Genomic DNA, 288358 nt, shown 5'->3' with positions numbered 1-288358 from the left:
ATGGGCCTCTTTGAATTCAACAGGATGCCATTTGGCCTGGCCAATGCCCCCGGTACGTTCCAACGACTGATGTAGAGGTGTGCCTAGGTGATTTGAACATTGATGTCACACTCATTTACCTGGATGCAGGGCCGTATTTGCCACTAGGCACTTGAGGGCACGTGCCTAGGGTGGGAGGATGCGGGGGGGCAGCACCTGAGCAAGGTTTTTTTCATTTTTGGCCCAAGGGGTTGGCCCGCCCACCCACCTCACTCTTCCTGCTGCTGCTGTAGGCACCTTCATCACCATTTATCAGCTCCAGCCCCTGATCACATGATGATGATGTCACCACAGGTCCTTCAGGTCTCCCTGCAGCAGCTCCTTCATGGTTGTGTGCAGCTCCTGTTCTCTGGTATCAGCCAGCAGCAGAGTTCTGGTTCCTGCCATTCTGGTGAGATTACAGGAGGGTTTGGTGTTTTGATGCTTGTGGTAAATCTGTGAGAGGAGAGTGTACGAGGCTGAAGTTGGTTTCTTATGCATCAAGTTTCTTATACAGAGATGAAGTTGGTTTCTTATTCGTCCAGTTTCTTATTCGTCAATTTTTCTTTTCTGCTTTTTTATAGGTTTAGCAACAAAATATAAGCATCACAATAATAACATACAATGCAGTGAGGTGCCCTGATGTGAATACACTTAAAAACAGCTGCAAAAACTTTAAAACTGGAACAAAAATTGGCATCAAAGTGGGCACCGAAGGGCGTTAATGAAAGGGTTAAATTACCTTGGGCCACTGATCTCACTCTTAAAATAATCAGATATTTTAAATGGGGAAAGTGGGGGCACAGTGGTGGATTATAATTTATAATTGGTATGGTGGGTTGCATAATAAGCAATTATATATTAATTGTGCATATCTGTATTCAGATGTGTAGTGTAGAAGAAAGGGAAAAAGTGGGGAATGTGCTCTGGAAGCTGTGCTCAAGGTAACTGTGTTATTTTATGCAGAGACGAGTCCTGGCTGGAAGAAGTGATGGCAGTCTGTGCTGGATGAAAAAGAAAAGCAAAGATGAAGGACTTCAGCTAGAGACGTCACTGGTGAGTCAGTGTGTTACCTGTACACTGACACTATACACTGTATACTATATACAGAGCTCCTATGCACATTATTACCGGTGATCACTGTATTACTTGTACACTGACACTTTATACAAAGCTCCTGTGTATAATGTCACTGGTGATCACTGTATTATCTGTACACTGACACTATATACAGAGCTCCTGTGTACATTATCACCGGTGATCACTGTATTACCTGTACACTGACACTTTATGCAGAGATCTTGTGTATGTCACTGGTGATCACTGTATTACCTGTACACTGACATTATACACTGTACATTATATACAGAGGTCCTGTGTATAATGTCACTAGTGATCACTGTAATATCTGTCCACTGACACTATACACTGTATACTAAATACAGAGCTCCTGTGTATAATGTCACCAGTGATCACTGTATTACCTGTACACTGACAGTAAATACAGAGTTCCTGTGTACAATGGCATTTAGTATTGTGTTTTTTCATTAATGATCAGTATTGTAGTATTCAATCACTATGTGGTGGTAATATGTGGTCTGGCCACGGTGTGGCGGTATATATTGCTTGTATGTTGTATTATTTGGTCACTATGTGGTCTGGTCATGGTGTGACGATATTTGTCCCTTGTATGTGGTATTAATGGTCATTTAAAAAAATATATGTGACTCATTCCCTTAAAGAAAAATACATAAAAATATATTTATTTTTAATAGTTTAGAGTAGAGTAGGGCCTGGCCAAAAAGAGTCTACCGTGTCACGGTGGCAGCTTAAAAATTCTTTTGCCCAGAACAAAAGCTGCTGGTTGTGAATGTGATCTGGTGTTTGATGGGAACTGTTAATATCTGATAGGTGAGGACATGGTGGAGAAGTTGAGTTTTTCCAAGAGTGGGTGGTGGGACAGTGGAGGCGGAGCTGGGGTGGAGCCTGGGTGGAGTCTCAAGGGGACCCGAAAATTCATTCATTCCCCCATAGGGAATGAATGAGGCCGAACGCAGTGTTGCTGTAAGTGATCCGCTTACGCGGCAGATGTGCAAAAACTGTCGGATCTGCCGTGAATGGCAAAAATCGCTGATGTGAAAGTAGCCTGTCACGTCGACCTTGTCTGCATTAGTCATACTCACCAATTGGGGAGGCAGCACTAAAAGTGCCTAGGGCAACATAAACTCTAAATATGGCCCTGCTTGGATGACATCATAGTATACGCTGCGTCGTTTGAAGACCACCTGTGGAGACTAGAGAAAGTGCTGAGCCATTTGCAGAAGTATGGGCTAAAGGTGAAACCCCAGAAATGTCACTTGTTCCGGACCCAGATTGAGAACCTAGGTCATGTAGTTTCCACCAAGGAAGTGAAGCCGTCACGTGAGAAATTTGTGGTGATTCAGGTTTGGCCGACCCCAGAGACCGTAAAATATGTCCAAGCGTTCCTGGGTCTGATGGGGTACTATCATCGCTTATTGAAGAACTTTGCCTGTGTGGTGCAACCTTTGCTCGAACTTCTGAAAGGGGTAGCCCCAAATGCAAAGGGTCGATCCATCCATTGGGAGGAAAGGCAGGAGAAGGCTTTTCGGGACTTACTGACTGAAGCTCCGGTACTGGCTTATGCGGACTACTCTACACCATTCCTTCTCCATACCGACGGAAGCTTGCACGGACTTGGGGCTGTGTTCTCACAGGTGAAGGGTGGGAAAAAAAGAGGGTGATTGCCTATGCTAGTCGGTCCCTTTACGATTCTGAGCGTAACCCGGACAACGACAGTTCCTTCAAGCTGGAATTGCTGGCGTTGGTGTGGGTCATGACAGAGAGATGCACAGAATACCTGTCCGGCTCGGAGGTGCTGGTGCTCACCGATAATAATCCGCTAGCGCATCAGGAGATTGCCAAGTTAGGGGCTCTGGAACAGTGCTGGGTGGCCAGGATGGTGAAGTTTCGGTATAGAATCGCTTACAGAAGGGGACGGAGAACACCCATGCCGACGCCCTATCCAGAGTAAGACATGCACCACCTGGAAAGAGTAAAGATGAGATGCTGGAGGGGGAGGATGATTCCCAGTTCTAGAAGACCGCTGGTATGGTGGTGGCCAAGCTGGATCAGATATGGGCCTCCCATCATGAAGGAGTGTTGGGAAGATCTCGGTATGAGTGGGTCCGGTTGCAGCAGGAAGATCATGAACTTGCTCTGTTTAGACAATGGGTGACACTGAAGAAGCTGCCTATTCAGGAAAAGCGGAGTACTCTGACTCCCAGTGGCGTAACTACAAAGTTATGGGCCCCGGTGCGAACTTTCAAATGGGGCCACCCCATGCCAAAATACACGCACATCTCTGCTCCGTTCACCTTGTACACACGCAGCTCCGCTCCGTCCACCTCGTACACGCGCAGCTCTGCTCCGTCCACCTTGTACACACGCGGCTCTGCTCCGTACACATCGTACACATGCGGCTCCACTCCATACACCTCGTACACACTCGGCTCCGCTCCGTACACCTCGTACACATTCGGCTCTGCTCCATACACCTCGTACACATGTGGCTCCGCTCTGTACACCTTGTACACACGCGGCTCCGCTCTGTACACCTCATGAACACGCGGCTCCACATACCTCTTACATACACGGCTCCGCTTCGTACACCTCCTACACACACAGCTCTGCTACATCCACACTGTAAACCCCTCCTGACCCCACACAGAAACTTTACCTCATCCAGCATCATGACAACCAGCACAGCAGAGTCCTGTAGACAACGAGGCTCCTGATCATGTGACCCCTGACTCCTCCCTTCCTGTGACCTCATCACAGGTCCTGTGCACACAGAAAAGGACTTCATTGCAGGCTGCGGTCGGTCTATCTGGGAGGGTGATAATGGGGTGCATGGGGGGTGGTGGCTCAGTGTGGGATGCGGGGGGTCAAAAACGGGACTGTCCCATGAGAATCGGCACGGGTGGGAGATAACATGGTCTGACCTGCGGGCCCCTGACTCCCCCCGCACCCGGTCACAGTGGCGACCGCTGCTTTCGTGGTAGATACTCCAGCAGTAGGAGTGCCTCCAGATAAGAAATGGGCTGTTATATCGGAAGGTTCAACTACAAAAGGAGTTGGGAGCCTCATGGCAGGTGGTAATTCCAGAGACGGTGCTGTCTACAGTGGTCACTGAAGCTCATGAAAACGGGGCTCACTTCGGTCTTGAAAAAGCTTTCCAGTGGCTACAGCGGTTTGTCTACCACCTTCGGCTAAGAGCAGCGGTTGAAGAGGTTTTTAGACTTTATTGGGCCTGTGAGTTGGCCAAATCCCCAGAACAAAGAGCTCCTACTCAAATGATAGTGGCATCAGCCCCCCTGGAGCTGTTGACCATCGACTATTTGACCATCAGGCCTGCACACCAAGGATACGACCACTGTCTAGTGATGGTAGATCATTTCATGAAGTTTGCGGTGGTGACGCCCACCCGGGACCAAATGGCTGAGTCCGCTGCATATGCCATCTGTAAAAATTTCATTCAAGTCTATGGATGCCTGCAGCGGATCCATTCTGATCAAGGGGCCTGTTTCTTGGGAAGAGTAATGGATCAGTTACAACAGATCTATCAGTTTGACAGTTTGCATACCACACCGTACCACCCTCAGGGAAACAGGGCATCTGAGCAGTTAAACTGTACCTCAATCCAGATGCTAAGGACCCTGGAAGACGATAGGAACACTATGTCTGAACTCGTGTGGATCTACAACAATCGAGCCCATCAAACCACTGGCTCGTGCCCTACTTGTTGTTTGGCTGAGCGGGAAAAGAAGTCATGGAACTGGAGCTGAATTCAGGGGAGGACTACCCACAGACAGGGGTGTCTACCTGGGTCCAAGTACAACACCACCATCTGCAGACCTTACATCGTCTAGTATAGTCTCGGCTCCGGGAGTTGGAGCACTCTGAGAAGCTCCCTCTGCGGGGGAAAGATCTTTAGGTTGGTGATCGCGTGTTGGTGCAGGAGAAACATCCACGAGACAAGCTGTTAAATCGGTGGGAGAGTAGGCCATACAGAGTGAAGTGTCGGGTCGGTGCAGAAGGACCCATATACGAGATTATCCGGAAGGAGAAAAGAATGCTCCCACTAGAGTGGTACATAGAAGTATGCTCCTGCCATGCCTCTCAGAGGACCCCAGGCTGAAATAAGAAACACCTGAGGTTCTTGAAGTGGTGCCTCTCGTGACCGTAGAAGATGAAGGAAAAGAAAGTCCTGAGCAGCCATCTATGTCTGTAAGTCAGGGCCCTGGGACCCTGGACGAAAACATTACGGCAGGTACAGATCGGACTTTGCCTCCACTAGAAGACTCCACTATTCCTTCCAATCTATGTTGCTCCGAACACACAATGGCTGGACAACACCCCAATCGTTACAACCAGGATCAGCTTATTTGGCAACAAGTCGCTAAGACAGACAAGCAACGATCTAATGTTTCTCCGGATGCCTCACCCATGGAATGGCGAGTGAAAAGAGAGGGGGGTGTAAGAAGATGAGCCGGGACAGAGTCAGCGGTTTCCGGTGCACTTCGGGGCCGGAACTATCGGGACTGTCACCACTGTTGCCGGGGAAGGTTCTTCTGGGAAGAGAGAACTTTGCACTGGACAGCAGGGGGCGTGGGGAAGATAAATGGGACTAAGCAAGGGAACGGCGCAGATTTGGCGGAAAGGCGACAGGAGAATGAGGCGCCCCTGAGGCTTCAGTCGCCACAGAGGTACTGCACCTTCTCCTAAGGTGTAGTGCCCCACCATCCAGGTAGGGTGGGAAATCCTGACCACACTCCACACCTGCATTCCACACACAGGATAGTTCAGTGGGGCCACCTAACAGCTTCAAGCTGGGGGTTAGCAGAGCACCCCTCGTGGAACCCTGCTTCGTAACACGAGGTGTGCTGGGAGGCGGGTGGAGTAAGATGATACAAAAGAGTGGGAAGAGTGAGGATGAGGTCAGACAGTAGGTCAGTTGGTGTAGAGAGAGAAGAGAAGAAGATGGATGTTTGAAGGACGTGCTGCAGCAGGTCCCAGTGATCTGGGCTGCTGGCACGGGAAAGACAGAGAAAGAGACTGATAAGACTGATAACCTAACCTTCCAGAAGAGAGATAGAACAGATCGGAACGAAGGAGAATAGAAGGACGGTGGGAAGCAGGTTGAGAAAGAGAGAGAACCCTTCCAGTCCAGAGCGCATAGGTCGGGGCCCGGTCCCCGAGGTTGATCGGATCTTTATGTCCAGCAACAGACACCGGTGGAGTAGTGAGCCGCTAACGCCTTGCTCCCCTCATAGACTTGGGACACAACAGCACTTGGAAAGTGAGCCGGGACTCTAGAGCTAGAGTTCCCCGAAGCAGGCTACAGCTGTCTGTCATACAAATAGAGACTAGGAACACCTAGAGAGAGGCATTCCAGGGTAACTAAGTACTGGAGTGCTTCGCACCTAAAGGCGCATTGGAGGAGTCGTTCAGTAAGGTACATGTTGGCAGAGTCTGGAAAGGAGAATCCTATCTTGCCTGGAGGTTGGCTGGAGCCCTGACCTGGGGAGCACAGTGCGGAGGCAGGCCGTTGTGTGAACTGCTAATAGTGAGTAAAGCTTTGGAACCGCACACCCTGGTGTCCTCCAGTTATTCCGCACCGCTACACTGAGTACCTGTACCTACACCATCTACGCCTCCCCGCCATCACTTCATCTACACTGCCCTGGGACTACAGCTCCGCCTGTGGGGAGCTTTACCATCTTTGCTGCGCACACCATCAGTCCCAGTGGATCTGCACGCAGCGTTGGCTTAACATCACACTTGCCAAACACCACAGGTGGCGTCACGAACTATTCTTATAAACTGTAACTATATATTCCACCATTTTCATTGGGCGCCCAGGGCCACGGACCGGGTCACCGCTGCTGTGACACATCCCCCTGACACCGTCCCGGTACTGAGTACCCCATAGCCCTGGGACGGGGGCGACCCAAGAACAAGGAGAATGTTGACTCCCTCCCCACTGCTCCGACGCCTAACTCCACATCATTCATCCCCCAGCGTTCTGACTTGCAAACTGACTGTGTACCTACTGAGCTGTCATTGGACCCTTCCTTGCTGGATGGCTCTTCCTGCCCTCAGTGAGAGACATTTTGACTTTCTTCGTTTCTAGAGACTACTTCAGAGGATCACAGCGTGCTTGTGGTTCATGTTCGGCGCCATTCCAGAGGAATCCACATAAAGGAACGTTTCTATGTTCCAGCGCACTGACATTGTCCACGATCTATGATGTCGGTGGGAGATATTCTAGCCTTTCCCCAATAAGAACTGCAAGCGAAAAGTTAGCTTTTTCATACACCTTTTTCTCAAATATTGCGTTTGTGTGCAAATCCAGTTGTTGCTGTTACTGATCTTGTCATACTGCGTGGAGTATTCCTTGTATGATAACAACCTGTTCAAGTAAATCCTGTTAACCCCTTCTCTGCCTCCGGTTCTTCACTGCATCCAACGAACCTTCTCTCTTATATCTCCATCTGCCTCACTATAATGAGAGGCTCCTTCTGATGTTTCGTCTGAATCGCTTTTTATGTGGAATTTATACGGAAACCCCGGCGTACGTGCTAAGTATAGAGCACAAGACTGTTATCCCAGCCTTATTCTGGAAGCGATCAAAAAATAATAGGTACCCCAAAAATGTTAATAAAAACCCTAACTTATCCCAAACAAAACAAGCCGCCACTCAGATCTGTCATTTGTCACTGGAAATTAAAAGGGGTTTGCATGTTACTGGTAGAACAAAGACCAAGGTAAAAGGATCATGGCTCCCACTGCCTCATCCTAAGTCAGTCTCCGACTTAATGTACAATGTGTCATGAAAAAAACAATCTCAGCATCACTGAGTGTGTACTGGGATATAGAAATATTCTTAAAGGGAACCCGTCAGCAGGATTGTGCACAGTAACCTACACACAGTGTCAGGTCAGCACCGTTATACTGAATAAAATGATACCTGGGTTGATGAAATCCATCTTGTGGTTGTTGTTTAATCTTTATTTTCAGTTTTGTGTCAATGAAATTCTCATGCTTTGGGATGGCCTGTTGGGGGGGTCTTCATGTGGTGCTCTTCTTAGGTATTCATAATGAAGACTGCTGACAGGTCACTGATCAGTCAGTGACCTACCCCCAGTTTGATAATGAATATCAACACATACTGAATAAAAAAAATGCTTCTTTAGGCTGTGTGCACACGTAGCGTTTTTTTCTGCCTTTTCACTGCTTTTTTTATACGTGAAAATGCAAAAAAATGCAAAAAAATAGCATCCCATGCAATCCTATTGGATTCCGCAATGCTGTGCTAATGCTGCAGATTTTCCACGTCGGAATCGCATCCTGGAAAAATACGCAGCATGTTCATTCTTTTTGCGGAATGGCGGGAAATTCCACACACATAGGAATGCATTGTTCGGCTTACTTTCCGCATGTGACTATGCCCACCATGTGCAAAGTAAGTGGAAAATGTGCGGATGGTACCCACGGTGTGGAGTAGAGGAGATTCTCCTCCAGGCTCTGGGTACCATATCCCTGTGTAAAAAAAAAAATAAAGGTCAAAGGTCATTGTCGCAAGGCATCGCTGGGAATGGGACTTGCCGGGAGCATCGCTGAGGCCTGGCGACGCTTGCATGGGACGCCGGAAGGCGAGAATTTCACGATTTTTTATTTTTTTAATTAATTTTAACATTATATCTTTTTACTTTTGATGCTGCAGAGGCAGCCTCAATAGTAAAAAGTTTGTCACACTTGTCAAACACTATGACAGCGACATTTAACAAGCGCTCCTGGCCGTCGGGTCGGAAATACACTCACCGCTGACCCCCGTCTCCTTGAGACCTCTATGGTTGTTGATGCTAGATTGCTATGAGCGCAACCTCTTTGTAGCAGAGCTGATCGCTCTATGGCAGCTTCTAGCCTCCCATGGAGACTGTGGAAGCATGCCAAAAGTAAAAAAAAAAAAAAAGTTTTTAAAAAATATTAAAAAGAATAAAAAAGTTCAAATCACCCCCCTTTTGCCCCATTCAAAATAAAACAATAAGAAAAATCAAACATACACATTTTTGGTATCGCCGAGTTCAGAATCGCCCAATCTATAAATAAAAAAAAGCATTAACCTGATCACTAAACGGCGTAGCGAGAAAAGAATTCAAAATACCAGAATTACGTTTTTTTGGTAGCAATTTGTCCCGCAAAAAATAAGCCCTCACATGGCCATATTGGCTGAAAAATAAAAAGTTGTGGCTCTGGGAAGAAGGGGAGTGAAAAACAGAAATGCAAAAACGAAAATGGGCTCCGGCACGAAGGGGTTAAAGAACATCCACAAGATGGATTTCATCAATCAAGGTATCATTGTATTCAGAATAACAGCGCCGACCTCAAACTGTGTGTAGGTTACTGATCCCAATCCTGCTGACAGGTTCCCTTTAAGTATACCAGGTCTGATTGAATAATAATGACTAATGACTTCAATGGGAGCATGAATAACTTTTGACCTAAAGGTCGTGTTTATTTTGGGGATGGTTATGCCTTAGATTGAGAAGTGCTGATTACAGGTGCTTCTCACAAAATTAGAATATTGTCAAAAAGTTATTTTATTTCAGTTTTTCAATACAAAAAGTGAAACTCATATATTATATAGTCATTACAAACAGAGTGATCTATTTCAAGTGTTTATTTCTGTTAATGTTGATGATTATGACTTACAGCCAATGAAAACCCAAAAGTCATTATCTCAGTAAATTAGAAAAATTAACAAAAAAACATCTCCTAAGGCTTCCTAAGCATTTAAAAAGGTCCCTTAGTCTGTTTCAGTTGGCTCCACAATCATGGAGGAGACTGTTGACTTGACAAATATCTAGAAGGCAGTCACTGACACACTCCACAAGGAGGGTAAGCTGTTATGATTGGGTCACCGAGGAGGAAAACAAAACCAAGCTAAGTCACAGAAAACCAGAGAGGTTGGTAACTATGTGGACTGCAGACCCCTGATCCTAACCACACAACTAACAGCAGCCGTGGAGCGTACCTACGATGATTCTAGATGCCTCATCACAGCCAGAGGACTAAATAAGCCTAAAGCAAGAAAAGGGGAAATCTAAACTGCCCCAGAGCAGACCCCAAAGGAATAGACAGCCCCCCACACATGTATTGACGGTGAAACAAGATGAAAGCACAAATACAGGTAGGAAAATAGGCTGAGCAAACGGTGGGGCCCACACTAACTAGAAAAGACAGGAAAGGAAAGATACTGTCTGCAATCATGCCAAAAAACCCTGCAAAAAATGTCCAACACTTCTGATAGCAAAAAAACCCTGAAGTCACTAGACTTCATCCACTATATCAGCACTCTGGCATATTCTGAGAACAGAGCAAAAAGAGTCCAATCTAATAAGGGACAAAAAGCAAACTGGCACATACAGTAACATAAGATTGGAAATTCAGCACAGCCCCAGCCCGGGCTGGCTGACCACACAAAAACTGAATAGACAAAACCAAATCAAATGTGAACATTAGCAGAGAAGACAGGAACTGAGCTGGAAACCAAGACCTCAGGAGGCAGGAAAAAATCACCAGCATGGGAATAGGAAGTCGGCTGTCTTAAATCCAGTCTGAGACTCCAGATGTCCAGTCGTCGTCCTCATTATCAGGTGGCAGGTCTCTGTTAATTAGATCAGCTTCATTACCTCCTGCCACCACCAGAGGGAGCCCAGAAAGAGAACTCACAACTCCTCTGTCAGCACAAACAGTTCCCTCAGGGTGTTTTTCAGTTAAAGAGCCACCTTCAGCAGCACAAAGACTGCATTCTGTGAAGGTGGCTCTTCTTTTTCTGAACCCCAGTAATGGCAAAATATTGACTTTTATAATTAGTTCCTCATACCTGTAATGTGTCCCACAGATATGATGTGTCCCCCTCTATCAGCCGCCTACTATCCATCAATCATGCCTGTGCGGCGCCTCAGAGCCGCCCACCATCTGTCCACCATGATGCCCCGTGCGTCGCTGCCTCCTCTTGATTTGAATCCCAACGCCTGCGCTGTGACAAGTGTTCTCGGGCATGCGCAGTGCGTGCTGCCTGTGAACGACATCAGGCTATTGCGCCTGTGCGTTGTGGAGGCCCCAGCCCCGCAGTGTGAATACGTCATAGCACACTGCAGGGCGGGATCTGGGGCCTCCACAACAGGCAGGCGCAATAGCCTGATGTCGTTCTCGGGCAGCAGCACTGCGCATGCCCGAGAACACTTGTCACAGCACAGGTGCCAGGATTCAAATCAAGAGGAGGCAGTGACGCACGGGGCATCATGATGGACAGATGGTGGGTGGCGCCGAGACGCCGCACAGGCATGATTGACGGATGGTAGAGGGGGACACATCATACCTGTGGGACGCATTACGGGTATGAGGAGCTAATTATAAAAGTCAATATTTTGGCATTACTGGGGTTCAGAAAAAGAAGAGCCACCTTCACAGAATGCAGCCTTAGTGCTGCTGAAGGTGGTTCTTTAACTGAAAAATGCCCTGGGGGGGTGACAGGTTCCCTTTAATGGAAAGTTGAGTGGAAGGAAAAAGTGTGGTAGAAAAAGGTGCACAAGCAAACAGGATAACCTCAGCCTTCAAAGGATTGTCAAGAAAAGGCCATTCAAAAATTTGGGGGAGATTCACAAGGATTGGACTGCTGCTGAAGTCATTGCTTCAAGAGCCAACAAACACAGACATATCCAGGACATGGACTACAAGTGTCACATTCCTTGTGTCAAGCCACTCATGACCAATAGACAATACCAGAAATATCATACCTGGGCCAAGGAGAAAAAGAACTGGACTGTTGCTCAGTGACCCAAGGTGTTGTTTTCAGATGAAAATAAATTTTGCACTTCATTTGGAAATCAAGGTCCCAGAGTCTGGAGGAAGAGTGTAGAGGCCACAATCCAAGCTGCTTGAGGTCTAGTGTGAGGTTTTCACAATCAGTGATGGTTTGGGGAGCCATGTCATCTGCTGGTGTAGATCCACTGTGATTTATTAAGACCAAAGTCAGCACAGCCATCTACCAGGAAATGTTAGAGCACTTCATGCTTCCCTCTGCCGACAAACATTTTGGAGATGGAAATTTCTTTCTCCAGCAGGACTTGGCACCTGTACACACTGCCAAAAGTACCAATAACTGGTTTAAAAACAACAGTATCATTGTGCTTGATTGGCCAGCAAACTCTCCTGACCTTAACCCCATAGAGAATCTATGGGGTATTGTCAAGAGCAAGATGAGAGACACCAGACCCAACAATGCAGAAGAGCTGAAGGCTGCTATCAAGGCAACCTGGGCTTCCATAACACCCCAGCAGTGCCACAGGTTGATCGCCTCGATGCCACACCGCATTGATGCAGTAATTGATGCCAAAGGAGCCCCAACCAAGTATTGAGTGCATTTATAGAACATACATTTCAGTAGGCCAGCATTTTGAATTTTAAAATCATTTTTCAAGCTGGTGTTATAAAGTATTCCAATTTACTGAGATAACGACTTTTGGGTTTTCATTGGCTGTAAGCCATAATCATCAACATTAAAAGAAATAAACACTTGAAATAGATCACTCCGTTTGTAATGACTCTAACTGATGTGCTATACACCCGACTTCGTGTGCATTATTGCAAGTTTTATTGAATTGAAATAAAAAGTTGTATTTTAACTGCCATCTACTCTGCTGGATCCTTCCTTTCTGCAAAGCAACCCAGTAAGTGACGCCACTGAAGTCAGAGTCTCTGTCCCTATATCATGATGCTCTCAGATTACACAAAAACTATTGACAGATTCCCATTAGAGAGTCAATATTGATTTTTAGGATTGCTACTTCCAGTAGGTAGCTGAAACACAATTGCCAGCGCCCCTGCATATTTCCCCTTCCCCATCCATGTAGGGACGCTAGCATACTCACTGCTCTGGCCAAATAGCATGTTCACCTTCTGCTGTCATGTCTCCAGCCTGTGCACACCCCACTTCCTGGCAGCACTCCTAGTGTGCGCATGAGTGTGGGCTCCCCCATTATTAAAGGGGTAGCGTTTGCACATAGAAAAATGCCCCCAGCTGAATGTCTGGGAGGAATTTAGTATCAGAGTACAACTGCAAGATGGGTGTCTTGTATAAAAAGAGTCCCTCACTCTTAGGGAGTTGCCAAAGCAGCATTGTTCATTAGTGTGCAGTGTTTCCTACTAGTGAGTTGTGAAGTCCCCTTTTCCCAGTGTGGCCAGAGTTCTGAACCTGCTCGCCTAGTTTGTGTGCGACCAGTGCCTGAATCTTGTCAACTGGTCCATGTGTGGCCAGTGCCTGAACCTGCTCATCTCGTCCATGTGTAGCCAAGGCCTGAACCTGCTCCCCTGGTCCAAGTACAGTCATTGCCTGAACCTGCTCACCTGGTCCAAGTGCAGCCAGTTCCTTAACCTGCTCCCCTGGTCCATGTGTGACCAGTTCCTGAACCTGCTCCCCTGGTTCTTGTGTGGCCAATGCCTGAAATCTCATCCCTTGGTCTGTTTATATCTGGCCTGCTAGAACCAGTCTTCAAATTAGCCAAGTCTGAATGTAGCCCAAATCCGTGTCTGTAATCGTTCTGAATGGAGCCCTATACCATAATCAGTGTCAGTGAACCTGACCCCTGTGGTCCAGCAGCTGCAGTATCCAGATCTGCCTAGGAGTGGTACCTGGGGGCTACTTGCAGCCCAGTCTGTCTCCACCATCAGAAGCTCCAGTGAACACCTGGTAGCCGATTAGCTACCCCCTTCCTGGGAGACCCGGTCTTGTGGCACAGTGAGTCCACAAATTCACGTCCACCATCGTTGGACTTAACAGTTTGCTTTGGCCATGGGCCATGATCCCCAGTCCTGTCTGTGCTTGGAGCTGTGTCAGCAGCTGAGCTAGCAGCAAGAGAGAGCCAGGAAAAAAGTTTGTACCATTTGCAGACACTTGATGCCCGATTGGAAGCCTTGAAGTCAGTTGCAGTTCCTAAGCCTTGAAGTCAGCCCAAGTTGCAGTAACTACGGCTGTGCTTATGAAACCCAAGTCTTATGCCTCTGGAGTGGAACCTGTCCTGTCTGATCAACATTGGTACTGTGGGCATCCCAAGCAGTGCTGTGGGTTCCTGAAGCAGTGCATGCGGTACTGAGAAGTTTTCAGTCAGCAATATTCTCTGATCAGACCAAGGTGGGATTCCTGATGTCCTACCTAGCAGGAGATGCCCTGGCATCACTGAACCCCTAAGGGGAAAAAGGGACTCCTATTACCTCGGACCTGCAGGTCTTCCTGATGGCCTTCAGTGAGATGTTCGATAAGCTGAGGCCAGAAACTTCTGCATTAACTTCTGTTCCCATCTTCCAAGAGCAGATCAGACAGGTTACGTGTGTGAGGAAATTGTCACGTCTGGCCTTCTCCATCCAATTGCCACATATTCCCCAGCCTGCTGGGGCAGCAACCCATTCAGGACCCATGAAAGTTGACCGTGTTTGGAAGACTGAGCAGGAGCCAGAACTCAGTCATGAGATGGGATTGCAGTATCGTTACGATTGTGCAAAACATCCTGACGGTCTTTGTCCAGTGAAGTCTAAAATATTCCACAGCCTAGGACCAGTAGAAGAGGCTGGCCTTGGTGAGAGTACTCCCCCGCCACTATTGACTGTGACTGTAACCGTGGCAAGTGATAACTAAAGTCCAGTGGGAGAGTTTGTTCTGCAGGCCTTGAAGAGCAGTATCAGATTCCCATCCGACAGCTCCAGAATTTGGTGAGGTTTTTGCCAGTTGAAGAACGAGCCCTACCAAAGAACAGTCAAGTTATCTCACATCTCCATATAGGAGCACTACATATATAGAATATCGTCTTCTACATGCTGACTGGTTCATTCCTCCCACTTCCGTTCAGTCGTCCAGAGCTGAGAACCCAAGTACCCATTCCAGACTGAAGATACAGAGAAGTATTCCATTGGAGACAGTTGAGTCACAAAAGGTGTCTGGTCCCCATATGTCCAGCTTATTAATCTGTGTCACCATCTTCTCCACCACGTCTGCTAGTCGCCTCCTCTCTGTCTGCTCCAAAGGAAGGGAAGCGGAGGCGATGTCCCCACACAGACGATTGTACCAATGATCTGCCTCCAGGAACCTCCCTGCCTAGTGAATGTTTCATCTTAGAGATCAGGCTGAAGATGGACCCAGAGGATGTTTCTTCAGTTTCTAGGTGGTCTAGTGAAATGAACGTCAAGGCAGTGGCATCTTTCAAGTCTCTGCAATCCAACAACCAAGCGGAGGATCTCCAGTAAGTGTTTGTATCCTCCAGGGTGGTAGATGATCTCATGAAATGTTGAGAGACTTCCCAATGCCAAGATACTGGTACTTCGCCCGCTTTGTCCTATGTTGAGAATGGCTTGATGGAGATAAGCATACTAGTCATGCCTCCAACTTCTCTGCAGAGAGTCCTTGCGGGCGGGTGTAGTGTAGTGAATAGTGAGGTCCCCTGTTCCCGGTGTGGCCAGAGTCCTGAACATGCTCCCCTGGTCTGTGTACAGCTAGGACCTGAATCTTCTTCCCTGGTTCATGTGCTGCTAGGGCCTGAACCTGCTTCCCCGGTCTGTGTGTGGCCAGTTCCTGAACTTGCTCCCCTGGTCCATTTGCAGCCAGTGCCAGAACCTGCTCCCTGGGTCCATGTGCATCCATTCCTGGATGTGCTCCCCTTGTCCGTGCACGTCCAGGGTCTGGACCTGCTCCCCTGTTTCCGTGTGAGGCCAGTGCCTGAACTCACTGTGCCACAGTGAGTCCACAAATCCTTGTGCACCACCGTTGGGCGTAACAATAGCACTAGAGTTCCTGTCTTTTTCCTCTGTGTACTTGCAGTTACTGGTTAAACATGTTTAGAACTGTCTTGGTAAATAGATTAGGCCCACTACTCAGGTCTCCCCATCCATTATTGAAAGTAGATCTATTAAGAATATCATTGTGATAACAAAAGTCTCTAGAAATATTTGCTTTTTCAGATCCCCATGTAAGGCCTCCTTCACACGTCCTGGTGATTCTTGTACATGAAAAAACAGTATTGGTGAGATCCGTGGTCCGCAATAGGCTGCAGCGCTAACCACTGAGCCACCGTGCCGCCCACCATCCATCCATGTTATAAACCACATATCGCAGAGCTGGATTACGGCGTGGGACAGTATTGCTAATCATCACTTTGGACAGGTGAAGAATATGGTTGATTTTTATTTAGTTATTTTTTTACAGGAGACAATGGATTCAATTGATTAGGGATAAGGTGAGTATAATTGTTGTTTATTGTTTTCTGTCTTTTACAAGGGACAAGGGCTTCAATGGAATGGGCAAAAGGTGATTATAACTTTGTTTTTTATTTTTAAATACATTTGTAAAGCAGGGTGTGGAATTTTATTTCAAATAAAAGACTTAATTCTGAATATTATTTATTTAAAATATGACTATGGGGTTAGTAATGGGGTTGCCTCTCTGTTGATAACCCTTGGGCTTGATGTGAGCTGCCAATAAAAGGCTGATAACCCCAACCCTATTACCCCACTTGCCACCACTACAGGGCAAGTGGGAAGAGTGAGACTAGGCACCAGATTTGGTGCATCTTATGGATGTGCAATTTCTGGGGCAGCTGAGGGCAGATGTTGGTACCCTTCTCAGGCTATTAATATCAATCCACAGCTGTCTATTTAGCCTTTGCAGGTTTGAATTTATTGGGGCACCCTGCATCATTTTTTTCTGGGGTCCCCCGTAAATTCACCAGTAAAGGCTAAGCAAACAGCTGTAAACTGTTATTAATATCCTTGGAACCTTATAGGGTATTGTCCCTTGTCCCAGGTTATTAAAATAACTCCCCAGCTGTGGGCTTTCCTTCTGCTGGTAATGAAAATTGTGCAGAAGCATAAGCTTTTTTTTTATTTAATTCTTTAATTTACACAGGAGTTACCCAGCTGCTGCTGAATGTAACTCCCATCATTGTCTCCTGGTCGTGCTGAGATCAGCGCGAGCAGGAGACAATGATGAGCGCTGCCTTCAGCTGCCGGCCGGCGCCTGGGCAAAGCATGAACTGTACCGCTTCTTCCTAGGTGCTGGTACGTGCAGTGTTGATGACACATAGATGTCATCCGTGTGCACGTGTGCCGCACGCATTTTGTCCATGCTGCGCAAAAAAACTTACATGTCTGCGGGTTTTTCACACGGACACATGGTCTGTGTGAAAAATCTGACATGCGCGCACCACCATTGAATACAATGAGTGTGCATATGTCCGTATTGCAGTTTTTAAAAAACGGACCGCATGCGGACATAAGAAATGAAAGTGTGAAGAAGCCCTTACAGAGTATTTAAAACATCAGTGATGCTTGTGAGTACATGCGTTACAATGCAATTACCATATCACTATGTACCCACTTGTTATGAAAGATAGAGATTTCCTTTTAACAAGTGTTCTGTGTACTCAACCACAAATATTACATTTTGTGTAATCGGTCATTATAATGGAAATGTTTTGTCATGTCTTCCCATACATTGCAGTTTACCAAGCCACAGTTAAGTGTGGAATCTGATATTCCCTCAATGAGTTTTCACTGAAGTGTTACCAATATTATCCTTTTCACTTGTCCTGCCATATACTTGCCACTACTGCTATACAAGGCACCCGTCCAAAAGAACGGCTTCCAACACACACACATATGTGCACACTGCGCTGCTTGGAAAAAATCATTCTCATAAAATGAAATGGAGAATAAGCTCATTTTGATTATCCGCTCGCCAAAATCTAATGAAAAAGTAAAAGCAGAAATCAGTTTTTATTGCTTGTGAAACACGCAGAATATCCAGTGCATGTAACTCATTTTAATTTGCTAGCAAATTATACATAGAAAGAAAAGACAGAGCAATGTAGAGACCTAAATCCCTCTGCTGAAATTGGCTGCCTGTTACAAAGCGAAAAAGTGGGATTTCATCTAGGAGGGGAGCTTTTCTAGCAGAATGTTTTAGACATGCGGTTACTAACTGTCTCTGGGGGGAGATTTCTATTGCCATACAAAGAACTTTGCAATGGCTGAATAGCAATCCATTACCTTTTTCTTTATGGTACCTAGCTATCATTTTGGGCAGCTAAGGTTTACTAAGGAGGAGTGTAAAAATTATCCATCCGTTATTTTCTGACGTTCCCAAATTATGATTATGATGTCGTTTTGCATGCTTGCTAAACCTATCTTTTCCCAGTGTCAGATTGAAATACTGTGACTACAAGGGCCAAAAATACAACTTATCAAAAAGTTATCTGCCTCGCTTCCCGGCATAATGAGGTCTGAATACCTTCACTATTTTTCTGCAGTTCTGTAACTTTAAGATTTTTGCTGGTTTCATTTCTAAGAGAAGGTAGAATTTCGCCTCCATCTTAATGCAAGGTATTAGAGCGCCCCCTAGCTGTGCAATAAATAAATCTTCTATATTTACTATAGCCAACCTAGCAAACAGAACAAGTTGTAAACTTCTGGTCATGATGACCTTCTTTTTGATACAAACAAGTCTCTTGGCCCCTTCTTCATTATTCCTTTACTTGGTTTATCTTCATGTCCTAAGGCTTTTGCCTGAACAGTGACAAAAGAAAGTGAAAGGAGGATGTGCCGTTCTTAAAATATAATCTGTATAACATACGTGGCAGACGTTGACCCACCTATTTTCCGAATTCTGCAATGTTTTAGGATTATTTGTTCCAACTTTTACATATGGAATAATAGGAGTATATTGGGTGTTATATAAGACTTTTTTTTCAGTTCCACAGTGCCTTCATAATAATGCCAGCTTTGGGGATCTCATAACAAAGCAGGTCACAGGTCCCCTATAATTGTGAGTCCCACAGTTCCCCCAACCAGTACCCATTTCCACAACTAGTAACTATGTAATGCCTAGTTCATCTAGTCCGTGTTACTGTGTGTCACTTGCAAGTTATGACACAACATGCCTAAACAGACGCGTACATCAGAGTCTTTGATTGGAGGTGTAAGTCAGACTATACTTCTGATGTATATGTCTGATGGAAGGTTCAGAAGTGATGGCTGACAGTCTTGGCAGCAGCAGTGTCATTCTTCCCATTTTGGCTTCTCTTTCCGTACTTCTTTACGTATTTCGTTAAAACCTATATTACGATGGTCATCTATTCAGATTATTAAAAGGGGTAAATCGACAAGCATTTCAGCTACACATGAAGAAGAGGCCAACAAATCAAATCTCACATTGCTTAGTCAATTCTGCTTAATTAAAAAAAAAACATGGCGCTAATATCTCTGCAGTTATATACAGGAAAGATATATATCTTTGCACCATGTTAGCCAGTAGATAGAAAAATATTTCGAATTGGGATTCCCCAGTGGTTGACACCTTTTAATGGCTAACTGAAAAGATGGTAACAAATTGCAAGCTTTCAAGACTACTCAGGTCTCTTCATCAGGCATAGACTAATACAACATCTGAAACCATATGTGAAATATGTGACTCTTCAAATGTTGTATTAGTCAATGCCTGATGAAGAGACCTGAGTAGTCTCGAAAGCTTTCAATTCTAAATATTTTTCTCCAGTTATAGGAATTCCAATATTAGTGCCACATATCACACACCTGTCCGAGCCATATAGGGTCCACTTATGGGTCCATAATTGTCAGGCGATGTTACCGAAGGCGTGATTTCAACAGCTCCCCAGGTCCTAGCTGGCCAGGTGTGGGCTCACGCTCAGACAGCTACTAACTCTAGCTGTTGGCCCTATATAAAGCAGAATTCTTCCCATTCCTTTCCCTGTGGATAAGAACAGCCCATTTATTTAATCTTATAGGAAGATCTTTTATAGTGGCTTGTTGGCTCATCTCTGCACGTGGCACATACTGTACATCATACATCATGTGGAACACATAAATGTTGCCTCCAAAATAGTCTACACTTTCCTGAAAATAAATCTGTACATTCAATCTCAATTATAAGGTTAAGGACTGATTTACCATTCCCTGTGCTAGATTATAGCTTACTAAATAACATTTTTAAAAGTCACTGTAATATTGTACAAAAAATAATCAGTTTATTAAGTCTTGAAAGAGAATTTTGGACCTTTCAATATGTGATTTCCCAACAGATGTCTGTATATAAATTAATAAAGAGATATGCGACAAATGGACTTTTGTTGGAAAGTTTAAGGGAATGTTTGATATTTTTCCAAGAATGAAATTATATTCAGCAAAATCTAGAAATGGGAATTCTCCGGTCTGCAGCTGAATGATTTTGATGAATCATTTCAGTTTTTCTTCTATTGCTTAATCAGGGGCAGACATACTATTATAGGTACAACCTGTATAATATTGTTCTTGAATAGGGGCCCTCTTCTGCCAGCGTCCGCTCCTGTGTCAAATGATGGCCTGGCTTTCTCGAAATTTTACATGATCCAGCAAATTAACTGTACAACAGACTGTAAATGGTTTAAAATTAATGTAATTCCTCCCAGAGAAGCAATATGGATTTAGAAAGAATGAGACCAACATTTGTGGTTACTTAAACAGGTTGCCCACTATTTTAATAATAATGACCTATCCTTAGGATAGGTCCTCAATATCTGATCAGGGGAGACGTGACACCGCCAATCAGCTGTTATCGGTACAGGACCAGAAGTGCTCAGTTACAGAGCTGCTCTGTCTCCTTATGGTGGCCGTGGATAGTACTGCACATCCACCACTATTTAAAATTAATACGGGGTGGATGTGCAGTACCTGGTCACGGCCAGTTTCAGTTGACAGAGCAGCTCCATAACTGAACACTTCCAGTCACACCACTGCCGATAGGTCATCATTATCAAAGTAGTGGACAACCTATTTAATTATCAGGAAATCAGTTTAATTTTTCCAACACTGTAAGGGTACCGTTACACTTAGCGATGCAACAGCAATCCCCACAACGATATGGATCGCTGGTGCATCGCTAAGTGGTCGCTAGTGAGCTGCCACACAGGCAGATCTCACCAGCAACATAGCAGGGGTCGGGGGTCGCTACGTACCTGTCAGACGTGGCGATCCTGACATCCTCCCGCCCGCGTCCACGCGTCACTCGTCGCCACAGCAGGAGGCGCCCGACGAGAAATGGTCCAGGACGATCTTGCGCAACCAGCGATGAGCAGCGGGGGAGCCGGTCGCAGGTAAGTATCAGACATACAGTTGTGGCCAAAAGTATTGACACCCCTGCAATTTTGTCAGATAATACTCAGATTCTTCCTGAAAATTATTGCAAACACAAATTATTTGGTATTATTATCTTCATTTAATTTGTCTTAAATGAAAAAACACAAAAGAGAATGAAGCAAAAAGCAAAACATTGATCATTTCACACAAAACTCCAAAAATGGGCCAGACAAAAGTATTGGTACCCTCAGCCTAATACTTGGTTGCACAACCTTTAGCCAAAATAACTGCGACCAACCGCTTCCGGTAAACCATCAATGAGTTTCTTACAATGCTCTGCTGGAATTTTAGACCTTTCTTCTTTGGCAAACTGCTCCAGGACCCTGATATTAGAAGGGTGCCTTCTCCAAACTGCCATTTTTAGATCTCTCCACAGGTGTTCTATGGGATTCAGGTCTGGACTCATTGCTAGCCACCAAGTCTCCAGTGCTTTCTCTCAAACCATTTTCTAGTGCTTTTTGAAGTGTGTTTTGGGTCATTATCCTGCTGGAAGACCCATGACCTCTGAGGGACACCCTGCTTTCTCACACTGGGCCCTACATTATGCTGCAAAATTTGTTGGTAGTCTTCAGACTTCATAATGCCATGCACACAGTCAAGCAGTCCAGTGCCAGAGACAGCAAAGCAACCCCAAAACATCAGGTAACCTCCGCCATGTTTATCTGTAGGGACCGTGTTTTTTTCTTTGAATGCCTCTTTTTTTCTCCTGTAAACTCTATGTTGATGCCTTTGCCCAAAAAGCTCTACTTTTATCTCATCTGACCAGAGAACATTCTTCCAAAACATTTTAGGCTTTTTCAGGTGAGTTTTGGCAAACTCCAGCCTGGCTTTTTTATGTCTCGGGGTAAGAAGTGGGGTCTTCCTGGGTCTCCTACCATACAGTCCCTTTTCATTCAGACGCCGACGGATAGTACGGGTTGACACTGTTGTACCCTCGGACTGCAGAGCAGCTTGAACTTGTTTGGATGTTAGTCGAGGTTCTTTATCCAACATCCGCACAATCTTGCGTTGAAATCTCTTGTCAATTTTTCTTTTCCGTCCATATCTAGGGAGGTTAGCCACAGTGCCATGGGCTTTAAACTTCTTGATGACACTGCGCACGGTAGACACAGGAACATTCAGGTCTTTGGAGATGGACTTGTAGCCTTGAGATTGCTCATGCTTCCTCACAATTTGGTTTCTCAAGTCCTCAGACAGTTCTTTGGTCATCTTTCTTTTCTCCATGCTCAATGTGGTACACACAAGGACACAGGACAGAGGTTGAGTCAACTTTAATCCATGTCAACTGGCTGCAAGTGTGATTTAGTTATTGCCAACACCTGTTAGGTGCAACAGATAAGTTACAGGAGCTGTTAATTACACAAATTAGAGAAGCATCACATGATTTTTCGAACAGTGCCAATACTTTTGTCCACCCTCTTTTTTATGTTTGGTGTGGAATTATATCCAATTTGGCTTTAGGACAATTCTTTTTGTGTTTTTTCATTTAAGACAAATTAAATGAAGATAATAATACCAAAGAATTTGTGTTTGCAATCATTTTCAGGAAGAAACTGAGTATTATCTGACAAAATTGCAGGGGTGTCAATACTTTTGGCCACAACTGTAGCGATATCACTAGCAATATCGCTGCTACGTCACAAAATCAGTGACGTTACAGCGAAATTGCTAGCGATATCGATATGTGTAACGGGGGCTTAAGCTAAGATTTTCTTATTGTCAGGACGAGAACAGGCAGGCTGTTAGCAAGACAGATTGTCTTATTATGTCTTAAAGTACACATACAGTGATGACAGATATCTCAGAAATTATTCCCTCTATTTATTCCCACTAGATAAATTCATGTTAAATTAGTTATACCACACACACACATGGGTTGAGCATGAAATGGCAATTTAATGCAGTTTAAGCAACGGCTTTGCTGGAACCTACTAATTAGGTGGAGGTCACAGTCACACAGTGGTTTGTTAGTATACACATTTTATTAAGTCATAACAGCTTGTGTTTTTACCAAAGCTTAATGTGCTTCACTAAGGACCTTGTGCTCACGTATGCACTGTGTGTTTTGGTATTCTAAATTAAGTATAGATTAAAATTCTATTTTTAACACATATAACACATAAAAGAAAAAATATAGTTGTAAAAATGACTAATTCCTGTAAAAATGTGAAATTTAGGATTTACTGTATGATCCTGGAGAAGAAAAGAATCCACATTTTTTTCAGGTCAGTCTGGGGTATAGATTGAGTAATGAACCCAATTGGCTGTGAGAGCTTCTTTCAAAAAGGCATGATTTGTATGCCTTTACTCCTGGGAAAAAGCAGGTAAAGTCAGCCATTGGGAGTCACAATGATGATTGAAGTGGAGAATATGCAGCTGTTTGTGGTCCTGAGCAGAAGGTCTGGCCCTTACTACCTAGGGATGCTCTAAAATTTCCTAAGTGGCTGGATGGTCTAGGATTTTATTTTGATGATGAGACTTTTGCCATGTCCAATTTAAATTGAAATCTCACTGTGTTAGATTCAATGTTCTTTGTGTGCCAACGCGGAACATAGCAATACAATGAGTTAATTTGCCGCGCAGTTGTCCTGTTCTAAATATATTGTAGTATATACAATGCCATCTGTCAAAGGGTTAAATTTGAAAAATAAGTATTGCTGAGTCTATAATAACCACATCAGACACTAGGGTGCAGCAAGCAATCTGAAGACGTTTCCGATGTCTCCAGTAAAGTAAATCAGTCAATTGAATACACAATTGATGCGCTTGATCCAGATGCAGCTCAGTCACAAACAATCTCTTCCTTTTTCTCCAGACGTTGACAATTCACACCAGCCAATTCCAGTATTAGGCACAGTAAAAATTAACATGCCATCTTTTCTGATCTACAGAAAGGCAAATAAGCAGACATAGCGCAATCAAGTCCCAACATATTACCCAACTCTGTAAAGGTGTTTATTCATACTCAATCAAATAATTTCCTTTCCATTGCATGTGCAACTATCACTGACACTATATACAGAGCTCCTCTGTATAATATCACAATTGAACCTTGTATTGTCTGTACATTGACACTATATACAGGGCTTCTGTGTTTAATGTCACTGGTGATCACTGTATTATCTGTACACTGACAGTATAGACAGAGCTCCTGTGTATAATGTCACCAGTAATCACTGTATTACCTGTACACTGACACTACATACAGAGCTCCTGTGTATAATGTCACTGGTGATCATTGTATTACTTGTACACTATACACTATATACAGAGCTCCTGTGTATAATGTCACTGGTGATCACTGTATTGTCTGTACACTGACAGCATAGACAGAGCTCCTGTGTATAATGTCACCGATAATCACTGTATTACATGTACACTGACACTACATACAGATCTCCTGTGTATAATGTCACTGGTGATCACTGTATTACTTGTACGCTATATACTATACACAGAGCTCCTGTGTATAATGTCACTGGTGATCACAGTATTATCTGTATACTGACACTATACAGAGCTCCTGTTTGTAATGTCACTGGTGATCACTGTATTACCTGTACACTATACACTATATAAAGAGCTCTTGTGTTTAATGTCACTGGTGATCACTGTATTACTTGTCCACTGACAGTATAGACAGAGCTCCTGTGTATAATGTCACGGGTGATCACTTTATTACCTGTACATTGACACTGTATACAGAGCTCCTGTGTATAATGTCACTGGTGATCCCTGTATTATCTGTACACTGACACTATATACAGAGCTCCTGTGTATAATGTCACTTGTGTACTATATTATTGTTACACTGACACTGTATACTAAGTACAGAGTTCCTATGTATAATGTACACTGAAACAATATACATCTACAGTCAAAGAAGGATTGATGTACTCTAAGGAATCTAGGCACAGTGATCACAAGATATTTAATACATACCTTTACGGGAATCTTGTTTGGTTATGTGGACTTTCCACTTCCCATTCCACATACTACAGATCTCCTCTACTGTGATAAGGGCTTCCAAAGTGGAAACACTCTCCATCGCTAATGATTGAAAATCAATAGTATTTACTTATTTAGTGGCAAATCCGTAAATTTCATCTATACTGTATCTAATCTCAGGGGACACACTAGGAGACAAAATCCATAAGAAGCTTCACTGACTTTGGCATCATGGCTGCTATCAGGGCATTATGGGTCCTAGTGAGCAGAATTACAGAGGAGGGACCTGGATCCAGTCCAGGCCACCCTCTTTTGTTTCTCCTCACCAGGCACCAGGGTGTAATAAAGTGCAGTGCGGCATACACCTAGGCTCTGGGAGCTTTCTCAGAGTTTCATGGCTATCTAGTCTAAACAGCTGCACAACTCCAGCTCCCTCCACCTTCTCTAGACTTCTGGTCAGGTGATGGCACATACACGATGACGTAATCACATTCGCACCGGCCAGGAGACCAGAAGCAAAGCTGTGCCTGCAGGGGATCGTCAGTGAGGTAAGTCTGAAAAACTTTTTTTATCGTTATAAAATGAATTAAATGGGTGAGGGGAACTGCAAATGATGAATTGAGGAGAAGGGGGTAATATTTGGTCTCGTCATGGTGTGGCGGCATTTGTTCCTTGTATGTGGTATTATTCAGTTACTATGTGTTAGGCGTCGGGTTCCTGCAACTGCACAGCAGGGATCCAGAGCCTCACATTCAGCGGTCTCCCATTCTCCATCGACTACAGAGAAGCCTGCTCAGCAGTCCCGTCATTCCCGATGCTCTGCTCAGACCAGCTCTGTAGGTCTGGTTGTTGCTGCCACCTCTGGGCCAGCAATAACAATGTAGGCTGCTCAGCAGCAAGCCACTCCAGAGGCTAAGTGCTTCCATCGCTCCACTGAGCATGCTCACGAGACTATCTCCCATTGGAGATCAGGAGTCACATGCACAGGTCCTTTTCCAGATGTGATTGGTCGATCTCAGGGATCTGGAAGCTTCCGAAAGGTCTCGGCTATAAAATGTTCGCATGGCCGCTCGGCCATGCGCTAGTATAGACTCTAGTTGCTACCTGTGTGAATGATGACGGATGCATGGACTTGCAAATGACTCATTAAGATTCCCCTCCCTCTGATATTACGTGTGTGGATAGGGAACTAGTGATAGAGTCAGCGCCAGTCAGTGGCAAGCTACAGGCCACAGTGCATATCATCCACGGTACTAGCGTCCGACAGTATGCCTGCTAATGGGCATTGTCATCTTGCAGCAGTGTCTGCTGCCGCGCTGCAGTCAGCAGCACTTATTGGTGTCCGCGGTTGCGACGCCATACGCCCGGTAGGTCTAGACGGACGCTGACCCTGTGTCAGGGTCTGGGTCCTGTGACCATATACTGTGCGTGCATTGCGCTGAGTCCTGTGAGTTCAACAGGCTCAGCATTTGTGTTTAACGCCTTGGCGTCTCTGTGAATTAACAGAGTCCGCCCAGCGTACACTGGGTGACGTTCAACCCACGTGCGCAATACCGCCATATCGAGCATCTGCCATTACATAGTAGCAGTGTAACACCTCTGCACGGTGGACCCCGGGCGGCGAACGCACTTTCTATTATTTATTATTTAGTGCGTTCGGCCATCCCTAACATTATACTAGCGCCAGGGTCTGGCTAGTGATGGCGGACAAGCAGCAGCTACTGCAGTATATTCGGCAGCTGGAGGGCAGGTTGGCGGCTCTCGAGATTTCCACCTCAGCTGTGAATGCTACTGGGGCTGCTGTTCAGGCAGTCGCAGAGGCTGTCTCTCGTATGCCCACATCCACGCCTGCGCCGACATTTTGCTGTCTCCCGTTGCCCGACAAGTTCTCGGGTGACAGTGCCACCTGTAGGGGCTTCGTGAGCCAGTGCTCTATCCAGCTTGAGTTACTGGCCGCACGATTCCCTACAGAGCCTCCTAAGGTGGGGTTTATTATCTCCCTCCTGTCGGGCAGGGCGTTAGAATGGGCCACGCCACTGTGGGAGCGTGATCACCCCGTGGTTATGAGCGCTACTCAGTTTCTAATGTCCCTAAAGCAGGTCTTTTTGGGACCACGGGTCACTCACGACACCCTTCTCCAGTTATTAGCTCTAACACAGGGATCCCTCTCGGTCAGCCATTATGCCGTCCGTTTCCAGACACTGACTTCCGAGCTGGAGTGGCCTGATAAGACACTCGTCCTTGTGTTCCGGAGGGGTTTGGTGGAGCATGTCAAAAATGCTCTAGCTACCAGGGAGGTTCCCATAAGTCTGGAGGAGCTGATTGCTATCTCCACCCGCATTGATCTCCGTTTTAATGAGTGTGGGCTGGAGCGAGCTCAATCCAGACGGAAGGTTAAGTTGGCTCCCATCTTCTCTGAACCTCTTGAACCCATGAAGGTGTCTCGCACCGGTTCCAAGCTGCGCCCAGTGCGAAGCTCCACATTCTGTTACCAGTGTCGACAGTTTGGTCACCCGGTTAACGCGGTTGAAAAAACGATCACGTCCAGTGGTAGTAGGTGGGGGTCTATCTGATATGAAACCTTTCTCCCCCAAGCCAGTATTCCGAGGGACGTTAGATAGCGGTTCTTCCACCTGGGAGGTAGAGGTCACGGTGGACGCCGAGGCAGAAGGAAACTTTATGTCCTCGGCCTTCGCCCAAAAGCACGCAATCCCGCTGGTGCTACTGCCTCACCCCGTGACCGTCAGGATGGTCAAAGGTTTGGCCTTACCATCCCAGGTTACCCACCAGACAGCACCCCTTGGGCTCTCAATCACACCATCTCACCACGAGACGTTGTCCCTGTTCATTATGCCAGAGGGCATTGACCAGGTGCTTCTCGGAGTTCCGTGGCTCCGTTGCCATTCCCCTCATATAGACTGGTCTTTGGGGAATATACTGGGCTGGAGCAAGGACTGTGAGGGAAGGTGCATGAGGGGCAGCATTCAAGTAGCCTCCACGGAAGTGCCCGCGGATCTTTCCGCGCTTCTCAGACACTACCAGCAGTACGCGGACGTCTTCTCCAAAAAATCAGCAGAGACACTTCCGCCGCACCATCCTTACGACTGTCAGATAGACCTTTTGCGAGGCGCGGAACCTCCTAGATGCCGCATGTATCCTCTATCTCTCCTGCAGACGGAGGCCATGTCACAATATATCCAGGAGAACCTGGCAAGAGGTTTTATCAGAAAGTCGGTGTCGCCAGCTGGGGCAGGGTTCTTCTTCGTGCAGAAGAAGAGTGGAGAGCTGCGTCCCTGCATTGACTACAGAGGTCTCAATGCTATTACCGTAAAAAACAAATACCCTCTTCTTTTGATCTCTGAGTTGTTTGACAGGTTGTGAGGGGCCCGGATCTTCACTAAGTTGGATCTACGGGGGTCTTACAACCTGATCCGCATACGCAAAGGGGACAAGTGGAAGATAACCTTTAATAACAGGGATGGCCACTATGAGTATCTGGTCATGCCCTTCGATCTCTGTAATGCACCTGCTCTCTTCCAAGACTTCGTAAACGACGTCTTTCGCGACATGCTCTCCACCTCGGTGGTGGTCTATCTGGATGACATTCTCATCTTTCCTCCAGATTTGGCCTCCCACCGGAGAGACGTCTGCAAGGTCTTTGACCGTTTGCGGGCAAACTCTCTTCGCCAAGTTGGATAAGTGCCAATTTGAGCAGGAGTCCTTGCCGTTCCTGGGCTATATCATCTCGGCCCAGGGGTTGGCAATGGATCCTGCCAAATTGCAGGCGGTTTTGGACTGGCAAGAGCCCCATTCTTTTAAAGCGGTGCAGCGCTTTTTGGGGTTCGTTAATTACTACCGTCAGTTCATTCCCCACTTCTCCACACTGGTAGCTCCTTTGGTTGCCCTCACCAAAAAAGGAGCTAATCCCAAAGTTTGGTCAGAACAGGTCTCCACGGCCTTCTCCTCTCTGAAAACCCATTTTGCTGGCGTTCCTATCCTACACCGCCCCGACGTGGATAAACCTTTTATCCTAGAGGTGGATGCCTCATCCGTCGGTGCAGGAGCAGTCCTTTTCCAGAAGGATGCTCAAGGTCAGAAGCATCCCTGCTTCTTCTTCTCAAAGAACTTCTCACCGGCAGAGAAAAACTACTCCATCGGGGACAGGGAGTTGCTGGCAATGAAGTTGGCCTTTTCCGAGTGGAGACATCTCCTGGAAGGAGCCCGGTTCCCTTTTCAGGTGTACACTGATCATAAAAACCTGGTCTATCTACAAACGGCCCAGCGCTTGAACTCTCGTCAAGCTAGGTGGTCGCTCTTCTTCTCCCGCTTCCGCTTCACCTTGCACTACCTGTCCGGTGAGAAGAGCGTCCGTGCTGATGCTCTCTCTCGCTCGGTGGTCTCGGCGGAGGAGAAGGAGGCTGAGCCTTGGCTAATCGTCCCCACTGAGAGTCTGAGGACTGTGGCCCCGGTTGCTCTCGAGTCAGTGCTGCGGGCAAGACCTTTGTCCCTCCTCGCCTGTGGCTGGAGGTTCTCGCGTGGGCACACTCGTCCAGGGTGGGTGGTCACTTTGGCAATAAGCGAACCACAGAACTCTTGGCAAGGTCTTATTGGTGGCCCCACATGGCGCGGGACACAAAAGATTACATTCAGGCATGCATCTCTTGTGCTCGGAACAGATCCTCTAGGCAGAGACCGACTGGGTTACTGTATCACCTGCCGGTGGCAGACAGACCCTGGGAGATGGTTGGCATGGATTTTGTGGTCGGCATGCCCAAGTCCGGTGGCAGCACAGTCATCTGGGTGGTCACCGATCATTTTTTCTAAAATGGTGCATCTGGTGCCACTCGCGCGGCTGCCTTCTGCTCGAGGTCTCGCTGCACTGTTCATAAAGCACGTATTTCGTTTGCACGATATGCCGGACAAAATAGTTAGTGACCGAGGTCCCCAATTTGCATCTCGGTTTTGGAGGGAGCGCTGCAGTCTACTCAGTATCGAACTAAACTTGTCTTCTGCCTATCATCCCGAGATGAACGGGTTGGTTGAGAGAACCAACCAAACTCTGGTCACGTACCTGTGACATTTTGTCTCTGCCATGCAGGATGACTGGGCTTCCTTACTACCATGGGCCGAATTTGCCCTGATTAATGCAATGGCTGATTCAACTGGTCAGACGCCATTCCTTCTTAATTACGGCCAGCATCCACGCGTCCCTGTCCTGATGCCAGTGTCTTCCACTGATTCCAGAGTGGCAGACTGGGCAGTGGAGGCTCGCGACATTTGGGATCACACCCAGGATGCCATTCGAGCCTCTAAGGTGAGAATGAGGGCGTCCACCGACACACATTGGCACCCCGCTCCAACTTTTGCCCCTGGCGACTTGGTGTGGCTCTCTGCCAGAAATATCAGGCTGCGGGCCAAGTCTACCAAGTTCACGCAGTGATACATCGGTCCCTTCAAAATTCTCGAGCGGATCAGCTTGGTGGTCTATCGTCTGGCTCTTCCACCACACTTGGCCATCTCTGACGTCTTCCACATGTCCCTTCTCAAACCTGTTCATATGTCCTGGTTTTCCGAGTCATCTGCCGGGACATCAGACTTGTCTTCGGATGAGTTTGAGGTCAACACCAATGTGGGACGCAGGGAGGCGCATAGTAAAAAGTTTTATTTGGTGGATTGGAAGAGTCATGGTCCAGAGGCCCGGACCTGGGAACCAGTGGAGAACATCCACGCCCCGCTCCTTAACGCTGCATTTGAGCGTAGTGAGGCTCAGAGGGGAGGGGGCCTTAGGGGGGGTAATGTTAGGCATCGGGTTCCTGCAATTGCACAGCAGGGATCCAGAGCCTCAAATTCTGCGGTCTCCCATTCTCCATCGACTGCAGAGGAGCCTGCTCAGCAGTCCCATCGTTCCCGACGCTCTGCTCAGACCAGCTATGTAGGTCTGGTTGTTGCTGCTACCTCTGGGCCAGCAATAGCAATGCAGGCTGCTCAGCAGCAAGCCACTCCAGAGACTAAGTCCTTCCGTTACTCCACTGAGCATGCTCATGAGACGATCTCCCATTGGAGATCGGGAGTCACATGCACAGGTCCTTCTCCAGATCTGATTGGTCCATCTCAGGGATCTGGAAGCTTCTGAAAGGTCCCAGCTATAAAAGGTTTGCATGGCCACTTGGCCATGCGCTAGTATAGACTCTAGTTGCTACCTGTGTGAATGATGATGGATGCATGGCCTTGCAAATGACTCATTAAGATTCCCCTCCTTCTGATATTACGTGTGTGGATAGGGAACTAGTGATAGAGTCAGCGCCAGTCAGTGGCAAGCTACAGGCCACAGTGCATATCATCCACGGTACTAGCATCCGACAGTGTGCCTGCTACCGGATATTGTCGTCTTGCGGCAGTGTCTGTCGCCGCGCTGCAGTCAGCAGCACTTATTGGCGTCCGCGGTTGCGACGACGTACGCACAGTAGATCTAGAAGGACGCTGACCCTGTGTCGGGGTCCTATGACCATATACCGTGCATGCATTGCGCTGAGTCCTGTGAGTTCAACAGGCTCAGCATTTGTGTTTAACGCCTCGACGTCTCTGTGAATTAACAGAGTCCGCCCAGCGCACACCGGGTGACGTTCAACCCGCGTGCGCAATACCGCCATATCGAGCGTCTTCCATCACATAACAGCAGTGTAACACCTCTGCATGGTGGACCCCAGGCGGCAAACGCACTTTCTATTATTTATTATTTAGTGCGTTCCGCCGTCCCTAACACTATGTGATGGTAATATGTGGTCTGGTCATGGTATGGCTATATTTGTGCCTTGTATGTGTTATTACTCAGTCACTATGTGGTGGTAATATGTGGTCTGGTCACGGTGTGGCTGTATTTGTTACTATGTGATGGTAATATGTGATCTGGTCATGGTGTGGGGGTATTTGTTCCTTGTATGTGGCATTATTTGGTTACTATGTGATGGTAATATGTAGTCTGGTCATGGTATGGCTGTATTTGTGCCTTTTATGTGGTATTATTCGGTCACTATGTGGTGGTAATATGAGGTCCAGTCATGGTGTGACAGTATTTGTCCCTTGTTTGTGGTGTTAATGGTCATGACTCATTTTAAAAAATGTATGTGACACATTCTTTTAAAGAAAAATAAATAAAAATATACCTAAAAAGAGAATTTTAAGACTTTTTAATAGGTTAGAATATAGTAAGGTCCTGCTAAAAGAAGCAACCTTATCATGGTGGCGGCTTAAAAAATCTTTTGACCAAAACAAAAGCTGCAGGCTGTGTATGCGATATGGTGTTCATATGGAACTGTTAATGTGTGATTGGTGAGGATGTGGTGCAGAAGTGAAATGTTTACAACAGAGGGCAATGGGATTGGGAAATGTTCAATGGGGGAGTTGGAGAAGGGGTGGGGCCTGGGCGGAATCTCATTGGGGACAGAAAATGTTACCAGTATGGGGTCCTGAAATTCCTGATGGCAGCCCTGTTTGACATAGTGGTTTTGTATAAGTATGGGAGTGTGATTAGAATGAACAATAGAGAATTTTCCAAACCTTTATACTCAAAATATTTTTGTTTGTTTGTGGTGTATTATTTCTGCAGGCAATATTCTACTTACCAAAAATCAAGTCCTATTTAAGCTTTTAAAGAGCTGAGTATAGTTTTAATAAAACACACATTTCCAATCATAAATTAAGTAGATTTTTGCAAGTATTGCATGCAAAATGCAATGTTTTCAGCGCCATTACGCCATATATCATAAGACCAAGGGCTTGAGACAAAATGAACCTGCGTAAATATGTCATTGCAGTCAGGGTACATGTTATGTTATTTATGGAGGAGAAAACATTTGGAAACACTTAAGGTCTATTATCTGCATTTCAATCAAAAGACAAGAAATGTATATGTATTATCACATATGCAAATAACTGGCACATATAACTAATTTTTTATTTGAAAATTTCTCCAATGGTTTTTGAAAAACAAAAGTATGTAGCAGTGCCGAAAATAAAGAGAATTATATATATTGTCTCCTTAAATGGAAACTGTAATTTCAACAAACTTTGTATAAATCAATAGTATGTGGGAATATAAGAATCTTTTCTATCTTATATATATCTTATCAGAGAAATCTACAACCTTCTCCCCTTATCAACCACTTTGTCCCCTCCCCCTTGCCTCCTGAACTTGTCATCCACTCTGGAAAAATATCTTAGGTCCATCTTGCTGAACTTGTTGTGTCATGTTGCTAAGATTATATTCTATGGAGAGATGAGGGAGGCAGAGTAGTCAGTTGCAAAGGGAAAACAAGCAGAGAGACACGGAAAGATCAAGCTGAGTTTTCTAAGTTTTTTACCTTTCCCTAGAATTGGATTTACAACTACACTGTTCAGCATTTCTATATAATTTCCTTCATACTCCTGCTGTTCTGTCTGGGTGCTAAGGACTGAAAAACAAAAATCCATCCTTGTGTTATGTGCTACTTATGGAAGATATCGTAGCAGATAGTCTCTTTCCACCAGCTCAGAGTCAAATGCAAATTGAGATATAGAGCTGGTGAATGTGCAGGATAAAAGTTATATCCTGGTCAGAAATAGTACACACACATGGCAGCTTATTCTGAAAAGTGGCATGAAAGTATAATTACCCTTTAAGCATAAAAACGAGATTCTATAAATGGTTGACAATGAAAGAGCCTAAGTCATAGACAAACACCACTTTGGTTTTTGTTTTGACCCATGAATTCTGATCATAGCTTTTGGGACACTAAGCTTAAAATCTTTATATGCAGTGGGGGAAAAATGTATTTAGTCAGCCACCAATTGTGCAAGTTCTCCCACTTAAAAAGATGAGAGAGGCCTGTAATAGACATCATAGGCCTACCACAACTATGAGAGTCAAAATAAGAAAAAAAATCCAGAAAATCACCTTGTCTGATTTGACAAGATATATTTTTCAAATTATGGTGGAAAATAAGTATTTGGTCATTAACAAAAGTTAATCTCATTATTTTGTTATATATCCTTTGCTGGCAATGACAGAGGTCTAACAATTTCTATAAGTCTTCACAAGGTTGGCACACACTGTTGGTGGTATGTTGGTCCATTCCTCCATGCAGATGTCCTCTAGAGCAGTGATATTTTGGGCCTGTCACTGGGCAACATGGATTTTCAAATCCCTCCAAAGGTTTTCTAAGGGGTTGAGATCTGGAAACTGGCTAGGCCATGCTTCATACGAAGTCACTCCTTCGTTGCCCTGGTGGTGTACTTGCTGATGGAAGGAGGTTTGCACTCAAAATTTCACGATACATGGCCCCATTCATTCTTTCATGTACACGGATCAGTTATCCTGGTTGCTTTGCAGAGAAACAGCCCCAAAGCATGATGTTGCCACCCCATGCTTCATGGTAGGTATGGTGTTCTTTGGATGCAACTCAGCATTCTGTCTCCTTCAAACACGACGAGTTTTGTTTCTACCAATCAGTTCTACTTTGGCTTCATCAGACCATATGACATTCTCCCAATATATTTCTGGTTAATTCAAAAGTGCTAAAAAAAAGTCTTGAATGTGGTTTAGGGCACTTTAAGGGGTGAAGTTTTTAAAATGGTTTGACTTTTGGTCATTTTCTGTTACATAGACATTTCAAAGTCACTTCAAATGTGATGTCATCCCTAAAAAAAATGATTTTGTAAATGAAAAACTGATGATTAACTTTTAACCCTTCTAACTTCATACAAAAAAAATGTTAAAAAAGTTATGCTGATGTATATCAGACATGTGGTAAATGTTATTTATTATCTATTTTCTGTGTTATATCTATTTGGTTTATGGGCATAAAAACAAAAAGTTTGACATTTGCAAAATGGTCAAATTTTTTGTCAAATTTTCAATATTTTCATAACTAAATATAAATCATATCAACCAAAATTTACTACTATCATGAATTACATTTGACAAAAAACATCTTAGAATTACTGGTATATATCGAAGCGTGCCAGAGTTATTTCCATATGAAGTGACACTGGTCTGAATTGTGAAATTTGACCTGATCAAGAAGGTGAAAACAGGCTAGGAGCTGAGGGGGTTAAAGCAGAGGTGTACATATTGTTGGTGCAACTTCACCAGGGACCCCGAGGTGTAGGGGTCCTTTTGCAGGCAGGGGCATGCTGACCATAGTGGCAGACCATGCAGCTGTTATTGGGCCTCTCAGTCAAGATTATGGGTGGAAGTGAGAGGGGCTCGGTGTCAAGCGGCAGTGGGCCCCTCTCATTCATGCCTATAATCATGTAGATACCCACAGCAAGGGAAAGAGCAATGTGCAGAGTGCAGGAATTGAAAAAGGGAGCATATCATGCTGGGAGAGAGGCTGCTAGCCAATTAACGCTTTCCTCACCAGACTGGTGAGAACGCTCGCTGGCTGCTCTGTCTTCCTGCATGGGGCACCCTAATGGTGAGTGTTCACCTGTAGTAAGAGGGCCAAGGCCCAGTAGCAACTCTTATCTCCCATCTCAGTATTGGGAAAATGCTCTCTTCACTGAATACAGATTTTACAGATTTTAGATATAAATTGAGAGTGAAATATCAGTGCAGGATGAGAAAGAAGACCATTTCTCTGAGCATATATATTACAAAGTTGCTTATTTTCACATGAACTATTAATTAACCCCTTAGTGATGGAGCCAATTTGCAGCTTAATGACCAGGCCAAATTTTACAATTCTGGCCACTATCACTTTATGAGGTTATAACTCTGGAACGCTTTAACGGATCCCGCTGATTCTGAGATTGTTTTTTGAGACATATATTACTTGGTGGCAAAATTTCTTCGATATGACTTGCTTTTATTTATGAAAAAAATGGAAGTTTGGCAAAAAAATTTAGAATTTTGTGATTTTCAATTTTTTTATTTTTATGCCCTTAAATCAGAGAGATATGTCACACAAAATACTTAATAAATAATATTTCACACATGTCTACTTTACATCAGCACAATTTTGGAAACAAAAATTTTTTTTTGGTAACTTATAAGGGTTAAAAGTTGACCAGCATTTTCTCATTTTTACAGCAGAATTTACAAAACCATTTTTTTTGAGGGACCACATCACATTTGAAATCACTTTGAGGGGTCAATATGACAGAAAATACCCAAAAGTGACAACATTTTAAAAACTGCACCCCTCAAGGTGCTCAAGACCACAGTCAAGAACTTTATTAACCCTTTATATTCTTCACAGGAACTGAAGCAATGTGGAAGGAAAAAATTAACATTTAACTTTTTTTTACAAACATTTTACTTCAGAGCCAATTTTATTTATTTTCACAAGTGTAAAAAGAGAAAATGAACCACAAAATTTGTTGTGCAATTTCTCTTGAATACACCGAAACCCCATATGTGGGGGTAAACCACTGTTTGGCGCACGGCAGGGCTTGGAATGGAAGGAGTGCCGTTTGACTTTTTCAATGCAGAATTGGGTGGAATTGAGATCAGACGCCATATGGCGTTTGGAGAGCCCCTGATGTGCCTAAGCAGTGGAAACCAGCAACAAGTGACACCATTTTGAAAACTAGACCCCTTAAGGAACTTAACTAGATGTGTGGTGAGCACTTTGAACCTCCAAGTGATTCACAGAAGTTTACAACGTAGAGTCGTGAAAATAAAAAATCCTACTTTTTCCACAAAAATGATCTTTTTGCCCCCAAATTTTTATTTTCACAAGGGTAACAGGAGAAATTAGACCCCCAAAGTTGTTGTGCAATTTGTCCTGAGTACGCTGATACCCCATATATGGGGGCACCACTGTTTGTGTGCATGGCAGAGCTCGGAAGGGAAGGAGCGCCTTTTTGGAATGCAGACTTTGATGGAATGGTCTGCGGGCGTCATGTTGCACTTGCAGAGCCCTTGATGTGCTTAAACAGTAGAAACCCCCCCACAATTGACCCCATTTTGGAAACTAGACCTCCAAGCAGCTTATCTAGATTTGTAGTGAGCACTTTGAACCCCCAAGTGATTCACAGAAGTTTACAACGCAGAGCCGTGAAAATAAAAATGTCATTTTTTTCCTCAAAAATGACTTTTTAGCCCGCTATTTTTTAATTTCCCAAGGGTAACAGGAGAAATTAGACCACCAAAGTTGGTGTGCAATTTGTCCTGAGTACGCTGATGCCCCATATGGTGGGGTAAAACATTGTTTGGGCATATGTCAGGGTTCAAAATGAAGGGAGCACTGTTTGGCTTTTTGAACGCATAATTGGCTGGAATCAATGGTGGTGCCATGTCACGTTTGGAGATGCCCTGATGTGCCTAAATAGTGGAAACCCTTCAATTCTAACTCCAACCCTAACCCCAACACACCCCTAACCCTAATTCCAACCCTAACCATAACTCTAACCACAAACCTAACCCCAACACACCCCTAACCCTAATCCCAACCCTAATCATAACCCTAGCCACAACCCTAACCCCAACACACCCCTAACCATAATCCCAACCCTAGCCATAACCCTAACCACAAACCTAGCACCAACACACCCCTAACCCTAATCCCAACCTTAACCCTAATCCCAACCTTAGCCCCTAACCCCAACCCTAGCCCTAATCCCAAACCTAACCCTAATCCCAACCCTAACCTCTAACCCAAATCCCAACCTTAACCCCTAACACCAACTCTAACCCTAATTTCAACACTAACCCTAATTGCAATCCTAACTCAAATTCCAACCCTAACCCGAATCATGTTCTCTGGAGTCTTGGCTACCCCCGACAACTGAGACCCGGGAGAAAATCCGACTCTGAGGGGCTCCACACACTTTTTCCACAGCGCCGTGAATTCAAGGCGCTGTGGTTTAAGTACCCTTAACTACAGCCGTTAAAAGGCGTATCGGCAGTCGTTAAGGGGTTAATGAAATAAAAATGAAAACAGCTATTGATTTACTGATTTGTCTGAGTGGGTTGTTGAAAAGATGTTCCAAGTGAATATTTGGAACATTCAGATAAATGTCAGACGAAAAATAATTGCTCACAAGTACCAATGGATGGAAGTAGATAAATGCAATATTACTTTCTGGCAAAACTATGTAAATATACTATGTTATTTACTTTTTCAGTGTTCACATTTAGATCTTTTAACAATGTATATTACTTTTATGAATTATTGGATATTTTTAGCATTTTCTTGTTGATGCATATATGTCAAAAAAGCAAATGTCTAAATCATCTTAAGAAATTCAAAGCTACATTCAGACATTCAATGTTTATGCTTTTTAAGCTCTTACACAGAGATTTATGTTGTTGCTAAGTGGGTATTTAAAATGTTCAAAAGGTCGTACAGGAAGATGTATATCTTTGTACCGTGTTAGCCAGTAGATAGAAAAATAAAGGTTGTAAAAAGTAATCTTCTTGCCCTACTCTCAATTCTGACTATTTTTCTTCTTGCCCTAGTCTTTTTGTCCACCTTAGGCAATTTGAGAAGTGAATCTTGTGGTTCAAGACCTTGTGATGTGACCTTTTTATCATTTTCCATCTTAATGTTGGCCAGCTTAACTAACTAAAAAGTCTTATTTTTCAAGGAGCAGATAAAACTGATAACAAGATAGGAAATGAGCATATGGCTCTACTATAGCTGTAGACAAAGACCTATATTCACCGAGAGCATTAATTCTTACCGCCAACAAGCTCCTACTCACTTTGAAGGTAGTTAATATCTTCTAAACAAGGTTTTCTTCTGTCCATACTCATTTGCTTCATTTTATATTAGGCTGATTAGTAGAAAACTCCATACAGGTATTGTTTCAGTTTCCTTTCCTAATCAGGTTAAATGACTGTCAATGGATACGTGAACCGACCTGCATTCTGTTCCTAGACTACTAGGCAATCTCTGATCCACTGACGGGTATCATTTTCATTAATGTCTACACATATTTATCTTAAGGATGTACAGTAAGCGGGATACTCTCTTCCTTGATGTCTGTTTATCCATGATCAAAGCTCTGTGATAGATGTAAATAGTTGCCCTTGTAGAACAGCTGGCCAGGAGACCTGTTTGCAATTATAACAGTCTGGATCTCATTCATCAGAAAGGATTTGCTGGAAGCACTGGGGCACCATCCTTTTTCATCATTAGAAATATCCACGTATATGAACAAAGTGTTTCTTTTCTTTTTTTCTCCAATGCTGCTGAAGACGATATGTGATGGTGTCTGCTATTAGTCACTATGATATGAGTATAAGTATAATTGGGTGATTTATGAATTGCATATGGGAAAGCTCAAAGTAATATTACATATATTTCCTTGACACAAGCAATGTGTGCATTTTCAACATAAGGTAAATAACCTGCGCCGGCCATTAACAGTAATGTCAAGTATAATTACCCAGTAACCTGTAGGACATGTGAACAGTGCACAGCAAAAACCAACCCAAGTGCCATAATTTATTGCTCACTGTGCCAACATGGCTCCCTCGGGAAAAACCCAGTGTTCTTACAAAAATAGAAAGCAATTAAGAGCACTTCATCCCAAACCTGAGATCTGTTTGCCCAGTTAAATTTGAGGCTTGAAAAATACGCTTCTCGGATGAATTATAATTGGAACACATCAGCAGTAATTAATCTTTTCTTAAGTTTAACAACATAATATTCCATTAAAATGAGTTACATTGAGCATTTAATCATTCCCATTGCCCCCACACCCTTCTGGCTAAAATCATACCTATCACTGGAGGGATGGTTTTAGTATATAGACTGTAAATGGAGCTTGTATAAATGTTTTCTTTGTCTTTTTTTTTATTTCTTTTACTTACATTGCTGAAGTTTTAAAGCCAGTTTGTTTAAATCATTTCCATATAATTATTTCCCCATTCTCCTAAATACAAGTAGTGTAAAAAATTGAGCTTAGCATTTTACTTGCCCATTGCGCAGAAATTCTAACATCCCCATGCACTCAGGGAAGATTACTACTTTATAAGGGCCGCATTGGGCATTATTACTGTGTTCAGAGCAGAAATAGGACAATATTATTTTTCTGGGGCAAACATATGAGGCGTTATTATTTTGTAGGAGATAGTAGAAGAAGACACAAAGTTGGGGGTAGCAGCAGGATGAAGAGTTGGTTGGAAATAGGTGGGGATGGTGTTAGAAATGGGAGAAGTCAAGTGTGTCTGTGTGGCAGACTCCACAGATGAGTTGTGACTCGAAGAAGTAGTTGTGGTGGTCTGGGATCATTGGAAACATGAGAAATGTGATCAACTTCAATCAAAAAGGATGTCCTCTGTGAGCCATTGGATTAATCTGTGATGTATAGTCTGTGAAAGTGGTGGAAATATTAGTTTTGGTCTTTATATAATGATTTCTGTTCAGTAGCTTTGATATCCACTGTGATGCCGCTTGTACCCAGTATAACTGCCTATACAATTGTAACCATACGTTACCTGGATTTAAGGTCAACTCAGACATATTCTGCCCCCTCCCTTCATCTTGAAACCATAGATACACTTTTGAGTTTAACCGAGTCCAATCTTTGTTTCTGAAAGAGTAGTATATACCCTTCTTTAAATTGCTTTACAACCCTAATTATACATTTAGTCTTATCTTCCCTTGGTCTATCCTGATGAAATCATAGTCCACATAGTTTAAATATATTGTATGCAGGCCTAGTTATACAGTACCTTTTAAAATTTCAGACACCCTTGTTCATGCAATAGTTATCTTTGATCTTTTTTGAATGTGCACATTGCAGATTGAGACTGAAGGCAGCAAAACCATGAATGAGCACGTTTGAAAACGAGGATTAAAGAAAGTCTTGTGAAACAAACCAAACTATGTGTTAAACTTTAGATTCCTCAAAATTTATTCCTTATACTCTTTTAACAGCTTTTTCATACTTTTTGTCATTCTCTCAACCAGCTTTATTAGGTAGTCACCTAGAAAGGTTTCCAATGAACAGTTATGCATCTGTGGCACCCCTTAGGGTTCAATCGCCATAGAGGTATTGCACCTCATCCAGAGGTGTGGTAGTCCGCTCTCAGGTAAGGAGGGGGCCACTACGCAGAACCCAGACACTTGCATCCAATACCAGACCTCTCCAGACCAGGGAGGGACTAGGCAAAGGGTGTGGGTGGAGAAAGCAGCAGGGGGAGCTGAAGGAAGTGACAGTGAGAGAGTGAGTCAGTTGGAGCTGGGGACTGGAGCAGTGAGAAGCTCATCCCTAGACCAGAAGACATTAGAAGGAAAAGACAGAAGAACAGAAAGATAAGCTTCAGTGGAAGAGAGAAAGAAGGGGTCCTAGGGGCACGGGTAGGGAGGAATCCTCCCGTGGGGCCCGTATCCATGCCAACCATAGTCGTGTGGAGGGATCAGGTCACAGTAGGGAACCGGCCCCAGTGGAGAAACTAAGTAATCAGCTAGCTAACCGGAGGTTGCAGTATCTGCATGTGCTGCAGCCACATCCATACACATTCACTGAAAAGGTGGCCAGATAGGATCAAGGGGACCTAGAGCACATCGCCCAACAGGATCCGGGGCTGCTGGCTTGAACACTATGTGTGAAGGTGCAGGGCAGGTGAGAAGGAAACCAGCGCAGTGAGACGGCCAGGAAAGAAACATAAGAAGGGGTTCTGACACGGTGTACCCCTAATTACATGAGAGCTGGCTGGATCACTGACCCAGAGGACACAGAACCCCGGATGGGGATTGTAACTAGAAGAACTGTGAGTAAAAGTGTGAAGACTGCACTCCACTGTGTCCTCTGACTTATTTACAACGTCACCTGCCTTGCACCACAACCACCATCATCACCTCTAACACTTATAACTGCCCTGGGGCCTAGCTCTACCCATGAACAGCTGTACCAACTCTGCTGCATCACCTACTGCCCCAGCGGTCTCTTTTGCAGCGCCGGCTATCACCTTCCTTGCTGAACACCGCTGGTGGTGTCACTAATTATCCCCATCTTTATTCCCTAAAATCATCATCTTGTTCATTTTATTGCACGCCCAGGGCTACGGACTGGGTCACCACTGCTGTGACATCCCCTTTAAGAACTGACCGGCCCGGTACTGAGTAACCCCGGCCCTAGGGGGCACTGCACATCATCAAAAGTTAATTGAATCACTCTCATGTGTGCTCCTTTATGTGAGTTCTGGGCAGAGCTATCTTCTATTTAAAATCCTGAAACATTGACTTTCACTGTTAATTAAAGAAAACACATCACATCTCAAAACGCTATTAACCTGCAGATATACTGTAAATCTGCAGATTAATAGCATTTCAAAACTGCCCATCAGCTACCAGGAGAAAAATAACTTTCTTCTTCCAAGCTTTCACTCATAGAGGTGCTGCCGGTGTTGCTTCAGTCACCACTCAGTACATAGTGAACAGTGGCTGTAACCACACTCTGGCACTGACAAACACCCAACTCAACAGTACATCAGTACACAGCTCGTTGTCATTCAGTGCCAGGGCGTGGTTACAGCTGTTGCTCTGTATGTACAGAGCAGTGACTGAAGTTGTACCTGGCGTGCCTCTATGACTGAAAGCTTGATACTGCCGATATGTAAAATGTTAATTTCCTCCTGGTAGTCAGGCTTTCAGTGCAGTGGTCAAGCAGCTTGGGAATGCTATTAGCCTGGAGATTAACTCATATCTAAGGGTTACTAGCGTTTTGGGACATGACAGGTTTCCTTTAAAAGTTTATCTATTGGCTTTTGCTTATCTTGTTTGTATTCCAGCTGACTGACTGACGCTAATTTTCTGACCATTGTTTTGCTCTCTGATTTTGTACTTTCACTACCCTCCTGGTATGGACACCAACTACCTGGCCACTTCTGACAGTTTGCATAATCAGCCAGAAGCTGAGTCCTGGTTCCGACCCAATGCAGGAACTCTGTGTAAGTCAAGATTACTGTATGTATAGGGGTTTAAGAGTCAAGGCCAGAACAGCCCAAAAGATCTGGTAAACCAAGTGGCTTGTGCTAAGTCTGTTCATGGTAGCAATTTTTAGAGCTGCCAGGTGACCACTCACAGAGCACCGCAGCTATTTTAAAATGTTCTCTCCTTATCTCTGCTACCAAGTTGTGAGCTGTGACATCCAGTGAAAATCTAAATTTCCTACAAAAGGCTGCTGCATACTCTGCCTCTGCTTTTATACAGGCAATTATAGTCTCTTTTGATTGGCTGTACTAACCATGAGCTTCAAGGGATTACAGTAAAGCCCGCACAGCTGTGTCTAAGGTCAAGTCATCCTTTTCTGGCTCATGGAATCTTCTGATTTGTGTAAAATGACATTGGGCATTTTCTTGTTGATTCTTATAAATCGAATCTTAAATAGTTTGAATTTACCTTGTCCAACAAATTTGCTAAAACTTGACACAAATTTGATTAGCATCAAATCAGTTTGCACATCTCAAGCTCACATCTCTGGAATCGCATATTGTGTTTTTTTAAATAAATAAAACTGAATATTCGGGGGAGTATCATGAATGAAATACGAGCAAAAACAGGAGAATTTTGACCAGGTCCTCTTTAAGATCAAAGAATCATCAGAATGCTTGTATATATACAGCGACATGTTAAAGTTTTGGCACCTTTGATCAAAATTACTTTTATTGTGAACAGTTAAGCAAGTTAAAGATGAAATTATCTCTAAAAATTTTTAAAAATTACAAAACAGAAAATGGGCAGATGCAAAAGTTTGGGCAGCCTGCATGGTTAGTACCTAATAGTGTCCCCTTTTGAAAGTATCACAGCTTGTAAACACTTTTTGTAGCCAGACAAGAGTCTTTCAGTTCTTGCTTGAGTGATTTTTATCCATTCTTCCTTGGACAATTCTTCCAGTTCTGTGAAATTCCTGTTTCATCTTGCATGCACTGCTATTTTGAGGTCTAGCCACAGATTTTCAATGATGTTCAGAAGAGGAGACTGTGAGGACCATTATAAAACCTTCAGCTTGCACCTTTTGAAGTAGTCTATTGTGGATTTTGGTGCTTAGGATCATTATTAATTTTTAGAAGCCACGCTCTTTTCAATTTCAGCTTTTTTACAGATGTTGTTATGCTTTCAACAAGAGTTTGTTGAAATTTCATGGAATCCATTCTTCCCTTTACCTAGGAAATGCTCCCCTTGCTATTGGCTGCAACACAACCCCAAAGCATGATTGATCCATACCCATGCTTAATGGTTGGTGAGATCTTCTTTTCCTCAATTTCTGTGCCCTTTTTCTCCACACATATCTTTGATCATTGTTACCAAGGAGTTCTATTTTAATCTCATCGATCCACAGAACTTGTTTCCAAAATGCATCAAGCTTTTTTAGATGTTCTTTTTCATACTTCTGATGCTGAATTTTATGATGAAGATGCAGGGGAGGTTTTCTTCTGATGTCTCTTCCATGAAGGCCATATTTGTGCAGGTATCTCTGAATAGTAGAACAATGTTCTACAACTCAATAATCTGCTAAATCTTTCTGAAGGTCTTTTGCAGTCAAGCAGGGATTCTGGTTTGCCTCTCTAGCAATCCTACGAACAGCTCTCACAGAAATTTTGCTTGGTCTTCCAGACCTTATCTGGACCTCCACTGTTCTTGTTAACTGCCATTTCTTAATTATATTTCGAACTGAGGAAAGGGCAACTTGAAAATGATTTGCTATCTTCTTATAGTCTTTTCCTTTTTTGTCGGCCTTCTTCATTTTCATTTTCAGAGTGCTAGGCAGCTACTTAGAAGAACCCACGGCTGCTGTTTTTTGGCACAAAGTTAGAGATGACTAAGTTTTTATAAAACTAGGAAATTTACGTCACCTGGCCTTTCCTAATGATGATAGTGAACAAGCCATTACCCTAACAAGCTAATTAAGGTCTGAAACCTTGGTCAAAGTTATCTGAGCACACAAATCTCTAAGGGTGCCCAAGCTTTTGCTTTGGCCCTTTTTCCTTTTAGCCATTTCTAAAATGTCAAAAATGAAAATATATACACATTTTTGCCTAAAATACAAAGAAAATGTGTCATCTTTAACTTTAGTCCTTTTAGGGATCATTTAATCTTTAACTTGCTTAATTGTTCACAATAACAGTAATTTTGACCAGGGGTGCTCAAGCTTTTACATGTCGCTCTACATACAAGACAATGTTATTCTGTAATAGCAGATCATTTCTGTAAAATTTCCATACATATGTACATAATCCAAAATGGACTGAATGTAAACAATAGACGATAATAAGTTCCTTTAAGGACCAATAAAATAGAGGTGATTTATTACAACACTTTTAAAGGGAACTTGTGACCAGAAAAAAATTCTAACTTGCAGATATGGGGTTAATCTGCAGGTTAATGGCATTTTTAACCTGCCAGGCACCCGCTCTTACCTGAATGGAGTGGGGAGAAAATGAACCGCAAAGTTCCGGTTTCAGTCATAGTGGCGGCGCCGTTGTGGGTTCAGTCACTTCTCTGTATACACTTCTCATGTATACAGAGCAGTGGCTGAAACTATGCCCCCAGCCTCATCTGACACTGGTTCTGCATTGGGGCCGGCTGTAAGAAAGGGCAAGGGGCATGGATACAGCTGTGTTTAGTCGCAGGTTCAGTCGCTGTGTATAACTAGAGCAGAGACTGAACCCGCATCGGGGCTGCCTCCGGGACTGAAACACGAATGCTGCCAGGGTGAGTACAGTTCATTTTCTCCCCGCAACATTCGGCTAAGAGCAGACTCCAGGCAGGTTAGTAATGCTATTAACTCCTTCACCATCTTGCAATTTTCCGTTTTTGTGCTTTAATTTTTTTCCCAGAGCCATAACTTTTATTTCTGTGTCAATATAGCCATATGAGGGCTTGTTTTTGTGAGACCAATTGTACTTTTTAATGACACCATTGATTTTACCATATAGTGTACTAGAAAATTGAAAAAAAAATTCCAAGTGCAGAAAAATTGCAAAAAAAGCGCAATAGTAATATTGTTTTTTTTTATTTACCATGTTCACTAAAGCTAAAACTGACCTGGTAATATGATCCCTCAGGTTATTACAAGTACACAAATACCAAACATGTCTAGGTTTCTTTTTTATTTAAGTGGTAAAAAAAAAAATCCCAAATTTTGTTATAAAAAAAAAAATTTCCTTGTGTCGCCATTTCCAAGCATCTCCATTTTTGTGATCTGGGGCTGGGTGAAGGCTTAATTTTTCCGCCCTGAGCTGACATTTTTATGAATGCCATTGTGGGGTAGATATGATAGTTTGATATCTTGTTATTGAATATATTGCAATGTTGCAGTGGCCAAAATAACGTAACTCTGATGTTTATATTTTTTCCTTGTTATGCCATTTACCGATCTAAATAATTTCTAAACACAGCGATATCAAATGTGTGTATTTTTTTAAAAAATTGTTTTATATTCAATAGGGCAAAGGTGGGGGGATTTGAACTTTTGTGTTTTTTATTTTTATTTAATGTTCTTTAGAATTTTTTTTTTTAACTTTTTACTGGCTTCAATGGTCCCCTTAGGAGACTTGAAGCTGCAATCATCCAATCGCTTTGCTACACATACAGTTGGGAAAATAAATATTTCATGCACTGCCTATTTTGCAAGTTTTCCCACCTACAAAGAATGGAGAGGTCTGTAATTTTTATCGTAGGTACACTTCAACTGTGAGAGACAGAATCTTAAAAAAAAAAATTAAAAAAATTACATTTACATAATTAAATTGCATTTTGTGGCATGAAATGCGTATTTGATACAATAGAAAAACAGCACTTCATATTTAGTACAGAAACCTTTGTTTGCCATTACAGAGGTCAGACGCTTCCTGTAGTTCTTCACCAAGTTTGCACACACTGCTGCAGTGATTTTGTCCCACTTCTCCATACAGATCTTCACCAGGTCTTTAAGGTTTCAGTGCTGTCGCTGGGCAACATTGAGCTTCAGCTCTATCTACAGACAGATCTTCTATTGGGTTCAGGTCTGGAGACTAGATAGATTTCTTATGGAACCATTATTTTGCAGAAAGCACCCCCAAAGTACGATATTTTTCCCATTATGAGTCACGGTTGGGATGGTGTTCTTGGGGTTGTACTCATCCTTGTTCCTCTAAACACAGCTAGTGCAGTTGATACCAAAAAGTTATCTTTTGGTCTCATCTGACCACATGACCTTGTCTCATACCACCCCTGGATCATCCAGGTGGTCATTGGTGAACGTGAAATAGGCTTGAACATGTGCTGGTGTGAGCAGGAGGACCCTGCATGCCTTGCAGGATTTTAATCCATGACGGCGTAGTGTATTACTAACGGTAATGTTTGAGACTGTGGTCCCAGCTCTCTTTAGGTCATTGACCAAGTCCTTACATGTAGTTCTGGGCTGATTCCTGACCTTTATAAGAATTATCCTTACCCTACGAGACAAGATGTTGCATGGAGCCCCAGACTGGTGAAGATTGACAGTCATCTTGTGTTTCTTCCATTTTGTAAAAATTGTGCCAACAGTTGTTGCCCATCCCAGCCTTCTGCAGGTTTACAATTTTGTCCCTGGTGTCCTTAGACAGCTATGTAGTCTTAGTCATTGTGGAGAAATTAGAGTTTGATTGATTGATTGATTGATTGAGAGTATGGACAGGTGTCTTTTGTACAGGAAACAAGTTCAAACAGGTGCAATTAATACAGGTAATGAGTGCAAAGTAGAAGGGCTTCATAAAGAAAAACTAACAGGTCTTTGAGAACCAGAATTCTGGCTGGTTGGTAGGTGATCAAATACTTATTTCATGCAATAAAATAAAATTGAATTATTTAAAATTTACAACATGATTTTCTGTTTTTTATTTTTAGATTCTGTCTCTCATAGTTGAAGTGTACCTACCATAAAAATTACAGACCTCTCTATTCTTTGTAGGTGTGAAAACGTGGAAAATCAACAGTATATCAAACACTTGTTTTCCTCACTGTTTCAGGGCTTCAGCACTGTTATGTGTAGCTAAAATCATGATCTCCTGTGAATGTGGATGACAATCAGATCAGCTGTCATGTGCAGGGAAAGATGCGGGCTCAGCGCCCGAGCCAGCATCAAAGACAGGGACACGACCTTGGATGTACCTATATGTCCTAGGTCGGGAAGGGGTTAACTTGCAGGTTAACCCACTCCTGCAGGTTAATAGCATTTTTTCTGGTGACAAGTTCCCTTTAAGCAATTTTTTGCTCTGCTCAATATGTTAGGCGTCAGGTTTCTGCGTCTGCTCTGCAGGAATCCAGAGCCTCACATTCTGCGGTCTCCTGCTGTCTTTCTACTGCAGAGGAGATTGCTTTGCAGCAGACCACTCCAGAGACTAAGTCCCTCTGTGCTCCTACTGGGCATTCTCATGAAACGATCTCCCATTGGAGATCGGGAGTCATGTGCCCAGGTCCTGTTCCAGATCTCATTGGTCCATCTCGGATATGGAAGGTCCCGCACGGCTATAAAAAGCGCGCATGGCCATTTCGCCATGCTCTAGTATAGGCTATACTTGCTATGTGTGAATGGTGACGGATGTAAGTTTCTGGTGACTGACTCATTATAAAACCCCTTCCCTCTGATATTACACATGTGGATAGGGAATTAGTTTAGCAGTCAGCCCCAGTCAGTGGTAAGCCTTAAGCCACTGTGCACACCGCACCGCTACGCTAGCGTCCGACATTGCGCTTGCTTTCTGGCTTTGTCGTCGAGCGGCAGTGTCCTACGCCGCACTGCAGTTGCAGCCCTTCTTGGCGCTCGCAGAAGTGGTAGGTCTAGAGGGACGCAGCTCCTCTGTCTTGGGTCCTGCTCCTGTGACCAGATACCGTGTGTGCATTTACCTGAGGCCTGTGTCACTAACAGGTTCAGCATTTTGTATGTTTTTGTTGCGGCACCTCTGTCTGTGAACAGAGCCCGCTCTGCGCATTCCGGGTGAAGCTGAACCTGTGCGCATCATACCGCCATATTACTCCTCTGTCATTACCTAGCAGCGGTGTAACACCTACTGCACGGTGGACCCCGAGCGGCGAACGCACTTTATTATTTATTTTTATTTAGTGCATTCCGCCGTTCCTAACACAATATGGGTCACAAAGGTGATACCTATAATATAAAAGGTGTTGCCCACTACTAGGATAACTCCTCAATCCGTATGTTTGCCCACATTAAAAAAATAACACTTATATTTCCCTCCAGTGTTCCAGCTTTGTCCACTTTCCCTGTGATCGCGTGACATTATCACGTCACGTGATCCCAGTGGCCAATCAGAGACCGCTTCACACTGCCCGACTTTGAACAAATCACACACATTTGTGCCCAAAAGTTTTCATGCCACAGCAGAATTTTTGCTTTTTTGGCCTTTTTTCATAGAATATGAATGATAACACCAAAACTTTATCTCCACTCATGGTTAGTGGTTGGGTGAAGCCATTTATTGTCAAACTACTGTGTTCCCTGATCAAAAGTTTACATACCCTGGTGATTTTGGCCTAATAACATGCACAGAAGTTGACACAAATGGGTTTGAATGGCTACTAATGGTAACATCCTCACCTGTAACCTGTGACAAATGACAGGAAAATTGTTCGGGATGCAAATAAAAACCCACAAATAACATCAGCTGAAAAACTGGACATTCTTAAAACTAGCGGTGTGGCTGTTTCAAGATGCACAATAAGGAGGCACTTGAAGAAAAATGTTCTGCATGTAACATTTATGGTTGTGGCCAAAAAGTTCAATTTTGGTCTCATGACTCCAAATTACCTTGTTCCAGAAGTTTTGAGTAGAGTTGAGCGACTTTGGTCGGATCGGGTTTCGTGAAACCCGAATGAAACAAAATTTGTTTCAGATGAAACTCATCCGACTAGGGCAAAAAAAGTCAGAGTTTCGTCCGCTCAATGCCAACTTTTATTTCCCATTGACTTGCATTGGGGTCGGGTTTCGGACGAAACTCCGACTTTTTTGGCTCTAGTTGGACAAGTTTCATCTGAAACAAATTTTGTTTCATTCGGGTTTCACGAAACCCGATCCGACCAAAGTTGCTCAACTCTAGTTTTGAGGCTTGTCTCTGTGCTGTTTTGTGTATTGTAGGCGAGATACTTTGTGGCATTTGCGCAGTAATGACTTTCTTCTGGAGACTCGATCATGCGCATTTTTCTTCAAATCCATTTAATCCAATGCATTTAGGTATATCACATGCAATCTACAGGATATTCAACTACATGGCTCTTTCCCCACTTTCTCTAATATGAAGTTCTGTGAACAATGATCTACATGATGACACAATTAGCTAAAACCACTAAATGTAACAATTTAGCCGGGAATTACAGTGTAATTGGTGATTCATAATGAGTAAAAGGGAATGTATTGAAAAATCACATAGCTGTTTAACTTTGGTAAGTGCCGTATCAGTATCTCTAATCTATAATCAAAGACAACTGAAGCTTGTAGCTCCGACCTATAATTACCGCATGTTGTTGTATGGATGTTGTCTCAAGATGTAATAGTGTAACCATACAGCATTAAGGAGCCTGATTGTAAATTAGGATATGGGAGGCCAGCTGTATTAGTCTTAACCCAGAGTATTTTACCATCCATTTGATTGAATGATTCATGGCTAACTTGCTGTCCTTCATGAATCACACCGCAAATAAGGAAGTTCACTGCCCAGGGCTAAGCGTCACTTGTTGGTCATAGCTTAATTTTCATTAGAAATTTATCACATCTGTAGCAAGAGAAGTGATTTCAAGCATGTGATTTCATTATGTTGTGACTTACCTTAAAAAAATATACAGCACTGAAAAATATTTTACCGTAGACTATGAAGTTGGCAACACGGTGGGTTGGAATCTGACCGAGGATGACTTCTGCAAGGAGCTTGTGTGGCGCCACTGAGGGTTCAGTCACCACAGAGGTACTGCACCTCTTCCTGAGGTGTGGTGCCCCACTATCCAGGTAAGGTGGAGACTCCAGACCACACTCCAACACCTGCATCCCACACAACATAGTAGTGTAGCAAAGCACCCTTTGGTGACTCCCTGCTTGGAACACAAAGCGTGCTGGGAGGTGGGTGGACCTGCAACAGACACAGGAGGAATAGAAGTAGTGACCACTTTATTCCCACACCAGACTTGGGGGCACAACAGCAACGTGTGTGAGCCGGGACTAGGTAGAAGGAGTCCCCGAAGCAGGCTACAGCTGTCTGCCGTACAAGTAGAATTCTTAGGAACATCTGACAGGAGGAACTCCAGTGTAACTCAGTACTGTGAGTACTTCACTAAAAGACGCTAAGAGGGAGACGTTCAGAAAAGGCACATATGTTGGCGGAGTGTTGGAAAGGAGTACGTCATCTTGCCTGGAAGTTGGCTGAGCTCCTGACCCGGAGGACACGGCACGGATGCGGGCACCTGTATCACAACAGACTGTGAGTAAAGCTTTGGAACTACATGCCCTGGTGTCCTCCACTTATTCCTGCGTCAACCAGCCCGACACTGCTACATCCCTCCTGCACCCGACACTACACCATCTAAGTGCCACTTCACCTACACTGCCCTGGGACTACAGCCCTGCCTGTGGAGGGCTATAACATCATTGCTGCACCACACCATCTGTCCCAGAGGAGCTGTTTGCAGCGTCGGCTTAACATCTTCCTTGCCGAACACCACAGGTGGCGTCACAAATCACTTATAAACTTTCACCACCATAAGCACACTGAAACAACCCCTTTTTCAATGGAGCCCCAGGGCCACGGACCGAGTCACTGCTGCCGTGACAACTCCCGTTGAGAAGATCAAGCGGCCCGGTACCGAGTACTCCACAGCCCTGGCATGTGAGGGTGCTCCAAAAACTTGGCGTCATGAACAGGATGACGAGACCCGGTGCCACTGGGTTCTGTGTGCCTACGATTTATTGGACTTAACAGCTTGTGAAAATGTGCAGAATAACCAAATTCATAGACTGTAAAATGAACGCTAAAAATGGCCGCCAGCGCAGAGAAGAAGGGCGTGACAACATGGGTTGAAAAGACCAGAAAAGACCAGGAACTGTCCTGGGCCTCCCCTGTCTGAACTTCTATGCGACAGCAACATGGCCCACCCCCCAAGGGGTTCGTATACTGGCATGGTATGGAGGAGTTGGAAGAAGACACCGCCCCCAGAAGGAGGAGCGAGAGCCGGTGGCGGGAAAAGAGTCCAGACCGGAGTCCATGATGGAAGGAGAGAGGAGGCCCGAAGAACGTGATGGGAAAAACCACTTGCTCCCAGGCAGCCCCTGCGGGGCATACGACCTCTGCGGTACCATCTACAGCGTCCACCCCCACCTCCTAACCGATGCCGCCACTTGATGCAGCCTGCTCGGAGGAGGTACATGAGAGTCTCGGAGCAAGTGGTGGAACTGGGGTTGAGGCCCTATCCGGACCTGGCGCGGCCGTGCATGCCCACCCCGGAGGCCTTGGCAGGAGCCAACCCTGCACCAGTACGGACCCAGCTGCCGTCCGTTTACCAGGCAACCTCGGGGGTTATGGCTGCAATCGTTCGCCACCCTGTACCCATGCAGGAACCAGAGCCTCCTCGAGAAGCACCAGGTACGGTCCCTGCCCCGACCATGATCCTGGTGCTGGGGACGGCGCCCGTAGACAGAAATGGTCCTGCGTTTGCGCAGGTATCAAGTGACAGCACCCAAATGGCGCTATAGCAGCAGCAACAGATAGTGGTGCCGTTGACAGCAGTACCACCTGAAATGACAGAACAACATCCCTTGGTATCAGCTGCAACTCCGGCAGAGTCACAGGCAACTGAGATACCACCAGCAACAGTGGATGTGCTACCTATACCAGTAGATGCCAACCTCACTCTAGGAGAAAAGGAGTACCTGCAATTTGTAACCAGCCGAAAGGAAGAGGATGCCCTGAAGTGCTCCCCTGGAAGCAGCCAAAGAAACCAGCTTCCACCACCCCAGGAGGAGACCACTATTAAAGAACATTTCCGAAATACTAACTTTTGTTACCCAGGAGGGTATTAGCACCATTTTGCCTGTTTTTCTGGGTTTTTTTTGCTCATCATGTTTTTCCCGTTTAACTGTTTCCAGTTTCTGTTGCCCAGTCTAGTTGGCAGCCTTTACACTTGAACTGTGGAGATCATGGACACTGAGTGATCCAGAACTGTCATGTAAATAGTTTGCACCTCTTTAGGTGCTCTCTCTTGGTTTTACATAAGACTTTCCTGGAATAAGGACTACCTCATTTCCTTGTTGAATAGGGACATTTCAAGACGTGTTGGCAGGACCAGTGTCTACTCTTTATAGCTTAGTATTTTTGTAATAAAGAAGTAAATAGTGATAGTGTTTACAGATTTTACAGAGAATGTTTTATAATGTTTAAGAAAAAGAGAGTATATATTGAAGTCTGAATAAAGATTTAAAATTTTAGGTGACGAACCAGGTAGCCACGGTTGTCACTTAGGTTTTTAGAAAGTAGTAAATGAGAAGGAAAAGAGAAAGTGAAGAAGAAGTGTGTTATACTTGAAGTGGTAGTGAGTTATTGTCAAAAGCACTTTTGAATTAGGTACTATAGTAAAGTATAGATATTTAGTTAAATTGTTTGTAACGTTCAAGAATGAATGCCTTCCATATTGGGAAGTTTAGTTTAAGAACTGTTTATTAGCATTATAAAAATTTTGTATGTCCCTGTATTTGTCAACATTTGTTTTCTTGCAGCTCGCGGATGTGCTGTGTTTAACGGGGGGTATGTGGCGCCCCTGAGGGTTCAGACGCCACAGAGGTACTGCACCTCTTCCTGAGGTGTGGTGCCCCACTATCCAGGTAAGGTGGAGACTCCTGACCACACTCCAACACCTGCATCCCACACAACATAGTAGTGTAGCAAAGCACCCTTTGGTGGCTCCCTGCTTGGAACAAGAAGCGTGCTGGGAGGCGGGTGGAGTTTAGTTTGCACTAAAAGAGCGGGCAGAGGATAGGATTTAGTCAGTTAGTCACAGGAGTCTGACAAGGTCAGTCTGTGAAAGGAGATCCCCTGAGTGGGATGGATGAAGGAAGTGCTGCAGCCGACCTCAGTGATCTGGGTCCACTGGCACAAGAAAGGAACATCGATAAAAAGCCTGACTCTCCATAAGAAGGAAAGAATTAGTACGGAACGTGAGGAGAAGAAGAGAACAAGGACCAGGGTTAGAGGAGAACCCTTCCCAAGTTCTAAGCGCAAGGCTGGGGTCCGGTCCCCGAAGTTGTATGGATACTAATGGTCCTGCAGCAGACACCGGAGGAATAGAAGTAGTGACCACTTTATTCCCACACCAGACTTGGGGGCAAAACAGCAACGTGTGCGAGCCGGGACTAGGTAGAAGGAGTCCCCGAAGCAGGCTACAGCTGTCTGCCGTACAAGTAGAATTCTTAGGAACATCTGACAGGAGGAACTCCAGTGTAACTCAGTACTGCGAGTACTTCACTAAAAGGCGCTAAGAGGGAGACGTTCAGAAAAGGCACATATGTTGGCGGAGTGTTGGAAAGGAGTACTTCATCTTGCCTGGAAGTTGGCTGAGCTCCTGACCTGGAGGACACAGCATGGATGCGGGCACCTGTATCACAACAGACTGTGAGTAAAGCTTTGGAACTACATGCCCTGGTGTCCTCCACTTATTCCTGCGTCAACCTGCCTGACACTGCTACATCCCTCCTGCACCCGACACTACACCATCTAAGTGTCACTTCACCTACACTGCCTTGGGACTACAGCCCTGCCTGTGGAGGGCTATAACATCATTGCTGCACCACACCATCTGTCCCAGAGGAGCTGTTTGCAGCGTCGGCTTAACATCTTCCTTGCCGAACACCACAGGTGGCGTCACAAATCACTTATAAACTTTCACCACCATAAGCACACTGAAACAACCCCTTTTGCAATGGAGCCCCAGGGCCACGGACCGGGTCACTGCTGCCGTGACAACTCCCGTTGAGAAGATCATCCAGCCCGGTACCGAGTACCCCACAGCCTTGGCGTGTGAGGGCGCTTCACTTGTATGGTCTCCCTGTGTTTTTGTAGGTTACCTCTGTGTGTTTCAGTTTTCTCTCACAAACTTTCCAGGCACCATTGCCCACACTATTAAAGCATTGGAGAGTGGGCTAATGTCTTTTTGTGTGGCAGTGAGGGCTTCCCCTTAATGCCCTGTAGTTATGACACCTTATGGATTATCAAACCTTGTATACCCCAGTGGTACATCCCAGTGGAACACAGCTTGTACAGCAAAGTCATTTTCCATCTCCAGAGTCACTGGGTAAGTCTCTCTCTCTTGTAGAGTGTGATCTCTTTTGGTCATCAGGTTCCTCTCTCCTGTAGAGTGTAAGCTGTTATGATCATCAGGGTCCTCTTGCTTTCTCTTCTGTAGAGTGTAAGCTCTTATAGTCAGAGGGGTCCTCTCTATCACTTTTGTCTAGTGTAAAATCTCATGATCAGCAGGGTCATCTCTCTCCTGCAAAGTATAAGCGCACATGATCTGTGGGTTCCTTTCTCTCTCTCTTCTGTAAAGTGTAAGCTCTTATGGTGAGTGGAATCTCTCTCTCTTTCCTGTAAACTGTATTCTATTATGGTCAACATGGTTCTCTTTCTCTCTCTTGTAGAGTATAAGCTCTTATGATCAGTGGGGTCCTTTTTCTACCTTATGTAGAGTGTAGGCTCTTACAATTCATGGGGTTCTTTCTCTATATCTCGCTCTCTCCCCCACATGTATTTACTGAGCAATTACAAGATTTCCAGTTGTAACAATCTTGTAAATGTATTAGCATCAAATCAAATTTTTGGTGAAAAATTGAATGTCAATAGGTCCGCTCATCTCTAGTAATAAGAAATGTTATTCAATTATTTTGTGTCTGTGTATTGCGTTGGAACAGCTAATATCCTGCTGCAGTGGTCAGGATCAGAAATACTACTTTAATCTCTCTGTTACACCATTACCACCCTCATGTCACAGTCAGTTCATAATGTTTTGGCTACTGATGAGCAAGCACTAAAATGCTCGGGTGCTCGTTGCTCGGGTCAAGCAAGCTGGAATACTCGGGTACTCAACCCAAGCAACGAGCCCAATGTTAGTCTATGGGAAATCCGAGCTTTTTTGCCATGACCCTTCCTCCCCCCGTAGGTCTTTCTAGGGTATCAAAACGTCAGAAATGTATGGGGACAGTGCATAAATGATATGGGAACATCATGGGGATCGCCCCTGGAAGCAATTCTGATTCCTCTCGAAGAAGATGAGCAAAACACGCGTCCGTGAATCTCCACTAGCTGTCATACCGGTATGTGTATTATATTTAGAGCGCTATGGTTCACATGCATATAGTGCCTAGCACATCTTATTGTTAGCTGTCCTCTTTATTGAGTTACAATAGGACACCAGTTTCCCTGACTATTATTGTAATATGCTGCTTAGGGCAGTTTATATCATAAAGCAGATTATTGGTTTTATGTCCTTTTCATATATAGTATTGGATTGCTTGTTTGTAATATTACATTGAATGGCAATGGCCAGTTTGTATTTCTAGTGTTTTATACCAGTGGATCTGTTTAAGAGGGGTATCCTATGGTGTTGTAGTCCCTAATTATTTGATCTTGCACGTTTTGTTTGTAATTAGTTTTAATTGTATTTACCATAAAGGAAATATTTTATACATAATATACCATTTGTTGGTACCATTTTTTCATTTTTTGGTCACCATAATAGTGATGATATCTTGTATCATTTATGAAGGAGTGACTCTTAAAGTCACAAAGCCTATTTTTATAGGGCATAAGTCGGCATTACTATTCTTAAAGGGCCATAATAAAACAGTGTGTCTCCTATACAGTTATGGCCTATGCATTGTGTGTGTGGGCTGCCAAAAATTAGGATGCACCCCAATACCCCTTTTCACAAGACTTACAGGAGTGCCTCCTGAAAAAATGTTCCCATTATAACAAAGTGGATCTCCCAAAGTGTTTGCCTATGCATTGAATGCAAGGGCTGGCTTTCCCCAAAGTTCCACGCACCCCAATAACCCTTTGAACCGACGTCGTGGATGGCCACATGGAACAAAAGTTTCAATTATTTTTCATGTGGTACTGCCATACTATTAGCTTATGCATCGAATGCAAGGCCCGCCCTGCCCCAAAGATACACGAACCCCAATAAGCCTTAGAACCCACGTACTGGATGTCCACAGGAAAACCAAGTTCGCATTATTCTTTTGGTACTGCCATACTGTTAGCCTATACATTGAATGCAAGGCCCGCCTTGCCACAAAGTTACACACACCCCAATAAGTCTTTGAACCCACAGACTGGATGGACACAGGAAAACAAAGTTCACATTATTCTTTTCATACTGCCATACTGTTAGCCTATGCATTGAATGCAAGGCCCACCTTGCCACAAAGTTACACGCATCCCAATAAGCATTTGAACCCACAAACTGGATGGGCACAGGAAAGCCACGTTCACATTATTCTTTTGGTACTGCCATACTGTTAGCCTATGCATTGAATGCAAGGCCCGCCCTGCACCTAAGTTACATGCATCATAATAACCCTTGGAACAGACGAAGAAGTGGGCATAATGAAAACAATGTTCCCATTAGTAGGTAGTGGGTCTCTCATAGTGTTTGCCCACACATTGAATGCAAGGCCTGCCAAAAATTAGGAGGCACGTGTAGGAAGGCCTCTTAAAAAATGTTTCCCATTATAAAGGATCGGGTCTTCTTTACTTGGAATGCCCATACACTAAGTGTATGGGCTGACAAACATTTCCCCTCTGGGGGTACATATTTTTAACATTTTTTGACGGGCATCTTAAAGACCCTTTCAACAAACTAGAGTGGCTGTAGCAGCACTGAACACGGTCACCCTTGTGTTCTAGTGCTGGTGGTCTGGTGGATGATGAGGATGAGAAGGAGGAGGATGACACCAAATAGCCAAAATCAGGAAGCGCATACCCTTGTGTGGGTGTCAGGAGGTGCATGGGAATACACCTCCTAAAAAAAAGACACTGCCTTGGAGGTTATGTTTCGCTGTTATCATTTGGTGGTGTAGAGAAATCTGGCCCAATCCAGCCCTTGTTCAGGTTTATAATTCAGCCTGTCTGCATTTACAGTTGACAGGCGAATGCACTTATCAATTATAATTCCACCAGTGGCTCTAAAAACCTGCCCTGACGAAACGCTATCGGCAGGGAAGGCCAGAACCTCCAAGGCATAGAGAGCCCATTCATTCCACGTGTCCTGCTTGGATATCCAATAATGAAATGGCACAGGGGAATCACGGAGGACATGGTTCGGTCAGCAAGGTACTCCCTCAGCATCTTCCAAAACATTCCATTCCTTGTGACATTACACCGCGCCTCTGGGCCATGGCGATGGGAGGGTCTGAGACATCACACATCAGTCAGTGAGCCGAAAGCTGCAAATGCTGCTGAAGCACAGCAAGAGGGGCAGAAGCTGGAGCTGGCTTTCAAAAATGGGCAGACAGGCAGAGTACTTTCACAAGCAGATTCGACAGCTCTGGGTAGCTTTTGAGAAAACACTGAACAACGAGTTTAAGCACATGGGCCAGGCATGGTACGTGTGTGAGCTTGCCTCACCTCAAAGCCATGACCAGGCCTGGCTGTAGGTTCAGCGGTGTCAGTCACACAATTGCCTGCTCTTTCAGAGCTGTCCACAACTCTTCAGCATTGTGCGATTTGTCACCTAAGCATATTAGCTTCAGTACAGCCTGATGACGCTTGGCCAGTGCTGCAGTGCTTCCAGCTTGTGACTGATGTGCTTATTTTGAAGATGCAGGCTGAAGAGAAGGAGGAGGAAGGGGAGGTGCAGGAACTGTAGACTGTGGGGCAACCCTGATTGATGTAGGGCCCGCAATCCTCAGCGTCGGGAGGACGTGTTCCATCCCAAGGTCTGACTGGGTCCCGGCTTCCACTGTGTTAACCCAGTGTGGCATCAGCGAGATGTACTGTCCCTGCCCACAAGCACTTGTCCACGTGTCTATGGTTAGGTACACTTTCCCAGTAACAGCATTGTTCAGGGCACGGGTAATGTTGAGGGACACGTGCTTGTGTAAGGCCGGGACGGCACAACTGGAGAAAAAGTGGCGGCAGGGGACCGAGTACCTTGGGACTGCCGCTGCCATCAGTTGCGTAAAGCTTCCATCTCCACAAGCCTAAAAGGCAACATTTCGACCGCAAGCAGATGAGAAATGTGTGAATTTAGTACTGTGGCCTGTGGGGCATTGGCTTCGTATTTACGCTTGCGTTCCAATGACTGGGGTATGGACGACTAAAGGCTGCGCTGTGACAAGGACGTGGATGTGCTTGATGATTAAGGGTGGTAGTTGAGTGTGGGCAATGACAGGTGCAGGGCAGGAAGCATCTTCGCATGCACCATGGAGAGGGGATTGGTTTGCACGCACAAAAGTGGAGGAAACAGTGTTTTCACCCACAGACACTGTTCCTGGAGCCTAGGGTTTGGCCCACAAAGTCGGCTGCTTTGCTGCCATGTGCCTGATCATGCTGGTGGTGGTCAGGCTGTTAATTTTGCTACCCCTGCTGATGAGGGCATGGCAGGTGGTGCAAATGGACTGATTGTGGTTATCGGCAGAGTCTTTAAAAAACAACCAGACTCGGGAAGACCTAACAGTTGCACTGCCAACTTCCGTTGTGCTGGTGTTACGAGGAACGGTTACCCGCCTTCAGTCTGCGGCCATCACACTGCTTCTACCTGCCTGTTGGGGTGCTACGCCTCCCTCCCCCTGTGTGCTGCTGTCCTCGCTCTGCATGTCCTCCTTCCAGGTTGGGTCAGTTACTATATCATCCACCACCTTGCATTCCTATTCAGCACCCTGGTCCTCCTCCTGACTTGCTGGTAATTGTGTCTCATCATTGTCCACCTCTTTTGACACATTCCCACTGTTACCTACGTGGCTGCTCAAATATTTGGGAATCGCTACATGCGATCTCATCTTGCCCCGCTTCAAGTACACCAGGCCAGAGGACGGAATCTATAAATGGAAACCTGAACAGCTCTTCAGAGTGTCCAAATGTGGAATCAGTTGTCTCTGGGCACTCTGCATGGCAGGTGGAAGGAAGATCAAAGTGAGGAATATGCGGTCCAGACTCACAGATACTCAGACTTGACTGAGTCGAAGACAGGGTGCTGTGGGTGGTGTTAAAGTGAGTGGAAACATTATCCACTATCCAACCAACAACCTTTTGACACCCATCTGGTTTCAATAGTGTTGTTCTGCGGTCCCCTATGAATTTGGAGAGGAAGGTCATGCTTGAAGATGTCGGTGTTTGTTGTGGCACAATTTCAGCTTACCCACAACCTCGGCCTCTGCATGCACCTTCACCATCCCGTCCACTTCCCTGTTCCTTGCCCCGTACCTTGCCCATTTTAAATGGACTTGTATATTTTCCATGTTCACTACAATTGGCCGAATTGGTAGCGAACTTGTATGTGATCCGTGTGCGGGAAAACTACACTTTAAAATATATGGACTGTAGGTAAAAATTTGTTTTTGGATACCAAACTGGTGTCATTAACTAGGGTAAGACACAGCAAAAAAAGTGAATAGAGGCCTGAAATGTCACAACTTGTTGCCCACATATACAGTGCCTTGTGAAAGTATTCGGCACACATGGAATTTTTCAACCTTTTCCCACATATCATGCTTCAAACATAAAGATGCCTAATGTAAATTTTTGATGAAGAATCAACAAGTGGGACACAATTGTGAAGTTGAACGAAATTTATTGGATATTTTAAATTTTTGTGGAAATTCAAAAACTGAAAAGTGGGGCGTGCAATATTATTCGGCCCCTTTAACTCAATACTTTGTTGCACCACCTTTTCCTGCGATTACAGCTGCAAGTTGTCACGGTCCTGTCAGCGCCGGCGTGCAGCCACCACGGAGCAGGGACTCACTCACACTGCAGAGGGGCCCGGGGTCAGACACGGCCGGATAGTTCAAGCAAACAGGACCTGGAGAAGCTAAAGTCAGTGAGCAGTGAAGGACCTACGGTCATGTGACCGCAAGGGGGTGGGGTTTAGCGACCTGCTGCCAGAGATGGCAGGACACTAATACAGGAATACTCAAAGTCAGACAAACCGAGTCATACATAGAGATAACAATAAAGTACCAGGGATGAGACAGAACGGATAGTCGGGGACAGGCAGTGGTCAAAGCCAAACAGACATAGAAGGTACCAAGCAGAATCCAACAAGCAGTATCCAAAGAACAGACCGAGTCGTACTCAGCGTATCAGATAAACAAGAACACAGCACAAACACACTCAGGGGTCACCACACAATGCCAAGGGCGAAAGTATAACTGACGAGGATGGGAGCGTCCTGAGGCTATAAGAAGCTTTCCCAGAACCAGGGAGAGGCTACAATCATAAGCCCCAGGTGTGCAGGTAAGCCTGCACTGGTATCACAACCTTTAACCCCAGAAATGCCAGTCATCAGCACTGGTTCCAGACATTAACCCCACATGTGCGAGTCAAACCCGCACTGAGATCATGACAGTACCCCACTCTCAACGGGGGGCCTCTGGACCCCCAGGCTTGCCCGGGTACTTAGCATGGAAAGCCTGCACCAGGTGATCAGCATGCATCAACCGGGCAGGTACCCAGGATCTGTCTTCTGGTCCATACCCCTTCCAATGAACCGACCGCCGTACCAACCTGGAATCTACGATATGACCAATGTGATGGACTCGGCTTCCGCTGAGCCCATTTTTTGAGTGGACCCTCTGGGTCGTGGCACCCACCCACCGAGGACGAGCTGACCTTGAGGTACCACCCCCTATACAGGGAGTGTCAGGGGCAAGACCAAGGGGGTGAGCCACGACAACTGCTGGGACCAGACGGCCGGCTCAGGGGGACATTATGGGAGTGTCTGACGACCAGGGACAAGCAGCAAACAAGACAAGACAAGAGGTAAATGCAAGGTATCTTCATTAAGATCTTCAGGATCACATTCAATGCAAACGTGAAAACATGCAAAACGGGCAAGGTGCGCGCGTGGGCACGCCAAGGTCCATAGCATAGTACGTGCCAGGTGGCACGCCTAGGTACAGGTAAAGGCACAATGGCATCGGACTCCGGACCGCTTGCAGCGATCGTCATGATCAAGGCATCAGGCTGCGGACATCAGCTCCGGACATCAGGCCGCAGTCATTCAGCTTACAATCTCTGGCAGCGATCAGCAGGTTCCGGGCATCCGGCAGGCAAACCAGGGTTCAGGCAAGGAGACACGACAGATATCCAGGCATGGTGCGTGTTAGGGAACACGCCAAGGTCCAAGGCTAGGTGCAAGGCAAGGTGCATGTGTAGGGGACACACCAAGGTTCACAAAACGAGACAGGGTGTGTGTGAAGAGACACGCCAAAGCACAAGGTACAAGACAGAGTGCGTGTGTAGAGACACGCCAAGGCACAAGATAGAGTGCGTGTATAGAGACACGCCAAGGCACAAGGTAACAAAGCAGAGTCCTGCGCGTGCAAGGAGACAAGCCAGGGTCAGGGTTCAAGGCAGGGTGCGTGCTAGGAGACACGCCAGGATCAGGTTCACCGGACGGTGGCCTGCGCGTGCGAGGACACGCCAGGGACAAAGTATGAGAACAGGGTTAGAAACTGTGCATGCAAGAGGGCACGACAGAATACATGGCAAAACCTGCGCGTACTATTATAGAGGTATGCCATGGGCAGGCAAGAGCCTGCGCGTGCTTTAGAGAGCACGGAAAGCACAGTGCGGAAACAGCGTGAAGTGCAAGGAAGCACAGAGAGCACGGCTGGGGCACTGGCTAGCTGATCAGGCTGCAGCACTGACTGACGGGCAAGACTCCAGTGAACCCGGCTGAGGCATGGCAGGCGACACAGCTGTCACTGACCGACGAGCACGGCTGAGGCACAAGCAGGCGAGCACGGCTGAGGCACAAACAGGAGGCTAGGAAGGCCAGGCACATGCAAAGAGCACACGAAGCAGCAAGGGAAGACAAGACAAGAAACCAGGCAGAGCTTAGGCAGAGTACAGAACCAGGAACGGAAGCATAGGCAGAAACACAGAACAAGAACAGAGCTAGCAGCGGAGCGTAGACCGGAGCCCAGAGCCGGGCCAAGGCAGAGCCTTGGGCCTAGCCTGGAAAAGTGCAAGAGAGCACAATAGGAAAGAGTCTAGCAGCGGAGCGTAGGCGAAGCCCAGAGCCGGGCCAAGGTAGAGCCTTGGGACTAGACATGGAAAGGAGCACCAAAAGTAAGAGAGGAGGAATGGTGCATGTGCCAGAGAGCACTACAGAGCACCATAGGGGAGAGCGAGGCAGAGCAAGCAAAGACAGAGACCATAGGGAGGAACAAGGCAGAGCATAGCGAAGGCAAGACATGTCAAAAACAGGCAAGGCAGAGAATAACAGAAGGACTACAAGTCCAAGCAGGACAAGGACGAACATGGCACAACGGACAAACATAAGACAAGGCACGGGACAAGAGATGGAGTACGAGCACAGAGCGTGTGCAGAGACGTAAGACAGAGCAGAGTGCAAGGGCACATAATAGAGGGAGCAACCCCACAGACCAAACAGCCATGCAGAGAAGCAACACAATACTCAGGCCCTGAGCATAGGAAGGGGCGGTCTGATATAGGGCATAGCACCTCCACTTCCGGGTCAGGACCAGGGAAGAACTTCCAGTTCAGTCCTCCAGGATCACAGGGAGCAGTCACATGATCAGGATTCCAGACATGCAGGTATGATAGCAGAACCAGTGCTGAAACCTAGGCAGGTCACATGATCAGAATTCCAGACATGCAGAGATGATAGCAGAACCAGTGCTGAAACCTAGGTAGGTCACATGATCAGAGTTCCAGACATGCAGAGATGAATGCAGAACCAGCCTCTGCTGGAACATAGGAAGGACACATGATCAGGGGTTCTAGACATGACGAGACGATCACAGAAGGCAGAGCAGGAACGCAGGCATCCCGCAGCTCAACAGTCATGAGGTGAGTGTGCACACTGCTCTAGGGAACATGCAGGATAGCAGACATGAGATGCGCGTGCACACCACTCCAGGGGTCATGAGGCAAAACAGACATGGCCGACATGACAGACATGGCGAGCATGACAACCAACCTCGTACTCCACCTGCCCCTCGCCCAAAACAGGAGGAGCAGTGGACTCTGAGTCTCCCCGGACTGTTTCAAAAGGTTTCAGTAGAGATTTGTGGAACATGTTAGGGATCTTGAAAGAGGGTGGAAGGCACAGCCTATACGCCACTGGATTGATTTTTTCCACAATCTTGTATGGGCCAATGAATTTGGGCCCCAACTTGGCTGAAGGAACCTTCAACTTAATGTTTCATGTGGAGAGCCAAACCTTGTCTCCAACCTGAAACGTGGACCCTGGTGTTCGTTTCCTGTCCGCGAAAAACTTATACCTGCCCTGAGACCTAGATATACTCCACTGGACTTCTGCCCACGTATTCTGTAATCGCTTAACAGAGCCCTCAGCCCCGGGACACCCCGAGTCCAGACGAGAAAACGCACCAAAATGAGGACTGAACCCATAATTGATCAAAAAAGGAGTCATACCCGTGGATTGACTCACCCGACTATTGAAGGCAAATTCAGCCAACGGCAGTGCATCGCACCAGTCATTCTGTCTAGCAGAGGTTAGATACCTGAGGATTTGTTCCAGGGACTGGTTAGTGCGTTCCGTCTGACCATTGCTCTCAGGATGGTATGCAGATGAAAAGGACAGAGACATCCCTAATTTTTTGCAGAAAGCACGCCAAAACTTAGCCACAAACTGCACACCACGATCAGACACCACATTCAGGGGTACCCCATGCAACCGGATCACATGCTGCACAAACAACCTGGACAATGTTTCAGCTGACGGTAGTGCGGACAGGGGTACAAAATGAGCCTGCTTAGAAAACCTGTCCACCAATACCCATACCACCGTATTACCCTTAGATGGAGGGAGATTGGTAACAAAATCCATGGATAAGTGAGTCCATGGTCTTTCGGGCACTGCCGAAGGCATCAGCTCCCCTGCCGGCCGGCTATGAGAGCTTTTGGAACGAGCGCAGACCCCACAACCAGCAATGAATTTTTTATGTCCAAACCCAGGGTAGGCCACCAAAAGATCCTAGCCACCGCCAGACGCATGGCTGAAATACCAGAGTGAGCACTCAGCTTGGATTCGTGGAACTCCTGCAAGAGTTTCAGGTGAAGTTGCTCCGGGACAAACAACTTACCCCCCCGGCTTGGCCGCTGGAGCCTGCGACTGGGCCCCATGAATCTCCCGTTCCAATTCAGACGAGACCTCTGCTAACACAACCCCAGGGTGAAGAATGGAGGACGGTGGCTCGGGGGGAGACACTGGCTGAAAACTGCGTGGTAAGGCGTCAGCCTTGACATTCTTAGACCCTGGACGAAATGTAATCGTAAAATGAAAATGGGAAAAAAAAAGTGACCAACGGGCCTGTCTGGGCGTTAGTCTTTTAGCAGACTCAATGTATGACAAATTTTTGTGATCCGTGATCACCGTAAACGGGTGACTGGCCCCCTCCAAAAAGTGCCTTTATTCTTTAAATGCCAATTTGACCGCAATAAGCTCTCTATTGCCTACGTCGTAATTTCTTTCCGCAGCAGAGAACTTCTTGGAAAAGAAACCACATGGCCTGAGGTTGGTTAGAGTGGCAGGCCCTTGGGACAACACCGCCCCCACCCCCACCTCGGAGGCGTCCACTTCCACGACGAATGGTTTGGACGGATCTGGCTGTACTAACATGGGAGCAGACAAAAAGTTTTGTTTCAGGGTCGCAAAGGCCTCTTTTGCGAACGAGGACCAGTTTCTCACATCCGCACCTCTACATGTAAGATCTGTGAGTGGTTTGACCACCTGTGAAAACCCACAAATAAATTTGCGGTAATAATTGGCGAACCCCAAGAAGCGCTGAAGACCCTTAAGGTCTCGGGGTTGCACCCAATCCGCAATGGCCTGCACCTTCTTGGGGTCCATGCGAAAAACCTCACAGGACAGAATTAAACCCAAAAAAGACAATTCTTGAACAAAAAACACACATTTCTCCAATTTGGCATACAGATGATTTTCCCTCAGTCTTTGGAGAACGGTTCGTACATGATTCAGATGAGATTGACTGTCGGGAGAGTATATCAGAATATCGTCTAAGTAAATGACAACAAAACGACCAATGAGATCCGAGAATACCACGTTGATCAAATTCTGAAATATGGCTGGGGCATTGGTAAGACCAAACGGCATGACTAAATTTTCAAACAGTCCCTCGGTCATGAGGAACGCGGTTTTCCATTCATCCCCCTCCTGGACCTTTATCAAATTATATGCCCCCCGAAGATCCAGTTTGGAGAACCATTTTGCCCCTGAAAGTTGGTTACACAAATTGGGAATCAACGGAAGGGGGTATGGATTTCGTACAGTAATCTTGTTGAGCTCACGAAAATCGAGGCAGGGACGTAACCCGCCATCTTTTTTCTTTACAAAAAAACCCTGCCGCCACAGGTGAGACTGAGGGACGTATGTGTCCTTTGCGAAGACTCTCAGCAATGTAATCTATCATGGCCTAGCGCTCAGGGCCAGATTAATTAAACAGATGGGCTTTAGGCAATTTAGCCCCCGGGACTAACTCGATAGCGCAGTCAAAGGGTCTATGTGGCGGCAACGTCATGGCCTTGCTTTCAGAGAAGACATCTTCGAATTCTTTCAGGTACTCTGGAATATCTTCCAGCTCGACAGATGACACAGATACAGATTTAACAGGTTCAACCAATAGTGCAGACTTATCACATAACATCGAATCATTAAACCACCACTGAATTTCCACATGGGAAGCGCCCACTTTGAGTGAAAACAAGTCAGACATAAAGAGAATTCCCTCTTTAGTGAGGGGGGAGGAGTCAATGGCCACCACTTTTATCAGAACCTTAAGTCTAACTGTCCCTATCTTACAGCGTGTGGCCAATTGGGAGTCAATAAGATTGATGGATGATCCGCAGTCCACGAAAGCTGTAACGGGAAAACAACAACCGTCCACTAACAGTTCCACATGAAGCAACACCTTAGAAAATGAGGAAAAGGGTACCAGAGGGGTCTGAGTAGTCTCCCCACTGACTACCCAGACCTTGTCGTTTCCCGTCGACCGGGGTTTAGGATGGACAATGAGGACACTCCCTTTTCCAATGTCCCGTTTTACCACAGTAGAAGCATAACTGCTTTTCTCTCCGGTGTTGTCTCTCCTTTTCCTTCAGGGAGAGAGCCCCTACATCCATGGGCACAGAAACAGTCTCTTTTCCACCAGAGAACAATGGAGTCTCCGCCTGCATCACCCCCCTGGCCCGCAGCCTGCTGTCCATCCGGACGGCCTGAGTCATGGCGTCCTCGAGTGAGTTAGATGAGGGATGTAATGCCAAGGCATCCTGTAACTGCTCGGACAAGCCTCTGCGAAAGAGTCCTCGGAGTGCGTCGTCGTCCCAAGGGACCTCTGCGGCCCAGCGGCGGAATTCAGTACAAAACCACTCAGCGGAGTGTTTCCCCTGACAGACACTCATCACCGTGTCCTCTGCCAATCGCACTCGGTCCGGCTCATCATATATGTGCCCAAGGGCCTCAAAAAACGCATTCACAGACACTCTCTCAGGGGCAGTGGGAGGAAGGGAAAAAGTCCAAGCTTGTGGGGACCCTCTTAATAAAGACATAATGACCCCAACCTTCTGACTTTCGTCCCCAGAGGAACGTGGCCTCAAACTAAAGAAGAGTTTGCACCCCTCCATGAAGACCCTGAACTCCTTTTTGTTCCCAGAAAATAAATCAGGCAGTTTAACAGGTGGTTCTGGGGACACCAAAACAACATCACTCACCCCAGCCCCCAGAGACCCAGCAGCTAAAGCCCCCCACCCTGTCTCAGAAACCTGCTGCTGAGAATGAGCCAGAGCTTGCTGCTCCAGAGATAAACCCGGAAACATCTGACTCAGATTTTTCTTTTGCTCAGCTAGAGATTGTATGGGATCCATATTTCTCAGCAGAGAGAAAAAAAACAAAAAAAAACTTAATGGTCAGTTATAATGTCACGGTCCTGTCAGCGCCGGCGTGCAGCCACCGCAGAGCAGGGACTCACCCACACTGCAGAGGGGCCCGGGGTCACACACGGCCGGATAGTTCAAGCAAACAGGACCTGGAGAAGCTAAAGTCAGTGAGCAGTGAAGGACCTACGGTCATGTGACCGCAAGGGGGCGGGGCTTAGCGACCTGCTGCCAGAGATGGCAGGACACTAATACAGGAAAACTCAAAGTCAGACAAACCGGGTCATACACAGAGATAACAATAAAGTACCAGGGATGAGACAGAACGGATAGTCGGGGACAGGCAGTGGTCAAAGCAAAACAGACATAAAAGGTACCAAGCAGAATCCAACAAGCAGTATCCAAGGAACAGACCGAGTTGTAGACAGAGTATCAGATAAACAAGAACACAGCACAAACATACTCAGGGGTCACCACACAATGACAAGGGCGAAAGTATAACTGACAGGGATGGGAGCATCCTGAGTCTATAAGAAGCTTTCCCAGAACCAGGGAGAGGCTACAATCATAAGCCCCAGGTGTGCAGGTAAGCCTGCACTGGGATCACAACCTTTAACCCCAGAAATGAATGCCAGTCATCAGCACTGGTTCCAGACATTAACCCCACATGTGCGAGTCAAACCCGCACTGAGATCATGACACAAGTAACTTGGGGTATGTCTCTATCAGTTTTTTACATCGAGAGACTGAAATTCTTGCCCATCCTTCTTTGGCAAACAGCTCGAGCTCAGTGAGGTTTGATGGAGATTGTTTGTGAACAGTAGTTTTCAGCTCTTTCCACAGATTCTTGATTGGATTCAGGTCTAGACATTGACTTGGCTATTCAAACACCTGGATACGTTTATTTGTGAACCATTCCATTGTAGATTTTGCTTTATGTTTGGGATCATTGTCTTGTTGTAAGACAAATCTCCATCCCAGTCTCAGGTTTTTTTCAGACTCCAACAGGTTTTCTTCAAGAATGCTCCTGTATTTGGCTTCATCCATCTTCCCATCAATTTTAACCATCTTCTGTGTCCCTGCTGAAGAAAAGCAGCCCCAAACCATGATGTTGCCACCACCATGTTTGACAGTGGGTTCAGGGTGATGAGCTGTGTTGCCTTTACGCCAAACATATCGTTTGGCATTGTTGCCAAAAAGTTCGATTTTGGTTTCATCTGACCAGAGCACCTTCTTCCACATGTTTGTGGTGTCTCTCAGGTGGCTTGTTGCAAACTTTAAATTACACTTTTTATGGATATATTTGAGAAAAGGCTTTCTTGTTGCCACCATCCCATAAAGGCCTGATTTGTGCAGTGTACGACTGATTGTTGTCCTATGGACAGACTGTGTCACCTCAGCTGTAGATCTTTGCAGTTCATCCAGAGTGATCATGGGCCTCTTGGCTGCATCTGTGATCAGTCTTCTCCTTGTTTGAGATGAAAGTTTAGAGGGATGGCCTGGTCTTGGTAGATTTGCAGTAGTATGATACTCCTTCCATTTCAATATGATCACTTGCACAGTGCTCCTTGGGATGTTTAGAGTTTTGGAAATCATTTTATATCCAAATCCGGCTTTTAACTTCTCAACAACAGTATCACGGACCTGCCTGTTGTGTTCCTTGGTCTTCATGATGCTCTCTGTGCTTCAAACAAAACCCGGAGACAATCACAGAGCAGGTGCATTTATATGGAGACTTGATTACACACAGGTGGATTATATTTATCATCATTAGTCATTTAGGACAACATTGGATCATTCAGAGATCCACAATGAACTTCTGGAGTGAGTTTGCTGCACTGAAAGTAAAGGGGCCAAATAATATTGCACGCCCCACTTTTCAGTTTTTGAATTTCCACAAAAATTTAAAATAACCAATACATTTTGTTCAACTTCACAATTGTGTCTCACTTGTTGATTCTTCACCAAAAATTTACATTTGGTATCTTTATGTTTGAAGCATGATATGTGGGAAAAGGTTGAAAAGTTCCAGAGGCCGAATACTTTTGCAAGGCACTGTAGATTAGGCGTCTGACGGAGATACCAGACACTTCAATATGTGGCCTGTGTTTTTACAATTTGTACCCCAAAATAGTGTATAGAAATAGGGTCACAGAAAGCAAATACAGTGGAATGTAGCAGTGAAATGGCACAATATGTAGGCCACAGATAGCTCTGGCGTTTGACTGAGATACCAGACTCTTCAATATGTGGCCTCGTTTTTGTTTTTTTTTGGCCACCAAAATTGTGTCAATAAGTAGGCTATGACACTACAAAAAAAATTTTTTTGAGGTCTAAAATTGTAAAATATTTAGCTCAATAATATGCGCTGCATGTGGCGGACAAAACACAGTGTTAAATATATGAACTGTAGCTAAATATTTTTTTGGCAGATAAATATTTTTTTGACAGCTAAATTTTGTTTGGCAGATAAAAAAATTTTTGTCAGCAAAATGGTGTCAAAAAATTGGATAAGACACTCCAAAAATACTACAGTACCATTCAGATTTGATGCCTGGGAACGGGCAAATGCGTTTATAATTGCTGGATTTTCACGCTGTAGTATTACAAGGATCTGGCTGTAGTCTGCAGTGTCAACAAGCAAATGGAGTAAAAAAGGGGCTCTGGATTGCTTTGGAATAAAACAAAAACAAAAAAAAAAAATTCCTAGCCACTGATACCTGGAACTAGGTATATATGTAATAGGCAGCAGCAGCAGACAGTAATTGATGTATGCAATAATATCCATATACCCACATACAGTGCATGCATACCTTGCACTGATGTGTATATATATATATATATATATATATATATATATACACATATATAGGCACATATACTCCCTGCCTACCTAGCACTGCAATCTACAGCTCTGGCAAAAATTAAGAGACCACTGCAAAATTTTCACTTTGTCTTATTTTTCTCTTTATAGGTATATTTTTGAGTAAAATGTAAATTTCTCTTTTATTCTATAAATTACTGACAACATGTCTTCGAATTTCCAAGCACTAAATTTTGCATTTATTTTCAGAAAATGAGAAATGTTCAAAATAACAAAAAAAAGCAGTGCTTGCAGACCTCAAATGATGCTCAGAGAACAAGTTCATAATCATTTAGAAACAACAATACTAATGTTTTAACTCAGGAAGAGGTCAGAGATCAATATTTTGTGGAATAACTATGATTTTTAATCAGTTTTTTCATGCGTCTTGGTATGCTTTCCATCATGCTTTCACACTGCTTTTTGGTGACCTTATGCCACTCCTGGTACAAAAAATTAAGCAGTCCTTTGTTTGATTGCTTCTGACTATCCTTCTTCCTTTTGATTACATTCCAGAGGTTTTCAATAGGGTTCAGGTCTGGAGACTGGACTGGCCATGATGGGGATTTGATGTGGTGGTCCTTCATCCATACATTGATTAACCTAGTTGTGTGGCATGGCACATTGTCCTGCTGGAAAAAACAGTCCTCAGAGTTGGGGAACATTGCCTAAGCAGAAAGAATCAACTGTTTTTCCAGGATAACCTTGTATGTGACTTGATTCCTACATCCTTCGCAAAGATTAACCTGCCCAATTTCAGCCTTGCTGAAACATCCCCAGATCATCACCGATCCTCCACCAAATTTCACAGTGGGTGCAAGACACTGTGGCTTATACCCCTCTCTAGGTCTCCGTCTAACCATTAGGTGACCAGGTGATGCGCAAAGCTGAAAATTAGACTCATCAGAGAAGATTACCTTACTCCAGTTTTCTATGGTCCAATCCTTATGGTCTTTGGCAAACTTCAGCATGGCTCTCCTTAGCGTCTCATTGATAGAAGGCTTTTTTCTACCTGTATATGACTTAAGCCCTACTTCTAGAAGCTTGTTCTTGCCATGCACTTCACCCCAGCTGCCATTTGTCATTTCTTTTGTAGGTCACTTCATGTCATCCTGCGGTTGCTGAGTAACATTCAAATAAGATGACGGTCATCCCCGGTCAGTTGAGAGTCATTTTCGGCCTCTGCCAGTCTGTAGCTTTGTTGTCCCAAATGTATGCTGCTTGACCTTGTTGTAATGGACTGCCGTCTTAGAAATTTTAAGGATGGAGAAAACATGGTGCTCACTGTATCCCTCTGCTAGTAAAGCCAGAATTGAGACCTTCTTTTCCTCACTCAAGACTTTTCTTTTCAACTCCTTTGGCATGGTTAAAAGTTTTTTTTTCATTCCTATTACTTTTGGGATATTACTAGCACTTGATTTGCCATCCAGCTTGTCCTACAAAAAAAAAAAAAATCTTTTAAATCTTCTGCCTGAGTGAGTGTGAATGAGCTGAGTGTGACCTGAGCGTAAGTGTGAACTGTAGTAAGTGTGTGACTTGTGATTCAGTGACTTTGGATTCAGGGAGTTTCCAAGGGTGATATTACTGAATTGCTGTTATATTTTATTAATACTTTTTATTTATTTTTGCTTATCTTTTTGGCTGGTGCAATCCCCATTAGGATGTGCTCCACTATTGCCAATGCCATCCAGTGCACGCCTTGCGCATGTATGAAATCCTTCAACAGCAGGTCGAGGGTGCATACTGCTGTGCGAGATGTGAGCACGTTGTACATTTGGAAGCCCAGATACTGGATCTAAATGTGCAGCTGGCAACACTGAGATCCATAGACAATATGGAAAGGAGTCTTCTGCTCATTGAGCAGACACTCAATGGGATAGATGAGGGGGGATGCTAGATTGGAGCTGCAGGACAGTGAAGCAGTTATCTGCGTGACAGTTAGAAGGCAGGGTAGAGGGAAGAGCACCAGGGAGGCTAGTCCTGATCTGGCACACCCCAATAAGTTTGCTAAGTTGGGAGATGAGGGGAGTGTTAGTGCAGGAGTAGCACTGCTGCAGCAAGGCATGTCCTCTGAAAGCCGGAGGAGTGTCTGCTCCAGTAAGGGGGGAAATAGGAGAGCAGGGCAGGCCAGACAGGTTCTGGTAGTGGGAGACTCAATTATTAGGGGAACAGATAGGGCAATCTGTCACAAAAACAGGGATCGTCGAACGGTGTGCTGCCTACCTGGCGCTCGAGTCTGACACATCGCTGATCGGGTTGACAGATTACTGGGAGGGGCTGGTGAGGATCCAGCGGTCAGGATGCACATTAGCACAAATGACAAAGTTAGAGGTAGGTGGAAGGTCCTTAAAGATGATTTCAGGGAATTAGGCTGTAAGCATAAAGCAAGGACCTCCAAGGTGGTATTTTCGGAAAAACTTCCTGTACCACGTGTCACGCCAGAGAGGCAACGGGAGATTAGGGAGGTTAATAAGTGGCTCAGGAATTGGTGTAGGAAGGAGGGGTTTGGGTTCCTGCAGAACTGGGCCCACTTCTCAGTTGGCTACAGGTTCTATGCTAGGGACGGGCTACACCTCAATGGGGAGGGTGCAGCTGTGCTGGGGGAGAAAATGGCTAGAAGGTTGGAGGAGTGTTTAAACTAGGGACGGGGGAGGGTATTCCTTTTATAGGAGGGGAAGACAGTGCAGATAGAGACCTGGGCACAAATAATGAAATTGGGGGTGGGGGTGGCATGGGGGGTGGGGTTAGAACAGTTAATAATTTAAGAAAGAATAGAGGTACAGAGAGATACATAAAGTGCATGGAGTTAATGTTGTTGGAACATAATTATGACATGGTGGGGATATCTGAGACATGGCTGGACGAGAGCCATGACTGGGCAGTTAATTTACAGGGCTATAGTCTGTTCAGAAATGACCGAACAAATAAGCGAGGGGGAGGCGTGTGTTTATATGTAAAATCATCCTTAAGACCCATCCTTCGTGATAATATATATGAATCTAATGAAAATGTAGAGTCCCTGTGGGTAGAGATAAGGGGAGGGTGGAAAAATAATAAATTACTGATAGGAGTTTGTTATAAGTCTCCAAAAATAATGGAAGCAACAGAGAATATCCTCATAAAGCAAATAGATGAAGCTGCAACTCAAGGAGAAGTCATTATTATGGGGGACTTCAACTACCCTGAAATACATTGGGGAACCGAAACCTGCAGTTCCAGCAAAGGTAATAGGTTTTTGACAACTATGAGAGACAATTACCTTTCACAACTGGTTCAGGACCCAACAAGAGGGGGGGCACTGCTAGACCTAATATTAACCAACAGGCCAGACCGCATATCAAATATAAGGGTTGATGGTCACTTGGGTAATAGTGATCACAAAATAATAAGTTTTCATGTATCCTTTAATAAAATGTGTAGTAGAGGGGTTACAAGGACACTAAACTTCAGGAGGGCAAATTTCCAACGGATGAGAGATGATCTTGGTGCAATTAACTGGGACGATATCCTGAGACATAAAAATACACAAAGAAAATGGGAGACGTTTATTAGCATCCTGAATAGGACCTGTGCACAATATATACCATATGGGAATAAACATGCTAGAAATAGGAGGAAACCACTATGGCTAAATAGAGCTGTAAGGGGCGCAATAAGAGATAAAAATAAAGCATTTAGATAATTAAAGCAAGTAGGTAGTGATGAGGCATTAAATAAATACAGAAAATTAAATAAATTCTGTAAAAAGCAAGTCAAGACAGCAAAGATTGAGACAGAGAGACTCATTGCCAGAGAAAGTAAAAATAATCCCAAAATATTCTTTAACTACATAAATAGTAAGAAGTTAAAAAATGATAGTGTTGGCCCCCTTAAAAATAGTCTGGGTGAAATGGTGGATGAGGATGAGGAAAAAGTCAATATGCTAAATGACTTTTTTTCAACAGTATTTACACAAGAAAATCCCATGACGGATAACATGATCAGGGATAAAAATTCTCCATTAAATGTCACCTGCTTAACCCAGCAGGATGTACGGAGGCATCTAAAAATCACTAAAATTGACAAATCCCCGGGCCCAGGTGGGATATACCCCTGAGTATTGCAGGAATTAAGCACAGTTATAGATAGACCATTATTTTTAATCTTTATAGATTCCATAATAACAGGGTCTGTACCACAGGACTGGCGTATAGCAAATGTGGTGCCAATATTCAAAAAGAGGACAAAAACTGAACTTGTAAATTATAGGCCAGTAAGTTTAACCTCAACTGTGGGTAAAATCCTGGAGGGTTTTCTAAGAGATACTATACTGGAGTATCTGGAGAAGAATAACCTCATGACCCAATATCAACATGGGTTTACAAGGGACCATTCCTGTCAGACTAATCTGATAAACTTTTATGAAGAGGTAAGTTCAGGACTGGACCAAGGGAATGCAGTGGACGTGGTGTACATGGACTTTTCAAAAGCTTTTGATATGGTGCCACACAAAAGGTTGATACATAAAATGAGAACAATGGGGATAGGGGAAAATATGTGTTGGTGGGTTAAGAGCTAGCTCAGGGATAGGAAACAAAGGGTGGTTATTAATGGAGCACACTCGGACTGGGTCACGGTTAGCAGTGGGGTACCACAGGGGTCAGTTTTGGGCCTGCTTCTTTTTAACATGTTAATGACCTTGTAGGGGGCATAGAGAATAGAATTTCAATATTTGCAGATGACACTAAACTCTGCAGGGTAATCAGTACAGAGGAGGACAATTTTATATTACAGGAGGATTTATGTAAACTAGAAGCTTGGGCTGATAAATGGCAAATGAGCTTTAATGGGGATAAATGTAAGGTCATGCACTTGGGTAGAACGAACAAGATGTATAATTATGTGCTTAATTGTAAAACACTGGGCAAAACTGTCAGTGAAAAAGACCTGGGTGTATGGGTGGACGACAAACTCACATTTCGTGGCCAGTGTCAGGCAGCTGCTGCAAAGACAAATAAAATAAGGGGATGCATTAAAAAAGGCATAGATGCTCATGAGGAGAACATAATTTTATCCCTATATGTCACTAGTGCGACCACACTTAGAATACTGCGTACACTTCTGGTCTCCGGTGTATAAGAAAGACATAGCTGAACTGGAGTGGGTGCAGAGAAGAGCGACCAAGGTTATTAGGGAACTAGGGGGTCTGCAATACCAAGACAGGTTATTACACCTGGGGTTATTTAGTTTGGAAAAACGAAGGCTTAGGGGTGATATTATTACAATGTATAAATATATGCGGGGACAATACAAAGACCTTTCTAATGATCTTTTTACTCTTAGACCTGTGACGGGGACAAGGGGGCATCCTCTACGTCTGGAGGAAAGAAGGTTTAAGCATACTCACAGACGCGGATTCTTTACTGTAAGAGCAGTGAGACTATGGAACTCTCTGCCATATGATGTTGTAATAAGTGATTCCCTAATAAAATTTAAGAAGGGACTGGATGCCTTTCTTGAAAAGTATATTACAGGGTATATACACTAGGTTTCTTAATAGTGCGTTGATCCAGGGAGCTAGTCTGATTGCCGTATGTGGAGTCAGAAAGGAATTTTTTTCCCCAATGTGAAGCTTACTGTTTGCCACATGGGGTTTTTTTGCCTTCCTCTGGATCAACATGTTAGGGCAAGTTACGATAGGATATGGGTTGAACTAGATGGACTTAAAGTCTTCCTTCAACCTTAATAACTATGTTACTATGTTACTATTGCAAGAGGATTGTGAACACCACAGCAAGGTTTTTTTATACTTTCCTTCTTTAAATAAGATTTGGTTCAGGTGATCACCAAATCAGAAGCACATAAAGTAGAATGAGGTGTCCTCTGGTTGGAATTCAACTGACATTGGAATGGAATAACTGTCAGACATGTAGAGAAGCTTAATTTTATAAAACTGTGCAATGGTTTCTTAATTTTTGCCAGAGTTGTATATACCTCGCAATTAGTTCTTAGAAGGACTGTTGGTTTAGCTGGATTTATGGATTCCATGATGGTATACCTACACTAAATAATAAAAGCACAATTCTGTCCCTATCTCAGCAGCAGCTCTTCCTACACTGTCTGATTCCGGATGTGACTGTGACGAGCAGGGCGGCGTCAGGTCTCTTTTAGACCTGATGATGCTGTGCGGCCAGCCAATCACTGAAATACCACAACAAAGATGGCTGTGGCATTACAGTGCGTGGCAGACAATCCCTGCATGTTTATTGGTACTCTAAAGAGCAACAAAATTGCAGGGCGGAGACACGAGCTCCTGCAGAATAATCCTGGAAATGCTCGGTGCTCGCCGAGTACCGCGAGAATAGCGATACTCAGGAGAGTACCGAGTAGTGGGGAGCATGTTCGCTCATCACTAGTTTTGGCAAACCAAGTATGCTATAACATTACCCCTATAAAGATCATGACTAGTGTAGTTTTCTCAAATATAATTAAAACAATAATCATTTTTATATATTATGAAAATGACCATGCTTAGGGCACCCTTGGAATGGCCTAACTCTCAGTGTACTGTTCCATCCCACCACCTTTGTTCATCGAAACCCGCGGGTTGGTGTAGAGAGCAGCTGCGTGGACAGAGCAGAGGGATGTGTGTGAACTCACTCAGCTCTGTTATGATGAGTCACCGAAGGAGGAAAAAACAAAATACCAGCTATGTCCAGAAAAACCAGAGAGGCTGGCAGCTATCGGATTGCAGACCCCTGAACCTATCCACAACAACTAGCAGTAGCCGTGGGGGGTTCCTATGGTGCCCTAGACCCCTCGATCACAGCCGGAGAACTATATAGCCTAAAGACAGAAAGGGGAAAAACTAAACTGCCCCAGAGCAGACCCCAAAGCAATAGGCAGCCCCCAACATATAATGACGGTGAAGCAAGATGAAAACACTAACACAGATAGAAAGATAGGTTGAGCAAATGATGGGGCCCAAGCTAACTACATAGGACAGGATAGGAAAGCTGCTGTCTGCCATCCGCAAAAACCCTATCAAAATGAGCCAACCGACTGATAGGAAAAACAGGCCCTGAAGTCGCTAGGCTTCAAAAGACTATATCAGCACTCAGGTATATTCTGAAGACAGAGCAAAATATCAACAGATCAGAGACAAAAATGGAGTTCAGCTCACCCCCGGCTGGGGATGGCAGAACTCCCAAAAAACAAGGCAAAACAAAAACAAAACTGAAGAGTACAAAGCAGAGCAGAAAAACTTAGCTTTGAGATGCAGGAATCAGACTGGTCTCCAAGAATCCAGCAGGAAAATCACCAGCCAGGAAGAAGGGCATCGGCAACCTTGTATCCAGTCCTCAATTCCAGCCACCCAGTCATCATCTAGATGCCCAGATGTTTGGTAATCAGCCTCACTACCTTCCTTCACCAGAGGAGGGAGTTCATCAGACCTCAATGGTGAAGGGAAAAATGAACTCACAACAGTACCTCCCCCTTGAGGAGGGGTCACCGAACCCTCATCCATGCCACCAGGGCGATCCGGGTGAGCCCGATGAAAGGCACGCACCAATCTTTCGGCATGAATATCAGAGGCAGAGACCCAGGAATTATCGTCTTGACCATAACCCTTCCACTTAACCAAATACTGGAGTCTCCGTCTAGCCAGACGGGAATCCAGTATCTTCTCTACCTCATATTCCATGTTACCTTCAACCAATATAGGGTCAGGAGGTGCCACCACAGGAACTACTGGTTCAACAAACCTCTTCAACAAGGACTTATGAAACACATTATGAATTTTAAATGTGACAGGAAGAGCCAACCGAAAAGAGACCGGATTAATAATCTCCAAAATCTTGTAAGGTCCAATAAATCTAGGCTTAAACTTAGGAGAAGCCACCTTCATAGCGATATTTTTTGATGACAACCAAACCATATCACCCACCTTAAACTGGGGACCAACGGTCCTACGCCGGTTGGAAAACCGCTGGGCCTTTTCCTGGGAGAGAGACAACTTATCCACTACTTGGTCCCAGATCTGGTGCATTCTCTCCACCACAGTGTCAAGACCTGGGCAGGCAGAAGGCTCCACCTGCCCTGAAGAAAATCGAGGGTGAAAACCAAAGTTACAAAAAAAAGGTGACATCAAAGTGGCAGAACTAGCTCTATTATTTAAAGCAAATTCGGCCAAGGGTAAAAATGAAACCCAATCATCCTGATCGGCAGAAATAAAACATCTCAAATACGACTCCAAAGTCTGGTTTGTTCTCTCCGTCTGCCCATTGGTCTGAGGGTGAAACGCAGAGGAGAAGGACAACTGAATTCCCAGCTTGGAACAGAAAGTCCTCCAAAATCTAGACACGAATTGAACTCCTCTGTCAGATACAAGGTTCTCAGGAATCCCGTGCAAGCGAACCACCTGTTGCAAAAACAAGGGCACCAACTCAGAGGAAGATGGCAACTTAGGGAGTGGTACAAGATGGACCATCTTAGAGAATCTATCACAAATCACCCAAATAACAGTCATTCTCTGAGAGACAGGCATATCAGAGATAAAATCCATTGAAATATGGGTCCATGGCCTCCTGGGCACCGGCAAAGGCATCAACAAGCCACTAGAGCGAGAACAAGGTTTAGACCGGGAGCAAGTCCCACAGGACTGCACAAAATTCCTGACATCACGAGACAAGGCGGGCCACCAAAAAGACCGACTCACCAGATCTCTAGTACCAAAAATACCTGGATGACCAGCCAATGCAGAGCAATGAACTTCAGACATCACTCTCTTCCTCCACTGGTCAGGAACATACAACTTTCCACTGGGACAACGCTCAGGTTTGTCCTCCTGAAACTCTTCCAGAGCACGTCTCAAATCGGGCGAGATGGCAGAAAGAACTACCCCCTCGCCTAAGATGGTAGCAGGCTTAGTCACAACAGGAGAATCAGCAAGGAAACTCCTAGAGAGGGCGTCTGCCTTGACATTCTTAGTGCCCGGAAGAAAAGAGACCACAAAATCAAAACGTGTGAAAAACAAGTCCCACCTAGTCTGTCTAGGATTCAAGCGCTTGGCCGACTCCAGGTAAATCAAATTCTTGTGGTCAGTAAGGACCACGACTTGGTGTTTTGCTCCCTCCAACCAATGTCTCCACTCCTCAAATGCCCATTTCATGGCCAACATTTCCCGTTTCCCCACATCATAGTTACGTTCGGATGGGGAGAACTTTCGGGAAAAGAAAGCACGAGGATTCATTTTAGATGTCACAGGATCTTTTTGGGACAACACCGCTCCTGCACCAATCTCAGAAGCGTCCACCTCCACCTGAAATGGGAGTGAGACATCAGGTTGCCGCAAAACCGGAGCAGAAGTGAATCTTCGCTTCAGCTCCTGAAAGGAAGAAACAGCCTCCGGAGACCAATTCAGCACATCAGCACCCTTCCTAGTCAAATCCGTCAATGGTTTGGCAATACCAGAAAAATTAGCTATAAATTTCTGATAAAAATTAGCAAAACCCAAAAACTTCTGGAGGGCCTTCAAAGAAGTGGGCTGAACCCAATCATAAATGGCCTGTACCTTGGCCGGGTCCATTTCAATAGTTGACGGAGACAAAATAAATCCCAAAAATGAAATCCTCTGTATCCCAAAAAGGCATTTCGATCCCTTGACATACAGGGAATTCTCCCTCAAAATCCGGAACACAGTCCGAACATGTTCCACATGAGAGTCCCAATTCTTGGAGAAGATCAAAATATCATCCAGATAGATAATCAAAAATGTATCCACAAAGTCTCGGAATATATCGTTCATGAAGCACTGGAAGACAGAAGGGGCATTAGTGAGCCCAAAAGGCATCGCCAGGTACTCAAAATGTCCCTCCGGAGTATTAAACGCCGTATTCCATTCATCCCCATGCTTAATACGAATAAGATTATACTCCCCCCTGAGGTCAAGCTTGGTAAACCAGCAAGCACCTTTAACTCTGGAGAATAGATCAGAAATCAGGGGTAACGGATACTGATATTTAACAGTAATTTTGTTGAGGGCACGATAGTCAATACAAGGCCTTAATGAACCATCCTTTTTAGCCACGAAAAAAAACCCAGCACCTAAGGGTGAAGAGGATGGTCTAATATGACCCTTCTCCAATGCCTCCTTAATATAGGATCGCATAGCCTCGTGCTCGGATACAGATAAATTGAAAAGCCGACCCTTGGGGAATTTACACCCCGGGTTCAGCTTAATTGCACAGTCATAACTCCTATGAGGAGGCAAAGACGCAGACTCATTCTCACTAAATACATCATAAAAGTCAGCCAAATAGTCAGGAACATCATGCGACTGGGGAGAGGTGGAGAAAACAGGAGCATCACTAAGGGCACACCGACAACCCCAACTCAACACAGACAAAGATTTCCAATCCAGAACTGGATTATGGATTTGCAACCAGGGAAACCCCAGAACAATGGTATCATGCAAATTATGCAACACCAAAAATCTGCAATTTTCTTGATGGTCTGGGGCGACCCGCATTACCACCTGGGTCCAAAACTGAGGTTTATTCTTCGCCAAAGGAGTAGCATCAATACCCCTCAAAGGGATAGGCGTCCGCAGAGGTGTCATAGGAAATCCACAACGTTTAGCAAAATCCAAGTCCATCAGGTTCAGAGCTGCTCCTGAATCCACAAAAGCCTTGGCGGAAAATGTGGACAGGGAGCAGATCAGAGTAATTGCCATAAGAAACTTAGGTTGAACACCACCCACAGAAAACGTGTGTGCACGTTTCTCTCGTTTAGTGCAGACAGAAATAATATGCGAGGCATCTCCACAAAAAAAACACAGCTTATTACGCCTTCTGAACTCCTGACGTTGCGCCCTAGACAAAACTCTATCACATTGCATAGGTTCAGACATTTGTTCAACAGGTGGTAACATCTCTTGTGTAGTTTTGCGTTCACGTAAACACCGATCCATCTGAATGGCTAATGACATAGAATCGTCAAGACCAGAGGGAACAGGAAATCCCACCATAGTATCTTTTACAGTTTCTGACAAACCCTTCCGAAAGATGGCTGCCAAGGCACCATCATTCCAGGTAGTAAGGACCGCCCACTTTCGGAATTTTTGACAGTAAAACTCTGCCGAATCCCGACCCTGGCTTAATGCCAACAGGGTCTTTTCAGCCTGATCAATAGCATTAGGTTCATCATACAACAACCCCAAGGCTTGAAAAAATGCGTTCACATTATTCAAAATAGGATCATCAGGTTTCAAAGAAAACGCCCAATCCTGGGGATCGCCGCGCAGCAAAGAGATGACAATTTTAACCTGCTGCGCGGAGTTCCCCGACGAGTTAGGCTTCAAGGAAAAAAATAATTTACAATTATTCTTGAAATTCAAGAATTTAGACTGATCCCCCAAAAATACATCAGGAGTAGGAATCTTTGGTTCAGCAGCATGTGAATGAGCAAGATAGGCGGAAATTCCCCGCACTTCAGCAGCGAGCTGCTCCACACGATCAGACAATTGCTTCATCTCCATTGAGAGAAAAATTCCCCCTACGGCCTCAGAGATATAGAGGAAAAAATATGCACACAAAAAAAAAAATTCTGACACTTTTTTTTTCCTTACAATTCTCTCCTGCTATTGAGTACCCTAGGATCTGCGGTATGGCTGGTGATTCTGTTATGATGAGTCACCGAAGGAGGAAAAAACAAAATACCAGCTAAGTCCAGAAAAACCAGAGAGGTTGGCAGCTATCGGATTGCAGACCCCTGAACCTATCCACAACAACTAGCAGTAGCCGTGGGGGGTTCCTACGGTGCCCTAGACCCTTCGATCACAGCCTGAGAACTATATAGCCTAAAGACAGAAAGGGGAAAAACTAAACTGCCCCAGAGCAGACCCCAAAGCAATAGGCAGCCCCCAACATATAATGACGGTGAAGCAAGATGAAAACACTAACACAGATAGAAAGATAGGTTGAGCAAATGATGGCGACCAAGCTAACTACATAGGACAGCATAGGAAAGCTGCTGTCTGCCATCCGCAAAAACCCTATCAAAATGAGCCAACCGACTGATAGGAAAAACAGGCCCTGAAGTCGCTAGGATTAAAAAGACTATATCAGCACTCAGGTATATTCTGAAGACAGAGCAAAATATCAACAGATCAGAGACAAAAATGGAGTTCAGCTCACCCCCGGCCGGGGATGGCAGAACTCCCAAAAAACAAGGCAAACCAAAAACAAAATTGAAGAGAACAAAGAAGAACAGAAAAACTTAGCTTTGAGATGCAGGAATCAGACTGGTCTCCAAGAATCCAGCAGGAAAGTCACCAGCCAGGAAGAAGGGCGTCGGCAGCCTTGTATCCAGTCCTCAATTCCAGCCACCCAGTCATCATCTAGCTGCCCAGGTGTTTGGTAATCAGCCTCACTACCTTCCTTCACCAGAGTAGGGAGTTCATCAGACCTCAATGGTGAAGGGAAAAATGAACTCACAACACAGCTCCTTCACGGACACAGTGTGCCCTTTTCTTTTTCAGTGTCAATGTTATGAACTGACCTGGGTTGGAGTAGTGGTTTTGCAACCTCTAGGGGCAGCACCGGTTGCTAAGCCAGGGATAGCCAAGGAGTCGGTATACAGGATCAGCAATTTAGTTTAAAGGAGCAGCACGTAGCATAGTCAGTGATAGCCAAGGAATCGGTACACAGGGGCAGCAATGAAAAAGCAGGTGAAAGAAAGCTTGACTAGAGGCTGGTAGCTAAATAATCTTGCAAAGGAAGGGAGTGCTATGCCAGGTTTTAATAGGGTGTTCAATCAGGGTGGATCCAATCAGAAACTACACAGGTACAAGTATCCAGCAAGCTGAATAGCTTGGAGGGAGGAGCTGCCGCCTGATGCACAAGGGCTGCTGGGTTTGAGTCCTGACAGTCAGAGTGTGCACACCCTGCAAAGGTTTCAAGTCAGGCTGTTCTCACTCTTGGCATGCAAGCTCTGTTGATGAACAAGGGGGAAGAGGGCAAAATGGTGCACTGAGAGTTTCTATCCAGCACCCTCATTTGCATAATATATAGCGATTGCATTTTAGATAACTGTACCTGAGTAAACTACAGTACATCTACATCTACATCCTGCACAGCCTCATTCAGAGACACGTCCACAATACAAAGAACGGGAAGATATAAGCCTGTTTCGTGAACTTTAAAAAGGCCTTTGATTCGGTGTGGCACCCAGGCTTATTCTTGAAACTGCTGGAGAGCGGAATAGGAGGAAAGACCTACGATGTTATCAAAAGCTCCTACACCGAGAACCTCTGCAGTGCGAATCTGAATGGCAGAAGAACGGCCTATTTCCAGCAGAGCCGGGGAGTCAGACAAGGCTGCAGCCTAAGCCCAACGCTCTTCAACATTTACATCAACAAGCTGGCTACCGCTCTGGAATCTTCCACAGCACCAGGTCTCACCCTCCACGATGCGCAGGTGAAATTCCTGCTGTATGCAGATGACCTGCTGCTTCTGTCACCAACCGAGAAAGGCCTCCAAGACAACTTGAAAATCTTAGAGAAATTCAGCTCCACCTGGGCACTACCGGTCAACCTAAAGAAAACCAACATCATGGTGTTCCAGAAGAGAAAGCGAAAATCAGACCAGCACCCTTCATTTGTCCTCAACAACTGCGCCCTTACAGGAAAGGACAAATATACCTACCTGGGCCTAGAGATTCACCGGTCAGGGAGCTTCAAACAAGCCATAGAGACCCTGAAAGACAAGGCCTGCAAAACCTTCTATGCCATCCGAAGGAAACTCTACCATCTATCATCGCCCCAATCCTCCTGCATGGCAGCGAAGTCTGGGGTCCTCACACCTACCCAGACTGGTCAAGGTGGGATTCAAGCCCAACAGAAATATTCCACCTGGAATTCTGCAAGCACCTTCTCCAAGTCCATCGGAGCACCTCCAACAGTGCTTGCCGGGCCAAGCTGAGCAGATTCCCTCTACATCTAATGGTTCTAAAGAGGGCACTGTCATTCCGGGCTCACCTACGTATGAGCAATGCAAGCTTCCATCACCATAAAGCCCTGACACATGTAGGTGAAACAGAAAAACGTGGACCCTTGGAACAGCTCACCCAAACCCAACCTGACCAGAACACCAATCACAACAACCTGACAAAAGCCAGAATCAGGAAGACAAAGGCCAGGAGAGGTACGTAAGTGACTGGAAGAATGACATCATCATCTCACAGAAACTGTCCATGTACCGGAGTCTACAGAGAGACTACAGACTGGCCCCATATCTGGAGAAACTCCCAGACCCCAGAGACCGCAAGATCCTGAGCTGATATAGACTCAGTGCCCACAGTCTGGCCATCGAATCCGGCTGACACAGGCAGAGCTACAAGCCCATGTAGGAAAGACTGTGCCAACACTGTGACCAGGAGGCCCTGGAGGATGAGACCCACTTCCTGCTACACTGCCCCAAATACTCAGCAGTGAGGGACACTCACTTCAGGAGACTCTCACATCTCTTCCCGGATTTCATCACCATGAAGGAGGAAGAGAAAACATAGATCCTGCTGGGGGAAGAAGAGAGCAGTGGAGATAGCAGCGCAATATGTGAGCGAATGTCATAGACTGCGAGAAAGAGAACTATGATATGCCATGGACTTCTATGGCCTCCACCCTGGATCTGCCCCATGCCCCCATTCACCTTCCCTATGCCATGGACTTCTATAGCCCCACCCTGGATCTGCCCCATCCCCCCATCCACCTTCCCTTTGCCATGGACTTCTATAGCCCCATCCTGGATCTGCCCCCATCCACCTTTCCTACAGCCCCTACCCAACATCCCTACAGTCCATATACCTATTCCCTTTTGTACACTTGCTTTGGCCTAACTAATGTGTATTTAGTCCTGCCAATAAAGCTTCTTTGAATTTCAATTTGAATATAGAGAGACAATAATCCCCTATATGACTCTCTGATTAGTTAATTTGAGTTTTGAGGGTGAAAGACTCCCTTTAATTGTTGGGTGCTTTGGACATTACTACGTATCTATCATGATAGCAGCACTTTAAAGCTATTGTCTCATCCAAACAAGCCCTTTTAATAATTAAACCAGTTCAGCAATATACAGATTGCCACAGGTGACTGGCTATTGGTCAAACATCACCAGTAATACATTCTGACTATTCAAAAACTGGGTCAAGTCTCCCAATGAAAAAGCCAAGGTGTGAAGCAACTTCACTAATATAGTAATATCCCTTCTTCGTCATTTGCATTCCCTAATAGAACATATTAAAACCAAAGATAAAATTGGTGGTGTGACCAGGAGTTGCCAAGAAATGTTGGCGACCATCAAGGTAAATGATTTATTCATATAATGCACCTGATGAATGAGTTGAAACAACTCCAAAATGCATTATAGGAATAAATCCTTTATCCTTACGGTCCCCCACATTTTTTGTGACCCAATCACACCACCAATTTTATCTTTGGTTTTCATATTTGTCCTCCACCCAAGGGTGTGGGTTCAGTGGCCAGAGCAGCAGCTGCATATTGATCCTCTATCCACTCACACCGGAGTTGTGCCATTACAGAACCTACTTAGGTGCGTGATTATCTCCAATTGCCTTTGTGGTATTTGGCCACATTCACTCATCAGTATTTGTAAGCCACAACTAGGAGTGGAACAATCAGAGGAAAAGTATAATAGAAACACATCACCAGTTCTGTATTTATCACCGACTACTGGTCTTGACTTACAAATATTGAGGTAAAATACTGACCAAATACTGAACTTGTTAACGTGGCTTACACATGAAGTGCCTCCTCTCCTTCTAATAAAGCACATAGAAAGGGTTTATCTAGATGCGACAGCAACTTTAAGAACAGTTTTCAACCCTATATAGCAATAACTTGATCCATCCGAGCACCTAAAAATAGCAGTACATGGTTATGTACTTCATGCTGTCTAGCAATGTTTGCATACATAAGAACACAAAGCACTAGCAATGAATCATGTGCACATCGTGCCACAGATGTGCTCCCATGGGTGGCAGAAAATGATCATTTAATAAGGGTTGTAACTAGGCTTCAAGTCAAAAGTGTTTTATCCATGTTGCATCATAGCAGCTGCTCTGCCCACAATGTCTGGGACCTATTCAGCCACTTTGTCACCGCAGAAATATGTAGAGGCAACTTTATAAACCTCTTACATAAAAGCAGTGTATGTACTGTATATACACTAGTTAATCACAATCTCTTAGCAATTTTTTATATATGTTTTTAGCTGTACATTTAGGTCTATATATATTTGGACAGAGACAACATTTTTCTAGTTTTGGTTCTAGACATTACCACAATGAATTTTAAACAAAACAATTCAGATGCAGTTGAAGTTCAGACTTTCAGCTTTCATTTGAGGATATCCACATTAAAATTGGATGAAGGGTTTAGGAGTTTCAGCTCCTTAACATGTGCCACCCTGTTTTAAAGGCACCAAAAGTAATTGGACAATTGACTCCAAGGCTATTTCATGGACAGGTGTGGGCAATCCCTTCGTTATGTCATTGTCAGTTAAGCAGATAAAAGTCCTGGAGTTGATTTGAGGTGTGGTGCTTGCATTTGGAAGGTTTTGCTGTGAAGGAAACAGCGGTCAAAGGAGCTCTCCATGCAGGTGAAACAAGCCATCCTTAAGCTGCAAAAACAGAAAAAACCCATCCGAGAAATTGCTACAACATTAGGAGTGGCAAAATCTACAGTTTGGTACATCCTGAGAAAGAAGGAAAGCACTGGTGAACTCATCAATGCAAAAAGACCTGGGCGCCCATGGAAGACAACAGTGGTGGATGATCGCAGAATAATCTCCATGGTGAAGAGAAACCCCTTCACAACAGCCAACCAAGTGAACAACACTCTCCAGGAGGTAGGCGTATCAATATCCAAATCTACCATAAAGAGAAGATTGCATGAAAGTAAATACAGAGGGTTCACTGCACGGTGCAAGCCACTCATAAGCATCAAGAATCAAAAGGCTAGACTGGACTTTGCTAAAAAACATCTAAAAAAGCCAGCACAGTTCTGGAAGAACATTCTTTGGACAGATGAAACCAAGATCAACCTCTACCAGAATGATGGAAAGAGAAAAGTATGGCGAAGGCGTGGTACAGCTCATGATCCAAAGCATACCACATCATCTGTAAAACACGGCGGAGGCAGGGTGATGGCTTGGGCATGCATGGTTGCCAGTGGCACTGGGTCACTAGTGTTTATTGATGATGTGACACAGGACAGAAGCAGCCAAATGAATCTGAGGTATTCAGAGCCATACTGTGTGCTCAGATCCAGCCAAATGCAGACAAACTGATTGGTCGTCGTTTCATACTACAGATGGACAATGACCCAAAACATAAAGCCAAAGCAACCCAGGAGTTTATTAAAGCAAAGAAGTGGAATATTCTTGAATGGCCAAGTCAGTCACCTGATCTCAACCCAATTGAGCATGCATTTCACTTGTTAATGACTAAACTTCAGACAGAAAGGCCCACAAACAAACAGCAACTGAAAACAACCTCAGTGAAGGCCTGGCAGAGCATCAAAAAGGAGGAAACACAGCGTCTGGTGATGTCCATGAGTTCAAGACTTCAGTCATTGCCAACAAAGGGTTTTCAACCAAGTACTAGAAATGAACATTTTATTTACAATTATTTAATCTGTCCAATTACTTTTGGTCCCTTTAAAAACAGGGTGGCACATGTTAAGGAGCTGAAACTCCTAAACCCTTCATCCAATTTTAATGTGGATAGCCTCAAATAAAAGCTGAAAGTCTGAACCTCAACTGCATCTGAATTGTTTTGTTCAAAATTCATTGTGGCAATGTCTAGAACCAAAATTAAAAAAATGTTGTCTCTGTCCAAATATATATGGACCTAACTGTATTTCTAATGATTGTTGGCACCAGATGGAGTATCTGGTATACCCCAAAAACTGCTGATTGCTCAGTGATTAAGTCTAGGGATAAACAGCAACTTGGGTCCAACAAGTGTTCTGATATTAAAAAAAACTTACAACCTGATCAAAAGTAAGTCACAGTCAATTAAAAAATTGCATTCTATGATGACAACATGAGACCAAAAATCCCACAGTTTTGAATTTTGGTGACAGTAGTGACTCAGTTGAGTTACATCACATGTTGCAACGCATTGAGAATCATTAGATGAGATGTCACAGTGCAACATTGCAATATTTTTGTTGTATGAACACTATTGTCTTGTAGCTCTTTCATTAGTAAAATAATAGTCTCAAAAGCAAAAATTAAAAAACAGAGGCATGAATACTCTATGTCTTTAAAATAACAAATAAAGGAGGTAGTCACCCGCCCCAGTTCCAGTGCTGGCTCCATACCACTGCTTGTATCTTGGTGCTCAGTCTACACCAATTGTATCACGTAAACAGCATGTATCACCACTGTAGCCAATTACTGAGCTCAGTGACTGGTGCCATCTACCTCAGCACATCCACTGATCTCGATCCTGACCAGCATTGAAAAGCCTGCACTGGATCCTGAGAGCGGGAGTACCACACTTGTTTGTAATTTTAGATATTTTAAAGCATTTGGGTTCTACTTTCCTAGAAGTGGAAAACATTGATAAAAGCAGCTGGACTCAGTAAGGGTGGGTACTGCTTTGTTCAAAATTTCAAGTACTTAGGATCCACTTTCCTGAATGTGGAAACCCTTTTACATTGCATACTGGGGTTAGCCACTATTCAGACAAATCCTTCTTAAAGGCCGGGGTCACATGAGCGTTCACGTGCCATAACATTCAATTGCCACTAATGGCCTACTTTGCTCATACTTTCCTTTGATGAAACTGGGACGTCAGAGGGAAGTATGAGAGCTATAGACTATTTTCATTGATTTCCAGCAGAACTCACAAGTGCATAACAATGTCAAGAAAGCACCAGGAGAGCCATTGCTGACATCGATGGAATAGTGCCAATGCAGCAGATGAATATCTGTTATTTTTATCGTACACAGGGTGGATACAGTACTTAAGAAGGTTATTAACCTATAAAAAATCACATAGGTGTTAGCAAATGACTAGGTATGAATAGTGTACATTTGCAACATATTAAATAGGAAAACTCAAAAAAAGGAAAAAAATAGAATTGAGAAAAATAGTATCAAAATGCATTAACAACAAAAATATTATACATACAATAGTAATAGAGTGGGGCAAAAAAGTATTTAGTCAGTCAGCAATAGTGCAAGTTCCACCACTTAAAAAGATGAGAGGCGTCTGTAATTTACATCATAGGTAGACCTCAACTATGGGAGACAAACTGAGAAAAAAAAATCCAGAAAATCACATTGTCTGTTTTTTTTTCATTTTATTTGCATATTATGGTGGAAAATAAGTATTTGGTCAGAAACAAAATTTCATCTCAATACTTTGTGATATATCCTTTGTTGGCAATGACAGAGGTCAAACGTTTTCTGTAAGTCTTCACAAGGTTGCCACACACTGTTGTTGGTATGTTGGCCCATTCCTCCATGCAGATCTCCTCTAGAGCAGTGATGTTTTTGGCTTTTCGCTTGGCAACACGGACTTTCAACTCCCTCCAAAGGTTTTCTATAGGGTTGAGATCTGGAGACTGGCTAGGCCACTCCAGGACCTTGAAATGCTTCTTACGAAGCCACTCCTTCGTTGCCCTGGCGGTGTGCTTTGGATCATTGTCATGTTGAAAGACCCAGCCACGTTTCATCTTCAATGCCCTTGCTGATGGAAGGAGGTTTGCACTCAAAATCTCACGATACATGGCCCCATTCATTCTTTCATGTACCCGGATTAGTCGTCCTGGCCCCTTTGCCGAGAAACAGCCCCAAAGCATGATGTTTCCACCACCATGCTTTACAGTAGGTATGATGTTTGATGGATGCAACTCAGTATTCTTTTTCCTCCAAACACGACAAGTTGTGTTTCTACCAAACAGTTCCAGTTTGGTTTCATCAGACCATAGGACATTCTCCCAAAACTCCTCTGGATCATCCAAATGCTCTCTAGCAAACTTCAGACGGGCCCGGACATGTACAGGCTTAAGCAGTGGGACACGTCTGGCACTGCAGGATCTGAGTCCATGGTGGCGTAGTGTGTTACTTATGGTTGGCCTTGTTACATTGGTCCCAGCTTTCTGCAGTTCATTCACTAGGTCCCCCGCGTGGTTCTGGGATTTTTGCTCACCGTTCTTGTGATCATTCTGACCCCACGGGGTGGGATTTTGCGTGGAGCACCAGATCGAGGGAGATTATCAGTGGTCTTGTATGTCTTCCATTTTCTAATTATTGCTCCCACAGTTGATTTCTTCACTCCAAGCTGGTTGGCTATTGCAGATTCAGTCTTCCCAGCCTGGTGCAGGGCTACAATTTTGTTTCTGGTGTCCTTTGACAGCTCTTTGGTCTTCACCATAGTGGAGTTTGGAGTCAGACTGTTTGAGGGTGTGCACAGGTGTCTTTTTATACTGATAACAAGTTTAAACAGGTGCCATTACTACAGGTAATGAGTGGAGGAAAGAGGAGACTCTTAAAGAAGAAGTTATAGGTCTGTGAGAGCCAGAAATCTTGATTGCTTGTTTCTGACCAAATACTTATTTTCCACCATAATATGCAAATAAAATGAAAAAAAAAACAGACAATGTGATTTTCTGGATTTTTTTTTCTCAGTTTGTCTCCCATAGTTGAGGTCTACCTATGATGTAAATTACAGACGCCTCTCATCTTTTTAAGTGGTGGAACTTGCACTATTGCTGACTGACTAAATACTTTTTTGCCCCACTGTATAATGAACATTTGCTGAGAGAAACGGCTAAGAATTATATATAAGGGGCAAAGAGTGGAAAATCATTAAACCCCCTTACAGAGACTCATATCACTCCCGAAACTGCAGGCCCAGGCAATTAGACACACAGTCTGTTAATGACATGAGGTGCAACTGAAGGTCTGTATTTGACCAGTGTATTGCAAGATATCAATGGGCCATAGACCCATAAATGTAATGTGCTAAACGGTGTTGCACAGATGTAAGTGCAAGTGTAAACAACCTATCAAAAAGGTGGTAGAAAAAAATATTTTTAAGTGAAAAATGTTAGCATAACATCCAAAGCAGTAATTAATGGTATAAGAGCAAGGAATACTTGTAGGTAATAGTTGCGTATGGTACTGCAACAGAATAAATGTCTTTACCAGAAAATGAAGCCCAGTACCATTAAAAAGCTTTTGAAGATGTCAGTCATAGTAAGGAAGCTAAAACATCATGTTAACAAGCATGTTAGTGCATGGGAGGTTCGAATAATTGTACTGACAGCCTCTGCTCTAAAGTACTAGTAGTTTAGAGACTTCAGACTTAAATACAATGAAGTAGACAGGAATGCATTAATGGCAGCATATAGTGTAGATTAATGTACCTTGGGACATGTTGTAAGAGCCTGGTGCGTGGCAGGGGGTGGGAGACGCGCCTCAATGCTCGTTTCACCTCTATGGCTTTGTCAGGAGGCTCCAAAACATTATGTAAAATGTTCCCAATAAAAATTTCAATTCAATCCACAAAAAAAGAAAGTCCCCACTCAGGTCTGTCATCATCCAATGGAAATATAGGGGGCTTCCACTTTTCTGGTAGTACAAAAGCACTGGAAAAGTGCTATGGCTCCTCGCCCACCAAAAGAAATCCGGCTAATTCTGCACTCCCAAATTTAAATGCTCCTCTCCCTTCTGATCCCCACAGTGTGTCTAAACCACATTTTGCATCCACATGTTTTGCATTTCTGTAGCGATGAGAGCCCGCTTAATTTACAGGATACATGTATCCAGAAACTCAAGCTGGGTATAATGTTCGGGTGCTACAATGTACTGGGCACTACATTGGCAGATTTTCAATTTTCACTCCGGCAACATCCACTGCCACTTGTTTCTGGAAACCCCCCTTTTGAGTCAAAATTGTCACTACAGTTGTAAATAAATTCATAGAGGTGTGTAATTTCAAAACTGGGGTTACTTGAGAAAAAATTTGGCTCTTTAGGCACTTAAAAGGAGCCTGTCACAAATAAAAACACTATTAACCTGCAGATGTGAGGGTAATCCGCAGGTTAATAGAGTTGCTAGCCTGCCTGGGTACTGCACTTAGGAGAAAATGAATCATACAATTTGTTTTGCAATTTTCCTTGCTGTTACCCTTATCTGATTGATATAGTATCTGTTTGATTTAGAATTATTTATAACAATTTGGGCTCTATGCTTCACATTATATTTGGATGCCTTAGGCATATATAGATATTGGCCTTTGATATTAAGCATAGTATTCCTGATTGTCTAGTTTATGCTTTATATCGGCAGTATGGGATTTCTTTTTCTCGCTGCCACTCTATATGTAGGGGGGTTCTAGCCTGCGCTACACTGGGATTTTTCCTTTTATATCTACCTCTATTATGTGTTTACATACGTGTGATGCTATTTTTAAATTGTATTAATAAAGATTTATATTTTCTCTACATCTTATTGTGGTTTATGGTTACTCTATTTTTTCTTGAATTATATGATATTTGGAGTACTCCACTATTATTTAATCTGTCCTTATTAATGGGTGGGGGAACAATTATGGTTATCTAACTATTTCCCGACCACATCTAATAGTTATGAAGGTTTTGACTTGTTTCTCAGTATCGTGTATCTGCAGTTTGATTACGGTCAAATCTATATAGAGACAGCGTATGTGTGTGACTCCGGAAAAAATTAGATGGAGATTTAAAAATTTCCATACATACACCATATAGAGCTGTACGCTCCTCACACACTACCGTGTACCGGCTGCTATCACGGACAAATACATGCTATCTGTGTGTGACTCCGTAAAAAGATAGACGGAGATTTTCATTTTTCCATACATACACTGTATAGAGCTGTCCGCTTCTGATACAGTACCGTATATCTGCTGTTTAGATTACGGTAAAATACATACTGAGACAGCATCTGTGTGTGACTACAGAAAAAAATAGACGCAGATTTTGATTTTTCCATACATACACCGTATAGAGCTGTACGCTCCTCACACACTACCGTGTACCGGCTGGTATCACGGACAAATACATGCTATCTGTGTTTGACTCCGTAAAAAAACAGATGGAGATTTAACATTTTCCATACATACACCATATACAGCTGTCCACTTCTCAAGCAGTATCGTATATCTGCTGTTTGGATTATGGTCCAATCTATACAGAGACAGTGCGTGTGTGTGTGAGTCCGTTAATTATATAGACGGACATTTCCATTTTTCCATACACCGTATAGAGCTGTCCGCTTCTCTAACAGTATCGTATATCTGCTGTTGACTCCGTCAAAAAATTGACAGAGATTTAAAATTTTCCATACATACATCGTATAGAGCTGTCCGCTTCTCAAACAGTATCGTATATCTGGCGTTTGTCTTACGGTCAAATCTATACAGAGACAGCGTGTGTGACTCCAGAAAAAAATAGACGGAGATTTAAAATTTTCCATACATACACCGTATAGAGCTGCATGCTCCTCACACACTACCGTGTACCGACTGGTATCACGGATAAATACATGCTATCTGGGTGTGACTCCGTAAAAAAATAGACGGAGATTTTCATTTTTCCATACATACACCGTATAGAGCTGTCCACTTCTGATACAGTACCGTATATCTGCTGGTTGGATTACGGTCAAATGCATACTGGGAGAGCATCTGTGACTAAGGAAATATATACGGAGATTTAAATTTTTACCTACACCTTATACAGCTGTACCCTCCTCATACAGTACCATATATCTGCTGGTATTTTTGTTACATTTTCACAAACATGAGGAAGTATGGTGGAAGAGGCTGCAAATGTGGGCGGGGGGGCAGGTGGTTCTAATGGTGGTGGTGGTGCATCTGCTGGTTATGCCAAAAGCACAATAGCAGCTAAGGCAGGAGGTGTTGAGCCTGCGTCATCGTCTGGCACAAGAAGGCCTGTAAGGTTCCCTTTTCTAGGAGTAGGAAAACCGCTTTTTAAAGCCGGAGCATCAGGAACAGGTTTTGGCTTACATTGCCGAAACAGCCACCAGCTCTATTGCCTCCTCTTCTGAACTTTCAAATCCTGCCAGCACTGAGTCGTCAGTGCAGGGTTCTGGTCAGGAAAAACACCTTTCCTTGTGTGCTTCACCCCCACCAAAAGTAAAGGATGCGGCAGACCACACTTCAGATTACTCCATGGAGCTCTTTTCACATACCATGCCTGGGTTATCCAGTCAAATCCTGAATTCCCCAGTCCAAGATGAATCTGACATGGAGTGTACCGATGCACAGCCACTGCTAGATGATTCTGCTGGTACATTGACCCACAGCACTACATTGCCCTCGCAGTCTACTGAGCCTAAATCTGACCCTGATGAAACTCAGGTGCCCCTTCCCGCATACTATACCACCTTACATGGTGACACAGAGGAAGGTGCAGATGAAATTGAAGAGGAGGTGATGGATGACCCAGTTGTTGACCCGGATTGGCATCTATTGGGGGAAGAGGGTGCCGCTGGCAATAGTTCAGATGAGGAGAAGGATCCGCAGCAGGCATCAACATCGCAGCAGCGGATATCTGGCAGGCCCGTAGCTGTCCAAAAACGTGGAACAAAAACCTAAAGAGGTGCAGGACAGCTTGGCCACATGGTCAAATTAGCACAGCGTGCAAGCCCTGAAAATTTATACCATAGTAGGAAGAGTGCAGTGTGGCACTTCTTTGTCCAAAATCCTACTGATGAGGCAAAGGTTATCTGTAAGAAGTGCGGAAGGACCTTTGGCCAAGAGAAAAATCTCAGAAATTTGAATACCAGTTGCATGCTTAGACATTTAACCACCATGAACTTGCAAGCGTGGACGGACTACAAAACCTCAGATACCACATGTGCACCTGCTCCGACTGAAGGTAGCCAGCAATGCTCCATCGCTTCCCCCACTGTAAGACCACCACAACCATTAAGCACACCACCAGCAATAAATGTTGAGGTGTCGTCGCAAGGCCAAAGCAGTCAGGGAATCACAATGGTTTTGCAGCGAAACATTGAATCTAGGCCATCACCACCAACACCATCACCAACCCCCTCTCAGTCCGTCCGGTCCACCGTTAGTTCCCCCATATGCAGCTCTCAAGTCCAGCTCACCCTAGCAGACACTCTGAGTAGGACAAGAAAGTACTCATCCTCTCATCCGCGTACACTGGCTTTGAACGCCTACATTGCCAAACTGATCTCATTAGAGATGATGCCCTTCCGTTTGGTTGAAAGCGAAGCTTTCCGAGAGCTCATGGCTTACGCTGTCCCACGCTATGACCTACCCAGTCGGCACTTCTTTTCTCGAAAAGCCATCCCTGCCCTCCACCTGCATGTGAAAGACCGCATTGTCCATGCACTCAAACAATCAGTGAGTGGAAAGGTGCACCTCACAACAGATGCATGGTCCAGTAGGCATGGCCAGGGCCGTTACGTGTCCATCACTGCACACTGGGTTAATGTAGTGGATGCAGGCTCCACAGGGGACAGCGGTGGTGGAACAGTGTTGCCTAGCCCACGGTATAGCAAACAGTTGGCTGTAGGCGTTCGACCCTCCTCCTCCTCCTCCAGAAGCGAAAGCTCGTCGACAGAGCGAAGTCGCACAAGCACTCCATCCGCAGCTGACAGTGTTGCACACGAGGTGTCCCACTATTGAAAAGCTAGTGGTAAGCGGCAGCAGGCAGTTTTAAAGATGATGGGCGACAACAGACACACCGCAGAGGTACTGGCCGACTACTTGCAGCGACAAACTGAGTCATGGCTGGGCAGGCTTCATCTTGAGCCAGGCAAGGTAGTCAGTGATAACGGCCGGAATTTTGTGGCAGCCATAGCCCTTGCAAAATTCACACACATACCTTACCTGGCTCACACTTTGAACCTGGTGGTGCAGTGCTTCCTAAATAATTATCCGGAGTTAACAGCACTGCTCTGTAAGGTGCGAAGACTGTGCCCGCACATCCGTCGCTCGCCCATACACTTTAGTCGTATGCAGAAGCTGCAGCGATTGCTCCACCTCCCCAAGCACTGCCTAATAATAGACGTTGCAACAAGGTGGAACTCCACCCTGAACATGGTTGAGAGGCTGTGCGAACATAGGCAGGCTGTAATGCATTTGTTGTAGGATACATGGGCAGCCAGCTTGAGGCAGACGTGGAGTTGTCGGGTGCGCAGTGGTCAAAGCTGAAAGACCTCTATAAAGTCCTTCAGTGTTTTGAGGAATGCACACAGCTGGTAAGCGCAGACGACACCGTCATAAGCATGAGCATCCCATTATGCGTCTGCTCATGCAAAGTTTGACGCACCTTAAGGATCAGGCATCTGCAGTGGAGGAGGAACAGGAGGAGGGAAGCCTTGATGACAGTCAGCCATTGTCTGGTCAGGGAACCCCTCCTGGACAAGGTGGAAGAGGAGGAGGATGAGGGGGATGATTATTTTGGGGAGGAGGGTGCTTCTCAGGGGGAAAGAGAAAATGTTGGCGTGGCAAGTCAGGTTCAGGGTTTGTGCGTGACAGAAGGGATGTGGATTTGCCAGAAAGTGCTCCTCCACCCACCACTGCCAGTGCATCATTGACACCTGGAACATTGGCCCACATGTGTGATTATGCCTTACGGATCCTAAAAAGGGACCCCCGCATTGCCAAAATGATGAAGGATGACGACTACTGGTTGGCCAGCATCCTCGATCCACGCTGTAAAGGCAAATTACACAACGACATGCCACAGGAGAACCTAGAGATATTATTGGCTAACAAACAAGCAACTCTGGTAAACAGGTTGTTTGAGGTATTCCCAGCACACAGCAGTGGTGCTGGTTCTCCCACGAGCCGTAGTGGGTAAAATGGAAGAGGTGTTCGTGATGCACACAGCCGAAGTGGCGTTGGAGACAGGGGTTTCATGACCATGTTGTGGACTGATTTCTCAAGTACCTCTCACACAACTGGTAATACTGCATCGATTGAAAGTGACAGGAGACAGCAGTTGTCAACTATGGTTACAAACTACTTCTCCTCCCATATCGATGTTTTCCCTCAGAGGTCATTCCCCTTTGACTATTGGGCCTGTAAACTGGACACCTGGCCTGAATTGGTACAATATGCCTTACAGGAGCTCGCTTGCCCTGCTGCTAGTGTGCTATCTGAAAGAGTCTTCAGTGCTGCTGGATCAATCCTGACAGAAAAAAGGACCCGTCTGTTGACCCAAAATGTTGATGATCTAACCTTCATTAAAAGAACTATGCATGGGTTTCAAAGGATTTTGTCCCACCTTCCCCTGAAGACACATAGGTTGCCAGAAAATTGGCTCGCTTTTGTCCTCCTCTTCCTCGAACTTGTCCAATTCCTCCATTTGCAGCTGCTGAATGTACAGCCTACACATGAACATATGCCATTTTTTAAACCTCCCTAACTGGGCTGCAACCCCCTGGGCAAGTGCTGTTGCTCTGAACAGGTGGGTGGGCCCACTCTTGGCCGACAGCACTGGCACAGGGCCCCTCATAGTATAATGCAGTGTCTCTGATGGTGGGGAGGCCCACTCGCCATCAGACACACCGGCGTACTATGAGGGGCCCTGTGCCAGTACCGTCGTCCACGAGTGGGCCGCCCCTGCTTGCTCATGGCCACAGCACTTGCAAATTGCAATACTTACCTCTCCCTGCTCAACCGCTGTGTAGTCTGGGCAGTTAAATCCTTCACAGGGACGGCCACTACAAATTTGGTGAACTGATCGATGATAGTTAAGATGTAGCTATGGCCTGTCCTGCTGGCCTCTACCTTCAGATGATCAATGGCTACCATTTGTAATGGACGTCAACGCACAATCGGATGCAGTAGTGCTTTATGATCAGCTTTCACAGTTTTTCTAGTCACAAACGTGTGACATTCTTGCCACCATTTTTCAATGTCTCCTCTCAAGCCAATCCAATAGAATCGCCTACAGCCTGTGGCTTCTGTCTTTTGCACTCCAAAGTGACCAGACAAATAATGATAGGCAGTGAGGACCATGTCTACATCTCTCCCTGTGATCACAATTTGATGGAGACGAGTAACGGTGATGGGATCCACGCTACTGCGATACAGCAATCCTTTCTTCATAAATAACTGTTTTCGCTGTCTCCACAAACAAGAGGAGGCATCGCCTCTGTGAAATCTACCTGGAGGTTTTCCAGTGATTAGTAATTCCCAAATTTCTGCAAACACTCGACTTTCCGTCTGTACTTGTATCCATCTAGTTTCCAGTAGCGGAGAGTCTGCACTGGCTTACTGAGACTGAAATATATACGAAGATTTAAAAGTACCCCAACAATGTATACTGGTGTATGCTTCAAATACATTTCCCTTTTTCTACATTTTATATTCTGGTGTAATACATACTGAGCCTGTGAGTGTATGTGTCTGACTCCAATGATATAGATGGAAATTTACAATTACTCCTAGACTGGATACGCCTGGTATCTGCTGATACAGTACCTTTGTTCTAAATTTTTTATTACGGTATAATCCATGCTGAGTGAGCGTGTGTGGTTTACTCCTTCTATATATACGGAGATAAATATTTTACCCTATACTATATACAGCTTCTATCTTGTTATACAGTACCTTTGTTCGACATTTTGTATTACAGTCAAATCCATACTGAGTGAGCGTCTGAGGGTGACTACGGAAATACCTATATGGATATTTAAATTGTACCCTATAATATATATACTTGCTATCTTGTTATCCAGTACATTTTTTTCAACATTTTGTATTATGGTCAAATCCAGACTGAGTGAGCATCTGAGGGTGACTTCGGAAATATATACCGAGATTTCAAATTTGACCAACACTGTATACAGCTCTACGCTTCTGATACAGTACCCTTTTTTGCTATTTAGATTGTGGTGTAATCCATAATGAGCCTGTGAACATCTGTCTGTTACTCCGGAATTATATTTGGAGATTTAAGATTACACCAGCACTGTATACAGCTGTACGCTTGCGATACATTACCCATTTATTGCTTTTTATATTCTGGTATAATCCATACTAAGGCAGTGAGAGTCTGTTTCTGACTATGGACATATATATGGAGATTTACAATGCCCCCTATACTGTATACAGCTGTACGCTTCTGATCCATTACCCTTTTACTGCTTTTTATATTGTGGTGTAATCCATACTGGGCCTGAGAGCATCTGTGTCTGCCTCCTCAAATATACTGAGATTTAGAATGTTTAAACTATACTATATAGACCTAATATCTGCTGATACTGTACCCTTTGTCAAATTTCTATATTCTTGTCAAATCCATACTGGGCCTGAGAGCGTCTGTGTCTGCCTCCTGAAATACATACGGATATTTTTTCTACTTTCACTAAACTATATAAATCTTGTATCTGATGCAGTACCCTTTTAGCCAGAAAGTCCTCCTCCACCCACCACTCTAAGTGCATCATTGACACCTGGAACATTGGCCCACATGTGTGATTATTTCTTGCGGATCATCTTTTTATATTATGGTGTGATCCATACTGAACCTGTGAGAGTCTGTGTGTTACTCATTAAATATATATGTAGATTTAAAAATTATACCAACACTGTATACAGCTGTACGCTTGAGATACATTACCCATTTACATCTTTTTATATTCTTGTGTAATCCATACTGGGCCTGAGAGCGTTTGTGTCTGCTTCCTGAAAAATATACGGAGATTCAGAATGTTTAAACTATATAATATATATACCTTGTATCTGGTGATACTGTACCCTTTTTCAATTTTTTAGATTATTGTGTAATCCATACTGAGCCTGTGAGCATCTGTGTATGACTCATGAAATATATACAGAGATTTACAATTATCCCTAGACTGTATAGCTCTGTACGCTTCTGATACAGTACCATATATCTGCTGGTATTTTGGGTACATTTTCACAAAAATTAGTAAGTATGGTGGAAGAGGCCGCGGATGTGGGCATGGGGGGCAAGCTGGTACTGATGGTGGTGGTGGTGCATCTGCTGGTAGTGCCAAAAGCACAATAGCAGCTAAGGTAGAAGGTGTTGAGCCTGCATCATGGTCTGGCTCCGGAAGGCCTACTACCTACTCCCTTTTCTGGGAGTAGGTAAACTGCTTTTACAGCCTGAGCATCAGGAACTGGTTTTGGCTTACATTGCTGAAACAGCCTCCAGCTCTATCGCCTCCACTTCTGAAGTTTCAAAAAATGCAAGCACTGAGTCGTCAGTGCAGGCTTCTGGTCAGGGGCAACCCCTTTCCTTGGGTCCTTCACCCACACCAAAAGTGAAGGATGCGGCAGCCCACACTTCAGATTACTCCATGGAGCTCTTTTCACATACCATGCCTGGGTTCATTCTAAATGGGGCACATTATATATGGAGCATTATTTGGGCCCATAAGACACTGGAGCATCATCCATGAGGCCCATCATATACTGGAGCATTCCAAATGGGGCAGATTATATATGGAGCATTATTATTATATATGGAGCATTATTTGGGCCCATAAGACACTGGAGCATCATCCATGGGGCCCATCATATACTGGAGCATTCTAAATGGGGCAGATTATATATGGAGCATTATTTGGGCCCATAAGACACTGGAGCGTCATCCATGAGGGCCATCATATACTGGAGCATTCCAAATGGGGGACATCAGACACTGGAGCAGCATTTACGGGGCCCATTATTCACTGGAGCATTAGAAATGGGGCTAATTATATATGGAGCAATATTTGGGCCCATAAGACACTGGAGCATCATCCATGGGGCCCATCGTACACTGGAGCATTCTAAATGGGGCAAATCAGACACTGGAGCAGCATCTATGGGGCCCATAGTACACTGGAGCATTAGAAATGGGGCCTATTATATATGGAGCATTATTTGGGCCCATAACACACTGCAGCATCATCCATGGAGACCATCATATACTGTAGCATTATAGAAAAGGGAGGGAAGAAAAATACTTCCAACACAACAATGAAGGTCATGATATAAAATTGCTTTATTAGATACAGGGCAAGGAACAATAAAACATGCTAAAATGCTAGTAACGTGTCGCATAGACATAAGGACACCATGAACCATAGTTTCTGCTTAGAAATACCTCAAAACAGACACAGTAGGTGAAGTACCATGTTACTGACCAACTACACGGATCGATATATAGAATACACTGAGGTCCTGGGGCGGACACCAGGACCCTCTACTTGCTGGCGTGCACTTGCATTTCCAAGGTAATTTTTGACACATGGTGTGCATTGTGTGGATATCTGTGCAATATATTTCTCTGACCTCAGTGTATTCTATATATCGATCCGTGTAGTTGGTCAGTAACATGGTACTTCACCTACTGTGTCTATTTTGAGGTATTTCTAAGCAGAAACTATGGTTCATGGTGTCCTTATGTCTATGTGACAAGTTACCAGCATTTTAGCATGTTTTATTGTTCCTTGCCCTGTGTCTAATAAAGCAATTTTATATCATGACCTTCATTGTTGTCTTGGAAGTATTTTTCTTACCTCCCTTTTCTATGTTAATTTTGACAACTGGTCTCTTTACAGTCCACGGTAAATATACTTTTGGACCTTTCATTTATTCCCATATGACATTCGTACTGATGTGTGCTACCTTTTGCATCTACTGTAGCATTATGTGGAGCTCATCATATACTGTATGGAACATTATATGGGACCAATTATTCTGTATGGAGAAATATATGGGGCTCATTATTCTGTATGGTGCACAATGTGGTGACCATAATACTGTATGGAGTAATATACTGCCCGTTTTTTGAGCTATTGTAGAATTTAAAATAGATATCAGCCATGTCATGTAAGAAGTGAAGTATTTTTCATTGTACTATACAGTACCTATATTTCTGTGCCGTATCGGATCATCGTGAATTGTAGTATGTGTTAAAGGGGCGCAATGACACTCTTTGGCCCGGAGCACACGAAAACCTGAAGCCAGCCCTACCCCCCCTCAACTTTATACAAATAACCCCCAGTTTTCAATGCGTAACTATTATTATAAAGTAGATTAAGGTTGACAAGCTTAAGTAATAAGAATTGATGTTGTTGGCATTGAAATGGGCACTGTAGGTGTGTTTACTGTCCTCCACTCCCTGCCGACTTTGCTTCCCCATTGACTTGCACTGGGTTTTGTGTTTCAGTAGGCCTCCGACTTTTCCCTATGGTCGGCCGATTTTGTTCAACTCGTCTTTTGAAAAAGTTGGGTTTCATGAAATCCGACTCGACCCTAAAAAAGGCAAAGTTGCTCATCTCTAATGCTGATGTAAAGTAGACAATGTGGTAAATGTTATACATTAACTATTTTGTGTGATGCAACTCTCTCGTTTAATGGCAAAAAAATTAAGTTTGAAAATTGCAAAATTATCACCAAATTTCCGATATTTTCGCAAATAATCGCAAAAATTATTGGCCTAAATTTATGACTAATATGAAGTACAATGTGTCATAAAAAAACTTTCTCATTATCACTGGGATGTGCCAAAGCGTTCCAGAGTAAATAAAGTGTTACTGTTCCTACACTTGCACATTTTATTCTTAATTTTGGCTGCAAGAGGAAAATTGATGGCAAGTCGAAGAGACTGATAATATAAATCAAAATCAAGGGACCCAGAACAACTACCAAGCTTATTGATAAGTTCAAGGAACATCAGTGTAAGATCGCACCATCCGTTGCTGCCTTGGTCAAAGTGGACTTTGTGGAAGATGACTGAGGAGGAAACCACTGTTGAAAGCAAAACACAAACAGTGAGACTGGAATTTGCCAAAATGCATATTGTTAAGCCATTGTCGATGACAATGTGCAGCAAGTCCACATGGGTGCCCGTCTCGCTAGATATCTCAAGGACACCGGGAATGAACGAACCCTCATCCGACCCAAACTGGCGGCCCCTGAAGAGATTATTCCGGGAAAAACTCTGACCTTCACTGGGATTGGAGGCTCTCTGTAAGAAAATGCAAGTGAAGTCTCTGGTAATGAGTGTGTATCACCCACAGACCAATGGCTTGTGTAAGCGCTTTAATGGTACCACAAACAGATGCTAGAAAAGCTGGTTGAGACCCAAGGACGTGACTGGGAGCGGTAACTCCCACACCTGCTATTCGCTTACCAAGAGGTTCCACAGGCTTCGACGGGGTTCTCCCCCTTCAAGCTCCTGCGTGGCAGGTGAGTCTGGGGACCCCTTAGGTTGGTAAGGGAATCCTGGGAAGATGAGCCGAACCCTTCTGAAGTGTCCATAGTGGAGTAAGTCATGCGCTTCCACGACAAAATGCAGACCTTTACGTAGTTGGTGCATGAAAACATGACGCAGGCTGAGGCTGACCAAAAGCACTGGTTGACCGGGAGCGGACCTACCAGGTGGGTCAGAAGGTGTGGGTGCTGGTCCCCATACCAAGGGATAAGCTTCAGGCAGCCTGAGAAGGCCCATACGTCATCCACCAATGGCTCAATCCAGTCACTTACGTGGTCACGCTTGACCACACTCGGGGTAGGCGTCAGGCCTTTCATGTCAATATGATGAAGGCTCATCAAGAATGTGAAGCCTGTGTCCTACCGGTCTGCAACCTGTCCAAGGATGGGGAGGAAAACCCCCTCCTGGACATGCTGGCCCAAGCCAAGGCCAGTGGGTCCATCGAGGACATGGAGGTAAGCGCCTTGCTATCCGAATCTCAGCGGTCGCAGCTGCAGACCATGCTGGAACCCTTACAGGCCGTGTTCTCCAAACAGACTGGAAGGACTGAGTTAGTGGTCCACGAGGTGCACACCAGCAATGATGCCCCACTACGGCCAACACCCTATCGGATCTTCGACAAGGTGCAGCAGGTTATGCGCCAGGAGATCGATGAGATGTTACAGCTGGGGGTGATTCAACAGTCCAAGAGTGTGTGGGCCTCACTTGTAGTTCTCATGCCAAAGAAGGATCAGACCACCAGGTTCTGCATGGACTACAGGGGGCTCAACGCCATCACAATCTCTGATGTGCACCCAAAGCCGCCCATCGAGGAGCTGCTTGAGTGGTTAGCTGGTGCCAAACACCTGTCCATAATGGATCTGAGTCGGGGATGCTGGCAGATTCTCCTGAGCCCCGAGGCGCAGGAGAAGTCCACCTATATCACACCCTTCAGACTGTATGAGTCCACGGTCATGCCCTTCGGCATGACGAATGCCCCTGCCACTTTCCAGCGGATGGTCAACCACCTGCTTCAGGGACTGGAGAAGTACGCGGTGGCGTACCTGGATGACATTGCCATCTTCAGTTCCACCTGGGAGGAACACCTTCAGCATCTCCAGGAGGTGCTCCAGCGTGTTCACCAAGCAGACCTGACCATCAAGCCGGTAAAGTGCCAGCTGGGCATATGAGAGGTCCACTACCTGGGGCACTGGGTAGGTGGGAACTCCATGAGGCCAGAGCCTGGGAAAGTGGACAAGATTGAGTCCTGTTCCACCCCCAGGACCAAGAAACAGGTGATGTCCTTCTTGGGCACTGCAGGGTACTATAGGTGATTCATACAGAACTATTGCAGCCTTGCAAAACCCTTGACGGACCTCACCAAGAGGAAGCTACCCCAAACAGTCGACTGGACAGACGGCTGTGAGGTGGCCTTCCAAGCTTTGAAAACAGCCCTGTGCAATTCCCCCATGTTAAAAGCAGTCAACAGCAGTCTGGAATTCCTGGTACAAACCAACGCCAGCGAGGTTTGGCCTCAGTGCTGTGCTCAGCCAGGTTGACTCGGGAAACCAAGAGCACCCTGTGTTGTACCTGAGCCGGAAGCTTCTGCCAAGGGAATTGGCCTATTCCCACATCGAAAAGGAGTGCCTGGCCATGGTCTGGGCACTGCAACATTTGCAGCCCTACCTGTACAGACACACCTTCACCGTGGTGACTGCCCACAACCCCCTGAGCTGGCTGCACACTGTGTCTTGAACCAACGGAAGGTTGCTATGCTGGAGCCTTGCCCTCCAGCAGTACGACTTTACCATGAAACACAAAAGGGGCAACGAGCATGGCATCGCAGATGAGGTGTCCCACCGGGTCGAATCTGCCGAGGTGCGCATGGAGGAGTACCGAGAGGTCTTGCCTCCATAGCGCAATCCAAAAGGGGAGGTGTAATGATACTATGAATATGCTCACATTCAAAGTATCCTTCTAGAAGGTTCCATAGCTGTACAGACGCAAGCTGCCCTTCCCCCTGTCACGGCTGTGAGCTCTCTCTCCCTAGCTCACTTCACTTCACCTGCATGCAATACTAAACCCCTCCTACCCCCCTCAGGAATGTGTTAATTAGCAGAGATCAGTTCTTTGTGTCTACCATATGCTTCCTTCATGACATGTGGGAGTTAGTTAAGATGGAATAACTCAGTCCCATTCAGTGACAGAGATATAAAAATTGCATATTTAGGACATGTGATGTTAAAGCTGCACTTCCGCGCCTATGCCTAAGCTCTAGCACCAGCAGAATTCAAGAAATGGATTCCTACTTAACCGATTCATACAAGTACTCCGTGTTTGAACTTAAATGAATGCCAATGCCATGCTGAGTAAGATGATACATGGTTCGTCGCTGTATGAGGTTTCCTCCCCGAGATATGATACTTATGAGCTATTAGGCATTTGTAAAAAAGGGAAGTGCTCAATAGCTCCACCCACCTCAGTGATGTCACGACCAGGGGGTATAAGATAGTGTAAGCTCATGGTGCAGGAGTCTTTTCCCTGGATACAGAGAGGCTCTGTGATGCACTGTGATGTATCACCCATCCCCTGCCCACATGGTCTGCTATGAAATAACTTAAGCAATTGTAAGTGATTTTCTTCTTTTAATCCCTGTTATTTTGTAATCATTTTTTACATATTTCAATTCTCATCTTTTAATATCTTTTAGACCTTTTGTAAACACTGCCTATTTTTTTGGAGTAAAATATATAAAATTACTAGCTTTGTTTCTCCTTGCTCTATAACGTATCCTCACGTCCTCTGAGGCTAAATTTTCTACTGATTGGGTTTGCCCCTGACCCATTGTTAAACATAGGAATAGGGGCTGGTGGCAGCGAAATGTTGTTCTGGGCTTGTTGGGTAAAGCTGGCAGTGACAGAATGGGTTTTATAAGCGTATTGCCTGGCTGCGGCTGGGAGTAGTTATAATTCCCTCTATGCAGTGTGCTTAATAGCCAGTACACATCCAGGCAGCCCGTCTGGCGAATAATTATCCTAGGTGCAGTTCCCTGACTGACCTGAAGGTAAGGGGGGGCGATGGAGAGCTGCAAGTTCCAAACCGGAGCTGGAAAGTGGGATATACATAAATCCCTGCAGTTGGTGACATATTGGTGGCAGAGGTGGGATGACTAAATATATTCCCCCTGCAATAGATATATGTTGATTTTAATCACAACGACCTCACTTTTTCACACTCATGTATGTACTCTTCCCCTCTTTTAACCAGCTGTCTCAGAGCCCTAGGGCCACACCTGTCAGTCATTTGTCAGTAAGCCAACAATCTGAATTTATTTACTGAGACAGTGTGGCTGGACCACAGAATTAGCACAACTGATTTAGATGCTGATATGTGGACTACTGGATCGACAACACAATTAGCACAAAGGATTTAGATGCTGCAGTGTACACTGCTGGTTGGACCGCACAATCTTCACAAAGGATTTAGGTTATGAAATATGGACTCCTGTCTGGACCACACAATTAGCAGAAAGGATTTAGATTTAAATATGTGGCCTGGTGTCTGGACCACACTATTAGGAGAATGGATTTAGATTCTGAAATGTGGACTCCTGGCTGCACCACACTACTAGCACAAACTATTTAGATTCTAAATGTATACTCCCGGCTGCAAAAGGATTTAGATTCTTAAATGTGGTCGGGTGTCTGGGCCACACTATTAGCAGAAAGGATTTAGATTCTGAAATGTGTACTCCTGCCTGCACCAATCTATTAGCACTACGATTTAGAAGCTGGAAGGTCGATTTGATACAGGAATCTATCTAGCTGAACTAGCTGACAATAAGCAATCTGACTATTTGCAGCAGGAGCAGCATCTCTGCGCTTACACTGACAAAAAATGGAGCAAAAACATGTCCACTTTTTATATCATAGTTATTAAGGTTGAAGGAAGACTTTAAGTCCATCTAGTTCAACCCATATCCTATCCTAACTTGCCCTAACATGTTGATCCAGAGGAGAGGGACATGTGACTTCAGCAGTCAATGACAGATGCCCTTGTGTCTGAGCGTTGGATGGTTTCTGCGCATTGATTGGCTGCCAGAATCTCCACACATTAAGTTAATTTAAAAAAATACAGTCCGCCACTCCTCTGACCTAGACCCACCCCCTGTCCTCATAAAACACATCGTCCCTCCCGCTCATCATACACCACCACTATCCTAGCCAATGTCTTAACCAAGAGCATTGATGAGAAGCTTTGGCCAAATTTTGCCAATTTTTAGGAAAAATGTTCGGGAATCCGAGCACGAATCCAAATCTGCAAGGTTTGTGCTGAAATTGAGATTTAGTTAAAGGTAAATGGTGCAAAATTGTTATTGAAACAAAATTAGAAAAAAAATATTTTCAGACCCAAATGCATATAAGTATAAATATATGTATTTAAGTATTTTTATAAATACTGTAATTTTTACCATACCTTTTTTATTTTTTAATTAGACTGTATAATTTTAGTTTAGTTGCGATAAACCTTAATGTACATCTAAAAGATGTGAAATATATTTGGTTACAGGGGTTAAGTGTTGAGATTTGTGACATTACCAGTATTTTTTCCAAAGGTGTTTATGCATTTGTAATTAAAAAAATAGTCTATAAAGGACTCCTGGAAGAATATAGTACAGGTGAAACCAGAAGTTTATATACACTATATAAAAGGAGACATATGCATGTTTTTCTCCATATCTGTCATGAAAGCAGAATAAACCTTTCCCACTTTAGGATTACCATAGTTATTAATATTTGCCAAATGCAAGAATGAGAGAGAGAGAATGTTTTAAGACATTTTTATTACTTACTGCAAAGTCAAAAGTTTACATACATTTCATTAGTATTTGGTACCATTGCTCTTAAACTGAATGACTTGGGTCAAATGTTTGGGATATCCTTCCACAATAATTTGGGCCCATTCCTCCAGACAAAACTGGTGTAACTGATCCATGTTTGTAGATCGCCTATGATCGCCCCTGCCTTTTCGGCTTTGCCCATACATTTTCAATAGGATTGAGATCAGTGTTTTGTGATGGCCACTCCAAAACATTGACTTTGTTATCCTTAAGCCAGTTTTTTTTTACCAATTTGGCAGTATGCTTCGGGTTATTGTCCATTTGGAAGACCCATTTCTGCCCAAGCTTTAACTTCCTGGCTGATGTTGTTGCTTCAGCATTGCCACATAATCTTCTTTTCTCATGATGCCATCTATTTTGTGAAATGCACCAGTCTCTACTGCAGCAAAACAACCCCACAACTTGATGTCACCCCTATTTTCACTGTTGGGATGGTGTTCTTAGGCTTCCAAACTTCTCCCTTTTTCCACCAAATCTAACGATGGTCATTATGGCCAAAAAGTTCAATTTTAGTTTCATCAGACCACAGGACATGTCTCCAAAAATGAAGTCTTTGTACCTGTGTGTGTTTGCAAACATTTTTCTTGCTTTTTTATGCTTCTTTTTGAGTAATGGCTTCTTTCTGAAAGAGTGGCCTTTCAGATTATGCTGATACAGCACTCATTTCACTCTGGATATGGACACAATCTTACCAGCTTCCGCCATCATCTTCATCATCATCTTCAAGGTCTTTTGCTTTTGTCCTTGGGTTGATATGTACATGTCGGACCAAAAGACATTCACTTCTGGGACACAAAACCCGTCTCCTTCCTGAACGGTATGAAGCTGGACATTCCTATCTTGTTTGTATTTGCATATAATTGTTTGTACAGATGAATGAGGCCACTTCAGGTATCTTGAAATTGTACCCAAGGATGAGCCAGACTTGTGCTGATTTCTTTAGACATTCCTATGATTCTACACAGAGAAACGGTGTGTTTCAGGTGTGCATTAAAATACATCGGCACACAGGAATTATTTCAGCTCACCTCACTGTTTCTTTGCTAGTGTGACGGACTCAGCTACTGCTGAGCCCATTTTCCTCTTAGAGTGGACCCTCTGGGCCGTGGCACCCACCCACCGAGGGCGAGCTTACCTTGTGAGAACCCACCCCCTGTACAGGGAGTGTCAGGGGCAAGACCAAGGGGGTGAGCCACCATGGCAGCTGGACCAGACGGCCGGCTCAAGGGACACTAGACGAGTGTCTGGCGACAAGGACGAGCAGGAAGCAAGACGAGACAAGACGTAGGTGCAAGGTAACTTCATTAGAATAACTCAGGAACACATACAGTGTAAACAAGCAAAACGTGCAAGGTGCGCGCGTGGGCACGCCAAGGTCCATAACATGGTACGTGCCAGGTGGCACGCCTAGGTACAGGTAAAGGCATGATGGCATCGGACTCCGGACTGCTGGCAACGATCGACATCATCAAGGCATCAGGCTGCGGACATCAGCTCTGGACGTCAGGCCGCAGTCATCCAGCTCATGATCTCTGGCAGCGATCGGCAGGTTCCGGGCATCCGGCAGGCAAGCCAGGTTTCAGGCAAGGAGGCACGACAGGTATCCAGGCATGGTGCGTGTTACGGAACACGCCGAGGTCCGAGGCTAGGTGCAAGGCAAGGTGCGTGTGTAGGGGACACACCAGGGTTCAAGGCTAGGTGCAAAGCAAAGTGCATGTGTAGAGGACACGCCAGGGTTCAAGACTAGGTGCGTGTGTAGGGGACACGCCAGGGTTCACAAAACAAGACAGGGTGCGTGTGTGGAGACACGCCAAGGCACAAGGTCACCAGGCAGAGTCCTGCGCGTGCAGAGAGGCATGCCAGGATCAGGCGAGGCAGAGTCCTGCACATGCAGAGAGGCACGCCAGGGACAGGCGAGGCAGAGTCCTGCGCATGCAGAGAGGCACGCCAGGGACAGGCGAGGCAGAGTCCTGCGCGTGCAGAGAGGCACGCCAGGGACTGGTGAGGCAGAGTCCTGCGCATGCAGAGGGGCACGCCAGGGACAGGGTTCAAGGACCAGGTTAGGACCTGTGCGTGCAAGAGGGCACGACAGGGTACATGGCCAAACCTACGCGTACTATTATAGAAGCACGGGGAGGTATGCCATGGGCAGGCGAGAGCCTGCGCATGCTTTAGAGAGCACGCAGAGCACAGTGCGGAAACAGTGTGAAGTGCAAGGGAGCACAGAGGGCACGGCTGGGGCACTGGCTAGCTGATCAGGCTGCGGCACTGACAGACGGGCAAGACTCCAGCGAACCCGACTGAGGCATGGCAGGCGACACAGCTGTCACTGACCGACGAGCACGGCTGAGGCACAAGCAGGCGGGCACGGCTAGGGCGGGCACGGCTGAGGCACAAACAGGAGGCTAGGAAGGCCAGGCGTATGCAAAGGGCACACGAGGAAACAGAGCAAGGAAGACAAGACGAGAAACAAGGCAGGGCTTAGGCAGTGTACGGAACCAGGGACGGAAGCATAGGCAGAAACACGGAATCAGGTCAGAGCAAGAACAGAGCTAGCAGCGGAGCGTAGGCCGAAGCCCAGAGCCGGGCCAAGGGAGAACCTTGGGACTAGCCTAGAAACGTGCAAGAGAGCATAATAGGAAAGAGTCTAGCAGCGGAGTGTAGGCGAAGCCCAGAGCCGGGCCAAGGCAGAGCCTTGGGACTAGACATGGAAAAGAGAGGAGGAAGGGTGCGTGTGCCAGGGAGCACAACAGAGCACCATAGGAGAGAGCGAGGCAGAGCAAGCAAAGACCATAGGGAGGAACGAGGCATAGCAAGGCAAGGTACGAAACAAGGCATAGCGAAAACAGGCAAGGCAGAGAACAGAAGGACTAAAAGTCCAAGCAGGACAAAGACAAACATGGCACAACGGACAAACATAAGACAAGGCACGGGACAAGAGATGGAGTACGAGCACGGAGCGTGTGCAGAGACGCACGATAGGGCAGAGTGCAAAGGCACAGAATAGAGGGAGCGCCCCACAGACCAAGCAGCCATGCAGGGACACCACACAATACTCAGGCCCAGAGCATAGGAAGGGGCGGCCTGATATAGGACATAGCAACTCCTCCTCCAGGTCAGGACCAGGGGACCACTTCCGGGTTCAGATCCACAGGATAACAGAGCACAGTCACATGATCAGAGTTCCAGACATGACGAGACGACTGCAGATCCAGTGCTGAAACCTAGACAGGTCACATGATCAGAGTTCTAGACATGGCGAGATGATTGCTGAACCAGACAGTGCAGGATCCTAGGAAAGGTCACATGATCAACGTTTCAGACATGATGAGATGATTGCAGAACCAGACAGTGCAGGATCCAGGCAGGAACACATGATCAGGAATCCTAGACATGACGAGAAGATCACAGAAGGCAGAACAGAAACGCAGGCATCCTGCAGCTCAGACATGAGGTGAGTGTGCACACTGCTCTAGTGAACATGCAGGACAGCAGACAAGATATGCACATGCACATCGCTCCAGGAGTTCTTGAGACAAAACAGACATGGCAGACATGACAAACATGGCGGACATGACAGCTAGAATAATATGATCCGTGCACAGATTGGTCTCTGCAAACCTGAAGAATGTTCCAAAAAATGGGGAAATCCAGCTCAAAGGATAAAAATGATTTTTATTTTGACTTTAGTAAAATCATTGGTACAAAAGGGCAGCTATGAACAAATAGGTATACCCCATGAAGGGAATTACCTTGGACTGAATTACAGAGCACCTGGGCGCGCTTCGAACACACAGGTTCTTAGACTCAGGATAAGCTCTGAGGCAAACATTGCATCATATAAAGACAATGAACAGGTGAAATAAATAATTACAAAAAAAAAAAACAACACATGTGATGTCAACATACATAAAAATATAAAAATGCAAAGTGCAAATAATGAATGTAATTGTGCAAATGAAAATTAAAAATAAAAATACAAAAATTCAAAAATCAATAATATAAAATGAATTATTTTCTTAGATTAAGACCCGTGGGTACACGTGTGTCCAACAGAAAAGTCCAAAAAGCTTCTCTATTGCGCAGCACTTGTTCACAATCACCTCCTCTAGGATGTTTCTTAATACGTTCAATTGCATAGACCCTGCAAGAAAAAACACTTCTATTGTGTACAGACACAAAGTGTTTGGAAATATTAGACATATGGCTAGTGGAACTATGTACAATATCATATAAATGCTCACAAAATCTTTCTCTTAATTTGCGGATAGTCGATCCGACATATTTCAAAGCACAATGCGTGCATTCAATGATATAAATGGCATAATCTGAATTACAATTGAGAAAATTCTGAATTTTATATGATTTACTATTTGCTGCATTCTGAAAATGAGTAGTTTTATGAGAAAAAGAACATGTTTTCCATAATGAATGTCCACATTTGTGATAACCCACAGTTGATAACCAATTGCTTGCACCAGTATTTTTTCGTCCATCCAGAAAACTAGGCGACAGAATATTTCCTAAAATGGGCGCTTTTCTTGAAACAATTTTGATACCTTCCCCTAAAAATTGTTAGTAAAGTCATCACTTCTTAACATATGCAAATTATTTTGCATAATGTTTGAAATGGAAAGAAAATAAGAGCTATACGTTAATACTAAGGTTGGACAATCAAAGGAATTTTTTTGCAGGCAAGACTGCCTCTGGATGAGAGAATCCCTAGATTTAGTATCAGTAATGTTAATAGCGCGATTTATGGTCCAAGCAGGATAACCGCGATTTGCCAATCAATTCTTTATGATATTAACTTCCTTATTGTATAAAAATTCATTGCTACAATTTCGCTTGGCTCTTGTCAACTCTCCTACAGGTATCGATTTTATTGTATGTACTGGAGGAAAACTGGTGGCATGTAAAATGGTGTTCCCTGCAAATTTTTTTCTGAAAGTGGTGCTAGAGATGTGCTGATAAGGTGCACCTGTTAAACATAAGTCTAAAAAACTTTTTTTTTGTAATTATTTATTTCACCTGTTCATTGTCTTTATATGATGCAATGTTTGCCTCAGAGCTTATCCTGAGGTACTATCACACTTAGCGATGCACCAGCGATCCCGACCAGCGATATGACGCTGTCAGGATCGCTGGTGCATCGCTAAGTGGTCGGGAGTGAGCTGCCACACAGGCTGATCTCACCAGCGACATCGCAGGGGTCGGGGGTCGCTACTTACCTGTCAGACGAGGCGATCCTGACATCCTCCTGCCCGCGTCCACGCGTCGCTCGTCTCCACAGCAGGAAGCCCCAGCAGGAAGCTGACGACAAGAAACAGTCCAGGACGTTCTCGCGCGATCAGCGAAAACTAGCGGGGGAGCGGTCGGAGGTAAGTATCAGACATAGCGGTATCGCTAGCAATATCGCTATAACGTCACAAAACCAGTGACGTTATAGCGATATTGCTAGCGATATCACTTAGTGTGACAGGCCCTTAAGAACCTGTGTGTTCGAAGCGCGCCCAGGTGCTCTGTAATTTAGTCCAAGGTAATTCCCTTCATCTTGTTGTGGATGGATTTACTTTTGATTTGGGTAGATTTACCCCTGTGCATACTGTGGCCTGTCCTAATTAGACAGAGTCTTATTGAGCGCTCAAAGAAGGAAAGACGCCAGACTTGGTTGGCAGCAATACCTCCCAGCAAAACTCTGGAAGTTTATTGAATATACTTGGTTTTATCAGTTGTACAGAAAGGAGTGGCTACTCATTAACATAGAGGCTTTACTTCTTCTCCGGTCATCTGTCAAGTGTTTCGTCTAGTGAGCGATACAGTGTCTTCAGGAACTTGCTTTTGACACCACTGGACTCTGTTTTGCAGAACTTACGTTGCTGCTCTGCCAGGCAGAGTAGAGGAGACATGGAAAGCGCTGTGCAGGTAGCGGTGTCGATGACTTCTGCATGCTCCGCAATCCAGTTGGTGGGGACGGAGGGCAATGCTCTTGCGAGCTGTGAAAGGCTGTTCCGGGCCCTCTTGGCCTCACTGTCCATTTGTTCCGCACCCCCCTTGTGTATTTTCAGGAACTGGTCGTCCAGGTGAGGGGGAACATTGAGGGAAGCTTCGGGCAGATGCATTGCCGTGAGCACCGTTGCTGTGGCTGGCACGTTTGTCAGCAGAGTGTGCAGATCTGGCACAACTGGGGTTTCAAACACGGCTGCTTCGCTCACAGTCCTCAGGTTATACACCATTCAATCTGATCTGGTTCTCCTTTCACAGTCTTCCTCTTGATCGAGAGAAGCTGGGACCGCATGATGATTCCCGTGGGTGAGGCGGCTCAATCTGGCCTTGCTCTTCACAGTGCCGTGAGTGACTCCCATCTTCTGGCACAGGGCTGGCAGGAAACCAAACCATTTGCTGGGGTCCTTATTTTTCGTCAGAGGTGACGTTCAGCTGAGCTTTCTTGCTCTCACAGGGGGTCTTTTTGCTGGGGCATCTTCTTTACCAGCCAGCAGCAGCTCCTTTCACCCAGCTTGATTTCTGGTCAGCATCTTGTTAACCAATTTGAGGAGCTGAGTGGCTGTCTTCTGGTCCAGGGCCTGGATTAACTTCAGGGAGCACCTTCAGAATCTTGTCCAAGATGATCCTCTGGCGCTGGAGCCGGAAGCAGTGCAGCCATTCCACGAAGCGGGTGTGGTCCTTCTGGGTTGAGAGTTTTCCTGGCCCATGCCAAAGTTCTTAGGCCGTTTCTTGAACAGCAGTTCCACTTAGACCTCCAGCTGGTCAGAGTCAGTTTAGCTCTGGGTGATGAGCTGCGGATGCTGGGCCTTCAGAGCGTCCGGGGATGTAGACTTGAGTGACACCCGCACTGGCGCAACTTGAAGTCTCCCTTGGGCCATAGGCTTCTGGGTGCTATGTCCAGCACCTCCTTGGGTAGGCTTGCACCGGTTGTTTGAGCGAGGCTCTTGTAGGGCCACCAGCATGATTGATTCTTCTTGGGTCTGAGGTGGGGAAGAGGTCAAGGTCACATCTTCATGGGATACTTTGGTCACCTTCAGTTCCTGCAGTAGGTTTGCGCTCATCAGGTGGGGTGGGCAGGTCTCCACCGTAAACTGGGACAAGATGGAGTGTCCTGGCTGTGTCCACATGCTCAGGGGCTTGCAAGCTGGGAAACGTCTGTCTTGACCTTAAATCCCCATACAAGACACAGAGTGTTCTGATAGACTGGTGGGGTCTGGGATTTTCACTTCTGACTGCACCAGTGTCCACAAGGTAAGATATGACAGCCCCCAGTGATTTGAGGTATTGGGTTCGCTGATGGGGTTTCACATGTCAGGGGCGTGACGTCTGGCGGACCTGGTTTGCCTCTGTCTTGGCCTACTCCTCTGCGTGATGACCTGGGTTGCCGGGGTGCTGTGCACTGGTTCTGGAAATGGCCAAAGTTGCCACAGTTGAAACACCTGACAGGTCTTCTGTCTCTGCAGGGTGGTTGCTCCTCCACATCAGTGGCCATCACGGGAGGGCCTGTCCTCCGTACTCCTGGGAGGGACTCAATTCTTCTGGCTACTGTAAGCAGGACATCTACTGCTATTGTCCTGTACTCAGGCCTGGCCACTATCAGTAGTTTCTTCATTGGTTCTCTTAGTCCATTCACAAAGGCCTGTGCCAACATTTGTCCGTGTACCTGATCATGAATAGTTAAGCCTAATATTTGGAATACTTGCCTCACTCTGCCATGAAACCTGTCTAGAGACTCTGTCTCGGCTTGTCTCATGTTATGCAGGCTGAGTGCTTGTCTGGTGTTGGCCCACTCTCTAAGCTGTTCAATTAGCTTTGATCCCGATTTCCAGGAATGCACATCTAATTCTGATGGAAGCTTGAGGTGTTCCTTCATGATTTTAGAATACTGAACACCTGACTAGGGGTGAAGGGCACATAGTGTAAGAGTTCTGGCTCTATCTGCCCCTTCCCACTATGCAGCATAATCTTCTCTTCATGTTCATCAGAGGAGGAACTGTGCCACTGTGTGATTGTCTTTCTGTGTGTGTGTGTACTCCCCCCCCCTTGAGACTGGAGCTCCGTGTGGCACATAGGATCTTCAGTCTCAGAGTTAGCAGGTGCAGTGTCTGATGGCCCACACCTCCCTTCTGCTATCTGTTGTATCGGGAGGGCACCTGTGTTGTCATGTGTGGGGAGTGATTCACTTTCTTCTCCTGGTGACATAACTGTCTCTTTAGAAAGAGTCCCCTGTGGAACTAGGGACACTTCATTGTCTGGATCTGGCACTGGGCCAGCGGGTGACGATGAACTGAGAGGTGGGCGAGGAAAAAGAAGAAGAAGAAGAAGAAGAAGAAAGGGTGGAGGAGATGGTGAAGACAAGAAGGAGGGAAGAGGAGACGGGTTCAGTGGATGAGAGGGATGAGAGGTGGGCGTTGGTTATGAAGATGGAAAGGGAGGAGAGGTAGGAGAGAGAAAAGGAGGAGGAGAAGGGATAGGAGAAGAGATAGGCGGAGGTGAAGAAGATAGAGGAGGGAGAGATGGTGAGGGAGGACGAGGTATAGGAGGAGAAATAGATGAGAGAGGGGAGGAGATTGTGAGAATAGCAGAGATAGAGGGAGGAGGGAGATGGGAGGAGGGAAGAGTGAGGAGAGAGAAGATGGGGGGGCGGACTGCTCCCCCCCTGCCGTCACGGAAGGCATTCTTCATCCTGTGGTCCTCCTCAGACGGCACAGATTACTATGAAAACACTTTTTCCTACTCATAAAACAAAAAAACACTCCTGTCTTGTTCACACTATCTGCTAGCACCTACTGCGGCGTTAAATGCTCTGTCACTTTAAGAAATGCAGACTGCAATTGAGCTCAACTAGCTACTTCCCTTTTTTCCTTTCATTCAATACATTATGCCATGCTACAGTTTAAAGAAAAACTGTTCTTGCAAAAAAACACGTACTATGTCTGTTTTAAAACTGAAAAAGGTGATTACAAGAAACTAAAACCTAAAAACTGATAAAATGTCACAAAAAGTGGAGAAAACCTAAAAGAAATAAAAAGGGAAAATGATTTTTAAAAGATTTTAAAACCAAAAAAAGTTGATAAAATAAAGTATATAGTATATAAACTTTTAAAGAACCACTTAAAAACAACACAATAAATTCAGGGAAAAAACCGAGGGGAAGAAAGAAAAGGAAAAAAAATAAAAGGTACAAATCAAGAAATTGGTAAACCTTGGAAAAAACACTCCAAAAAGAAAATAAAAATCAGTACAACTTCTAACAATAAAAGGGTTAATGTAGAATGTAGAATGCAGGCACCCAACTTCCTCTTTTTTTTTCCCTGCCTGCGTCTCAGTGAAATCTTCTGAGAACAATGTAAGGGGAGGGGGGGTCAGTGCCCAAAGACTCAGCTTTCCCGAAAATTCTCACACTGCAGTAACAAAAGTCTCTACCAAAAATGCAAAATAAAAGATAAAATAGGGAAAAACAGAGTCCAAAATATAACAATATGAAAAATATATATATATATATATCTCAGGGGCACACCCTGCAGGCAAAAGAGGAAGTTTACAATAAAAAAGGCAAATCTCTTTCTGCTTCAGATCTTTGCGGAAACCTGCAATAAATTCACATATAGACGTCCGGGGAGAGAGATCGAAAGCCCTTCTGCGACACGTCAAACAGCTGCTGACAACCGGTAACTGCCAATCACCCATGGCGCTTTGGTTAGCACCGGGATGTATCACCCTCCGTCTGCTGGGAGACGGGAGCCGTGATATCCCATTAGATTATCACCCCTCCGTGTGCACCCGAGAACCGTGATAATCTCTCCAGTGATCAGTCTGTGATATCCCCCCAGTCTGCCGCATCCGCGTGTGTGCGGGGACTGTGGCAGCCGAGGGATTCACCTGTGATGCCTCCCTTAAGCTGACACCTCCGTGTATGTGTGCGGGGACCGTGACAGACATGGGGTGGGATTCACCTGTGATACCTCCTTGAAGCTGACACCTCCGTGTGTGTGTGCGGGGACCGTGACAGCTTTTTCAGAGGAAACCACCTGTGATATCCCGTCTAAGTCAAAACCTCCGCATGGTGCGGGGACGTGAACTGACTTAGTCAGAGAGACTCAGTCTTGTTATCGGTGTCTCAGCAGCTACAAATCAAGTCACAGTCTCCACCAACTCTCTCACCCGAATCTCAGACACACAGGATCACAGTAGACACTTAGCTTATCCCAGGGTTTGGATTTTCTCGTGGACTTTTCAACACTACCTGGGTTTGGTGACCACACTGACCGGCTAGAGTTGCTGACCCGGACTGGGCACAGGGAACATTCAGGTAAGATAACTAGATTTTCTTACCTTACTTATGGAGTTGCGCAAATCTCCGTTCCCATGAGCCAAGACCTTGGCCGGCACCTCTGTCCTCTCCGGTCAGCAGGATCCCCATGCGTTTTCGTCCATGGCCCCACGTTGGGCGCCACTTGTTGTGGATGGATTTACTTTTGATTTGGGTAGATTTACCCCTGTGCATACTGTGGCCTGTCCTAATTAGACAGAGTCTTATTGAGAGCTCAAAGAAGGAAAGACGCCAGACTTGGTTGGCAGCAATACCTCCCAGCAAAACTCTGGAAGTTTATTGAATATACTTGGTTTTATCAGTTGTACAGAAAGGAGTGGCTACTCATTAGCATAGAGGCTTTACTTCTTAGCTAATTGGTCAGTTTTAATGCATAAACATATATGGGCGTCGACCTAAGGTGACTTAAGCATCAGATGATATACTGCTCTTTGTCTTACAATGTCAGCAATGTTCTGATATCGGCTGGCACATCTGGCCTAAACTTCCTCTTTCTATGTCTGGGACAAATATCACAAGACAATGCTATCATAAGATACCATCTGCTCCCAAGACTATCTCATGGGGGGGAGTAGGTCATTTCCACCAACTAGTTACAAGGTTCAAACTGTGAATATGTATCTGTGTGCATATAAGAATATATAAGAGTACATGAGTATATAGCATTATATGGAGTATATAGCCTATAGCAGGCAAGTGAGATCTATATGAAATACATATACATATATATTTCCATAACAATGGGGTATACCTATTTGTACATAGCTGCCCTTTTGTACCAATGATTTTACTAAAGTCAAAATAAAAATCATTTTTATCCTTTGAGCTGGATTTCCCCATTTTTTGGAACAATAAAATACATCCACAGGTGTTGCTCTAATTAATTCAGATGTTGCCAAAAAACCAGAAGCTTTCAAACACATGACATGATATGGGCAGTCCAGAATTGTTTAAAGGCATAGTAATCTTAGTGTATGTAAACTTTTGACTTTGCAGTAAGTAATAAATAAACCTTAAAACATTGTCTCGCTCTCATTATTCTGGCATTTGGCAATTATTAATAATTATTGTAATCCTAATTGACCTAAAATGGGAAAGGTTTAATCTGATGTCGGGTCAGATATTGAGAAAAACATGCATATGTGTCTTTTTATACAGTGTATGTAAACTTCTGGTTTCAACTTTAGATGAGAAAGGGTGAGTTGAAATGTAATCTAGAGTGCTGTCTCTGATAATATATTTTTGGCTAATGAGGTTCAGCAGATAGTTTACTTAGATTTCACGTGTGTTTAGGCTTGTTTTTCTGCTTTATAATTTTCGATTTTAGTTTAGTTCTACCTGGTAAGATAAGATTGTATGCAGATAGAGCAGCGCTCTGTGGATAGAACAAGGAGTTGGGAATCTAATACAGAACATGACCTTTTACTGTTCTAGCAACTAAAACATTTTCTCAATAAGAAGAGGACATTTATCTTTAGAATGAAGAAGGTGATACTGAAAGAATCCTGCTGGCCCGTGTAGGATGCTTCCCATACATCACCATTCTTTTCCCACGCTGTGAAGCAGCATCCTGGAGAACGGCTTAGCACCAAGCTTGAAATGTTGTGACTTTATCCACACCTTGTCATGGATTCACTGAGTGACAAGACAGGCTGTGAATGGTCCGTTATCTCTACACCAATGCAGTGTCAACATGTTTCTAGATTTCACATTTGGCTCAACTTGTAGAATGGAAATCTACACCTGAAATATATTTAATACAATATTAGCAATCTTCAAACATTTGCTTTATGAACATGTGACTTAATAAGCTTTTACAAATTTGCAAAATAAAAATCTGGCTATACCAAGAGTATTGGGCCTCATATTAAACATAATGTCATTTCCTATACAAACCAATGATATTTCAGTTTTAATTTTTCCAAAGCAGTTTACAAAATGGAAATGTAAAATGACTCTTTCCATAATTGTCTATCAGTTCTTCTATAGAACTGGCTTTGCACTAGCTACTGTGACTATCAGGTCACAGGGTAGTACTAGACTTTACCCTTTCACTTCTTTAGAGGGAGGTGGGACTTAAACAGAGACCCTGTAATTCTATAATGCTGTAGATAAGCCCCCGATCCGACCTGAAAGAAAAAGAAAATAGGTTTCTTTATACTCACTCGGGGGGGGTCTGGTGTGGTCTGGTCTGATGGGTGTCACAGGTCCGGCGTCTCCCATCTTCTTGCGATGCCGTCCTCCTGCTTGCTTTATCGCTCCCTGGCATCGCGCTTCTGTGCATGTGTACTTCTCTGCCCTGTTGAGGGCAGAGCAGTCACCTGCAGTGCGCAGGCGCTGGGTCTCTTTGCAGTGCTTTGCACTGCCCTCATCTTTTAGCAGCCAAAACAGCTGACAGGTTCACTTTAAAACTGCAAAATGTAATAAACCTAATGTAGTGAAATGTGTATATGTATGGATGTATGACCAGCAGTAATTACCATCTGTTCTAGGCTGCAGGTCTCATAGGGGTCACAGCATATGTTATTCTGAGAAGGCAGTCTCCTGTCTCCAATCTCGCCAGAGGGCTTTGCTAAGAACCACAAAGTGGAAACATTTCACACCTTCTTGCTCTTTTGAAGAGAGATAACAATTACAGCCTGGTACTATCTATCTATGAGAAAGGTAACACAAAGAGTTTCAGAGAAAAATAATGCATTCATTGATAAACTAGCCATGGTCCAGTCACAAACCAGCAATTAGAATATTAACATGAGAGGCTGGTCTAGCAATCTGATCTCTAGAGTAAAGGCCCCGTTACACATAACGATATCCCAGCGATCCCACCAACAATCCGACATGATGGGATCGCTGGGACATCGTTAGGCTGATCGCTGGTGAGCTGTCACAAGACAGCCCCAGCGATCAGGACCAGCGACGCTGGACGCTGGTTTCTAATGTAAACATCGGGTATCCAGGAGCTGTGGCTCCTGGATACCCGCTGTTTACCTTGGAAACCGGCGTACACGCTGGTTTCCAAGGTAAACATCTGGTATCTAAGAGCCGCGCGACTCCTGGATACCCAATGTTTACCTTGGAAACCAGCATGTACGCCGGTTTCCAAGGTAAACAGCGGGTATCCAGGAGCCACAGCTCCTGGATACCCGATGTTTACATTAGAAACCAGCAACCAGCATTGCTGATCGCTGGTCTCTCGCTGCCACACGCAGCAATGCGCACTGGCCAGTGGGAGACCAGTGATCGAAAAACAGCCCAGGCTGATGCTGCACGATCAGCGATAACTGGCAGGGGGCTGGTTGCTGATCCCCGTCACACACAGCGATCTCGCTGGTGAGATCACTGTGGCGTCACAAAATCAGCAGTAAACAAACTGGGTGCAGGAATTAAGTGATATTCAGGAGGAACGAATGGTAGAAAAACAATATAAATAAATGTATAGGGGTTTTGTATATTACAGTATAGCATAGATTAGCTATAAAAAAAAATGTGATTTCGGGGTCTAACAACTTCACCAGGCGATTTTCCATTTTTTCCCTCCCTTTCTCCCAAAAGCCATAACTTTTTATTTTTACGTTAATATACCATATATACTTGAGTATAAGCCGACCCCAGTATAAGCCGAGGCACCTAATTTTGCCACGGAAAACTGGGAAAACTTATTGACTCGAGTATAAGCCGGGTATGCATTGTCCCCTCATCCCTGTCCGGGCATGTGTGGCTCCTCATCCCTATCCTTGTAAGCATGGTGCCTCATCCCTATCCTTGTATGCATGGCCCCCCCATGATGAAATCCCAAATACCCATGTGGTTATTTACCACGGGCCCAGAAAACATTTCATTTTCATAAATTATACACAACCCAGAATAGCAATTTGGAAATGGAGGAGGCGTCATTCCCGCATATAGAGTGGATGGAAGGAGGATTGGCATGAATGCTAACTACTTTATATATTAAAGAAAAGGGTAAAAAAATATAGTACATGTCAATGCAGTCCTACCAGCGTCCCTGACTAAACCATCTCTGAATAAGACAGGACTGTAAAGTGAATTACATTTATAGGTCACTGCTTCCCTTTGAGAGGCCGGAGGTTTGGCAGCTATACAGGACTGATAGCAGTTTTCACTCTGCAGTGTTTGTGCAAAGCAGCAGCTTTGTAGATTTAACGGCTTCCTGCAGTGTAAAGTTAGTGTGAACGCATTCAGTTCTTCATGAGCAACGTGACCTGCACAGCTCAGCAGACTCTCCCAATCTGAGCAGTGAGCACGTGCTGAGCCGCGCTCTCCCCTTCCTTGCTGCCTTCGGTGAGGTGACCCCAGTCCTGTTTAGCAGCGGTTCTTCCTCTCCTGCTTCATCTTTCCACGTTCAGCCATGCAAAAACCTGACAGCACTGCCGGGAACTGCTCTGCCCGCCGCCTGTGGAGTGGTGACCGGGGTATGTGGCGACGCAACTCCTTCACACTCTGCAGACGACTCCAAAACACTAACAATGGCGGGACGCAGCCCTTTCTTCCTGCTTCTTCTCCTCCTCCGCCATTTCACGCGGGGACCGACCGCGATCACCCGAGGCATCCCACACACTGACCACAGCTGCCCCCACCAGCTTCTGGGACAATGACTCGTGTATAAGCCGAGGGGGGCGTTTTCAGCGCAAATAAATGTGATGAAAAACTCGGCTTATTTACATGAGTATATACGGTAGCTGTACAAGGGCTCGTTTTTTGCAGGACGAGTTATACATTTGAACGACACCATTGATTTAACCATATAGCTCAGTGCAAAATGGGAAAAAAATTCCAAGTGTGGCAAAATTACAAAAAAAGTGCAATTCCACAATCGTTTTTTTATTTATCATGTTCACTAAATGCTAAAAAACTGACCTGCCAATATGATTCTCCAGGTCATTACAAGTACACAGATACCAAACATGTATAGGTTCTTTTTTATCTAATTTATTATTTGCTGAAAAAAAAATCTGAAATTTGCAAAAATTAATTGCTTACATCACCATTTTCCAAGACCCATAGCGTTTCCATTTTTCAGGATATAGTGCTGTGTGAAGGCTTACTTTTCGCCACCTGCACTGTTTTATTGATACCAATTCGGGTTAGATATGATGTTTTGATAGCCTGTTATTGTAATATTGGAGTGTCCCCCCAAAAAAGTCTGACGCTTTGATTCTTTTCTCGTTACGCTGTTTAACGATCTGATTACTTTACTTTATATTTTGATAAATCGGGCATTTCTGAATGCAGCCATACTACATATGTGTATTTTTTTTATTTTGAATGGGGCAATAAAGGGGTGATTTGAAATTGTGTTTTTTTTATTATTTTTAAAACTTTTTTTTTTTTTTTTACTGGCTTCAAGAGCATTAGGCGTCAGGTTTCTTCCTCTGCACGGGAGGAATCCCGAGCCTTGCCTTCTGCGGTCTCCCATGCAGTCTCGATTGCAGAGGGAGCTGCTCAGCAGAGACGACAATCCCAGCGTCTTGTTCAGGCTAGTGCTGTCAGATTGGTTGCTGCTTCCACCTCTGGTTCAGCTATAGCATTCCGCACTAGCCAGCAGCGAGCAGCTCTGGGGACTAAGTCCTTCTTGCAGCCTACTGAGCATGCCCGTGGGACGACCTCTCATTGGAGGTCGAAGGTCACATGCTCAGGTCCTAAAGCAGCTCGGATTGGGCCATCAGGAAGGTCCCGGAAGGCTGCGGTTATAAAAGGATCGCATTGCCGCACGGCCTAGTATAGACCATATGGAGTGTTGTATGCACGTATGTATGTCTCAGGTGAATGACCCTTGGTACGCATGTGTTGGTCAGCCTTGTCAGTTAGTGCCTAGGCTGAGAGAGCAGGTAGGAGGCTTTATATATGGGGGAGAATAAAATGGGGTGGGGTGCTGTGCAGATGGGGGAATAAACTGATGGGCTGTGTAGATGGGGTTTATAAACTGACGGGCTGTGCAGATGGGTGAAATAATCTTAGGGGCTGTGAAGAGGGGAAAAAATGAGGGGCTGTGCAGAAGGGGAAATATGCTGGGGGGCTGGGCAAAGGAAGAAAAATGAAGGTCTGTGCAGAGCAGGTGAATAAATTGAGGGAATAAAATAAGTTGAGGGGCTGTGTAGATGGGGGAATAAAATGAAATGGGAATATGAACTGATGGTCTGTGCAGATGGGGGAAATAAATTGATGGTCTGTGCAGATAAGGAAATAAAATTAGGTGCTGTGCAGATGGGAGAATCAGCTGAGGGACTGTGAAGAGGGGGTAAAACGAGGGACTGTGCAGATGGGAAAAATGAGTGGCTGCGCAGATGGGAGAATAAATGGGCTGAGCAGATGGGGCAATAAACTGAGGGGTTGTGCAGATGGGATAAATAAAATGAGGGGCAGTGCAGGGGTCAAGAAATGAAGAAACACAGCAAAAAACAGGCATAGATACTTACCTGTCTAGGCCTCAAGACAAATGCACTAACAGGGTCCAGCAGACCCAAATAAAGATGGCGGCTACACAGATGCAGTAATACCAAAAAGACAGCCTACAATCAGGGATTGGCCATTTGGTACACCAGTGCCAACAAATATAATATATATGCGGCACTGTTCAAACACAGAGGATGCAGAGCATCTGGCTTAGGCTGGTTTCACACTTGCGTTTTTTTGCGCTGTTTTTTAGCGCAAAAAAAGGCATGCGTTTTTTCCCCATACTTTAACATGGGTGCGCATACACATGCGTTTGTATGCGCATGCGTTTTTTTGTAGTGTGCGCTCGGGTGCACAAAATGCAATGCGTTTTTTTACAGCAAAACACCCATTATAGTCTAAAAAATGCATGCGTTTTTTTTAAAAACGCACCAAAACCCGCAAAAAAATGCACACAAACGCATGATGCGTTTTTTCATGCGTTTGTGTGCGCAAAAAACGCGCAGCAAAAAAACGCAAATGTGAAAGTAGCCTTACAGCCTAATAATGACGCTCTATGGCGGGCTGCCCAGTGCTACCTATAATACATTCTGTGTGAACAGAGGCCACAGTTTACAGAGCCAACTGGGCCCAACTGCACCCCGAAAAATATAAAAAGTGCAAAAAACACATATAAATACGTGTGAGGTCTTAGTTGATATTCTGGCCAAATATGGAAGCTTGCAACCCACAACACGGGTCCCCACACTTGCGAGTCCTACTTTAACAGCAAAGCCACAAAAAGAGGACTTGAAAATGACGTGCCCCAGGGGCCGTGGGATATTCGGTACTGGGCCGGTCATCTTAAAGGGATGAGTCACAGTGGCAGTGACCTGGTCCGTGGCCCCAGGTGGTCATGTAAAAGGGGAGTAATGATTAGGGATAAAGTTTATGTAGTGATTCATGACGCCAGTTGGAGTGTTGGACTGTAGAATAGCCGACACAGCAAATAATCCCTGGGGGAGTAGATGGTGATGGCAGTGCAGATGTTTAACCCTCTCCAACCAGGGCTGACCCCCAGAGATTGTGATGGAAGTAGAAGACACAGAGCAATAAGGCAAAAGACAAGGAAAGTCACTTTATCATTTACTGTAGTTCATGTGCAGTTCAGAAGAGATATTGCAACTCTCACCAGGTTACAGTCTGCTCTACAGAATGGGAGTTATCCTTCACTCTGCTGTGACTCGGTGTAAGCTTCCTGCTACTCTAATCCCTTCTGGGACCAAGGCTTCCCAGAGTTTAGAACTTCCAGTATAGTCACTACTCACTGTGTATTACTCCTGTGACAACTTACAGCTTGGATCCTGTGTGAAGCTCAAGATCCTTCTTGCACAATCCTTCACTGATCCTAGTTTGCTGCAGTCTTCCCGGGGAAAACATTCTGCTGTTGGTTGTATAAACTCACACAGTCTCTCAGCTTCTCACCCTGCTCTGAAAGCATGGATGGCCTAGGGGCTGACTCCCTGATTCTTCTTAGTTTTGCTCCTGGAGGAAGCGCATGTCATAGCTTCCAAGAGCGTTCTCCATTCTCTCCTTCTTCTTCACTGAAAACAACAACTCTCGACTCCTCCCCCTCCTAGTTAGAGTATGTCTGCAAAGCTCTAAGCGTCAGACAAGTAAGGAAGTGAGGTGAATTGTGTTATGAATGAGTCACCGAAGGAGGAAAAAACAAAAATACAAGCTAAGTCCAGAAAACCAGAGAGGTTGGTAGCTATCGGATTGCAGACCCCTGATCCTATCCACAACAACTAACAGTAGCCGTGGGGGGTTCCTACGATGCCCTAGACCCCTCGATCACAGCCAGAGAACTAAATAGGCCTAAAGAAAGAAAGGGGAAATCTAAACTGCCCCAGAGCAGACCCCAAAGCAATAGGCAGCCCCCAACATATAATGACTGTGAAGCAAGATGAAAACACTAACACAGACAGAAAGATAGGTTGAGCAAACGATGGGGCCCAAGCTAACTAAAAAGGACAGGATAGAAAAGCTGCTGTCTGCAATCCGTAAAAAAAACCCTACCAAAAAATGTCCCAACTGTCTGATTGGAAAAACAGGCCCTGAAGTCGCTAGGACTTCAAAAAGACTATATCAGCACTCAGGTAAATTCTGAAGACAGAGCAAAGAGACAAACTGATCAGAGACAAAAATGGAACTCAGCACACCCCCTGACCGGGGATGGCTGAACTCCAAAAAACAAGGTAAACAAAACAAAACTAATAAGTTCAATAGCAGAGCAAAAACTTATCTTTGGGAAGCAGGAATCAGACTGGTCTCCAAGAATCCAGCAGAGAAATCACCAGCGACTCAGAAGGGCGTCAGCTGCCTTATATCAAGTCAGAATTTCCTGTTACCCAGTCATCATCTACCAGATCAGGTGTTTGGTAATCAGCCTCACTACCTTCCTTCACCAGAGAAGGGAGTTCATCAGACATCGACGGTGAAGGGGAAAATGAACTCACAACAGAATTGTGTGTGTGTCTTGTGGTCTCTATCAGAGAAAGCATAACTCCCATTGCTTACAAAACACATGCAAAACAGTACATATTTAACCCTTTTGTTGCGGTAAAGACGCGGGGCGCCACATTCCCCCCTAGTTAAAAGTAGCATGTCCTAGGGCTACACACGAAACAAACAACAAAATTACATAACATTTAACCTGGGTATGGGTGAACAGTCCCAGTAACTGAGTTGAGTCGTGGATTACAGCCCAAAACCACTTCTGATTGTTTGGATCGTCCCTGAGTGCAGCTGCAGGGCACACAGACCATAATAGAAAATTCACTACACTGGCTGTTTTAGATGGCTTCCTGCCAAGGCACGATAAACAGATTTTTCTTCTCAAGTTTTAGAGTTCTTACAAGAGTTCTTGTAGTAGAAAATATATAACTACTGAAATCTCACATTAGTCCATGTGGGCACAATTTATTTTGCATTTTTAGTAATGTTACCTAAGGCAAAGTTCAATGTAAGTACAACTCAAAATTTAATTATTAATCTTAGACTATTTTACAAATCATTTCTATAGGGAGAAGGGGTTTGTGCTACGCTGTGATCTGCACAAGATAGGAATGCTAGACGACTTCCTACGACTCATTAAACCTACCATGGATGCAACAGGTTTACTGCTGACTGTGGGCACGTTTTCTGATTCTTCCACCTGCAAAGTATTAGTGGTTGGCATTAGCGACTCGTCGCTTCCAGAACAATTTGATGTCTCTGGTAAAGACTTTTGTGGGAACACCATCATTGGAACTACCACTGCGCTGTTAACTTGTAGCCAAGAACTAGGGAATTCACCTAGAACAGTGCAAATCTTTGTATCAGTCTTTTCTTTTAGCTGAGAGTCTTCCTTATTCTCAACTCTTTCACGCAATTGTGCTGGACATACTTTCAGATTGTCTCTGGATACAGTAGTACACATTTTTACGCTGTCTTTGGAGATAGTACACACTTTGCTGTTGTCATAGCTAGATGGTTGAACAGTGTAAGGCTGAGCTTTCCATTGGTCATCTAACTAGTGGTTTCTTTTCCTTTTCTACAGCACTTGTTCACCTGTTGGTAAGGGGGTTGCCACAGCATGCCTATTAAAGTTCCTTTCCTGTTTTTGCCTAGCTTGAGCAAGACTTTCCTCTACACATTGCTGAACTTTTTGATACTGCAGTTGTCTTTCTGTATTCCAATCCGTTTCCAATTGGCTGGATATGGTTTCAGGAGTTAGGACTCCCATTTCCAGGTCGATGGGGAGTTTACCTGGCCGTGCACATATCAAGTAAGCTGGGGCATATACTGTTGCGCTGGTTGGGATATGATTGTACATTTCGATCAAATCAGGCAATTTCTCAGGCCTTTAGTTCCTTTCTTCTAGCGGTAAAATCTGCAATTAATTGATTACTAGATGGTTCAGTTTTTCGCAAAGACCATTGCCTTGTGGATGGTATGGTGTAGTTCTGATCTTTTTGCATCCATAGAGGGAGCAAAAGTCTTGAAAGACTTCTGCTTCGAAGACTGGACCTCTGTCTGTCAGCACTTGATCTGGGTAGCCATGGGGTCTGCACAAATATTCTTGGAATGCCTTTGCAGCTGTTCTTGCTGTTTGGTCTTTCACCGGAGTGACCACTAGGAAACGGGAATAGTGATCCACTATTGTTAAGGCATAGGTATACCCTGATCGGCTTGGGGCTAGTTGCACGTGGTCTAAGGCCACCAGTTCCAAAGGTTGTTTAGTGATGATGGGCTGCAAGGGGGCCCTTTGATTGGCAGAATTCTTTCTTCTGAGATTACATGGGCTGCATTTCCTACACCACTATTCAATAGACCGTCTCATACCTGTCCAGAAGAAGCGGTCGCGGATGACTACTTCCAGCTTTTTCCAACCAAAGTGTCCCCCTTGATTGTGGTAAGCTTCCAAGACAATGGGCACGTCTTTTCTGGGGACCACGATCTGCCAGACCTGTTCATGCGTATGTGGGTTAATAGCTCTTTGGATCAACTTGCCTTCAAAAAGGAACAGCTTCTTTCTCTCTTTCCACAACTGTTGGACATCTGCAGGCGCATGAGGAGCTGGAGATGAATCTGCTTCACCAAGGAGTTCTTTGACCATGCATATAGCCGGGTCACTGCTCTGCATCTCTGCCCAACCATGGTGAGGTAGTGGATTAAGGGAAACTTCATGAAAGGCAAGATTTCTCCTTGTCACGTGGTTAGAGTCTTGCGAGGCATCATGGGGGTGGAATGCTCCTTTTGGATAAATTATTGGGCTTATTGTGCGCTGCTGAGCCAAAGATAAAGTCACCACATGAAATACTTTTTAACTCTTTATTCCCAACGCGTTTCAAAGTGGAATATCACTTCTTCTTCAGGGGATGACATAGAGTGAATAGATACAGTCTTCTCTGGTTAAATACATTCAAGATTTGAATTTGAGCGCCAAAAGGTCCCATGTGATGAGGGAACAGATGTCAAAGTTCAAGGGTTAATGAAATGCAATGGCAATTTACAAAGGTTCTCATTATTTAACAATTGTACTATCTTAATTTATATTTCACAGATCACATAAATATATGCGGACAAAAAAAGGAAAATAATTAAAAATCCTAAAAAAAGAAGAAGAAAGAAAAAAATAGATGAAGAAAGAAAAAAATGCGAACCTATTGAAAAATTTTTTATATGTATCAAAGTCCAGAGCTTATACCACTTGAATGGAGAAGAACTCGTTTGAGAAAGGAGTATGACTTTAGATACAAGAAAAAAAGCTGAAGTTTATTACTAAAAAATGTTTAAAAGTATATGAATACTATTGTATATAAATACTATTAGGAGGATGGTAAAATATCTTTAATAAAAATGGGGGAAAAAATGTATATATCTAAAAACTTATAATAAAAAATTGTTGATAAAAATTATTATTAAGAATATAAATTCGTTGAAAATTAAAACTGTATATGTATATATTAATAAAATTGAGTTGGACTAATAATTGTTTGGACAAGGTTTTTTTCTTTATAGGACTAAATAATATGATTCAAGTCAGGGAGTCAAATTGATTGATGGGTACAAGACAATAGAAGTGGACCTACAAAAATGAGGATACAGAAGTAGGTTCGCTACCCGGGGGGGAAGCAAACTTGAATGGATAAAAATTCTTGAAAGAAAAAAAGAAAATAATTAAAATTAGATTAATAAATCATTAAGAACGCTCTAATAGAAGGAGAAATAAATATACAATAAATCCACTTTAAGAACATTCCAAAAAATTGTTAAAAGAGAAGGATATTTTTAAAATTTGTGATTATAAGAAAACTTCTGTAATTTCGTTGAGACCATTGGGCTTAAGCGAATTGAGTCTATAAATCCAAAATATTTCCTTGCGGTTCAATTGTCCCAATCTGTCCGGGTGATCACTGGGTATATGTTCGATGGGACTTATTTTTAACCCATTAGGGTTTTTTCATGCTTAAGAGCAAAATGCCTTGAAAGACCGTGTTGCATAAAACCTATTTTGATATTATGTCGATGGGAATTAACTCTTCGATGGAGGGGCTGGGTTGTTCTTCCAACATATTGTTTTCCGCAGTCGCATTCTATTACATATATCACAAATCCTACAGTACAATTTAGGAAACTTTTAATGGGAAAACATTCTTTGGTAAAAGTGGACTTGAAGATTTTTTCTTTATGGGAAATAATACCGCAACATAGGCAATTTCTTTTACCACATTTATATATCCCTATTATTGGATTCAAGGGGGAGGAAGATGGTTTTTTTCTGAGACGACTGGGAGCAATTAGATTTTTAATGGTAGGTGCTCTACGAAACGTGATCCCCGGATTCTTCGGAATAATTTTACATAAAATGGGATCATTTAAAAGAACATGCCAGTTACGCGTCAGAATTTCTCTGATTTTAATATTCTCAGCACAAAATTGCGTGATAAAATTGCCAGCAAATCTCCCACTATCAGTTGTAGTCCTCTTGGTACCATAAATTAAAGAATTCTGAGAGAGACTCTTACTAGTGTTATACGCATCTTTAACCAGTCCTTCGGGGTATTTCTTAGCTATAAACCTGTTTCTCAATATTTCAGCTTGATTTTCAAAATCACTTGTGTCAGTACAATTTTTTCTAATTCTTTTATATTGGTTGGCAGGTATATTTTTTAGCCATTTACTAAAATGGCCGCTACTGAAAGGGATATAGCTATTTTTATCAACGTGTTTAAAAAAAGTTTTCGTTAAAATTTTATTACTCTGAATGAATATGGTGATATCTAAAAAGTTAATAGTAAAGGAATTATATAATGAGGAAAAAGACAGACCCCAGGAGTTACTATTCATGTCTGTGATGAATTCATCAATATCATTATTGGAGTTATCCCACACAAAAAACAAATCATCTATAAATCTCTTATAGGTAATAATATTATTATGAAATTTGGATTTAAAAATATAAAATTCCTCAAACACCCCCATGAAGATATTTGCATATGTAGGTGCGACCTGCGACCCCATTGCAGTCCCAAGTCGCTGATGATACAAGCTTTCATCGAAAGTAAAATAATTATTTTTCAAAATGAATTCCATCCCTTTCAATAAAAACTTTTTTTGCAGGGATGACAGTCTTAAATCTTTCACTAAAACCTTATTGAAACAAGCCAGCCCTAGAAAAAGAAGAAAAAAAAAAAAGGAAGAAAAAAATGTTTATAAAATGGAAAGAGGGAGGCATATCTAAAGAAGAATATAATGCTGTCTGCAGAACCTGCAGGGCACAAATCAGATTAGCTAAAGCTGAAAATGAACTGAGGCTTGCAAGAGATGTCAAAAGCAATAATAAAGGATTTTGGGGATATGTCAAAAGTAAAAGAAAAGTCAAAGATGCTATAGGATTTTTACAGGATGAAAATGATGAAATGGTAAGACAGGATGTTGAGAAGGCTGAACTTTTAAATTCCTATTTTGCATCTGTTTTCTCTCAGAAAGGAAATGCAACATCAACTGTTATTCACTGTCCTATTAAGGGAATAGAAGAATCCAGGATATCTATAAACAGAAAGATAGTGAGGAAACACTTAGCTAACCTAAATGAATTCAAGTCTCCAGGTCCAGATGAATTACACCCCAGAGTACTGAAGGAGATAGCAGAAGAAATTTTTGAACCCCTCTCCATAATCTTTGAAAATTCTTGGAGAACAGGAGAAGTGCCAGAAGACTGGAGAAGAGCAAATGTTGTTCCTATCTTCAAAAAGGGGAAGAAGGTGGACCCAGGCAACTATAGGCCGGTGAGTCTGACTTCTATACCAGGAAAGATCTTTGAACAAATTATTAAACAACATGTATGTCAATACCTGGATAAGAATGAAGTGATTAAACAGAGTCAGCATGGGTTTCTAACTAATAAGTCATGTCAGACTAACTTAATTTCCTTCTATGACGGTATCACTGATTGGGTGGATCAAGGAAATGCTGTAGATATAGTATATCTTGACTTCAGCAAAGCATTTGACAAAGTCTCTCATACAATCCTTATTGAAAAAATGACTAAGTATGGAATGGACAAGGCAACTGTTAGGTGGATTCATAACTGGCTTAGTGATCGGACCCAAAGAGTGGTCGTAAATGGCTGTACATCCAGTTGGAAGAATGTCTCAAGTGGGGTACCACAGGGCTCTGTCCTGGGCCCTGTATTGTTCAACATCTTTATCAACGATTTAGATGAAGGAATTGAGGGTAAACTGATTAAATTTGCTGATGACACAAAGCTAGGAGGGATAGCTAATACTAGAGAAGAGAGAGAGAGGATTCAAAAAGATTTAAATAAACTGGAGAAGTGGGCAGCAACTAACAGAATGGTTTTTAACAGGGAGAAATGCAAAGTACTACATCTGGGCAATAAAAATGAAAAAAGCATATATAGAATGGGAGGAATAGGGCTAAGTGACAGCACATGTGAAAAAGACTTGGGTATACTAATAGATCACAGACTGAATATGAGTCAACAGTGTGATGCAGCAGCAAAAAAGGCAAATGCAATTCTAGGATGTATTAACAGAAGCATACAGTCTAGATCACGTGAAGTCATTATTTCCCTCTACTCCTCTTTGGTCAGACCTCATCTGGAATATTGTGTCCAGTTTTGGGCACCACATTTTAAAAAAGACATCAACAAACTGGAGCAAGTTCAGAAAAGAGCGACCAGAATGGTGACCGGTCTGCAAACCCTGTCTTATGAGGAAAGGTTGCAGGATTTGGGAATGTTTAGTTTGCAAAAGAGAAGACTGAGAGGAGACTTAATAGCTGTCTACAAATATCTAAAGGGCTGTCACATTGTAGAAGGATCAACTTTATTCTCATTTGCACAAGGAAAGACTAGAAGCAATGGGATGAAACTGAATGGGAAGAGACACAGATTAGATATTAGAAAAAACTTTTTGACAGTTAGAGTGATCAATGAGTGGAACAGGCTGCCACGAGAAGTGGTGAGTTCTCCTTCAATGGAAGTCTTCAAACAGAGGCTGGACAGACATCTGACTGGGATGATTTAGCGAATCCTGCTTTGAGCAGGGGGTTGGACCAGATGGCCCAGGAGGTCCCTTCCAACTCTATGATTCTATGATTCTATGATCATGGGGAATATTGGAATATAAAGAGGACACATCCATGGTTAAAAACACATATTGCGGTTTCCAACGGATAGTTTGAAGTATTTGAATAAGGTGTGTAGAATCTCTGATATAGCTCTTTAGTAAGGGTATATGAGTCACCATGATTCTATCTATATATTGTGACAAGTTGCTGGTAATGGAACCAATACTGGATATAATAGGACGACCAGGAGGGTTATCCAAATTTTTGTGGATTTTAGGAAGGTGATAAAAAAATGGTATGCGAGGGTTAGATATAGTTAAAAACTTGCATTCATTTTTATCAAATATATGGTGATCCCTTCCTTCCGAAATAAGTTTATCATAGTCTGGATTTTTGTTAGTGCTTCAAATGTAGTTTTCATGTAATATTTTTTATCGGATAAAATTCTCAAAGCTTCACCACAGTAATCCTTATAGTCCTGGATGACTATACCTCCTCCCTTATCTGCTGAACGAATGACGATGTCAGTACGGGATTTTAACATTTTAAGTGCTATTTTCTCATTTCTTGTCATATTATTTTTATAGTTGTTTTTCTTGTTACGGAACAAATCCTTAAATTCCTCCTGTACCATATCGTTAAATACGTTAAGATGGTGTCCTTTGCTCTCAATAGGATAGAATTTGGGCTTCTTTGGTACTTCCAAATGAAATCCCAAGGTATCTATATCAATTGGATCCTTTATAGGTTTATCGTTAGTTTTTGTTTGACCAGTTTCCTGTAGTGCAAAATGTCGTTTAAGAGTCAATTTCCTTATAAAAATTTGTAAATCCAAAAATAAATTGAAATCATTGGTTTTGAATGTGGGGCAAAAAGTTAGTCCTTTGGACAGGACTTGAATTTCATCAGGTGTGAGGCTATATGAAGATAGGTTGAAAATATTATTATCATCTTCCCTACCAGAGTTACTTTTTATATGATTTTCCCTTTCTTTTTTTCTCCTCCCCCCTCTGGTTCCTCTAAAGATCCTTTTCATGTGGTGACTTTATATTTGGCTCAGCAGTGCACAATAAGCCCAATAATTTATCCAAAAGGATCTTTATCTGTGGTCACGGACGTGAACCTCGGGCGTGCAGCAGACTGACATTGATCTACATGCTTTAAACTATCTTGGAAAAGGTGAGTAGATTCTCTGAATTTATTTCATCTGTTACCCAGATAAGACCCTATTGCGCTCTTTCTCTCCTCAGTTTTATCTTGTCTCCTCCTCGGCTGTGCCTGGATAGTACAGCCGTTGTACAAAGGAAAATCTGAGCAGCAGAGGGTCCGGCACTTTGTGTCAGTATGGAATATTTCCAAAACAGATTATCTTCAAGAGAATGTCTTATTTTACAAACCATTGGAATCACCAAGGTTGAAACATCCAGTAATGACATCTCAGATAATTTCAGCGAAGAAGAAACCAAGACTTTCCAGAGGATTTTTACGAATTTTAAAGAAGCACTTAAAGAGGAATTGCACTACAGTTTGGACACCCGGTTTTTATCCATTTATCTGGAGGAGAACATCTGTCCTCGGGGACTATGGTTGGTCTTTGACTCACCTTTTGATAAAGACTCAGACTTTACTAAGGAATGGGACAAGAACCTTAATAATTGCATGCATAAGATGATTTTACTTTTATATAATAAGAGATCCAAATTAGCTGAGGTAGCAGTCTCCAAAATCTTGGAACTGTCTAAAGAACTGATCCCTTTCCATAAACATCCCGAATACAAAAAAATTAATTCTAATATAATCACACATGTGATGCAAATTGAACATGAGACTGTTCTCAAAAAATCAAAAAAACTACAAAGGGATAGGGAGGATTATAGGAGAATGAACATCAATAATAAAATAGATCAAATTAATAAATGTGGACCAAAAACGACTGATAAAATACTGATAGAAAAAACTACAAAAGCACAACCATCTCAAGAAATAGTAAAAGACAGCAGTAAAAATAAAGATATTTTTCAAAAAATTGACCAAACTAATAAATCCTTGCCGAAAACAGCTGAAACAACACCAATTGATAAAATAGAAAAAACCAAATCAGCACCGCTACCTCAGTCAAAAGAAAATATTTTTTCCAAACCCCCCATAATCAGAACTACTAAAATGACTGCACCACTAATCGAAGCCATGAAACACCTAGAGAATATTAAAGAACAAATGACACGTCTCAATAATTATAAAATTATTAATTTTGATAAAGAAAAAAATCTTATAGACACGTTTAACCCTACCCTTGACACTGATCAAATTATCACACCTATTCACATCGAAATTTCATCTCCAGCACTTATGGAATTTCCAGAAGGAACACAAGAATCACTGTTAGATCTTCCAATATCTGATATATCCAAAATGAACACAATTTTAATTGATAATTCTAAAACAGACAACACTACTGTCCCTTTTTTACCACGAGCACTAAAACCCTCACACATAAACAGTTTTTTCTCACCAAAAAATGGAAAAAGAAAAGGATCTTTAGAGGAACCAGAGGGGGGAGGAGAAAAAAAGAAAGGGAAAATCATATAAAAAGTAACTCTGGTAGGGAAGATGATAATAATATTTTCAACCTATCTTCATATAGCCTCACACCTGATGAAATTCAAGTCCTGTCCAAAGGACTAACTTTTTGCCCCACATTCAAAACCAATGATTTCAATTTATTTTTGGATTTACAAATTTTTATAAGGAAATTGACTCTTAAACGACATTTTGCACTACAGGAAACTGGTCAAACAAAAACTAACGATAAACCTATAAAGGATCCAATTGATATAGATACCTTGGGATTTCATTTGGAAGTACCAAAGAAGCCCAAATTCTATCCTATTGAGAGCAAAGGACACCATCTTAACGTATTTAACGATATGGTACAGGAGGAATTTAAGGATTTGTTCCGTAACAAGAAAAACAACTATAAAAATAATATGACAAGAAATGAGAAAATAGCACTTAAAATGTTAAAATCCCGTACTGACATCGTCATTCGTTCAGCAGATAAGGGAGGAGGTATAGTCATCCAGGACTATAAGGATTACTGTGGTGAAGCTTTGAGAATTTTATCCGATAAAAAATATTACATGAAAACTACATTTGAAGCACTAACAAAAATCCAGACTAACTATGATAAACTTATCTCGGAAGGAAGGGATCACCATATATTTGATAAAAATGAATGCAAGTTTTTAACTATATCTAACCCTCGCATACCATTTTTTTATCACCTTCCTAAAATCCACAAAAATATGGATAACCTTCCTGGTCGTCCTATTATATCCAGTATTGGTTCCATTACCAGCAAATTGTCACAATATATAGATAGAATCATGGTGACTCATATACCCTTACTAAAGAGCTATATCAGAGATTCTACACACCTTATTCAAATACTTCAAACTATCCGTTGGAAACCGCAATATGTGTTTTTAACCATGGATGTGTCCTCTTTATATTCCAATATTCCCCATGATCTAGGGCTGGCTTGTTTCAATAAGGTTTTAGTGAAAGATTTAAGACTGTCATCTCTGCAAAAAAAGTTTTTATTGAAAGGGATGGAATTCATTTTGAAAAATAATTATTTTACTTTCGATGAAAGCTTGTATCATCAGCGACTTGGGACTGCAATGGGGTCGCAGGTCGCACCTACATATGCAAATATCTTCATGGGGGTGTTTGAGGAATTTTATATTTTTAAATCCAAATTTCATAATAATATTATTACCTATAAGAGATTTATAGATTATTTGTTTTTTGTGTGGGATAACTCCAATAATGATATTGATGAATTCATCACAGACATGAATAGTAACTCCTGGGGTCTGTCTTTTTCCTCATTATATAATTCCTTTACTATTAACTTTTTAGATATCACCATATTCATTCAGAGTAATAAAATTTTAACGAAAACTTTTTTTAAACACGTTGATAAAAATAGCTATATCCCTTTCAGTAGCGGTCATTTTAGTAAATGGCTAAAAAATATACCTGCCAACCAATATAAAAGAATTAGAAAAAATTGTACTGACACAAGTGATTTTGAAAATCAAGCTGAAATATTGAGAAACAGGTTTATAGCTAAGAAATACCCCGAAGGACTGGTTAAAGATGCGTATAACACTAGTAAGAGTCTCTCTCAGAATTCTTTAATTTATGGTACCAAGAGGATGTTAAGGGGAGAATATATGGCACATGAATATATACAAGAATCAAAACTGTACCACTATATAGTGGCTTTGTAGAATATTAGGATCATGTTGCTTTAAGATACTTCTGGCTTTCTGCTGAATTATTTCTGTGCATGACCCACCTAGGCTTCATATAATACCGCAATACTGGGTGGATCGGGTGGATCGGGCTAAAGAACAATACTTATGTACACGGTGATTATGTAGCATATGAGAACAGTAAACAGTAACTCAGAAACGTACATAGTGATATGTAGCGGCATGGGAACGGTAAATACTAACTTAGAAATGTACCCATGATGTAATAACACAAACTCTGTATAAAAGCTGTTCATTTTTGGATTAAAGACAGAGAAGAATCATACTGACATGATACACCTTGTCTTGTGTATTCTTTTCTCCGTGCACGTAAAATCTCTACCAAAGATCCAATTTGGCCACAGACAATTAAGACGGGCCACACCCTAGTGCGGCAGAATCAACAGTTGGCGCTCAAACAGTGGGGCTCAGGACGATACCAGATGATCACAGCCGCAACAAAATCTCCCCCCAGGACGGACGTCTTTCCAGCGGGACGAGACTGCAGCTCGAGACCTGGTGAGAAAATATATCATCTTACCTAACCTTCTGTATTCACGTCCGGCTGGGAGGAGATAGTTGGCTGTCTTCTCTGAACCCTTAAACTGACCACGTTTGAAAGTCCTGAGCCTACGGACCCGGTCAGGTATATAATTCCTTAATTGTCTGTGTGTATTGTCCGGTCTAACCAATTCAGAGGGTGTGTCTAGAATCTGTCAAGTATCTGATAAAAACTATTTCATACTGCACTAGCGCTACTAGAAACAAAACAGAGCAGAGTACAAAGGGGGTGTTCACACTGGGTTATCACCCTGGTTCCGACCTTAGAAGGTCGAAGAAGTTAAGGAAAGAGGTGATTACTAAATTTTCCCCCCTCTGCTGAAATATCAACCACCTATCTAGAGGTGATTACCACTATTTACTATACCTAAAGTGACAAAAAGCCCAGCCCTAGTTGCCTTGGTAACAAAAGAACAGTGAAAGGGATAAGGAATACATTCATAATAGTTTTTTTTATGTTTGAAGTATTGATGCATTGTTGTGACACGCCTGTCCGCAGCTCTCATATTGAATATACTGCCATACTGGTTAGACTGCTACTTCAGCTGCATTTCCTGAATCCAAAGTGTTTAACAATCACGCTACATTATCTGTATTCAGTCCGGAGGATATAAAATATAAAATGTAATAAGTTGTTTTATAGTATACATATATATCCCTTCAAGCATATTTATAATTACGGTAATCTAAAAGTTTAATTGTCTGCCTTATCTGCTTTGCCTCTCTGCTTTGCTGTTTTGGTTGTTTGCATACGTGATTGTTACCTCAGCCAGCCTGAAAAGGAAAAAATATAGATAGGGAGACATACTGAGCAAATTCACTGTCACTCTGGTTCCGGTCCTGCTCTCGGCTTGACCGATGATCGCAGAAGTCTGAACTGTGTCTCTCCCAGTGGGCTAGTGGGAGTAGGGGCTTGATTACTCTCAGTGATTTTCCAACCTCTAAGTGGTTGGTGACTTCTTGCGGGTTTCCCACCGGACATCATCTGGCTAAGATGATGGTGTTTTAGCTGCAGCATAGGTTCATAAGTTATATGAGTGGAAGGGTAATTTCAATTACTGTGTTGATGTGACTGAGTGATTGCTCTCTCCCTGAAAAGTATGGTTTGCCCAGGTGTAGATTTTTCACCTCTACAAATCAGGCTGGCATATGGATAGGTAAATTGCGAATTGTTTTGGTGTCAAGGATTCGCAGTATTTGATGTCAGTACCAGTTTTAAATTCATTGTCTTTTATCTTTTGTAGTGTGTATAATTTGCAGGAGGCGTACTAGCATGTGGTTAAAATTTTTGAATGCATTCTATGTGTGTATACATATATATGTTGTGAAATTAGAGAACTGGATAAACTAGTTTTGTTCTGCATACTATAATTATAAGGTTCGTTGTTAAAAAAATTTTGTTCAGGTAGAAAGAGAATTACTTGAATGGTAATTGCTTGATTTGTACAGATATCTCTGTGAGATCCGAGGTCTATTGTTACTTTTTAGTTATTGTTTTACTAATGTCACTACATTTCTCTGTGAGATGTTTTCTTTGCAATGTTTTACAGCGAAAGTTTTGAGGAAACAGAAATTTTAACAATTTATAAGGTATTTTTATACTACGCAGTTTCTGGATACACAAGATTTGTGAAATACTCTGGTGTTAGTTGTTGGTTAATTCCCTATATTACTGTGTTCAAGATAGCTAGACATCACTATGTTCACTGAAGACCCCTTTACTCAGACATAAGGAGTACATACAGCTTTTACAGTCACATATCCAACTGTTCATAACCCCGTGAGAATTTGTTTTAAGACGCACACATACACATGTTTTTCAGATATACTCAGAATTCAGATGATAGAATGGGTGGGAGCGGTCAGTCAATATCTATAAGACAGATATGACCCATAGTGGAGTGAGAAAGAAAATGTACGTTAAGAAACCCTCCGATCATGAGGGGAGGAGCATTAGATAAGAAGGGATAGAAGAATGTGTTAATGAGTGGAGAGCAGCGTCCCAGCCTCAGGTATTATGAGGTGTTACAGGACCCTGAAGCATTTTATAAGATGGCAGAGGAAGTTAGGAAAAAAGGCATGAGGAGAGGAATATAACAAGATTGCTGAATTTTGTGCAAAACAAATATTTACACAGGACGATGTCAGTTGCAATATCTGCATTACATTCATTTATACTTCTATATACATTCCCGATGACTGGACGTGTGCCAGCTGTCAAACGCAGAATGCAGAATATCGTGAGACTTGTTCTGACTGTCAGATGAGCAACCCAAAGAGCCGTACCTTCTTTCCAACTATTTATATAGACGGCACGTCTTGTGCTACATCCTGTCCAGCATCCATTATAGTTTTATTATTTAATGTAATTTATGAAAAGAATAATGAAGAAAAAGATGAATATGACATGGAGGTATATAATTAAACAGAACAGGAGGAGACAGGAAATAAATAGCTCAGACTGATAATCTACAGTATTTATCGTTATATGGTGAGGGGACATAATCATCATCATCATCATCATCTTTTAAGCCTCAAAGCTCATTCTTTTGTACACAATCTACTCCACACAAGGACTCCTGGAAATATGCAGGGAAAAGGAGAACCTGTGGATAATTTCTTCCACCAATGTAACAAAAAGTTTCTGGATCTCAGATTTGAAATGCAAATTAGTCCCCATTTGGAAGAAGCTTGACACCCACCAATACCGAGCTCCAGATTTTAATAGGGTATTGGCATACTGATTCCACAACCCATGAAAGTACGTATACTCTTGCAGCCCCCCCCCCACAAAAATACAATAGAGAAACAACATCTCTCACCCAGACAGAGGTTGAGGATACTCCTCTCAAATTCCTGGTGGGTCCCGATGCAATCAGGAGATTGATCAGGGACATTGATCTACTTGCTGAAGAAGTATGTAGTCTTTTCTTTTTTTTACAGGACACATCTGTAGATCATGTGGGCGTTGAACTAATGGCACTGATCCCAGACTCAATATTGGCAGGCTGAAAATCCAGTTTGTAAAGGTGGGGCAGAAGCCAGTAGCCCAGCTGCCAAGGAAATTGCAATATTTACCCTCCATTTCATAATTTGCAATTATTTCTATGAAGTTATGGATAATACATGACTTATGTGCTGTCAATGAAGTTATAGTACTGAACACATCTATGGTACCAAACCCACACACTATGTTTTGTTTTTATCAATTCTATTTATTTTTCTATGGTTCACGGTGATTGACCTGGCCAATGCTTTCTTCAGTTTATTTCTACATGCTGCAAGCCAGTACCTGCTTGTTTTCACACGAGGGCCAGCAATATATTTGGACTATGATGCCTCAAGGGGCACAGTATAGCCTCTCTATGTTCACCCGAGCCATGACCATGGTCCTGGAGCCCTGGAAGAGGATACATCCCACAGCCACTTTTTTTTTTTACAATACATATGGATGACCTCCGACCCTGACTGAAGACAGCCAAACCAATACTGCTCTTCTACACATGCAACCTTTTTATAATTATTTCAAGACTTTCCAAGAAGGTATCAGTGTGTTTTATATGCTAAATTGCAATCACATTTTCACAGCTCTAGGACTGCCACGCTATACTGAACTGTTCATGAAGAAGCCTGACCATGTAAATGGAGTCCTAACACAGCTTCCCGGAGGAAGACAATGCCCTCCTGGCTTCTACTCTCCAAAACCTGACCAAGTGACTCGTGAAGTCCAAACCTGCATGAGAACCGTGTTTGCAACCCACCTGTGCTGGATAAAGCTTCTGATATTTCTGTCTGCAATGCCCTACTCTGCTCCCGGACAACGTCACCATCTCCAGATGTGCTGTCCATAATCCAGCTACTCTTCTACCTCTGCCAAAGGGGGGAGGAAGATGGAGGATGAAAACCACATCTCTGACACATTAGTGGAAGAGGTAGTCGACTCTGAAATGGCTGAACGCGATTGTCTTGCTGTCATGAGGCAAGAGAACACCTGGAAGATCCTGACCTGATGCTCTTTGTGGATAGACCAAGGTATGCAGACCAAGAAGGCCGTTCGCACACTGGTATAGCAGTAGCCACAGAAGTAACTTGCTGCCAGCAAAACCACTGCCTACATCCAAAGGCAGGACTGCGTGCCTTGACAGAAGCATACGAGAGGTCCACTCAACATGAAGCTGTCAAGATCAATCTGGAGGGAAAGAGGCTTCATCACGGCTAACGGAACGCCAGTCTGACACCACAAAGCCATACAAGAATTAATGGAGTCCTTGTTGATGCCAGGAAGAGTTGCGGTGGTAAAAGTAAAAGCACACACACTGGAGACACTTCAAGGGAAGCAGTGGGCAACAGACTAGCTGAAGTAACAGCAAAAGAAGCAGCAGTAATACCGGTTGACACGGAAACAGAGGAAAAGGAATAACACTCCAGAAACAAGTATCCAAGGAAGAAAAGAAGAAATGGACCTAAGATGAAGTTATACAGGATGAAATACGCCTAAGGATGAACAAGGAAAATTTAAGGCCTCGAACAAAACTCTACATACTTGATGCTATACAGGAAGCAGGGGTCATAGCATAAGAGTTTAGTCTTTCCCTTGGGTCACATACACGCACAAGTATAATTGCCTATATGTAGACTAAGTTTAAAAACATGTGACTAAAATGCATTTTCGAGTCTTTTCATCCATCCCAGATCCTGAGGACATAGGAGCCCACCAGATCCTGCCCGGTGACTGAGTCCTCATCACCAAGAGGTTCAACAGACGTACCCTTGAACCTAGAGATGACGGCCTGTTCCAAGTCCTGTCAACTATTGCAGCAGTCCATGGGTCCACGCTTCCCACTGCAAGGAGATGCCGGATCCAGAGTCCAGTAGCGGCTGCCACTCTTCATCCATCTGGCACTTATCCTTTTCCTAGCTCAAGGGGTAGTCAGTCACCAAGGGGTAGTCACTCATGAGAAGGGCATACTGACTTTCTGGTATAATGTCTCCACCCCAAGAGTAACATATCAATTTGACTACTGTCTCACAATAAGAATGTCCAGGCCCCATGGCACAGTTTTCATATCAGGTTTAATACACAATTCATCTGTGTCACTACTGCTGAAATAGGGGAAGGTTCAAACTGGGAGGATTAGTCTCTTGTTGGGTGGCACACTGGTGAAAGTGACTGGAGACATCAACCAGCCCAGGCCCTACAGCGAAGGAACAAATGGGGAATAAGCCTATTAAGTCGCATGACGCTGTCCAAAGCCCATTTTAAGGGTCAGAGTGGCCTTCCAGATTCAATACTCCCTGTCACTGCCACTCACTGCCCCAAGGAGGGATGCATAGTTCTGTACCTTACTATTGACAACCCTTCAGAGTATGAGCAAGGGTTATATGTACTAGGCTCAAGTACTAAACTTGGGAGGGAAAATGGTGACACAAAAGGTAAATTTTGGCTAAGAAGCATAGATACCAGTGGGGGCACACAGGGAGCACCTGACAAATTCAAAGTCGAGAACGAGACAATAGTTGTGTTTAAACCCACCATCCCCGTAAATAAGAATGCAAAGCGGATAAACTATTTATACAATAATCAACAACGGTTTATAAAATACACTGGGGATGCCATAAAGGCAATTATTGACCCATTAAGTTTGCAAAAGTTATTTTATGTCCTTTGATCATATTTTCTTTAATTCTATGCTGCATAGTGCCATGCCTTAAGAAAATGATGATGAAAACTATGGAAACCACAGTGATGACCATGCATGCCGATTTTGAAGATCCCCTGTATGAAAGATGTCCCAATGAAAACATGCAAGCACCACCTCCGGAATATGCCTGCTTGAAGCAAACCAACGAGGGAAAGTCCAGGATCTGACTTCCGCCTGTGCAAAGTCCGTTAGGAGGGGGTCCATCTACTAGAGATGGGTCGTCTCGTATATACGGTGAAGATTAGTTAGCTAGGTTCCAGCATTGTTGAGATAGGTAGGCCGGGAGGACAGATCGATAGGTTCGACGAGATTAGGATTTTTGATTTTGCATATCTCCAAAGGAGGGACTGTTAAGGGGAGAATATATGGCACATGAATATATACAAGAATCAAAACTGTACCACTATAGAGTGGCTTTGTAGAATATTAGGATCATGTTGCTTTAAGATACTTCTGGCTTTCTGCTGAATTATTTCTGTGCATGACCCACCTAGGCTTCATATAATACCGCAATACTGGGTGGATCGGGTGGATCGGGCTAAAGAACAATACTTATGTACACGGTGATTATGTAGCATATGAGAACAGTAAACTGTAACTCAGAAACGTACATAGTGATATGTAGCGGCATGGGAACGGTAAATACTAACTTAGAAATGTACCCATGATGTAATAACACAAACTCTGTATAAAAGCTGTTCATTTTTGGATTAAAGACAGAGAAGAATCATACTGACATGATACACCTTGTCTTGTGTATTCTTTTCTCCGTGCACGTAAAATCTCTACCAAAGATCCAATTTGGCCACAGACAATTAAGACGGGCCACACCCTAGTGCGGCAGAATCAACAAGGACTACAACTGACAGTGGGAGATTTACTGGCAATTTTATCACGCAATTTTGTGCTGAGAATATTAAAATCAGAGAAATTCTGACGCGTAACTGGCATGTTCTTTTAAATGATCCCATTTTATGTAAAATTATTCCGAAGAATCCGGGGATCACGTTTCGTAGAGCACCTACCATTAAAAATCTAATTGCTCCCAGCCGTCTCAGAAAAAAACCATCTTCCTCCCCCTTGAATCCAATAATAGGGATATATAAATGTGGTAAAAGAAATTGCCTATGTTGCGGTATTATTTCCCATAAAGAAAAAATCTTCAAGTCCACTTTTACCAAAGAATGTTTTCCCATTAAAAGTTTCCTAAATTGTACTGTAGGATTTGTGATATATGTAATAGAATGAGACTGCGGAAAACAATATGTTGGAAGAACAACCCAGCCCCTCCATCGAAGAGTTAATTCCCATCGACATAATATCAAAATAGGTTTTATGCAACACGGTCTTTCAAGGCATTTTGCTCTTAAGCATGAAAAAAACCCTAATGGGTTAAAAATAAGTCCCATCGAACATATACCCAGTGATCACCCGGACAGATTGGGACAATTGAACCGCAAGGAAATATTTTGGATTTATAGACTCAATTCTCTTAAGCCCAATGGTCTCAACGAAATTACAGAAATTTTCTTATAATCACAAATTTTAAAAATATCCTTCTCTTTTAACAATTTTTTGGAATATTCTTAAAGTGGATTTATTGTATATTTATTTCTCCTTCTATTAGAGCGTTCTTAATGATTTATTAATCTAGTTTTAATTATTTTCTTTTTTTCTTTCAAGAATTTTTATCCATTCAAGTTTGCTTCCCCCCCGGGTAGCGAACCTACTTCTGTATCCTCATTTTTGTAGGTCCACTTCTATTGTCTTGTACCCATCAATCAATTTGACTCCCTGACTTGAATCATATTATTTAGTCCTATAAAGAAAAAAACCTTGTCCAAACAATTATTAGTCCAACTCAATTTTATTAATATATACATATACAGTTTTAATTTTCAACGAATTTATATTCTTAATAATAATTTTTATCAACAATTTTTTATTATAAGTTTTTAGATATATACATTTTTTTCCCCCATTTTTATTAAAGATATTTTACCATCCTCCTAATAGTATTTATATACAATAGTATTCATATACTTTTAAATATTTTTTAGTAATAAACTTCAGCTTTTTTTCTTGTATCTAAAGTCATACTCCTTTCTCAAACGAGTTCTTCTCCATTCAAGTGGTATAAGCTCTGGACTTTGATACATATAAAAAAAATTTCAATAGGTTCGCATTTTTTTCTTTCTTCTTCTTTTTTTAGGATTTTTAATTATTTTCCTTTTTTTGTCCACATATATTTATGTGATCTGTGAAATATAAATTAAGATAGTACAATTGTTAAATAATGAGAACCTTTGTAAATTGCCATTGCATTTCATTAACCCTTGAACTTTGACATCTGTTCCCTCATCACATGGGACCTTTTGGCGCTCAAATTCAAATCTTGAATGTATTTAACCAGAGAAGACTGTATCTATTCACTCTATGTCATCCCCTGAAGAAGAAGTGATATTCCACTTTGAAACGCGTTGGGAATAAAGAGTTAAAAAGTATTTCATGTGGTGACTTTATCTTTGGCTCAGCAGCGCACAATAAGCCCAATAATTTATCCAAAAGGATCTTTATCTGTGGTCACGGACGTGAACCTCGGGCGTGCAGCAGACTGACATTGATCTACATGCTTTAAACTATCTTGGAAAAGGTGAGTAGATTCTCTGAATTTATTTCATCTGTTACCCAGATAAGACCCTATTGCGCTCTTTCTCTCCTCAGTTTTATCTTGGGGGTAGAATGCTGGCATCTCTATTTCATGCAGGTCTTCTAGATCTTCTGCTGGGTTATATACCATGTGTGGCTGGGCTATATACCATGTGGCGCTGGGGTATATACCATATGTGGCTGTGCTATATACCATGCGTCCATGTGTAGCTGGGCTATATACCATGTGGTGCTGGGCTATATACCATGTGGTGCTGTGCTATATACCATGTGTGGCTAGGCTATATACCAAGTGTGGCTGGACTATATACCATGTGGTGCTGGGCTATATACCATGTGTGGCTGTGCTATATACCATGTTTGACTGGGCTATATACAAGGTAATGCTGGGCTATGTACCATGTGGTGCTATGCTATATACTATGTGGTGCTGGGCTGTATACCATGTGGTGAGTGGCTATATACCATGTGTGGCTGTGCTATATACCATGTGGTACTGGGCTATATACCATGGTGCTGGGCTGTATACCATGTGTGGCTGTGCTATATACCATGTGGTGCTGGGCTATATACCATGTGTGGCTGTGCTATATACCATGTTTGATTGGGCTATATACAAGGTAATGCTGGGCTATGTACCATGTGGTGCTATGCTATATACTATGTGGTGCTGGGCTGTATACCATGTGGTGAGTGGCTATATACCATGTGTGGCTGTGCTATATACCATGTGGTACTGGGCTATATACCATGTGTGGCTGTGCTATGTACCATTTAGGCTGTGCTATATACCATGTGGTGCTGTGCTATATACCATGTGGTGCTGTGCTATATACCATGTGTGGCTGTGCTATATACCATGTGGTGCTGTGCTATATACCATGTGGTGTTGTGCTGTATACCATGTGGTGCTGTGCTATATACCATGTGGTGCTGGGCTATATTCCATGGTGGGCTGTGCTATATACCATGTGGTGCTGGGCTATATACTATGTGGTGCTGGGCTATATACCATGTGTGGCTGGGCTATATAGCATGTGTGGCTGGGCTATATACCATGTGGGGCTGGGCTATATACTATGTGCTGCTGGGCTATATACTATGCGGCTGTGTTATATACCATGGGGGTTATATTTTATATTATATTCTATGGGGGAGGCTGTGTTATATAATATGGGGGCCTACATTATATTCTATGGGGAGGTGGGCTGTATTATATTCTATTTGGGGCTACATTATATTCTATGGGGGGGCTGTATTATATTTATTATATTCTATGGGGGGTGATTGCATCATACTCTACGAGGGGGCAACATTATACTATGAGAGGAGGCTAAATTGTATTCTATGGGAGGCTGCATTATATTCAATGGAGGGCTAGATTATATTGTATGGGGCTTCATTATACTTTATGAGGGGGCTACATTATATTCTATGGAAGCTGCATTATACTATATGAGGAGGGCTACATTGTAATCTACGGAGGGGCTGCATTAATTATATAAGGTGTTGCATTATATTCAATGGGGGGCTAGAGTATACTCTATGAGGGGGCTGCCTTATAGTCTATGGAGGGGCTTTATTATACCATATGAGGGGGCTACATTATATTCTATGGGGAGTTACATTATATTCTATGGAGTGGCTGCATTATACTCTGTGGGGTAGCTGCATTATGCTCTAAGGGGTGGCTGCATTATATTCTATGGGGGTTACATTATATTTTATGGCGGGGCTGCATTATACGATGTGGGGTGGCTGCATTATGCTCTATGTGGTGGCTGCATTATACTATAAGAGGGGGCTGAATTATATTGTATGGGGGTTACATTATATAGTATGACGGGGCTGCATTATACTCTGTGGGGTGGCTGCATTATGCTCTATGGGGTGGCTACATTATACCATATGTGGGCTGCATTATACTGTATCGAGGACTATGGGGAATACATTATACTATGGGAAGTGAATTGTACTACATGGATGACTATGGCGGTGTATTATACTTTGGAGCACTACGAGGAGTGTATTATACTATATGGAGGAATGAGCAGTGTATTTTAATATATTGAGGGCTAAGAGGAGTGTATTATACTATATGGAGGATTGAGGAGTGAATTATACCATATGGAGGACTATGGGGCACATTATATTATATGAAGGACTATGGGGTGTAAACTGTAGATGTGCTGCTGATAACATGATACTGTATAGTGATCTGTTAGTGATCCATTAGTGATCATTCTGTCCCCATCATTCTTTCTCAGATGGTGGATAGAGGCCGGGAAACAAGTGTTAATAATAATAATAATAAATTTTATTTTTATAGCGCCGACATATTCCGCAGCACTTTACATTTCAGAGGGGATTTGTACAGACAATAGACATTACAGCATAACAATAATCACATACAGTTGATCATAACAGATACCAAGAGGAATGAGGGCCCTGCTCGCAAGCTTACAGTCTATGAGGAAAGAGGTAGACACGAAAGGTGGGTGGTAACAGTTGCCCCATTTTAAACTTTGCCTAGGGCCCCACTTTGCCTAAAACCAGCCCTGGGGGAAGGATTGGAGTTGTGGCACTTGATTGCAGGGAGCTGATTTCCTGACAGATATTCTCTATTTTCTCTATAAAGTGGGAGGCCAGTTCATCAGCTCAGATGTCTGTGATAGGGATTGTGTTTTTGGACTGAGGAGGGAGTGAAAGGTGTCAAAAAAATTTTGGGGGTTGTTAGACAGTGAGGAGATCAGGGTGGTGAAGTAAGTCTGTTTGGCAAAAAGAAGAGCAGCATTATAGGTCCGTAACATAAATTTGTATTGGATAAAGTTTTTTGGTGATCGAGTTTTCTTCCATGGGCGTGCAAAACTCCTAGAGCATTGCTGTATAAATCGAGTTTGCAATGTGAAACCAGGGCTGTTTTACTCTGTGTTTGGAGGGTCTGTGAGTGAGGGGTGCTACTTGGTCCAGGCTGCTTCTGAGAGTGTTATTGTAGTGATGTACAGCCAGATCAGGACATGAAATAGAGGAGACTGGGGACAGTGATGAGTGTAGGCTTCTGAAAGTGAATGAGCGTTAATGGCTTGTAGATTTCTGCATCTGTCCCCATCATTCTTCGCCAGCCGGAGTAAAGAGGCCGGGAAACAAGCATCGAACGACTTCAATATTGTTGATCATGCTTGTTTAACGGCCTGAGCTCTGCGCATGTAAATGGTAATGGTGCAATATGTGAGCATTTAGTGCCCCACTTTAAACTTTTGCCCAGGGCCCCACTTAATCTAAAACTTGCCATGGTCCAAGTCACAACTTACTGGCAATTGTGGGGTGCATCACATAACCTGTGTACCGCAGACCTCTGCTTTCCCCAGATCTCCCTGCTCAGAAGATGGCACATATAACTAAGGGAACACGCAGTTCTTTGTAACAAGCAATCATTTATTGGGCAGGTTATGTTCATCAGACTGTAACACGCAGTTTCTGGTGCAACACTTCTTATTCTTTGTTTCTTTAGTACAGTATGTCTCCAGCATCACTCTCCGTTCCTCCTGCACGATCCTCACGTTAACTGATTTTCCAGGGATTTCCTGTCCAGTTCCTCAGTGCACTGGGCATCCTCTACCTTCTCTTAATGCAGTTTCACATGCTTTTCCTCTGTACACTAGAAGATAAGACACTCTTGGCAGTATTTGTACCGAACCCTAGGCGCCAGATGTTGCAGGAATGTCCGCAAGAGATTATAGTAAGGCCTCCCACTGCCTTGAACGATAAGTGCCCTCCCACTGCAACTTGAACTTGACCTTGGTTACTGTACTTCCCTGACTATCAGTAAGTAGTCCTCTTTTACTGGGGGGTTCCCCTCCCACTATGGGCCAGTACTAAGCTTTAGCTAAGTCTGTCCCTACAAACACAAAGTATTACATTTACATATATTACACATATAGGCTTGGACTGGCCCACAGGAGAACAGGAGAATCCTCTGGTGGGTCACTGTGCATTACTGGGCCACAACCCTCTCATATAGCAGTACTTGGAAAAATATCCTTTATTCACTATGTACTTACAGAGGCAGCATCTTATTCATGTAGCAATCTTCCCAGTTCATTGTTATATAAATTTGTGATTGAGGATAATGTCACATTTGCAAGTAGCTGTAAAAGTGGGACACTTAAGTTGGTTACTGGAGTTGGTTACTAGTGGGGCCTGGGCACCCCAGTCAGACACTGCTTGTGTCTCTTGTATTCTGCAGCTCTGTGTCCCCATCTTCAGTCTTCTATCGGGTAGTCTTTTATGTAGGACATATACTATTTTAGGGCACTGCCTCCATAACAATTTTAATGTAACTTGGGACAGGAGTTGACATTATGATACCACAATGTGTGGAGATTTATGTGGTCTACCTTCTGTAAATGGTGCCCCCCATAATTCCTGGTTCAACTTGTAGAGTACTGAGAGTAGTAATGATCACTCCCATCATTAGAACTGGGTAAAAATAAAGTGAACAGAAAAAAGCTCCCATGACACTTTTATTTTCTTTCTTATTTTCTTTATTGGAATAGCAATAAGCAACACTGTAATAAAAATATTACGGGCCCTTTAAGAAATTAAACCATAATCACAATGACTCTCAGGTCAGTCTCTATACAGACCACAGAACTAGCTGTGGGCATTGAGGACCGGCTGAGAACCACTGGACCACAAGATCCAGAGGAAGGCGAAGAAACCCCCCGGAGAGTTCTGCCTCAGGGGGGGAAAAAATTCCTTCCTGACCCTAGTTGTGGCGATCGGATATTTCCCTGGATCACATCTGTCCTGCTGCATATTGCTGTATATCTGCACATATTATAAGCTCAGGAGAGTCGATCTGGAAGGGAAAAAATAAATGCATCTTGCTCCTAGGAGCTAACAATCTAATATACAATATACACTCTGCTCCTAGGAGCTTACACTCTAATTTACAATAGACATATATGCGAATACTATACAAGAGACATATATACGAATACTATACAAGAGACATATATACAAATACTATACAAGAGACATATATACGAATACTATACAAGAGACATATATACGAATACTATACAAGAGAAATATATACGAATACTATACAAGAGACATATATGCTTGCCGGGCCGAGCTGGGCAAATTCCCTCTACACCTAACGGTTCTAAAGAGGGCACTGTCATTCTGGGCTCACCTACGTAGGAGCAATCCAAGCTCCCATCACCATAAAGCCCTGACACATGTAGGGGAAACAGAAAAACCAGGACCCTCGGAACAGCTCACCCAAACCCAACCTGACCAGAAAACCAATCACAACAACCTGACAAAAGTCAGTATCAGGAAGATGGCAGACGAAGGCCAGGAGAGGTACATAAGTGACTGGAAGAACGACATCATCAGCTCACAGAAACTGACCATGTACCAAAGTCTACAGAGAGACTACAGACTAGCTCCATACCTGGAGAAACTCCCGGACCCCAAAGACCGCAAGATCCTGAGCCGGTATAGACTCAGTGCCCACAGTCTGGCCATCGAATCCGGCCGACACAGGCAGAGCTACAAGCCCAGGGAGGAAAGACTGTGCCAACACTGTGACCAGGAGGCCCTGGAGGATGAGACCCACTTCCTGCTACACTGCTCCAAGTACTCAGCAGTGAGGGACACTCACTTCAGGAGACTCTCACATCTCTTCCCGGATTTCACCACCATGAAGGAGGAAGAGAAAACATACATCCTGCTGGGGGAAGAAGAGAGAGCAGTGGAGATAGCAGCGCAATATGTGAGCGAATGCCATAGACTGCGAGAAAGAGAACTATGATATGCCATGGACTTCTATAGCCCCCACCCTGGATAGCCCCGAAACCCCATCCACCTTCCCTATGCCAAGGACTTCTATAGCCTCATCCTGGATCTGCCCCCAATCCCCCCAACCACCTTCCCTATGCCATGGACTTATATAGCCTCATCCTGGATCTGCCCCCATGCCCCCATCCACCTTCCCTATGCCATGGACTTCTATAGCCCCATCCTGGATCTGCCACATCCACCTTTCCTACAGCCCCTTCCCAACATCCCTACAGTCCCTATCCCTATTCCCTTCTGTACACCTGCTTTGGCAAAACTAATGTGTATTTAGTCCTGCCAATAAAGCTTCTTTGAATCTTGAATCTTGAATCTATACGAATACTATACAAGAGACATATATACGAATTCTATACAAGAGACATATATACGAATACTACACAAGAGACATATATACAGATACTACACAAGACACATATATACAGATACTACACAAGAGACATATATACACAGATACTACACAAGAGACATATATACACAGATACTACACAAGAGACATATATACACAGATACTACACAAGAGGCATATATACACAGATACTACACAAGAGACATATATACACAGATACTACACAAGAGGCATATATACACAGATACTACACAAGAGACATATATACAGGTACTACACAAGAGACATATATACACAAATACTACACAAGAGACATATATACATGTACTACACAAGAGAAATATATACACAGATACTAAACAAGAGACATAAATACACAGATACTACACAAGAGACATAAATACACAGATACTACACAAGAGACATATATACACAGATACTACACAAGAGACATATATACAAATACTACACAAGAGACATATATACAAATACTACACAAGAGACATATATACAAATATTACAAAAGAGACATATATACAGATACTACACAAGAGACATATATACAGATGCTACACAAGAGACATATATACAGATACTACACAAGAGACATATATACACATACTACACAAGAGACATATATACACAGATACTGCACAAGAGACATATATACACAGATAATACACAAGAGACATCTATACACAGATACTACACAAGAGATATCTATACACAGATACTACACAAGAGACATCTATGCACAGATACTACACAAGAGACATCTATACACAGATACTACACAAGAGACATCTATACACAGATACTACACAAGAGACATCTATACACAGATACTACACAAGAGACTTCTATACACAGATAATACACAAGAGACATATATACACAGATACTACACAAGAGACATATATACACAGATACTACACAAGAGACATATATACAGATACCAAACAAGAGACATATATACAGATACCACACAAGAGACATATATACAGATACCACACAAGAGACATATATACAGACACCACACAAGAGACATATATACAGATACCACACAAGAGACATATATACAGACACCACACAAGAGATATATATACAGATACTACACAAGAGACATATATACAGATACTACACAAGAGACATAAATACACAGATACTACACAAGTGACATATATACACAGATACTACACAAGAGACATATATACAGATACTACACAAGAGACATATATACACAGATACTACACAAGAGACATATATACACAGATAATACACAAGAGACATAAATACACAGATACTACACAAGTGACATATATACACAGATACTACACAAGAGACATATATACAGATACTACACAAGAGACATATATACACAGATACTACACAAGAGACATATATACACAGATACTACACAAGAGACATATATACACAGATACTACACAAGAGAAATATATAAACAGATACTGCACAAGAGACATGTATACACAGATACTACACAAGAGACATCTATACACAGATACTACACAAGAGACATCTATACACAGATACTACACAACAGACATCTATACACAGATACTACACAAGAGACATCAATACACAGATACCACACAAGAGACATATATACACAGATACCACACAAGAGACATATATATACAGATACTACACAAGAGACATATATACACAGATACTACACAAGAGACAAATATACACAGATACTACACAAGAGACATATATACACAGATACTACACAAGAGACATATATACAGATACCACACAAGAGACATATATACAGATACCACACAAGAGACATATATACAGATATCACACAAGAGACATATATAAAGATACCACACAAGAGTCATATATACATATATGCCCCAATCCCCCATCCACCTTCCCTATGCCAAGGACTTCTATAGCCTCATCCTGGATCTGCCCCCATGCCCCCATCCACCTTCCCTATGCCATGGACTTCTATAGCCCCATCCTGGATCTGCCACATCCACCTTTCCTACAGCCCCTTCCCAACATCCCTACAGTCCCTATGCCTATTCCCTTCTGTACACCTGCTTTGGCAAAACTAATGTGTATTTTGTCCTGCCAATAAAGCTTCTTTGAATCTTTGAATCTTATACAGACACCACAAAAGAGACATATATACAGACACCACACAAGAGACATATATACAGATACTACACAAGAGACATATATACAGATACTACACAAGAGACATATATACAGATACTACACAAGAGACATATATACACAGATACTACACAAGAGACATATATACACAGATACTACACAAGAGACATATATACACAGATACTACACAAGAGACATAAATACAGATACTACACAAGAGACATATATACACAGATACTACACAAGAGACATATATACACAGATACTACACAAGTGACATATATACACAGATACTACACAAGAGACATATATACACAGATACTACACAAGAGACATATATACACAGATACTACACAAGAGACATATGTACAGATACTACACAAGAGACATAAATACACAGATACTACACGAGACATAAATACAGATACTACACAAGAGACATAAATACAGATACTACACAAGAGACATATATACACAGATACTACACAAGAGACATATATACACAGATACTACACAAGAGACATATATACACAGATACTACACAAGAGACATATATACAGATACTACACAAGAGACATATGTACAGATACTACACAAGAGACATAAATACACAGATACTACACAAGAGACATGTATACACAGATACTACACAAGAGACATATATAGAGATACTACACAAGATACATATATACAGATACTACACAAGAGACATATGTACAGATACCACACAAGAGACATATATACACAGATACTACACAACAGACATATATACAGATACTACACAAGAGACATATATACACAGATACTACACAAGAGACATATATACACAGATACTACACAAGAGACATATATACACAGATACTACACAAGAGACATAAATACAGATACTACACAAGAGATATATATACACAGATACTGCACAAGAGACACATATACACAGATACTACACAAGAGACATATATACACAGATACTACACAAGAGACATATATACAGATACTACACAAGAGACATATGTACAGATACTACACAAGAGACATAAATACACAGATACTACACAAGAGACATGTATACACAGATACTACACAAGAGACATATATAGAGATACTACACAAGAGACATATATACAGATACTACACAAGAGACATATGTACAGATACTACACAAGAGACATATATACACAGATACTACACAAGAGACATATATACAGATACTACACAAGAGACATATATACACAGATACTACACAAGAGACATATATACAGATACTACACAAGAGACATAAATACACAGATAATACACAAGAGGCATATATACACAGATACTACACAAGAGACATATATACACAGATACTACACAAGAGGCATATATACACAGATACTACACAAGAGACATATATACACAGATACTACACAAGAGGCATATATACACAGATACTACACAAGAGACATATATACACAGATACTACACAAGAGACATATATACACAGATACCACACAAGAGACATATATGCACAGATACCACACAAGAGACATATATACACAGATAATAAACAAGAGACATACATACAGATACTACACAAGAGACATATATACAGATACCACACAAGAGACATATATACAGATACCACACAAGAGTCACATATACACATATACTACACAAGAGACATAAATACAGATACTACACAAGAGGCATATATACACAGATACTACACAAGAGACATATATACACAGATACTACACAAGAGACATATATACACAGATACCACACAAGAGACATATATGCACAGATACCACACAAGAGACATATTTACACAGATACTAAACAAGAGACATATATACAGATACTACACAAGAGACATATATACACAGATACTACACAAGAGACATATATACACAGATACCACACAAGAGACATATATGCACAGATACCACACAAGAGACATATTTACACAGATACTAAACAAGAGACATATATACAGATACTACACAAGAGACATATATACACAGATACTACACAAGAGACATATATACAGAAACTACACAACAGACATATATACACAGATACTACACAAGAGACATAAATACAGATACTACACAAGAGACATATATACACAGATACTACACAAGAGACATATATACACAGATACTACACAAGAGACATATATACAGATACTACACAAGAGACATATATACAGATACCACACAAGAGACACATATACAGATGCCACACAAGCGACATATATACAGATGCCACACAAGCGACATATATACAGATACCACACAAGAGACATATATACAGATACCACACAAGAGACATATATACAGATACCACACAAGAGACATATATACAGACACCACACAAGAGACATGTGAGCAGGACGGAGCCGGACTAAAGATTTTATGAAAAAGGAGGAAAAAATAAGTTCCAAAGGACAAAACAAGAATCCCCTGGAGGACAGACAGCAACCACCAGGCAGCACCAGGTCTGACATCCAGAGGACAGCACCCGCAGGTAGGACCATCCTCAGACTCACCACACTCAGAGTCTTGCTAGAACTTAAAACTATCAGAAATAAGAATTAGAATTAGAATTATAAAAATGGAAAATGTTAATTTGGAACAAGGGAAACTGAACAAAGTAAATGTTGATAGAGAGCCGGAGACACAAGGCAGCAGGGGGTCTAAGATCGTGGAGATAACACACTCTGAAGGGCAGAAGAACAGTCATGCAAAGAAAGCCATAAAAACTGCCACAATTAGAGAAAACCCAGAGACCCTGTATGCGGACTTCACATCTAGTGAGGAAGAGAAAAGGAAAACCAATGTGTTATTCTTCACAGAGCATCTCCGAGCCTGGCACACCGCCCTGTGCAAGCAATATCAACACACAACCAAGTCTGATACTAATAATAGCCGGCAGATCAGAGTCAGAAACCATGAAGACGACGAATGCAGCTCACTCACCATCACTCTGTACAACAGTGGCACCGTCCTGGTGCAAGGGACTGAGGACAATCTGGGGCAATTTGAAGACAGGTTCCCTCATATTAAACTCCAGGCCCAATCCCACAAAGAACAACAAACCCCAGCCACCTCTGATATCCACACCATTACAGCCACCTCTGATGTCCACAGGCCTACAGAGACCTCCAGAGACACCACTTCCCCCAATGCTTCACACCCCTCACCCCAGACCCTCAGAGACTGTTTATCTCAATTAGAAAGAGAATTTGTACAATTTAAGGAAGAACATCTGAGAAACACTGGTGACAGAAATGCGAATGACCACATAGTTACTGAGATAAGCAAACTGAAATGTGAATACAGGTCATCCCTACAGCAAATACGAGCCGCAATGTGTGAACTGCAGGAAGAAAATGCCATGCTGAGACAGGAGATAGAAAAGCTGAAAGCACCAACACCTGGACATCTGAGCCAGGAAGGGGCCATGGAAACGAGGAGTGGAGAGGACATGACCTCCACTGGCCAGGAGGCTGAGAGGCCAAACAACCCCAATATGGAGGAACCGGAGTCTAATCAAAGTGAGCCAGAAACAAGACCCATAGAGGAGAGAAGAGAACCTGCTACCAGCATAATCTCCAGCACAGACCCCCATCAGCAGCCAAATCCCCCATCAACAACATCACAAAGTCCTGACACCGTCCTCATAATGGACTCAAATGGGAAATACCTGAATACAAGGCGGCTATTCCCAGGAAAAAGGGTCAAAAAAATCCGCTGTGCAACTATTGAGCAGGTGACAGCGGTCATCAATAATCCACTGTTTTCCAACCCAAACCATATCATTATACACACCGGCACAAACAATCTGCCAGACCAGCACCAGCAGATCTCAGGAGAACTGGCCCAACTAGCAAAGACGGCACAACTAAGATTCCCAGACAGCAAAATCATCCTGTCATCTCTGCTCCCAAGAAAGGACATAAATCACCATCACCTCTATGACAGTAAGCACCTGAACAAATCAGGGGTCAGCCTTCTGGCCAAAGAGCTGAAGGACATTGTACTAAACAGAGACCACCCTAGGCCTGGAGCCAACACCAACCAGAATCCCATGAAAAGACCCCCGACAATAAGAAGGAAAGAAACAACAATTATATCAAAGGAAGCTGAAAACATACACCCCCACCCAAAATTGGACCATCAGAGGAGGAGACCACCATGGAGGAGTTCACCGACCTCACACAGAGACATGCGAAACAGAGGCATACAGAGCAGAGATATACAGAGCAGAGATATGGAGGAGATAAAGACTCTACTCAACACAGTGTGCAGGAAACTAATGTGACTGGACGGAAACAACACCATTAATAAACCAGTCAGAGATCCGGTGTGTCCTACACAGCCATACTCATTACAAGGTATATACACCCAAGATATATATAAAAAAAAAAAATGACCTCACTTACAATCAGCAGCTGGAATATTCAGGGTCTCAACACCTCGGCCTTTGGATGTAAAACAAATGACCCTGACTTTATACAAAGACTGAGAAATATAGACATTCAGATCCTCCTGGAAACATGGACCAGAGCCGAAGACGAATCTCTGGTGCCCATCGGATACAGGGAAATCTCTGTCCCTGCCCTGAAAAATAAAAACATCAAACAGGGTCGGAGCTCAGGAGGAATACTGATCTGGCATAAAGAAGAGCTCCACCAGTACATCAAACCGGTGAAGAGAGGAGGCAGCCACATATGGATCAGGATCAGCAGCTCCATCCTCACCTCTCAGTCTGATGTCTATCTCTGCGCCACCTATATACCACCGCCAGAGTCACCCTACTTCAATCCAGACTGCTTCGAGATCTTACAAAGAGAAGCCGCCCACTATCAGGGCCTGGGCAAAGTTCTCATCTTTGGAGACCGCAATGCAAGAACAGGGAGAGAAAACGACTTCCTGACCACGGATGGGAACATCTACATATTTGGAGCAGAAAATAACGGCCAAGACTCAGTAGTCACAGAGAGAAACAGCTATGACAGTACAGTCAACAAAAGTGGTAAAAAGCTCCTGAACGTATGCAGAAGTTTAGGACTTCATATTCTTAACGGACGAACCAAAGGAGACTCCTTAGGGAGGTGCACACTAAACTCCCATGTAGGGAGGAGTGTGGTAGATTATGCCATTACAGATATGAACCTGGCAAATATCAGCGCCTTCATAGTCTCCCCACAAACGCACCTGTCAGACCACAACCAACTTCTTCTGTACCTGAAATCTACAGAGAAACCATCCACTCAAAAGCCACAGCAGAGCGGCCTCTTCACCCGGCCTCCATCCTATAAATGGCACAAAACGTCGGCATTAAAGTATAAAGAGGTTCCCAGCAGACCTGAAATACAGCGGATGCTCCACCACTTCTACAACTACGAGTACCAGCCTAACCCAAAGGGAGTGAGTCAAGCTGCAAAAGACCTCAACAATATATTCTATGCAATGGCCAGACTGTCCGACCTTAGAAAAGTCAACTACAAGAGACCAAAAGAAAAACAGATCAATGGATGGTTTGACAGAGAATGTAAAGCCGTACGGAAGACCCTGAGAACAGCCTCAAACAAGAAACACAGAGACCCCAACCACCCGGGTCTGAGGGAAGCCTATGAAACCATACAAAGGCAGTACAAAACCATCCTCAGGAGGAAGAAGCAGAGTTACATCTCCACCAAACTTAACCAACTCCAAGTCGCCCTCCAAGACAACTCCTTCTGGGAACTATGGAACCACATGGGCACAAAAGACAAGAAAAACAACATCCATATCCATAATGGCAACATCTGGCTCCAGTACTTCAGAGACCTCTATAAAGACATTCCAAAGGAAGAACTAAGCCAAGAACAGAAAAATATAATGGCAAAACTAAAAGCAATGGAGGAAAAAGTAAAAAATTTCCAAAACCCCGTGGATGCACCTATTACATTACAGGAAGTAGCAGAGAGAATCTCTTCCATAAGATGTAGAAAAGCCGGTGGCCTGGATGGAATCCTACCAGAAATGCTGAAGTACAGCCCACCAGAAATACAGGCCGCAATGGTTAAACTCTTCAATATTGTGCTAAGTGCCGGCTACTTCCCTCCTACCTGGAATCAAGGCGTCATCACACCCATCCACAAGAATGGGGACAGGTATGACCCAGCCAACTACAGAGGAATATGTGTCAGCAGCAACCTGGGAAAACTGTTCAACAGCATCCTGAACAAGAGGATCCTCAGTTTCCTCACCGAGCACAACGTCCTCAGCAAGAGCCAAGCAGGGTTCATGCCAAACCACCGCACTACTGACCACATCTACACCCTGCACAGCCTCATTCAGAGCCACGTCCACAATACAAAGAACGGGAAGATATACACCTGTTTTGTGGACTTTAAAAAGGCCTTTGATTCGGTGTGGCACCCAGGCTTATTCCTGAAACTGCTGGAGAGCGGAATAGGAGGAAAGACCTATGATGTTATCAAAAGCTCCTACACCGAGAACCTCTGCAGTGTGAGTGTGAACGGCAGAAGAACGGCTTATTTCCAGCAGAGCCGGGGAGTCAGACAAGGCTGCAGCCTAAGCCCAACGCTCTTCAACATTTACATCAATGAGCTGGCTACCGCTCTGGAATCTTCCACAGCACCAGGTCTCACCCTCCACGACGTGCAGGTGAAATTCCTGCTGTATGCAGATGACTTGCTGCTTCTGTCACCAACCGAGAAAGGCCTCCAAGACAACCTGAAAATCTTAGAGAAATTCAGCTCCACCTGGGCTCTACCGGTCAACCTAAAGAAAACCAACATCATGGTGTTCCAGAAGAGAAAGAGAAAATCAGACCAGCACCCTTCATTTATCCTCAACAACTGCACCCTTACAGGAACGGACAAATATACCTATCTGGGCCTAGAGATTCACCGATCAGGGAGCTTCAAACAAGCCATAGAGACCCTGAAAGACAAGGCATGCAAAACCTTCTATGCCATCCGAAGGAAACTCTACCATCTAAAGCCACCAGTGAGGGTCTGGTTAAAAATCTTCGATTCTATCATCGCCCCAATCCTCCTGTATGGCAGCGAAGTCTGGGGTCCTCACACCTACCCAGACTGGTCAAGGTGGGATTCAAGCCCAACAGAAATATTCCACCTGGAATTCTGCAAGCACCTTCTCCAAGTCCATCGGAGCACCTCCAACAGTGCATGCCGGGCCGAGCTGGGCAGATTCCCTCTACACCTAACGGTTCTAAAGAGGGCACTGTCATTCCGGGCTCACCTACGTAGGAGCAATCCAAGCTCCCATCACCATAAAGCCCTGACACATGTAGGGGAAACAGAAAAACCAGGACCCTCGGAACAGCTCACCCAAACCCAACCTGACCAGAAAACCAATCACAACAACCTGACAAAAGCCGGAATCAGGAAGATGGTAGACGAAGGCCAGGAGAGGTACGTAAGTGACTGGAAGAACGACATCATCAGCTCACAGAAACTGACCATGTACCAGAGTCTACAGAGAGACTACAGACTGGCTCCATACCTGGAGAAACTCCAGGACACCAAAGACCGCAAGATCCTGAGCCGGTATAGACTCAGTGCCCACAGTCTGGCCATCGAATCCGGCCGACACAGGCAGAGCTACAAGCCCAGGGAGGAAAGACTGTGCCAATACTGTGACCAGGAGGCCCTGGAGGATGAGACACACTTCCTGCTACACTGCTCCAAGTACTCAGCAGTGAGGGACACTCACTTCAGGAGACTCTCACATCTCTTCCCGGATTTCACCACCATGAAGGAGGAAGAGAAAGCATACATCCTGCTGGGGGAAGAAGAGAGAGCAGTGGAGATAGCAGCGCAATATGTGAACGAATGCCATAGACTGCGAGAAAGAGAACTCTGATATGCCATGGACTTCTATGGCACCCACCCTGGATATGCCCCAATCCCCCATCCACCTTCCCTATGCCATGGACTTCTATAGCCTCATCCTGGATCTGCCCCCATGCTGCCATCCACCTTCCCTATGCCATGGACTTCTATAGCCCCAACCTGGATCTGCCCCATCCACCTTTCCTACAGCCCCTTCCCAACATCCCTACAGTCCCTATCCCTATTCCCTTCTGTACACCTGCTTTGGCAAAACTAATGTGTATTTAGTCCTGCCAATAAAGCTTCTTTGAATCTGAGATACTACACAAGAGACATATATACACAGATACTATACAAGAGACATACATACACAGATGCTACACAAGAGACATATATACACAGATGCTACACAAGAGACATATATACACAGATGCTACACAAGAGACATATATACACAGATACTACACAAGAGGCATATATACACAGATACTACACAAGAGGCATATATACACAGATACTACACAAGAGGCATATATACACAGATACTACACAAGAGACATATATACAGATACTACACAAGAGACATATATACACAGATACTACACAAGAGACATATATACACAGATACTACACAAGAGACATATATACAGATACTACACAAGAGACATATATACAGATACCACACAAGAGACATATATACAGATACCACACAAGAGACACATATACAGATGCCACACAAGCGACATATATACAGATGCCACACAAGCGACATATATACAGATACCACACAAGAGACATATATACAGATACCACACAAGAGACATATATACAGACACCACACAAGAGACATATATACAGATACTACACAAGAGACATATGTACACAGATACTACACAAGAGGCATATATACACAGATACTACACAAGAGACATATATACACAGATACTGCACAAGAGACATATATACACAGATACTACACAAGAGACATATATACACAGATAATACACAAGAGACATATATACAGAAACTACACAACAGACATATATACACAGATACTACACAAGAGACATAAATACAGATACTACACAAGAGACATATATACAGATACTACACAAGAGACATATATACACAGATACTACACAAGAGACACATATACACAGATACTACACAAGAGACATATATACACAGATACTACACAAGAGACATATATACACAGATACTACACAAGAGACATACATACACAGATACTGCACAAAAGACATATAAACACAGATACTACACAAGAGACATATATACTCAGATACTACACTAGAGACATATATACAGATACTACACAAGAGACATAAATACACAGATACTACACAAGAGACATATGTACTCAGATACTACACAAGAGACATATATACAGATACTACACAAAAGACATATATACACAGATACTACACAAGAGACACATATACACAGATACTACACAAGAGACATATATACACAGATACTACACAAGAGACATATATACACAGATACTACACAAGAGACATATATACACAGATACTACACAAGAGACATATAAACAGAGATACTACACAAGAGACATATATACTCAGATACTACACAAGAGACATAAATACACAGATACTACACAAGAGACATAAATACACAGATACTACACAAGAGACATGTATACACAGATACTACACAAGAGACATATATAGAGATACTACACAAGAGACATATATACACAGATACTATACAAGAGACATACATACACAGATGCTACACAAGAGACATATATACACAGATGCTACACAAGAGACATATATACACAGATACTACACAAGAGACATATATACACAGATACTACACAAGAGGCATATATGCACAGATACTACACAAGAGGCATATATACACAGATACTACACAAGAGGCATATATACACAGATACTACACAAGAGACATATATACACAGATACTACACAAGAGACATATATACACAGATACTACACAAGAGACATATATACAAACACTACACAAGAGACATATATACAGATACTACACAAGAGACATATAAACAGATACTACACAAGAGACATATAAACAGATACTACACAAGAGACATATATACAGATACTACACAAGAGACATATATACAGATACTACACAAGAGACATATATACAGATACTACACAAGAGACATCTATACACAGATACTACACAAGAGACATCTATACACAGATACTACACAAGAGACATATATACACAGATACTACACAACAGACCTATATACAGATACTGCACAAGAGACATATATACAGATACTACACAAGAGACATATATACAGATACTACACAAGAGGCATATATACACAGATACTACACAAGAGACATCTATTCACAGATACCGCACAAGAGACATATATACACAAATACTACACAAGAGACATATATACAAATACTACACAAGAGACATATATACACAGATACTACACAGGAGACATATATACACAGATAATACACAAGAGACATATATACACAGATACTACACAAGAGACATATATACAAATACTACACAAGAGACATATATACAGATACTACACAGGAGACATATATACAGATACTACACAAGAGACATACAGTATATACAGATACTACACAAGAGACATATATACACAGATACTACACAAGAGACATCTATACACAGATACTACACAAGAGACATCTATACACAGATACTACACAAGAGACATCTTTACAAATACTACACAAGAGTCATCTTTACAAATACTACACAAGAGACATCTATACAAATACTACACAAGAAACATCTATACAAATACTACACAAGAGACATCTATGCAAATACTGCACAAGAGACATCTATACAAATACTACACAAGAGACAGCTTTACAAATACTACACAAGAGACATCTTCACAAATACTACACAAGAGACATCTATACAAATACTACACAAGAGACATCTATACAAATACTACACAAGAGACATCTATACAAATACTACACAAGAGACATCTATACAAATACTACACAAGAGACAGCTATACAAATACTACACAAGAGACATCTATGCAAATACTACACAAGAGACATATATGCAAATACTACACAAGAGACATATCTACAAATACTACACAAGAGACATATCTACAAATACTACACAAGAGACATATATACAAATACTATACAAGAGACATATATACAAATACTATACAAGAGACATATATACAAATACAAGATTCAAGATTCAAAGAAGCTTTATTGGCAGGACTAAATACACATTAGTTTTGCCAAAGCAAGAGTACAAAAAGGAATATGGATAGGGACTGTAGGGATGTTGGGAAGGGGCTGTAGGAAATGTGGATGGGGCAGATCCAGGATGAGGCTATAAAAGTCCATGGTATAGGGAAGGTGGATGGGGGCATGGGGGCAGATCCAGGATGAGGCTATAGAAGTCCATGGCATAGGGAAGGTGGATGGGGGGTTGGGGCATATCCAGGGTGGGGGCCATATAAGTCCATGGCATAGGGAAGGTGGATGGGGGGATGGGGCATATCCAGTGTGGGAGCCATAGACGTCCATGGCAAATACTAATACAAGAGACATATATACGAATACTACACAAGAGACATATATACGAATACTATACAAGAGACATATATACAAATACTATACAAGAGACATATATACAAATACTATACAAGAGACATAAATACAAATACTATACAAGAGACATATATACAAATACTATACAAGAGACATATATACAAATACTATACAAGACACATATTTGAATAATATACAATAGACATATGAATACTATACAGTAGACATATACTATACAATAGACATTTATACATACTATACAGTAGTCATATACAAATACTATATAATAGACATATACTAAGCAATAGACAAATACATATACTATACAATAGGCTTATACGAAAACTATACAATAAACCTACACGAATTCTATACAACAGACATATCAGAATACTATACAATAGACATATTTAAATACTGTACAATAGATATAGGCGAATACTATACAATAGACAGGCGAATACTATGCAATAGACATATACAAATACTATGCAAGAGACATAGACGTATGCTATGCAAGAGACATAGACTTGCCATGCAAGAGACACAGACATATGCCATGGAAGAGACACACATGTATTTCATGCAAGAGACACAGATGTATGTCATTCAAAAGACATTCGTATGCCAAGAAAAAGACATAGACGTATGCCATGCAAGAGACACAGACATATGCCATGCAAGAGACACAAACGTGTGCCATGCAAGAGTGCAAGAGACACAGACGTATGCCATGCAAGAGACAGACCTATGCCATGCAACAGACATACTTGTATACTATACAATAGACATACACATATACTATACAATACATATACTATACATTACATATGCAATACATTTATACATTTACTAAACAATACATATACTATGCAATACGCCATGCAAGAGACACAGACATATGCCATGCAACAGACATAGATGTATGCCATGCAAGAGACACAGACGTATGCCATGCAAGAGACACAGACGTAGGCCATGCAAGAGACACAGACATATGCCATGCAAAAGACATAGATGTATGCCATGCAAGAGACACAGTCGTATGCCATGCAAGAGACACAGACGTATGCCATTCAAAAGACACAGACATATGCCATGCAAGAGACATAGACGTATGCTATGCAACAGACATACTTGTATACTATACAATAGACATACACATATACTATACATATACTATACATATACTATACATTTACTACACTATACAATATGTATACTATACAATACATATACTGTACTATACATTACATATGCAATACATTTATACATTTACTAAACAATACATATACTATACAATACGCCATGCAAGAGACACAGATGTATGCCATGCAACAGACATAGACCTATGCCATGGAAGAGACAGATGTATGCCATGCAAGAGACACAGACATATGTTTTGCTACAGACATAGAACTATGCCATGCATCAGACATACTTGTATACTATACAACAGACATACAAATATACTATACATTTACTACACATGTACTCTGCTATACATATACCATACATTACATTTATACATTTACTAAACAATACATATACTATGCAATACATATACTGTACTATATACACACACATAATAGAGTTGCAGACTCCAATCAGGCTTTGATTAGAGTGTGATCAGAGTGGCATCTGTTTTTTTTGGAGGTGGAGAGGGGGGGAAAAGTTTCTCCATTTTGTCAGTCTGTGAAAATCGAAGAGCATATATATGAGCGAATATATATCTATAAATATATTTATTTCTAAATATTTAATTCATTTCTATATATAGTATGTATACATCGCGCTGTGGAATTAATGGTGCTATGTAAACGAGTAAAATAAATAAATATATATGAGTTTGCTGTCCGTGGTTTTGATGGATAACACTCGTACCTATGATATTCTATGGGCCTGTGCAAATGTCAGATTTTTTGCTCGGACCCAGTGCTCCATGGAAAAAATTGGAGACAAATCCGATTTTGATCCCAGTATCAGATCAAAATCGGCAATGCAAGTCTTTGGGCCCATGAAAAAATTGGTCTCCACTTGGATGACATCTAAGCGTGTCTGATTTTCACAGACTGACATAATGCAGAAGATGGAGAAACCTTTTTTCCCTCTCTCCACGCCCGAGAAAAACTGATGCAATTCTGATCTGTGCCTGATCGGAGTCTGCAACTCTTACGGCAGTTGCCGTTAAATCAATTCTGCTCATGATATCCTGTGGTTCCAGTTCTAGTCCTCCTGCTTCCATCGTGCTACTATGCTCTCCGTCGTTTCTGCTCAGCCTTTCTGCTGCGCCACCGTCATCTGTCCGTGCTTCATTACAGCAGATCATTTGAACTAGATGAGACATAACACCTATCAGTACAAAAAAGAGGATTAAATGGTAGGTTCTATTTAAGGAATCATTCTAATGCACAAAAGAGCGAGATGTTTGCTGACAGTTTTTAGGGGTAAATAGTGCAGTTCTAAACTTCACAACAAACACCACACAGCTACACAATGTGTGATTGGGGCCTTAGTGTTAATTGAGCAGCTACCTACTTGGACTTGTCTTCCTCAATATGCTTCCGCTGGGGACACAAGGTGGTTCAGGATAATAACTTTATACATTCTCTACCAATTGTGATATGTATGATGTGATGTGTCATGTGATCTCTATGATGTCATGTGCCCTGTGATGTCATGGCTCTGTCGTAATAACTGCCACTGGTGTGTTATGTATCAAGTTTCCAACATCAAGAGTAGAATTAATAAAACAAAATCACAGGCCGCAAATAACCACCAGTCTCATTTTTTATTGAGTCATGACTAGTGTTGAGCATTCCGATACCGCAAGTATCGGGTATCGGCCGATACTTGCTGTATCGGAATTCCGATACTTCCGATATTTTTTCAATATCGGAATTCGGCATCGGAATCGGAAGTTCAAAGTTGATTGACAGACTGACGTCATCATGATGCGCGGTGTGTGCGCATCATGATGCGCCGTCATTTCGGGCCTTCCGGGGGTCTCTGCCGGCCTGCCGGGGGGCTGTGCCGGCCTGCCGGGGGGCTGTGTGGACTGCCCGGGGTCTGTACCGGCCTGCCGGGGGGCTGTGCCGGCCTGCCGGTGGTCTGTGCACCCTGTGGGGGTCTGTACCGGCCTGCCGGGGGGCTGTGCCGGCCTGCCGGTGGTCTGTGCACCCTGTGGGGGTCTGTACCGGCCTGCCGGGGGGCTGTGCCGGCCTGCCGGTGGTCTGTGCACCCTGTGGAGGTCTGTACCGGCCTGCCGGGGGGCTGTGCCGGCCTGCCGGGGGGCTGTGCTGATGTCCGGGGGTCTGTGCAAGCATCGTCCGATGGGACTACAAGTCCCATCGGGCGATGCCTGCTACCATGACAGTGATTGACACATTAGCCAATGATGGGACAGTAGTAGTCCCATCATCCGGCTAATGTGTTAAATGTTAAAAAAAAAAAAAAAATACTACATACATACTACATGCATGCTACATACATACTACATGCTACATACATACTACATATATACTACATACATACTACATACATGCTACATACATACTGCATGCTACATACATACTACATACATACTACATACATACTACATGCATGCTACATGCATGCTACATGCATGCTACATACATACTACATGCATGCTACATGCATGCTACATACATACTACATGCTACATACATACCACATACATACTACATACATACTACATACTACATATATACTACATGCATGCTACATACATACTACATGCTACATACATACCACATACATACTACATACATACTACATGCATGCTACATACATACTACATGCATGCTACATGCATGCTACATACATACTAGATGCTACATACATACCACATACATACTACATACTACATATATACTACATGCATGCTACATACATACTACATGCTACATACATACCACATACATACTACATACATACTACATACATACTACATGCTACATACATACTACATATATACTACATGCATGCTACATACATACTACATGCTACATACATACCACATACATACTACATACATGCTACATATATACTACATGCATGCTACATACATACTACATACATACTACATGCATGCTACATACATACTACATGCATGCTACATGCATGCTACATACATACTACATGCTACATACATACCACATACATACTACATACATACTACATACTACATATATACTACATGCATGCTACATACATACTACATGCTACATACATACCACATACATACTACATACATACTACATACATACTACATGCTACATACATACTACATATATACTACATGCATGCTACATACATACTACATGCTACATACATACCACATACATACTACATACATGCTACATATATACTACATGCATGCTACATACATACTACATATATACTACATGCATGCTACATACATACTACATGCTACATGCATGCTACATACATACTACATACATACTACATGCTACATACATACCACATATATACTACATACATACAATACATTCATACAATACATACATAGACATACAGTACATATAACATAGAGTAACATACTTACCAATACTTGTCACATTGTTCCCCGAAGCCATTGTCTTTTCCGGAATAAATATTAACATAACAAACCACAAAAATACTCACCCACGATCCGAAGCAGTCCACGAGTGTGTCCCACGACGATCTTGGGTAGAGAACTGCAGCATCAGATGATGCTGCCGTTCTCTACGGGCTGCAGGAATCCAATGACGGAAGGTAGGTATCCTTCCGCACTGTATTCCTCCGCCACTTAAAAAAAAAAAAGTCCCTAGTCTCACTTTATGCCATTGCTGCGTGGGAATTTCCCACACAGCAATGGCATAAAGTGAGACTAGGGACTTTTTTTTTTTTTAAGTGGCGGAGGAATACAGTGCGGAAGGATACCTACCTTCCGTCATTGGATTCCTGCAGCCCGTAGAGAACGGCAGCAACAGCTGATGCTGCAGTTCTCTACCCAAGATCGTCGTGGGACACACTCGTGGACTGCTTCGGATCGTGGGTGAGTATTTTTGTGGTTTGTTATGTTAATATTTATTCCGGAAAAGACAATGGCTTCGGGGAACAATGTGACAAGTATTGGTAAGTATGTTACTCTATGTTATATGTACTGTATGTCTATGTATGTATTGTATGAATGTATTGTATGTATGTAGTATATATGTGGTATGTATGTAGCATGTAGTATGTATGTAGTATGTATGTAGCATGCATGTAGCATGCAGTATGTATGTAGCATGCATGTAGTATATATGTAGTATGTATGTGGTATGTATGTAGCATGTAGTATGTATGTAGCATGCATGTAGTATGTATGTAGCATGCATGTAGTATATATGTAGTATGTATGTAGCATGTAGTATGTAGCATGCATGTAGTATATATGTAGTATGTATGTAGCATGTAGTATGTATGTAGCATGCATGTAGTATGTATGTAGCATGCATGTAGTATGTATATGGTATGTATGTAGCATGTAGTATGTATGTAGCATGCATGTAGTATATATGTGTTATGTATGTGGTATGTATGTAGCATGCATGTAGCATGCATGTAGTATGTATGTAGTATGTATGTAGTATATATGTAGTATGTATGTAGCATGTAGTATGTATGTAGCATGCATGTAGCATGCAGTATGTATGTAGCATGCATGTAGTATATATGTAGTATGTATGTAGCATGTAGTATGTAGCATGCATGTAGTATATATGTAGTATGTAGCATGTAGTATGTATGTAGCATGCATGTAGTATATATGTGTTATGTATGTAGCATGTAGCATGCATGTAGCATGCATGTAGTATGTATGTAGTATATATGTGGTATGTATGTAGCATGCAGTATGTATGTAGCATGCATGTAGTATATATGTAGTATGTATGTTGCATGTAGTATTTATGTAGTATGAATGTAGCATGTATGTAGTATGAATGTAGCATGTATGTAGTATGCATGTTGTATGTATGTAGCATGTAATTTTTTTTTTTTTTTTTTTTTACATTTAACACATTAGCCGGATGATGGGACTACTACTGTCCCATCATTGGCTAATGTGTCAATCACTGTCATGGTAGCAGGCATCGCCCGATGGGACTTGTAGTCCCATCGGACGATGCCTGCACAGACCCCCGGAGCCTGCACAGACCACCGGCAGGCCGGCACAGCCCCCCGGCAGGCCGGCACAGCCCCCCGGCAGGCCGGCACAGCCCCCCGGAGCCTGCACAGACCACCGGCAGGCCGGCACAGACCACCGGAGCCTGCACAGACCCCCTGGCAGGCCGGCACAGCCCCCCGAAAGGCCCGTACAGACCCCAGAGAGGCTGTACAAGGGCAGGAAAGGGTTTTTCTTATTCCGATACCGGAAGTCCCATAGACTTGAATTGGACTTCCGGTATCGGAATCGGCGATACCGATACTTTTTTTAAAGATCGGCCGATACCATCCGATACGATACTTTGAAGTATCGGACGGTATCGCTCAACTCTAGTCATGACGCATATTAAAACCTAAACATTTGCACCCAATTTTTCTAATTTGTATCACCTGCTTTTCTACGCACTAAAGGAAAACACAGGACGTCATACTGCAATTCCTGACCACGATAAACCGTCAGTTCCTGGTCACCCCTGATCCAACAGGACCGAGAGAGCTGACAATGGAGAACTGTAGCAGTCTACAATTAAATTTATGTTATGATACCATTTTCACAGCATTAACGGCAAAGCTACCCAAAAATGGAACCAAGTGGAGTTGTCTCTCTGCCCCACCCCTTCCTATATGCTTTTATTAGAGCACATGGGTGTCATAGAGGGCAAAACCAGCCGACTGCTGAGGGTCTTCAAGACCAGTGACAATGATCAGTTGATCGCCAGCACGTCCTCATTTAGGGAAGGGGTGGTCCAGAGTGGTAACTCCTGTTTGGCTGGGCTCACACTCGCTTAGAAAGAACCCAAATGTGCAGATTTTCCTTAGAAGCTGATCAATAGCATTTTTTTAAATCATAGAATCGTTATAAATTTCACAGGCTATAGCGCTTTTTGATAAGATTTTCAGATGAATGATGCCGCTCTGAATCCCACTTTTAATCCCCCATCTAAACAATTTGTGAGTGGCGTCATAAGTGAAGAGTTCCCTACCTGAACTTGTTTCCTTCAAGCTGTCAGGCTCCAATGAAACAAGATGGCTCATGTGTTGCACTTTCCTCATTCTATGCCAATTGTGATGTCATATGATGTCTATGATGTTTATGTGCTTTGTGATGTCATCAAAACTGTTTAACCCCTGCCCACCCAAAGACATACTTTGATATTGTGAACAGGTTATTTCAATGCAACGGCCCAGACAATGAAGGGACAATGGTAATCATCCAAAACTATTTATCTTTCTACCACAGAAAAGAAATCTAACTAAAGGGACATATACTGTATATACTGCATGTATGAAACCAGAAGTTTATATACACTGTATAAAAACACATATGCATGTTTTTATCAATATCTGACATGAAATCAGAATAAATCTTTTCCGTTTTAGGTCAATTAGGATTACCATAATTATTAATATTTGCCCAATGCCGGAATAATGAGAGAGAGAATGTTTTAAGGCATTTTATTTATCTAGTTTCAACTGTAGTATAATGCACCCCACATAGGCAGACTCTGTATGGAATAATGCACCCCCATAGGCAGACTCTATACTATATAATGCACCCCTGTAGGCAGACTCTAAATAGTATAATGCACCCCACATAGCCAGATGCCATATTGTATAATGCAACACCCATAAGCAGACTCTATATCTCTATATTGTATAATGCACCCCCCATAGGAATACTCTATATACTATAATGCACTCCCCATAGGCCTCTATGGCAGACTCTTTACTGTATAATGCACCCCCCATAGGCAGATTCTATACTGTATAATGCACTCCCCATAGGCAGACTCTATATGGTTAATAAGCACCAGGAGATCATAGAGTTTGTACCACAATGTGGGTGCCAATCCCTACTATATTATTAAGAAGTGTACTACCTTATATCATACCCTGACATTAGTGTGTATAACCATACAATTGGTGGTATTGTATTTATTTCTATGTAGCTACAAAGTGGGCCCAAAGAATAATTTTCTTTGGTAGGCCCTGAGTGCTCCAGTCCGATGCTTGCTGGAAGTTTAGGTACATAGTGAGAGTGAGAGACAGACCCCGCACTACACAGAGGGCAGGTAGAGAGTGAAAGAACCCCGCAGTACACATGGAGGGCAGGTAGAGAGTGACAGAACCCCCTAGTACACATGGATGGTCATGTAGGGAGTGACAGAACCCCACAGTACACATGGAGGGCAGGTAGATAGTGACAGACCCCTGCCCTACACATGGAAGGCAGAAAGGTAGTGACAGACCCAACAATACACATAGAGGGCAGGTAGGGAGTGACAGACCCCAACCTACACTTGGAGGGCAGGTAGGGAGTGACAGACCACCGCAATACACATGGAGGGGAGGAAGGGAGTGACAAACCACACACTACACATGGAAGGCAGGTAGGACGTAACAGACCGCCGCACTACACATAGTGGGCAGATAGAGAGTGACAGACCACTGCACTACACAAGGAGGGCAGGTAGAGAGTGACAGAACCCCACAGCACACATAGAGGGCAGGTAGAGAGTGACAGACCCACACTACACATAGCGGGCAGGTAGAGAGTGACAGACTGCTGCACTACACAAGGAGGGCAGGTAGAGAGTGACAGAACCCCACAGAAAACATAGAGGGCAGGTAGAGAGTGACAGAACCCCACAGTACACATAGAGGGCAGGTAGAGAGTGACAGACCCCACACTACACATAGCGGGCAGGTAGAGAGTGACAGACCACTGCACTACACAAGGAGGGCAGGTAGAGAGTGAAAGAACGCTGCAATACAAATGGAGGGCAGGTAGGCAGTGACAGACCCCGCCTCACACATGGAGGGCAGGTAGAGAGTGACAGACCCCACACTACACATGTAGAGCAGGTAGGGAGTGACAGACTGCTGCACTACACATGGAGGGCAGGTAGGGAGTGACAGACCCTGCAGTACATAGAGGGCAGGTAGAGAGTGATAGACTCCTGCACTACACAAGGAGGGCAGGTTGAGAATGACAGAACCCTGCACTAAACATAGAGGGGATGTAGACAGTGACAGACCCCTGCACTATACATGAATGGCAGGTAGGGAGTGACAGACCTTGCACTACACATGGAGGGCAGATAGAGAGTGCCGGACCCCGAACTACACATGGAGGAAAGGTAGATAGCTACAGATTCCGCACTATACATGTAAGGCAAGTAGAGAGTCACAGACCTCTGCACTACAGATGCAGGGCATGTAGAAAGTGACAGAACCCTGCATTACACATGCTGCTTTTTCTCTTGTGCTTTAAATGAGGTTTGAAAAAGACCCGACATATGGTCGAAACGTAAACTCAATGCACTATTTCCCTGCGGTGTCTTCAATAAAATAATTTTGCATTAAAAATCTAAATTTCCCAGAGTGCAGCTGTTTTTTCTTTACTAGATGACCTTCTGGACTAAGCTCCAGGTTCAGCTCGCACCTACCTCATATCCACAGAGTGCAAGCCTTGTCTGTATTGCCAATGTCACCACTCACCCCTTTCTCTGTCCCGCGTACCGACCATCACCCCCTCCATGTGCTGTGTGTGCCGCATGGGACACGAGCAGAGGAAATGTCATCTCCCCTGCTCCGCCGGGATCTCCAGCAATACACAGGCCACATTTGGACTGCGCTTTGTTGGAGAATATGCATGCACAGAGAACGTTAGATGGCGCTGCGCAGTGTCATCGCGAGATCCAGCGTTCACTGAAGCACGGAGAAGACGGTAGACCGGGAGCCTGGATTCGGTGAGTATCAGCTTTTTTGTAATTCTTATATTACTGTGCAGAAGGGCATAAAATGGAGGGAGGTGCTATGCAGATGGGGGGAATATGAGTGGAGGGGATGTGTTGATGGGGGGCGGTAAAATGATATGAAAGCTGTGCTAATGGGGGGAATAAAATCAGTGGAGGGGCTGTGGTGATAGAGGGAATAAAATGAGATTCAGGGCTGTGCTAATAGGGGAGAATAAAATGAGGTGAGGGGCTCTGCTAATAGGGGAGAATAAAATGAGGTGAGGAGCTGTGCTAATCAGGGGAATAAAATGAGGTGAGGAGCTGTGCAGATGGGGGAATAAACTGATGGGGTGTGTAGATGGGGTTTATAAACTGACGGGCTGTGCAGATGGGTGAAATAATCTTAGGGGCTGTGCAGATGGGGGAATAAAATTAGGGGCTGTACAGATGGGGGAATAAAATTATGGGCTGTGCAGATGGGGGAATAAGCTGTGGGGCTGGGCAGAGGGGGAAAAATGAAGGTCTGTACAGATGCAGGTGAATAAATTGAGGGGCTTTGTAAATGGGGATATGAACTGATGGTCTGTGCAGATGGGGGAAATCAATTGATGGTCTGTGCAGATAAGGGAATAAAATTAGTTGCTGTGCAGTTGGGAGTATCAGCTGAGGGACTGTGAAGAGGGGGTAAAATGAGGGACTGTGCAGATGGGAAAAATAAAGTGAGTGGCTTAGCAGATGGGGGAATAAATGGGCTGAGCAGATGGGGCAATAAACTGAGGGGTTGTGCAGATGGGATGAATAAAATGAGGGGCATTGCAGGTGTCAAGAAATGAAGAAACACAACAAAAAACAGGCTGACATACTTACCTGTCTAGGCCTCAAGACAAATGCAATAACAGGATGCAGCGGACAAAAATAAAGATGGCGGCTACACAGAAGCAGTAATACCAAAAAGACAGTCAGCCTACAATCAGGGATTGGCCTGTATGCAGCACTGTTCAAATACAGAGGATGCAGAGCATCTGGCTTACAGCCTAATAATGACGCCCTATAAATACATGTGACATCTTAGTTGATATTCTGGCCAAAATATGGAAGCTTGCAACCCACATCACGGGTCCCCACACTTGCGAGTCCTACTTTAACAGCAAAACCACAAAAAGAGGACTTGAAAATGACGCGCCCCAGGGGCCGTGGGATACTCAGTACCGCGCCAGTTGTCTTAAAGGGATGTGTCACAGTGGCAGTGACCCGGTCCGTGGCCCCAAGCGGTCATGTAAAAGGGGAGTATTGATTAGGGATAAAGTTTATGTAGTGATTCATGATGCCAGTTGGAGTGTTCGACTGTAGTATAGCCGGCACAGCAGATGATCCCTGGGACAGTAGATGGTGATGGCAGTGCAGATGTTTAACCCTCTTCAACCAGGGCTGACCCCCAGAGATTGTGATGGAAGTAGAAGGCACAGAGCAATAAGGCAGGAGACAAGGAAAGTCACTATCATTTACTGTAGTTCAGGTGCAGTTCAGAGGAGATATTACAACTTTCACCAGGTTACAGTCTGTTCTTCAGAATGGGAGTTATCCTTCACTCTGCTGTGACTCGGTGTAAGCTTCCTGCTATTCTAATCCCTTCTGGGACCAAGGCTTCCCGGAGTTTAGAGCTTCCAGTATAGCCACTACTCACTGTGTATTCCTCCTGTTGCAGCTTGGATCCTGCGTAAAGCTCAAGTTCCTTCTTTCATAATCCTTCACTGATCCTAGTTTGCTGCCGTCTTCCTGGGGAAAACACTCTGCTGTTGGTTGTATAAACTCACACAGACTCTCAGCTTACCACCCTGCTCTGAAAGCATGGATGGCCTAGGGGTTGACTCCCTGATTCTTCTTAGCTTTGCTCCTGGAGGAAGCGCATGTCATGGCTTCCAGGAGTGTTGTCCATTCTCTCCTTCTTCTTCACTGAAAACAACAACTCTCGACTCCTCTCCCTCCTAGTTAGAGTATGTCTGCAAAGCTCTAAGCTTCAGACAAGTAAGGGAATGAGGTGAAGTGTGTGTGTGTTGTGGTCTCTAGCAGAGAAAGCATAACTCCCATTACTTACAAAACACATGCAAAACAGTACATATTTAAACGTTTTGTGGCGGTAAAGACGCGGGGCACCACATTCCCCCCTAGTTAAAGGTAGCATTCCTTGGGCTACACACGGAACATAAGCATACAACAAAGTGACATAACATTTAACCTGGGTATGGGTGAACACTCCCAGTAAATGAGTTGAGTCATGGATTACAGCCCAAAACCACTTCCGATTGGTTGGATCGTCCCTGAGTGCAGCTGCAGGACACACAGACCATAATAGAAAGTTCACTGCACTTGCTGGCTTAGATGGCTCCCAGCCAAGGCACGATGAACAGATTTTTCTTCTCAAGTTTAAGAGTCTGTACAAGAGTTCTTGTAGTAGAAAATATATAACTACTGAAATCTCACATTAGTCCATGTGGGCACAATATCTTTAACATTTTAGTAATGTTACCTAAGGCAAAGTTCAATGTAAGTACAACTCTAAACTTAATTATTAATCTTAATATATCAAGCCTACCAATAATGGCACTTCAGAAAAAGAAATATCCAAAACGACAGAAAAGCATTGCCATTAAAAATAATTTTTATTAAAGCATGATAGCCAAACCATAAAAACACATAAAAGGAGATTCCTGTCCAGAGAACCAAACATAGGTTAGAGGACACATGTGAGAACAGATGTACCAATGGAAGATACAAAATATGAATCTATTATAAGCTTGTCATAATGACTGTGGAAAGGCCTTCCACCACGGTTCACACTCTCCTCTCTGCACAGACCAGCATAAATTGTAAAAGATGCTACATATGCATGTATGCTGCTATAACTGCACCTATTCAGTATATACAAAGTGTCCTACCTCCTGTACAGTAACCGCAGTCCCTATATTTGTACCAAAAGGTTTTACTGAGTCGTCAGTGTGTAGAGGCATGCAAAAAAACAGCACATATAGGGGGTGTGTACTGAGTCACCTTATAAAGGTACAATAAACATAGGTATACATGTGGCAGGGTATAGAGTATGAGCCCATAGTGCTCTAAATGATGTCAACAACTAATAAAAATGCTGCACACAAGTATAAATATCTATGCATATAGTACAATCAACCTAAGTGTACATGTGGGAGGGGATAAAGTATGAGCCCATAGTGCTCTGAAGAAATTTTTGCCAGAAGCAACTAATGTAAACGCTGTACACAGATATGTACATCTATGCATACCCAATAGACTACAGAAACGCTAATATAGCAGGCTGAGAGATGAATAGTACAAAATAAAGTGCAGAGTGCATGAGAGAAATATACAAACTTGTTGGTCACTATCCCCAACGCGCGTTTCACCACAGCTTCATCCAAGGGTGTAAAGTATGTGGTTATCATGTGCTTATGTCCTTAAGTAGCCCTCCATCTCATCATCAGTAACAACACATGTGCGCTGAGAGCCATCCATAACACTGCCACCTAGTGCTGAACCAAGCCACATTCAATCCATGTAAACGCACAAAAAGTTGCAGGAGATGTGAACCAGGTCAAAGACGCTACGTGGCTAGTGCAAGACCGTGAGCGGTGTAAGTGCGGCGTGTGTCGTCATAACCTGGTACACCCACCCCGCTCCATCACACCACCGCCCGACACGTCAGTGCAGGGGGAGGGGCTGGGGACATCCAGGATGACGTGGCCGCACCACATCCAGCCACACAGCGAGAACACGCCGCCCGTCACATGGCCACGCCCCCACTCGGCGTGTCAGAGCAGGGGAGCTGCACATGCTAGCAGGCGGACGATTGTACGCTGCGCGGACATCAATATGCACAAATGTGGACACATGCTAACAGATGGACAGATACACGCTACATGGACATCAGTATGCACAAATGTGAACAGTGTCACATAGGTAGAGGCAGGAGGGCTAAAGAAGGACATAAATACCGCGAGCCTATATAAATATGTGTATAAAAAGACCAGTATACCAAGCGTGACATCAAAAAGTCCATTAATCCCTAAGGGACACCCAGGTGTACACATATTTATATACATGTGTATTAACTTTGCTCAATATTGTTATGAGCCATATAGTAAGATACACTAAAGCCACCATCAGTTTTGCAATCACTTGTATAAAGATATAACTATACTCAGTATCGTATCTGCACAAAAATTACTACAATGTTAGAGTGTTTAAATATATATATACATTATACTAATAATTACGGCATGCACAGATATTACAGTGAATACATTGCAGTTGAAATGGAGATATAGAGTATGTATACATTGTGCTCATAATTGCGGCACGCACTGAGAATGCACTGCAATTGAAATAAAGATCCAGATATTATAATGTCCCGAAGGGACGTTGGACCCACACTCCATTCCCTACGAAATATAACATACCATTATCTACAAACAAATATATTTACATGCGATGCAACACTGAGGGATCACAATACATAGTTCATAGCCATGGAAATGAGTCCCAAGTCTTGTTTGTAGTATCAGGTGTCAATCATCTTGATGGTGTATCCTCCAAAGGCCAGTCACATATCCCAAGATAGGATCAACCAAAGTGGGTCACACTTAGAAATGAAAAACACTGCAAAAAGAAAAAACATATTAAAACTCTTAAAATAACCTAAAACCACATTACAAGAAGGGGCAAAGCTAAGGATCTCATTTAATCCATTCGGTTGGATAGAAACAATCTTATATATCCATCGAGCTTCAACCTGAGCCAATCTTTTTCTCAGGTTCCCGCCTCGCAGATCCATGTAAACCATATCTATACCTGTTACCTTGAGTAGTTCTGGATTGCACTCATGATGGATTTTAAAGTGCTTAGGTATGGGTTTTAGAATAGTAATATCCTCAGTCCCAGAGGCATTCTTGATATCTCTGTAATGCTCCCTGACTCTCACTTTTAGGGGTCTAGAGGTCATCACAACATAGATCTTACTACACGGGCAAGTGGCATAGTATATCACCCCTACTGTGTTGCACGTTATATGCTGGGTGATCTGAAAAGTCTTACTACCATCACTGGAGGCAAAAGTTGATGCTTTCCTCATATTGGGGCATGATTGGGTTTGCATGGGAAAAAGCCCCACCTTTGGCCCTTAGAGCCAAAGATTTTGGCAGGTCCCGGAGCACCATGGTAACTATGAACAAGGTGGTCTTTCAGGTTCCCCGACCTCCTGTATGTGATAGATGGCCACTTAGACACATGTATTTCCTGACATTTGTCCATCAGGAGTACACACCCCCTATATGTGCTGTTTTTTTGCATGCCTCTACACACTGACTACTCAGTAAAACCTTTTGGTACAAATATTGGGGCTGCGGTTACTGTACAGGAGGTAGGACACTTTGTATATACTGAATAGGTGCAGTTATAGCAGCATACATGCATATGTAGCATCTTTTACAATTTATGCTGGTCTGAGCAGAGATGAGAGTGTGAACCGTGGTGGAAGGCCTTTCCACAGTCATTATGACAAGCTTATAATAGATTCATATTTTGTATCTTCCACTGGTACATCTGTTCTCACACGTGTACTCTAACCTCTGTTTGGTTCTCTGGACCGGAATCTCCTTTTATGTGTTTTTATGGTTTGGCTATCATGCTTTAATAAAAATTATTTTTAATGGCAATGCTTTTCTGTCGTTTTGGATATTAATTATTAATCTTAGACCATTTTACAAATCATTTCTATAGGGAGAAGGGGTTTGGCCCTATGTGCTACGCTGTGATCTGCGCAAGATAGGAATACTAGACGACTTCCTATGACTCTTTAAACCTACAGTACCATGGGTACAACAGGTTCACTGCTGACTGTGAGCACGTTTTCTGATTCTTCCACCTGCAAAGTGTTAGTGGTTGACATTAGCGACTCGTCGCTTCCAGAACAATTTGGTGCCTCTGGTAAAGACCTTTGTGGGAACACCATCACTGGAACTACCACTGCGCTGTTAACTTGTAGCCAAGAACTAGGGAATTCACCTAGAACAATGCGAATCTTTGTATCAGTCTTTTCTTTTAGCTGAGAGTCTTCCTTATTCTCAACTCTTTCACGCAATTGTGCTGGACATACTTTCAGATTGTCTCTGGATACGGTAGCACACGTTATTACGCTGTCTTTGGAGATAGTACACACTTTGCTGTTGTCATAGCTAGATGGTTGAATAGTGTAAGGCTGAGCTAACTTGTGGTTTCTTTTCTTTTTCTACAGCACTTGTTCACCTGTTGGTAAGGGGGTTGCCACAGCATGTCTATTAAAGTTCCTTTCCTGTTTTTGCCTAGCTTGAGCAAGACTTCCCTCTACACATTGCTGAACTTTTTGATACTGCAGTTGTCTTTCTGTATTCCAATCCATGTCCAATTGGCTGAATATGGTTTCAGGAGTTAGGACTCCCATTTCCAGGTCGATGGTGAGTTTACCTAGCCGTGCATGTATCAAGTAAGCTGGACCACATCCTGTTGCGCTGGTTGGGATGTGATTGTACATTTCGATCAAATCAGGCAATTTCTCAGGCCATTAGTTCCTTTCTTCTAGCGGTAAGATCTGCAATAAATTGATTACCAGATGGTTCAGTTTTTCGCAAAGACCATAATTTCTGGTTCAACTTGTAGAGTACTGAGGGTAGTAATGATCACTCCCATCATTGTAGCTGTGTAAAAATAAAGTGAACAGAAAAAAGATCCCATGACACTGTTATTTTCTTTCTTATTTTTTTTATTGGAATAGCAATAAGCAACACTGTAATAAAAATATTACGGGCCCTTTAAGAAATTAAACCATAATCACAATGACTCTCAGGTCAGTCTCTATACAGACCACAGAACTAGCTGTGGGCATTGAGGACCGGCTGAGAGCCACTGGACCACAAGATCCAGAGGAAGGCGAAGAAACCCCCCGGAGAGTTCTGCCTCAGGGGGGGAAAAAATTCCTTCCTGACCCCAGTTGTGGCGATCGAATATTTCCCTGGATCACATCTGTCCTGCTGCATATTGCTGTATATCTGCACGTATTATAAGCTCAGGAGATTCGATCTGGAAGGGAAAAGATAAATGAACCTTGCTCCTAGGAGCTAACAATCTAATATACAATATACACCCTGCTCCTAGGAGCTTACACTCTAATTTACAATAGACATATACATATACTATACAATAGACATATACATAGACTATACAAGAGACATATATACGAATACAATACAATAGAAATATATATGTACAGCACCATAGAATAAATGGCGCTATATAAATAAATAATAATAATAATATACATATACTATACAATAGACATATACGAATACTATACAATATACTTATACGAATACTATACAATAGACTTATACGAACACTATACACTAAACATACAAATACTATACAATAGACATATACTATACAATAGTCATATATATGTACAGCACCATGGAATCAATGGCGCTATATAATTATTAATAATAATAATAATAATATACATATACTATACAATAGACTTATACGAATGCTATACACTAAACATATACAAATACTATACAATAGACATATATGAATACTATACAATAGATATATACGAATACCATGCAATAGACATACAAATACTACACAATAGACATATTTGAATAAAATACAATAGACATATACGAATACTATACAGTAGACATATACTATACAATAGACATTTATATATACTATACAATAGACATATACTATACAATAGACAAATACATATACTATACAAGGCTTATACGAAAACTATACAATAAACCTACACGAATTCTATACAACAGACATATAAGAATACTATACAATAGACATATTTAAATACTATACAATAGATATAGACGAATACTATACAGTAGACATAGACGAATACTATGCAATAGACATGTACAAATACTATGCAAGAGACATAGATGTATGCTATGCAAGAGACATAAACGTATGCTGTGCAAGAGACATAGACGTATGCTATGCAAGAGACATAGACATATGCTATGCAAGAGACACAGACTTATGCTATGCAAGAGACATAGACGTTTGCTAAGCAAGAGATATAGAGGAATGCTATGCAAGAGACATAGATGTATGCAATGCAAGAGACATAAACGTATGCTGTGCAAGAGACATAGACATATGCTATGCAAGAGACATAAACGTATGCTGTGCAAGAAACATAGACGTATGCTATGCAAGAGACATAGACCTACGCTATGCAAGAGACATTGACGTATGCTATGCAAGAGACACAGATGTATGCTATGCAAGAGACATAGACGTATGCCATGCAAGAGACAAAGACGTATGCTATGCAAAAGTCATAGACGTATGCCATGCAAGAGACACAGACGTATGCTATGCAAGAGACACAGACATATGCCATGCATGAGACACAGACATATTTCATACAAGAGACACAGACGTATGCCATTCAAAAGACATAGTCGTATGCCATGCAAAAGGCACAGACGTATGCCATGCAAGAGACACAGACGTATGCCATGCAAGAGACACAGACGCATGCCATGCAAGAGTGCAAGAGACACAGACATATGCCTTGCAAGAGACACAGACGTATGCCATGCAAGAGACACAGACGTATGCCATGCAACAGACATATACGTATGCCATGCAACAGACATAGACGTATGCCATGCAACAGACATAGGCGTATGCCATGCAAGAGACATAGACGTATGCCATGCAACAGACATAGACGTATGCCATGCAACAGACATACTTGTATACTATACAATAGACATACACATATACTATACTTTTACTACACTATACGTATACTATACTATACATATACTATACAATACATATACTATACATTACATATGCAATACATTTATACATTTACTAAACAATATATATACTATACAATATGCCATGCAAGAGACACAGATATATGCCATGCAACAGACACAGATGTATGCCATGCAACAGACATAGACCTATGCCATGCAACAGACATAGACCTATGCCATGCAACAGACATAGACATATGCCATGCAACAGACATAGACGTATGCCATGCAACAGACATAGACGTATGCCATGCAACAGACATACTTCTATACTATACAATAGACATACACATATACTATACATTTACTACACTATACTATACATCTACTTTACTATACATATACTATATAATACATATACTATACATTACATATGCAATACATTTATACATTTACTAAACAATAAATATGCTGTACAATACATATACTATACAATACATTTACTATGCAATACATATACTGTACTATACAGACACATACACATACACACATACATAATAGAGCTGCAGACTCCAATCAGGCTTTGATTAGAGTGTGATCAGAGTGGCATCAGTTTTTCTTGGAGATGGAGAGGGGGGGAAAGTTTCTCCATTTTGTCAGTCTGTGAAAATCGAATAGCATATATATGAGTGAATATATATCTATAAATATATTTATATTTATTTCTAAATATTTAATTTATTTCTATATATAGTATGTATACATAGCACTGTGGAATTAATGGCGCTATGAAAACGAGTAAAATAAATAAATATATATGAGTTTGCTGTCCATGGTTTTGACGGATAACACTCGTACCTATGATATTCTATGGGCCTGTGCAAATGTCAGATTTTTTGCTCTGACCCAGTGCTCCATGGAAAAAATCGGAGACAAATCCGATTTTGATCCCAGTGTCAGATCAAAATCGGCAATGCAAGTCTATGGGCCCATGAAAAAATTGGACTCCACTTGGATGACATCTAAGTATGTCTGATTTTCCCAGACTAACATAATTCAGAAGGTGGAGAAACCTTTTTTCCCCCCTCTCCACGCCCGAGAAAAACTGATGCAATTCTGATCTGTGCCTGATCGGAGTCTGCAACTCTTACGGCAGTTGCCATTAAATCAATTCTGCTCATGATATCCTGTGGTTCCAGTTCCAGTCCTCCTGCTTCCATCGTGCTACTATGTTCTCCGTCGTTTCTGCTCAGCCTTTCTGCTGCGCCACCGTCATCTGTCCGTGCTTCATTACAGCAGATCATTTGAACTGGATGAGACATAACACCTATCAGTTCAAAAAAGAGGATTAAATGGTAGGTTCTATTTAAGGAATCATTCTAATGCACAAAAGAGCGAGATGTTTGCTGACAGTTTTTAGGGGTAAATAGTGCAGTTCTAAACTTCACAACAAACACCACACAGCTACACAATGTGTGATTGGGGCCTTAGTGTTAATTGAGCAGCTACCTACTTGGACTTGTCTTCCTCAAGATGCTTCCTCTGGGGACACAAGGTGGTTCAGGATAATAACTTTATACATTCTGTACCAATTGTGATGTGTATGATGTGAGGTCATTTGATCTCTATGATGTCATGTGCCCTGTGATGTCATGGCTCTGCCGTAATAACTGCCACTGGTGTGTTATGTATCAAGTTTCCAACATCAAAAGTAGAATTAATAAAACAAAATCACAGGCTGCAAATAACCACCAGCCTCATTTTTTATTGAGTCATGACGCATATTAAAACCTAAGCATTTGCACCCAATTTTTCCAATCTGTATCACCTACTTTTCTACGCACTAAAGGAAAACACAGGACCCCATACTGCAATTCCTGACCACGATAAACTGTCAGTTCCTGGACACCCCTGATCCAACAGGACCGAGAGAGCTGACAATGGAGAACTGTAGCAGTCTTCATTTAAATTTATGTTATGATACCATTTTCACAGCATTAACGGCAAAGCTACCCAAAAATGAAACCAACTGGAGTTGTCTCTCTGCCCCACCCCTTCCTATATGCTTTTATTAGAGCAAATGGGTGTCAAAGAGGGCAAAACCAGCCGATTGCTGAGGGTCTTCAAGACCAGTGACAATGATCAGTTGATCGCCAGCAAGTCCTCATTTAGGGAAGTGGTGGTCCAGAGTGGTAACTCCTGTTTGGCTGGGCTCACACTCGCTTAGAAAGAACCCAAATGTGCAGATTTTCCTTAGAAGCTGATCAATAGCATTTTTTTAAATCATAGAATTGTTATAAATTTCACAGGCTATAGCACTTTTTGATAAGATTTTCAGGTGAATGATGCAGTTCTGAATCCCACTTCTAACCCTCCATGTATACATTTTGTGAGTGAGGTCATAAGTGAAGAGTTCCCTACCTGAACTTGTTTCCTTCAAGCTGTCAGGCTCCAATGAAACAAGATGGCTCATGTGTTGCACTTTCCTCATTCTATGCCAATTGTGATGTCATATGATGTCTATGATGTTTATGTGCTTTGTGATGTCATCAAAACTGACTGTTTAACCCCTGCCCACCCAAAGACATACTTTGATATTGTGAACAGGTTATTTCAATGCAACGGCCCAGACAATGAAGGGACAATGGTAATCATCCAAAACTATTTATCTTTCTACCACAGAAAAGAAATCTAACTAAAGGGACATATACTGTATATACTGTATGTATGAAACCAGAAGTTTACATACACTGTGTAAAAACACATATGCATGTTTTTCTCAATATCTGACATGAAATCAGAATAAATCTTTTCTGTTTTAGGTCAATTAGGATTACCATAATTATTAATATTTGCCCAATGCCGGAATAATGAGAGAGAGAATGTTTTAAGGCATTTTATTTATCTAGTTTCAACTGTAGTATAATGCACCCCACATAGGCAGACTCTGTATGGAATAATGCACCCCCATAGGCAGACTCTATATTATATAATGAACCCCCGTAGGCAGACTCTAAATAGTATAATGCACCCCACAGAGCCAGATGCCATATTGTATAATGCAACACCCATAAGCAGACTCTATGTCTCTATATTGTATAATGCACCCCCATAGGAATACTCTATATACTATAATGCACTCCCCATTGGCCTCTATGGCAGACTCTTTATTGTATACTGCACCCCCCATAGGCAGACTCTATATTGTATAATGCACACCCCAAAGGCAGATTCTATACTGTATAATGCACTCCCCATAGGCAGACTCTATATGGTTAATAAGCACCAGGAGATCATTGAGTTTGTACCACAATGTGGGTGCCAATCCCTACTATATTATTAAGAAGTGTACTGTGGCGCCCCTGGGGCTCAGGCACCACAGATGTACTGCACCTCCTCCTAAGGTGTGGTGCCCCACCATCCAGGTAAGGTGGAGACTCCTGACCACACTCCAACACCTGCACCCCACACCACAAAGTAGTGCAGCAAAGCACCTTCTGCGGCTCCCTGCTTGGAGAGTAGCAAAGCACCCATTGGTGGCTCCCTGCTTGGAACACGAAATGTGCTGGGTGGTGGGTGGAGCTTAGTTTACATTCAAGAGGGCAGGAAGAGTTTAGGAAGGGAGTCAGTTGTTCAGTGGGAGAGAGAAGAAGATCCCCAGAAAGAGGGATAGATGGATGGAAGTGCTGCAGCAGATCCCAGTAACCTGGGTCTGCTGGCACAGGAAGGGAAGAGAGCGAGAGCGACATAGACTGAAAGCCTGATTTTCCATAGAAAGAAAGATTAGTACGGAACGTGAGGAGTAAAGGAGAACAGAGGACGTGGGTTAGAAGAGAACCCTTCCTAGAAGTTCTAAGCGCAAGGCCGGGGCCTGGTCCCCGAGGTTGTATGGATACTTATGGTCCTGCAGCAGATACCAGAGGAATAGAAGTAGTGACCGCTTTATTCCCACACAAGACTTGGGGACACAACAGCAACTGGATAGTGAGCCGGGACTTAGTAGCAAGGAGTCCCCGAAGCAGGCTACAGCTGTCTGCCGCACAAGTAGAGTTCATAAGAACATCGGACAGGAGGAACTCCAGTGTAACTTAGTACTGGGAGTACTTCATTTAAAGGCGCTATTAGAGCAGACGTTCAGAAAGGCACATGTTGGCGGAGTGTTGGAAAGGAGTCTTCCATCTGGCCTGGAAGTTGACTGAGTCCCTAACCCAGAGGACACAGCACGGAGGCAGGCACCTGTTTGTACAACAGACTGTGAGTAAAGCTTTGGTGTGCTTTAAGTGATGTTTGAAAAAGAACCGACATACGGTCGAAACGCTACCTCAACACACTATTTCCCTGTGGTGTCTTCAATAAAAAAATTTTTGCATTGAAAATCAAAATTTCCCAGAGTGCAGCTGTTTTTCTTCACTGGATGACCTTCTGGACTAAGTTCCTGGTTCAGCTCGCACCTACCTAATATCCACAGAGTGCACGCCTTGTCTGTATCACCACTGCCACTGTCACCACTCACCCCTTTCTCTGTCCCGCGTACCAACCATCACCCCCTCCATGTGCTGTGTGTGCCGCATGGGACACGAGCAGAGGAACTGTCATCTCCCCTGCTCTGCCAGGATCTCCAGCTATACACAGGCCACATTTGGACTGCGCTTTGTTGGAGAATATGCATGCGCAGAGAACGTTAGATGGCGCTGCGCAGTGTCATCGCGAGATCCAGCGCTCACTGATGCACGGAGAAGACGGTAGACCAGGAGCCTGGATTCGGTGAGTATCAGCTTTTTTGTAATTCTTATATTACTGTGCAGAAGGGCATAAAATGGAGGGAGGTGCTATGCAGATGGGGGGAAAATGAGTGGAGGGGCTGTGTTGATGGGGGGCGGTAAAATGATATGAAAGCTGTGCTGATGAAGGAATAAAATAAGTTGAGGGGCTGTGTAGATGGGGAAATGAAATGAGGGTCTGTGCTAATGGGGGGGATAAAATCAGTATAGGGGCTGTGGTGACAGAGGGAATAAAATGAGATTCAGGGCTGTACTAATAGGGGAGAATAAAATGAGGTGAGGGGCTGTGCAAATAGGGGAGAATAAAATGAGGTGAGGAGCTGTGCTAATGAGGGGAATAAAATGAGGTGAGGAGCTGTGTAGATGGGGGATAAACTGATAGGGTACATAGATGGGATTTTATAAACTGACCGACTGTGCAGATGGGTGAAATAATCTTAGGGGCTGTGAAGAGGGGAAAAAATGAGGGGCTGTGCAGATGGGGGAATAAAATGAGGGGCTGTGCAGATGGGGGAATAAGCTGGGGGGCTGGGCAGAGAGGGAAAAATGAGGTCTGTACAGATGCAGGTGAATAAATTGAGGGGCTTTGTAAATGGGGATATAAACTGATGGTCTGTGCAGATGGGGGAAATAAATTGATGGTCTGTGCAGATAAGGGAATAAAATTAGGTGCTGTGCAGATGGGAGTATCAGCTGAGGGACTGTGAAGAGGGGGTAAAACGAGGGACTGTGCAGATGGGAAAAATAAAATGATTGGCTGCGCAGATGGGGAAATAAATGGGCTGAGCAGATGGGGCAATAAACTGAGGGGTTGTGCAGATGGGATGAATAAAATGAGGGGCTGTGCAGGGGTCAAGAAATGAAGAAACACAACAAAAAACAGGCTGAGATACTTACCTGTCTAGGCCTCAACATAAATGTACTAACAGGGTGCAGCAGACCCAAATAAAGATGGCGGCTACACAGATGCAGTAATATCAAAAAGACAGTCAGCCTACAATCAGGGATTGGACGTTGGTACACCAGTGCCAACAAATATAATCTGTATGCGGCACTGTTCAAATACAGAGGATGCAGAGCATCTGGCTTACAGCCTAACAATGACGCCCTATGGCGGGCTGCCCAATGCTACCTATAATACATTCTGTGTGAACAGAGGCCACAGTTTGCAGAGCCAACTGGGCCCAACTGCACGCCGAAAAATATAAAAAGTGCAAAAAACATATAAATACATGTGAGGTCTTAGTTGATATTCTGGCAAAAATATGGAAGCTTGCAACCCACGTCACGGGTCCCCACCCTTGCGAGTCCTACTTTAACAGCAAAACCACAAAAAGAGGACTTGAAAATGACACGTCCCAGGGGCCGTGGGATACTCGGTACCGGGCCGGTCATCTTAAAGGGATGTCTCACAGTGGCAGTGACCCGGGCGGTCATGTAAAAGGGGAGTATTGATTAGGGATAAAGTTTATGTAGTGATTCGTGACGCCAGTTGGAGTGTTCGACTGTAGTATAGCCAGCACAGCAGATGATCCCTGGGGGAGTAGATGGTGATGGCAGTGCAGATGTTTAACCCTCTCCATCCAGGGCTGACTCCCAGAGATTGTGATGGAAGCAGAAGGCACGGAGTAATAAGGCAGGAGACAAGGAAAGTCACTTTCTCATTTACTGTAGTTCAGGCGCAATTCAGAGGATATATTACAACTCTCACCAGGTTACAGTCTGCTCTACAGAATGGGAGTTATCCTTCACTCTGCTGTGACTCGGTGTAAGCTTCCTGCTATTCTAATCCCTTCTGGGACCAAGGCTTCCCGGAGTTTAGAACTTCCAGTATAGCCACTACTCACTGTGTATTCCTCCTGTTGCAGCTTGGATCCTATGTGAAGCTCAAGTTTCTTCTTTCATAATCCTTCACTAATCCTAGTTTGCTGCAGTCTTTCCGGGGAAAACACTCTGCTGTTGGTTATATAAACTCACACAGTCTTTCAGCTTACCACCCTGCTCTGAAAGCATGGATGGCCTAGGGGCTGACTCCCTGATTCTTCTTAGCTTTGCTCCTGGAGGAAGCGCATGTCATGGCTTCCAGGAGCGTTCTCCATTCTCTCCTTCTTCACTGAAAACAACAACTCTCGACTTCTAGTTAGGGTATGTCTGCAAAGCTCTAAGTTTCTGACAAGTAAGGGAGTGAGGTGAGTTGTGTGTGTGTTGTGGTCTCTAGCAGAGAAAGCATAACTCCCATTGCTTACAAACCCTTTTTGGCGGTAAAGACGCAGGGCACCACATTCCCCCTAGTTAAAGGTAGCATTCCTCGGGCTACACATGGAACATAAGTGTTATGAATGGGTTGCCGAGGAAAAAAAAACAACACAAGCTAAGTCTCAGAACACCAGAGAGGTTGGTAACAATGCAGACTGCAGAGCCCTGATTCTAACACGCAACTAACAGCAGTCATGGAGCGTTCCTACGTTGGTCCTAGACACCTCGTCAAAACCGGAGAGTTAAATAAGCCTAAAGCAGGAAAAGAGGAAAACTAACTGCCCCAGAACAGACCCCAAAGGAAAGACAGCCCCCCACATGTATTGACGGTGAAACAAGATGAAAACACATACAAAGGCAGGAAAATAGGCTGAGAAAACAATGGGGCCAAACTAACTAGAAAGGACAGGAAAGGAAAGACACTGTCTGCAATCTGCCAAACACCCTACCAAAAATAATGTCCAACACTTCTGATAGCAAAATCAACCGTGAAGTCACTAGACTTCTCCCACTATATCAGCACTCTGAAATATTCTGAGACAGAGCAAAAAAGAGGCCAATCTAATAAGGGACAAAAAAAAGCAAATTGGCAAATACAGATAAATAAGTGTGGAAATTCAGCACAGCCCAGCTGGGCTGGCTGACCACACAAAAAACTGAATTGACCAACAAGAGCAAGTGTGAACATTAGCAAAAATAAACTTAACTTGACAAGACTGGAACAGAGCTGAGTCCAAGACCTGAGAAGCAGACTGAATCACCAGCACCAGGATAGGGCATCGGCTGTCTTATATCCAGTCTGATACTCCAGAGATCCTCCTCACCAGGTGGCAGATCACTGCCAATTAAACCAACCTCACCACCTCCTGTCACCACCAGAGGGCGAACGGAAGGAGAACTCTCAACTGGTGGAGCAGAAAATGAGCTCATAACAGTACCCCCCCTTGAGGAGGAGTCACCGAACCCTCATCCACGCCACCAGGCCGATCAGGATGGGCCTGGTGAAAAGCACGAACCAATTTATTGGCATGAATATCAGAGGCAGAGACCCAACAATTATCCTCCTGGCCATAACCCTTCCATTTGACCAAATACTGGAGTCTCCGTCTAACCAAACGAGAATCCAATATTTTCTCTACCTCATATTCCACATTGCCTTTAACCAATACAGGGTCAGGAGGTGCCGCCACAGGAACTACTGGCTCAACAAACCTCTTCAACAGTGATTTGTGAAATACGTTGTGGATTTTGAACGTAACTGGAAGAGCCAATCGAAAAGAAACAGGATTAAGAATCTCCAAAATCCTATAAGGTCCAATAAATCTTGGCTTTAATTTTGGAGATGCAACCTTCATAGGAATATTCTTAGACGACAACCAAACCATATCACCCACTTTAAACCGGGGACCAATGGTCATATGCCGGTTGGAAAAACGCTGGGCCTTTTCCTGAGAGAGTGACAATTTATCCACCACTTGGTCCCATATCTGCTGCATTCTCTCAACCGCAATGTCCACACCTGGGCAGGACGAAGATTCCACTTGCCCTGAAGAGACTAGAGGATGAAACCCAAAATTACAGAAAAAGGGTGACATCAAGGTGGCAGAACTAGCTCTATTGTTCAGCGCAAATTCAGCCAAGGGCAAAAATGAGACCCAATCATCTTGATCAGCAGATATAAAACATCTTAAATAAGACTCCAGGGTCTGGTTTGTTCTCTCAGTCTGCCCATTGTTCTGGGGATGAAACGCGGAGGAGAAAGATAACTGATTGGAACAAAAGGCTTTCCAAAATCTGGACACAAACTGGAGGACACAATGTTCTCAGGAATCCCGTGTAACCGAACAACCTGTTGTAAAAACAAGGGTACTAACTCAGCGGAAGATGGCAACTTTGGGAGTGGTACAAGATGGACCATCTTCGAAAATCTATCACAAATTACCCAGATAACAGTCATTCTCTGAGAGACAGGAAGATCAGAAATAAAATCCATTGAGATATGGGTCCATGGCCTCTTGGGCACCGGCAGGGGCATCAGCAACCCACTTGAACGAGAACAGGGTTTAGACCGAGAACAAGTCCCACAGGACTGTACAAAATTCCTGACATCACGAGATAAGGCAGGCCACCAGAACGACCGACTCACCAAATCTCTGGTACCAAAAATATCTGGATGACCAGCCAATGTGGAGCAATGGACTTCAGGCATCACTCTCTTTCTCCACTGGTCAGGAACATACAATCTTCCCATAGGGCAACGCTCAGGTTTATCCTCCTGAAATTCCTCCAGGGCGCATCTCAAATCGGGCGAAATGGCAGAAAGAACTACCCCCTCACCTAGGATAGTAGTTGGCTCGGTTACATTAAGAGAATCAGCAAAGAAACTCCTAGAAAGGGCATCTGCTTTAACATTCTTAGTGCCCAGAAGAAAAGAGACCACAAAACTAAAACGTGTGAAAAACAAGGCCCATCTAGCCTGTCTAGGATTCAAGCGCTTGGCCGACTCCAGATAAGTCAGATTCTTGTGATCGGTGAGGACCACAAATTGATGTCTAGCTCCCTCCAACCAATGTCTCCACTCCTCAAATGCCCATTTCATGGCCAACAATTCCCGATTCCCCACGTCATAGTTGCGTTCAGATAGGGAGAACTTTCGAGAAAAGAAGGCACAGGGATTCATCTTAGAAGTCACAGGGTCTTTTTGGGACAAAACAGCTCCTGCACCAATCTCAGAAGCGTCTACCTCCACTTGAAATGGAAGTGAGACATCAGGTTGCCGTAAAACTGGAGCTGAAGTAAATCTCTGCTTAAGCTCCTGAAATGCTTAGACAGCCTCAGGAGACCAATTCAGCACATCAGCACCCTTCTTGGTCAGATCAGTCAGTGGTTTGACAACACTAGAAGAATTACTTATAAATTTACGATAGAAATTAGCAAAACCCAAAAACTTCTGAAGAGCCTTCAAAGAAGTAGGCTGAACCCAATTATAAATGGCCTGTACCTTGGCCGGATCCATTTCAATAGTCGAAGGAGATAAGATAAATCCCAAAAATGAAATCCTCTGTACACCAAAGAGACATTTCAATCCCTTAACAAACAGGGAATTCTCCCTCAAAATCCGGAACACAATCCGGACATGTTCCACATGGGAATCCCAATCACTAGAAACGATCAAAATATCATCCAGATAGATCATCAAAAACTTATCCACAAAGTCTCGGAAAATATCATTCATAAAGGACTGGAAGACGGAAGGGGCATTAGAGAGCCCAAAAGGCATCACCAGGTACTCAAAATGTCCCTCCGGAGTATTAAACGCTGTCTTCCATTCATCCCCGTGCTTGATGCGAATAAGATTATACGCCCCCTGAGGTCAAGCTTAGTAAACCAGCAGGCACACTTAACTCTGGAGAATAAATCAGACATCAGAGGTAACGGGTACTGATATTTAACCGTCATCTTGTTAAGGGAACAATAATCAATACACGGTCTTAATGAACTATCTTTCTTGGCCACAAAAAAAACAGCGCCTAAAGGTGACGAGGATGGTCTAATATGACCCTTCTCCAACGACTCCTTAATATAGGATCGCATAGCATCATGTTCGGGTACAGTTAAGTTGAAAAGCCGACCCTTGGGAAATTTACACCCAGGCATCAACTCAATTGCACAGTCATAACTCCTATGAGGGGGCAAAGACGCAGACTTACTCTCACTAAATACATCAGAGAAATCAGCCAGATAATCAGGAATATCATGAGACTGAGGAGAGGTGGAGAACACAGGAGAATCCCTAAGAACACACTGACAACCCCAACTCACCACAGACACAGATCTCCAATCCAAAACTGGGTTATGAGTTTGCAACCAGGGGAACCCCAGAACAATAGTATCATGCAAATTGTGCAGCATTAAAAATTTACAATTTTCTTGGTGGTCTGGGGCAACTCGCATTATCACCTGGGTCCAAAACTGAGGTTTATTCTCCGCCAAAGGAGTGGCATCAATACCCCTCAAAGGAATAGGTGTCTGCAGAGGTGTCATGGACAAACCACAACGTTTAGCAAAGTCCAAATCCATCAGATTCAGAGCTGCTCCTGAATCCACAAAAGCCTTAGTGGAAAACGTGGATAAGGAGAGGATCAGAGTAATTGCAAAAAGGAACTTAGGTTGTACACTGCCCACAGCAAATGTGTGTGCAAAACGTTTCTCTCGCTTAGGGCAGACAGAAATAGTATGAGAGGCGTCTCCACAGAAAAAACACAGCTTATTACGCCTTCTAAACTCCTGACGTTGCGCCCTAGACAAAACCCCATCACATTGCATAGGTTCAGACATTTGTTCAAAAGGTGGCAGCGCCTCCTGTGTAGTTTTACGTTCACGTAAACGCCGGTCAACTTGAATGGCTAATGACATAGAGCCATCCAGACCAGAGGGAACAGGAAATCCCACCATAACATCTTTTACGGTCTCTGATAAACCTTTCCGAAAGAGGGCTGTCAATGCACTATCATTCTATGTAGTAAGGACCGCCCACTTTCAGAATTTTTGACAATATAACTGCAGGATCCTGACCCTGGTATAATGCCAACAGGGTTCTCTCAGCTTGATCAACGGAATTAGGTTCATCATACAACAACCCCAAGGCCTGAAAAAATTCATCCACATTAGTCAGAATAGGATTTTCAGGTGTCAGAGAAAACGCCCAATCCTGGGGATCGCCGCGCAGCAAGGAGATGACAATTTTAACCTGCTGCGCTGAGCTTCCCGATGAGTTAGGCTTCGAAGCAAGAAATAATTTACAATTATTCTTTATATTCAAACATTTACACCGATCCCCAGAAAACACATCAGGAGTAGGGATTTTGGGTTCAACAGCATATGATTGAGCAAGATAGGTGGAAATTCCCTGCACTTCAGCAGCGAGCTGCTCCACACGATCAGACAATTGCTTTATCTCCATTAAGGAAAAAATCCTCTTATGGCCCCAGAGAAAAGGAGGAAAAAATGCATATAAAAAAAAAATTCTGACACTTTTTTTTTTTTCTCCTTCTTTTGAGTACCCTAGAATCTGCAGTATGGCTGGCAATTCTGTTATGAATGGGTCGCCGAGGAAAAAAAAACAACACAAGCTAAGTCTCAGAAAACCAGAGAGGTTGGTAACTATGCAGACTGCAAATCCCTGATTCTAACACGCAACTAGCAGCAGTCGTGGAGCGTTCCTACGTTGGTCCTAGACGCCTCGTCACAACCGGAGAGCTAAATAAGCCTAAGGCAGGAAAAGAGGAAAACTAACTGCCCCAGAGGAAAGACAGCCCCCCACTTGTATTGACGGTAAAACAAGATGAAAACACATACAAAGGCAGGAAAATAGGCTGAGAAAACGATGGGGCCAAACTAACTAGCAAGGACAGGAAAGGAAAGACACTGTCTGCAATCTGCCAAACACCCTACCAAAAATAATATCCAACGCATCTGATAGAAAAATTAACCCTGAAGTCACTAGACTTTTCCCACTATATCAGCACTCTGAAATATTCTGAGACAGAGCAAAAAAGAGGCCAATCTAATAAGGGACAAAAAAAAGCAAATTGGCAAATACAGATAAATAAGAGTGGAAATTCAGCACAGCCCAGCTGGGCTGACTGACCACACAAAAACCTGAATTGACCAACAAGAGCAAGTGTGAACATTAGCAAAAACAAACTTAACTTGAGAAGACTGGAACAGAGCTGAGTCCAAGACCTGAGAAGCAGACTGAATCACCAGCACCAGGATAGGGCGTCGGCTGTCTTATATCCTGTCTGATACTCCAGAGATCCAATCGTTATCCTCCTCACCAGGTGGCAGATCACTACCAATTAAACCAACCTCACTACCTCCAGTCACCACCAGAGGGAAAATGGAAGGAGAACTCTCAACTGGTGGAACAGAAAATGAGCTCATAACACATAAGCATACAACAAAGTGACATAACATTTAACCTGGGTGTGGGTGAACAGTCCCAGTAACTGAGTTCAGTTATGGATTACAGCCCAAAACCACTTCCGATTGGTTGGATCGTCCCTGAGTGCAGCTGCAGGGCACACAGACCATAATAGAAAATTCACTGCACTGGCTGTGTTAGATGGCTTCCTGCCAAGGCACGATGAACAGATTTTTCTTCTCAAGTTTAAGAGTCTTTACAAGAGTTCTTGTAGTAGAAAATACATAACTACTGAAATCTCATAGTAGTCCATGTGGGCACGATTTCTTTAACATTTTTAGTAATGTTACCTAAGGCAAAGTTCAATGTAAGTACAACTCAAAACTTAATTATTAATCTTAGACTATTTTACAAATCATTTCTATAGGGAGAAGGGGTTTGGCCCTATGTGCTACGCTGTGATCTGCGCAAGATAGGAATACTAGACGACTTCCTACGACTCTTTAAACCTACCATTGGTACAACAGGTTCACTGCTGACTGTGGGCACGTTTTCTGATTCTTCCACCTGCAAAGTGTTAGTGGTTGGCATTAGCGACTCGTCGCTTCCAGAACAATTTGGTGTCACTGGTAAAGACTTTTGTGGGAACATCATCACTGGAACTACCACTGCGCTGTTAACTTGTAGCCAAGAACTAGGGAATTCACCTTGAACAGTGAAAATCATTGTATCAGTCTTTACTTTTAGCTGAGAGTCTTCCTTATTCTCAACTCTTTCACGCAATTGTGCTGGACATACTTTCAGATTGTCGCTGGATATGGTAGTACACGTTTTTCCGCTGTCTTTGGAGATAGTACACACTTTGCTGTTGTTATAGATAGATGGTTAAATAGTGTAAGGCTGAGCCTCCCATTGGTCATCTAACTTGTGGTTTCTTCTCTTTTTCTTCAGCACTGGTTCAACTGTTGGTAAGGGGGTTGCCACAGCATGTCTATTAAAGTTCCTTTCCTGTTTTTGCCTAGCTTGAGCACATCATCCCTCTACACATTGCTGAACTTTTTGATACTGCAGCTGTCTTTCTGTATTCGAATCCGTGTCCAATTGGCTGGATATGGTTTCAGGAGTTAGGACACCCATTTCCAAGTCGATGCAGAGTTTACCTGGCCGTGTACGCATCAAGTAAGCTGGGGCATATCCTATTGCGCTGGTTGGGATGTGATTGTACATTTCGATCAAATCAGGCAATTTCTCAGGCCATTAGTTCCTTTCTTCTAGCGGTAAGATTTGCAATATGCTCAGCTACTTACCGGTAGCGGTGTTTTTCAGGAGCCCATGACAACACCACGAGAGAGGGGATCCGCCCTTCGGGGACAGGAAACCTACAGACATAAAAAGGGCGGCCCTCTCTCCCGCCTCAGTTGGATTACAGAGCATGAGAGGACCTCCCTGGTTAGTAGCAATTCATATATGCACAGTCAAACTAAATATTCTCTACTCCCGTGACAAATTTTTAACCAAAGTAAAGGTGCTGATCCAAGACGTGAGAGCAGAGGGAGAGAATGTAGAGGTGCTGTCATGGGCTCCTGAAAAACACCGCTACCAGTAAGTAGCTGAGCATTTATTCAGTCGCCATGACAGCACCACGAGAGATTTGCAGAGATGAAGAGAACTCTAGGGAGGGATAGCTACCTCAAGCACCTTTCTCCCAAACGTGAGGTCGGCGGACCCGCCTAAATCCAATCTATAGTGGTTAAAAAAAAACGTGGATGGAGAGGACCACGTGGCTGCCTTACATATGTCCTCGATGGATACTTCCACTCTTTCTGCCCAGGATGTTGCCATGGCCCGAGTAGAGTGCGCCCTTATGCCTTCCGGAACCTCCAGCCCACCTGCTGTATAAGCAAAAGAGATAGCCTCCCTAATCCACCTAGCTAGGGTGTTTTTGGACACTAAGTCTTTTTTTAACTTCCTGAAAAGATACAAACAGGGCATTGTCCCTCTTCCATGGTTCTGTGGCCGAAATGTAACTATGGAGGCACCGTCTCACATCTAGGTAATGGAGCTTCTGCTCGGTCGGGTTAATGGGGTTCGGGTAGAAGGACGGGAGGACTATTTCATGTAGTCTATGGAATTTCGAGGTGACTTTGGGCAAATAAAAGGGGTCTGGCTTTATGGTGACCCTATCTTCTCAAAACTGGGTGTATGTCGGTATTCTAGAAAGGGCTTGTAAATCACTAACCCTCCGGGCTGACATTAGGGCAACCAACAGGGCAGTCTTGAACGAAAGGATCCTTATGGGGACAGAATCAACAGGCTCAAAGGGAGGCTCTGTTCGAGCTTATAAAACTAAGTTGAGGTCCCCTGGAACCAGCCTATGTTTTATGATGGGTCTGGATCTCGCTGCTGCTTTAATAAATCTTGCCACCCAGTAATTGTTTGCTAAGTTGCAGTTGTAAAATGCCCCCAGAGCCGAAACCTGGACTCTAAGCGTATTTGTGGCTAGACCCATCTCCAACCCCCTCTGAAGGAATTCCAGTATCTGAATAACGCGGATTTTCTGACCAACCTCCGCCCCCGAGACTGCTAAAAAAAATCTTTTCCAGACTCTGGCGTAGATATTTGTTGTGGAGGCTTTTCTACTTTTTAAGCGGGTGTTGACTAGTCCTCGGGAAAACCCAGTCTTTTTTAGCAGCTCCCCCTCAAACTCCATGCCGCTAGATGTAAGTTGGAGACTCGTGGGTGATATACTGGACCCTGGGACAGAAGGTCCGGGAGCTCGGGGAGAATCCATGGCTGGGATACAGACATTTTCCTCAGCCAAGGAAACCATGACCTCCTGGGCCAGAACGGGGCAGCTAGGATGATGTGGGCCCTGTCTTCCCAGATCTTTCTCAGCACCATCAGAATCAGATTCAGTGGGGGGGAAGGCATATGCTAGGCTGAAGCTCCACGGAATCAGGAAAGCGTCCACTGCATACGGGTTCTCTCTGGGATCCAGAGAACAAGACATAGGGAGTTGTCTGTTCCTTCTGCTGGCGAACAAGTCTATTTCTGGGAGTCCCCACCTGTGTACGATCTGTCCGAAGATGGCCCTTTTTAATGCCCACTCTCCCTGTCTGAGCCTGTTGCAACTTAGGAAATCGGCTGTTAGATTTTGTTTTCCTTTAATATGCAGCGCGTAAGGGATAGGAGGAGAACCTCGGCAATCTGGTTGTCTGAGAATAGTCTGACGTGTTCGGTCTGTAGGGACATAAGGAAGGCACTTACAGCCCGCTCCACTGCTAACAGCTCCTTAAGGTTTAGAGGAGAATTTTTGTTCTGACAGTGACCACGCTCCCTGGACCCAGTTATCTCCCATATGAGCCCCCCAGCCCCGGGGGCTAGCATCCATGGTTAGAATTCGGGGAGATCTGGTTTACCCAAGGAACCCCCGCCGCAGATTTGAAATCAGCGATCACCAACGTAGGGACTGAATCGTATCATTAAATAAGGTAACTCTACCCTCAAGGCAACTCTCTAGCTGACGGGTGTTGTACAAGATGTCCCACTGCAGGGTTCTGGTGTGGAATTGGGCCCAGAGTACTGCTGGTATAGCTGCGTAAGAGAGCCCAACAGTGACGTTGCCCCTCTAAGGGTAAGCGATGGATTATCTATTACCCTGTGTATTTGACGCTGAATGTTGAATACTTTAGATTCTGGTAACCGACACTCCTGAATATCAGAGTCTATGATAAGGCAGAGGAACTGTTGTACTTTTAGGGGCTGCAGACGTGCCTTTTTTTTTTTTTTTTTTAAATTAATGATCCAACCTAAACCCTGAAGGCTGGATATTACCCGCCCTAATTGGGCGGTGTAGTGAGATTCCAAGTGCCCCACAATTAGTAGATCGTCTAGATAGTGTTAGGGTCGGCGGAACGCACCAAATATAAATAATAGTAGGTGCGTTCGCCGCCCGGGGTCCACCGTGCGGTAGATGACAAGACCGCTGCTGAACAATGGCAGATGCACCTAGTAGGTGCGGGACTGCGCTTGGGTTAACGTCACCCGAACGCTAAAGCAAAGGCACAGGCCCTGTTAGCGTCACAGAGACCTGCGTGTGGCGTCGCAGCCGCGAACACCAATAGTAGCTGTTGCTACAGCGCAGCGGCAGAGAAAAGCCGCAAGCGTCGGCCCCTGGAGCTGACTATTCACACTTGGTCACCACTCGTAATATCAGAGGGTAGGGGTTTCAAATGAGTCAGACACCAGTCCATACATCCATCACCATACACACACAGAATAATATGCTACACTAGCGCATGGCCGAGCCGCCATGCAGGCTTTTTATAGCCATGCACTTCCGGGATCTTCCAGTACTTTGGGAAGGGCCAATCAGATCCGACATAGGACCTGCACATGTGACCCCTGCTCTCCACTGAGAGGACAAGTTGCGGGCATGCCCAGTAGCACGGCACGAGGACTTAGCCTCTGGAGCAGTTCCCTGCAAAGCAGGTTGCGCTACCATTGCTGCACCAGAGGTGGCAGCAACATCCAGGCTCACAGAACAAGTCTGAGGGGAATGCCTGGCTCGCCGTGATTGCTGAGCAGGAGTCTGAGCGGTCGGAGGAGAATGGGAGACCGTAGGATGTCTGGCTCTGGATTCCCGCTGTGCAGTGCCAGGAATCCGACGCCTAACATGCCCCCCCCCTCTGAGCCTCACTGCGCTCAAAGGCTGCGATCAGGAGCGGTGCATGAATGTTTTCCACCGGCTCCCAGGTCCGAGCCTCGGGCCCAAGACCCTTCCAGTCCACCAAATAAAATTTTTTGCCACGGACAAACCTGCGCCCCACGATGGCGTTAACCTCAAACTCATCAGACGATAAGTCTGATGACCTGGCAGATGACTCAGAAAACCGGACCATGTGAACTGGATTGAGGAGGGACACATGGAACACGTCCGAAATGGCCAAATGTGGAGGAAGAGCCAGGCGGTAGACCACCGAGCTAAGTCGCTCGAGGACCTTGAATGGTCCAATGTATCGCGGTGCGAACTTGGGAGACTCGACCCGCAGTTTAATGTTTCGGGTGGAGAGCCATACCATGTCGCCAGGGGAGAAGCTTGGCGCGGGCCGCCGATGCGTGTCGGCGGACGCCCTCATCCTTTCTTTAGATGCCCGGATAGCATCCTGAGTGCGATCCCAAATGTCCCGGGCCTCCACTGCCCAGTCTGCCACCCTGGAGTCGGTGGAGGACACTGGCATCGGGACAGGGATGCGTGGATGTTGACCATAGTTTAGGAGAAAGGACGTCTGACCAGTGGAATCAGCCACCGCATTGTTTAGGGCGAATTCAGCCCAAGGTAGCAAGGATGCCCAGTCATCCTGCCTGGCAGAAACAAAATGCCGTAAATAGGTGACCAAGGTCTGATTGGCTCTCTCGACCAAGCCATTCGTCTCGGGATGGTAAGCGGAGGATAGATTTAGCTCGATGCTGAGTAAACTGCAGAGCTCCCTCCAAAACCGAGACGCAAACTGGGGACCGCAGTCACTCACGATTTTGTCCGGCATGCCATGTAAACGGAATACGTGCTTAATGAACAAGGTGGCCAGACCTCGAGCGGAAGGCAGGCATGCGAGTGGCACCAGATGCACCATTTTGGAAAAATGGTCGGTGACCACCCAGATGACCGTACTGCCACCAGACTTGGGCAGGCCAACTATGAAATCCATGCCAACCATCTCCCAAGGTCTATCCGCCACTGGCAGGGGAAACAACAGCCCCGCCGGTCTCTGTCTAGAGGGTCTGTTCCGAGCACACGAAACACATGCTTGCACGTATTCCTTGACATCTCGAGCCATATGTGGCCACCAATATGACCTTGCCAGGAGTTCGGCGGTCCGTTTATTACCAAAATGGCAACCCACCCTGGAGGCATGTGCCCAGGCGAGGACCTCTGGCCGTAGCTGAGGAGGCACCAAGGTCTTGCCCGGTGGTACCGACTCGAGAGCAACTGGAGCCACGGTCGTAAAACTCTCCAGCGGCAGAATTAACCGAGGCTCAGCTTCTCCTTCTTCCGCTGAGACCACTGAACGTGAGAGAGCATCCGCACGGACGTTCTTCTCTCCAGAGAGGTAGTGGAGAGTGAAGCGGAATCGGGAAAAGAAGAGCGACCACCTGGCCTGACGGGAATTCAGGCGTTGGGCCGTCTGTAGATAGACCAGGTTTTTATGGTCCGTATATACCTGAAAGGGAAACCGGGCTCCCTCCAGGAGATGTCTCCACTCAGAGAAAGCCAACTTCATGGCTAGCAGCTCCCTGTCGCCGATGGAGTAATTTTTCTCCGCCGGTGAGAAGGTTTTGGAATAGAATAAGCAGGGATGCTTCCGACCTTGAGCATCCTTTTGATAAAGGACTGCTCCTGCACCGACGGAAGAAGCGTCTACCTCAAGGATAAACGGCTTATCCACATCGGGACGATGTAATATGGGAGCGCCAGCAAAATGTGATTTTATAGCCGAGAAGGCCTTGGAGACATGTTCTGACCAAGCATTGGGGTTAGCTCCCTTCTTGGTGAGAGCAACCAAAGGAGCCACCAGTGTGGAAAAGTGTGGTATGAACTGGCGGTAGTAATTCACGAACCCCAAAAAGCGCTGCACCGCTTTGAGGGAATGGGGTTCCTGCCAGTCCATTACCGCTTGTAGTTTGGCAGGATCCATGGCTGTTATGATTGAGAGGCAAAAGCAGAAATACAAGCTAAGTCCAGAAAACCAGAGAAGTTGGCAACTATCAGATTGCAGACCCCTGAACCTATCAACACAACTAGCAGTAGCCGTGGGGGGTTCCTACGATGCCCTAGACCCCTCGATCACAGCCGGAGAAATACATAGGCCTAAAGAAAGAAAGGGGAAATCTAAACTGCCCCAGAGCAGACCCCAAAGCAATAGGCAGCCCCCAACATATAATGACGGTGAAGCAAGATGAAAATACTAACACAGACAGAAAGATAGACTGAGCAAAGACGGGGCCCCAAAACTACCTAGATAGGAAAGGAAAGGAAGGCTGCTGTCTGCAATCTGCCAAAACCCTATCAAAGACAAAAGCCAACCAGCTGATATGAAAAAGGCCCTGAAGCAGCTAGGCTTCAAAAACTGAATCAGCACTCAGGTATTTTCAGAAGACAGAGCTAAATGAATTCAGCACACCCCAGCAGGGAATGGCAAAATCCAGAAAAACAAAGCAAAAACAAAATCAAAGCACAAAAGCAAAAGGCTGAGCAGCAAACTTAGCTTTGGAGATGCAGGCATTCAGACTGGTCTCCAAGGATCCCACAGAGAAATTGCCCGCAGGGCAGAAGGGCGTCGGCAACATTATATCCAGTCCGTAACTCCACTCAGCCAGTCACAATCATCAGCCTCAGGTGTTTGACAATCAGGCTCACTACCTTTCTTTACCAGAAGAGGGAGTTCCTTGGGCCTCAGTAATGAAGGGGAAAATGAACTCACAACAGTACCTCCCCCTTGAGGAGGGGTCACTGAACCCTCAACTATGCCACCAGGGCGATCAGGGTGAGCCCGATGAAAGGCACGCACCAATCGTTTGGCATGAATATCAGAGGCGGAGACCCAGGAATTATCCTCCTGACCATAACCCTTCCACTTAACCAAATACTGGAGTCTCCATCTAGCCAGACGGGAATCTAATACTTTCTCTACCTCATACTCCATGTTACCTTCAACCAATACCGGGTCTGGAGGTGCCACCCCCGGAACAAAAGGTTCAACAAACCTCTTCAACAAAGATTTATGGAACACATTATGGATTTTAAATGTGACAGGAAGAGCCAAACGAAAAGAGACCGGATTAATAATCTCCACAATCTTGTAAGGTCCAATAAATCTAGGCTTAAACTTAGGAGAAGCCACCTACATAGCAATATTTTTTGATGATAGCCACACCATATCACCAACCTTAAACTGGGGACCAATGGTCCTATGTCGGTTGGAAAACCGCTGGGCCTTCTCCTGGGAGAGAGATAACTTATCCACCACTTGGTCCCAGATCTGGTGCATTCTCTCCACCACAGTGTCAACACCTGGGCAGGCAGAGGGCTCCACCTGCCCTGAAGAAAATCGAGGATGAAACCCAAAGTTACAAAAAAAAGGTGACATCAAAGTGGCAGAACTAGCTCTATTATTCAAAGCAAATTCGGCCAAGGGCAAAAATGAAACCCAATCATCCTGATCAGCAGAAATAAAACATCTCAAATATGACTCCAAGGTCTGGTTTGTTCTCTCTGTCTGCCCATTGGTCTGAGGGTGAAAAGCAGAGGAGAAGGACAACTGAATTCCCAGCCTGGAACAGAAAGTTCTCCAAAATCTAGACACAAACTGGACTCCTCTGTCAGATACAATGTTCTCAGGAATCCCGTGCAAACGAACCACCTGTTGTAAAAACAGGGGCACCAACTCAGAGGAAGACGGCAACTTAGGGAGTGGTACAAGATGAATCATCTTAGAGAACCTATCACAAATCACCCAAATAACAGTCATCCTCTGAGAGACAGGCATATCAGAGATGAAATCCATTGAAATATGGGTCCATGGCCTCTTGGGGACAGGCAAAGGCATCAACAACCCACTAGAGCGAGAACACGATTTAGACCGGGAGCACGTCCCACAGGACTGCCCAAAATTCCTGACATCACGAGACAAGGAGGGCCACCAAAAAAACAGACTCACCAGATCTCTAGTACCAAAAATACCTGGATGACCAGCCAAAGCAGAGCAATGAACTTCAGACATCACTCTCTTCTTCCACTGGTCAGGAACATACAACTTTCCACTGGGACAACGCTCAGGTTTGTCATCCTGGAACTCTTCCAGAGCACGTCTCAAATCGGGCGAGATGGCAGAGAGAACTACCCCTTCGCCTAAGATGGCAGCAGGCTTGGTCACCACAGGAGAATCAGCAAGGAAGCTCCTAGAGAGGGCGTCTGCCTTGACATTCTTTGTTCCAGGAAGAAAAGAAACCACAAAATCAAAACGTGTAAAAAACAAGGCCCATCTAGCCTGTCTAGGGTTCAAGCGCTTAGCCGACTCTAGGTAAATCAAATTCTTGTGGTCAGTGAGGACCACGACTTGATGCTTAGCTCCCTCCAACCAATGTCTCCACTCCTCAAATGCCCATTTCATGGCCAACAGTTCCCTATTCCCCACATCATAGTTACGTTCAGATGGAGAGAACTTTCGGGAAAAGAAAGCACAAGGATTCATTTTAGATGTTACAGGATCCTTTTGGGACAAAACAGCTCCTGCACCAATCTCAGAAGCATCCACCTCTACCTGGAATGGAAGTGAGACATCAGGTTGCCGTAAAACCGGGGCGGAGGTGAATCTTCGCTTCAACTCCTGAAAGGAAGAAATAGCCTCCGGAGACCAATTTAACACATCAGCACCCTTTTTAGTCAAATCAGTCAATGGCTTGGCAATACTAGAAAATTTTGCTATACATTTCCGATAAAAATTAGCAAAACCCAAAAACTTCTGGAGGGCCTTCAAAGAAGTGGGCTGAACCCAATCGTGAATGGCCTGTACCTTGGCCGGGTCCATTTCAATAGTTGACGGGGACAAAATAAATCCCAAAAAAGAAATCCTCTGTACTCCAAAAAGGCATTTAGATCCCTTGACATACAGGGAATTCTCCCTCAAGATCCGGAACACAGTCCGAATATGTTCCACATGAGAATCCCAATCCTTGGAGAAGATCAAAATATCATCCAGATAGATAATCAAAAATTTATCGACAAAATCTCAGAAAATATCGTTCATGAAGCACTGGAAGACAGAAGGGGCATTAGTGAGCCCAAAAGGCATCACCAGGTACTCAAAATGTCCCTCCGGAGTATTAAACGCCGTCTTCCATTCATCCCCATGCTTAATGCGAATAAGATTATACGCCCCCCTGAGGTCAAGCTTGGTAAACCAGCAAGCACCTTTAACTCTGGAGAAAAGATCAGAAATCAGGGGTAACGGATACTGATATTTAACAGTAATTTTGTTGAGGGCACGATAATCAATACAAGGTCTTAATGATCCATCCTTTTTGGCTACAAAAAAAAAACCGGCACCCAAGGGTGACGAGGATGGTCTAATATGACCCCTCTCCAACGCCTCCTTAATACAGGATCGCATAGCCTCGTGCTCGGGTACAGATAAATTGAAGAGCCGACCCTTGGGAAATTTACACCCCGGGCTCAGTTCAATTGCACAGTCATAACTCCTATGAGGAGGCAGAGACGCAGACTCATTCTCACTAAATACATCATAAAAGTCCGCCAAATAGTCAGGAACATCATGCGACTGAGGAGAGGTGGAAAACACCGGAGCCTCACTAAAGGCACACCGACAACCCCAACTCACCACAGACACAGATTTCCAATCCAAAACTGGATTATGAATCTGTAACCAGGGAAACCCCAGAACAACAGTATCATGCAGATTATGCAACACCAGAAATCTGCAATTTTCTTGATGGTCTGGGGCGACCCGCATTACCACCTGGGTCCAAAACTGGGGTTTATTATTAGCCAAAGGAGTAGCATCAATTCCCCTCAAAGGGATAGGTGTCTGCAGAGGTGTCATCGGAAATCCACAACGTTTAGCAAAATCCAAGTCCATTAGGTTTAGAGCTGCTCCCGAATCCACAAACGCCTTGGCGGAAAATGTGGACAGGGAGCAGATCAGAGTAATAGCCAGAAGAAACTTAGGTTGAACACCCCCAACAGAAAACGTGTGTGCAAAGCGTTTCTCTCGTTTGGGACAGACAGAAATAATATACGAGGCATCTCCACAGAAAAAACACAACTTATTACGCCTTCTGAACTCCTGACGCTGCTCTCTGGAAAAAACTCTATCACATTGCATAGGTTCAGACATTTGTTCAACAGGTGGCAACACCTCTCGTGCAGCTTTGCGTTCGCGCAAACGCTGATCAACCTGAATGGCTAATGACATAGAATCGTCAAGACCAGAGGGAACAGGAAATCCCACCATAGTATCTTTTACGGCTTCTGACAACCCCTTCCGAAAGAGAGCAGCCAAGGCATTATCATTCCAGGTAGTAAGTACTGCCCACTTTCGGAATTTATGACAGTACAATTCTGCAGAATCATGACCCTGGCTCAATGCCAGCAGGGTCTTTTCAGCCTGATCAATGGCATTAGGTTCGTCATACAACAACCCCAAAGCTTGAAAGAATGCGTTCACATTATCTGGTTTCAAAGAAAACGCCCAATCCTGGGGATCGCCACGCAGCAAAGAGATGACAATTTTAACCTGCTGCGCGGAGCTCCCTAACGAGTTAGGCTTCAAGGCAAAAAATAATTTACAATTATTTTTGAAATTCAAAAATTTAGACTGATCCCCAAAAAATACATCAGGTGTAGGAATCTTTGGTTCAGCAGCATGTGAATGAGCAAGGTAGGCGGAAATTCCCCGCACTTCCGCAGCGAGCTGCTCCACACGATCAGACAATTGCTTTATCTCCATTGAGAGAAAAAAAAAATTCCCCCTACGGCCTCAGAGATATAGAGGAAAAAATATACACTTTTTTTTTTTACAATTCTTTCCTGCTATTGAGTACCCTAGAATCTGCGGTAAGGCGGGTGATTCTGTTATGATTGAGTCATCTAAACTGCCCCAGAGCAGACCCCAAAGCAATAGGCAGCCCCCAACATATAATGACGGTGAAGCAAGATGAAAATACTAACACAGACAGAAAGATAGACTGAGCAAAGACGGGGCCCCAAAACTACCTAGATAGGAAAGGAAAGGAAGGCTGCTGTCTGCAATCTGCCAAAACCCTATCAAAGACAAAAGCCAACCAGCTGATATGAAAAAGGCCCTGAAGCAGCTAGGCTTCAAAAACTGAATCAGCACTCAGGTATTTTCAGAAGACAGAGCTAAATGAATTCAGCACACCCCAGCAGGGAATGGCAAAATCCAGAAAAACAAAGCAAAAACAAAATCAAAGCACAAAAGCAAAAGGCTGAGCAGCAAACTTAGCTTTGGAGATGCAGGCATTCAGACTGGTCTCCAAGGATCCCGCAGAGAAATTGCCCGCAGGGCAGAAGGGCGTCGGCAACATTATATCCAGTCCGTAACTCCACTCAGCCAGTCACAATCATCAGCCTCAGGTGTTTGACAATCAGGCTCACTACCTTTCTTTACCAGAAGAGGGAGTTCCTCGGGCCTCAGTAATGAAGGGGAAAATGAACTCACAACAGTACCTCCCCCTTGAGGAGGGGTCACTGAACCCTCAACTATGCCACCAGGGCGATCAGGGTGAGCCCGATGAAAGGCACGCACCAATCGTTTGGCATGAATATCAGAGGCGGAGACCCAGGAATTATCCTCCTGACCATAACCCTTCCACTTAACCAAATACTGGAGTCTCCATCTAGCCAGACGGGAATCTAATACTTTCTCTACCTCATACTCCATGTTACCTTCAACCAATACCGGGTCTGGAGGTGCCACCCCCGGAACAAAAGGTTCAACAAACCTCTTCAACAAAGATTTATGGAACACATTATGGATTTTAAATGTGACAGGAAGAGCCAAACGAAAAGAGACCGGATTAATAATCTCCACAATCTTGTAAGGTCCAATAAATCTAGGCTTAAACTTAGGAGAAGCCACCTACATAGCAATATTTTTTGATGATAGCCACACCATATCACCAACCTTAAACTGGGGACCAATGGTCCTATGTCGGTTGGAAAACCGCTGGGCCTTCTCCTGGGAGAGAGATAACTTATCCACCACTTGGTCCCAGATCTGGTGCATTCTCTCCACCACAGTGTCAACACCTGGGCAGGCAGAGGGCTCCACCTGCCCTGAAGAAAATCGAGGATGAAACCCAAAGTTACAAAAAAAAGGTGACATCAAAGTGGCAGAACTAGCTCTATTATTCAAAGCAAATTCGGCCAAGGGCAAAAATGAAACCCAATCATCCTGATCAGCAGAAATAAAACATCTCAAATATGACTCCAAGGTCTGGTTTGTTCTCTCTGTCTGCCCATTGGTCTGAGGGTGAAAAGCAGAGGAGAAGGACAACTGAATTCCCAGCCTGGAACAGAAAGTTCTCCAAAATCTAGACACAAACTGGACTCCTCTGTCAGATACAATGTTCTCAGGAATCCCGTGCAAACGAACCACCTGTTGTAAAAACAGGGGCACCAACTCAGAGGAAGACGGCAACTTAGGGAGTGGTACAAGATGAATCATCTTAGAGAACCTATCACAAATCACCCAAATAACAGTCATCCTCTGAGAGACAGGCATATCAGAGATGAAATCCATTGAAATATGGGTCCATGGCCTCTTGGGGACAGGCAAAGGCATCAACAACCCACTAGAGCGAGAACACGATTTAGACCGGGAGCACGTCCCACAGGACTGCCCAAAATTCCTGACATCACGAGACAAGGAGGGCCACCAAAAAAACAGACTCACCAGATCTCTAGTACCAAAAATACCTGGATGACCAGCCAAAGCAGAGCAATGAACTTCAGACATCACTCTCTTCTTCCACTGGTCAGGAACATACAACTTTCCACTGGGACAACGCTCAGGTTTGTCATCCTGGAACTCTTCCAGAGCACGTCTCAAATCGGGCGAGATGGCAGAGAGAACTACCCCTTCGCCTAAGATGGCAGCAGGCTTGGTCACCACAGGAGAATCAGCAAGGAAGCTCCTAGAGAGGGCGTCTGCCTTGACATTCTTTGTTCCAGGAAGAAAAGAAACCACAAAATCAAAACGTGTAAAAAACAAGGCCCATCTAGCCTGTCTAGGGTTCAAGCGCTTAGCCGACTCTAGGTAAATCAAATTCTTGTGGTCAGTGAGGACCACGACTTGATGCTTAGCTCCCTCCAACCAATGTCTCCACTCCTCAAATGCCCATTTCATGGCCAACAGTTCCCTATTCCCCACATCATAGTTACGTTCAGATGGAGAGAACTTTCGGGAAAAGAAAGCACAAGGATTCATTTTAGATGTTACAGGATCCTTTTGGGACAAAACAGCTCCTGCACCAATCTCAGAAGCATCCACCTCTACCTGGAATGGAAGTGAGACATCAGGTTGCCGTAAAACCGGGGCGGAGGTGAATCTTCGCTTCAACTCCTGAAAGGAAGAAATAGCCTCCGGAGACCAATTTAACACATCAGCACCCTTTTTAGTCAAATCAGTCAATGGCTTGGCAATACTAGAAAATTTTGCTATACATTTCCGATAAAAATTAGCAAAACCCAAAAACTTCTGGAGGGCCTTCAAAGAAGTGGGCTGAACCCAATCGTGAATGGCCTGTACCTTGGCCGGGTCCATTTCAATAGTTGACGGGGACAAAATAAATCCCAAAAAAGAAATCCTCTGTACTCCAAAAAGGCATTTAGATCCCTTGACATACAGGGAATTCTCCCTCAAGATCCGGAACACAGTCCGAATATGTTCCACATGAGAATCCCAATCCTTGGAGAAGATCAAAATATCATCCAGATAGATAATCAAAAATTTATCGACAAAATCTCAGAAAATATCGTTCATGAAGCACTGGAAGACAGAAGGGGCATTAGTGAGCCCAAAAGGCATCACCAGGTACTCAAAATGTCCCTCCGGAGTATTAAACGCCGTCTTCCATTCATCCCCATGCTTAATGCGAATAAGATTATACGCCCCCCTGAGGTCAAGCTTGGTAAACCAGCAAGCACCTTTAACTCTGGAGAAAAGATCAGAAATCAGGGGTAACGGATACTGATATTTAACAGTAATTTTGTTGAGGGCACGATAATCAATACAAGGTCTTAATGATCCATCCTTTTTGGCTACAAAAAAAAAACCGGCACCCAAGGGTGACGAGGATGGTCTAATATGACCCCTCTCCAACGCCTCCTTAATACAGGATCGCATAGCCTCGTGCTCGGGTACAGATAAATTGAAGAGCCGACCCTTGGGAAATTTACACCCCGGGCTCAGTTCAATTGCACAGTCATAACTCCTATGAGGAGGCAGAGACGCAGACTCATTCTCACTAAATACATCATAAAAGTCCGCCAAATAGTCAGGAACATCATGCGACTGAGGAGAGGTGGAAAACACCGGAGCCTCACTAAAGGCACACCGACAACCCCAACTCACCACAGACACAGATTTCCAATCCAAAACTGGATTATGAATCTGTAACCAGGGAAACCCCAGAACAACAGTATCATGCAGATTATGCAACACCAGAAATCTGCAATTTTCTTGATGGTCTGGGGCGACCCGCATTACCACCTGGGTCCAAAACTGGGGTTTATTTTTAGCCAAAGGAGTAGCATCAATTCCCCTCAAAGGGATAGGCGTCTGCAGAGGTGTCATCGGAAATCCACAACGTTTAGCAAAATCCAAGTCCATTAGGTTTAGAGCTGCTCCCGAATCCACAAATGCCTTGGCGGAAAATGTGGACAGGGAGCAGATCAGAGTAATAGCCAGAAGAAACTTAGGTTGAACACCCCCAACAGAAAACGTGTGTGCAAAGCGTTTCTCTCGTTTGGGACAGACAGAAATAATATACGAGGCATCTCCACAGAAAAAACACAACTTATTACGCCTTCTGAACTCCTGACGCTGCTCTCTGGAAAAAACTCTATCACATTGCATAGGTTCAGACATTTGTTCAACAGGTGGCAACACCTCTCGTGCAGCTTTGCGTTCGCGCAAACGCTGATCAACCTGAATGGCTAATGACATAGAATCGTCAAGACCAGAGGGAACAGGAAATCCCACCATAGTATCTTTTACGGCTTCTGACAACCCCTTCCGAAAGAGAGCAGCCAAGGCATTATCATTCCAGGTAGTAAGTACTGCCCACTTTCGGAATTTATGACAGTACAATTCTGCAGAATCACGACCCTGGCTCAATGCCAGCAGGGTCTTTTCAGCCTGATCAATGGCATTAGGTTCGTCATACAACAACCCCAAAGCTTGAAAGAATGCGTTCACATTATCTGGTTTCAAAGAAAACGCCCAATCCTGGGGATCGCCACGCAGCAAAGAGATGACAATTTTAACCTGCTGCGCGGAGCTCCCTAACGAGTTAGGCTTCAAGGCAAAAAATAATTTACAATTATTTTTGAAATTCAAAAATTTAGACTGATCCCCAAAAAATACATCAGGTGTAGGAATCTTTGGTTCAGCAGCATGTGAATGACAAGGTAGGCGGAAATTCCCCGCACTTCCGCAGCGAGCTGCTCCACACGATCAGACAATTGCTTTATCTCCATTGAGAGAAAAAAAAAATTCCCCCTACGGCCTCAGAGATATAGAGGAAAAAATATACACTTTTTTTTTTTACAATTCTTTCCTGCTATTGAGTACCCTAGAATCTGCGGTAAGGCGGGTGATTCTGTTATGATTGAGTCATCTAAACTGCCCCAGAGCAGACCCCAAAGCAATAGGCAGCCCCCAACATATAATGACGGTGAAGCAAGATGAAAATACTAACACAGACAGAAAGATAGACTGAGCAAAGACGGGGCCCCAAAACTACCTAGATAGGAAAGGAAAGCAAGGCTGCTGTTTGCAATCTACCAAAACCCTATCAAAGACAAAAGCCAACCAGCTGATATGAAAAAGGCCCTGAAGCAGCTAGGCTTCAAAAACTGAATCAGCACTCAGGTATTTTCAGAAGACAGAGCTAAATGAATTCAGCACACCCCAGCAGGGAATGGCAAAATCCAGAAAAACAAAGCAAAAACAAAATCAAAGCACAAAAGCAAAAGGCTGAGCAGCAAACTTAGCTTTGGAGGAGCAGGCATTCAGACTGGTCTCCAAGGATCCCACAGAGAAATCGCCCGCAGGGCAGAAGGGCGTCGGCAGCATTATATCCAGTCCGTAACTCCACTCAGCCAGTCACAATCATCAGCCTCAGGTGTTTGACAATCAGGCTCACTACCTTTCTTTACCAGAAGAGGGAGTTCCTCGGGCCTCAGTAATGAAGGGGAAAATGAACTCACAACACATGGCCAGCCCCTGGGCCGAGATGATATAGCCCAGGAACGGCAAGGACTCCTGCTCAAGCTGGCACTTCTCCAGCTTGGCAAATAGCGAGATCGCCCGCAGACGGTCGAAGACCCTGCAGACGTCTCTCCGGTGGGTGGTCAAATCTGGCGAAAAGATGAGTATGTCATCCAGATAGACCACCACCGAGGTAGAGAGCATGTCGCGGAAGACGTCATTGACAAAATCTTGGAAGACAGCTGGCGCATTACAAAGGCCAAAGGGCATAACCAGGTATTCGTAATGGCCATCCCTGGTATTAAAAGCTGTCTTCCATTCGTCTCCTTCGCGAATGCGGATCAGGTCGTATGCACCCCGCAGATCTAATTTAGTAAAGATCCGGGCCCCCCGCAACCTGTCAAATAACTCCGAGATCAACGGTAGGGGGTATTTGTTTTTAACCGTGATAGCATTGAGACCTCGGTAGTCAATGCAGGGGCGTAACTCTCCGTTCTTCTTCTGTACGAAGAAGAACCCTGCACAAGCCGGTGACACCGATTTTCTGATGAAACCCCTAGCCAGGTTCTCCCGGATATATTGGGACATAGCCTCCGTCTCAGGGAGTGATAAGGGGTAAACACAGCCTCGGGGAGGCTCTGTGCCTGGCAGGAGATCAATCGGGCAATCATAGGAATGGTGCGGCGGGAGAGTCTCCGCAGACTTCTTAGAGAAGACGTCCGCATACTGGTGGTAGGGTTTGGGGAGCGCGGAGAGATCCGCAGGCACTTCAGTGGAAGCCACCTGAACGCTGCCCCTCAGGCACCTTCCCTCACAGTCCTTGCCCCAGCCCAGTATCCTCCCCGAAGCCCAGTCAATATGAGGGGAGTGGCAACGAAGCCAGGGAACTCTGAGGAGCACCTGATCGATGCCATTGGGCATAATAAGCAGGGACAGAGTCTCCTGATGTGAGGGTGAAATAGAGAGTCTGAGTGGGGCTGTCTGATGGGTCACCTGAGACGGTAACGTTTCCCCATTTACCACCCTAATGGTCAGAGGTTGAGAGAGTAACACCAGAGGGATAGCGTGTCTCTGGGCAAAAGTCGAGGACATAAAGTTCCCCTCGGCCCCGGAATCCAGGGTGACCTCTGCCTCCCAGGTGGAGGACCCACTCTCTAACCTACCCCGGAACACCGGTTTGGGTGAAAAGGGTCCCACCTTGGATTGACCACCACCTACGGCCACTGAACGTGGTCGTCCTTTCGGCCGCTGAGGGCATGTGCCAGCCGAGTGGCCAAACTGTCGGCACTGATAACAGCGCACAGAGCTTCGCATCGGACGCGACTTAGTGCCGGTGCGAGACACCTCCATAGGCTCAGAGGAAGGGAGCTCCTGTGCGGGATATATCAGCGGCTCGGTAAAGGTGGGAGCCAAATTAACCCTACGTCTGGTTTGCGCTCGTTCCAACCCGCGCTCCGTGAAGCGGAGATCAATGCGGGCGGAAACGGCGATCAACTCCTCCAGACTTGTGGGAATTTCCCTAGTAGCTAGAGCATCTTTTACGTGCTCAGCCAGGCCTCTCCAAAACACCGGGACCAACACTTTGTCTGGCCACTCTAACTCGGAAGCCAGTGTCCGAAACTGGACAGCATGATGGCTAACCGAAAGTGACCCTTGTGTTAAGGATAACAGTTGGAGAGCCGTATCGTGTGTGACCCGTGGTCCCAAGAAGACTTGCTTCAGAGCCGCGAGGAACTGAGCAGCTCCATGTACCACGGGATCATCACGTTCCCACAATGGCGTGGCCCACTGTAATGCCCGGCCAGACAACAGGGAGACATTAAATCCCACCTTAGCCCGCTCTGTAGGAAACCGTGCAGCCAGCAACTCCAGCTGAATGGAGCACTGACTAACGAATCCCCTACAGGAGGCACTATCACCCGAAAACTTATCGGGGAGCGGGAGGCGAGACATTGTCGGCGAGGGCAAAAGTGTGGGCGCACGTGAGACAGCCTCAGCGACTGTCTGAGCAGCAGCTAGCGCAGCATTCGCAGCTGAATTGGTGCTCTCAATAGCCGCCAACCTGCTCTCCAGCTACCGAATGTAGCGCTGCAGCTGCTGCACGTCTGCCATTGCCAGCCAGACCCTGGCGCTAGTGTAATGTTAGGGTCGGCGGAACGCACCAAATATAAATAATAGTAGGTGCGTTCGCCGCCCGGGGTCCACCGTGCGGTAGATGACAAGACCACTGCTGAACAATGGCAGATGCACCTAGTAGGTGCAGGACTGCGCTTGGGTTAACGTCACCCGAACGCTAAAGCAAAGGCACAGGCCCTGTTAGTGTCACAGAGACCTGCGTGTGGCGTCGCAGCCGCGAACACCAATAGTTGCTGTTGCTACAGCGCAGCGGCAGAGAAAAGCCGCAAGCGTCGGCGCCGAGGACCGGGCGCTGACGGACGCTAGTGTATGTGTGGAGCAAGTGGCGTGTAGCTTGCCACCACCCTGGAGCTGACTATTCACACTCGGTCACCACTCGTAATATCAGAGGGTAGGGGTTTCAAATGAGTCAGACACCAGTCCATACACCCATCACCATACACACAAAGAATAATATGCTACACTAGCGCATGGCCGAGCCGCCATGCAGGCTTTTTATAGCCATGCGCTTCCGGGACCTTCCAGTACTTTGGGAAGGGCCAATCAGATCCGACATAGGACCTGCCATGTGACCCCTGCTCTCCACTGAGAGGACAAGTTGCGGGCATGCCCAGTAGCACGGCACGAGGACTTAGCCTCTGGAGCAGTTCCCTGCAATGCAGGTTGCGCTACCATTGCTGCACCAGAGGTGGCAGCAACATCCAGGCTCACAGAACAAGTCTGAGGGGAATGCCTTGCTCACCGTGATTGCTGAGCAGGAGTCTGAGTGGTCGGAGGAGAATGGGAGACTGCAGGATGTCTGGCTCTGGATTCCTGCTGTGCAGTGCCAGGAATCTGACACCTAACAGATAAGGGATCATGAGAATGTCCTGCTCATGCAAGTGAGCCATAACCTCTGCCATTATCTTTGCAAAGACCCAGGGTGCCACCGCCACCCTGAAGGGAAGTGCCCTGTATTGAAAATGGCCTATAACTCTGCCCAGTGAAACAGCCACCCTTAGGAACTGCTGATGATCTGTGTGTATCGGGACATGATAATAGGCGTATCTAAGACTACCATAAAGCACTCACTGAATAGCAGTTTAATTGCCGATTTTACCGACTCCATTTTGAAAGAGTGAATTTCAATGAATTTATTGAGGCTTCTGAGATTAATAATGGTGCGGAAGGAGCTGTCTGGCTTTTTAACTAGAAAGAGGGGGGGAGTAGAACGCATTACCTCTTTGTAGCTCAGGAACCTTCACCAAGACACCTTTCTGGAGAAGATCCTGGATCTCCACCTCCAATGCCTTCTGTTCTGTAGATGCAGAACGGATAGGGGTTAGAAGAAACTTTTCACACGGAGTCTGCTGGAATTCAAACTTCAGTCCTGTTCTAATGATGCTCCGTATCCACGGACTATTCCAAATACGAGACCAGGCTGGGTAGAAGGACAACAACCTCCCTCCCACCTGGTCCGGCAGTCATTTGGGATCGCTTCGGTCCCAAGGGGTATTAAACATATACTCCCTACCTTTCCTCCTGGGGTCATATCTGGGTCTTTCCCCTGTTGTTCTCCTACGATCAAACCACCTCCTGAAGGAGTGTCTTCTGTAAGGCGGTCTTCCTAAATAGGGAAAGCATTTCTTGCCGTCGCCAGCCTTCTCTAAGAGCTCATCCAGCACTTTACCAAGTAAGTAAATCCTTTTCGCATGGGATACCGCATAACTTTGATCTGGCCTGCACATCACCTGGCCAGCATTTGAGCCACAAGGCCCTAAGGGCGGCATTGGAGAGGGCTGCGGATCTGGCCGCTAACTGCACCGAGTCTGCCGATGCTTCTGAGAGGAAGGCCGCCTCTCCCGGGCCGTAGAGAGGGAGAAAAGAATGTCCTGCCTTGGGACTTTATCTCTAATCTTCTCTTCCAACTGGTCCTACCATACCGTTAAGGACCTGGGGGTGCATGTGGCCGCCATTGCTGGCCGTAGGGCTCCAGCTGATGTTTCCCAGGTTCCTTTAAGGAACCCGTCTGCCTTTCTGTCCAGCGGGTCTTTTAAGGTACCAAGATCCTCAAAGGGTAAGGACGTCTTTTTGCATGCTTTGGTGATAGCCGCGTCCAATCTTGAGGCTTTGTCCCATGAGGATGAAGCTGTTTCTTCAAATGGATACCTTCTTTTGAAGGCAGGAGATAGGAAGCCTTTTCTCTCGGGCTTTTTCCACTCCTTGTAATAAGGGCACTAATCTTGTCTACCAATGGGAAGGACCTTCGATTTTTCTAGTCCAATCCACGGAACATTGAATCTTGTACTGACTTTTCTACCGGGGTCCCTTTACTAGATGATTGACCTGTTCTGGTGGGAAACAGGAGTGGCCCGACCTGGATTCAGATGATGATGAATCTGATTTTTAACTCCTGCGAGTCACTATCGGAGACCAGAACGGGGGATTTTTTTTTTTTTTTCCTCTGGACCTTGTAACTGGAGATAGGGATCTAACCGAACCCCTAACCGCCTGACTGAGTATCTCCCCTATACTGGAGGTCAAGTCAGCGGTCTCTTCCGAGACCAGGTGATGTATGCAGGGTCTACATAGCTTCCCTCCCTGACCGTCCGGGAGGGGAAACCCCGCATTCAGCACACTCTCTGTGCTTGGTCTTCCCAGAGCACTTCTTCCCCTGGCAGAATGGAGAGGGGGAACATAAGGGGGGCAGAGAATCAGCAAGGTGAACTTTCTCATAGCTCACTTACCCTGGCTGTTAACAGCGCAGTACCGGGTTCTGTGGGGGGTCCAACGGAGCCGCCGATCCTTTACGGCTCGTGGACTTTTCAGGTTTCGCCCTCTGAGTATCCCCACGTTTCTCAGAGCCGCTGCTGCTGCTAGATTGCTGCTGGGGCCTCTCTGAAGCTTGAGGCCGTGTCTGTGGCTCGTCCAGAGGCTATAGCTGCTCCTGCAACGCCATCCTGAGATAACACAGGGTGAGAAGAGCCTCTCCACTGACCTGAGGCAGTTAATTAGCCGGCCACTCCCGGTACCGCCCCCTCTGGGGCCAGCAGGTGTCATTTATTCGGCCTGCCAAGTACCTATCCTGGCGTCCAGCTTCTTCCCACACGACCGCGGCGGGGACTGGAAACCCCCGGCTGGGCGCGCGCGCCCCCGGGCACGTCGCACATGCCCCGGCCGCCCAGCTCCCCCAGAGGCGCACACCGCCGACGTCACAGCACACGGCCGGTGTCACACAGCGCGACCAGGCCGCATCATCAGCCAGCACCCGTGCGTCAGCGGCCCCCACCTCCGGCGGAAGCCGACGCCCCAGCAATGCCGCGGACGCCCCCGAGCCCGCGCCACCCCCCGCCGAAGGGGACCGCCGCCCCCCCAGGACCGGATGAGGAGGGAAGCGGACCTACTCACCCGGTACCGGCGTTGGGCCTCCAGAAGTAGGCTCTCCCCCTGAAGGCCACTTCCACCTGCCGCCGCCTGCTACAACAGTCCCCCTGCCGTGCGGTGCTTCCAATGCTCTGGACAGGCCGAGGCAGGGGACCCCCGCTACCTGAGTCGGCTGCCGGGCATGGGCTTCCATCCGGACTCCTGAAGGTATGTCTGAAGGGATCCCCTGTCAGGGACAGGAAACCAACTGAGGCGGGAGAGAGGGCCGCCCTTTTTATGTCTGTAGGTTTCCTGTCCCCGAAGGGCGGATCCACTCTCTCATGGTGCTGTCATGGCGACTGAATAAAAATTGATTACCAGATGGTTCAGTTTTTCGCAAAGACCATTGCTTGTGGATGGTATGGTGTAGTTCTGATCCATAGAGGGAGCAAAATTCTTGAAAGACTTCTGCTTCGAAGACTGGACCTCTGTCTGTCAGCACTTGATTTGGGTAGCCATGGGGTCTGCAGAAAAATTCTTGGAATGCCTTTGCAGCTGTTCTTGCTGTTTGGTCTTTCACCAGAATGACCACTAGGAAACGGGAATTGTGATCCATTATTGTTAAGGCATAGGTATACCCTGATCAGCTTGGGGTTAGTTGCATGTGGTCTAGGGCCACCAGATCCAAAGGTTGGTTAGTGATGATGGGCTGCAAGGGGGTCCTTTGATTGGCAGAATTCTTTCTTCTGAGATTACATGGGCCGCATTCCCTACACCACTGTTCAATAGACCGTCTCATACCTGTCCAGAAGAAGCAGTCACGGATGACTACTTCCAGCTTTTTCCAACCAAAGTGTCCCGCTTGATTGTGGTAAGCTTCCAAGACCATGGGCACGTCTTTTCTTGGGCCCACGATCTGGCAGACCAGTTCATGCGTACATAGGTTAATAGCTCTTTGGATCAACTTGTCTTCAAAAAGGAACAGCTTCTTTCTCTCTTTCCACAACTGTTGGACATCTGCAGGCGCATCAGGAGCAGGAGATGAATCTGCTTCACCAAGGAGTTCTTTGACCATACATATAGCCAGGTCACTGCTCTGCATCTCTGCCCAACCATGGTGAGGTAGTGGATTAAGGGAGTCTTCATGAATGACAAGACTTCTCCCTGTCGCGTGGTTAGAGTCTTGGGAGGCACCGTGGCCGTGGAATGCTGGCATCTCTATTTCATGCAGGTCTTCTAGATCTACCATGGTGCTGGGCTGTATACCATGTGTGGCTGTGCTATATACCATGTGGTGCTGGGCTATATACCATGTGTGGCTGGGCTATATACCATGTGTGACTGGGCTATATACCATGTGTGGCTGGGCTATATACCATGTGGTGCTGGGCAATATACTATGTGGTGCTGGATTGTATACCATGTGGTGATGGGCTATATACCATGTGGTGATGGGCTATATACCATGTGGTGATGGGCTATATACCATGTGTGACTGGGCTATATACCATGTGGCGATGGGCTATATACCATGTGTGGCTGTGCTATATACCATGTGATGCTGGGCTATATACCATGTGGTGCTGGGCTATATACCATGTGTGGCTGTGCTATATACCATTTGGGCTGTGCTATATACCTTGTGGTGCTGTGCTATAAACCATGTGGTGCTGTGCTTTATACCATGTGTGGCTGTGCTGTATACCATGTGGTGCTGGGCTATATACCATGTGGTGCTGGGCTATATACCATGTGTGGCTGTGTTATATACCATGTGGTGCTGGGCTGTATACCATGTGTGACTGGGCTATATACCATGTGGTGCTGGGCTATATACCATGTGGTGCTGGGCTATATACCATGTGTGACTGGGCTATATACCATGTGGTGCTGGGCTTTATACCATGTGGTGCTGGGCTATATACCATGTGGTGCTGGGCTATATACCATGTGGTGCTGGGCTATATACCATGTGGTGCTGGGCTATATTTCATGTGGTGATGTGCTATATACTATGCGGTGCTGGACTGTATACCATGTGGTGATGGGCTATAAACCATGTGGTGATGGACTATATACCATGTGTGGCTGTGCTATATACCATGTGATGCTGGGCTATATACCATGTGGTGCTGGGCTATATACCATGTGTGGCTGTGCTATATACCATTTGGGCTGTGCTATATACCTTGTGGTGCTGTGCTATATACTATGTGGTGCTGTTCTTTATACCATGTGTGGCTGTGCTATATACCATGTGGTGCTGGGCTATATACCATGGTGCTGGGCTGTATACCATGTGTGGCTGTGCTATATACCATGTTGTGCTGGGCTATATACCATGTGTGGCTGTGTTATATACCATGTGGTGCTGGGCTATATACCATGTGTGACTGGGCTATATACCATGTGTTGATGTGCTATATACTATGTGGTGCTGGACTGTATACCATGTGGTGCTGGGCTATATACCGTGTGATGATGGGCTATATACCATGTGTGGCTGTGCTATATACCATGTGATGCTGGGCTATATGCCATGTGGTGCTAGGCTATATACCATGTGTGGCTGTGCTATATACCATTTGGGCTGTGCTATATACCTTGTGGTTCTGTGCTATATACTATGTGGTGCTGTGCTTTATACCATGTGTGGCTGTGCTATATACCATGTGGTGCTGTGCTATATACCATGTGGTGCTATGCTATATACTATGTGGTGCTGTGCTGTATACCATGTGGTGCTGTGCTATATAACATGTGATGCTGGGCTATATTCCATGGTGGGCTGTGCTATATACCATGTGGTCCTGGGCTATATACCATGTGGTGCTGGGCTATATACCATGTGTGGCTGGGCTATATACCATGTGTGGCTGGGCTATATACCATGTGGTGCTGTGCTACATACCATGGTGGGCTGGGCTATATACCATGTGGTGCTGGGCTATATACCATGTGGTACTGTGCTATATACCATGTGGGGCTGGGCTATATACCATGTGGTGCTGGGCTATATACTATGCGGCTGTGTTATTTACCATGGGGGGTTACATTTTACATTATATTCTATGGGGAGGCTGTGTTATATAATATGGGGGGCTACATTATATTCTATGGGGAGGTGGGCTGTATTATATTCCATTTGGGGCTACATTATATTCTATGGGGGCTGTATTATATTTATTATAATCTATGGGGGGTTATTGCATCATACTCTATGAGGGGCAACATTATACTATAAGAAGAGGCTAAATTGTATTCTATGGGAGGCTGCATTATATTCAATGGGGGGCTATATTATATTGTATGGGGGCTTCATTATACTTTATGAGGGGGCTACATTATATTCTTTGGGGCTGCATTATACTATATGAGGAGGGCTACATTTTATTCTATGGAGTGGCTACATTATACTATATAAGGGGTTGCATTATATTCTATGGGGGGTTGCAATATACTCTATGAGGGGGCTGCCTTATATTCTATGGAGGGGCTGCATTATACTATATGAGGGGGGCTGCATTATATTCTATGTGGGGTTACATTATATTCTGTGGAGTGGCTGCATTATGCTCTGTGGGGTAGCTGCATTATGCTCTAAAGGGTGGCTGCATTATATTCTATGGGGGGTTACATTATATTTTAGGGCGGGGCTGCATTATACTATGTGGAGTGGCTGCATTATGCTCTATGGGGTGGCTGCATTATACTATAAGAGGGGGCTGCATTATATTGTATGGGGTTTACATTATATTGTATGGCGTGGCTGCATTATACTCTGTGGGGTGGCTGCATTATGCTCTATGGGGTGGCTGCATTATACTATATGCAGGCTGCATTATACTGTATTGAGGACTATGGGGAATACATTATATGAAGAACTATGGGGTGCATTATACTATGGAAAGTGAATTGTACTACATGGATGACTATGGCGGTGCATTATACTATGGAGCACTATGAGGAGTATATTATGCTATATGGAGGACTGAGCAATGTTTTTTAATATATGGAGGGCTATGAGGAGTGTATTATACTATATGGAGGACTGAGGAGTGTATTATACTATATGGAGGACTATGGGGCACATTATATTATATGAAGGACTATGGGGTGTAAACTGTAGATGTGCTGCTGATAACATGATACTGTATGGTGATCTGTTAGTGATCCATTAGTGATCATTCTGTCCCCATCATTCTCTCTCAGATGTTGGATAGAGGCCGGGAAACTAGTGTTGAATGACTTCAATATTGTCGATCACACTCATTTAGCGGCCTGAACTCAGCACATGTAACTACAACCGAAATGCTTCTGTGTGATGTGCAATATATTAGCATTTGGGGCCCCATTGTAAACTTTGCCTAGGGCCCCACTTTGCCTAAAACCGGCCTTGGGGGAGGGATTGGAGTTGGTGCTCTTTTTTTTTTCCAAAATCATATTTATTGAAATTTTACATAGTTAAACATGAAAACACATCAATTCCGCAAACAGTGCAGAGTAGATTAATAATACATCAAGAAAACAGACATACAAACGTAGGAGGCAAGGAATAAGGGGGGAAAAGGGGGTAGGTACACCTAAGTATACGACTGTAAATTACTTAGATCAAAGGTCTTAACAGAAACTGACCTGCTAAAGTTCAGGATCCTGAATATCAAAGTGGCATATAAGCTAGACACATAGCAGGGTTCATCGCGGGCAGGGAATATCAGACCCTGAATCGAAGTAGCACAAGCATCATCACGGTGGATTGAAGGAGAGACTGCTACCAAGCCATGGTTCCCAAATCTGGGACTTTTTCTTTTTAGATGACGCAGATAATACCAGAGCCCTTTCGTATTGGCAATGAAGGTTCATCCTGTCAATCACAAATTGTATGGTCGGAGCGCTGGCCACTCTCCATTTGGATGCCACTGCCAGTCTAGCGGCTATAAACAAATGTGAGAACACTCCTCTCAACACATACGGGATCTCATCCAAACCGATATGCAATAAAACCATACTGGGTTGTAAGGCCATCCGGATCCCAGTTACCTCAGCTATCACGTCCTCTAGGCTAGCCCAAAAATTTAGTAATTTCGGGCACGACCACCACATGTGGCTAAGTGTCCCCAACATACCGCAGCCTCTCCAACACAATTGGGAGCACTGAGCGCTAAAGTGAGCAACTTTAACTGGGTAATAGTACCAGCGTAAGTGGACTTTTTTCAATTGTTCCAGATGGTTTAAACAAGAGGAAACTCTCCGAACCTCTAACACCGCCTCCCGCCACCCATCAGGCGCTAGGGTGACCTGCAAGTCATCCTCCCATTGTCTCATGAATTGCAGCTTAACCTCTGGGTCAGGATCATTCAGGGCTCTATACAAGATAGATGCATTGTGAGTACTAGGTCCGGGCACCAGGAAGAGACCATTTACTGTACAGTCTAGCTTAGAATTAAAGAAGTACGACGGTTGTGTAGTGTGTATAAGATGTCTTAGTTGCAAAAACTGATAAAATCTATGTCGACTATCTGGGTGTTTTGCAACTAGGCGGTCAAACGGCTTAATCGCTGTGCCGTCACACAGCTGATGAAGTGATTTTGCCCCAGCCAGTACCCATGGCTGTAAATCTATATACGGGATATGTAATTCTAGCGCCTTCAGTGACACTTCAGTTAACGGGATTTAAATAAGAGTCGGGACCGTCTGTCTCCAAAAATTCAGTGCAGTAGACATGGTTAGTAGAGGGAGATTACAAGGCCGCGGCCCAAAGGCTTCAACCTCTAACATAAATTGGGTGGAGCCTCTAGTCGCATAGAAATTTTCGATTTGCAACCATCTATGATCCTTATCTAGCTGCCACCAATCCCGCAGCCCCGCTACCACTGAGGCCTTATAATACGCCATCAAATTTGGCAATCCCATTCCCCCCAGATCATAAGGGTAATACAAAAGGGACTTGGCCACTCGAAGAGTTTTGTGGGCCCATATGTATTTGTTTGTTAAGCGCTGAAGGTTTGTTATAATTTTGCTTGGGACCCTCAAAGGGAGACATCTGAAATAATATAATATCTTGGGGAGAATTTTCATCTTGAAAATATTAATTCTAGCTACCCCATCATAAACAGATGTAAGGTGTCCAGCTCAGTCTTTATCTGTCTGAATAAAGCAGTATAGTTCGCCTCTATGATATGTTGAGAGTGTGTAAGTTTTATACCAAGGTAAGGGATACCCTGATCAGTCCAACGAAAGGGAAACTTATTCTCTAATTCAGCTTTGGTGACCAAAGGAACCACGACAGGGAATACCAGTGATTTGGATGCATTCAATTTGTAATAGGATACTGACGCAAACTCTTCTAGTTCAACCATGACGGCCGAAAAAACGACCGCTCCAGGTCCACACAGGCTATGATGACGTCGTCCGCGTAAAGACGGATCTTGTGAGCAGCCGGGCCCACCATCAAACCTGAGATATCAGAGTTAAGACGGATTTTCTCCGTCAGTGGCTCCATGCATAATGCAAATATAATGGGGGATAGTGGGCATCCCTGTCGCGTCCTGTTAGTGATCAAAAAGGGGGTAGATACAAACCCAGAGGCTAGGACTCTGGCAGATGGGGTGGAATATATGGCTAAAATCGCCGAAAGGATGGGGCCCTCCAAACCAAACTTCCTAAGAACACTTCCCAAATATCCCCAGTGCACCCTATCAAAGGCCTTCTCAGCGTCCAAGGACAGGAATGCACTGGGTAGGCCGGACAGTTCCGCCACCCTAATGAGATTCAACATTCGGCGGGTACCATCCTCGGTTTCCCGGCCAGCCACAAAACCGACCTGGTCAGGAGAGACAAGAGAGGGGATTATCAAATGAAGGCGGGAGGCTAGCAATTTGGTATATATCTTTAAATAACAATTCAATAAAGCAATGGGTCTAAAATTCCCAGGACTATCAGGGGTCTTAGGCTGGTTTCACACTTGCGTTTTTTTTTCGCGGTATTTTAGCGCTAAATAGCGCATGCGTTTTTTTTTCCTATACTTTGCATGGGATGCGCTTATGTGCGCATACACATGCGTTTGTACGCGTTTTTCCGCGCATGCGTTTTTTTGCGGTATGCGCTCGGGCGCACAAAATGCATCCTGTTGCATTTTTTGGGCGTCCGACTTGCCTCAAAAAAACGCATGCGCGCGCAATGCGTTTTTTTACAGCAAGACACCCATTATAAGTCTATGGGTGCGCATATGTGCGCATTGGCATGCTTATGTATGCGTTTTTTTGCACATGCGTTTTTTTTGTTAACCATGGAATTTAGGGGTTTGGGTTAGAGTTAGGGCTAGTTAAGGGGGTTTAGGGTTAGGGTTAGGGTCAGGGTCAGGGTTAGGGTTAGGGTTAGGGTCAGGGTTAGGGTTAGGGTCAGGGTTAGGGTTAGGGTTAGGGTTAGGGTCAGGGTTAGGGTTAGGGTTAGGGTCAGGGTTAGGGTCAGTGTTAGGGTTAGGGTTAGGGTCAGGGTTAGGGTTAGGGTTAGGGTTAGGGTCAGGGTCAGGGTTAGGGTTAGGGTCAGGGTTAGGGTTAGGGTTAGGGTCAGGGTCAGGGTTAGGGTCAGGGTAAGGGTTAGGGTTAGGGTTAGGGTCAGGGTTAGGGTTAGGGTTAGGGTCAGGGTTAGGGTTAGGGTTAGGGTCAGGGTTAGGGTTAGGGTCAGGGTTAGGGTTAGGGTTAGGGTTAGGGTTAGGGTCAGGGTTAGGGTTAGGGTCAGGGTTAGGGTTAGTAAAGTCATGGTTTGGGTTAGTGTGAGGGGCCACCTAATGTTTGGAAAAAACGCAAACGCGGTAAAAACGCACTAAAAACGCATACAAACGCATAAAAACGCTGCGTTTTTTTCATGCATGCTCATAAAAATGCTTGAAAAAAACGCAGCAGTTGTATGCTTTTGTATGCGTTTTTTCAATGCGTTTTTTTGCGGGAAAAACGCGCTGCAAAAAAAAGCAAGTGTGAAATTAGCCTTACCTGGCTTAGGGAGAGTGGTAATAGTAGCTTCCAAATTAGGGGCAGCAACTTTGCCTGAATCCCGCCAACTTGAAAACACACTCAATAGATATGGGGCCAGAAGTTCCTGAAAAATGCAATAATATTCATTTGAAAGTCCATCCGGACCAGGCGCAGTGTGTAGCTTACTGCTTTTAATAGTTTTTTTGATCTCCTCTTCTGTAAATGGGGCGTTTAACAATAATAATTGTTCTTGGGATACACGGGGTAAATTAACTGATTTCAGATATGAATCGATTGCTACCTGAGTAGGTTGACGGGTCTGCGGGTCAGAATGTAAGTTATACAGTATAAATGGGAGTAGTACTTTACAAATGTCTCCGCGATGTCAATCGGATTCCTAACCAGACACCCATTCTGATCTTGTAAACCATCTATTCTGGATTTAGCCTCTCGTTTACGTACCCTACGTGCCAGTATTGCTCCCGACCTATCTCCAGTGGCGTAAAAGTGAGTTTTAAGCTTACGTAAATTACGGGCATAGGCAGAAAGCAAAACCTCCCGCAACTGAAAGCGAACCCCGTATATCTCATCCGACACCGCCTGCGAGGGTGAAGTTTTATTCAGTGATTCCAACTGGTCAAGTCTAGCTAAGAGGTCATCCCGAATCCCTCTATTACGCTTCAGTATGGAGGCTTGTTGTATGAAATATCCCCGTGTAACCACTTTATGCGCAGCCCATAGCGTTTCATCTGAAACTTCCCCATTATCGTTAACATGGAAGTAGTGAGTCAACTCAGTAGAGATACCACACGTTACCTTCTCATTTAGTAAAAGAGACGGGTTCAGACGCCACCGAAAAGCATGATGTTTTAACGCTAACTGTAACAAAATGGGAGCATGGTCAGACCAGGTAATTAATCCTATGCTAGAGGAGACGCACCTAGGAAGAACCGAAGTATCCACCAGAATATGGTCTATCCGAGTATATGTACGATGTCGGAAGGAATAAAAGGTATAATCTTTTTCACTCGCGTGGGAGTTCCTCCAGAAATCGTGTAGATGATATTCTTTGGCTATGCCTTTCAACTCCCCCCTAGTCCGAATGCTACCTCGTGAGCAGTCTAGATCCCTGTCCATGGGAAGATTAAAGTCTCCACAGTATATCTTTTCACCCTGCGCCAGACCATCCACTCTATGTAGTACTTTGCGGATAAATGTCTGTTGCAAATGATTTGGGGCGTAGATGACTGTGATAGTGTACAACTCGCCATTCAATGTGCATATGAGGGACAGAAATCTGCCCGCAGGATCCGCTACCTTCCGAATACAATTGATGGCTAATGTATTTTTAAAGATGATGCACACCCCAGCCTTTTTAGTGTTATTATTAGCAAAGTAAATATTAGAGAACTGTGGGTGACGCAGCCTAAAATTATCAGCTTCTATCAGATGCGTCTCCTGCAGGCAGATAATCTCTGCACCTGATTTTTTCACCTCTTTCCATAGGATGGACCTCTTACAGGGGGAATTCAACCCCCTAACATTTAAAGACATAATGGTAACACTCATAATTATACATTATAAAACTTGCTATCACACATACATCTTCATGAACCCACATCATCCGCATCTGGGCTTGTGTGTTGGCAACATAGAGAACCACAGTAACCACATTAAAAAGACCCATCTCGGAGGTGCACCTAAAAAACAGGAGACAAGGGAAACAAAACACAGAGAAAAGTGAAAAAAATTCTAAACACAAAGTCATGCAGCCACTAGGCCAAAGGCCGGGCTAGTCAGGCAGTGAAACGCCTGAGTGGTGAGTCTTAGATCGCAGGTAATTGCCAGCTCAGGGCAGTTCCAAGGTTCACTCCCAAAAAGATGGAAAATAACCGAGAGTTATCTTGGACGGGGTGCTGGAGCAAAAAGAAGAAAAAAATGGTGACAAAATCCGTACGACCCTCACAGCAGAGTCCTGCATCCGGACAGTATCTCATCCTCCTCTTCAAGTTTGAATCCAGTCCTGAACAATTTTCTTTCCCATTGGGTTCTGGCGGGGAGCAAAGGAAATCTTCCAATCGGTTAGCTTGTTCTCAGCCTGTTTGGGAGATTGGCAGACCACACCACGACCTTCATAAGATAATATCAGCCTGACAGGATTGAATCCCCATTTGTATCGGATATGAACATCATGTAGTGCTTTACAAACATGAGCGAATTCTCACCTCCTTGCCAGCGTGGACGCTGATAAATCTGGGAACACCTGTAAGCCTTGGTATTCAGCAGGGAGCTCAGGGGGTTTCCTCATCCCCTGCATGAAGGCGTCTTTGGTAGTATAGAAGTGGACGCGCGCCAAAGTGTCTCTGGGCAAGGCTGGGTCCACATGCTGGGGTTTGGGGAGTCTATGTATCCTGTCAATCAGGAAATCCCTGGGGAGCAAGGTTGGGAGTACAGTTTGCATGAATTTAAGCAAAAAGTCAGCCAGATCCTTATCTGGAATGTCCTCTGGTATGCCCCTGACACGCACATTATTCCTCCGTGATCTATCTTCCAGATCATACATCTTATCCTGGACCACAGCCATATCCTGTCTCAAAGCTTCGCTCTCATCCACTAGTGCATTTATAGTCTTGGCATATTCAGCCATCTTGCTCTTGACATGAGCAGTTCTCTCCCCCAGGGACGAGACTTCCCCTCTTATCTCCTGCAGCATGGACTGCATGTCTTCCTTTAGGGAAGCACGAATGGAGGCCAAAAAGTCTCTCATGTCTCCTTTAGTAATAGGAGACAGGTTGCTGTGAGTCTCAGAGGCCCCCGTCCCCCCAGAGCCACCAGATGAGTGTGAGGAAGCTGAAGGGGAAGCTGCAGCCATTTTACCTGCAGCATGTGCAGTTTGTCCTCGGGTGAAGAAGTCCGGGAGCTTCGGCGGGGAACTGCGTTTCTGCGCTCTCCCTTGGGTCATCATGTGCCCAGGACCTTCCAGGAGCCGTTACTATGCACAGGGAGGAGGAGAGGTAATATACAGTGCTGTTATTAGCCGGTTTAAGTCCAGAGAAGCAGGAGCCTGTGAGTTATGTGGCCTCTCTGGTCTGCATGCAGGCCACACCCCCGAGTTGGTGCACTTGATGGCAGGGAGCTGATTTCCTGACAGATATTCTCTGTTTTCTCTATAAAGTGGGAGGCCAGTTCATCAGCTCAGATGTCTGTGATAGGGCCTGTGTTTTTGGACTGAGGAGGGAGTGAAAGGTATCAAAAAAATTTTGGGGGTTGTGAGACAGTGCGGAGATCAGGGTGGTGAAGTAAGTCTGTTTGGCAAGGAGAAGGGCAGCGTTATAGGTCCGTAACATTAATTTGTATTGGATAAAGTTTTCTGGTGATCGACTTTTCTTCCATAGGCGTGCAAAACTCCTAGAGCATCGTTGGAGAAATCGAGTTCGCTTCTGAAAGTGTATGAGGGCTAATGGCTTGTAGATTTCTGCATCTGTCTCCATCATTCTTCGCCAGCCAGAGTAAAGAGGCCGGAAAACAAGCATCGAACGACTTCAATATTGTTGATCACGCTTGTTTAATGGCCTGAGCTCTGCGCATGTAAATGGTGATGGTGCAATATGTGAGCATTTAGTGCCAAACTTTAAACTTTTGCCTAGGGCCCCACTTTGTCTAAAACTTGCCCTAGTCCTGGTCCCAACTTACTGGCAATTGTGGGGTGCATCACATTCACCTGTAAACCGCAGACCTCTGCTTTCCCCAGATCTCCCTCCTCAGGAGACGCCACACATAAATAAGGGAACAAGCAGTTCATTGTAACAAGCAATCATTTATTGGGCAGTTTATGTTCATCAGACTGTAACACGCAGTTTCTGGTGCAACACTTCTTATTCTTTGTTTCTTTAGCACAGTATGTCTCCAGCATCACTCTACGTTCCTCCTGCACGATCCTCACGTTAACTGGTTTTCCAGGGATTTCCTGTCCAGTTCCTCAGTGCACTGGGCATCCTCTACCTTCTCTAAATGCAATTTCACATCCTTTTCCTCTGTACACTAGAAGATAAGGCACTCTTGGCAGTATTTGTACCGAACACTAGGCACCAGATGTTGCAGGAATGTCTGCAAGAGATTCTAGTAAGGCCTCCCACTGCATTGAACGATAAGTGCCCTCCCACTGCAACTTGAACTTGACCTTGGTTACTGTACTTCCCTGACTATCAGGAAGTTGTCCTCTTTTACTGGGGGGTTCCTCTCCCACTATGGGACAGTACTAAGCTTTAACTAAGTCTGTCCCTACAAACACAAAGTATTACATTTACATATATTACACATATAGGCTTGGACTGGCCCACAGGAGAACAGGAGAATCCTCCGGTGGGTCACTGTGCATTACTGGGCCACAACCCTCTCATATAGCAGTACTTGGAAAAATATCCTTTATTCACTATGTACTTACAGAGGCAGCATCTTATTCATGTAACAATCTTCCCAGTTGATTGTTATATAAATTTGTGATTGAGGATAATGTCACATTTGCAAGTAGCTGTAAAAGTGGGACACTTAAGTTGGTTACTGAAGTTGGTTACTAATGGGCCCTTGGCATCCCAGTCCGACACTGCTTGTGTCTCTTGTATTCTGCAGCTCTGTGTCCCCGTCTTCAGTCTTCTATCAGGTAGTTTTTTGTGTAGGACATACAGTGGGGAAAAAAAGTATTTAGTCAGTCAGCAATAGTGCAAGTTCCACCACTTAAAAAGATGAGAGGCGTCTGTAATTTACATCATAGGTAGACCTCAACTATGGGAGACAAACTGAGAAAAAAAAATCCAGAAAATCACATTGTCTTTTTTTTTTCATTTTATTTGCATATTATGGTGGAAAATAAGTATTTGGTCAGAAACAAAATTTCATCTCAATACTTTGTGATATATCCTTTGTTGGCAATGACAGAGGTCAAACGTTTTCTGTAAGTCTTCACAAGGTTGCCACACACTGTTGTTGGTATGTTGGCCCATTCCTCCATGCAGATCTCCTCTAGAGCAGTGATGTTTTTGGCTTTTCGCTTGGCAACACGGACTTTCAACTCCCTCCAAAGGTTTTCTATAGGGTTGAGATCTGGAGACTGGCTAGGCCACTCCAGGACCTTGAAATGCTTCTTACGAAGCCACTCCTTCGTTGCCCTGGCAGTGTGCTTTGGATCATTGTCATGTTGAAAGACCCAGCCACGTTTCATCTTCAATGCCCTTGCTGATGGAAGGAGGTTTGCACTCAAAATCTCACGATACATGGCCCCATTCATTCTTTCATGTACCCGGATCAGTCGTCCTGGCCCCTTTGCAGAGAAACAGCCCCAAAGCATGATGTTTCCACCACCATGCTTTACAGTAGGTATGGTGTTTGATGGATGCAACTCAGTATTCTTTTTCCTCCAAACATGACAAGTTGTGTTTCTACCAAACAGTTCCAGTTTGGTTTCATCAGACCATAGGACATTCTCCCAAAACTCCTCTGGATCATCCAAATGCTCTCTAGCAAACTTCAGACGGGCCCGGACATGTACAGGCTTAAGCAATGGGACACGTCTGGCACTGCAGGATCTGAGTCCATGGTGGCGTAGTGTGTTACTTATGGTAGGCCTTGTTACATTGGTCCCAGCTCTCTGCAGTTCATTCACTAGGTCCCCCCGCGTGGTTCTGGGATTTTTGCTCACCGTTCTTGTGATCATTCTGACCCCACGGGGTGGGATTTTGCGTGGAGCACCAGATCGAGGGAGATTATCAGTGGTCTTGTATGTCTTCCATTTTCTAATTATTGCTCCCACAGTTGATTTCTTCACTCCAAGCTGGTTGGCTATTGCAGATTCAGTCTTCCCAGCCTGGTGCAGGGCTACATTTTTGTTTCTGGTGTCCTTTGACAGCTCTTTGGTCTTCACCATAGTGGAGTTTGGAGTCAGACTGTTTGAGGGTGTGCACAGGTGTCTTTTTATACTGATAACAAGTTTAAAGAGGTGCCATTACTACAGGTAATGAGTGGAGGAAAGAGGAGACTCTTAAAGAAGAAGTTACAGGTCTGTGAGAGCCAGAAATCTTGATTGCTTGTTTCTGACCAAATACTTATTTTCCACCATAATATGCAAATAAAATGAAAAAAAAACAGACAATGTGATTTTCTGGATTTTTTTTTCTCAGTTTGTCTCCCATAGTTGAGGTCTACCTATGATGTAAATTACAGACGCCTCTCATCTTTTTAAGTGGTGGAACTTGCACTAATGCTGACTGACTAAATACTTTTTTTCCCCACTGTATACTATTTTAGGGCACTGCCTCCATAACAATTTTAATGTAACTTGGGACAGGAGTAGACATTACGATACCACAATGGGTGGAGATTTATATGGTCTACCTTCTGTAAATGGCGCCCCCCATAATTCCTGGTTCAACTTGTAGAGTACTGAGAGTAGTAATGATCACTCCCATCATTGTAACTGTGTAAAAATAAACTGAACAGATTCCATGACACTTTTATTTTCTTTCTTTTTTTTTTTATTGGAATAGCAATAAGCAACACTGTAATAAAAATATTACCGGCCATTTAAGATATTAAACCATAATCACAATGACTCTCAGGTCAGTCTCTATACAGACCACAGAACTAGCTGTGGGCATTGAGGACCGGCTGAGAACCACTGGACCACAAGATCCAGAGGAAGGCGAAGAAACCCCCCGGAGAGTTCTGCCTCAGGGAGGGGGGATAAAAATTCCTTCCTGACCCCAGTTGTGGCGATTGGATATTTCCCTGGATCACATCTGTCCTGCTGCATATTGCTGTATATCTGCACATATTATAAGCTCAGGAGAGTCGATCTGGAAGGGAAAAGATAAATGCATCTTGCTCCTAGGAGTAAATTACCAGAAATCAGGGGCACCACAATGAATAAATAATAGAGTGGGGTCCAACCCCAGCTTATTCAAAATGACTATAGCAAGCACAAAGGAGGAAAGAGAATAAGCTATGGAATGGGGATCACCACAGACAAATGAGGCAATTTTTATTGACATGTATAAACCACAAAACAACTATAAAAACATTTAAAAAGTCACACATGTGACATAACAACGACAATCAATGGCTCGTAATAGAGCCTACACCCTGTGATTACACTCCACAATGGTAGGTGACCAAATACCTGCCCATATAAACAGCATACCATCTGATATGAGTGTGTTGCAATCAATGCCTCCAAAGAGATATAAATTCAAATGGAATAAGATGGTGTCCCCTGTGCCTAATATGAAAAGAAGGGACCCCAGAAGGACTTTATATGAGTCAGAGGTAAAACCTATTACAACTGAATTGAAACCATAAAAATAAATAAGGACTGGTCACCCAAGCCAACAATGCCTATAATGAAGATAATGGATGAATACATACTATGACCCAGCAGCAGCAACATAGGCACACACACTATAATGTGCAGTATCAATCACCCATGCATTGCGGCCTGAAGTACTGGCGTCAGTTGGCAAAACCCATGTGGAGTGGGAGCAGGGAGAAGAGATGCTCGACGCGTGTCGCCACCCACAGTGGCTTCGTCAGGGGTCTCTGCTGCTGGGTCTTAGTATGTATTCATCCATTATCTTCATTATAGGCATTGTTGGCTTGGGTGACCAGTCCTTATTTATATTTATGGTTTCTATTCAGTTGTTGTAATAGGTTTTACCTCTGACTCATAAAAAGTCCTTCTGGGGTCCCTTCTTTTCATATTAGGTACAGGGGACACCATCTTATTCCATTTGTATTTATATCTCTTTGGATGCATTGATTGCAACTCACTCAGATATCAGATGGTATGCTCTTTATATGGGCAGGTATTTGGTCACCTACCATTGTGGAGTGTAATCACAGGGTGTAGGCTCTATTACGAGCCATTGATTGTTGTTGTTATGTCACATGTGTGACTTTTTTAATGTTTTTATAGTTGTTTTGTGGTTTATACATGTCAATAAAAATTGCCTTTCTTGCTCCTAGGAGCTAACAATCTAATATACAATATACACCCTGCTCCAAGGAGCTTACAATCTAATTTACAATAGACATATACATATACCATACAATAGACATATACATATACTATACAATAGATACATGCAAAGACTATACAAGAGACATATACTATACAAGAGACATATACATATACTATACAATAGACATATACTATACAATAGGCATTTATATATACTATACAATAGACATTTATATATATTATACAATAGACATATACGAATACTATACAATAGACATATACGAATACTATACAATATACTTATACGAATACTATGCAATAGACTTATACGAATACTATACAATAGACATATACGAATACTATACATTAAACATATACATATACTCTACAATAGACATATATGAATACTATACAATAAACATATACATATACTATACAATACACATATACGAATACTATACAATAAACATATACATATACTATACAATAGACATATATGAATACTATACAATAAACATTTAGAAATACTATACAATAGACATATACGAATACTATACAATAAACATATACATATACTATACAATAGACATATGCGAATACTTTACAATATACTTACACGAATACTATACAATAGACGTATATGAATACTATATACTAAACATACAAATACTATACAATAGACATATACGAATATTATACAATAGATATATTTGAATACTATACAATAGACTTACGAATACTACACAATACAAATATTTGAATACTATACAATAGATATATACGAATACTATACAATAGACATATACTATACAATAGATATATACGAATACTATGCAATAGACATATACTATTCAATAGACAAATACATATACTAAACAATAGGCTTATACGAATACTATACAATAAACATATACATATACAATAGACATATACAGTTGTGGCCAAAAGTATTGACACCCCTGCAATTTTGTCAGATAATACTCAGTTTCTTCCTGAAAATGATTGCAAACACAAATTCTTTTGTATTATTATCTTCATTTAATTTGTCTTAAATGAAAAAACACAAAAGAGAATGAAGCAAAAAGCAAAACATTGATCATTTCACACAAAACTCCAAAATGGGCCAGACAAAAGTACTGGCACCCTCAGCTTAATACTTGGTTGCACAACCTTTAGCCAAAATAACTGCGACCAACTGCTTCCGGTAACCATCAATGAGTTTCCTACAATGCTCTGCTGGAATTTTAGACCATTCTTCTTTGGCAAACTGCTCCAGGTCCCTGATATTAGAAAGGTGCCTTCTCCAAACTGCCATTTTTAGATCTCTCCACAGGTGTTCTATGGGATTCAGGTCTGGACTCATTGCTGGCCACCTTAGAAGTCTCCAGTGCTTTCTCTCAAACCATTTTCTAGTGCTTTTTGAAGTGTGTTTTGGGTCATTGTCCTGCTGGAAGACCGATGACCTCTGAGGGAGACCCAGCTTTCTCACACTGGGCCCTACATTATGCTGCAAAATTTGTTGGTAGTCTTCAGACTTCATAATGCCATGCACACGGTCAAGCAGTCCAGTGCCAGAGGCAGCAAAGCAACCCCAAAACATCAGGGAACCTCCGCCATGTTTGACTGTAGGGACCGTGTTTTTTTCTTTGAATGCCTCTTTTTTTCTCCTGTAAACTCTATGTTGATGCCTTTGCCCAAAAAGCTCTACTTTTGTCTCATCTGACCAGAGAACATTATTCCAAAACGTTTTAGGCTTTTTCAGGTAAGTTTTGGCAAACTCCAGCCTGGCTTTTTTATGTCTCGGGGTAAGAAGTGGGGTCTTCCTGGGTCTCCTACCATACAGTCCCTTTTCATTCAGACGCCGACGGATAGTACGGGTTGACACTATTGTACCCTCGGACTGCAGGGCAGCTTGAACTTGTTTGGTTGTTAGTCGAGGTTCTTTATCCAACATCCACACAATCTTGTGTTGAAATCTCTTGTCAATTTTTCTTTTCCGTCCACATCTAGGGAGATTAGCCACAGTGCCATGGACTTTAAACTTCTTGATGACACTGCGCACGGTAGACACAGGAACATTCATGTCTTTGGAGATGGACTTGTAGCCTTGAGATTGCTCATGCTTCCTCACAATTTGGTTTCTCAAGTCTTCAGACAGTTCTTTGGTCTTCTTTCTTTTCTCCATGCTCAATGTGGTACACACAAGGACACAGGACAGAGGTTGGTCAACTTTAATCCATGTCAACTGGCTGCAAGTGTGATTTAGTTATTGCCAACACCTGTTGGGTGCCACAGGTAAGTTACAGGTGCTGTTAATTACACAAATTAGAGAAGCATCACATGATTTTTCGAACAGTGCCCAAACTTTTGTCCACCCTCTTTTTTATGTTTGGTGTGGAATTATATCCAATTTGGCTTTAGGACAATTCTTTTTGTGTTTTTTCATTTAAGACAAATTAAATGAAGGTAATAAGACCACAGAATTTGTGTTTGCAATCATTTTCAGGAATAAACTAAGTATTATGTGACAAAATTGCAGGGGTGCCAATACTTTTGGCCACAACTGTACGAATACTTTACAATATACTTATACGAATACAATACAATAGACGTATATGAATACTATACACTAAACATATACGAATACTATACAATAGATATATTTGAATACTATACAATAGACTTACGAATACTACACAATAAACATATTTGAATACTATACAATAGACATATGCGAATACTATTCAGTAGACATATACTATACAATAGACATTTATATATACTATACAATAGATATATACAAATACTATACAATAGACATATACTATACAATAGACATATACGAATACTATACAATAGATATATACTATACAATAGACAAATACATATACTATACAATAGGCTTATACGAAAACTATACAATAAACCTACATAAATTCTATACAACAGACATATAAGAATACTATACAATAGACATATACTGTACAAATACTATACAATAGATATAGACGAATACTATGCAATAGACATATTCAAATACTATGCAAGAGACATAGACATATGCTATGCAAGAGATATAGAGGAATGCTATGCAAGACACATAGACGTATGCTATGAAAGAGACAGACGTACACTATGCAAGAGACATAGACGTATGCAATGCAAGATTCATAGACATATGCTGTGCAAGAGACATAGACGTATGCTATGCAAGACACATAGACGTATGCTATGAAAGAGACAGACGTACACTATGCAAGAGACATAGACGTATGCAATGCAAGATTCATAGACATATGCTGTGCAAGAGACATAGACGTATGCTATGAAAGAGACAGACGTACACTATGCAAGAGACATAGACGTATGCTATACAAGAGACATAGACGAATGCTATACAAGAGACATAGACTTACACTATGCAAGAGACATAGACGTATGCTATGCAAGAGACATAGACGTATGCTATGCAAGACACATAGACGTATGCTATGAAAGACACAGAGGTACACTATGCAAGAGACATAGACGTATGCTATCCAAGAGACATAGACGTATGCTATGTAAGAGACATAGACCTACACTATGCAACAGACATAGATCTACGCTATGCAAGAGACACAGACGTATGCTATGCAAGAGACATAGATGTATGCTACGTAAGAGACATAGACCTACGCTATGCAAGAGACATTGACGTATGCTATGCAAGAGACACATACATATGCTATGCAAGAGATATAGATGTATGCCATGCAAGAGACACAGACATATGTTATGTAAGAGACACAGACGTATGCCATGCAAGAGACATAGACATATGCCATGCAAGAGACACAGATGTATGCCATGCAAGAGACACAGACGTATGCCATGGAAGCGACATGCGCCCCAGGGGCCGTAGGATACTTGGTCACAGTGGCAGTGACCCGGTCCGTGGCCCCAGGCGGTCATGTAAAAGGGGAGTATTGATTAGGGATAAAGTTTATGTAGTGATTCGTGACGCCAGTTGGTGTGTTCTACTGTAGTATAGCCGGCACAGCAGATGATCCCTGGGGGAGTAGATGGTGATGGCAGTGCAGATGTTTAACCCTCTCCAACCAGGGCTGACCCCCAGAGATTGTAATGGAAGTAGAAGGCACGGAGTAATAAGGCAAGAGACAAGGAAAGTCACTTTCATTTACTGTAGTTCAGGAGCAGTTCAGAGGAGATATTACAACTCTCACCAGGTTACAGTCTGCTCTACAGAATGGGAGTTATCCTTCTCTCTGCTGTGACTCGGTGTAAGCTTCCTGCTATTCTAATCCCTTCTGGGACCAAGGCTTCCCGGAGTTTAGAACTTCCAGTATAGCCCCTACTCACTGTGTATTCCTCCTGTTGCAACTTGGATCCTGTGTGAAGCTCAAGTTCCTTCTTTCATAATCCTTCACTGATCCTAGTTTTCTGCAGTCTTTCCGGGGAAAACACTCTGCTGTTGGTTGCAAAAACTCACACAGTCTCTCAGCTTACCACCCTGCTCTGAAAGCATGGATGGCCTAGGGGCTGACTCCCTGATTCTTCTCAGCTTTGCTCCTGGAGGAAGCGCATGTCATGGCTTCCAGGAGCGTTCTCCATTCTCTCCTTCTTCTTCACTGAAAACAACAACTCTCAACTCCTCCCTCTCCTAGTTAGGGTATGTCTGCAAAGCTCAAAGTTTCAGACAAGTAAGGGAGTGAGGTGAATTGTGTGTGTGTTGTGGTCTCTAGCAGAGAAAGCATAACTCCCATTGCTTACAAACCCGTTTTGGCAGTAAAGACGCAGGGCACCACATTCCCCCTAGTTAAAGGTAGCATTCCTCGGGCTACACGTGGAACATGAGCATGCAACAAAGTGACATAACATTTAACCTGGGTATGGGTGAACAGTCCCAGTAACTGAGTAGATTATAGCCCAAAACCACTTCCGATTGGTTGAATTGTCCCGGAGTGCAGCTGCAGGGCACACAGACCATAATAGAAAATTCACTGCACTGGCTGTTTTAGATGGCTTCCTGTAAGGCACGATGACTGCAATAAATTGATTACCAGATTGTCCAGTTTTTCGCAAAGACCATTGCCTTGTGGATGGTATGGTGTAGTTCTGATCTTTTTACATCCACAGAGGGAGCAAAATTCTTGAAAGACTTCTGCTTCAAAGACTGGACCTCTGTCTGTCAGCACTTGATTTGGGTAGCCATGGGGTCTCCAGAAATATTCTTGGAATGCCTTTGCAGCTGTTCTTGCTGTTTGGTGTTGTGAGTTCATTTTCCCCTTCACCATTGAGGTCTGATGAACTCCCTCTTCTTGTGAAGGAAGGTAGTGAGGCTGATTACCAAGCACCTGAGCAGGATGATGATGACTGGGTGACTGGAATTGCTGACTGGATATAAGGCAGCCGACGCCCTTCTGCCTTGCTGGTGATTTCCCTGAGGGATTCTAGGAGACCAGTCTGATTCCTGCTCCTCAAAAGCTAAGTTTTCTGCTCTGCTTTTTGCATTTGTGTTTTGGTTTTGATTTGCCTTGTTTTTCTGGATTTCTGCTATTCCCTGCTGGGGTGAGCTGAATTCCTTTTTGCTCTGTCTTCAGAAAATACCTGAGTACTGATATAGTCTTTTTGAAGCCTAGCGTCTTCAGGGCTTTTTCCCTATCAGTCTGTTGGCGCTTGTTTTGATAGGGTTTTGGCGGATTGCAGACAGCAGCTTTTCTATCCTGACCTATTTAGTTAGCTTTGGCCCCATCATTTGCTCAGCCTATCTTTCTATCTGTGTGAGTGTTTTTTCATCTTGCTTCACCGACATTATATGTTGGGGGCTGCCTATTGCTTTGGGGTCTGCTCTGGGGCAGTTTAGATTTCCCTTTCTGTCTTTAGGCTATTTAGTTCTCCGGCTGTGATCGAGGGGTCTAGGGCACCGTAGGAACCCCCCACGGCTACTGCTAGTTGTTGTTGATAGGTTCAGGGGTCTGCAATCCGATAGCTGCCAACTTCTCTGGTTTTCTGGACTTAGCTAGTATTGCTGTTTTTGCCTCATTCATAACAGTTTGGTCTTTCACCAGAACGACCACTAGGAAATGGGAATAGTGATCCATTATTGTTAAGGCATAGGTATACCCTGATCAGCTTGGGGTTAGTTGCACGTGGTCTAAGGCCACCAGTTCCAAAGGTTGGTTAGTGATGATGGGCTGCAAGGGGGCCCTTTGATTGGCAGAACTCTTTCTTCTGAGATTACATGGGCCGCATTCCCTACACCACTGTTCAATAGACCGTCTCATACCTGTTCAGAAGAAGCAGTCACGGATGACTACTTCCAGCTTTTTCCAACCAAAGTGTCCCGCTTGATTGTGGTAAGCTTCCAAGATGATGGGCACGTCTTTTCTTGGGCCCACGATCTGGCAGACCAGTTCATGCGTACGTGGGTTAATAGCTCTTCGGATCAACTTGCCTTCAAAAAGGAACAGCTTCTTTCTCTCTTTCCACAACTGTTGGACATCTGCAGGCGCATCAGGAGCAGGAGATGAATCTGCTTCACCAAGGAGTTCTTTGACCATACATATAGCCGGGTCACTGTTCTGCATCTCTGCCCAACCATGGTGAGGTAGTGGATTAATGGAATCTTCATGAACGACAAGGCTTCTCCCTGTCGCGTGGTTAGAGTCTTGGGAGGCACCGTGACGGTGGAATGCTGACATTTCTATTTCATCCAGGTCTTCTAGATCTTCTGCTGGGCTATATACCACGTGTGGCTGGGCTATATACCATGTGTGGCTGGGCTATGTACCATGTGGTGCTGGGCTATATATCATGTGGTGCAGGGCTATATACCATGGTGCTGGGCTGTATACCATGTGTGGCTGTGTTATATACCATGTGGTGCTGGGCTATATACCATGTGTGACTGGGCTATATACCATGTGGTGCTGGGCTATATACCATGTGGTGATGGGCTATATACCATGTGATGATGTGCTATATACTATGTGGTGCTGGACTGTATACCATGTGGTGATGGGCTATATACCATGTGTGGCTGGGCTATATACCATGTGATGCTGGGCTATATACCATGTGGTGTTGGTCTATATACCATGTGTGGCTGTGCTATATACCATTTGGGCTGTGCTATATACCTTGTGGTGCTGTGCAATATACCATGTGGTGCTGTTCTTTATACCATGTGTGGCTGTGCTATATACCATGTGGTGCTATGCTATATACTATGTGGTGCTGTGCTGTATACCATGTGGTGCTGTGCTATATAACATGTGGTGCTGTGATACATTCCATGGTGGGCTGGGCTATGTACTATGTGGTGCTGGGCTATATACCATGTGGTGCTGTGCTATATACCATGTGGGGCTGGGCTATATACCATGTGGGGCTGGGCTATATACTATGTGGTGCTGGGCTATATACTATGCGGCTGTGTTATATACCATGGGGGGTTACATTTTACATTATATTCTATGGGGGAGGATGTGTTATATAATATGGGGGGCTACATTATATTCTATGTGGAGGTGGGCTGTATTATATTCTATTTGGGGCTACATTATATTTTATGGGGGGGCTGTATTATATTTATTATAATCTATGGGGGGTTATTGCATCATACTCTATGAGGGGGCAACATTATACTATAAGAAGAGGCTAAATTGTATTCTATGGGAGACTGCATTATATTCAATGGGGGGCTATATTATATTGTATGGGGGCTTCATTATACTTTATGAGGGGGCCACATTATATTCTTTGGGGGCTGCATTATACTATGTGAGAAGGGCTACATTTTATTCTATGGAGGGGCTACATTATACTATATAAGGGGTTGCATTATATTCTATGGGGGGTTGCAATATACTCTATGAGGGGGCTGCCTTATATTCTATGGAGGGGCTGCATTATTCTATATGAGGGAGGCTGCATTATATTCTATGGGGGTTACATTATATTCTGTGGAGTGGCTGCATTATACTCTGTGGGGTAGCTGCATTATGCTCTAAGGGGTGGCTGCATTATATTCTATGGGGGTTACATTATATTTTACGGCGGGGCTGCATTATACTATGTGGAGTGGCTGCATTATGCTCTAAGGGGTGGCTGCATTATACTATAAGAGGGGTCTGCATTATATTGTATGGGGGGTTACATTATATTCTATGGCGGGGCTGCATTATACTCTATGGGGTGGCTGCATTATACTATATGTGGGCTGCATTATACTGTATCGAGGACTATGGGGAATACATTATATGAAGAACTATGGGGTGCATTATACTATGGAAAGTGAATTGTACGACATGGATGACTATGGCGGTGCATTATATTATGGAGCACTATGAGGAGTATATTATACTATATGGAGGACTGAGCAATGTATTTTAAAATATGGAGGGCTATGAGGAGTGTATTATACTATATGGAGGACTGAGGAGTGTATTATACTATATGGAGGACTATGGGGCACATTATATTATATGAAGGACTATGGGGTGTAAACTGTAGATGTGCTGCTGATAACATGATACTGTATGGTGATCTGTTAGTGATCCCTTAGTGATCATTCTGTCCCCATCATTCTTTCTCAGACGGTGGATAGAGGCCGGGAAACTAGTGTTGAATGACTTCAATATTGTCGATCACACTCATTTAGCGGCCTGAACTCAGCACATGTAACTACAATCGAAATGCTTCTGTGTGATGTGCAATATGGTAGCATTTTGGGGCCCCATTTTAAACTTTGCCTAGGGCCCCACTTTGCCTAAGACCGGCCTTGGGGGACGGATTGGAGTTGTTGCACTTGATGGCAGGGAGCTGATTTCCTGACAGATATTCTCTATTTTCTCTATAAAGTGGGAGGCCAGTTCATCAGCTCAGATGTCTGTGATAGGGCCTGTGTTTTTGGACTGAGGAGGGAGTGAAAGGTATCAAAAAATTTTGGGGGGTTGTGAGACAGTGAGAAGATCAGGGTGGTGAAGTAAGTCTGTTTGGCAAGGAGAAGGGCAGCGTTATAGGTAACATTAATTTGTATTGGATAAAGTTTTCTGGTGATCGAGTTTTCTTCCATAGGCGTGCAAAACTCCTAGAGCATCGTTGGAGAAATCGAGTTTGCAATGTGAACCAGGGCTGTTTTACTCTGTGTTTGGAGGTTCTGAGAGTGAGGGGTGCCACTTGGTCCAGGCTGCTTCTGAGAGTGTTATTGTAGTGATGTACAGCCAGATCAGGACATGAAAAAGAGGAGGATGTTCATCAGACTGTAACATGCAGTTTCTGGCACAACACTTCTTATTCTTTGTTTCTTTAGTACAGTATGTCTCCAGCATCACTCTACGTTCCTCCTGCACGATCCTCACGTTAACTGGTTTTCCAGGGATTTCCTGTCCAGTTCCTCAGTGCACTGGGCATCCTCTACCTTCTTTAAATGCAATTTCACAACCTTTTCCTCTGTACACTAGAAGATAAGGCACTCTTGGCAGTATTTGTACCGAACCCTAGGCGCCAGATGTTGCAGGAATGTCTGCAAGAGATTCTAGTAAGGCCTCCCACTGCCTTGAACGATAAGTGCCCTCCCACTGCAACTTGAACTTGACCTTGGTTACTGTACTTCCCTGACTATCAGGAAGTAGTCCTCTTTTACTGGGGGGTTCCTCTCCCACTATGGGCCAGTACTAAGCTTTAGCTAAGTCTGTCCCTACAAACACAAAGTATTACATTTACATATATTACACATATAGGCTTGGACTGGCCCACAGGAGAACAGGAGAATCCTCTGGTGGGTCACTGTGCATTACTGGGCCACAACCCTCTCATATAGCAGTACTTGGAAAAATATCCTTTATTCACTATGTACTTACAGAGGCAGCATCTTATTCATGTAACAATCTTCCCAGTTAATTGTTATATAAATTTGTGATTGAGGATAATGTCACATTTGCAAGTAGCTGTAAAAGTGGGGCACTTAAGTTGGTTACTGGAGTTGGTTACTAGGGGGCCCTGGGCACCCCAGTCCGACACTGCTTGTGTCTCTTGTATTCTGTAGCTCTGTGTCCCCGTCTTCAGTCTTCTATCGGGTAGTTTTTTGTGTAGGACATATACTATTTTAGGGCACTGCCTCCATAATAATTTTAATGTAACTTGGGACAGGAGTTGACATTATGATACCACAATGTGTGGAGATTTATGTGTTCTACCTTCTGTAAATGGCGCCCCCCATAATTCCTGGTTCAACTTGTAGAGTACTGAGGGTAGTAATGATCACTCCCATCATTGCAACTGGGTAAAAATAAAGTGAACAGAAAAAAGATTCCATGACACTTTTATTTTCTTTCTTATTTTTTTATTGGAATAGCAATAAGCAACACTGTAATAAAAATATTACCGGCCATTTAAGAAATTAAACCATAATCACAATGACTCTCAGGTCAGTCTCTATACAGACCACAGAACTAGCTGTGGGCATTGAGGACCGGCTGAGAGCCACTGGACCACAAGATCCAGAGGAAGGCGAAGAAACCCCCCTGAGAGTTCTGCCTCAGGGGGGGAAAAAATTCCTTCCTGACCCCAGTTGTGGCGATCGGATATTTCCCTGGATCACATCTGTCCTGCTGCATATTGCTGTATATCTGCACGTATTACAAGCTCAGGAGAGTCGATCTGGAAGGGAAAAGATAAATGCATCTTGCTCCTAGGAGTAAATTACCAGAAATCAGGGGCACCACAATGAATAAATAATAGAGTGGGGTCCAACCCCAGCTTATTCAAAATGACTATAGCAAGCACAAAGGAGGAAAGAGAATAAGCTATGGAATGGGGATCACCACAGACAAATGAGGCAATTTTTATTGACATGTATAAACCACAAAACAACTATAAAAACATTTAAAAAGATAAATGAACCTTGCTGCTAGGAGCTTACAATCTAATATACAATATACACCCTTCTCCTAGGAGCTTACACTCTAATTTACAATAGACATATACAGTACATAGACTATACAATAGACATATACATATACTATACAATAGATATATGCAAAGACTATACAAGAGATTATACATATAAAATACAAGAGACATATACATAGACTATACAAGAGACATATATACGAATACTATACAATATACTTATATGAATACTATACAATAGACTTACTGTATACGAATACTATACACTAAACATATACAAATACTATACAATAGACATATACGAATACTATACAATATACTTATACGAATACTATACAATAGACTTATCCAAATGCTATACACTAAACATATACAAATACTATGCAATAGACATATACAAATACTATACAATAGACATACAAATACTAAACAATAGACATATTTGAATAATATACAATAGAGATATACGAATACTATACAATAGACATTTATATATACTATACAATAGTCATATACAAATACTATACAATAGACATATACTACACAATAGACAAATACATATACTATAGAATAGGCTTATACGAAAACTATACAATAAACCTACACAAATTCTATACAACAGACATAAGAATACTATACAATAGACATATTTAAATACTATACAATAGATATAGACGAATACTATGCAATAGACATATACAAATACTATGCAAGAGACATAGACGTATGCTATGCAAGAGACAGACGTATGCTATGCAAGAGACAGACGTATGCTGTGCAAGAGACAGACGTATGCTATGCAAGAGACAGACGTATGCTATGCAAGAGACACACGTATGCTATGCAAGAGACATAGACGTTTGCTATGCAAGAGATAGAGGAATGCTATGCAAGAGACAGACGTATGCTATGCAAGAGACATAGACGTATGCTATGCAAGAGACATAGACGTATGCTATGCAAGAGTCAAAGACGTATGCTATGCAAGAGACATAGACGTATGCCATGCAAGAGACACAGACGTATGCCATGCAAGAGACATAGACATATGCTATGAAAAAGACATAGACGTACGATATGCAAGAGACATAGACGCATGCTGTGAAAGAGACATAGACGTACGATATGCAAGAGACATAGACGTATGCTATCCAAGACACATAGAAGTATGCTATGTAAGAGACATAGACCTACACTATGCAACAGACATAGATCTACGCTATGCAAGAGACATAGACGTATGCTATGCAAGAGACATAGACGTATGCCATGCAAGAGACACAGACGTATGCCATGCAAGAGACATAGACATATGCTATGAAAGAGACATAGACATACAATATGCAAGAGACATAGACGTATGCTATCCAAGACACATAGAAGTATGCTATGTAAGAGACATAGAGACATTAGAGACATAGACCTACGCTATGCAAGACACATTGACGTATGCTATGCAAGAGACATAAACGTATGCTATGCAAGAGACACAGACGTATGCTATGCAAGAGACATAGACGTATGCTATGCAAGAGACATAAATGTATGCTATGCAAGAGACACAGACGTATGCTATGCAAGATACATAGACATATGCCATGCAAAATACATAGACGTATGCTATGCAAGAGACACAGACGTATGCTATGCAAGAGACACAGACGTATGCCATGCAAGAGACACAGACGTATGCCATGCAAGAGACATAGACATATGCCATGCAAGAGACACAGACGTATGCCATGCAAGAGACACAGACATATGCCATACAAGAGACAGACATATGCCATGCAAGAGACACAGATTTATGCCATGCAAGAGACATAGACGTTTGCTATGTTAGAGACATAGAACTACGCTATGCAAGAGACATTGACGTATGCTATGCAAGAGACACAGACGTATGCTATGCAAGAAACATAGACGTTTGCTATGCAAGAGACACAGACATATGCTATGCAAGAGACGCGGAAGTATGCCATGCAAGAGACATAGACATATGCCATGCAACAGACACAGACGTATGCCATGGAAGAGACACAGACGTATGCCATGCAAGAGACACAGACGTATGCCATGCAAGAGACACAGACGTATGCCATGGAATAGACAGACATATGCCATGCAAGAGACACAGACTTATGCCATGCAAGAGACATAGACGTATGCCATGCAAGAGACACAGACGTATGCCATGCAAGAGACACAGACGTATGCCATGGAATAGACAGACATATGCCATGCAAGAGACACAGACTTATGCTATGCAAGAGACATAGACGTATGCTATGTTAGAGACATAGACGTATGCTATGCAAGAGACACAGACGTATGCTGTGCAAAAGACATAGACGTATGCTTTGCAAGAGACACAGACGTATGCTATGCAAGAGACAGAGGTATGCCATGCAAGAGACACAGACGTATTCAATGCAAGAGACACAGACGTATGCTATGCAAAAGACACAGACGTATGCCATGCAATAGACACAGACATATGCCATGCAAGAGACACACACGTATGCCATTCAAGAGACACAGACGTATGCCATGCAAGAGACACACACGTACAGTATGCCATTCAAGAGTGCAAGAGGCACAGACCTATGCCTTGCAAGAGACACAGACGTATGCCATTCAAGAGACATAGACTTATGCCATGCAAGAGACACAGACGTATGCCATTCAAGAGACATAGATGTATGCCCTGCAAGAGACATAGACGTATGCCCTGCAAGATAAACAGACATATGCCTTGCAAGAGACACAGACGTATGCCATGCAACAGACATAGACGTATGCCATGCAAGATACACAGACATATGCCATGCAACAGACACAGATGTATGCCATGCAACAGACATAGATGTATGCCATGCAACAGACATAGATGTATGACATGCAACAGACATAGACGTATGCCATGCAACAGATGTAGACCTATGTCATGCAACAGATATAGACATATGCTATGCAACAGACATACTTGTATATTATACAATAGACATACACATATACTATACATTTACTACACTACACTATACGTATACTTTACTACATATATACTATACAATACATATACTATACATAACATATGCAATGCATTTATACATTTACTAAACAATACATATACTATACAATACATATACTGTACTATACAGACACATACACATACACATACACACATACATAATAGAGTTGCAGACTCTGATCAGGCTTTGATTAGAGTGGGATCAGAGTGGCATCAGTTTTTCTTGGAGGTGGAGAGGGGGGGGGAGTTTCTCCATTTTGTCAGTCTGTGAAAATCGAAGCGCATATATATGAGTGAATATATATCTATAAATATATTTATATTTATTTCTAAATATTTATTTCATTTCTATATATAGTATGTATACATAGCTCTGTGGAATTAATGGCGCTATGAAAACGATTAAAATAAATAAATATATATGAGTTTTCTGTCCGTGGTTTTGACGGATAACACTCGTACCTATGATATTCTATGGGCCTGTGCAAATGTCAGATTTTTTGCTCGGACCCAGTGCTCCATGGAAAAAATTGGAGACAAATCCGATTTTGATCCCAGTGTCAGATCAAAATCGGCAATGCAAGTCTTTGGGCCCATGAAAAAATTGGACTCCACTTGGATGACATCTAAGTGTGTCTGATTTTCACAGACTGACATAATTCAGAAGGTGGAGAAACCTTTTTTTCCCCCTCTCCACGCCCGAGAAAAACTGATGCAATTCTGATCTGTGCCTGATCGGAGTCTGCAACTCTTACGGCAGTTGCCGTTAAATCAATTCTGCTCATGATATCCTGTGGTTCCAGTTCTGGTCCTCCTGCTTCCATCGTGCTACTACGTTCTCCGTCGTTTCTGCTCAGCCTTTCTGCTGCGCCACCGTCATCTGTCCGTGCTTCATTACAGCAGATCATTTGAACTAGATGAGACATAACACCTATCAGTACAAAAAAGAGGAATAAATGGTAGGTTCTATTTAAGGAATCTTTCTAATGCACAAAAGAGCGAGATGTTTGCTGACAGTTTTTAGGGGTAAATAGTGCAGTTCTAAACTTCACAACAAACACCGCACAGCTACACAATGTGTGAATGGGGCCTTAGTGTTAATTGAGCAGCTACCTACTTGGACTTGTCTTCCTCAATATGCTTCCGCTGGGGACACAAGGTGGTTTAGGATAATAACTTTATACATTCTGTACCAATTGTGATATGTATGATGTGGTGTGTCATGTGATCTCTATGATGTCATGTGCCCTGTGATGTCATGGCTCTGTCGTAATAACTGCCACTGGTGTGTTGTGTATCAAGTTTCCAACATCAAGAGTAGAATTAATAAAACAAAATCACAGGCTGCAAATAACCACCAGTCTCATTTTTACTGAGTCATGACGCATATTAAAACCTAAGCATTTGCACCCAATTTTTCTAATCTGTATCACCTACTTTTCTACGCACTAAAGGAAAACACAGGACCCCATACTGCAATTCCTGACCACGATAAACCGTCAGTTCCTGGTCACCCCTGATCCAACAGGACCGAGAGAGCTGACAATGGAGAACTGTAGCAGTCTTCATTTACATTTATGTTATGATACCATTTTCACAGCATTAACGGCAAAGCTACCCCAAAATGGAACCAAGTGGAGTTGTCTCTCTGCCCCACCCCTTCCTATATGCTTTTATTAGAGCACATGGGTGTCATAGAGGGCAAAACCAGCCGATTGCTGAGGGTCTTCAAGACCAGTGACAATGATCAGTTGATCGCCAGCACATCCTCATTTCATAAGTGAAGAGTTCCCTACCTGGACTTGTTTCCTTCAAGCTGTCAGGCTCCAATGAAACAAGATGGCTCATGTGTTGCACTTTCCTCATTCTATGCCAATTGTGATGTCATATGATGTCTATGATGTTTATGTGCTTTGTGATGTCATCAAAACTGACTGTTTAACCCCTGCCCACCCAATGACATACTTTGATATTGTGAACAGGTTATTTCAATGCAACGGCGCAGACAATGAAGGGACAATGGTAATCATCCAAAACTATTTATCTTTCTACCACAGAAAAGAAATCTAACTAAAGGGACATATACTGTATATACTGCATGTATGAAACCAGAAGTTTATATACACTATATAAAAACACATATTCATGTTTTTCTTAATATCTGACATGAAATCAGAATACATCTTTTCCGCTTTAGGTCAACTAGGATTACCATAATTATTAATATTTGCCCAATGCCGAAATAATGAGAGAGAGACAATGTTTTAAGTCATTTTATTTATCTAGTTTCAACTGTAGTATAATGCACCCCACATAGGCAGACTCTGTATGGAATAATGCACCCCCATAGGCAGACTCTAAATAGTATAATGCTCCCCACATAGCCAGATGCCATATTGCATAATGCACCACCCATAAGCAGACTCTATATTGTATAATGCACCCCCCATAGGAATACTCTGTGTACTAAAATGCACTCCCCATAGGCCTCTATGACAGACTCTTTATTGTATACTGCACTCTCCATAGACAGACTCTATATTGTATAATGCACACCCCAAAGGCAGATTCTTTACTGTATAATGCACCCCCGTAGGCAGACTCTATATTGTATAATGCACTCCCCATAGGCAGACTCTATATGGTTAATAAGCACCAGGAGATCATAGAGTTTGTACCACAATATGGGTGCCAATCCCTACTATATTATTAAGAAGTGTACTACCTTATATCATACCCTGACATTAGTGTGTATAACCATACAATTGGTGGTATTGTATTTATTTCTATGTAGCTACAAAGTGGGGGGGGGCGTGACCTAGGACCCTGGTTATGTAGGCAGCAGAAGTCCAGAGCTCCCGGTCTGATATCTTAAAAGCGACCCATAAAGCAACTGGAGGTCCACTCAAAGTATTTTATTTGGTTTAGAAGAGATCTCTGACCACCCTGGACCACTTTGATTCTACTATCAAGCTCTTTTTCAAGGGAAAAGTGAAGTTTCAATTTTGCAGAAGCCAACGGTGAGAGCAGTGGGGAAGCGGCGGAAGGATACCACTCTGTGCCATGGTCTTTCCTAAGGAGAAAATTTTACGTGCAGTGATTATCTGACAAGAAGATAATTTAATTCATCATCCCCTGTTCTGAGGTACCCGTTTTTATTGTTTAAACTGAGGCACAACCACGTTCTGGACTTTAAATCCCAGCGGGCCTGCAGTGTGACAGAGTGGAGCTGAAGGGCGGAGTGATACCACTCTCCACCGTGAGCTCCTTTGAAGAGAGGATCTGAAGACAAGTGCGGGCTCCCCTCTCAGAGAAGACCACTGGGACTGGCTTCCCTAATCTTAAGGTACCCATTGCCATCCGTTATTCCGGTGCACACCCGGTTCCTGGTTCTCTGTAGTCCGCTCCAGACAGCACATCGGCCGGATCTTCTTCTGCGGCGTGTGAAAATAGTCACGACAGCTGCATAAGATTATACTGCAGCGGGAATACCTTTGGTGCAGCAGTTCACATCGTGGGAGGACTACTTATCCCTAGCCCCTTAGACTGGTGTACAGGTGACGCGCCAATTAGATCTACATCCGCAGCACGTGAAAATAGTCCCTGCAGCGATACCAGGACAAGCAGCACGGGTCATGCTCTGAAGTGGCTACGGCTCCTGGTGCATTACTGCTACTCCTCTCTACCTTTTGGGAGTACCCTGTTGAATTCTATTATATACTACACTGGGTTGGACTTCTTTATTGCAGATTGTACCAGTGGTGCGCTTGTATCACCTGGAAACATTTCAAAGGCGGGATTACTCATCTCTCATGAACAGGCTTTGTTACCAAGACACAGAGGACCCTGCACATTGCTCAGTTACAGTAGGATCCCTTACACAAAGTCCTTCTTTTTATGCAGGAATACCTCTTCCTGAGGATACCTTGTCGGTGCAACATCTGGCTTTTAAAGGGACATTCACCAGCTTCTTTCTCCCTAACTAACCTTGTAGCAGTTCCTATAAAATTACAAGATCTAACTTGTTGGACTTTACAGTCTCTTAAGTTACATGTATATTTGTAATATTTTGTAATACTATCTTGCTACAATATGCTTGTGGGGGATATTCTAAGAATCTATTATTAGCAGACTTTAATATCTCTTTTTGTCAATTCAATACTTTTTTTTTTTAATTCTCATACATACCTTATATAATTCTTGTCTATTCCTGAAATCTAGTAATACCTACTCCACATCTCATTGCATTTATTCCTAAAAATTGAATTCTAGTACTTCACTTAATTCTCATATAAACACTTCCATAGGGGCACTTGAACAAAATGGATGCTGCAACACTGAGAAACAAAACTAAGGCTCAAAAAAATTCTATGTCACACATGGGGGCAATCTTAAAGTCATATGAAGACTTTCCTAGCCTGTTAAGCCCGGGCAAGTTGAGATCCCCATTGAAGGGAGATGAGTCGAGGTCTTCCTTTCTAAAACAATTGAAGATCCCAACCTATAGTAAATCTACTAAGGAGCGTAATGGCTCTGGTTTAAAAAATTCAGTGTCAAAATCTCAAATTAACGTGCCCTCCTCTAAAGGTAACTCTAAAGGGGCAGCCAGCCCTCCAGACCTGATTAATTCTCCTTTAGAGGGAATGGACAACGCTATTTCGGCTAAACGAAAAGTTCATAATGATCAAGAGAGCACACCCCATTCTTGTGCTGCGGAATCTGAAAGTTTCTCGGATTGTTATTCCCCTAACAATAGTCCGGAGAGACAGAGGGTTAAAAGAACACACGAAACTCTGACAACAATAATGGCAGTGGCACGCCCTTCACTTGATTTGGACCAATATCTTGGTTCTAGTAAACAAGTTACAGAAGGTTTTCTAGCAGGGGTTTTCAAATCCTTTAGTGACGCTATGAAAATAGGGTTTGAATCACAAACCAGGACCCTGCAGGAAACGTGTAACAGTTTTAACCAAAAACTTAAAAAACATGACAAAAGATTGACTACAGTAGAGGAGGACACTAGATTCCTCCCCAAACAGAATTCGGTCCTTCAGGAAGAGGTCTTATTTCTTAAAAATAAACGAACCGATCTCGAGGATCGAAATAGGCAAATTAATTTGAAGTTAAGGGGTATTCCGGAGTCCATTTCACCAGATAGTCTTTCAGGGTACACAACACACCTATTCAAGAAATTGGTCCCCAAGTTAACAGACTTTGAGTTAAATATTGACCGTATCCACCGTCTCCCTCGCCCATGGGGGATTTCTCAAGACAGGCCTAGGGACACCATTCTCAGAGTCCATTTTTTCGGCACCAAGGAGAAAATATTGAGGGCTATTAGAGACAGGGGTTCCTTTCCAGACCCTTATGGAAATATAAAGGTTTTCTCCGACTTTTCTAAAACCACGATTGACACTCGCAGGTCTTTTAAAGATACTACCACAAAACTCAGGGAACTCAATGTCCACTACAGGTGGGACTTTCCCACTAAACTGATTATTTGGTATCACGATAAAAATCACATTATCAACACACCTCAGGAGGGTCAGCGGTTCCTGGCATTTCTCTGGGAGGAACCAGCTTTCAAGGGTAAAGATTAGGAATTGAGATGTTGTCTTTTGTTCTTTAATAACTATCTTTGGTCCTATATGCTTTTTTAGTTGGTACAATATACCTCTAAACACATGATGTCCTTCCGGGATCTCGGCCACATATTTCTAATTTTGCCCCCAAATTAAGGTGAGACTGTAGCTGTATTGAAGTCCACCAGGAGAACTCTTGCTACCTTATTTTTTTTTAAGATAGCTCTCCTTTTTCTCTTAGGTCTGAATTTTTAGGCAAGTTTGCCTATCTGTTTCCTGTTTTTTTTGTGTTTGTTTTTTTTAGTTGTTAACTTGCTGTTTCCTTTTTAGGAGTGTTATGCAGATTTTATCTTACAATGTCAGGGGTCTCAATAGCCCCCATAAGAGATTTGCAATATGGAAGGAGATCAATCACATTCACTCTGATATTGTTTGTTTACAGGAGGTTAAGATAGCGGGTGACCACCAACCATATTTCCAGCACAAAAAATACCCTCATCAATTCAAATCCTTAGGTCCTTCTAAGAAAGCTGGAGTCATTACTTTGGTAAGTGGAGATGTTCCGTTCAAATTGCTCCATGAGGTTACTGATTACTTGGGGAGATATCACGTCCTTGTTTGTCTCCTCAATAATAGGCTCTGCACGGTAGTGAACACCTATGTTCCCAATAAAAGACAAATTTCTTTCTTAAATAAACTCCAAAAGAAAATTAACAAAATGAAATCCGGGGACCTTGTCCTGGTTGGAGACTTTAACATAATACCTGACAGCAGCTTGGATTCTACCTTATCGGTGAGGTACAAGGCCCCAGTACTAAAAAATTGGCTCATTCAAAATGAATACTACGACACATTTCGCTGCCTTAATGCGTCTTCAACGGAATACACCCACTATTCGGATGTCCATATGACATCCTCAAGAATTGATCTGATTCTTACAAATATTTTTACATTAACTAAGTTTCAAAGTATTAAAATCTTGAACAAGTCATTATCTGATCTTTCTCCAGTCTTTGCACAATTCACAATAGGCCCATCCCCAGAAAATACCCGTCTCTGGAAAAACAACCCATCACTTTTTAAGATAACTGAGTTTAGACAAGAGATTGAAAATCATATTTCCAACTTCTTCAATGAAAACCAATCAGAGGAAATTGATATTTTTACACTATGGAACGCCCACAAGGCTGTATTACGGGGAAAACTCATCCAGATTTCCTCGAGGTATAAAGAGAAAAAATTGCCACATTACAAAAACAGATCAATGAGAGAGGAACGACAAAACAATCTGACACTTCCTTCCCCTGCCCTTCCAGGGGAAATCTTGAAACTTAGACAAAGCCTAAGGCTGGTTTCACATTTGCGTTTTTTTTCGCGGTAATTTAGCGCTAAATAGTGCATGCGTTTTTTTTTCCTATACTTTGCATGGGATGCGCTTATGTGCGCATACACATGCGTTTGTACGCGTTTTACCGCGCATGCGTTTTTTTGCGGTATGCGCTCGGGCGCACAAAATGCAACTTGTTGCATTTTTTGTGCGTCCGATTTGCCTCAAAAAAACGCATGCGCGCGCAATGCGTTTTTTTACAGCAAGACACCCATTATAAGTCTATGGTGAGCATATGTGCGCATTGGCATGCTTATGTATGCGTTTTTTTGCACATGCGTTTTTTTTTTTACCATGGAATGTAGGGGTTTGGGTAAAGTTAGGGTTAGTTAAGGGGGTTTAGGGTTAGGGTTAGGGTCAGGGTTAGGGTTAGGGTTAGGGTAAGGGTTAGGGTTAAGTATGGTTTGGTTAAGGGTTAGGGTCAGGGTTAGGGTTAGGGTTAGGGTTAGGGTCAGGGTTAGGGTTAAGTATGGTTTGGTTAAGGGTTAGGGTCAGGGTTAGGGTTAGGGTTAGGGTTAGGGTCAGGGTCAGGGTTAGGGTTAGGGTTAAGGTTAAGTATGGTTTGGTTAAGGGTTAGGGTCAGGGTTAGGGTTAAGTATGGTTTGGTTAAGGGTTAGGGTTAGGGTTAGGGTTAGGGTTAGGGTCAGGGTTAGGGTTAGGGTTAAGTATGGTTTGGTTAAGGGTTAGGGTTAGGGTCAGGGTTAGGGTTAGGGTTAGGGTTAAGTATGGTTTGGTTAAGGGTTAGGGTTAGGGTTAGGGTTAGGGTCAGGGTTAGGGTTAGGGTTAAGTATGGTTTGGTTAAGGGTTAGGGTTAGGGTCAGGGTTAGGGTTAGGGTCAGGGTTAGGGTTAGGGTTAAGTATGGTTTGGTTAAGGGTTAGGGTTAGGGTTAGGGTCAGGGTTAGGGTTAGGGTTAGGGTTAAGTATGGTTTGGTTAAGGGTTAGGGTTAGGGTTAGGGTTAGGGTCAGGGTTAGGGTTAGGGTTAGGGTTAAGTATGGTTTGGTTAAGGGTTAGGGTTAGGGTTAGGGTTAGGGTCAGGGTTAGGGTTAGGGTCAGGGTTAGGGTTAGGGTTAAGTATGGTTTGGTTAAGGGTTAGGGTTAGGGTTAGGGTCAGGGTTAGGGTTAGAGTTAGGGTTAAGTATGGTTTGGTTAAGGGTTAGGGTTAGGGTTAGGGTTAGGGTCAGGGTTAGGGTTAAGTATGGTTTGGTTAAGGGTTAGGGTTAGGGTTAGGGTTAGGGTCAGGGTTAGGGTTAGTAAAGTCATGGTTTGGGTTAGTGTGAGTGGCCACCTAATGTTGGAAAAAAACGCAAACGCGGTAAAAACGCACTAAAAACGCATACAAACGCTTAAAAACGCTGCGTTTTTTTCATGCATGCTCATAAAAATGCTTGAAAAAAACGCAGCAGTTGTATGCTTTTGTATGCATTTTTCAATGCGTTTTTTTGCGGGAAAAACGCGCTGCAAAAAAAAGCAAGTGTGAAACAGGCCTAAGACTCGAAATTAGCCAAGAATACGAGACAGTAATCAAGGCCTCAAAATTTAAGACTTACACATCATTGAAAAGACCCACCAGATACACGATGGCAAAACTGAAACGGAAAGAGTTAAGAGAAGGATAAACAAGATAGTCTCCCTCTTGGGCGAACCCAAAACACACCCTAAAGATATTACCAACTCATTCGTAGAATTTTACCAGCGTTTGTATAATCTTAAAGACGACCCTGGGGCCCCTGTTGTAAACCCAAAATCTATTAATAATTTCCTGGCGGACATCAACCTTCAACAGGTTGACTCAATCAGACTTGGAGCAAATTTACAGCCCCTTCTTGGAAGGGGAATTATTGTCAGTTATCAATAAATTAGAAACCCAAAAATCCCCAGGAATGGATGGTTTCTCCTCCGAATATTTCAGGACCTTTTCTAAAGCCTTGATCCCACATATGGTCTCAGTATTTAATGCAGCGTTCTCTCGGGGCTCCTTCCCAAATGAGATGCTGGAAGCTGTAATTGTTCTGATTCCGAAAGCGGGGGGGGGACCTGGAGAGGATGCAAAATTACAGGCCAATATCACTCATAAACAATGACATTAAAATTTATTCTAAATTACTTGCCGAACAGTTAAAAAATATACTCCCTCGATTGCTCTCCGATGACCAGATTGGCTTTGTAGGGGGACGTCAGGTGGCGGATGGAACGAGAAGAGTTTTGAATTTATTACCAGTGCAAATCTATCCAATACTAGATCGGCGTTTCTGGCGTTGGATGCAGAAAAGGCCTTTGACAGGCTGAATTGGTCTTACCTGGAAGAAACTTTAACTAAATTTGGTTTTAGCCAAGGATAATTGTCATCGGTCAGATGGTCACAGCCAGAATTTATGCTAATAATTGCCTCTCTAACCCGTTCCCCATTTTGAACGGAACAAGACAGGGGTGCCCTTTGACACCCTTGCTCTTTGTATTAGCAATAGAGCCACTGGCTGAAAAGATCAGATCCAATGAGAATATTGCAGGATTTGATTTCCCCTCCCGTCATTTTAAAATTGGACTATTTGCCGACAACCTTTTTTTGACCCTACTGGACCCCTTGAATTCCATCAGAGCACTTGCTGCAGACTTGGAAATGTTTTCAAGGGCCTCTTATTTCAAGAACAACTCTCACAAGTCGAAATTCTTTACCCTCAACATGACTAAAACGGAAATCGAGGAGCTAAAGAGAAGTACTGAGTTTGCCTGGGAAGATAAAGGGTTAGTTTTTCTTGGAATCACTTTAGCTAGTTCTATCCAAGCAACTGTCAAAGCAAATCTAAATGGGATCCTTGCAACTGCCTCTCAGGATATTTCCTTTTTCAGGCAATTTGAACTCTCTATGTTTGGTAGGGTGATGGTTGTGAAATCCATCATTCTGCCCAAAATACTCTATTTTTTTCAGATGCTCCCGATCACTCTCCCATTTCAATCCATACATAATTTGCAAAACCTGCTAAAATCATTTGTGTGGAATGACAGGAGGCCTAGGGTGTCAGCAAAAACTCTATATAAACATAAGAGCAGAGGAGGTACGAGAATGCCGAAACTGCATGCATGCTATATGGCCTTATTAATTAAGCAGAGCTGGTATTGGCTCAACAATAAACAAAAATTTCCATCTTGGCTTTACCTGGAGAGAGACATAAGTAAATTTGGCTCTCTAAGTTGCTTTTCTACTTCTTGTTTCAACAGCCTCGAAAGGTATCTTCCCATCCTATTTTCAGTCCCATCATTTCTGCATGGAGATCACTGATCAAACCATATAAAAAATTTAACAAAGCTGAAGGTTTCCGCTATGTGTAGTGGCTTTAATATTTGACTTCCCTCTCTCAGAAATCTGGAATAATTTAAGTATTAAAAAAATAAAAAACATACACGATGGGTCTACGTTTCTCACATTCAGCGATTTAAAAGCCAATTATAATGTCCCTTCCTCTGAATGTATCCCTTTCTTAATGCTGAAAGATAAGGTACAAAAAATCCTATTAGGCAAAGCATTTAATTATGAAATTATGTCTTCACTGCTGTGCAGCCTAAATAATAAAAATACCTGGAGCTTAAGGAATATATACTCCTCTTTCAACAGAGAGGAACTCTCTTGCAAGAACATATATTTGGGACTAGCATCTGTGCCAGGAGGAGGGACTAGCATCTGTGCCAAGTAGTGGCTTGCCTGTACGCCACTGTGCAGTTGGTTTGCACTCCACGGTAGCCAGCTTCTATTTAGGCTATGTGCACACGCTGTAGTTTCACCTGCGGGTTTTTTCCCGCGGAACCGCAGGTAAAACCGCAGGTAAAGTGACCTATGTTAAAGGTGTGAAACCGCAGCGGAATCCACAGAAACAATTGACATGCTGCGGGAAAAAAAACGCAGCAAAACCGCATAGAAAAAGCCGCAGCGTGGGCACTGCGGTTTTGAAAATCCATAGGGTTACATGGTACTGTACCATGTCTGTGGAACTGCTGCGGTTCCGCAGAGCCAAAACCGCAGCAGAACCGCAGCAAAAACCGCAGCGCGTGCACATAGCCTTAGTGGTGTTCGCAGGTGCGATGCCGCACACTAAGTTGGTCTGGAGGAACTCTAACCCTGTGTCTTTGGGGCAGAGTTCTGTGACTGTTCTCTAGTGCTCACCTTGCCGAGCTCTGTGAGCTTAAGAGGCTATGACATTTATATTCTGCGGTATTGCAGTTCTGTGAGGTAACAGAGTCCCCCTCAGTACACACTGGGTGACGTTAACTTGTGGGTGTTCTATTATACCGCCATATAGCATCCGCCATTACCGAGCAGCAGTTAACATCTCTGCACGGTGGACCCTGGGCAGGAAACGCACCTCATTACCATCTTATTATTATTTGATGCGTTCTGCTAGCCCATAACAAAGAGTCTCCTTGGGAGACTGGAAGGTGCAATCATCTGATCATCTGTGCTATACATAACAGGGCTTCAGCACTGCTATGTGTAGGAGAAATTGTGATCTCCTAAGAACGCGTCCCTCGATCAGATCAGCTTTCATGAGCAGGGAAAGATACGGGTTCTGCACTGGAGTCAGCTTCAAAGGCCGGGACATGACTTTGGATGCATCTATATGTTCAAGGTCGGAAAGGGATTAACCTGCAGATGAACCCCATATCTGCATGCTAACAGCATTTTTTTCTGGTGGCAGGTTATCATGGATGGAGTTTCTAGGAGATTTAAAATTACAGGAACTGGGGTCTTCTAAAGACCCCCGGCTGTCATGACAATCCATTGCAAACACATGACAGGAGCGCCAATGGGCGGCTTTTGTGACGCGCTTCTGGCCAATATGTGTTACATGCCGCTGTCAGAGGCACATGATAGCTGATTAGATCAGGGAAAGAGGCGGCCTCAGTGCCAGAGCCCGCGTCAAAAGCAAGAACATAAACAATGACACATCTATACGTCCAAGGTCATGAAGGGGTTAAGTCCATCAGAAGAATACCGGCTGTGTCTATTGACAGGAAACAGAAGAAAATTAATTCTGCTCCTCTACCAGAATGATTAGAGAATTGACATTTCTGTAGTTTACTAACATAAAGTAAAGAAACCTACAAGATGTATGGCCATGATGTGGGCATCTTACATGCATTGGGGCTTGAACAGTTGCTTACAAAAAAATCTGAGATTTCAAGCTAAAACAGTCAATAGAATGTGCTCTGGAAAGCAAAAGATGACATCATGATTTCAGCTCATTTGTTACAACTGCAAAAAAGAAGGTGCAGCTAAACACCAAATAAAAGTGAGCTTGTATTACATAGATGTCCCTAGGCTGACGTTATAACTTAATAAACATTATCCACACTGTTTAGGTCCATGATTAATATAGCACTGTTCATAAAGTCCACTCCATCACATCATCTATTAACCAGACTAAAGTAAATAAATAAGATACCCCTAAATTAAAAGTTACGGGTAGATTTTAAGTCTGCTCACTCAGGAAATATCAAGAGGGTTCCCAGAGGTTCATTATCTAGTGTAGAACTAACGTTACCCAGTCTCAATTCTTCCATATGTATCAGCCAATTGCAAACTGGGGGATTATACACTCACATAGCGCTTGAAACAATCTACTTCCCAAATATCACAGCATTTCTTTTATGGCCATTCATCCTTTATTTGAACCAAACTGAAAGCCAATGAAAATCATTACAGACTTTGGAAGTCAGTTTCATGAAACCACTATTGATGGAAATTAGGTCATGTGCCTAGAGAGAGGGTTTGCCATGTGAGGGTTATCCAAAAGTTTCTAAGAGCTGTACCCTACAAAGAAGCTTTAATTAAACAATGCTTACGAGTAAATTCTACGGTAAAACCATGCCGCGGATAATGGGCAATATTTTACATGCACGCTTTCATAAACATTATCGTTAGACACAACAAGTCATTCGGGTCCTTGATGACAGACCCAAGAGGTTTGTAAAACAGCTCTACTTATCAGCGGCGTTCCACGCTGTAAACATGAGTTCCTTTTTGGGCTTAACTTAACAGATTTCCAGGTGGTTCCTGCTTGTAAAAAGGAAACTCAGACGCAGGGCGGTCCATTTTAACAGCTCCCAGCTGCTATAAAACTCTTTTATTAAACTAAAAGCTCTCCACACTTGTTTTATAATTTATACTCACAAAACAAAAGTGACTCCAGTTATTGAGTCGCCGACACATTAGCACAAACGTTACGATATTAATTTTACTTAAAGGGAACTTATCAGGTATCCAAGGACTTGTAAAAAGCCACCGTGACACGTTGCAGCTTTAGCCTTGCATTGAAACAATGCTTTTAACAGCCCACACAAATATAAATATGCATGCAAAATAAAGTTCTAAAGTGCCATTCAGTGGAGGCAAACTAACTAGGCCTAGTCGGACAAGTTAACTAGGACAGATCCAGACTAGAAGCCCTGCCAGACTATTCCAGATACATTTGAAAACAGCAAAAGGCACTAAATACAAATGTAGCCATTCTTAGCAGAATGTGAATCCCCCTTGATTAAAGTCATCTTTTTGCTGAAAATTTAGCTTGATAAATCACTCTTATTAAGCGTTTCATTTCCTTGTTTATACAGAAGACTAGGTTACATCTTTCTATAGTAATGCATGACAAAAGAAATAAAGATGCACTGAAGATATACCTATTGGAGATCAATTACATATAAGAAACCATTATTTACTAAGAAAATAATAGGTCTTATTCTAAGAAATGTAAGGCATTAGATCAGTAATTGCCAATGTACGATAGGTGAAAAACTGTAAAAAAAAAGACTGAGTACTGTATATCGTTTGCATAAAAATGATGAAGCTACTTTCAAATCTTCAGTAAAATATTTTTAATGTCTACATGCATATTGTGTTGTTTCTTGCCACTATGAAGAATTTTCGAGGATAAAGGATGCTCTCAATATGACATTTTTTATGGCAAGACATAGTTGACTGCATACATCTTGATTGATATGTAGGCCTCATCAATACGTCCGTGTCTAATCACGTACTTGAAAAAAAAATAATACCAGTGTACATCAGTGTTTTGGATCAGTGGCATCAGTGTGTGGTCTAGGTGTCTATTTCTACCATCAGTGTGTTATCAGTGTATTGCCAGGGTCAGACTTACGAGAAACTCGCATGAATCTTGCACGTCAATACCCGGCACTGCCGCCGGCACTCAGATCGAAGCATTCAGCTGCATGTATTTCTATGCAGTTGAACGCTCTGATCCGAGTGCCGGGGGCAGTGCCGGGTATTGATGTGCGAGACTCATGCGAGTTTCTCGTAAATCTGACCCCAGCCTATAGGTAATAATTTATTCTTCTTTCAATAACTCTTTAAGATTCAACAATACGATATACAAATATGCATAGAATGTCTTGTATTGTAAATGTCTTGTATTGATACTAAAGATTTACAAAAGTATAGGGTTAATACTGTAAGGTTCAAACTTTTCAATCTGGGTAACACCAATAATCTATAAACCCTACTTTTTTCCTGTCTGTTGGTTAAAATGCAGCATCAGACCAGATCATTATCCATAACTGGGCTAAAAATATAGAAGCACATACAGGTGCTTCTCACAAAATTAGAATATCATCAAAAAGTTAATTTATTGCAGTTCTTCTACACAATATGTGAAACTAGAGTCATTACAAACAGAGTGATCTATTTCAAGTGTTTATTTCTGTTAATGTTGATTATTATGGCTTACAGCCAATGAAGACCCAAAAGTTTTTATCTCAGTAAACTAGAATATTTAACAAAAAACACCTGCAAAGGCATCCTAAGCATTTTAAAGGGTCCTTTAGTCTGTTTCAGTCATTGACACACTCCACAAGGAGGGTAAGCCACAAAAAGTCATTGCTAAAGATGCTGGCTGTACACAGCGTGCTGTAGCCAAGCATATGAATGGAAAGTTGAGTGGAAGTAAAAAGTGTGGTGGAAAAAGGCGCACAAGCAACCAGGATACCCGCAGCCTTGAAAGGATTGTTAAGAAAAGACCATTCAAACATTTGGGGGAGATTCACAAGGAGTGGACTGCTGTTGGAGACATTGCTTCAAGAGCCACCACACACAGACATATCCAGGACATGGGCTACAAGTGTCACATTCCTTGTGTCAAGCCACTCATGATCAATGGACAACGCCAGAAGTGTCTTACCTGGGCCAAGGAGAAAAAAAAACTGGACTGTTGCTCAGTGGTCCAAGGTGTTGTTTTCAGATGAAAGTAAATTTTGCTTTTCATTTGGAAATTTAGGTCCCAGAGTCTGGAGGAAGAGCGGAGAGGCCCACAATCCAAGTTGCTTAAATTCTAGTATGAAGTCTCCACAATCAGTGATTGTTTGGGGAGCCATGTCATCTTCTGGTGTAGATCCACTGTGTTTTATCACAACCAAAGTCAGCACAGCCGTCTACCAGGCAATTTTAGAGCACTTCATGCTTCCCTCTGCCAACAAGCTTTTTGGAGATGATAATTTCATTCTCCAGCAGGACTTGGCACCTGTCCACAAGGCCAATAGTTTCAATACCTTGTTTAAAAACAATAGTATCACTTTGCTTGATTGGCCAGCAAACTCGCCTAACCTTAGCCCCAGAATCTATGGGGTATTCTCAAGAGGAAGATGAGAGACACCAGACCCAATGTTGCAGACGAGATGAAGGCTGCTGTCAAAGCACCCTGGGCTTCCATAACACCTCAGCAGTATCATAGAGTGATCGTCTCCATGCCACGCCGCATTGATGCAGTAACTGATGCAAAAGGAGCCCCAACCAAGTATCGAGTGCATTTACTGAACATACATTTCAGTAGGCCAACATTTCGGATTTTAAATAATTTTTCAAGCTGGTGTTATAAAGTATTCCAATTTACTGAGAAAATGACTTTTGGGTTTTCATTGGCTGTAAGCCATAATCATCAACATTAACAGAAATAAACACTTGAAATAGATCACTCTGTTTGTAATCACTCTATATAATATATGCGTTTCACTTTTTGTATTGAAGAACTGAAATATATTAAATTTTTGATGATATTTTAATTTTGTGAGAAGCACCAGTATATACTAAGGGCAAAGAGTAGATATGTACATTGGCATTGTATTATGCATATGATTTAGATTTGTTCTTTTCTTCTAATATCTACATGTTGAGCAGTAGTTGGAGACAAGCATGCCAGGTTCACCAGGTGAGGTGGATTCACAAAATTGCCAGCCAGGTTGGGCACAAGGATCCAGGACATCAGCGCAGACATGTGGAGGGCATGTAGAAGAAAGTGAACTTGAACACGCTGGAACCACATGACTAGAAGGGAAGAAGAAAAGGGAAACAGCAAGTCTGAGGTGGCACACTGAGGAAGGCAATGGAACCACAGGTGTATATGCAAGAAGGATGGCAAGACTGAGGGTATGCAGGATCACAGAAGTTTTGTAAGATAGATGCACAGCACGCCAAACAACATCTGAACTATAGAATCTCAAAACTAAGACACAGGTGTGTCTCTAACTGGGCCTAGGGGATGATGTCACAAAAACATTCCTGTCAAATTACAAAAGCCAACATGGAACACAGCAATGGTCGGCAGCCAGGGAAGGGTGGAGAGCATGACCTAGCTAGAACAGGTAAAGGTATTGTTTGCCCCTGTCATGATTTCCTATTCTTTTGCATGTTTGTCACATGTAAATGTTTCAGATCACCAAATAAACTTAAATATTAGACAAAGATAACACAAGTAAACACAAAATGCAGTTTTTAAATGAAGATCTTTATTATTAAAGTAAAAAGAAATCCAAACCTACAGAGCCCTGTGTGAAAAAAGTGATTGCTCCCCTCCCCCTTAAAACATAAAATTAACTGTGGTTTATCACATGTGTGGAAAGCTGAATTCAAATTCACTAGCCATACCCAGGCCTGACTACTGCTACACCTGTTCTCAATCAAGAAATCACTTAAATAGGGCCTGCATGACAAAGTGAAGTAGACTAAAAGATCCTCAAAAGCTAGACATGATGCCGTGATCCAAATAAATTCTGGAAAAAATGAAAAACAAAGTAATTGAAATCTATCAGCATGAAAAAGGTTATAAAATTATCTCTAAAGCTTTGGGACTCCAGAGAATCAAAGAGAGAGCCATTATCCACAAATGGCAAAAGCATGGAACAGTGGTGAACCTTTCAATGAGTGGCTGCCTGACCAAAATTACTCCAAGAGCGCAGCAACGACTTATCCAAGATGTCACAAAAGACCCCAAGCCAACATCCAAAGAACTGCAGGCCTCATTTGCCTCAGTTAAGGTCCGTGTCTATGACTCCACCATAAGAAAGAGACTGGGCAAAAATGGCCTCCGTGGCAGAGTTCAAAGATGAAAACCACTGCTGAGCAATAAAACCTAAAGGCTCATCTCAGTTTTGCCAGAAAATATCTTGATGAGCCCCAAAACCTTTGGTAGAATACTGTGTGATCTGACGAAATAAAAGTTGAACTTTTTGGATGGTGTACTGTATGTCCCATTACATCTGGCATAGAAGTAACGTAGCATCACTGAGGTTAAACTCACAGCAGCTCATTCCCTGGCAGTTGTCAGCCTGGACGGTCACATCTTGGCACCATCCAGGCTAAAAACTGTTTATTCCCAGACAGGGATTACGGTGTGGGGTAGAACAACTGACAGGTGAGGGATATTGTTGTTTTTGTTTTTTTTTCACAGGATACCATGGCTTCAATGAAATGGGAGTTAGGTGAGCATAAATCTGTTTGTTATGTTTAAATAACAAAGTAAAAGTGTGTTTTTTTATTTCAAATAAAGGACTTTATTCTGGCTGTGTGTTTATTTACAATATACAGTAACTATAGGATTAGTAATGGATAGGTGTCTTATAGACGCTTCTCCATTACTAAGCCTGGGGCTTGATGTCACCGGACAATACAAAGGTGACATCAGCTCCACTTGCCACCACCACAGGGCAAGTGGGAAGAGCCGGGCAAAGTGCCATAATTGGCGCATCTCATAGATCCACCTTTTCTGGGTGGCTGCAGGCTGTTATATTTAGGCTGGGGGCCAAAATACATGGTGTTAGGCATCGGGTTCCTGCCTCTGCACAGGAGGAATCCCGAGCCTCGCCTTTTGTGGTCTTCCATTCCTCTACAGCCGCAGAGAAGCCTGCTCAGCAAAGACGTCATTCCCAGCATCTTGCTCAGTCTATTACTATTGGCTTGGTTACTGCTACCAATTAGGGTTCACCTTTGGTAACCTGCAATAGCCAGCAGCGAGCAGTTCCTGGGAATAAGCCCTTCTTTCGGCTCACTGAGCATGCCTGTGGGAAGACCTCTCATTGGAGGCCTGAGGTCACATGCTCAGGTCCTATTGCTGCTCCCATTGGACCACTAGGAAGGTCCCGGAAGGACGCTGTTATAAAAGAGTCGCATGGCCATGCGCTAGTATAGACTCTTTTGCTAGAACTGTGTGTGTGATGATGGATGCTTGTGAACCGCTGAATGACTCATTATGAAACCCCTTCCCTTTGATACGCATGTTTTTAAGGTTTAGGGTTCTGAGTCAGCGCCTACTAGTGGCTTGTCCTATGCCACTGTGCTTCCCAGTCACAGCACCTCACTTAGCGCCACACAGTGCAGTTCAGCTCCTAGCACCTTAGGACTGCATTAAGTAGCTGCATCCGCCAGCGCGGCGCTGTGCGCAATTTGGGTGGTTAGTGGCGTCCGCCAGAGCGGTTCAGTGCGCACTTAGTGCATTTATATTTTGCTTAACCCCTTGCTGGCACCGCAGCTGCAGCACCGAGCACTGGTGGTCTAGAGGGACTCCGACCCTGTGTCTTTGGGCAGAGTCCTGTGACTGTACACCAGCACTCACTTTGCCAAGCTCTTTAACAGGCTACGGCATCCATGTTCTGTGGTGGGGCAGCTCTGTGAGGTAACAGAATCCATCTCTGTACACATCGGGTGATGTTAACCCGCGTGTGTTCTTTTAGTATACCACCATATAGTGTCTGCCATTACCTAGCAGCAATTTACCACCTCTGCACGGTGGACCCCGGGCTGCGACCGCACCTTACCATCATCTTTATTATTTGGTGCGTTCCGCCAGCCCTAACACATGGCCCCTTACCTGCCTGAGAATACCAGCTCGTCCCAAGCTGTCTGCTTTAACTTGGCTGGTTGTTTAAAATGAGGGGACCCCATGCTGTTTTTTATTTAATTATTTATTTAAATCATTTTAAAAAACGGTGTGGAAACCCCCCTATTCTTGATAAGAAACCTTGATAACGCTGACAGCTGAGGGTTGCAGCCCACATCTGTCAGTTTTGCCTGGCTGGTTATCAAAAATACAGGGGAACTCACAGGCTTTTTTTAAAATTATTTATTTAGAGCGCACACGGAAGCTGATGAATACTCTCATCAGCTGCCACCTACTCTCCCTGTTATTAGAGGCAGCAGGCGTAGGCTGATGGGAATTAAAACAAAAAACCATTGAGTCAGTGGGAAAAAAATATATAATTAATAGAAAAAATATATAAAATGATACTATAAAAACAGTGACTTTCAGATAACCTTTATTAGATAATGGCACAAAAACACATAATAGATGTACATAATATGATAAGAAGGCACATGACCGCAAATAGATACACATAGGACACCATGAGTATAAAAAATTAGCTCAATGTTGAGATGCTAGAATCATGGAAACCCATAATAAAAGAATAGGCTTAATTAGTAAAACCAGGCAGATTGCCTACAACACTAAAAAATTAAAAAATACCCACAAAGTGCTAATAAGGTGCAATAGTGCCAAAAAAATATATATAGCCACAGTAAACACACAACACTGTGTACAATGAATTGTGCAATAATAGGGGCAAATATATGGCAAAAGTGAACGCCTCACACTGAAAGCAAAGAAAGTGCAATAATGAAGGCAATTGTACCTGTAAGCCGTATGTAAATGAAACGCGGTGTGCCACAAGAACGCGCCCCAACGCGCGTTTTGGAATTAGGAGAAGGAGACTAGTGACATTATACACAGGAGCTCTGTATATAGTATACAGTATATACTGTAAATGTACAAGTAACACACTAACTCACCGGTGATGTCTCTACTTGAAGTCCTTCATCTTTACTTTTATTCTTCATCCAGTTCAGACCGTCATCACTTCTTCCAGCCAGGACTTGTCTCTGAAGGAAATAACAGTTATCTAGAGCACATTCCACAACCACTATACTACGCCAGATGAAAAAAAGCGACCGTGTCACCCTACACCATAACAAGACCTCTCTTCCCCCACACTGAAAAGAGTATCCTCAAAAACAATATCCTTTAAATAGGTCCTACAGTAATAATATCCCACATTCTGGAACCACATGTCCTCCCATTCTGGACCCCATGTGTCCTCTCATTCTGCCTCATGTCTGTCCATATTGCCCCCATAGTCATCCATAAGAGTGGAATGCATCCCATAGTCATATATAGTAGTAGAATGCATCCCATAGTCATATATAGCAGTATAATGCAGACCCATAACAGCATAATGCAGCCCCATAGAAGTATAATGCGGCCCTATAGCAGTATAATGCAGTCCTATAGCGGTATAATGAACCTCACAGCAGTATAATGCAGTCCCATAGCTGTATAATGCAGCTCTATAATATAATGCTCCCCCCATAGGGGTTTAATGCTCACCCCATAGGGGTATAATGCTCCCCCCATAATACATAAATAAATACCGGAGGGCACCACACAATATAGTGGGATACACCTGAGGTCCGTATCAACAAAGCATACAAATGGGGAGAAGAAAGCTACAGACCATGACAACAGGGATCACCAAAAAATGAACAAATATTTTATTAGACACAAGAAACAACACCAGATTAAAAACAATTAAAAGTCACAAAGTGACATTCGTGCAAAGCTTGGTCTCCCATAATAGGGCTACAGTTCCCAAAAGGTCACTAAACCTACATGTTACATATACCCAAGAATTAAGCCTGTATGAGGCAAAGGCTGGATATGGTTAGCACATTAACGGAAAATAAACACAGACTGAGGTGCCCCTAATTAACACAAAAAAATCCAACAATGTAACAATGGATATGAACTGTGTAAAAGATAATAATACCAGCCTACAAGTTATACACCACAAACAGATTAGCATATAACAAATCTCATTGTATGATATAATGTGGTGTAATGAAAGATAAAATCCAATATAGGATAGATATAAAGCTGTACCCCAAAGATCACATCTAGTAAGATGGATACATATTGAAATCAAAGGCAATCAGGCACAAAATGAGACAATCAGGAAATCCTGAATGAACATGAGGTATTATCAAGCAGGCAAGAAATGTCCAAAACAAAGATTAATGGACAAAAGAATTTCACCCAGATAAAATAAACAGGCCTAGACTCAGCAATACTCAGCCAGATATTCATGGGCAAGGTGTTCTTGCCGGAGATCAATCACACATGGGCGGACTGTGAAAGTGCCCGACGCGTGTCGCCACCCTAAGTGGCTTAGTCAGGGGCTGATGATAATGCTCCTACGTACCATCTATATACACCTAAGTAAATACATTATAAGCAGCATCTGCGGCGCTTGGAAAGCGGCAAGATGAGGCGGTTGTGCGTATTACTGACGTGCATACCGAATCACAAGGAAAAACCCGAATTTAATGGTCAATAGTGCAAATAAAATAAAAAAATTATTTAAAAAAAATATATAAGAAATTTTTGAAACAATAATAATATTTAAAATACCTTTATTATATAATAGTGGTACATATGTATAAAAAAGCAATGTGTGCTCAAATCAATTAAAATATATACCAATATAGGTTTAATAAACAACATACACAACGGTCCACATATGTAAGATAATGTAATTACACCTTTTTAAATTAATTGTCCAATAAAAGAGTGACCAGAATATATAAAGAGCCAAAACAATTATGTAGGCTTAAACAAAGTGTCAGTATATTCAATAAAAAACTGCAAAAGTACAATATTAGCCATCAAATAGTGAAATGTTCATCCAAATAGTGCAAATAAAAGTGCTAAGTGAAAAAAACTAGAAATAGAAGTGCACAAGGACAATTGAGGGTGTATACCTTTAAGGACCGCCGGTAAGCGAGCAACACAGCCCCGACGCGCGTTTCGGAATGAATCCTTCGTCAGGGGGTGGTGTGTGCTATTACCGGTCTCCCTAAATACTCCTGTGAATGAAACATGAGGTACGATCCAGCCTATTGCTGCGCGCGCGCCGCCATGATGTCTCAGACATAGCACCGGCTATGAAGTCTTTGGTAATAGTGGTACCACTACAATGGTGATAAGTGGTTCACAATTTAATTCAGTGTTTAATACGATTAAAAATTTGACTCTTAAAAGAATCCGCTTTTGGTGGAATAGGGCCTTTTTGGAAAATTATATTGAGAGACAATTAATTCCAAGAGGCCTGAGAGTTCATGTCACTCCATCTTTTATAGTCAATGATAAAGAATTTATCGCAAGCTGGGAAAGTGTCTGTAATGATACGTCTAAAAAATTAATGGAGTTGTTAATTAAATTGAATATCAATTCCCTAATTGAGATTGATAAAGCCCTTGAAGAAGCGTATATAAGCTTCGTACTCCATCTATGTCATCTAATCCATCTGTACATAATGTCTCTGGCGCCTCTACTTCCGCCTCTGTATCAACCTCCATTAATTCTACACCCAAGAGAAAACGAGATGCACGGTATCAACCTATGAAACGAGTAACCAGATATACTCCTGATAATAATCTCAAGGTAATTAATTTGAGCACGCACATTTTCTCATCTGTTGAAATTAAATTGCTCAATAAAGGTCTCATGTTCTGTCCCACACCAATCTTTGATGAGTTTACGGCAATTAAAGATTTAAACCTTTTTGCCAGAAAACTATTGTTTAAGCGACATTTTCATGATGAGACTACCTTTCAATTGTTCCCCACAGAGGCGGAACAAGAGACGTTAGATATCCTTGATGATTTGGCCAATGAGCATAGCACACCAGAGGAAGGTAAGATTCCCATGTCAATTCGTCCACACTCTAAAAAATTTCCACCATTATCATCTTGTCCAGTGATTGACGTTTTTGTTAAAACAGTGAGTAAGGATTTTGGTAAAATACCACGCTATCCCAGCAATAATAATTTAACTAGGGAAGAAAGGATAGGGCTTAAAAGGTTGCAGGATTTAAAAGATGTGGTTTTTAAACCCGCTGATAAGGGTGGAAATGTGGTGGTTTGGCCAAAGTCATTATATGAAAATGAAGTATTTCGACAACTAAGAAATACCACATGCTATAAAAGACTGACATTCAATTCCCTGATTAAATACCAATCGGAATTGGTGTCAATTCTTCAAAATGCAAAGGACAACGGCATTATATCTAAGGATCTTTTCTTGGCATTACAAATTGATGAACCATCCATTCCCACCCTGTATCTGCTTCCCAAAATCCATAAAAATCAAAATATACCTCCTGGTAGACCTATAATTTCAGGTTGTGGTAATTTTATGGAGAATATAAATAAATTCATAGATTCAAAATTAAAACCACTGGTAGAAACACTTCCGTCATTCACTAAAGATACTAATGAGTTTCTCAAAAAAGTTGATGGATTGCATATAGGCGTGGACACATTATTTGTGACTTGTGACGTAGAGTCACTATACACAAATATACCCCACTCTGATGGCATTAATGCAGCTAAATTTTACTTGCAATCCTCAAACATGTTTGCCTCTATGAGTCAGTTTGTGGAGCAACTCCTATCGTTTGCATTGTCTCATAATTTTTTTCTTTTTAAGGGGTCCTTCTACCTGCAGCTCCAGGGTACAGCGATGGGTGCGTCTTATGCACCGGCTTATGCAAATTTATTCCTGGGGCTGTGGGAGAGGGACCTGTTCCTGTCAGATCGTCTGTCATCAATGCACCGCGTCCTTTTCTGGACGCGGTACATTGATGACATATTTATGATCTGGCAGGGACCTGCTGAAACACTTAAAGAATTTATTTTGAATTTAAATGACAATGCTATGAATATACATCTTACATATCAGTCTGATAAGGATATGATTGACTTTCTAGATGTTAAGGTTAAAAGGAATAAGGAGAATTGCATAGAGACTGATTTGTTCCGAAAAAGTACTTCAGCAAACTCGTTTTTACACGCAACTTCAGCGCATCCTCCAGCGTTAGTGAGATCTATTCCCATTGGACAGTTCCTGCGATTACGTAGGATCTGTTCAAAGAGGAGGATTTCATAAGACAAGCGAATGATCTTAAACTTAGATTTCTTGATCGTGGCTATAGCCACAGATCTGTTAAAAGGGCATTCAATAGAGCAAAGAATATATCACGACATCAGGCATTATATTCCTCAAGATCTTCAATAGCCGATAAGAAAATTAGATATATTACACAATATCATGGCCAGACAAATATGATGCTCAAAATTTTGGAAAAATCCTGGCCTATATTACAGACTGACCCTATTTTATCCCATTACATTGGATCAAAACCTAGTGTAACCTATAGGAGACCAACAAATCTAGGTGACAAATTGGTTCAAAGCCACTATGTTCCAGAGCCTATACAATCAATGGTTCTTTCGAATTCTAAACCAGTTTGGGGATGCAAACCCTGTGGAAAATGTGTGGCTTGTCCAAATATTGATCGAGCACAGACATTTTCAAGTTCAGATGGCTCAAATGTATATAAAATCACTCACTCAATAACTTGTACAACCCAAGCGGTTGTCTATTATGCCACTTGTCCCTGTTCCTTAATATATGTCGGACTTACAACCCGTCAATTAAAAGTTAGAGTCCGGGAACATGTCTTGGGGATTTTAGCGGCCAAAGATATTGAAGACATTAATACATTGAAAACAATACCAAAACACTTTAAATTGTTTCATGATTGTAACGCTGATGAACTTAGGGTAATTGGTATTGATATGGTTAAACCGAGTAGCAGAGGGGGTAAAACAAGTGCCCCTCTAGCACGCTTAGAAGCCAAATGGATCTGGAGTCTGAAAACGGTCTCACCTTTAGGGCTCAATGAAAATCTCAGCTTTGCCTCTTTTTTGTAATTTATTATTTTCTTTTGTGAACCATCTTTACCCCTCCCCTCCTGTATGTTTTTAATATTTTAATTTTTTTTTTTTATTAAGGAACACTTCTCTTCCTTTTTTATTGATGTCTCATGTGATGATGGATAAGTCGGAAGTTTATGCTACATGAAGAGATACATATCTTCGGGTGTTTTTGATGTCCACTTCAAATCCATGGACGAAGATCTACACACACATATATATGTTTACATATATATATATATATATATACTCTCTGTATATTCTACACAATCATTTTATTGTACCTCTATATTGCAATCTATTTGTGACATATTTTATATGGTACTTTAATATGCAATATGTCACTATCTTTGTTGTAGGTCCTTTCTCTCCCTTTTTTTGATATGTTTGTATAGAGTTGTATATATGTACAATTTTTATTTTCCCCCTTTTTTCTCTAACATTGATAGCATATATTCTGTTTGACCATCAGATTATATATTCATTTTTCTGTTTGTTGTTATTTATATTTTATTATGCTCTATCTAATATATAGTATATACCCCCTTATGTAGCTATGTGCCTGGGAACTGGAGGTGCGCGTGCGCGGTGAGTGACTTGGTGTTCTCGATATGTGTGCTGAGATCCCCATTTGGGCCCATTTCGGACCTTGTCAGAGACATCCGGTCTTGCTCACCGCGCATGCGCCATTATATCCAGTCCCCCTTCCACATTTGGAGCAGTGTTTGTATCATGGGTGCGGACGGCCTGTGCGCGTGCGCAGCCGGAGTCTCGGTTCCCCTGCTCCTATGTCCGTGTCTGGTATTCTTGTAGCTAGGTTACTGGTCACGTGACGTGGGGGCGGGTGCTATGTCTGAGACATCATGGCGGCGCGCGCGCAGCAATAGGCTGGATCGTACCTCATGTTTCATTCACAGGAGTATTTAGGGAGACCGGTTATAGCACACACCACCCCCTGACGAAGGATTCATTCCGAAATGCGCGTCGGGGCTGTGTTGCTCGCTTACCGGCGGTCCTTAAAGGTATACACCCTCAATTGTCCTTGTGCACCTCTATTTCTAGTTTTTTTCACTTAGCACTTTTATTTGCACTATTTGGATGAACATTTCACTATTTGATAGCTAATATTGTACTTTTGCAGTTTTTCATTGAATATACTGACACTTTGTTTAAGCCTACATAATTGTTTTGGCTCTTTATATATTCTGGTCACTCTTTTATTGGACAATTAATTTAAAAAGGTGTAATTACATTATCTTACATACTGTATGTGGACCGTTGTGTATGTTGTTTATTAAACCTATATTGGTATATATTTTAATTGATTTGAGCACACATTGCTTTTTTATACATATGTACCACTATTATATAATAAAGGTATTTTAAATATTATTATTGTTTCAAAAATTTCTTATATATTTTTTTAAAATAATTTTTTTATTTTATTTGCACTATTGACCATTAAATTTGGGTTTTTCCTTGTGATTCGGTATGCAGTTTTCCTCGAATGGTCCACCATTCATCCATGAGCATCCACTTTTTAACGTTGATATTAGGAAACCCATATGATTCCTGTTTTTTAATTTCCTGCGTTTCTTTGTGGTATTGCTAATCAGGTCAATTGGTTTCATTGTATTACTGACGTGGCAAAACCATGGCAACATATCAGCCAAAAGAATAACGCATGTGTGTAGGCAAAGCCTGAGTAAAATTCCAAGTCAACAGGAGATGGCTAATGTGCAAGTGCAATAGGTGGCTCCACATAGAGCAATTGATGATGATCAAACAGCACTTGCACAAACCACGTACTGAGACCCTGGTGAATCATCCTAGAACCAGCGCATGCGCAGAATGACACTTACAGATGCGCAGGTGCCATTCTAAGTAAAGGATACAGTGAAACTCAAAAGTTACACAATGAAAAATGCAAATTGATCAATGCCTGGTTATGACATACAATGATGAATAGGTCCCGCAACTGTAAAGAGAACCTGTATCACTATAAAATCCAATTGATATTCTGTGTGAATCAAAATTTCATTTATATGTAAAGACGCATGCATACTAGCTGTGACCAAACGAACAAATGTAAATTCGGGCTAACAGTAACTTTAAGATGGCACTGAATGCTGACAAGGAGATAGTGGTCAGTGGCGTAGAAATGAAGCATGGTGCTGCCTTTAGTGGGCGTCATGGAAGAAACTTGGTGCCAAAAGGAAGGAGGCCACCTCCCCCTGTGAACCGCCTTGCCAACAGAGTGTTAGGAAATGGGTGGAGCAGCCAGAAGGGACTCCGCCCACAAGCAAGAGGAACCCGACAGAGCGAGACAGTGTGTTGAGAGATGAGACGCCATTGCTGGGTACTATGCAGAGGCACAGCATGTCATTCCGTGGCGGCATCGGCCACGAGGACTGGAAGCGATCTGTGGCCCAGGAGGTGACGGGCCTGTGCTTTGAGGCCTGGTGGATGGACGAGCTGGAGCAATGGCACCCTTTCCGACAGCCAAGGAAACAGGCTGTCAAGTACGAGGAGATCGTGGGACTGTGGGAACCAGAACCAGAAAAGTCCCGTAAGACCCTGGAGGCTGTCGTCACGACCGTGGTTACCGTCTCCCACAGCCGTGAGAGAGGATCGTCATTGGGCGCAGCAGCAGTGAGTAGGGAACCCGTGTCCGACTAGATGGCCGCATCAGCTCCTACCCCCTCACCTCCTCCAGCGGCCCCGCCATCGTTGCCGACTCCCGTCGCCCCTCCCGGCACGTGTCTGGAGGAACCCAAGGTGCGCTCCTCCGAGGAGGCCCGGTGGATCCAGGGAATGATTAATTAAAAGAAGCGGTGAGAGCGCCGCATTGTAAAAAATTTGCGGCGCCCCGGCGGGGGAGCTATGGCTGGACGGGTGACCAGCACCGTTGTCCGACACTTTGACTCCATGAGGGGCTATGGATTTATCCTGGAGACCAGCACTGGAGACAAGGTTTATGTGAACGCCGGATCCATTGCTAATAGAGGTTCCCTTCAACTATAGGACCATGTCACCTTTGTGAAGGAGCATGGGCCCCGAGGGCCATATGCAGTGGCCGTAAAAATGATCTCCAGTCTGGAGGAAGGACAACCACAGAAGGTCCAAAGTTGTGAGCGGCCAACTGCAGAAGTCGCAGCTCCTACAGCTAGATAGGTGAAAGCGGTGCCTGGACAGAGTGTGGCGGCCGCAGGTGAGTCACCGGAGCAGGCAGCTCCGGGAGCTATGGGGCCACCACTGGAGGGGGTGTGGAGCAGAAGAAGTAGTGGAGGCTCCTCCTCCAGCAGATTCTCTGCCCATTTGTGGTGTAGGGTTCAAATGCGGCTAACTATGCCAATCAGCGGCCGTGTATTGATTGTCCCCTTTAAGATATTTTGCCTGTTGCACCTGCTGGATGGCAGAGAGTGTTCCGCATCTCTAAAAGGGCAGTGAGCCTTATATAGCACCAAAGACAAGGTGCCAGTGGTGGCCAATACGGTCATAGTTGAATGACTTTGCTTTTCCCCTCCCCCAAGTTTTAGTTGCGCCCATTGCACATCCCCTGCTGGATTACAGGGCTGGAACCCTACAAGGGTTAATAACTATGGACTAAGGGTGTGGCTGCTTTAAGAACTGAACTCTTTAACCTTGGACTTTGCCCCTTCTTTTAACCTTGAACTGTTCCCTGTTAAAAAGCAGCCCACCAGCATTATAGTAAACCCATAATCTGCTCAAAGGAGGGAGGGGGACCCGAGGAGCGAGCCAGGTCAGGACAATATGGACCTTTGATAAGTTGACTGTTTGGGCCAGTGTGTTTGCTTACGGGTCCTAGGAGCCAAGGGACCAGGGTCAGTTGAACCCACCTCAAAAGAACTTGAACTCTTGTTCCGGGGCTCCAACCAAGTGGGGTCGGGGTCACGGTTGATCCACAAGAAGCGCTAATTTTATTGATGTTTACTCATGATGTTTTACTGTCTACAGGTGTCGCCATGATTGGGGATGACCATATTTTTGGAGGGAGGAGTGTAAGGAGGTGGCGGGGACCCTCAACTGCCTTCTCCCTCCTATATGTTGGGCATGTGTGTCCCATGCAGTACCCTCATGGTTCACCCCTTTGTTAGTGTATAATGTCATGTATTAATGTTTTACCAATGTATTGTGCTGTGTTTGTATGTATGTTCTCGTATTGTGTAAATTGTGCTACTGTGCTGAGTATGGTATCTGTTACATCTGTTGAGCTTAGGGATAGAAGGGGTTAAAAAGAGGGGCCGGGCCAGCAGGCTGACTGGACAGGAAGTTCCTGCTTCTGCAGCAGAGCCTGGGCAGGCTTGCCCAGGGCAGGACTCTCTACATCACTGGTAGCAGAAGACTCCCCAGGAGGGGGAATTAAGAACTACCAAGGACTGCTAGGCAGTGTGGACAGGCACCGATGCTGCGGGAGCAACTGCAGCAGGACTGATGGTTCCCAGAGTCCGGATGGGAGACACTGATGCTGCATAACTTGGGAAAGATGCAGGGAAAGTGCAGGAAGCATTACCTCATTTACCTCATGTTTATTAAAAGTTCTCTAATGTTAGAACATAATTGTGGCATGTGGTGCAACCGGAGGATGCATTTCCAGTGTTGAGGGAGACCGTGTAATTGAGGTAACTGACAGTACCACAGGGCTGAGACTTTATCTGTCTTCCTATGTGCAAGGGACCGGGGTCCTCACTGACTGTGACTTAGTGGACTCACCCACGACTACCACCCCGTGCCGCCTTGTTACACATGTATAACCAAAAATTGACATTCTCTTCCCCAGTATGGTATACCTTATTATTCTGATATAGAGAACGGAAATGGAATTACAAGCTGCTGAAACTATTTGAGGGAGAAGCCATGCATCCAGAACTTGGTATTTATTCAAGGAGATCTTTGGGAATAGAAAAAAAAACATAGAATATGCCATTATAAACAAATACTTAATTTGCTTTAATTTATACATAACACTTGCTTTGTCTAGGGAGGAAATTACTGCAGTACAACAAAATAGCCAATATCTTGTTTCACTGGCAGAAACCTGTGGTAGAATATTAATAGGACAGGTGCATGTAAGCATATGCATTTGTAAGCTACTGGACTGGAAGGGGAGGCTAGGTCACCTCTGCAAAATTATTTTATTGCCAGTGAAAGCCAATTCATAGAATCAAAATGGTTTTCATATCACTAATATGTAGAAAGATGTGCACTCTGGGGATATTCTGTTCTAATACTGGAAATACCAAAGGACTAAAACTAAAAACAAGCTGGTCATACTGCTGTCCATACTGTCTTTTTTATCTAAAAATAAAGATAAAATGAGTGCTGAACTAAGGAAAGGCTGCTCACAGTGCTGCCCACCCTGTTTTTGTGATCTAACACAGGAGATACCCGGGATGCTGAGGTAAGAAGAGGTTGCTCACACTACTGGCCACCATGTCTTTCTGAACTAATAATGGAGGTACTATGAGGGATGGATTAAGAATAGAGTACTCCCACAGCAGTCCTCCATGTCTTTCTGATCTAATACTGGAGATACCAGGGATGCTGAAGAAAGGAGATGCTGCTCACACTGCTGTTAACTCTGTTTTTCTTATCTAATACTGGAGATTCCATGAGTGCTGAGGTAAGGAAGAGACTACTAACACTGCTGTTCACCCTGTCTTTCTGATCTAATACTGGAGATATAAGGAGTGCTGCAAAAAAAAGACTGCACACACTGCTATCCACTTTGTCTTTCTTTAAGGTAAAAAGAGACTGTCAAACTTCTTTCCACTCTGTCTTTCTGATCTAATATGTGAGATAACAGGGGTATTGAGGTAAAAATAAACTACTCACACTGCTGCACATCCTGTCTTTCTGATCTAATATTATAGATAGTGGTGCTGAGGTAAGTAGAAGCTGATCACACTGGAATCCACTCTGTCTTTATTATCTAATATTGGAGCTACCAGGAGTGCCAAGACAAAAAAGGCTGCTTACACTGCAGTTAATTCGGTCTTTCCGGGATATTTTTGATGCTGGTATATTTTTTGGGCCATTTTTTATGTTTAGTGTTCCTCTATGAGAAGACTTTTGCAGATCAAAGTTGCAGATGGTTACAGCCCTCAAAAAGGAACAAATTCTTAATGGCTTCAAAATACAAAATGTGTCACTTTTGTATAACATATCAGAACCCAACAAGTAATAACGTCATCCCCCTGAAGCCAGGAACCATATTTTCAGATAGTGAAAAAGTAAGAAAGAAAGGTCAGCTCACCACGTTGTAGGAATACAGATGAAAGGTCCCGTGCGGATGGCCTGGAGCAATGAAAAATCTTAAGCATTCAATATGAAAGGGACTGGAAATTAAGAAAGGCATATGTTATAAAATTCAGAAAAAAAATTATTATCAAAAATGAATAAAATTCAAAAACAGAGATGGAGTCACCAGAAACACACTGACCAACGCGTTTCGGCTAAGAAGCCTTATTCATGGTAGTGCATAATATGTAAAGTAGAACATATATATATATATATTCAAACAGAATCAAGATGACTTGGTATATGTTGACCAATGCAGATGGAGGTAGTAAAACGGCACACCTGAAACAGATTGCCTAACCATCAGTGAATATGTTAAGTGAATGCATTAACAAAACCATGTATCACAAAATTGCAGACATTTTGTAAAACAACTACTCAAAAACAAAAACAGAATGGGAGAAAAAGAAAGAAAACATAGTGCCGTATAATGTTCTAAAATGTGGGAAATGAGAGAAGGGAAAACATTTTTTTTCCCTTTTCCCTTTCTTTCTCCTATTTCTCCCTACCTCTTGATTCTCTCGCTCTCTTATAATTATACTGTAAAATAAGATCATGTCTAATATTAAGGCCTGAGGGAAATCTGGTATTGGTCATAAAAATCCAGAAGGATTCTGTGTTAAGAACCTTCCTTCTGAAATTTCCTCCCCTATGAGGTTTGTGTACTTTTTCTATGCCTCTAATTTTGCGTTTCAGTGAGGTCGCCGCACACGTCAAATCGCCGCATGCGGAAGCATCCGCATACAACGCATGTCCCTGCATACCCAATGTTAAAGATAGGTATGCAGGGAAAAGCAGAATGCAAGCGGAGCTTCACGGAGGAAGAAAGGAGGAAGTAGGCTGCCATCTGCAGCCCTCTTCAACGCAAGTGTGAAACCAGCCTGAGGATATGAATAGACTTGGAGACAAAATTGAGCCAAGTGTGGCAACTCTTTTAGCAACATATCTGACATTAGAATAAGGCCGGAGTCACACTAGCGAGAAATACAGACGAGTGCAAGGTGCAAAAACTACGCATTGCACTGGGACCAATGTTTCTCTATGGGGCAGCTCCCACCATCCGTATATTTCTCAGCTGTATTTGACGGGACGAGAAAATCGCAGCATGCAAGTCTATGTGGGCGAGAAAAATACGGATTACACATGGCCAGACGTGTGATTTGCGAGAAATACGAGAAATACGAGAAATACGCACCGGTGTCCTTTAACAAAAGCCGTCAATTCAGTGCGTGATACAGTAAAATCACACTGACATATTTAATAAAGAATAGAAAGAATAGATATAGACACATAGAATACATATATATATACACATGTCATTGAGACACATATATATATATTTACATTTCATAGAGTTCTACATAGCAGAATAGCCACTAAATCAATTGTCGGCTTCTGTAAAATCATTCCCAAACCCGACATGAAATGACACATGGTTTACATACAGTAAACCATTTTATTTCATTTAATTTTTTATATGTTTTTGACTAATCGTTAGATTAGGGTTTGTGTGTAAAATTTGGGACATGTAGGTGTTAAATAAAGGGGTTAATTCATTGTAAAAAATTGCATGGGCTCCCATGGTAATTTTGCAACCAGAGAGGGAAAGCCAGTGAGTGAGGGCAGATATTAATAGCCTTGAGAGGGACCATTGTTTTTGCCCCCCCAGCTACAAAAATCTGCCCCCAGACACCCCAGAAAAGGCGCATCTATAAGATGCGCCTTTTCTGGCACTTAGCCTCTCTATTCCCATTGCCCTGTAGTGGTGGCTAATGGGTTAATAAGAATGGCTTAATGTCACCTTGCTATTGAAAGGTGACATTAAGCCAAATTAATAATGGAGAGGTGTCAATAAGACACCTATCCATTATTAACACTAGAATAGGAAAGGGTTAAAAAAAACACACACAGACATTAATTAAAAATTATTTTATTGAAATAAACACACAAAGTTTTTGCCAACATTTTTATTCATCTGCAAATCCAAAAAATGCCATGGATCTGTAAAAAAAATAAAATAAAAAAGCAACAATATACTTACCTCTCCGCTGATTAAATAAACACACAAAGTTTTTGACCACATTTTTATTCATCTGCTAATCCAAAAAATGCCATGGATCTCTAAAAAAAGAAAGAAAAAAAAGCAACAATATACTTACCTCTCCGCTGTTTAGTCAGATCCCCTGCTGCAATCCATCAGAAGAGGTTAACTCGTTTACAATGGGACTGGTGCTAATGCGACCAGCCCGCTGTAAACCACTGCCAGAATGAATTAGTTAATCTCTGTGCAGCCTCCCCTGGCTGACCGGAGATGAACTAATGAGTGTGGGAAAGTTTCTGAACTTTTTCCCACGCTTATCAGTTCACCTTAGGTCAGCCAGGGGACTCCGCGCAGCCTCAGTGACTACCACTGACGGTAATCTGTTGGGAATGATGCGTAGAAAATTTGTTATAAGAAAAATGTTTTTTTGTTGAGGATTGGTTTTGCAGCAGGTTCTGTTGTATTGTGAACAAGGTCCAATAAATGATCTTTCTTCCTAGCCCAGACCCTTTTCTCAAGAGCCTCTGACACACATTCACTTCTACTAGTAATCCTATTCATTGTTCTGCACTTCATGACTAAACTCACGCCTCAGCTTCAGTGCTAGCTTTTTCCCAATAAGGTGCTTTTCTCTCAAGCTCCTAATAAAATCTAATCGTAGCTTCCATCACACTTTCTGTTCCTCTCTACCCTGATGTTCCCCCACAGCTCCAGCAGACCATACCACTTCCAATCCACCAAGGACAGCAGTTGACAAAACCTACAATGCTTTAGCATTGAATCACAAAACTCACTGTAATCCTCTTTACCTCAAGGTCAGGCTCTCCCAGTCTTAGGATATGAAGTGGTCAATGTGTTGGTCAATTGTCTCTTCTGACAACTCTTTAGGCCCCGTTTAGCAAATCTCCTCTCTACGGACTTAGGCCTGTTTCACACTTCCATTTTTGACCATCAGTCAAAATCCGCCGTTTTGGAGAAAAAACGGATCCGCCATTTTTCTTGGCGGATCCGTTTTTTACCCCATTGACTAGCATTATTGGCGGATTTTAACTGATGGTCGTCCGTTGCATCCGCATGTCAGCGGATCCGCCAAGATTTTGGCGTCCGCTGACATGACCGGACGGACCCTGCAATGTTTTTTCGGGCCCCGGATCCGCCATGTAGTGATTTAACCCCCAATTCTGTCTGGCTGCCGGTAGAAAAATCTTTCTCATACATGGTCACCGCAGCTCCACACTACCCACGATGATGGCATCCCTGCTCCCCACATCGCGCGATGATTGTTACTCACATCACGCGATCGCTCCACACATCCCGCAATAATGACCGCTCACTTCCCGCGATGTTTGCTCCCCACATCACGCGATGATTGTGGATGATTGTCCCCTGGTCCCGGCTCCCGCGAGATCTCAGCCGCGCCATTACTCCTACCCCGCCTCCCGTGTGGGGAGGTTGAGCTGGGTACGGTTCTGTCTGTGATAGGAGACAGAGAGTTTGACAGCAGGTGTCATGTGGCAGTCTTCCCATCAGAGGTCACTGGAGAGCGCCGATGGCAGTGATTATGTAACTGTCATTTGAGTGTTACATAACTGACAGAGGTCAAGGTGACTCTGATTGGGCAGAGGTGACTGTCAGGTGACAGAGGGTGGGGCTACCTGGTCTGTCTGTATAAATGCTGAGGTAAGCTTCCAGAAGCTTCAGTCAACCAGGGGAGCTCACAGGTTAGGAGAGTCTGTCACACAAAGGAGACCCCTCAGAGACTTTGGACAGTGGAAACGGTCATGGGGGGTGACCCTATAGGACATTGGTCACAGGCAGAGATGGCCTGTGAGGACCTAGATTATTGGTGGACTTTGTAAGGTGAAACGCCGTGGTGGATTGGCCTAGGGCAGCCACGACGGATAGAGCCACGAAGTACGCCTGACGGAGAAAGTGTACAAGTGAAGGTACTCGGGCCTGTCTGCAGGAGGATAACAGTGTGAAACATCTGTCGTGTTTTGTTCTGGTCGTCGTGAGGGCGGCCAATAAAAGCAAACCTGTTGAATACAATTCCTGTCTCTGTCTCGTGCCTGTCGACGTCAAGAAGCGGGTCACCCCCCATTCCTGTGAGTACAGCACACCTCCGCCGCCTACCAGCCACACCACCTAAATACCACAGCACGCTACCCTCCGCCCCAGCCTACCACCGGTTTCTACACCCGCGAGATCTCGGCAGCGACATGGAGAACACTACATCACCGGTATTTTTTTTTTAATTTTTAACCAGGCACGGTTCCTTTAAATTTGCAAGATCGGCGGATCCGTATATCCGCCGATCCGCTGGCACACGTTT

The sequence above is a fragment of the Dendrobates tinctorius genome, unplaced genomic scaffold (assembly GCF_039654945.1).
Source record: "Dendrobates tinctorius isolate UK_male_01 unplaced genomic scaffold, ASM3965494v1 ptg000046l, whole genome shotgun sequence".
Lineage (NCBI taxonomy): Eukaryota > Metazoa > Chordata > Amphibia > Anura > Dendrobatidae > Dendrobates > Dendrobates tinctorius.
Note: the sequence above shows the minus strand (reverse complement) of the source record.